Source organism: Neovison vison, chromosome 14, assembly GCF_020171115.1.
Source record: "Neovison vison isolate M4711 chromosome 14, ASM_NN_V1, whole genome shotgun sequence".
Classification (NCBI taxonomy): Eukaryota; Metazoa; Chordata; class Mammalia; order Carnivora; family Mustelidae; genus Neogale; species Neogale vison.
In genome coordinates, this window is record NC_058104.1 from 7,625,297 (window position 1) to 7,912,115 (window position 286,819).

The 286,819-nt window shown below is 46.2% G+C and overlaps 4 protein-coding genes, 1 long non-coding RNA gene and 1 other non-coding gene across 8 annotated transcripts; 4 read left to right on the top strand and 2 right to left on the bottom strand.

Moving 5' to 3' along the window:
- Positions 1-6,227: 6,227 nt before the first annotated feature.
- SMURF1 (SMAD specific E3 ubiquitin protein ligase 1) lies at positions 6,228-112,729 on the bottom strand. Of its 3 annotated transcripts, none has more exons than XM_044233602.1 (18): positions 112,486-112,729; positions 36,271-36,309; positions 34,988-35,096; positions 32,956-33,089; positions 32,728-32,793; positions 31,409-31,484; positions 29,714-29,955; positions 28,926-29,010; positions 27,244-27,390; positions 26,281-26,479; positions 24,200-24,303; positions 17,936-18,050; positions 16,565-16,743; positions 15,061-15,198; positions 14,118-14,238; positions 13,070-13,271; positions 11,538-11,613; positions 6,228-9,437 (listed from the first exon to the last, which is right to left on the bottom strand). In XM_044233602.1, exons 1-18 carry the CDS (start codon positions 112,538-112,540, stop codon positions 9,338-9,340), a joined length of 2,187 nt encoding a protein of 728 aa, XP_044089537.1. In that variant the 5' UTR covers positions 112,541-112,729; the 3' UTR covers positions 6,228-9,337. The 3 variants fall into 3 exon arrangements, with proteins under 3 accessions (XP_044089537.1, XP_044089536.1, XP_044089538.1); XM_044233601.1 differs by having other exon boundaries at positions 11,538-11,622; XM_044233603.1 differs by lacking the exon at positions 112,486-112,729 and adding an exon at positions 110,889-110,930 and having other exon boundaries at positions 11,538-11,622.
- Positions 70,291-70,396, top strand: LOC122896222. Its single transcript, XR_006382383.1, has one exon. It is a non-coding gene; the product is annotated as a U6 spliceosomal RNA (small nuclear RNA).
- Positions 111,098-138,208, top strand: LOC122895853. The gene is made up of 3 exons (XR_006382328.1): positions 111,098-111,165; positions 133,872-133,932; positions 137,999-138,208. It is a non-coding gene; the product is annotated as an uncharacterized LOC122895853 (long non-coding RNA).
- On the bottom strand, positions 113,401-158,522 carry KPNA7 (karyopherin subunit alpha 7). The gene is made up of 11 exons (XM_044233604.1): positions 158,222-158,522; positions 153,478-153,566; positions 151,960-152,088; positions 147,898-147,980; positions 147,199-147,467; positions 144,680-144,762; positions 142,495-142,758; positions 140,734-140,967; positions 139,071-139,253; positions 135,666-135,812; positions 113,401-113,747 (listed from the first exon to the last, which is right to left on the bottom strand). Exons 1-11 carry the CDS (start codon positions 158,295-158,297, stop codon positions 113,697-113,699), a joined length of 1,608 nt encoding a protein of 535 aa, XP_044089539.1. The 5' UTR covers positions 158,298-158,522; the 3' UTR covers positions 113,401-113,696.
- Positions 158,523-177,213: 18,691 nt separating this feature from the next.
- On the top strand, positions 177,214-238,276 carry LOC122895581 (myosin-16). Its single transcript, XM_044233073.1, has 43 exons — positions 177,214-177,351; positions 180,655-180,798; positions 182,313-182,469; positions 183,092-183,119; positions 183,444-183,540; positions 184,290-184,382; positions 185,397-185,460; positions 185,740-185,838; positions 187,284-187,387; positions 188,170-188,308; positions 188,688-188,956; positions 190,830-191,000; positions 192,636-192,815; positions 194,423-194,561; positions 195,514-195,572; positions 196,436-196,523; positions 197,239-197,356; positions 198,533-198,653; positions 201,918-202,054; positions 203,328-203,409; positions 205,801-205,974; positions 207,007-207,234; positions 207,738-207,842; positions 209,919-210,005; positions 210,234-210,379; positions 211,527-211,617; positions 212,026-212,082; positions 212,762-212,848; positions 214,576-214,821; positions 215,678-215,795; positions 216,959-217,086; positions 217,323-217,519; positions 218,668-218,800; positions 220,037-220,253; positions 222,416-222,552; positions 222,646-222,749; positions 228,477-228,669; positions 229,573-229,776; positions 230,956-231,081; positions 232,070-232,240; positions 232,787-232,987; positions 234,000-234,231; positions 237,876-238,276. The coding sequence occupies exons 1-42, from the start codon at positions 177,229-177,231 to the stop codon at positions 234,198-234,200; spliced, it is 5,763 nt and encodes a 1,920-aa protein (XP_044089008.1). The 5' UTR covers positions 177,214-177,228; the 3' UTR covers positions 234,201-234,231; positions 237,876-238,276.
- Positions 238,277-252,446: 14,170 nt separating this feature from the next.
- Positions 252,447-282,262, top strand: ARPC1A (actin related protein 2/3 complex subunit 1A). The gene is made up of 10 exons (XM_044233453.1): positions 252,447-252,579; positions 257,612-257,704; positions 261,476-261,580; positions 269,497-269,719; positions 271,952-272,059; positions 274,824-275,036; positions 277,291-277,366; positions 277,584-277,777; positions 279,861-279,951; positions 281,860-282,262. Exons 2-10 carry the CDS (start codon positions 257,641-257,643, stop codon positions 281,896-281,898), a joined length of 1,113 nt encoding a protein of 370 aa, XP_044089388.1. The 5' UTR covers positions 252,447-252,579; positions 257,612-257,640; the 3' UTR covers positions 281,899-282,262.
- The last annotated feature ends 4,557 nt before the right edge of the window (positions 282,263-286,819 follow it).

Sequence of the window (286,819 nt, forward strand, 5' to 3'; positions counted from 1 at the left end):
CACACATTTGGTTTTGTCTTTTCTCAAGACTTTTTTAAAAGTATCTAAGTGAGCCGCATCAGTCAGTCTTCAGATCCTTGTGACATGCCTTCTGTGGGCTTTCTGCTTCCTGACGGAGCCTTCCCACCCAGTCCCCCGCCCCCTCCGTGCCCCCTGTGACACCAGCCGGTCTCCCCTGCGGCAGGACTGACCCGACTCCCCGCCCCACGTGCCCTCCGGGCTGGGCTGTTGCTTGGCTCTGTTGCACGCACTGACCCCTCTTCTGCCCCAGCCTTCTCCTGCTTCTGGAAGCAGCTCCGTGCTTCCCTGGAGAGGAGAATGCTGATGCAGGGCGTCTCCCGGGGCTATGGGCAGCCTCCCTTCGGTCCTCTGTTGGCTCCCGAGGGAGGAGACAGATGTGATGACAGGTCCTCGGCGCCACGTGTGTTCTGAAGCTCCCCCGAGACTGAGCTTTCATACGGCTGTCGGCTCGGTTGTGCCCCCACGTTGGGGTTTCTCTTCGCTTGGTCACTCATGAAACTCTTGCCTTGAAGCCCAAGTGAAGAACGGGAGCTTTCCAGATCGTTATTATTTTTTTAAAAATATTTTATTTATTTATTTGACAGAGATCACAAGTAGTCAAAGAGGCAGACAGAGAGAGAGAAAGGGAAGCGGGATCCCCACTGAGCAGAGAGCCCGATGTGGGACTCCATCCCAGGACCCTGGGATCATGACTTGAGCCGAAGGCAGAGGCTTTAACCCACTGAGCCACCCCGGTGCCCTTTTCCGGATCATTATTAATGGCCTCCAGATTTGATTTATTTTTCTTGATTTTTTTTCCCCCAGTCTGGCTTCCATTCATGTCGCTTTAAGGCCTCCAAACTCTGAGGAAGCTAAGTGGCTCCAAGGTGCCACCTTTCCTCCAGGAGGCCTCCTTGTCTTGTCTGCTCAAAGCAGCCCCTTTGGGATGGAAAATCAGTTCTAACCCTGTCACCATCTCCCACAGCCATCTGTGTGGCTGGTCCCCGGCTGGGGCCCCTGCAGCAGCGCCACCACTTGGCCCCACGACCAGCACGACGTAAAGCAAGAGAGAGCCACTGGCGGGCACTCCCCAGGCACCCACGGCACAAGGACAGCCCCGTCCCAGGAGCAGCAGGGCCCTTGGGGCCAGAGGTAGTTCCTGGAGCTTGGGACACCCCAGCCCTGCCTGATGGCCCATGAGCCATGGGGGACAGTACCCGGCCGGCTGCGCCCAGCCTCCCGCCATAGCCCAAGGCCTCATCCACCCTGCGAGCCCCTCGGAAAACTCCCTCCTCGCGGGCCCCTCCTGTTGTGGGTCCGGCTGCTTTGAACACCTGGGAGGGTTGGGGGAGCGGTTCCGGAGGGTCCCACACGAGGTCCCCGGATTACCTCACTAAAAGCCCGTGCAGTGTTCAGGGACTGTGAGCAGGGAAACCTGGTCTCGAACCCAGCCCGCAGCAGTGAAATGCTTGAGGTGGAAGCCCCCCGAGGACGCTGCTGTCACGACGGGGATCCCGGGGGGAGCTGAGCGCACCTCCGGGGGGTTGGGGGACAGGAGGACGGGGGCAACCTGGCCCTCAGGAGGGTGATCCCTGGCCCCTGGCGGCTCCCAGAGCAGCTCCACACAGCCCAAAGGACTCTGCAGGTCCCCAGAGCCTCCCCAGGGGATGGAGTTGGCCTCACAGCCCCCCACCACCCATGGGGACAGAGAGGGGGCCCTGCGGTGGCATTTCCACCGGCTCCTCTGCGGGCGGTGAGTGGAAAGAAGGGGACAAAAGGAGGGCAGAGCCCAGTCAGAGGGGCACTGGGCGGTCTTGGGCAGGTGCTTGGACAGGCCTGTGTGTGGCCCCCTCCTCCGTGCAGGCGTCGCCCCCTCCCCCCACTCAGAGGCCACCTGGGCCCAGAGAGCCGTGGGCGCGCAGGCCGCACTGGAAACGGAGAAGGGCTCCAGGGTGGCCGCTGACAGGTGAGCGACGAGGCGCTTGCATACCCTGTACAGAAATCCAAAGTCTTCATATCAAGAATGGGGGGCGGCGGGGAGAGACTTCTGGATAATCTGCGGGCACAGGGGCTTCCCCAGGTCACCCAGCACTGCCCGTCTGTCCGGGGCCGGAAGCCGTGTAGATCCGGGTTCCCGGGCCTGGTGCGGAGCCAGGGAGGCACCGGGCAGACGTCCCTCGGGGTCTTCTCCGTCAGGCTAGGCTGCCCCTCTACTTCGCTAAGCGAACAACTGACTGATTTTCCTGTTGGTGTTCACTCACTCACCGCCGCTCTGACCAAGGGACCACACGTCCCGGGGCCCTTCCTGGACCTCCGCTGTTCCGTCACAGGGTCACTCTGTCCGATTCTTCGGTCAACACTCTTCAGCATCTTCTGTGTTGCTGCGTCTGAGGCTCAAGAGGTACGCACCCCCCCAGAGTCACACAGTCACGAACCAGAGCCGCAGTCAGACTCGAGACCCTCCCAACCCCTCCTCATCCTCCGTTTCCCGGGGGTCACACCCAGCCCCGTGTCTTTGCCCAGGGTCCCAAGGGATGGTTCTCCGCTTCGGGCCGTCCACGCCTTCACCCGACTGCCCTGTGCTCCCTGGGGAGCGGGCGTCTGTTCTCTGGCCGCGGCTGCCCCGGCTTCTCAGGACACCTGCTGGCGGACGGGGAGAGAAGCAGCAGCCCGACACCCTGCGGCCAAGGACGCAGAAAGGTAAGACCCTCGTGTGGGAATCGCGGTGTCCGTGAACGTAGAACAGCGGGAGCCGTTAGGAAGGAGCATCTGCATGTCTGTGTGGAACACGTGTAAACGGTCCAATGCCCCGGGGAAGAAGATGCTGTTTTCTCCATTTTACAAAAGAGTAAACTGAGGCACAGGGTAGGTAACAGGTTCAAGGTCAAGTTACAAAGCCAGGATTTCACTCCAGGTCGTGGCTCTCAAGGATGCCATCTTGCCCCTGAGGGCCTTTTGTGTCGTATCAGTCCGTCTGTTTGACCATCAGGTTAGACGAGTGAGCTGCCGAGTGCCTGCGCCGGGGGAAGGCCAGTGTTGGTTGGTTGAGGGGAGAATGAAGGAACAAACCAGAAAGTTTCAAAAGAGCAGACTTAGGAAGTTGTTGCAGGGTGGCCTGTGTCTGTGCTGAGCCCACGGACACGCCGTGTTCCAGGGACTGACGGGTGGGAGTTAAGGGCAGATATGACCAGTGACGTCAAGGAAGCTGGCAGAGTCGGAAGCACAAGGAATCCATCTCCACTCAGACAAAAACGCAACAATTCCGGAACTCTAGCATCCATCCGAATGCTTGCAAGTCCCAAGGGAGAGCTTGGCTGGTACATTCTGGTAAATTGTGAATTGCAGTCTATTTCAGCATTTAGTGTGGTAATGGCTGCCCGTCCCCTCACTCCTGGCACACGGCAGCCTGGGTTCCTGGTGCAGCTTGCCAAGGTCAGGGTCAGCAATAAGGACCTGGTCCTCCAGCTGTGAGATTCTGTATTCTGATCACTGATGGCTGGTTTTGATCAAGGACGTGCAGACATAGAGGTGGGCAGCCGCTGTCACATCCCCCACTGGCTGATGTGGCTTTCAGGCGATTTAAAGGAAACCCCTGTTGTTTTATTTATCCCCCCTCCCCCATTTCCTATTTTGGGAACCAAATGTTTAAGGTAAAGGACATTCAGAAGCAACTGTGTGGACAGTCACTATGGTCTCAAGATGGCTTGTCCCAAGAACTAATAAGAAGGTGGGACTTTTAGTCACAAAGTCGTTTAAGACATGGATTTTGCCAGCAACCCAAGGGAGCTTGGTTGAGGATTCGTCCCTGCTTGGGCCTCGAGAGAAGGCAGTATGACTGACACACAGCAGCCCGTGGGACCCCGAGCAGAGGACCAGCTGAAGCTGTGGAGGAGTCCTGATGCGTGAAAAATGTGAGTTGTTTAAAAAAGAAAGAAAGAAAAACAACCATGTAAACAGGGGAATTTAGAAAGCTACCCTCATGGTCACGGAAAGAAATGAGTTCAAGAAAGACTTCAAAGCTTTCACCTCAGGCTGATCACAGACACTGTCAACAATTGAAAAAATAAAACACCCTGGGGAAAGAGGATCATCAGATTTCCAGATTTACCTTCTAAAATTCAAATGTCCAGTTTTCAACAAAAAGTGACAATGCATACAAAGGTATGGCCCATTGAAAAAAACAAATGAACAGAAATCATCACTGAGGAAGCAGACAGCAAACTTACTAGACCGAAGACGTAAGAGAGGGTCAGAATTCCACATCCAGCAAAATTCCTCTTCGAAAGAGGGGCAGTTTGCTCCCACCAGAACCGCTTTACGAAGATCTCTAAAGGAATTCCCTCCCTTTGAATTGGAAGGATGCTTGCTAGACAGTCACTCAATGCTGTGAGTAGAAATCAAAATCTCCAGTAAATGTAAACACATGGCCTGTTATAAAAAGCTCGCATTACTGTAATTTTGGTTTGGAAGTCTACTTCTTATTTTCTACAGGATAGAGTAGGCAAATGCCAATGCATAACAAACTGCTCTATCTTACCGGGCACACAGCGTATAAAGATGTGATCTGGGACCGCACCAACAGAAGGGGCTGTGCAAGGGCAGGGGTATCTGTGCTATTCAGACGGGCCTAATTTCGGTTATGGTAGCATCAGGAAGTTAAGCTTAATCCCTGTGGCAACCACAGAGAGAGCATCTATAGAACGTATATAAAAGGACACAAGAAAATATTCAAAATGTGTTACTATAAAAAAAAATCAACTACAAAAGGCAATAAGGAAGTGGGGGGCACAGAGAAAACAATAAAGTGGAAGAAATAAGTCCCTTCTTATAAGTTACTAAATGTAAATGTATTAAACTCTAATCAAAAGGCAGAAGTTGAAGATGTCCCACTAGGAAGCTCCAGGCCTGCGCTACCCCCATGGAAACATACAAAATACGTACGTAAAAACAACTGCTGACTTGACTAAAAGAACTTCACGGGACCTCCGGAAATCAGACAACAGTGTACAGCACCCGGATGAATGCCCAGTCAAGAAAAAGCCACGGGCACAACGGTAGGTAGTTTTGTGGCAGTTTTGCTTGCCTTTGCCTCGACCCTTCCTAGCACAATAATCACAGTTGGGAGGAAGCAGCCCAGTTCCTGGTTCCCTACCTTGTGCTGGACGGAGGAGAGCAGAACTCATCTGCAGTGCTCGGAGCTGTCTGGGCTCCCGAGAGACTGGTGTCTGTCTCGCCTGGCCCGGAGCTCAGGCGGGGGACACGGCCCAGGTGAGCCGGCTGCCGGCCCAGAGCCCGGGAGCGCAGCAGCACGAGACACAGTGCGGAAGAGCCGCAGGCAGACCTGCTTGGAGTGGGAGAACTTATTTGAAGTGATGGACAAAAACTTCTCAAATGGGAGTAAAGAAATGCACCTACAATTTTAAGAAACTCAACACATTGAACAACAAATGTAAATCCAGAGACACCCACAGCAAACACTGGAAAACCAGCCCTACAGTACAGGCCTCCGCAGTCCCTCACTCTCTGGAAGCCAGCACAGCCACGTAGATCAGGAGGGAAACTGAGGATTTACACAACATTACAGACCACTCGGACCTAAAACAGACAGACAGCATCCCCGCCAACAGCAGCAAAATACACGTTTTCCTCAAGTGCACGGAACATTCTCCACAACAGACCACGTTCTGTAAGGCCACGACTCAAGTCTCAAAAAATTTTAAAAAAGACTGAAAGCACACAAAGTATTTGCTCTTCCCACAGTGGACTGAAGCTAGAAATCAGGGACAGAAGGGGAAACTCCTGACTATGTGAAAAGTTGAGCAACTCAGCATCACAAGGGAAAGTAGAACCTGTCTTGAGACGTATCAAAACTAAAAGCCGCGCTGAGAAGGAAACTTGCAGCTAACAGACGCTTACATTGAAAAAGAAGAAAGGTCTGAAATCAAAAACCTACCTTATACCTTAAGGAACTAGGAAAAGAAAAAACTAAGCGGAAAGCTGGCAATAGGAAGGAAACAGTATGACAGCAGAGACCGAGAACAGAAAACAACAGAGAAAGCCAATGAAGTCAAGAGTTGGTTCTTCAAAAAAAAAATAGTCAACATAGTGGCAAACCTTCAGCTAAATGCCTATGGCAGGGGAAAGAGGACGAGGGCTTTCTTTTTTGTGGGATTAAAACAAATTTTTTAAAAAATCTCATTTCCACACCAAGATATCAGAGGCCAAAAAAATGTAAAGTCGTGAGTTTATTGCATATGTAACAAAATGAACCTGACCTCCCGGGTCCAGCCTGCTGTACAATCACTGTTGGTTGTGTGTTTCCAGCTGGTTCCATAACCACATTAAATAGAACTAGTATTTCTTTAAATACTTTTGATTTTTGACATAAAACAGAACATTAGTGTACAATTTTCACAAAATAAATCCGCAATAAAAACAGTGGGAAGAATAACAAGGATAGCAGCAATACTTAAAAACAAGACGTTACAAAATAAATTAAAAAATACATTATAAAGTGGTCGAGAAACAAAAATAAACAAATTTTTAAAATTCATACTATGTGTCGGGAAGGCTGCCGTGTGGCCCACACCGGGCTGCAGACGGGGCTGGGGGGCGGGGCGTCTCCTCCGCCGAAGGCCCTTCCTGCCAGATCAGCTCTGAGGACCACCTCACCTGAACTGGGACCACGCGGCCGAGCAAGCTTAGGGAACACAATCCACCCGGTGGGCAGGTCCCCCCACAGGAGAGAGCGGTCCTTCCTGTCCCCCAAGCAGCCCCTTTGTCTTTCCTACCTCCAGCACTGGCAGAGCGGTGGTTGGCTACATCCCTGAGGGTCGGCTGATGACCGCTGGTGAGGACAAGCCTGGAAGCGGGGCCCCTGAAGCATCCGGGCAAAGAGGTGAGTGGGGGATGGACGGGCGGGGACTGCCGTGGAGGGCGACGAATGAGAGCTTGTGGGAAACGGGGTCCACATGGACCCAAAGTGGAGTGACCGGGAGCTTTTACCAACTGTCTGCCACACTACTCTTTGGATGGCTCAATCCACCGTTGACCGTGAAGGTTCTAGAAGGGCAGTGCCACTGACACAGGCCCGTTTGGTGAGAGTCAGCCAGGGCTCTGGAACATTCTCTCTTTCAGGCTTCACGGTCACACACAGCTGAGGAGGGGGCCCACGTGCAAGGAGAAAAGCAGAGACTCGGGCCTACGCCTGCGGAGCTGACCCCGGACACAGGCCAGCAGCCCAGGGCCGCCAGGTGCACTAAGGATGGTTCCCCTGTTCCCCCCAACAGCAGGAAGATCGTAGGGAAAGAGCCAAACCCAGCATTCCCATTAGACCCTCGTCTCCTCACTAATTCCTACAGAGTCTGACCAACACCCAAAGCAGCATCCGGGCTTCCTCCCCACCCAGTCTGGAGGTGCCCTTTGCTCGCTCGGGGAGCTCTTCTCCTCGCGCGGTTGGGGTTCACCTACGAGAGGAAGCCTCTCTGGGCGCAGGTCTGGAGTTGACGTTCGCTCACTCTTCCAGAGGAAGATTCCGAGGGAGGACGAGGGCCTCGGGGGAGCCAGCTTCGGGGACGCCCTCACGAGGATCACGGTAAACAAGACACGAGGTGACCCCGGCTGGGGCAGGCAGAACTTCTGAGAGACCAAGCCCAGCCTGGACTTCCTGAATGGGTCTGACGGACACACGGACACCTCTCCTAAGGAGCCCGGAGCACACACTCCCGCAGCTCCGGGAACCCCCGGCCGACAGCCCCCGCCCCCAACGCCAGGCAGACCCTGTGATCCAAAGAGGGCCCAGAGCTGCCCTCGTGAGCCACAGACTGCTTCGGGGCAGCCCGAGGACCCACAGCGAGATGAGAAGGGCAAGCGCGCCTCCCGACCCGCCACAGTCCGAAGGTGTCAGTAACAGAGTCGTCCAGAAAGCTGCTTCCAGACCCCACAGCCGGATGCCAACGCCTAACTCCCAAACCAACAGCAGAATTTCAACAGTGAAATGTCTTGCTCGTGAATTCCCGCACACTTGCCCCCGAAACGAAAACAGTAACAAAAACCAAACAGGACAGCTGGCTGCCGCTGCCCTTCGCGGAAGCCAGTCTCCGCTCGGACCACCTTGTCAGAATACTGCCGTGACGTGCTGTGCAAACTGGGGAGTGGGGGGAGAAACTCGGGCTCCGGCTTGCGCTGGCCTCGCGCAGCCCGTGAAGACGTCTGGGCAAGGGGACTGAGCGGGGACTGCTGGGTCGCCCTCTGACGCTCAGAAGATGACCGGAGTGAGCCAGAGCGGAACCGTGCTCCCCCCTCTACTGACAGGTTTGCATTTAAACAGTGCCTGGGGGGGGGGGGGTGCTGGGGTTAAGTCAGTGAGGTCAGCCGGTCCCCCTCTCCCTTTGAGGTGCGTCTGCACCCAGCCAGCAGCTAGAACAACAGGCTTCTCTTTTGTTAGTTCAGCTCTTAGCAACTTCTGCGCGAGACTCTGTTAGTACTCAGTGACCCAGCGGACACCCGGGGGTGCGGGAGCCCCAGCCTGGGACTGGCCGCGTGGAGTGGAGGCTGGTCTGGTCTGTTCTCGCGTAAGCTCTGTTATGTGGTATTTTCACGGGAAAAATATCCCCAATTAGATAGAGAACGTGGCCAAAGGGACTCTTAAAAAGAAAGATCATTTTTCTCTACGCAACACAAATTTTTCAGCCAGGATCCCCTGAAACCTGCCCCGAGCCCGCAGCCGAGGCTGCCCCAGCCGCTTTACCTTTCCAAAAGGGAAGCTCGCTTCTGCGGCAGGCTTCCCGCCGCCGCGCACTGCCCGTCGGCCACACGGTTCGCTTGCAGTTGGAAATCCATCTGCTGCCGGAGCAAGCTGCGACGATGGGTTTGGAGTGTGAGCTGCTGGACTCGCAAAGGGGCCTCGGGACCGTTTTGACACAGAATAGCTGGTAGAGCCACCAGGTACGAACCCTCCGTAAGCCAGGCTCGGTTCCGGAACGTGTGGGTCGGTCTTCCTCTAGGGACCACAGGGCAGTGAGCCCATCACCGTTTGGGTTCCAGTCATAGCGGACTAGCCCGTGTGACCGAAGCCCAGTGCTAAACCTGGCTGCGTTTATTGGATGTGTGCTGGAAGGGGGTGGGGGTCCGTCACAGAGGAGGAAAGTATGTGTGGGAGCCACCGGCCAAAGTCCCCCCCCACCCCCTCGCTCCCTCAACGAAAAGGAGGGGAGACAACTCTTTGCCTCCGGTGACCTAGGGTTCCCGGGCCTCAGCCAGCCCTGCAGGAGGCACACAGAAAGCTTGCTTTGGGTCTGGTGGTCATGAGCTAGAATCTGTTGCCTTTGGTTGGTCTTCACTCCACAGCAAAGCCGCACGTCTCCTCCACGGCCGTCAGCAGCTTCTCATAGAGCTTCTCATAGGATTCATACGGTGGGATGTCAATCCGATTAAAGCTGGAACAGGACAGAAGAGCGGGAGAGTCACTGCTGGGGGGATCCAGACCGAGGACCTGCTTCAAGGACAAGGACAGGCAGGAGCGGAGCATTTGTGCCCCCGAGCTAGCAGAGAGTGGTGTGTGTGTGTGTGTGTGTGTGTGTGTGCATGGACGGAGCCGAGAAAAGGGGGGAAGCATCTCCTTGCCTCACTGGGTGAGGCGGCAGAGGCAAGCTTTCTGCTCCCCGCCCCAGTCCTCTTCCTGCTCTGAAAGCAAAGATTTTTTCATTGCACACACAGCAACACAGACCCTAAAATCTTGAAAACCAAAATTAACTCAATTACTATCTCCTGGTTATATGAGGACAAAGCTCTCGGCTCGTGTTGTGTGTTGTCTTTGAGGAAAATTATTTCTTGGTACAAAACACCACCTTTGCAGAGAGCCCCGCATTCCAGACCGGCTGACAGGTCACCCCTACCTCCATCTACTGCACGCCCAGCCGATCCCCCGTGACTTGATATGAGACCAAAGGGGGCAGTCTGGAGTATTTCTTGCAAAAACAAGCTATAGCTCAAAACTAATAAAATGGCAAATCCCGGACACGGACATGAAATGAATAGAAATGAGGGAGGAGATGAATCGACATCTCCCTGGGTAAACTCATTTCTACTATTGTGTTTAAAAAAAAAAAAAACTCTTTAAGAAGGATATTCTCTCCTAACAAAAGAAATACAGAATTCTGAGAGGCCATAGAGTGACTAAATTACAAGGGGTTAAACCGTTAAGGATTTTTTTTTTTTTTAAAGATTTTATTTATTCATTTGACAGAGAGAGACCAAGCAGGCTCCCTGCCAAGTAGAGAGCCCGACGTGGGACTCGATCCCAGGACCCTGAGATCATGACCTGAGCCGAAGGCAGCGGCTTAACCCACTGAGCCACCCAGGCAGCCCAAGGATGAGAAAGAATTGGGGTGAATGGTGGGATAGTCTGGGCGGGGGGCTTCAGCATCAGACGCCACCGCTCATGGCTGTCGTGTTCCAGCACGGAACCGGTCCAGGACTTGGCCATGGGGAGGCGAGCAGCTGCCGAGCATGGATATGGTGCTGCTGGGCCGGCCGCGCCAGGAAACGGGAAGCCACAGCCCCGGGCTCCCACCCCGGAACCCTCTGTTGCGCCCCGTGCCTCCCGAGGACCAGGACCTGGCTCTCCTGAACTAGACACGCTGGCCTTCTCGGTACACGGCTTCTGAGACAAAGCGTATGTAAGTAACTTGATTTTTAATCTGCTACAGATACTATTTAAGTTCAAAGTCTGGGGAAGAAACACTGTTCAGTACACAATATGCAGCATCACAAACTAAGTTCCCAGAAGGAAAATGGGGTCCCAGGAAGTGAAGAGGGGTAACTCCAGATGAAAACCTACAGTTTGGGGGCACGTGGACGGCGCATTAGGTTACGCGTCTGCCCCTTGGTTCCAGCTCAGGTCCTGATCTCAGGGTCCTGATATCAAGCCCCGCATCCGACTCGGAGCTCCCCGCAGAGTCTGTTCGGGTTTCTCTCTCCCTCTTTCCCTCCTCCTGCCCCTGCTCTCGATTTCTAATTGTCTTAAAAATAGAAACTATAGAGTTTTGGGGGTGCCTGGGTGGCTCAGTCGGTTGAGCATCCCAAGTCTTGATCTCAGCTCGGGTCCCGATCTTGGGGTCACGAGACGCAGCCCCAGGTCACACAGACATGGAGCCTGTTTAAGATTCTCCCTCTTCCTCGCCCCCCCCCACCACTCACGTGTACTCACTCACTCTCTCTAAAAACTAAAATAAAAAAAAAAATTTTAAAAGAGAAATGAGTTTTCCTGCAGAGAGGGACCTGTGTGCTCGCGCACGTGAAGACAAGACTGGACCTGCCCGAGCGCCAGGCCACACGAAGCCCATGTCACGACAGACTCCCGGCAACCCTCCTGCGACCCGCTGCCGAGTGCTCCTTCCGGCTGACACTGGGGCCATCGCCAGTGGCCCCGGGATGGCGATGAAGGAAGCGGAGCGCTCCGTCCCAGAAAAGAGCTGCGACAAGTCACGTGAAGGGTAGTAGCCCGTGGAGACAGGCTCCCGGGGAACGGGCCTTACCAGGTATGGGCCTTCGGGAGGTTGTCTGTGTTGGCGTCGATGAGGTGGATGGTGAAGAGCCGGGGCCCTGCCGCGCCTGTAGAGCCTTACGAGAAAACATTCTAGTTAATGCACGTCAGAGGTAGGGCCTGGCCCCGACCCCAACCCCGCTGCCCACCACACCCTCAGCCTAGTGCTGGGGTGGGCTGTGCTGCCCAAGGTCATGGGCTTCATGTGGCAGCATAAGCCTCTGTGTGGCTTAGCATCTGCTGACCGTGGCTATCCAGGGGCCTCTACCAGACATTCTAGAAAAATCACAGGGCAAGAGCAAAGACTGGTGAGAACTGTCCTGTGCCCCAGCCACGAACCCACTCAAGTGGGGGTATCTGAAGGGTAAAGTCCTTAAACTACCAGTGATACTATTTTTTCTTTTTTCTTTTTGGAGAGAAATTTTTAGCCAGCAGGCCCACTACTGGCAGAGGAGCAGAGTTATAACAAAAGCAAGACACAGGGTCACAAAATCTCCCCAGGTAGAGGTTCGACGGGAAGAGAAAAGGACACAAACACCTGGGCCGAAAGCCCAGGGGGATGGAAGGAACTTCTGTCACTCAGAGAAGTCCTTGAAATATGGAGACGTCTACAGGGAATATTCTATATGTGAAATGTATCTGCTATCACTACTAATATGCAAAATTCCATGTACTAGGTCTAAATATACAATTATGCCGTGCCTTTTTCTTTCTCGCTCTCAGGGTTATCAAAAATCTAATGTCAAATTTTTTTTTTTAATCGCCGTCAGAAGGGATGAGAGACAGGACGGATACCCAAACTGGACAGTGGAGCCTATCGGGCAGAGCATTTGCACAGAGAACAAAACCGAGTCCCAGGGAGGACCCCTGGCATTAATGACCAACACAGGAGCCAGAGACGCCCACCTCCTGCTACTCAGGCCAGGCCTCTCTCCCCCACGCTCAGAACCGCTGTCAGACTCAGAAATGAATCCATGGTGCACGTCACGAACTCTGATCTCTTTCCTCAGAGCCTTGCTGCGCTTCCTACCCTCCCTCTCAACCAGGGAAGGCGAGGCACTGGATCCACAGGGCCCTTCCTCGCTCAGGTCTCGCCCGACCCCGCTGCGAGCAAGCACCGGGCTGGCCGGCCCCTGGCTCAGACTGGCCCCCACACCCCGCTCCTCCCCAAGCCCGTGGCCCGCAGGGATGCTGGGAAAGGCGGGTTTGGCAGGAAGCGGGGCTGTGCTGACATTCTCTCCTACATGTTGCAGGTATGTTCTTGGGCAGAGGCTCACACAGCCTGGAGCCCCAGAAGCCAACGGATGGAAGAGCCACCAGCTCGCCACCTTCTATGCAGGAAAGAGGGGCTCTACGGCCCCTGGGGGGTAAAGTAGCCCCTTCCACAATGGTAGGCAGTTGTTGTGAGGGAACACCGGCCACACCCGTCCCTAGCAGGCGTTTCTAGAATCCGGGCGTGGCCTGGCAGGGGGCGCGCCTGGGGGAGATGCTTGGGGCCAGGAGCCCCGCCTCCACGTCAGTCACCTTGCAAAGCCTTGAAGCCTTGGAGAGGGACCCGAGTGGACCCGGTCACGAACTGCAGGAGCCTGGCCCTCCTCTCCTCGTCGAAGGTCTCCACCGCCTGCCAGAACCAGCGGACGATGTTGCTGTCGGCCCCGCAGTGCTTCAGCCGCGTGTTGGACTTCCAGTCGCTCACGTCGATCTTATCCAGGCCGCCGATGATCAGCTGCGGGGGTGTTCGGCAGCAGGTCAGACCCCAAACCGGGGTCGGGACACGCGCCCCCGCTCCAGCTCCCAGGACGTGAGAGGAGGAAATTTACTGCGTCTGAGTAAATGAGCCCCAGAACTTGGACCGGCAGGGAGCGCGGCGCTGTGCCCGATGCTGCCACGCTGGGCTGCTTTCAGACCCCCAGCCTCGGGCTTTCTCACAACCACAGCTCAGGGCTGCACCACAGCGGCGAGGAGTCGGTACGGAAGAACCAGCTGTAAAATGGGGGCCTCGTCTCAGGGACCCCAGGGGCTCGGACCGGCAGAGGTCGAAGGCTGGAGTGGAAGGACCACGCGTACGTGGGTCAGCCCAGGGTGGGAGGTGCCTCACCGGGGACAGAAAGACAAGGATTTCATAGCCCCGAGCCATTTGGCATCAGAGGTGGAACCGCTGTGTTCAAGCACGTGAAATGTGATTAGGGGAGACAATAACACTTCGTTCAGAGTCTAATAATAGCCAGAACAAAAGCAGAAAGCTGATGTACTGGGGGAACCTGGTCATATGCGGGATAACTTCCTCCATGCGCGGCGACTACACAGGAGGGCGTTAGGAACCTCCACGGACAGAGATTCTGAAAAATAAGATAAGCCACAGAACACCCGCATGGCGTCCAGAGAAGGATCTGCACTGGCTGCTGCCCAGCAGACAGACAGACACTCTAGCCCTGTTATTCTGGAGCCCCAAGAGCCCCGGCCCTGCTGGCGAATAGGGGAGCCTCACTCTGCCGCCACAGGTAAAACAAGAAACTAGGGATCACGCTTGCAACCTTGATTGTGGACTTGGCTCAGCCCAGTAAGCACCCACCTCCAGTTCCTTCTGGTCAAAAGGCTTTAGTAAGTGTTGAGGAATGAGTTCATTAAATCCTTTCTGAAGAGCTAAGAACTGGGCTTCGATCCCCCTCATGAATCTCCAGTTTACGTACAACCTGAAAGACAAATTCCCAGAAGTTGGAGGCAATACCAAACGGTGCAAGAGAACACCTTTCCCTCCGTAGCAGGGTCGGCCATCATCTGCTGAACCTCCCCCCACGCCACCAGGCCTCCCCTGGGTGGTGGTGTTTGGGGGGAGGGGGCATGAACCCCCCCAGCAGCTGGTAGGACCGGCTTAAAAATAAGTCAGCCCAGGCCTAGACACATTCCGAAGCTTTACTAAAAAGAGACCTGACCTGTTAGTAAAGTAATTCTTTACTAAGAATTGACCTGACCTGTTACAACGCTTCTGGCCATCGTTTAAAAGTAGATTTGAAAGTAAGATTCAGGGACGTCATGAGAGCCACACACCAGTCAGGCCCCCCAAGCACTCCGATGTGCCCACAGGCTTCCAGATTTCTAGTGTCAGCAACTCGTCATTTCTTTGCCATCAGAGGTGGGGCCACGATGGAGCAGACTTCCTCGAGACTGAACTCAAGGAAACTTCCAGGCTCCACTTCTCTCCTACGCTCACCACCTTCACACCCAGAATCGGGAGGCCATTTGCAATCCCTTGTGCCACTTGGGATGGTGGGGGGGGGTCATTACTGCCCCTTCAACAGGTCAGGCCTGGTGGCATCGGGGCTCCCCCATGCAGAGCCCGCACTGCAGAAGCCGACGGTTCAATTACTGTGATTCTGGCCCCACGTGCTGACGGGGACAGGGAAGCCTCTAACAGTGAAGGAGCTGTGACCTCCTAAATGTGGACCCAGCTGTGCCCGGGACGGTCCTGGGCACCCGGATGCCCCAGCGGCGGCCACCATCCCCTGGAACATTACCGGACATATTCTTTCTTGTTCTCCTCTGTGACAGGAACGTTTCGGCCGTTGGGCTTCAGTTCATGCTGGAGAATCCTCCCGAAGGCATTGTGCTCCACGCAGAAGGTGTGGTCCAGCACGGGGGTGATATCGTTCTCTCTGTCAGAGTTAGGACAAAAGATGGAGGTCAGACCTTTGCCGCAGCACAGCAGAGAACAGAACATGAGCGGGGAAGATCCAGGGGACAGACAGACAGAACTGACCGCCTGCCACCCCAGAGCTACAGGAGGAGCTGCCGCGGGCAGACACAGAGCCTGTGCCAGCGCAGGGGTGCGGGTACTGGGAGGAGCCGGGGGAACCCCAGCTCCACGTCCATGTGCCCCTGACCCTCGGCTTCCCCCTTCGCAGGAAGGTGACGGCAGCCCTACCATTCTGTGATTTTACAAGACATGGTGACCTGATTGCTTTGTCACCGGAGTCTCTGAACAGAAAGGAGGGATTCACAAAGAGCGGAGTGCAAGGAAAAGCCACCTGCAGGGACACACACCTACACGAGACCGCCCCCCCCTTTAAAGCAGCCACTCACACAAAGTGGCACTTGAGAGAGTTCAAACGGCCCCCTGCCCCTGCCGCACTTCTGGCAACACAGAGTGAAAGCTCTCCCGTGGGCTGGAGGCCCGCCCCTCGCAGACTGCCCGTTCCCAGTGGGGACACGTGAAGTGGAGCCGACAGAGCACAGGACACAACGGAGTTCAGCTCCTCGGCGCGTCCTCCCCCTGCCAGAGGCTGGATCTCTTGCTCCTGTGGACTCGGCTCCCTCCCAAGGACCGTGTCCTCATGGATCAGGGCCAACTACTTTCAAAAGCGTTTTAGGAGACTTCTAAAACAACGGTGACTAAATGGAATTTTTCTTGATCTTTTTCTTGTATCAAATACTTTGACATAAGGTACTTTGCTACTAATTTTGTTTTTGACTTTCTATCCCCCCCATGAGAGTCAAAAGCAAACCACCCGCCCATCTGTCAGGCCAAGGATCACAAGGATGTGTGATCCTTAAGAATTTGAGGAGACAGGGGCGCCTGGGTGGCTCAGTGGGTTAAGCCTCTGCCTTTGGCTCAGGTCGTGATTCCCAGGGTCCTGGGATCGAGCCCTGCATCGGGCTCTCTGCTCAGCAGAGAGCCTGCTTCCCCCCACTCCCTCTGCCTGCCTCTCTGCCTACTCGTGGTCTCCCTCTGTCAAATAAATAAAATCTTTAAAAAAAAAAAAAAGAATTTGACGAGACAACAAAAGAAATTGGTCTATGAAGTAAAACTGCCAAACATCATGAAGAATGTTAAGTCAACTGAGTATTTCTTATTCGATCTACTTTTATGCATCTGGTTGTGAAACAGCATTTTCTTTCTCTAACTTCACACCCACCCCTCAAAAGCAATCACATGCACACACGCGGAACGAATGCATCTGACGGACGAGATGGTGGCTGTGCACGAATTCGCCCTTGTCCAAGCAGCAAGGCTGTACTTACAGAATCCACACTAAGCTCTTATGTAATTCTGGATCCACCGACTCCAAATCCGAGAGCTGGATGGGCTTCCCCAGGAGCTGCTTATAGAAGGGAACCGTGAAGCCCCCGTTGATGTAGTGTCCGTGGAACACAGCGAGACCCATGATCCGGCCCACAAAATGGAAGTAAGACAGATGGTCCTGTAGGAGACACCAGAGAACACGGAGTCATCAGAAGAAGGCCTAGCCCAAGTGGGAACCTCAAGCTTTGGGCTTTCTCCAAGCTTCTCCAGAGAATGAACCGTCCCATCACGACCGAACACGGACTCGGTGACTCACGGGCAGAGAAAGGGAGGCTGGTTAGATAGTCAAAACCCAGAGCACGTGTTTTGTAGAGATCATCTGAGCATTTGAAAGGCCCTTAGTTCAAACACCTCCTCAGGATTGCAACATCATCTGTGGCACTCGGTGTAGAAGGAAAATGCAGAACCCCTTACTCAAAAATTAAGAATTTCAACACTGGCAACAGCAGAATCAAACCAAGCACAGGCCCTTCTGAGTGCAGGGCGCCTGGGGAAGCCAGCCGCCCTCCTCCTCCTCACTGTGCTACCAGAAAGAGAGCAGAGGGCAATCCCTCCCGAGTCCCTGGAGAAAGCGGAAGAGAAAAAACCCGAAGAAGGAAGACAAAATGAAAAAGAAACATAAAGGAAAATTCTCTGCACGTGAAGCATTCTAAAACTAGAGGTCTTCTGGTTTCTAACAGGGAAACACACATCTCTGCTTTCAGTTGGAATTACAACCAGAATTCATCAAAACCTCATTTCCGTTTAGGCTCTGTCATATGTGAACGTAGAGCAGAGCTCATCCCAGACACTGCCTCAGGGCCGTGGGCTCGGCAGCAGTGACCACGGGACACGGCCCCACGGGGAGAGCCCTCCACACGCCGGCTGTCTAACCTCAGGCCGGTCACTCACTCCGCGTTCACGTATCCTCTCAAACGAGCCGCTAAGAGTGTCCGCACTTGTGGCCGAAAAGGCCAATTATGGAAAATTCTAGTTTTGACTGGGAGAAGACGGATTTCATAAGCCCAGTCTCAGAATGACATGATCAGCAAATCCTCTGACCTCGGTTCCCTCCACTGGCGAAAAAGGGCTCTGAGTAGTCCGAGCAGTTCAGTTTCACTCTTGCTGTCTTTGAAATTAACATACCCCGTGATCCCAGGCCTGGGAGAGAAATCGTTTCCCTTAATCTGGTTCCCACTCGGCCTTTCGCTGTCTGTTTACCACAGACTCCGAGCAAGTCCAGAACGAATAGACCAAGGATCGAGACCAAACCTGGAAATCCATTTTTAAAAATGTTCCAATTTGCCCCTTCTCCGTTCATGAATACTTACGGGGTTGATTGAGGAATCTGGGTTGATTTGCAACATGTAAATGTTGTCCGTAGAATATTGGAAGAGTCCGTAATACGGATTCAACATTTCATGGCACAGTAAGTAAAGCCACTCCCTAGGAACAAGAACAGTGGAAAGGCATTTTATACGCGCGAGAACGTCCGGTCTTCGGTCTTAACAGACGGGTTCCCTGTGCCCTGGAAGGCCCCAGTGGTGGGGATACCCTGCTTTGAGAGAAGGGGCCCAGCACAGACTGGGAAGGAACAACTTGCTTCTGGCTGAATGAGAGATGATGGCTCTTCTGGCAGAAGCTGAGGAAGACCCGCGCTGACCCGAGTCAGGACCGCCTCCTCCGGGCAGTCCTCTTGACAGCTACCTGGTCAGCTTTCCTGCACCTCAGCTAAAATTCTCTCTGCTACTGTGTAGAGACACACATCTCGGGTGATGACGCTCATGCTGTGGTAGTAACAGACAAAAGTACTGTAAGAAGGACCGAGATTCTAGTTCTATTTAAAAAAAGAGTGTGCGCGTGCGCACATACACACAAAACAGGAAAGCTGTCTACACAGAGCAAAGAGAAAGAGGGGGACGATTTACGCTGACGGTAGTTAACTTGAGAATTAACATTCTGGGGCATCTGCAGTCTTCTTTTGCTTCTTTCTAGAAAGTTCTTCAGTTTCCAACTGTAACATGTTATCAACACTTAAGCGAGGAGAAGATATTTCACAGTCTGGGGAGATGGATTAAGAATAACTTTTGCCCTTCATAATCTTCTGTTTTGCTGAATTCTTATATTTTGCCATAAACATTTATTTATGTGAGAGAGCATGTGCACTCTTGAGCAGGGAAGGGACAGAGCGAGAGAGAGAATCCTAAGCAGGCTCCACGCCCAGCATGGAGCCTGACACAGGACTTGATCTCCAGACCCTGAGATCATGACCTGAGCCAAAATCAAGAGTCAGACGTTTAACCGACTGAGCCACTGAGGCACCCCAACATTTGCTGCTTTTATAATTTAAAAAACAAGCTTAATACTTAATAAGATTAATTCTAAGAGTTCTAAAATCTGGGATATTTAAGAATGAATTACTTTCAGAATTCCTATATATTCCAATCATTTCATTATAAAAAAGCCCCAAATCAGAAACAAACAAGCACTCTTGGTAGAATCCGGAGGAATCTCGGGAAAACACGGGGAAAACTGTACCCAAGCACCTGTGCCACTTCCTACAAAGACCCTTTTCTTCTTTATTCAAAACTCTCAAATGAATAAATTTCATTAAGATAAACAGACCCAAGTTTTATTCTGGAATTTCTTACTCTGTCAAATAGAAAAGGCAGAGACTTGAGAAAGATTATGAAAGGATAAGCACACGTGCAAATAATTCAGGAAAACTGGGAGAGAACACAAGAATCAGACCACAACAAAATTATGTATCAAACTCGAACAGAGAGGAAGTGCCAGAAGCAGGGGGACTCCAAATGTTACAAAATTCTTTACTAGAAAGGCAGAATTCTCCAACTATAAGACCTGGATTCATCCCCAAGTTTCAGAGTTTGGGTTTGAGAAGAGTCATTTTCCAAAGCCAAGGACCCGCAACTGTCTAGACAGGAAGTGATTAAAATACAAGCAAACATTCTGACCGAGTCACGCACGGAGGCAGGGAGGCGTATTAGGTATGTTAAGGAAGTGGTAAGGGGAGAGCTAACTATACAGGCAAAATGGTTTTTTAACAGTACAGGAAATGGTTCGGTACCAAACACTGGGGAAGGAAGTGTAGACTGATTCTCATCAACCAGATAATGAAGGCAGACACACATATGTGGGATTTAGATCTCTCTAAAGCTCTCTGAGATAGATCTGATCCCCTACAGACACGAGGAAGGATCTGAGGGGTGAGATAACGCAAGGCCCAACAGGAGGCAGGAAAGCCAGGGCTCATAGTGCTCTTCCCACTAGAGCACCGTGTCAACCAAGGGGGGCTCGCCAAAGACCTCTCCGTGTGGAAGACTTGATAAAAACAGGACACGCGGAAGGAAGAGAACTCCTAGCACACGAAACCAAGCTAGTCACATGTGTGCCTGGGAATATGTAGTACCAGCCACACAAATGAACGACGGTAGCTGGGAACAGTTCAGGACACCGAATTTCTGAGACTATAAAGGAAATAGAGAAAATGCAAGTAGCCTGATTGAGATTGTTGGGGCAGATATGAACGTGTAACTAGGAAGATTCTCCCCTACGGAGGAGGACAGAAAGCCTAATCCTCTTAGCTGGAGACAGAATTTGTGTTATCAAGGGCAAACAGAAGTTACACTGCCAAAAGAAAGATGGTTTCTAGAATCAAGATCAAGTTCAAGACGAACCTTGGGATGGGCTTGAAAGGAAAAATGGTTTCCCCTGGAGAGCTGGTGCCAATGTGAGCTCATGCCAGGCGAATGCATGCCTTTCTGCGGCCTTTCTCCCAGTCTGGCTTGGCAAAAGGGTAGGAGGAGGGAGAGAGACAGGCAGTGGGAAGAAGGTGGAGGACTGATTCCATCCAGGGCCACAGGGCAGATCGGGACTCCTTGCTTTTCAATGTCTTTTCTTTTGGCTCCTGAAAAAAAAAATCCCAGCTCTACCCAGAAACCAAATGAAACCACTTACAATGTGTATCAGAACATAATTTCTCTGGGGGTAGCTGCTGTAGGGCTGAAAACCTGCCCTAAGTGGGGAGCATGTGACATCCTGTCCCGACTTCCCCAGACACATCTTCACAGGAGCACGACCTCTTCGGTGGCCTCTACCAGAGCTGGAGTTTTAGAATTACTTGTGTATTTCTTTCATTAATGTCTGTACCTCATGAGATTGAGAACGCCTTTGGATGGGGACTTGGAAGGGGTGACGGGGGCAGAGAACACATCACTGTGTTCTCTGTCGTATCCCTAATGCCTAGTACGTGGTAGAGTCTCGACATTAATGGGTAATGAGTAAACACAGTCTTCACAAGAGCAAACATTATAGGGGTGTTCTTGAAGAGTCAGTCCTGTGAAAACTCCATCACAGATGGTAGATTAAAAGTGAATTTTTCTCATTTTATATTTTGTTACCCTGGAATCCATAAATGAGTATGTTACGATACCATAAAAAAATAAAAACGTGCCAGACAGTGCCGCTGGGGACAACAGTACAGAGGTTCCTCCAAAAATTAAAGATAGGCACACCATGTGATCCAGTAATGCCACTACTGGGTATTTACCCAAAGAAAATGAAGACACTAATTCAAAGTCTTACGCGCTCCCCTGCTTATTTACAATAGCATTATTGTAGCAGCATTATTGACAATAGCCAAGATGCAGAAGCAGCCTCAGTGCCCACGAACAGACGAACGGGGAAAGCTGTGATGTACGTACATGGGGGCATGTGAATCCACAGAAAGGACGGGATCTCGCGACCACACGGACGGACCCAGAGGGTATGATGCCGAGCGAACTCGGTCAGACAGACACAAATACCTTGTGATTTCACTTATACGTGGAATCCAAAAAATACAGCAAACCAAACGAACAAAGCAGAAACAGACCCGTAGAGACGGGGAACGGATGCACGGATGCCGGAGAGGAGGGACTGAGGCCGTCACGGGGAGGAGAGGCGCAGCCACGGGTCATGGGCCGCGGCGTGGGGAGCACTTGCCGTGCAGGGACAGGCGGCGGCCACACCTGTGAGCAGAGCCCAGGTGTTTCCAGAACACTGAGCTGCCCGCCGGAGACGAAGGTCACATTGTGCGTCAAGTGAAAGGCAATAAAGCAACTCAGAGGTGAGCAGGTAAAAAGAACTAGACCATTCCGAGCCACCACTTCTGTTCGCGTAAGGAGAGTCCAGCGCGGAGTAAGGGGCCCGTCAGCAAGAGCGGAGCAAGGGAAGGGAGAGGAAACCGCGAGCAGGAAAAAGCCGCGGCTTCGGCGGACCCGTCGAGAACTGAACAGCCCCCGAGCACACGGGCCACGCAGGCCGGGGGAACACGGGGATCTCGGGGCTGGGGAGGGACTCTGCTGGGGGGCGGTGGTTACCCTGTGAGCAGACCCCAGAGAACGGAGGGAACAAGCTATGTGACCCCGCGGGACACTCTAGGCAAAGGCCTAGGCAGGCCACGGCAGCCAGAGCGGGGAGGCCATGGGGCAGGCCTGGGGGCACCTCGGGGGGTGGCTGGGAGCCTGGGGCCAGGGGAGGACTGGCAGAGCCTCCAGAAAGCTGACGGTGGCCTGTGCAGGACAGTGAGACACGGAGGGGGGACGGGGGGAGGGGCAGGGGGAGCAGCCACCACGCATTCAGGAATGAGGACAGGAGCCCAAGGGGGTAGCTGAGGAGCCAGAGGGGCCACGGGTGGTCTGGGCTGAGAAACAAGAAGCTAGTATGAGGGGCGCCATCAGAGATTTGGGACCATTAGGTTCAGGAGGCTTTACAAATCCCTAAGAAGAGCCCAGGGCGAACAGGTGTGGTGCTGAGGGGACTGAGCAGTGGGGTACAGTGGGGTACGGGCCCAGAGACAGAACCCGGGGTGCACTCGGGCGACCCCAGGACCAAGCTGGGGGCTGCCAGTGCTCCGGGGTGAGGTCCGACGGGACTGCCAGGAGGCAAATGAGGAGAGAGTGGTGGCCCAGGACCCAGTGGAAAAAGAGCTTTGAGGACAGGGAGGGACCGACGACACCAGGTGCTGCTGACAGACCAGGGGAGGTGAAGGCTGCGGAGGCATCGCGGGGTCTGCAAAGATGCAGCCAGGGGAGACCTTGACACAAGGGGCTTCAGAGGGCAGAGAGGGGTGCCGGGGAGGGAGGGAGGGGGTGTGGAGAGGAAGCGAGAGATGTGGAGGCGGGGCCCGGAGCAGCAGACCCTTGCGAGGGCTCTGCCGCAAGGGGAACAGAGAAGGGGTCAGTGACTGAGGGAGGAGCAGTTGCTCCTGGAATTCCTCCTCATTTTTCTTTCTACTTTGCTCTGTTCGCCTTTACTGCCTCCTTAAAGCACGGACAGGAAGGGGATACAGTGTCCGGCAAAGGTCTGGTGTCCCCAAGGTGGGGAGAGGCCAACAGTGTGGACGGCGGTGTCCCCCGGCCACCTGTCCCCGCTCAGCAGAGGCTCGGCAGCCCCCGGACGGGATTGTTCAGAGTCAAGGTTTTGCCAGACAAGTGCAACAGACGGAAGAGGAGAAGGGGGTGATGACGGTGGATGACGTGGCAGCAGGACGAAAGGACGGGAAGGGGGAGAAGAAAAAAAAAAAAAAAAAAGGCAGAACATTCTGGATGATGGGCAGTCCTAGATGGGCCTAAATGACTTCTGGTGAAGGAGGGACTAAAATCAGGTTGTCACCAGTGACAACAGGTGCTGACAGACAGGACGGCTATGCCTTCAAAGGTCTGAATGAAAATTGCTTTCTTTGGGACGCCTGGAGGCTCAGTCTGTTAAGCCTCCACCTTCAGCTCAGGTCATGATCCCAGGGTCCTGGGATCGAGTCCCGCATCGGGCTCTCTGCTAGTGGGGAGCCTGCTTCCCTCTCTCTCTGCCTGCTGCTCCCATTACTTGTGATCTGTGTCAAATAAAATCTTTTCTTTTTCAAAAAGGAAGAAAACACATTATTCTGAGTTACAAAGACAATGAAGGAAGGCCTCCAAATGACGACAGCACAAACTAGGAAGTGAGTGTTAAACGGGGCCTTCAGCACAGGCATTGATTCCCCAGCCCGTCTGTGTCTATGACCACAGGTCGTGAATGTCTGAACTCGGCCAGTTTAGTGACATAAAATTACCCAGTAGGAGAGAGAGTTAAAAGCACAGAAAAGGCAGTTGTCTCAAAGGTGTAAAGATATAGGATGGGAAATAGCAGTTTTTCATTCTTCTATTTTTAAGATCGCTTGCATGAATGATTCTGACATCATTCTGCAGAGTTCCCCTGACACCAGTGCCCCACAGTCCCCTCCTGGGAAAAGCAAGGCTGACTGCCTCGCTCCCGGACTGATTTCAAAAGCATGTGCCTCGTGTTTCAGGTTTGGAGCTCCCGGATGACGTAGGGGTGGGGAGGGGGGCTGAAAAGCTGAAATCTGTCTTTCCAAGAAGTAAATTCAGGGCAAAGGACACGTGCGTTCTGGTGGCTGTGACACAGCCTCCATCCCAGGAGCACTGAGGGCCAAGCAGGGGGTCCTGACTGCCCCAGGACAAGCGCCTCTGAAAACCTCCCGTCCCCGGGGCGCGGAGCCCGGTGCAGCAGCAAGTGGGGCCGCCCCAGCTCCTTACCTCGCCACTCCGCCATAATCCAGACCTTCCTCTCCCCGGAACTTCACCATCAGCCGCTTCTTCAGATCCTTTGGCCGCATCTTCATGATCTGACGGTAAGACTCCTGCTCGGCAAAATGACAGTGTCAGACAGAAGAACGGGTGGTATTTACAGTTACGGAAGGGGACAGGTTGTTGGTGATGGAGACCCAACCAGGGTGCACGTGCATTTACACCCAAGCCTGAGCTGGTTCCATGCAAAGTGTTGATTTGGTGTCTCTGGTGTCCTGTATGCAGTGGCGCCTGTCACCTGATCTCCCTGAGTCTCCCTCAGGAACAAGGCAGCCTGCGCCTGGTGACGCCACACCAAAAGGACACACACCCCCATTTGCAGCACAATTACTGAAGGCTTAAGAGCAAATGTACATCCTCATTAGAATCCATGTTCTCCAAATTAACTTTAACGTGGCCATACTAAGAACAACTTACATATTTGTAAGAAAGATTTGATTTATTCATTTGACAGAGAGAGAGAGCATAAGTAGGGGGAGCAGCAGACAGAGGGAGAAGCTGACTCCCCACAGAGCAGGGAGCCCAACTTGAGACTCGATCCCAGGACTCTGGGATCATGACCGGAGCCGAAGGCAGATGCTCAACCAACTGAGCCACCCAGACATCCCAACTTCTGTATGTTAACCAAAATGAAGACGTCCCTAGAGAATCTGAACAGTAAATGAATTCTGAGCCTGTTTTTATATCTGAGGTGAAGAATCACAGGATTTCTGGAGTCAAAAAAGCAAAAAAAAAAAAAAAAAAAAAAGGTTTAAGTAAGACATACACAGTAGCTTACCCAAAACACAGAGAACAGGTGGCCAGCCCAGCCTTGCCCCAGATTCAGATTTTTGAGTGGAACTAGCTAAATGCAGATATTTTCAATGATAAAGCACTTGAGAATCTTTTCATGCTTTAAATTTAATGTAATTCAAGCTTCAGCATCCCAAGAGGGGAAGAGGATGCTGCGTGGACATGCGCTAGCAGCAACATGTCAGTAACTCGGCGCTTTTCTCTCCCCGGCAACCGTTTACGATGGTCAGTGGCCATTCTGGCCAATCCGTCCATTCGTCCAACATTGGCTGTGCACGGGCGTCGAGCGTGGCCCCGGGCTTCTCCTCAGTGCCCATCACCCCAAAGACGCCACTGGCCTCCCTATAGGCCGGACCTCGCCCTCTGTGCCCCCCCCATCCCACCCCCACCCAGCCCCTGCAGCCCAGGGGGGATCTGAGTCCAGCTCTTATCCACTGTCCTCTGATCGCTTCTGCCTGTGATTCCCCTGGCAGGCAGGATATAGCCCGCACATCGCTGAGATTTGACCTTCCGATCACCTTCCTTGAGAAAAGGGTCCTGTCTGCGAGAGGGTCCTGCCTGTTTAGTGGCCTTGACCCCACCAGAGAGCCGCATGAAGGACAGAACCCTTTTCAGGAACCGCCTCATCTTCCAGTTTCCAGAAAACATATTAAAAACCTGGTGGCCACCTGGCCACTAAGCTTCTCTGGGGAGGCGAAGCCATTGGGTGAAACTCCGTGCAAGGCAGTAGAAGGGATGCCTGGTTGTGAGGAAACCGCCCAGACTGCGGGAATATGTCCTCACAGAGCACGTGAGCGCACGGACAGTAACACCTAGTACTGGTTTCCACATAAACTTCTTTATTTTCACGTCAGAAGCTCTTGAGCTTTTCAGCTCCTACCAAAGGAGAAAACGGTCTCTCTGTGCCCATTGGTCCTGAAAAAGCCCTGCAATTCACGGAGTAATAAAATCAGGACCTGAAGGGGTCCCTGGGGGGCTCAGTGGGTGAAGCGTCTGCCTTAGGCTCGGGTCGTGATCCCAGGGTCCTGGGATCGAGCCCCACGTGGCGCTCCCTGCTCAGCGGAGAGCCTGCTTCTCCCTCTCTTCTCTGCTTCTGCTCGCTCTCTCTCTGAAATTAAAAAAAAATCTTAAAAAAAAAAAAAAAATCAAGACCCAAAACACCACAGAGAAAGAAGTCACTGTCTGTTTACAGGGTCGAACAGCCTATGCCTCACGGCCGGTCGCACTGAATTCCATACCTCAAATATTTCTTCTCTGGATACTTCGATGCGGCAGTGACCCGCCTGGGGCTGCTGCAGTGAAAGTTCGTGTCTGAGGACCTTCAGCTTCTGGACTAAATCTCTTTCGTATCTCTGGGCGGGAAGCTCCTCGTCTTCCACAGAGCCCTCGCTAGGCAATGGCAGCGGCTGGCTGGGCTCCTTCAGCTGGCACTGGTGACTTGAGAAGAACAGAAGCATCAAGGTCACTCCACAAGGAGAGGCCAACGGAGCCGTAAGGAAGCCCCCCGCCCCCCGCACTGAGCAACCGGGAGTCATTACACAGAACTTCGAGAAACAAATGTTCTCTCTGCTAACATAACCATGTTATTTCTAAGCCCACTCATAAAATTCCAGTAAAATCAAGGACTAGGACTAGAAGAGGGATGGGGTGGCATTTGTCCAGTCCAGGTTTTGCCCCCAAGGGCAGCTGTCAACAAGAAGAGCTACGTGGGCTCTTAGGCTCTGGAGGACACAACAAACCCGGGACCCTGAACATGGGAGCCGAGGTAAGTCCCAGTTCCAAGCTGTCCGGGAATGACGGGCACAGGAAAAGGCTCCGATGAGGAGCATTTCAGGCTGCAGCAGCCCTTCCAGGTGGTGACGAGCGAGCACTAAGGAGAAGCTTCCTTTTGCTGTCCCTCGTTCTAAGGGCCACGCACTCCCTCGGAGAGCCGCGTGTGGAAGCTTCGAGAACGGAGCTGTACCGAGTCCAGACTGCCCTCTCGGTGAGTTTTACTGAGGCTGCCGGCAAGGAAAGGTGGCCACGATACAGCTCGCAGCTCGCCTGAGAGTCTGAATCATGCGCTTGTCTACAACTCTTCACCGTATTTTACTTATGCTTACTCTCCACTAACAAACAACACAGTCGACAAGAGAAGTGTTCGTAGAAAACATTCAATTATAAATGTAAGAGGTCAACAGAGATTTTATGAAAAGTCTTACTTCATGATGTGATGTAATCTTGGGTCTGTAAACTGGGTTGTTCGGTTATTATGGTCTACAAAATATATTCTCCCCGAAACCGTACTTCGGACTTCCCAACCTGGTGGCAGTGGTCCAAGTTCATCACAATTCACACTGTTAAGGTCTCTACCAAAATGGAAGATAACAGAGAGGTTCGTCTGTCTGTGTGTGGAGGCGAAAGACCGAAACTTCAGCGAGAGGTGCCACAGGAGACCCCGATCGACGCGGCCGCGGCTCTGTTCCACTAAGGGGGGGCGGTCACGTTGCTACCCAAGCCACACCCCCACCGAGTCCAGGCTTGTGCGCTGGTGGCAGCGACACCCGAGAGACAAAAACGGAGCCCTCCGAGCCTGTAGCCGTGCTGGGGAACCTGGCCCACCCAGAGAACAGCATTTCTTACACTTAAGAGGGCCAAGTAGCAGGAAGGAACTCAAACTCTCCGAACTTACAAGCTAAACTGAATGCTCCAAGGTCACAGAGGCATATTAACATGCCTCCGAAATCTCTCAGTTCTAAGCAGGTGTGCCCGGAATCGGCATTCTCGGGCTTCAGTGGGCTCCGTTCCACAAGTGTTTCTGATCCCAGCCCCGTGGTTAGTGACCGCAACACAGTCCCGTCACGGTGGGGCACGACATCATTGACCAGGTCGCTTGTCTAATTAGTACAGTGGGTACTAAAGGGACACCTCATTCATTTGCAGGTAATATTTCCACTCTAATTATAGATCCTGAATCTTAAATTCAACAGAGACTCAGAAAGTCAGCAACGGGAAGCTTGTTCTCAGAAGAAACGAATTATGAGTAGAAAGGAAATGAGCATTACTAAAAATATTATTAGGTAGTAATGCTATTCTAAAACAAAACGAATTTCGAAAAAGAAAGCAAAACAAAGAAAAAAAAATAAACTTAACTCCATTATGGGATGGGGGAAGGGCGGGGGTCTCTCTGACCTGGGCTCGGATGTATGGCCTTGTAGAAGGAATTCGTATAGAAAAGCTTCATCTCCCCCAGGAATGGTCCCCAAGGGACTGAGGCAATAGGGGACAGTAAAGTAGAAGAGAGAAAGGGTAATAGAGTCTTTATATTTCCTCTGTAATGTTTTCTTATGGAAAACTTTCACCCCATACAGCAGTAGAGAGAGACCATTAACGAATAACCCACTCTGACCACGACCGACTCATCATCCACCTGTTTCAAACACGCCGCTACTCACTAACCCCCACTCCGCCCCGGCCCCCGTTATCTGAAGCAAACCCTGCCTCTCCTCTCATTCACCCACTGTTTATTTTTTGCTGAAAATGACAGCATCCCGCCTTGAAGGGCTCATTGGATTCTCAAGCAAGAGCACATTTGATTTCATCTAGGGGCGAGGATCTTTCCAGTGACGTGATCCGATTTCAAGATCCTGCTCTCTCAGGGACCCACTTGCGTGACAACAGCAGCGACCCGGTTACGGAGGAGGAGTCCCAAGGGGGCAACAGAGCTGGGACTCCAACCCAGAGCGCCCGCGCCCAAACCCTGTGACTCCCCCTCTCGGCGCTGCCACACTCCTTCCAGCCCAAGGGGTGCTACCATCCAGCAGAGGGCCGGTGGGGAGACAGGGGGAATCCCCCCGAAACTACTGGAGAAAGGGCTCTGACCGTGCCATTCTAGAAAACCCACCTTGGTATCCTGGGGTCGTGCCACGTGCTGACTCCAGTCTGTGTGTGCAAAAAGTAAACTTGACCCTGCACCGTTGTTCTTTGTTCTGCACGAGAAACCAGAGGGGGCAGTTAGGGTCAATTCCAAGGACAGTTGTCAAAGCATCTTCACGGCACAGAGCCTAAGCCTCCTCTTGGTTTTCTTTTGCATCACAGGGACACGGAGCAGCGGTGAGCTTCCGCCGGCCCTGCTTGTGTCCCAAGCCCTGCACGTACTTACTGTCTGGGGGGCTCGCCCCACTCCCACCTGCCGAAGCGGTGCTCCCCTTCCCCGGCCACAGTCCGCAAAGCACAGGACACATAGCCACCTTGGCACTGCCCTCCGCCTGAGCCCAGTCACCAACGGCCACACTCACGTCCGCTACTATCTGCACATCTCCACACCTTCCTCCTTCCCTGGGCTCTCCGCTCTGGGGCGGTCAGATGCGCCCTTTCCCTCGTACCCGGCGCAGGCCTTCCCACGCTCACGCCACTGTGTGCTACACGTACCCATGCAGCCCACGCATCATCTTGCATATTTTTTTTTTTTTTGGTCTTCATTTGCCTAAAACGTTCACACAATTGCTAAACTGGGAGAGTAGAGCAGTTGCTGACACATTCACGATTTATCACCACCTTTTTTACTTGTCCTTATTCTGACACAGCTGCCGTATGGCCCGGCTCTGCCACATGGGCAGTCGGGGCACGGACGAGTCACAACAAAAGGAGCCACGGCAGCTACTAAGGGGATGGCGGGGTAGATTCTCTCACCGTAGCCTTCGGGCAGTTCTGGTGACTGGTGGCCGTGGGGTCGGTTCTGAGGCGTCTGGAGAGACCCCCGGACCTCGGGATTTCGGAGTCGCTGCGTCTGGAGTCTCTGATCTTGACTCGGGGACTCCACGAACCTGCAGTCCCCTCCCCCCGCAGCAGCAGCGGTGCTGTCTGTGTACGGGGCCGGCTCCTCCATGAAGCAGCTGAGTGGCCTCCCGGGGCCCGAGTCTTCATACACGGTTCTAGAAAGGAGAGCGGCACAGCGCGCATGGGGCCCCCAGCCCGAGACAAGCACCTAAAAACTGACCGCGGAGCCCCCACACCTGTTACTGGGCTTTCCCTCCACAGAGATGCGCCCAGCACCCAGATGTAGGAAATTCGTTCTGTCCTGTTTAAACAGACAGATTTCTTCGAGCCCCACAAGCAGCCAAGGGGAGCCCGGCGGGAAGCACGACCGAGGCCGCGTGCAGGATGCGGGCACGGGGAGAGCTGAACGACGGAGAAACCCGACCTTGCGCTCTAAGGAGCTCGTGGAATGAGATTTCTTGTTTCTGGCTTTAAAATCAAATCCAAATACTCCATTTCCCTCGTTACTTTACTGTATAATAGAGCTCGCGGTTATGTAAAGCACTGCACCGACTTAAAGTACTCTCGAGCGTACATCTCTACCTCCCGAACAATTCTGAAGACAATTTACCTTAATAGGCTATTCCCCTCACAAGTAGTTTCTAGAAGCATCTTACACTGAAAACTTTCAAACATGCACAAATTGAGAGACTGCCTCCGCAGCCCGCCCCCGCCAGCCCCCCGAACTCATCGTCCGGCTCCGACAGCAGCCAGCTCCTAGCTACTCTCTGCTAGATTATCCTGAAACCAATCCCAGCGTGTTTCCGTTTCATCCTTAAAGCATATAATCTCGAGAAGATAAGGACTTCTTCCATGATCACAAATGAAAAAAAGGGCATTGATTTTTTTTTTTTTAATATCATCAAACACCAGTGTCCAAATTTCTCCAGTCATTAATCAGGATCTAACAGAGGTCCCCACACTGCATAGGGCTCTTAAATCTCTTTTATTATTATTTTGTAGATTCTCTTCCTTTTTATTTATTCCTCTTGTGATACAGCTGTCCAGGACGGCGCGGTCCCCCACACTCTACCGAGCGCCCCCTCTGGACACTGCTCTGTGCCCTCCCGCAGGGGAAGTCGGCTCATCCCTCCGACTGGATTTTTAAGAGCTACGTCAATGTCAGATTACCTCTCTTTGGTGGTATTTTAGCAACTATTAATGATTGCTGCCCAGCTCCATGAAGGCACTGGGCATCACAAAACTAGGACAGTGACCATAGAGTTTTTAAATTTTTGTTTTAAGTATTTCACAGCATTTTTTGCTCAGTGTCATGAATTTTTCATATATTTGATGTGTTCCCATCTGTTGTAGTTATATTTCTTACTGATGCTCAAACTCCCATCTCTGGCCAGGGAAAACCTCTTTGAATTGGATCCCAAGGAATCTCGCGGGCACGGTCCCACTCATCTGTACGGCTTCCTTTATAAACAGGGACACCCGGCCTGTAGCCCGAAGTCCTTTCCTGCATGCCACGCGTTCGGCACCCAGGTGCGAAGGCTACAGTCCGGGACCAAGAGGGCCCAGGGCAGCAGAGATGCGAGCGGGCACGGCCACGGGGATACGTACCCTTCGTTCTCTAACAGTCCCCTGCAGTCCACCACGGAGCCTCCAGTGCCTATCCTGTCTCGTGTCTGTAAACTGACTAAAACAGAGAAGAACGTGCTGCATTAGAAACCAGAGGCATTTCATACAACTGTCACGCAGTGAGCCACTGCCAATGTGTAACTTCCGTACGCTATTACTACACAAAGCGAGGCACGTGTACACACAGAAACGTATCTACTGCCAGGCTCTCCAGTATGAAGCACTGACTCCGCGAGCTGCTTGGAACAGTCCTGGGAAATGCGGAGAAGGGGGTGCTGCGTTTTCACCCGCCCCGTAAAAGATAACAGATTCACAATAGTCGCTTCCTCTAAGTTACCTCATTTTTAAGGAAGATCTTTAATGACACAGAGAGCGCTTCCAGTATCTGCGAAGTCTAGATGAATTTAAATATTTAACCTCTATCCCTACTGTGAACAACAAACACACGTATAACGTTGCTTCTAGGTACTCGTTTTTCCCCCTGGCACACCACTCCACGGAGAAAAAGAAATCACAAACGGAAAAGCATTAAGTGAGAACTTTCTCATTATGACAGTTTTCAGGATGCGTAACCACCTGTTCATTTATTTTGAGTCAAGTCTCTTCAAAGACAGTGCCCGAAAGATTTGGGGTCCTAACTCACTCGGGTATGCTGCTGAACTGCTGGGTTTTCTCCACCTCCTTGCAATGCAAGGAGTCCACGTGGGAATTATCCTAAAACACTAATAAAATGAGGTGGATAACGGAACAAGCCACCTGACAGGGAAAGCGCTTCCAACGGGATGCCTCTCGTCAACACTTGTAACTTGAGCATATCTCGTTTTTCTCCCTCCTCCACAGTTCAGTCCTAACTCTATAAAATCCCTATTACGTGGATGTCTTCCGAAGTCATCCTTGCTTTGTACACATACACACACACACACAGTAGGTCTTCCTGAAGAAACCAGTTCTCGGCCCTCGCCTGTGTGGCCCCTTTTCTTATCATGTGCCCTTGGAAGAGACATTGACAAATTAATCGTCCGTGAATGGGGTGCTTCAAATGATATTTGAAATTCTAACCTGAAATCTTTTGAGAGCCTAGTCATGGTCCTCAACTTGGGATGACGGGATGAAGGGAATTAGATAAAATAAGAAAACCACACAAGATGAACGTTTTCAGTGCTGAAAAGATGGCCCCGGATGTGGCCTGTCCTTTGACATCAGTCACCACTGTCAGTGCCTGCGTGTGCTTTCTCGGTGAGGAAGCGCCGAATGTGAAAGTCTGTAAAAGCATCTCTTTATACAGATGAGAAAGTTCTTACCCACTATTTGGCCACGAACTGCATCAGTATCTGAGGGGTTTAGTTTGCATAGATCCAAACGCTGGTCTGCAAACAAACAATTCAAAACTTAACCCAGGGAAATGTTAACTAGGGAGGAAGGCAGGAATTGTGTATTTCAGTATTCAAAAGGAAAAAATTAAAAAAAAAAAGATGCCTCATAAGCCTTCTTCGGTTGGATGGAGAGGCAGAAAAGCATTTGGTTCTTACATCCGGTATCTTTTAATCGGCTGATGGCATTGGAGAGCAGCCGCACGCAGCCCAGAAAGCCAGCCCCCTGCTTCTTGTGGATTTTCTTGTGGTTCCACACGCTGATGGTTATGGAATCCGTTTTGCCGACATACCTGAAAACGTGCAAACTCCGGTTTAATTGTCTTTCTGAGTTAGGATAGCCCACTGAGAGCTCATCTGATTGACCCGTTGGTACAAAGAGCCCCTTGAACACGATGGGGGCCCTCTGGTCCACATCTAACGGGCACTCAATAAATACCTATTGACTCACATCGATGGTCTGGGAAGAGGCCTCCAGCCAGTTATAGAAGAAGCAAATGGACATAGCTACATCGTAACAATAATGTGAGGACAGAGACTCGCTGTATCTGCACAGTTCCAAAGGACAACCGCAAGATTCATAAATTCCCACCAATTAGGCTTCACTGCAGAATACCAGTTTGCACCAAGGGGCCTTAAAAACCCAAAGATCCACCCGAGGCACACGACAAAGCCCTAACGCAGACATTACACCCAGCTGCTGCCCGTGCAAGTCAACCACAGAGGGCAGCTTTCGGGACAAGGAGTGACCGCCTCTCTCCAAGCCACTTGGGATTCTTGAGTGTAACTGCAGTGAGTCCTGGAATCCAGTTCCTAAACACCCCACCCAAACTCAGTGCAATCCGTATCCTACGAAACCAAGAATTACTCCACATTCCTTCAATGAAATTTTCTCAACAGGGACACGAAAATGGAGGTGGATATAAAACAGTGGTTTTCAAACTGCAATCTATCTTAGGAACGAAGGTAAGAAATTCTCTGATGGTTGCATAGCTGACAGACATTCAACCGTACCAAGCGATATTTTCTCTTGTAGAAAATCTACTTGTACTAAGAAGTGGGATTTTATTTTATTTATTTAATATTTTATTTATTTATTTGACACACAGAGAGAGATCACAAGTAGGCAGAGAGGGAGACAGAGGGGGAGGGGGAAGCACGCTCCCCGCTGAGCAGAGAGCCCGATGCGGGCCTCGATCCCAGGACCCTGAGATCATGACCTGAGCTGAAGGCAGAGGCTTAACCGACTGAGCCACCCAGGCACCCAGAGGTGGGATTTTAAAAGATGGAAGTATACATAACACATTTGCATAATAAATAACGCATTTTTTAAAAGATTTTATTTGTAAATAATCTCTACACCCAGCGTGGGGCTTGAACTCACAATCCCGAGTTCCATGCTCCACAGACTCAGCCAGTCAGATGTGCCGAAAATAATACATTAATTAATTAATAATGTCTGCCTTTGGCTCAGGTCCTGATCCCAGAGTCCAGGGATCGAGGCTTGCATTGGGCTCCCTGCTCGGAGAGAGCCTGCTTCTACCTCTACCCTTCTCCCCTGCTCATGATCTCTCTCGTTCTCTTTCAAATAAATAAATAAATAAATAAAATCTTTTTAAAAAATAAATAAAGCTCTACAACCAAGTTTAGACTTTCACTGGAAAAGATAAAAAACAAAAACAAAAACAAAACAGTATACAGAGGACCTGAACTATGGCCCCTATTTTTCCTGTTAACATGGCCAGGAGATAGAAAAGTTTGAAAACCACAGTTACAGGGGTCCCTGGGTGGCTCAGTGGGTTAAGCCTCTGCCTTCACTCAGGTCATGATCTCAGGGTCCCGGGATCAAGCCCCACGTCAGGCTCTCTGCTCAGCAGGGAGCCCACTTCCCCCTCTCTCTGCCTGCCTCTCTGCCTATCTATGATCTCTGTCTGTCAAATAAATAAATAAAATATTAAAAAAAAAAAAAAGAAAACCACAGTTACAGAAGCAAACCATAAAAATCCATGAAAATGTCAAACACAAGAACTTCCAGGTATGTGGACTCTAAAATTAGGCAGGATGTATCCATTTGGCCATCCAGTAAGAAATTAGTAAATCATTTTTATCTTTATTATTAAATGCTTCTCTTAAAAGCTAGATACCTACTTTCCTGGGGCTCCCCAAACGGCTTATACAATATTTGACTCACAGATCATAGTGCTGGTTCCACTTGGGGTCCAACGTGTTTTTCACAGTGTCCGTTGAGTGGCACTGCCCAGATCCGTCCACCACAATCTTTGCAAAGGGGTCGGGGAGTCCTAGAGGAGAGGGGACAGCCGCACCCAGATGAGACTACAGAGCCATCCACGGGACACAGAACACGGCCTTACAGGCTACAGAGAGCTTCAGGATCATCTAATTTGGTCAAGATTACCCTGCTGCATTTTACTCTCTAATTTAGGGTCAATTTGATGAGCAAAGTAAGTGCTTGCTAGTTAGCTTCCTAAGAAAGGCAACTCAGTACTCAGTAGGATGGCACTCGCAGATTTTTAGAGGCTAGAAAATGATTTAAAAAAAAAAAAAAGGTTTAAATTCAAAATTTCATTTCCGATGATCACGAAGCGGGCTAATTAGCTGGAAGAAAAGGGGTCTGTAATTAATTGTATTTAAACTCTCTAAAAAATAGCCTAGAATCTTGTTTATTGATCTTTGTCTAGTTTATCTATGGACACAAGTGTTCACCAAGTCTTAATCAGGAAGGTTCCTAAAGGCTGGCGTGGGAATCACATGGATTTACACCATCCGAGAGGTGGCACAGGGCTTTAAAGATACACCCTGATGGGGGCCACTGCTCCCGGGCTTCCCAGCTACTGAAATAAAGCCCGTAAGCCCAAGTTTAAAGTGTGAATAATACCACTTAAAAGTTGACCAGCACTCTTGTGAGAATCAGAAAGAGTGAAAAATTTCATGCTGCAGGCACCTGCTCTATTGAATTTTTTTAAGTTAAGGGTTAATTTCTTCCTGCAGAAAAGGATCAGCATTCTATTTTTTGCATTTTTACTTTTTTTTTAAATACTTCCTTTCATCATGAGGCTTTCAAGATGTGATTTAATTTCTAAAATTTGACTAACAATTTGACTCAAACCCAGCTATTTTATAGAACAAAGGTCTCGTGTGTGTTTTGAGCTAGAATACTTCATCCAGCAGAAAGCAACGTACTGATGGGTGGAAAGACAGAAAACAGGGTGCAGCCGGAAGAGGGAATGAGAGAGACCGTTTTTCTGGTAGGAGTTATTAACTCCATGCCTCGCAGCTAAGGAGCCTCTGCATTGTAGTCAACTTGGAAATGAAGTTGGTCAAATGATAGATCTATTCAGCAAAGGGCAGAACTCTTCCGGGGAATAAACCCAGGAGTTTTTTAAACGTTGACATTGCAAAAACGTGTGAGGAATATTAATATGGTTAAGAGAGCAAAAGCAGGTGTGTACTTACTGAAGAAGTCTTTCTTTGCAAGGTTCTTGGCACATAATACTGAAAACAAACAGAAATCTAGGGTTAGCATTCATGGAAAAGATGTTCACCAGCATCACACCCACCAGGACTGGGTTGTGTTGCCCCAACCCCGCAATGGCCCCCAATTCACGTCAAAGCCCTAAGCCCAATGTGACGGCGTTTGGAAGTGGGACCTTTAGGAGGTGCTCAGGTTTAGATGAGCTCATCAGGGTGGGGCCCTCATGGTGGGATTAGTGCCCCAACAAGAAGAGACCCCAGAGCAAGAGATCTCACAGCAAGATGGTGGCTGTCTCAATGCCACAAGAGGGTCCTCACCAAGACCCACATCCACCAGCGCCTTGATTTTAGGCTTTTCCATCCTCTAGAACCAGAAATACATGTCATTTAAGCCATGTCGTCTATGGTATTTTGTTAGGGAAGCACAAATGACTGAGACCTAAGTCTACATTTGCAATGGGGGAAAAAAAAAATCTAGAACTTGGGGCACCTGGGTGGCTCAGTGGGTTAAGCCACTGCCTTCGGCTCAGATCATGATCTCAGAGTCCTGGGATCGAGCCCTGCATCAGGCTCTCTGCTCAGCGGGGAGCCTGCTTCCTCCCCTCTCTCTGCCTGCCTCTCTGCCTGCTTGTGATCTCTGTCTGTCAAATAAATAAATAAAACCTTTAAAAAAAAAAAAATCTAGAACTTTTCTTTGCCAGTCAGTATCTTTCAAGTTTAGTACTATGCTAAACAAAAAACCTGACAAGTAACTAGAAAATATTTTCTCCTCCAATTGAAAATCAACTGTAACAAATATGTTTTCATTTAAACTTTAAATGTTAAACATACAGAGATAAATTTATCAATATGCTCTTAGAACCACACAGAATCACATGAACGCCAATTCAAATTAAGACCTACAATATTAAAAAAAAAAAAAGACCTACAATATTTACTTTATAGCTCCTGCTGAGAGCAACAAAAGGAACTGCATTTTGGACATCCAGAGAAATAACACAATTTTGCAAATGCTAGATGATAGAAAGCAAGGGAGACTGATGGAAAATATGAGACCACCATCACGTGTTGTGAAACATAAATGAAAAAAATGCGTATTAAGAATTTAGCACAATGGGGTGCCTGGGTGGCTCCGTGGGTTAAAAAAGCCTCTACCTTCGGCTCAGGTCATGATCTTAGGGTCCTGGGATCGAGCCCCGAATTGGGCTCTCTGCTCAGCGGAGAGCCTGTTTCCCTTCCTCTCTCTCTGCCTGCCTCTCTGCCTATTTGTGACCCTCTGTCTGTCAAATAAATAAATAAAATCTTAAAAAAAAAAAAAAAATTTAGCACAGGGACGCATGGGTGGCTCAGTCAGTTAAGCGTCCGACTCTTGGTTTCAGCTCAAGTCATCATCTCAGGGTCGTGAGATCGAGCCTGGCGCGGGGCTCCAGGCTAAGGGTAGAGATTCACTCTCCCTTCTCCCTCTGCCCCTCCTTCTCTCTCTCTCTCTCAAATAAATAAATAAATCCTAAAAAAAAATCTAGCACAATGTTGGCACATAGAGAGAATACAATAGATGCTGTTATCATTATTTTAAACGACAAGGCGGCATCAGTTACTGTGAAAAAATTTTGTTGCCAGCTGTTCCATGATTAAAGCTACCACCGCAAGGGAAAACACACCAATGCTCCACAAATTTTGCCAGTTTTTAAGAATACAGTGCTTTGCTATGAACATATCATTTTTATGTATATTCATATGCATTGTTCCGTCAACTTTTCACTTGGCATACTTCTACGTCACAGCTTTATGAGAGATAATTCATATACTATACAATTCATCTAAAGCATAAAATTCAGTGGGTCTTTGTATATTCACAGGTTGCAAAAGCCCCACAATCGATTTTAGAACATTTTCCTCATCCCCCGGAAGAGATTCCATACCCATTAGCTATGACTCCTCACCCTCCTCCTAGCCGACCTCTTATCTACTGTATGTTTCCGTGGAGTTGCCTTCTGGACAGTTCACAGAAGCAATCACACCGTATGTGGCATTTTGTGACCGGCTTCTTCCACTGCGCGTGTTTTTAAAGTTCACCCACGTGGTAGCGTGAATCAGTACTTCGTTCCCCTCCGTAACTAAGGGATACCCTATTGTACGGACAGACTGCATTTTCTTTATCCATTCATCAGCTCAGAGACATCTGGGTTGTTTCCAATTTCTGGCTATTGGAAGTGATCCCCTACAAGCTGGGATGCAGAACTAGATTTTAATTTTCTTGCTGGGAATCTCTGAGGCATTACGTCTAACCTTTTGAGCAAGTGCCCGGCTGTTCCCCATGGCATTGGCACTATTTCATGGTCCCACCAGCAACATCTGACGGCTCCGATTTCTCCACACCCTAATACTTGTTATTGTCTGTCTCTGTGGTTCTTCATCTCTGTGGTTTTAATTTGCACTTCTCTTGATGACTCATGACATTTCTTGTGCTTATTAGCTATTGGTAAATGTTCTTTGGAGAAATTTCTATTTAAACTTCTTTGCCCATTTTTCAATTGGGTGATTTGCCTTTTTCTGTCAGAATTCTTTATTCTAAATATATAGATTTCTATAGGGAAGCTAACCTTATCAGATATAGGATTTGCAAATATTCTCCTATTCTGGGGGTTTTCATCTTCTTGATGGTGTTTTTTATTTATTTATTTTTAAAGATTTTATTTATTTATTTGACAAACAGAGATCACAAGTAGGCAGAGAGGCAGGTAGAGAGAGACAGAGGGAGAAGCAGGCTTCCTGCTGAGCAAAGAGCCTAATGCGGGACTCGACCCCAGGACCCTGGGATCAGACCTGAGCCGAAGGCAGAGGCTTAACCAACTGAGCCACCCAGGCACCCTCCCTAAGTATTTTAATCTTTTGGGTACTATTGCAAATGGAATTGTTTCCTTAATTACATTTTCAGATGATTCTAGTGTATAGAAATACAACTGGTTTTTGTACATTCAACATGTATCTTATAACTTTGCTGAACTCATTTATTAGCTCTAATACTTGATTATTTTGAATTTTCTGTATAAAGATCATACCATCTGCAGATATAGTTTTACTTCTTCCTTTCCAACCTGGATGCTTTTTAAAAATTCCTCCTGCCTAACTGCCCACTACCTCCAATACAAGACTGAATAGCAGGGGTGGGCGCTCATCTTGGTCCTGACCTTAGGGGGAAAGCATTCCGACTTTCAACCACTGAGTATGATGTTAGCTGGGGGTTTTCGTAGATGCCCTATATTTGGCTTGGGAAGTTTCCTTCTGTTCCTAGTTCGTTGAGTGTTTTTATCATGAAGTGCCACTAGCTTTTGTCAAATACTTTTTCTGCATCACTAAGATGGTCACTTGGTGTTTGTCTTGTATCCATTGGTATGATACAGTACATTGATTCTCAGGTGGTAAACCAACCCTGCATTCAGAGATAAATTCTTAAGAGATTTTATTTTTAAAAATTTTTTTTAAAATTTATTTATTTGACAGATGGAGACCACAAGCAGGCAGAGAGGCAGGATCCATTACTTCAGACATCAGCAGCTACACCCATCAGTTGCACAAGCCAGAAATCTATGTGTCAGCTTTGGCTTCTCCATCTCTCTCGAGTGTCTTGGCTTCTCACCATCTCCACCCTTGTTCAGGTCCCCAGCATCAGCCATCACCTAGTAACCTTCTCAAAATTGAAATCTCCTGCCTCCTTCCACACTGGCTTCCCATTGCAAAACTCCAGTCCTGTCATGCTCTAACCCCAACAATCTACCTCACCTCTTCGGCCTCAAACATTATCCACCAGCTCCCGGCCCTCGTTTTTCTAAGGTGCTGGTGCCGGGCGGCTTTTGACTAGAAGAATTCTGCTCACATCTCAAAAAGACAGATCTTTGTTCATATTTACAAAACTAGCGATGTTTTCATTAAAGGCTCATTCCGGTGGAATGTGATTACCTCATGAAGTGGAGAAAGTCTCCACAGCATCAGCAAAGACAACCTTGCCTCCCTTTTGTGTTAAAACCATTTAGGGCCATACGGACTCTGGTTCGGTTAAAGGAATTATGATTTTTCCCACTAGAATATCAGTGTGATCTTGTACACTCTAGGAGGTAAAATGATAAACCGTAATTTAGCGCAGCCTAAAATCCCACTCCGTCGAGAGACGCCAGTTCTGAATGAGCTTCTGAGGGCACAATGAACAGAAAACGAAGTCTATTTCTCTCCGCGTAGACCACTGCCTGGCTGCTTTGACTCCAACTCTCGGGTCCCCCTCTACTTCGGACACATCATGTCTCTTACATCCCATGATTTCCTAATCACATGCCAGAATCTCCTCTGTTGGGGATAAGTGACAGCGAACTACCGAGGGGGCTGGCCTGCTCCTCTGCCTGCCCCTGGGTCCCCACCAACAGCAACAGCACTCTTGTGACTTTAGAGGCTCCGAAGCCCTTTTATGTACGGTATTTTCTACCTCTTCCTCACAGCATTTGGCAAGCGGACAGACGAGGCAGGTGTCATCCCCCCACCCCTTCTCGGTGAAATTATGAAGATTCAGAAAGATGCAGCAGCCACCCCTCCCCCTTCCAGCCCATCCCACGTGACGCTATTACAGCAACCGCAGGCCGCTACCACTTTAAGATTAAATCCTCTCCCACGGGGCGCCTGGGTGGCTCAGTGGTTAAAGCCTCTGCCTTCAGCTCAGGTCATGATCTCAGGGTCCTGGGATCGAGCCCCGCATCGGGCTCTCTGCTCAGCAGGGGGCCTGCTTCCCTTCCTCTCTCCGCCTGCCTCTCTGCCTACTTGTGATCTCTGTCAAATAAATAAATAAAATCTTTTAAAAAAATAAAATAAAATCCTCTCCTTGTCCGCTGCTTCGACTCTGTTCCTGCCTTATAAGAGGGTCGGCTGGAATAAGGAACTGTGTCTTTTATATTCACCACTGTCTTGGGAACTTGGTGTGGCGCCTGGCACACAGAGGTTACTTTTAAAATGCTTGCTGAATAAATGAATTGGGTAATAACCTTTTCTTCTTCTTCTTCTTTTTTTGGAGAGAGAGAGAATGTAAGCGGGGAGGGACATAGAAAATCTTGACCGGGCTCCACACAGAGCCCAACGTGGAACTCGATCTCACCCGCCTGAGGTCACGACCCGAGCCAAAATCAAGAGTCAGACACTTAACCGACTGCACCACCAAGGCGCCCCTTGTAATAACCTTTTTATTTTCCCCTGAACTCATCACTAGAACATGAACACCAAGAAGGCAGAGACGATCTTCCTGAATCATGACATCCCTGCCGTGCAGCACAGGGCCTGGATAAGTGAAATTCTCAGGAAATGTTGGAAATGCTTGAAGGAACGGCTAAATGAAGGAGACCCCTTGGCCAGCGCCACCCGCCCGGGGTAGGGGGTCCCTCGCCCTGGGGCTCTTGGGAACAGGTTCACGCTATTTCTTGAGATATCATTAGGGACATCTGGCTGACACTAAGGGAAAACATATTCCCCTGAAATTTCAAGCCAGATGTAATATTTCAACAAGGGAGAAATTAAGTATATGTCAAAAAACCAGTAATAAAAACTGAGAGGGCGGTTGGAAATTTTCATTTGACCAAAAGCCCTCATTAACGAACAAAGTCATTTTTACATCTCAAGGGATGGTCTTCAGGGACTGGTTAGGTCACTGCATTCCAAGAAGATACATGACATATTTGATTTTTAAATTTTAATTGTAAAGTGTTGCTTTTTATGACACCCTCGATTTGCCCCTGCGGGATGGACTGGACGAAGACTCCTTCCTGTGGGAAGAATGACCCAAGCCAGCCTCACGGGCAGCAATTTCCAAAGCCACTGCTCGCTTCTGTTTGAGTTCTTCCCAAGCATCACAGGCTACACAACTGATCTCCTCTAAAGCCTTTTCTACCTCCAGACCATGTTTCTATCTTAAATCAGCCAAACGGTACATCTTTCAGCCAGGAGAGTGGACCCAAGGCATCTACGGTCAGGGGACTACACAGGTGTCTTAGAATACAGGAAAACCCCGGTTGTTTTTAGAGACCGTTTTATCTCAATAGTTAAGGTTCTACTCCAAAAGTAATCAGCTCAGGGAATTACCAATGATGTCTCTCTACACAAGTTTGTTTTTCCTTTCAAATGTCCTCATGTCAAACACCACACACAGTGACACTGATGAACTCCAACACCTGAGCCCCTGCGTCTACCGTCTCAGCCCCTGCAAAGCTCGTGGTGACTTAATTACTGGCAATCAAGGAGCGCCATGCAACGTGAGCTTCCCAAACCACGCTGGCAAGCGGACTCTATATCCCGGGTAACCGTCTGACCAAAAACATCCGATGAAACTTATCCATGGAATCCAGGGGGATAGTTTGGGAGATGTGGAAACTTTGTCGCTGCTTTGCTAAACTTTAAAAAATACAATCGAAGTCCCTTTAGTGTAAAGACGGCAGCTGAAATTTACTGAATGCTCACCGGGTAATGTGCAGTATATTAAGTATCTGACATGCACGACTGCGTTTACTCAACACCACAATTTCATGGAGTAGTTATTTTCATTATATTCATTTTCCTGATGAGAAAGCTCAAGCTTTAAAAGATCATATGACTTCACCACCACCCCCACCCCGAGTCAGGCTAGTACATAAAAGCTGCTACTTCTGAGAGGTGAATCCTTTTAACCTCTTAACAGATATTTGGTGATCACCCCATGCCAGGTGGAGTCCTGTACTAACGTTGAAGGTTCCATGAAGCACAAAACAAAATTTAAAAATCTGGGGTTCGCTGTCAGTTTGTTTCCTCGGGGTTTGGCATTAAAGAAAAGTAAATTAAGACCTTTTTTTGGTTTAATAGCAATTGCTTAAAACTAACTTCTCAAGCATTCTTCCTAAGGTTGTACAATATAAAATAAAACTCAACTTTGTCAGGAAGGAAATGAATTATAACCCCAAAAAGCTTGTCATTGAGTAAATGATATCTGATTGTCACCCTAGAAGGACAGGAATGAACTCTGTTAATAGGCGATAATCCAGGGCTAACTGGAGGAGAAACCTGCAGGCTTCCAAACATCCTCACCTACCTGGGCTGGGTCCTTCTGATGAAGTCATTTTAAACAAGGTGATAGCCACTGAGAGTGAGAGAAATTGAGGGATTTAGAGGAAAGACAGCTAGAAGTAAGCAAATTAGTCTATAACCTGGTCATTGAAACAGACATAAAACAAACAGGCAAGGAGGAAAAAAATAATAATTAACAAATAATAGCAGGAGAAATTTCTTTGAGCATTTTCTCTCCTTCAGTTACTAAGCTGACAAATGAGGCTTTATTAATTGGATGCATAGAAAGGTCAACAGAAAACCAAAAAGTAAGCAGGGGAACACATTGCCAGTATCCCCATGCAAGGTTATAAAATAAAAACCATAATCTTCTAGAACAAAGCCCCTTACCATTTCTTTTCTATTTATCATTTTATAGCACCAAGTTCTAAAGCTCTGAAGTATTTAAGGGTATCTTTTGCATGATTTTATCATAAAATCTTTTATAATTACTTAGCTCATCATTACTTGCATCACAGTGTCAGTCAGGGCAAAATCATTATGCTCAATTTAGTTGAGAAAAATTGACGCTCAGGAGATTGAGCAACTTGCTCTAAGTGACCCAGCGAAGTCAGTGATGGAGACAAGAACTTAAACCAGTCATGAATGAAAACCACTGAGTTCACTGAATTATGCTCCTTCGTTAAGACAACTGAGTGTGAAGAAGAAAACAATCTGTTACTACATTAAAAATTTCAAATCAATGTGGCCAACACTGGATTCAAAAGATCATTTAAATTAAAAAAAAAAAAATCAGGGGCAGCTGGGAAGCTCAGTCGGTTAAGAGTCTGACTCTTGTTTTTGGCTCACTCGGGTCGTGATCTTAGGGTCGTGAGATTGAGCCCCACATCGGGCTCCACACTGAGTGCGGAATCTGCTTATGATTTTCTCTCTCTCCCTCTGTCCTTGTCTCCACCCTACTCTTTCTTTCTCTCTCAAAATAATAATAATAATAATAATGGCCCAGCAAGTCCATCCTTAGGCACATAATCAACAGAAATGCACACATATACATATGTTCGCCACACGGAATGGTTATAACAGCAGTTGGCGAAAGTCAAAGGCCGAGAACCAATGAGACACCTATCAACAGTACAGTGAATAAAGAAGTTGCAATATTCACAAAACGGAATATTAGCAGTGAGTGAACCAACCTACAACTACACACAAAATTAGGAAGGATTCTCATAAATTGAGATGATATGGAATGAAAGATACAATCTACGTTATACGACGCCATTTATACAAAGCACAAAACCAGACAGAACTGATATAGACTGCTGAAGTGTGATTAACCTTTAACAGGGGACAAGGTAGGGACTGGACGGGATCACGAGGAAGGCATCCAGGGAACTGGCCAGACTATCTCCTGATGTGGGTGCTGACGACACCTGTGTTTGGTTTGTGAGAATTCAGTGAGCCATACACTTAAATATTTATAAATCAATCATAAAAATCAATGGAACAGAATAGAAAATCCAAATATAGACCCATAGGTCTGAGATCAATTGATCTGCATCAAAAGTGCCAAGATAATTCAATGGGGGAGGGGGAAGAATAGTCTTTTCCCATTTAGAAAATGGGATATCTAGTTGGAATAAATGGGATATCCATAGGGTAAAAATAAACTAGCTTTAACTCTTGTCTCACATCATACACAAAAACTCACTTGAAATGGAACACAGACTTAAACATTAGGTACCACTAAGGAAATAAAAGGCACTTTCCCCCAGTCAGGGAAAAATCTTCAATATATATATATATATATATATATCTGACAAAAAGATTTGTATGCAGAATGTATATAAAGAACTCTTACAACGCATTAATAGAAAAACACCCCAACTTAAAACCGGACAAAGAAAACTGGGACACTGCCCTGAAGAAGACATCAAACGGTAAACACGTGAAACACGGTCAGCATCACTAATGATCAGTGACACGCACAGGGAAACTACAGTCAGGTGTCACTACACACCCACTAGAACAGCTAAAACTAAAGCGACAGACAAGACTACGTGCTGACGAGGACATGGAGGGACAAATCTCACATGTCACTGGTGGAAACAAAAATCAGGACAGCCACTTTGGAGAACTGTTTAGTAGACACGTATCCCATGACTTAGCAACTCCACTCCTAGATTTTTTTTAAGATTTTATTTATTTATTTGACAGAGATCACAAGTAGGCAGAGGCAGGCAGAGAGAGAGAGGAAGAAGCAGGCTCCACGCCCGAGCAGAGAGCCCGATGCAGGGCTCGATCCCAGGACCCTGAGATCATGACCTGAGCCAAAGGCAGAGGCTTTAACCTGCTGAGCCACCCCGGCGCCCCCACTCCTAGATTCTTATCCAGATTAAAACACAATAGCCACGAAAATATGTGTGCATGAAAGCTGACAACAGCTTTATTCCTAATAGCTAAAAATGATGATCCAATATCCATCAACAAGTGAATAGACAAATGGTGGTACAGCCATAAAAAAGCATGAATTACTGATACAAACAAAATATGGATAAATTTTAGAAGCATTAAGAAATAACCTAAGAGGGGGTGCCTGGGTGGTTCAGTGGGTTAAAGCCTCTGCCATTGGCTCAGGTCATGACCCCAGCATCCTGGGATTGAGTCCCACATCGGGCTCCCTGCTTAGCAGGGAGCCTGCTTCCCTCTCTCTCTCTGCCTGCCTCTCTGGCTACTTGTGATCTGTCAAATAAATAAATAAAACCTTAAAAAAAAATTACCTAAGAGTAACTGCCTGGCTCAGTCCGTTATGCATCTGCTTTTGGCTCAGGTCATGTCCTGGGATCGAGCCCCACTTGAATCCCTCTCCCTCTGCCCCTGTTCGTGCTCCCTCTCAAATAAATAAATAAAATCTTAAAACAACAACAACAAACTTAAGAGTAAATACTATATGACTGCATGTACGTGAAACTTTAGAATAGGCAAAATTAATCAATATAAAAAGCCATCACTGGGTGAGTGGGCCCAGGAGCTAGGTAGGGAAACTAGCTACAAAGGGTCATCAGGAACTTTCTGGAACGATGGAAAGTTTATAGATCTTCACTTGCATGGTGGTTATGTGAGTGCCATACAACTAAGTGAACTATACACTTAAAATTAGAGAGCATGTTTTCTTATATTGATACCATTATATTTATTTATATATTTATATATTTATTAAATAAATATATTAAATAAAGCCTATTTTAAAAGAAAAAAGTCAGAATGCCATACGAGAATACACAATGACATGAGAAGATAATCAGTATATTTAATTGGAAAAAAGTCACATTTATGATATCATCTATTAAAAGAATAAACTGCTCCATGGAGAAATGTATGCTTCTAGAACTAGGATACATAATATACAAGGTGAGTACCTTGTAGTGACAGATGTAAGAAAATGCTCAAAAAAAAAAAAAAAGGAAAGTGAAAGAATCCCACCACCACACTTCCAACTTGAATATAACTGACGTGTTATTAGGTTTCCAGACTGACAAGACAGAAGACACGCTGTCTGCCCCTTCCTCCAAAACCAACAGGAAAGATGAAATAGAATAGTTCAGACACACAGACACATAGCTCTGCTCACGAATTAAAGGAAACTCTAGGAGATGGAGAACAAACAAGAAAAGGAGGGAACCCTGAACTGTAAACAGAGGATGCAGCCACATGTGGGCAGCTGTGACCACAGAAGGTGGCCCCAACACCATAGCATCTCAGGCGAGGCCACGAGGGTGGGAGCTGGTGTAGGAGGAGCCATGGGGGGATGGGGGCACACACCGTCCGGTGGGAGCCAGCGGCCCACAGCCGGGCTCCGCCTCCAGCTACAGGAGTGCAACATGTGACTCTGGGACACAGGACAGGGTGCCGGCAGGGAACAGGGACTCAGGTTCAGAGCTCAGCCAGTACACAGAGGAGCAGCACACCGCTCCCTCAACCCTCCATCCCTCTTGTGCCTTGACCGAGAAGCAGGAAACCCCAGCTGCAAAGATACTAAGAATCACTAAATGTTTGCAGAAAGTCACATCAAGAAAGAGAAAATAAGCTTGATAAAATTGTTTTCCTCCTAAAACAGAGAACACACGTTCTTTTCAAACACGCATGGAATTCAGAAAAAGCAGACTGTCTTCTAAGTTACAAAGGAAACTGAAATTTCCCAAGTTGATAAACAGTCCACATTCATTCACTTAAATGTAATAAAACATCCATACCAAATACACAGCCTAAACAAATCTGTACACCTGGGGGAAAATTCTTTCAAAGATTTTATTTATTTATTTGAGAGAGAGAGGGCATGGCAGGGGGAAGGTTCAGAGGGAGAAGCAGACTCCCCACTGAGCAGGGAGCCTGATGCGGGACTCAAGCCTGGGACTCCAGGATCATGACCTGAGCCACAGTCAGTTGCTTAACTGACCGAGCTACCCAGATGCCCCTGCACATCTGGAAAACTTAAAACCTGTGTTTAAATAGTCACTGCGGTCAAAATGGAAATGAGAACCTATTTACAATCAAAGGAAAACAAAAAGTACTATATATTAAAACACATAGGCTTAACTTCATTCATTAAAAACCCAGGAAGACAGAAAATGTATGAACTAAGTTTCCAAGTCAAAAAAGGTAAATAATCCAAAGGAAGCAAAAAGAAGGATTAATAAAGGTAACAGCACACATTAATTAAAAAAAAACAAAAATCAAAAACAGGAGATTTGCCAAAAAAACAGAAGCCAGTTCTTCTAAATCATTAGTTTTTGATGAACAAATCTTTAAAAAAATAAATAAATAAAATAAAAATAAAATGAACAAATCTTTTTAAAGCAAGCTTAACAGAAAAGAAAGCATACATAACGCCGGCAAAGACAAAAGGAGGAGATAAAACTAGCAGAATAAATGTAACAAATCACAACAGTACACCCACCACAGGAGTGACTTCAAACCAATGGCTAAAATGAAAACTTTTGTAGGAACATGGAAGTTGCCCAAACTGGGCCCCAAAGCAGTAAAACCCTGACCATTAACCATAGTTAGTTGAAACGGTCATTGAAAATCTACCCACAAAAACAAGGCATCAAGCCCAGATGGTTTTACGGGAGGATTCTATCAAGATTTCAAGGTACAGATAATGTCCACCTTATAATTCCCTACAACTGCATTGAAACCATAAATCATAAGCAAAGAAAATGACAGACTGTGGTAGACATCCCTAACCTCTCCAATCCAGTCCTCCTCTCCCTCATGATAGAGGGAAGGCCACACTTCTCGGCTCTCTGGAGTCGGCCGGGACCATGTGACTGTGGTGTGTGTCACTTCGGAGCCCAAGTACAGAGAGCTGCTAAGAGATCTCCATGCCTCTGTGAGACGGTGGCCAGCAGAACCCGTCGCGCGGATCGCCGACTGACCGTGTGGACAACAGCCCCCACCAACTCACAATGAACGTGAACAAAAAGTAAATCATGGTAACCTGAGCATAGTACGGGGAGACCCCCAGGCTGGGAATGGGCAGACCAGGGGGCCTCAGCCTGACATGTGCGTTCTTCCAGAAGAGGGATGTATTCATTTAATGATTGCTTTAAAAAAAAATAAATCTCATAGGTCCCAGAAAAAAAAGAGAAAAGGGAAAAGACAATAGACACAGGAGAGGGAAGAAGGAAAATGTGAAAGAAACCAGTAATTCATTTAACATCTGGAGAATAGGGGCGCCTGGATGGCTCAGCAGGTTAAAGCCTCTGCCTTCGGCTCAGGTCATAACCCCAGGGTCCTGGATCGAGCTCTGCATCCGTCTCTCTGCTCAGCAGGGAGCCTGCTTCCCACCCCCACCCCCCTCTGCCTGCCTCTCTGCCTACTTGGGATCTCTCTCTGTCAAATAAATAAAATCTTTTTTAAAAATCTGGAGAATAATTTCATAGTATATGGAGAATATTGGATTAAAAGATCTTTTGAGACTACCCTTTTAACAGACAGGGGACCATCAACACTATTATTGGTGGTTTTCTATCCATTTATCTTTTTAAAACAGAGGGGAAATAAATAGGATGACATTAATTTTTTAAAGAAGTTTCCAGGTTTAAAAAAAATTAAAAAGTTTCTAGGTTTGGTTTTGTATAAGCAATTTCCCTGGTGTGGACACACATCTAGGGGTAGATTTAATAATTATTAACTATAAAACTAACAACAACAATTTCTGATATTTAGTGAGCTTACTCTGTGCCAAACATTATTAGTAGCGCATTACAGATTATTCTCTACCTAGTATTCACAGCAGATAAGGAAGCCAAGGTTAGGCAAGCTTCAGTTATTTGCCCAAGACCACAGAGCCTGTAGGAGGAAAATCTGGAGTCTGTCTGACCCTGAAGGCCCGGCTCTACACGGCACTAGGCTGATGCAGCGTGTTCTAAAAAGGTATAATTATGGTGACAAGTTGACATACAACACACGGAAGCCAGAACACTCTAGAGAAACCTGTATTTAAAAAAAAAAAAAAAAAAGGCAAACAAAATAAAAAGGGAACTCTTGCTTCTAACTAGAAAATGGAAAAAGAAAAAATTGCAAAGTAGTCCTATCTCAGTGAGCACTCATTTTAAAATACACCACCCGGTTAAGAGAGAATTCGCAAACCATGAAACTGGTAGAGTGTGAATACAATTCATTGGGTTTTAGTATACTCAGTTGTACAACCACAACCATTTAACTTCACCGCATTTTAATCATCCGCCAAAGAAGCCCTGTACCTGTGATAGCCACTCCTGATCCCCCCTTTTCCCAGCCCCCAGCAACCACCGATCTGCTGTCTCTTTGGATCTGCCTATGCCAGACATGTTGTATAAATGGAATCAACCATATGTAACATTTTATTTTTTTACATAGGCTCCACACCCAACATGGGGCTTGAACTTACAACCCTGAAATCAAGAGCGGCAAGCTCCACGGACCGAGTCCCCCAGGCGCCCCATATGTGATGTTTTCTGACTGGTTGCTTTCACTCGGCAGAATGCTCAACATTTCATCACTCTGCAGCACGTATCAGTGCCTTCACTCATTCTGGGGATCAGATAATATTCAGCTATACGGACATAGCGTCTTCTGCTTATCTGGTCATCAGATAATGAACATTTCAGTTATTACCACATTTCAGGAGTTGTCTGGGTTGCCGTGAATGATGCTGCTAACTAAGGCACATTCGTCTAACAAGGTTTTATGCAGACCTACATGTTCGATTTTCTTGGGTCAGTATGTAGGGGGAGCACTGTGGGGTCACAGAGTAACTCTATGTTCAACGTTCTGCAGAACAGCCAAATTGTTTTCCAAAGTGGTCGCACAACTTTTCGTGCCTGCCAGCTGCACATAAAGGTTCCAACTTCTCTGCCTCCTTACCGCCTTTATCATCTGTCCCAGCATCCCAGCACCGTTTGCTGAAAACCCTTCTTTCATTCCATCTAATGGTCTTGTCATCACCGTCAAGAATCAGTCCACTGTAAATGTACGGATTTTCTGACTCAGTCCCGTTCCACTGACCTACGTGTGTCTGTCTGTCCTTATCGTGGGTAACATTCCACCTTGATTACCCTCGCTCAGTAGAAAATGTTTGGAAGTTGGGAAGTGTTTCTAGTTCTGTCCTAGTTTTTCAAGACTGTTTTGGTTATCCTAGATCCCCTGGATTTCCATATGAATTTTATAATCAGCTTGTCATTCTGCAAATAAAGCCTCTTGGGATTTGGCGAGACAGGTCCTGTGCGGCATCTGTCAAAGAATCTGAGGAGCACTGTCACCCTAAGTCTTCCGGTTTAAAAACACAGGACATCTTTCCGTTTACTTAGGTCTTCTTCGATTCCTTCTGACAACGTCTTGTAGTTTTCAGCATACAAGTCCTGCGCTTCTACTGATGAATTTCTTGCTAATTTCTTTATGCTACTTTAAAGGGAATGGTTTTTAAATTTCTTTTCCCATAGATGAGTGATTGCATAGGGAAGGTGGGGATGACAGCTAAGGGGTAATAGGGTTTCTTTTGGGGGTGGTGAGAATGTTCTACAATGGACTGCTGTGACGCCTGCAAAAGCTCCGTGAATGTACTAAAATCCATTGAATGGAACACTTAAAGAGGTGAACTTTATAGTATGTGAATTATATCTCAATAGAGATGAAAAAGAAAGAGAGAGAGAGAGGGAACAAACCCTATCAGGTAGGTGAACAAACTCCTAGCATCTTGTACTTTTCCATTTATATCAAAAGGAAAGACATTTCACATCCCCAGGCCAATGTCAAAGACATTTGTTAACAGAGTGGTGGTTTGCCTGGAAACATTAAATTGGTCTCAAACAAAGCTTGGCAAGACTGCCATTATTTTAAACTAGGGGAAGGGGGAAAGAAAACTTCGGCTGTTTGCTTTTCTAATGTTGATCAGGTACATTTCAGAGTGACAAGTAAGTAACTTGCCCATTAGGCAAACCACCTAAACTGCTCTAGTGATTTCAAAATTGTTGGAATAGCCTCCCAATTAAATCCCTGCTTCCTCTGTTAGTTCAAACCCAATTATTGTTAAAGCATTATTAGAATCCTTTTTCGTAATGCCTGAAGGGTCTCTACTGCCTACAAATTGCTTTCTTTGGAGTTCAAAACACAAAATACAGTTTCTCTTGATATTCTTTGCCAACTTTCTCACCCAACTATGGTTCATTTAACTGCTTCTAGACAACATAGCAATTTTTTTTTTTTAACCTGTAGGTCTTTCTTCATTCTACATGCTGTCCTCTATGATATCTAACCAATGTTTCTTGAGCCAGAAGGTGGGCTCAACTGTAGTTCACACACAGATGGGGCTTAGTCCGTACTCACTGGGGCACCTGGGAGGCTCAGCTGGTTAAGCGCCTGCCTCTGGTTCAGGTCACCATCCCAGAGTCCTGGAATCAAGTCCTGCGTCAGGTTCCCTGCTCAGCGGGGAAACTGCTTCTCTCCGTCCTGATCCCCCTGTTTGTGCTTTCTCTCTCTCTCTCTCTCTCTCTCTCTCTCTCTCTCTCTGTGTCAAATAAATAAAATATTTTGTAAAACATACAGTACTTGTTGAAGAATCCTACTTCCTATTTTATGCTAACCTCTCTCCCAAGCACTTCACCTGTGTTATCTCCTATAATCCTTCCACAAACCCTCTGAAGAAATGAAGGGTCTGAGGGACTAGTTGCCCAAGGGTACACACACTGAACCACTATCCGATGACTGAAATTCTATTCATTCTTGGGTTATAGCTGAAATATTATCCCTTATCCCTGTTACCTTTCCCTGAAACCTATCCCTTTCCCTGAAACTGACAGTGATTTTTCCTTTCTCTGAACTTCTGAAGTACTTCCTGCCTTTGACACATAAAACTACACTACCTTGAATTGTATTTTGGAAGGAGACTTTATTTTTAAAGCAGTTTTAGGTTCACAGCAAAACTGAGTGGAAAGTACAGAGATTTCCCATATCCTCCCTGGCCCCACACCACACACACACACACACACACTCCTCCCACTATCCACATCCCCCACCAGACTGCTGTATTGGTTTCAACTGATGAACCAATGTTGACATATCACTGTCACCCAAAGTCCCCATTTTTCCATCAGGGTTCATTCTTAGTGTACACTCTGTGGGTTTTGACAAATGTATGTCATTTGTCAAATTGTCATGGCGTACAGAATAGTTCCACTGTCCTAAAATTCTTGTGTGTTTCCTATTCATCTCTCCCTCCCTGCTAACTCCTGGCCACCACGGATCTTTTTTCCCACAATTTCGTCTTTTTCGAACTGTCATATAGTTGGGATCATACGGTATACAGCTTTTTCAGATCGACTTCTTTCACGGAGTAACCAGCATATACGGTTCCTCCATACCTTTTCACGATTTCATAGCCCATTTCTTTTTAGTAGTGAAGAGTATTCCATTGCCTGGATGTAACACTGTCGCTTCCAAGTTTTAGCCACTAGGAACAGAGCTGCTAGAAACATGTGCGCCAAGTTTTTGTGTGGACGAAAGTTCTCAACCTCTTTGGTTCAACAGCAAGGAGCGGAATGACTGGATCATATGGTGAGAGTGTCTGGTGTTAGAAGAAACTGCTAGACGATCTTCCAAAGTGGATGTACCATGTTACACTCCCACCAGCAATGAGTGAAAGTTCCTACTGCTCCATACTTGCCAACTCCTGATTTCGGCTCAGGTCAGGATCTCAGCATCGTGGGATCAAGCCCCACGTCTGGTCCCTCTCCGTCTGGTCCTCCTCCCACTCACTCTCTTAATCAAATACAATCTTTAAAAAAAGGAGTGGGGGGAATCCCAGAGAGATCCCATACTCCTTTAGCCACGTGAGGAAATAGTGGGAAGATGCCATCTATGAACCAGGAAGCTGTTCTCACCAAGCCTTGTCAACACTTTGATCTTGGACTTTCCAGCCTTTAGAAACTGTGATAAATAAGTGTTTAGTGGCTCTGGGGACTGAGGGCAAAGTAAATGGGGCCTGATTGTCAACATAGGTGGGTTTGCTTTGGGGGTGATGAAACTATCCTGAAATTAGCTGGTGATGGTGGTTCAACTCTATGAGCATCCTAAAAACACTGAATTGTACTCTTGAAAGGGTAAAATTTATGGTATGATCATTAATCCCAATTAAAATAGAAAACAGAACAGCAGTGTGAAGACTAAGCGAGACTGATTTTCATAACACAAACCTTTCAGCCTTAGCTTTACCTTGTTAGTGAGTTACAGGCCACTGTTTAAAATGTCACGCCCGCTGTGGAGAATAACAGGTGTTACATAAATTCTTTAACGGGAATAAAAAGATAATGGCCACCTACGACAAAAGGAGTAGAAGATGTAGAGTCTGCTCCCAAAAGAGTTGACCGTTTAACTCAAGAAACAAAACGCATCAACCAGAAAACCAAACAACAGCACAGAGCTGCTCACTCCTGCCAACCCGCATTCAATTACTCAACAAGTCGTATCAATTCGTCTTTTGTAGTATCTTAAATCCATTCTCCGCGGTCCCAGCCCGCTGCTCAATTGCAGGCCACTCTTGTCTCGTGTCTGGATTATTACAATAGGCTCTGGCATCTCTTTTCTCTAATTCATTTTAATCATGAAATAATTATTTGTTGGATAAGTGAATAGAACACTCTTCATTATGTAAACTGCCCTACATGTAAACCTCAGAGCTTAATCCCACTTCCAAAGTGAAATATAAATTTCTCCCTGCCCCACACCGCTCCGCCCAAAAATAGAGAGAGAAGGAGAAAAAGTTTAAACTCCTAGCAGCTAGCATTTTGAATTTTCCAGAATCCTGTCGCACTCACTTTCTGGTCTTATCACTCACCAACCCTTCCTCTCTGGTCACTTGGCTCATGCATTTCCACCCCACCCCCCAACTCCTTTGCTGGGGTCCCCTCTACCAGCGCCTCTTCCTCCTTTTCATCATCCAGATCTGCGCCTCTCAGCCTAGTTCAAGTCTCCCTCCATTGGCCATCCCCTATCCTGTACTGTCCTGTCAAGTCACAGGTTTGGGTTTTTTTTATATATATTTAATGTATTTATTTGAGACAGAGAGAAAGGGGGGAGTTGGGGGGGGAGACAGTGTGGAAAAGGGAGAAGCAGACTCCCCGCTGAGCAGGGGCCAATCCCAGGACTCAAGAAATCATGACCTTGACCTGAACCAAAGGCAAATGCTTAACGACTGAGCCACCCAGGTGCCCCTGAAGTCCCATTTTTAAATTCCCATAACTTATTTAAGTCTCCAAACAGATTTTAAACTCATGAAAAGTAGACCCATGGCAGAAGTAAATCCAAGACTAACATCTTGCTCCACAAACACTGCCATATGGACTCGAACTTCCAAATGAGCTCTATAGACAGACTACCGGAATTCAGAGAAACAATGTTATCGTGGGAAGGCTCAGGTTGTGTTTGCTTATTTTTGTGGGGGTGAGACAAGCCGAATTCCCAAAGCGGGGGTCGGCTTTATGAAGAGGAAGTCGTGTCCGAAATCAGGTGGGACAGGCAGAGGGAGGGAGGCATATTCCAGGATCCACGGGCCCAAAATGCTTGCACTAGGCAGGGAGGGTCTAGACACTGATAACACAGTGAATCTTCAAAATACAATTAGTTGGGGGTTTTTGTCTTCAAAAACTTCCAAAATTCTACACTATTCGCAAAAGTTACATTGGAAAGTGAACTGGCACAGATCCCCTGAACAATGTGACACTTGATACCGACAACGGAAGTCTACGGACCCCGACAACGGAAGTGTCCGGCTTCCGCCCGTTGCTCACCTGTAATAAGATTTTGGGTTAACTTTTTTGTAAACCCACCTACATGGATCTTTTTAACACACTATTGTTTTCTGCCCAACTTAAATCTTCAAATAGATTGTGTGCATGTGGTCAGATGGGGCTCATTCCTCATATTATATGAACACAAATGCTTAAAGGACACTGGCTGTCCTAGGATGTGAATTAATTTCTTTTTTAAAGATTTTATTTCTCTCTTTGACAGACAGAGATCCCAAGTAGGCAGAGAGGCAGGCGGGGGGTGGGGGGAGACAGGCTCCCCACCAAGCAGAGAGCCCGATGCGGGGCTCGATCCCGGGACCCCGGGATCACGACCCGAGCCGAAGGCAGAGGACTTAACCCACTGAGCCACCCAGGCGCCCCCTAGGACGTGATTTAAAAGAAAGGAGCTTATTTCCTGAGAAGAAAAACAAATATGAATTTACGAAGACTGGTAACTACAAAAAAAAAAAAGATTTTCGTGAACATAAATTATAGTCAGTTTAGAAAGGTGTGTGGAAAGCAGGTGGACAACAGATGATGCTTCTTGAACGTGTAGAATTTTTCCCAGCAGAAAAATCTGCACACGAACACGTGACCCCTCTGTGGCCAAGAGCAGGTGGCATGGGGTTCTGGGTGTTACCTCAGGTGTTTTTTGAGGAGTGGGCATTAAAACAAAGCTCTTACAAAATGGATCTTCTACTCCCCGGTCATGATGAACCAACCACTGCGGTCAAACACCTGCTCGGGACTGGAGAGCGCTCAGTGTGTCCCCCCTTTCGCGAAGCTTCGAAGCTTACAGCTAGCTACCCCCGCTTGCTGTCGGGACTAACACACCACTCCCCACCCTGCTGTCTCCTCTTTCCACATAACTCTAAGGCTTCTCTAACCCAACACGTGGGACAGGTAGGAAAGGGAAAGTCGGAAAAGGGGAGAGAGAATACACTGCATTTTAGGGGAAAATTTAATTGGCAACCTCTGCCTTCTGCCCTCAGCGTTTATCATTAAATGCAAAATTCACAACAGAAGAAAAACTAGTGAACTGTGAGTAAGCGCTTACAGTTCCTGGTATTTAATTTCAATTTTCCTTTTCCTATCACCAATAAAAAATGCTCAATAAACTTAATATCTGGGGCGCCTGAGTGGCTCGGTGGTTGGGCCTCTGCCTTTGGCTCAGGTCAGTGATCCCAGGATCCTGGGATCGAGCCCCACGTCGGGCTCTTTGCTTGGCGGGGTGCTTGCTTCCCCCTCTCGCTCTGCATGCCTCTCTGCCTATTTGTGATCTCTCTCTCTCTCTCTCTGTCAAATAAATAAATAAAATCTTCAAAAATAAAATAAAATAAAAAAATAAACCTAACATCTTGGTGGGGCATTTGGGTGGCTGAGTCGGTTAACTGTCGGACTCTTGATCCCACCTCGGGTCTTGATCTCACAGTTTTGAGTTCCAGCCCTGCACTGGGCTCTACACTAGCGTGGCGCCTACTTAAGAAAAAAAACTGACAACTGAGTATCTTGGTGTCAGAATCTTTTTCTTAGAGCAAAATTCATTAAGAGATGACAGGTTTTCTATATCCTGTTACTTTCACTGCCCAAGGTGACAACGCAAATTTTAAAATGTTGCATGCACACACACACAAAATCAAAATCAAAATCAATAAAACGCTGCACACACAAAATTATGCTAGGGTTTAACCCTACAAAGGAATTATGAAGGTCTTAAAGAGCTTTGCTGTGAACCAGGGATTGGCTAATGACGGCCCATGGGCCAAAGTCTGTAAATGGGCCTCCTGCCTGTTTTTGTGAATAAAGTTTACATGGAACACGGCCACACTCATCTGTTCACTCAGTGTCTACGGCCACAATGGCAGAGCTGAAGACTTGTGACAAAGACCATATGGCTCACAAAGCAGAAAATATTTACTCTCTGGGCCTTTCGGAAGAAGGGTGCACGCCCCTGTTCCAAATATACAACAGTACTGACTGTATACACATCATAACCTCAGTGGACAAGCTTCTTGGGGATCTGTGAAGAGAAACATATCCCCAAAATACCACCCTGGCTTTTGACTGCTTATTCATTTATTTATACGGATGCTAAATACAAATGCAATTCCAAATCGATACAATGCATACCCACCAAACGTGAACCAGATGTAAGAAACAAGCATTCTCCAAGAACACCACGAAGCATTCCGCTCAACTGCCTTGCTGTCGTCTACTGAAACACATTTGCAGACGACAAGTAGAAAAGGATAGAAAACTTCCACGTGTCTCTCATAGTCTGGGCATTCACAGACTTACTTAATCTGCTCAGCCTTGGCTCAGAAAAATCTCTATGTCACTGTCGGAGGGGAGGGTGGAAGCCCCCATTGGGAGGCCTTTACTTGCCAAAGCACCAGACAGACCATTTAGGGCTCTGAGAGCTGGGAGGGTTCCCAGGTCACTCCCCCACAAACACAAACTGTGTGACTATGGGAAAGCCTTTCTCCAAAACCATCCCCAAAAAGGACCCATCTCTGGAAGAAGACTGAGGAAAATACCTCTTAAGCCAGTCATTTGGAGCCCTTGAGAAACAAAGAGCTTTCCCCAAGTGCTCACTTTCGTACAGACGCAAGTACCTGGAACATCAGAAATACGTATAGAGAAGCAATTGTACGTGCTATTCTTTACAAGTCCAGGTCCAGACAGCTACAACGGCGACCCAAGAGTCTCCGATTCGTCACCTCCCTCAGATGTCAGTGTTCCCTGCCCAGGTCCCCGTGCCAAACGACCCCTAGCTAAGGCCCCTTCTTTAGAGCATCCCTTGGCCTCTGCCCCAATCTATGTCATAATACTATGCCTCTGCAGCCCAAGACCTGCTATGTGCATCACTCTGGGCTCTGTCTCACCCTGATTTCTCCACCTCTGGGCAGGAGGCATAAGCTCTGGCCCTTCCAACACAGTCCTCTTTGCCTGACCTCCTCTGCCCTTCACCCGGATGTACAGATCCCGGCTGGATCCCTAGGGACATGATGCCACATATATATATATATATATAATCTCTTCACTTAAAAAGATCATGTCTTGGGCTCAAATTGCAGCTCAGCTATTTAACAGAAGAATAACATGGAACAAACTACTTAACCTCTCTGGGCCCCCATTTTTCTCTTCGGTACCACAGAGATAAGAGTTGCTATTTTTCAGGGTTATCGTGAGCATCAGAATAGGTACTCGATAAAGAGAGTTGCTATCAGTACTAACTTGTCTTACTAATTATTACACACCACGAATTATCAAGGACTTACTATATACATGGCAATATGACAGCAACTTTACTCATTTAAATTCACTAACTTCTGATGCAGATAATATTTATCCCCAATTTACAAATATGAAACCAGACACAGAGAGGTTAACTTGCTTAAGATACCAACACCTGTTGCATGGTGGGGGTCACGACCCAATCCTAGCCATGCAAGCACAGTGGGTCCTCGTTAGCCATGAATTCTTTGTGAATTTGTGGAACTTGGTCAAGTTTACTGGGGTGCCTGGCCAGGTCAGTTAGTAAAGCAGGTGACTCTCTAATTCAAGATGGTGAATCTGAGCCCCATGCTGGGAGGAGCGTTGGCTTTAAAACAAAAATCACGGGGCGCCTGGGTGGCTCAGTGGGTTAAGCCTCTGCCTTCGGCTCAGGTCATGATCCTGGGGTCCTGGGATCGAGTCCCTGCATCGGGCTCTCTGCTCAGCAGGGAGCCTGCTTCCTCCTCTCTCCCTGCCTGCCTCTCTGCCTACTTGTCATTTCTGTCAAATAAATAAATAAAATCTTTAAAATAAAAAAATTCACTTGCAGTTGGGTGGCTTAGTTGGTTGGGCATCTGCTCTTGATTTTTGGCTGGGGGCATGATCGCAGGGTCATGAGATCGGGGTCCGGGTCAGGCTCCACGCTAAGCCTGGCGTCTGCTCGAGAGTCTCCCTCTCCCCGCTCTGCTCCTCCCCTCCCCGCCACCCCGCCGTGCTCACTCCCTCTCTTGTGCTCAAATAAATAAAGAAGTAAAATCTTTGAAAAAAAACTTTACTGGTAACCTTAAAATCAATACACCGGCACTTCCTGGTCATTCACAGACATGTGCAAAGAAAAAAAATGTGAGCACCCCAGTGCACACCCTCCTAGCTGTGGCCGAAGGAGGTGACATTCTGCCTTCTTGTTTCAACGCTCATGCTACAAATGAGTATCCTTTTTGCAGTCTATTTAGTGACGGCTTTTCCATATTTTCGTGCTTTTTGTTGGTGACTGTGCTGTTTCAAATAGCCCCTAGTGTTGAAGTGCTACGTAGTGTTCCTGAGCTCAAGAAGGTGATGATGTGCCTCGTGGAGAAAAATACATGTCATTAGACTGGCTTCATCCAGGCCTGACTGACTTGGAGCACTGTTAGCCACAAGTCACATGCTAATGCATCAGCATTATTGTCCCTGATTATTAATTATTCATACATACTAGATACAGTGTCTTTGCACAGGAGCACACACGAAACACACTACTGCTCAGTGCACGAAAATGTGATTGGAGGTTCACAGGAACCAAATTCTGTCTTCCTTAGGAGCAAAGGGTTAGGGGTCACTACCTCAGTGCTCCTGGGAACATCCCAGCACGCAGTTAACCAGGAATAATGGGACTCAACGGTGTAGGCCTCATTCTACTGTGAGGGCTGGTATTACCCACACCTCAGATACTATCCACAGAGCCTTCCCAGATGGTTTCACTCCAATGGCCGCTCGTACACCAACCATGGGACCCACTAGTGGGACGCCGGGGTGGGCACCGGTGTAGGAAAGAACAAGAGGAAAACGAAGAAAAGGAAGACCAAACATGGCGTGCGTACCAATAATCTGCTGCTCAAAAAAGGTGAGTAGGAAATGTAAGCTACACACTAAAAACATGAGCTTGTTACTCTCTGTTCCTTCCTACTTCCAGTTACAAGATTTGGCAATCCGGGAAATCCCTTTACTCAGAAAACATTTCCAAAAATGAATTATGAATTAATCAAATTTAAAGCTGCCTTCAGTCTTGGCATTCTCAGTAACTGTCAAATTTCCTTTCCTCTCCCTGCAAAGCCAATCTCCTCTCTGTTTTCAGCTCTGACTACAGCAATTAGGAGAGAATTCGGACAGTACTACCACCACAAAGATGTATTGTGTTTCGAAAACAAAGACCGCCCTGGAATTTACTCCCCCCCACAAATTCAATAAAATACAACAAAGCAAACACCCTATAATGACATTAAATTATTACCAAATTGCAAGAACCCTACAGAAAAGGCACCCAAATTTTGAGGTTTCTTGCAATCTCATTCTTAAAATTCTTATGCAAAAATCATTTCTTGCCAAGCTCAAGAGTTTGATTTCTTTTCTCCCCATGTTGAAGACATTTTCTTCATTTAAAACAATCTACTCCGAAGTATGCTGTACACTCTTCTGTATTTTTTAATTAAAAAAAGCCAAGTATACAACCCCAAGTTAAATTGATATGAGCCAATTTTTTGAATTACGAATGGATTATGGATAATGTGCTAAAAAAGCTTTGCAGTCTAAATATTAAAGTTTTGATAGTCTTTCTATATTGCAATACATTAATCTGAATTATCAAAAATAACCGTTAGCAGGGGCACACGGGTGGCACAGTTAAGTGTCCGACTCTTGGATTCGGCTCAGCTGTTGATTTCAGGACCCTGAGATCGAGTCCCGAGTTGGGCTCCGCATTCAGCAAGGAGTCCGCTTAGGACTTTCTCTCCCTCTCCCTCCCCTATGAGTTCTCTCTCTCTTTCTCTCTCTAATAAATAAATCTTGGGAAAAAAATAACAGGTAACAAAAGCCAAATTCGGTCATTAATAAGCCAGTTGATGTTCACGCACAAAATTAAAAGTAAGTGAAAAACATTATTTGAAAATATACGTACAGTAGCTCCAAATTAAAATCCAATAACGGTTACCTGAAAGTAACCTTAGGTATTTCAGGAAAGCAGATTTAAAAACACCAGAAATACAAACAGGACCAAAATAAAAATTCACCCAGAGGTTTAAAAAGTAAGTTAGGTGGGAAGCTTGCAGGATTCCCCACCAGTTGTTGGAACCCCTTCTTCTTTGGGCATACACATTCAGTTAAATAAAATAGTGAAGGGGGGCACCTGGGTGGCTCAGTGGGTTAAGCCTCTGCCTTCGGCTCAGGTCATGATCCCAGGGTCCTGGGATCGAGCCCCGCATTGGGCTCTCTGCTCAGCAGGAAGCCTGCTTCCCCACCACCCTGCCGCCTCTCTGCCTACTTGTGATCTTTCTCTCTGTCAAATAAATAAAATCTATAAAAAATAAAATAATGAAGGAATAATAAACAACTTACAATAAGTTAAAAAAAAAAGACCAACCTTAAAAATTCATAAGCAACCCCTTTTGTAAGAACAATGAACAGCTTTATAGATCGTAAAGAGACTATCTCCCATTAATTGAGAATGTTAAAACTGAACAAGTTAGTTGAGGGCAATACTCCTACCGATTTTTAAATAACTCCACAACTACTTTTTAAAATACAGCTCTGACTAAATCTGTGTCTTTTAAGTCATGTTAACAGAAGCAGATGCACAGGAGAATTTGAAGGCTACAGAGGGGAACTCAATTCAATCCAAACACCATCTGCTCTCTGGGAGTTTCTGTAACACCGATGAGCTCGTGTTGGATTGGTAAGCAGGAATGACATCATCACAGCATGGAAGTCTTGCTGATTCATCTGTTGAGTTTCCAAAGCAAAGAAGTGGAGGGAATGGAATTATGTGAGATCTCAGGCAAGATAAAAACAAGCCGTCACCTAACTTGGCCTTAGCAAGAAGCTGCATTTGAAGCAAGCAGCGAAAGGAAGCCCGCACCCGGGCCTCACTCCCTGGACGGGTGCGGTCATGGCCAGGCCAGGGTCTCTCTCAGCGGGGTTGCAGCACTGGCTCCCGTCAGTGCCCTTTGCAATGGCAGCCCCACGGGGGGTTGGAGCCTCACTCAACACCCACTACCCATGCACCAATGCAAGCATGGCTAGAATTTCCACTTTGCTGTTCTAGTCCACTTTTAGTATCCATTTTAGCAACGTCCAGCCACACTGAGATGTTCACCGAAGTGGTCCAGGTAATCAGTCGCCTGGGGAACCAATTACCACTTTTGCTAGTAGCTATCAAGCCACGTAGATTTTGAGAGCTCTGCCACAAGCTTATTTTTCTCTTACAAGACACTATTTTTAGTGCATGATTTGCAGAACACAAGGGTTTTCAGGAACATAAACATTTCACTATAGTAGAAAGAACGATAAATACTTCTCAAGTGCCTACCTACCATGTACAGGCAATGGGTCAGCTACTTCAAGTTAAACTTCAGGACCTAAAAGATCTCAACTTAAGAGAAACGAACATCTCTTCTTCGGTCTGCTACAGCTGCCATCACAAAGTACTAGGAACGGGTGGCCTTAAGCCACAGAAAATTTTCTCACCTTTCTAGAGACTAGAAATCTGAGATCAAGATGCCAGCAAGGATGGTCCCTTCGAGGGCTGTGAATCTGCTGCATGTCCCTCTTCTAGCTTCTGGTGGTTTACTACCACTCTCCGCTCTTCTTGGAGGACTGACCAGGCATCTCGTCAGGTACCCTCCCTTTCTGCTCGTCTGCATCCAGATTTCCCCATTCGATAAGGACACCAACTTAAGGACTTCATCTCAACTAAGTGCATCTGCAATGACCCTATTTCTAAATGGGAAACCATGTTCTGAGGGACAGGGGTGTGGAGACTTTCACGTATGAATACAGGAGGGTCAAAATGTAATCCATAACCACCTCTAATTCACAAAGCGGAAAATACTAAAAACCATCAGTATTTCCAGCCTCTGGTAATGGCAGATAAGGTCAGCTGGTCTGCTGGAAACCATAAAAGCTGAGGGAAATACGAAAAGCATCTTCCTAAAAGCCTCAAGTAGCTAACACGGTAGTGAGGATGGACAGAACCAAGATTCAAGTCGGTACCTGCCCCGGAGAGAACGAAGCAGTCCGGCTGCTTTTTGCCCTGCAGTCATCTGCAAAGACTCTGGGGGATGGCGGCTGGGAAATGTTAACTGTCAAGTCCTGGCGAAGGGTATGTCAGAGGGGGCTAGCCCTCGAAAGGCAGCAGGTTGGGGGTAGGAACTGAGACTGAGACCAGCTTCGTATGAGCTGGGTGACCAAGAAAATCTCAAGCCTTGATTCTGGACTACTCGTGATACCTTTCAAATACACACGTCCAGTCCACCTGAACTACAGGACAGACCACTGGCCACGCTCCAGGCAGCCACCAGTGGCAAATAACATTGCAAAAGTTATGAACACAGAACCGACACCGAAACCACGACCTGCAGAAGGCCATTTGGAACACACACCCTGAACCCAGCTAGGTCAATGTCTGCTAAAACAAACACATCCACATTCAACACGGGATTTGAACAAGATGTAGAGCCTCACAACAAAACATTCAAAATGTTCAGGATATAATCCAAAACTACACAGCATACAAAAAGATGGGGAAAATTGCCACTCACCTGGGGGAAAACACAGATACGCCACACGAACACTGATGGTAAAAAAGCTGGCGTGGCTCCATTAATATTCAACAAAGTGAACTTCAGAACAAAGAAAACCGAAGGGGATAAAGAGGGCCATTCCATAATGAGAAAAGGGTTAATTTGCCAAGAGGACATAACCATCCTCAATGTGTACACATCTCACAACAGAGCTTCAAAAACACAGGGCAGCAAAAACTGAGAGAATTGAAAAGAAAAATAGAAAAAAACCAAAATTAACATCTGGAGACTTCAGCACTTCCCCCAGTAATCGACAGAACTGGTAGACAGAAAGGACCGAGTGCCATCAGCCAACTGTATCAAACTGATGTTTCGCTAACACACCGCACGAGCTCAGCGGTAGACACGTCCTTCTCAACCCACATGGAAACGTCATCAAAAAGTTATTACAAATGGAAAAGAACTGAACGTGTATAATTATGTTCTCTGATCATAACAGAATTCAGCTACAAAGCAATACAAAAAGATAACAGGAAACTCACCAAACACAAGGAGAGCAAACACCACACTTGTCAGTAACTCACAGGTGAAAGCGAACATCTTAACAGAGATTAAAGAACATTCAGAATTGAAAGAAAAATCTTAAATTAACATATCAAAAATCTGTGGAATTCAGCTAAAGCTGTCCTTAGAAGGAAATTTAGAAACCGTTTCTCTATTTTTCTAATGTAAAGGGCAGTGGGGTTATATCTGAAAACTGAAATTTAGTCACTTTCTGGGACTTGAGACCCATACTGTAAAAGTGGGCAGAGGACCCACCACTAGGTAAACACGTTAAGATGAAGAAAGCAATCCCCACTAACTCTAATTTTAGCTGCACTTCTACAATTTCTCAAACACCACTAACAAACCTAAGTCACTAAGAAAAACTTTAACAATGTTTAAAGTATCTTCTGTTGTGTTTCTCCATGTCCAAAGAGTGTCCCAACCAATCCGGCTTAAAATTTTCAACTCAAACTATTTAATAGGCTAGGTTTCCAATCAGACTGAATAAAACAGAATAAAACAGGAATTCTGAAAAAGCAAATCTCCATTAGCTAGCTTCTTGTGACTAAATACACAAAAACCGAATTTATACCTTTTAAAATAACCGGAGGTCATGACGGTTATCCAGAAAATGTTACATACACAAACTTTTGTTAGAAAAGAGGCACATGAAAAATACAACTTTATACCTTAAGAAATTAGTAAAAGGGCAAAATAAACAGCTACAGTGGGAAACTCAACATGAAGTCTATCAGGAGTCTGACTCGCAGAGAGAGAGGAGTTAATGGGGGGGGGGGAAACGACAGAGATCCTGGCTGGGAAATATTCAAGAAGTGTCGAGAACCATCAACCCATAAAATCAGAAAGCCCAAGCAGAATAAATAAAAGGAACACACTTCGGGGTATATCACGGTGACACTGCAGGAAACAAAAGACAAAAAGAAAAATCTTAGACGCGACCACAAAAAAGGAACGATTACTCATTTCCGAGTACTGACTTCTCAAAAGCGACGGGGGAAGTCAGAAGACCACAGAACATCTTCAAGAAAATAACTGCTAACCCAGAACTCTCTAGCCGGCAAAAAAAAAAAAAAAGTACCTTTTAAGAACCAAGATGAAGTAAAGGTCTCTTTGGACAAAACCCGAGTGAGTTAGCCACTGGTACAATCTTCACGGCTACCATCCTAAGACGCCTCTATGTAAAATGCACATAGACCAAAACACAAAAAAGTTCACCAGTGAAATTTTATAAAGTCATTGTACAATAAAAGCTAAATTTACTATAAGAATAAATAAAATAGGGGCGCCTGGGTGGCTCAGTGGGTTAAGCCTCTGCCTTCGGCTCAGGTCATGATCTCAGGGTCCTGGGATCGAGTCCCACATCAGGCTTTCTGCTCAGCAGGGAGCCTGCTTCCCTCTCTCTCTCTGCCTGCCTCTCTGTCTACTTGTGATCTCTCTCTGTCAAATAAATAAATAAATAAAATCTTAAAAAAAAAAAAAAGAATAAATAAAATAATCTACCCTCTTCCCCTTGGGAGCTAAAGCTGATCCTCAAGTCTGAACTGTAACAGATAATTACCCTATTTTTGATGAAGTAAAGAAACGGAGGTGGGGACAGGGAAACTATACTCTTTAGTCCCAGATGAACATCTTATGGTCATCACAAAGGGCAGTTGCACTAGAAGGACCCCACCTATGAACACGTGCACCAAAGCTAGGTAATAAGCAAACACAGAGTGCCAGGTGGTCTCAAGACATAGAGGGAATAGTTTTTAAAAATCTGTTAGGACATGACCGGGCCTACAACACAGAACAGTCCACTAATTGATGCATATTTCTGTCCCGTGTCACCACACATCAGCCCCCTAATCACAGAGATACTCTGCCAGGAGCTTTACCGAACGAGGGATAGCCCCAGAAAACACCACAGTAAGCCCAGAAAGTACAGGAAAACACTAAGCTCTGTGGCAGAGTAAACCTCGACGGATTTGTATTTGTACCGTGCCTGGTCCAGAGCAACTGCAGAGTTGAGCCGCACAGTACACAGCTGGTTCTCCATCCAGCCATGTCTTGGGGATTTTTAGCCCTTTGAACATTTTCCCAGCTCATTAGATGATCAGATCCTTTGAGCAGGTACTCTACCTCATTCATTTACAATAGCATTTAAGAATTGTTTTGGGGCGCCTGGGTGGCTCAGTGGGTTAAGCCTCTGCCTTCGGCTCGGGTCATGATCTTAGGGTCCTGGGATCGAGTCCCGCATCGGGCTCTCTGCTTGACAGGGAGCCTGCTTCCTCCTCTCTCTCTCTCTGCCTGCCTCTTTGCCCACTTGGGATCTCTCTCTGTTAAATAAATAAATAAAATCTTTAAAAAAAAAAAAAAGAATTGTTTTGGCCAGGCTCTGTGCCACTGAAGAAAGGTGACCTGAGTCTCTGCCTCTCACTTCTGGCAGCAGCAAAGACAAGGACACAAAGAATACCAATAAGGTTGTGCAGACTCTGCTGAAGGAAGATGGGGGCGGTCACTCTCCATAGACAAGGAACGTGTACATGATGGAGAGGCACGATGCATTCAGGGCCAAGGGTGTGCTTCTAAGGGATGTTTGGTTTAGGAGGAGGAGAAAGAGGGAGGAACAGACTAGAAAGTATCACCTGCTACTGCTCAGGAATTCAGACTTTACCCTGTGGACAACAGCCAAGCACGATCAGGAAGCTATAAACTCTGGCACTGGAGTTGAAATGAGAAGGAATGGGAAGAGGCAGGAAGGAGGCAGGAAGACTGATCTATCTATCTGGAGGCTGATCAAAGGGTCCAAGGAGGTCTTCCTCTCATTTCCGCCCCCTGCGGCAGCTAGCTCTGCGCCTTCGGCATAGCAAGAGAACACTGTTGGACTGACCTGACAGGAAAAACCCTCAATTTCTTAGAAAGGGCTTTCCTGCTTTCTAAGACAATTCCATCCTCGAGATGGGGGCAGTGGTGGCGGGGGGGGGGGGGGGGGGGGGCGGTGGTGGCTAGAGAAGCGGCCACAACAATATTTACCCCCTGCTAAAACTACCAATGCCTTTCACACCATCCTAACATACAGCTAACATCCTGAAGAACCCGAGTTCTCACAGATTCTCCTTGTCTTCATGTTATCACACGTTCACTGATCTCAAAACACTGGTTAAGAGTTCTGAAAAAAAAAATCTGCAAAGCCAAAGCGCTGACCAGACGATGCCACACATACATTTTCAATAACAAAACGAAGGAAGGACTTCAATATATAGATGTGCCAGTTCTGTGTTTCTCCAAATAACCTAGTTTCAGATGTGCATTGATTCATCCACCAAGATACGAATCTTCAACGCATACTCCCAAGAACTGAGACCTGTTCCAGAAGTTGAACGCAATCAATAGTCAAGACTTGGTAGACTACTTAAAATAGGATGGCATCTATCCAACGCCATCCCTTTCCAAATTCCAGCTGGGTTTTGGTTTTTTGAAGTTTGGGGTTTTGGGAGGGCTGTTTTTGTTGGTGGGGGGGGGGTTGACCTAAATGGACCACCTGGTCCTCAAATTTGTATGGAAATTCAATGGACCCAGAAGCCCAAACCATCTTGAGAGAAAAAGAACAGAGATGGAGATTCACACTTAACCCGATTTCAAAACTTACTACCAAGCTATGGTAATCAAGATGGTGTGGGACTGGCATAAGGCTGAACATGCATAGGTCAATGAAATAGGACTGGAGGCCCATAATAAGGGAGGTCTCTCAATAATGAGAGACAGTCATTTCAACAAATGGTGCCAGGACAACTGAATATCCACACGCAAAGGAACAAACTTGGAGCCTGACCTCACACTGTACATAGTAATTAATGCAAAACAGGTCATGCAAAGTTTTCCCAAGAGTTAAAACTATAGAACTCTGGGGCGCCTAAGTGGCTCAGTGGGTTAAAGCCTCTGCCTTTGGCTAGGGTCATGATCCCGGGGTTCTGGGATCGAGCCCCGCATTGGGCTCTCTGCTCAGCGGGGAGCCTGCTTCCTCCTCTCTCTGCCTGCCTCTCTGCCTACTTGTGATCTCTGTCAAATAAATAAATAAAATCTTAAAAAAAAAAAAAACTATAGAACTCTTACAGAAAGAATATAGAGGCGGAGTCTTTCTGGTCTTGGGTTTGGTAACGGTTACTTAGATATGATGCCGAAAGCATAAGTGACAAAGAAGAATATAGAAATTGTACTTGATCAAAATTTAAAAGTTTTGTGTTTCAGAGGCCACTATGAAGTAAAAAGAGTCTACAGAATACTCCAAAACTTCCAGATATTGAAAAATATCTGATAGGGGACTTGTATACAAAATATATAAAAAAAGTCCTACAGTCCCTTTTATCTACAGGGATATAAGATATAGATAACTTTATATCTATGTATAGATAAAGAGAATTTTTTTAAAAAAGATAAAGGGGATTAAGATGTGTGAACTTCTAGTAATAACATAGAAAGTCACAGAGATGAAAAGTACACAAGAGAATATAGTCAATAATATTGTAGTGAGCCATGAGTAATGTACAGAATTACTGAATTATCATACACTGAAAACTAATATAACATTGTATATTTCAATAAAAATGTGTTTAAAACTCCTGAAAACCAGTAATAAAAAGGCAATCAATTTAAAAATGGGCCAAGGATTTAAAGCGATTTTTCTCAAAAGAAAGTATACAAATGGGAAGTACATGTAAAGATTCTCAATATCATTAGTCCTTAGAGAAAAGCAGATCAAAACCATAGTTAGATACTACTTCTCACCTGTTAGGATGATTGAAATAAACATGACAATATCAAGTGCTGGTGAAGATGTGGAGAAATCAGAACACTTAGGCTTTACTTGTAGGACTGAAAAATGGTTCAGCCCCCTTGGAAAACAGTTTGGCGGTTCATCAAAATGTTGAACACAGAGTAGCGCATGACCCAGAAACTCCACTTAGGTATATTCCCAAAACTCATACATGAATTTTCACCAGTGGCATTATTTACAACAGCCCCCAAGTGAAACAATTCAAATGTCCATCAACTGATAAATGAACAAAATACAGTATCCCCATACGATGGAGTATTATTCAGCAATAAAAAGGAATGGGGTGCTAATACATACGACACCATGGATGAACCCTGAAAACATTACACTAAGTGAAAGAAAAACTCACATATTGTATGATTCCATTGCTATGAAATGTCCAGAATAGATGATGTCCATATAGACAGGGGCTCGAGATAGGGGTACGGGGCATGACTGCTAATGGGTACAGGGTTTCTTTTTAGAGTAACGAAAATGTTCCTGCTCACTTCGGCAGCACATATACTACAGGCAGAACGATACTGGGGCACCTGGATGGCTCCAACAGTTAAGCATCCAACTCTCAATTCCAGCTCATGATCTCAGGCTCATGAGATCAAGCCCGAAGTGGGGTTCATGCTGGGTGTGGAGGCTGCTTAAGATTCTCCCCCTCTCCCCCATCACGCATCTGCACTCCAAATAAATAAGCAAGTAAGTAAATAAATAAAATTGGAAGAGTACAGACAAGATTAGTATGGGCCCTACACAAGGATGACACACACATTTGTGAAACATTCTGTATTTTTTCTTGCCATTTGCAACAATGGGGATGGACCTAGAGAGTGCAACGCTATGGAAGTAAGTCAGTCAGAGAAAGACAAATACGGTATGATTTCACTCATATGTGGAATTTAAGAAACAAATGAGCAAAGGGGGAAAAAAGAGACAAACCAAGAAACAGACTCTATACTATAAAGAGCTGATGGTTACCGGCGGGGGTGGGGGGGGATGGGTAAAATCAGGGGATGAGGATTAAGACGCGTCTTGTCATGACGAGCACTGTTGATTAAAATAAAAACTTAAGAGAAACTTGCTCTAATATAAGACTGGTGTTGGTTACATTAGTATGTGAATACACTAAAAGCCACTGAATTGTATACTTTTAAAAGGGTAAATTTTTTGGCATATGAATTAGATCTTAATAAAGCTAATAAACATGTACAGGTTTTTGAGACTGTACCTACCCGCTGTTTACCAACTTAATTGGCATCTGCATCCTTAGGTTATTTTTTTTTTAAGATTTTATTTATTTATTTGACACAGAGAGAGAGAGAGATCACAAGTAAGCAGAGCAGCAGGCAGAGAGAGAGGGGGAAGCAGGCTCCCTGCTAAGCAGAGAGCCCGATGTGGGGCTTGATCCCAGGACCCTGAGATCATGTCCTGAGCTGAAGGCAGAGGCTTAACCCACTGAGCCACCCAAGTGCCCCAGGTTATTTTTTTCTTCTATTAACCATCAGCTTAAAAATTATTCAGAAAAGGGGCGCCTGGGTGGCTCAGTGGGTCGGGCCTCTGCCTTCCACTCGGGTCATGATCCCAGGGTCCTGGCATCAAGCCCCACATCGGGCTCTCTGCTCGGCGGGGAGCCTGCTTCCCCCTTTCTCTCTCTGCCTCCCTCTCTGCCTGCTTGTGATCTCTGTCAAAAAAATAAATAAAATCTTTTTTAAAAAATTATTTAGAAAAGTACTGAACCAAAACATTGTCACAAGGGTGAGATGAACAGCACAGAGATGCCACTCTATGAACATTTTTACCCTTAAACAATGCCAACATGTTATACTCTTTCTAAACGTAAGACTGATTTGCTCTTAAAATTTTGCTCTTAAAACGGTCAGGGTAATCTCTTCAGTGTGATCAACAATGTTTTTATGACGTTTAGAGCTCTTCCAGCATGTGGGCTAACTAACACCAAAGTGGAAAAGGTACACGGTGAAAACGTGAGCTCTAACAACTGAACCAGAGTGGTTTCCGAGGGAGTGACCCGAACAATGCTTGAAACCAAGAGTCTCTGCCTTGTATTTTAAACTGGTCTAGAATTATTATTAATAACTGAAGCTTATAAATACTTGTGAAAATTAATAAAGGGAAACCCAGCTAAAGTGGACTCAGGTTACCAGGAGGGGAGGTTGGAAGGTAGAGACATACAACTAAAGGTCAATTATGGACCTCTACGAGAAGAATCCGTAACGGGAAAAAATCTTCAATTACAGACCCCGATACTGAAATAGACATCGCATCCCCTACAAGAAATGGACCATCCAGGCAACTCTGCCAATGAGAAACCTTCATCACTCTGAACTCTTGCTTTTCTCCACTGGACTTTTGTCCAAAACAACCCTCTAAACTTCCGCATTCTTCTCCATAAAATAACATTCTTGTCCTTTTGCTGGACTTGCCTATGGTTTTATCATCACTTGCTTGTCCTGAACTGCAGTTCTGTTATTATCAAATAAAACTATTTTTTTCTGGTAAAACAAATGACAGATTTATTTTTAAGGTTAACATACTCAACTGTTCACTTAAAAACGCTGAGGTAAACAACAGGCCAGATGCCGGGATATCTATGAATTTAGTGCTGGAAAGATGTTGTACTGTGTCTAGTAAGAAAGGAATAGAGTGACCAGCACCTCAATTTAAAAATGCATTTGCAGGGCTCCTGGGTGGCTCAGTGGGTTAAAGCCTCTGCCTTCGGCTCAGGTCATGATCCCGGGGTCCTGGAATCGAGCCCCGAATCAGGCTCTCTGCTCAGAAGGGAGCCTGCTTCCCACTCTCTCTCTACCTACTTGTGATCGCTCTCAAATAAATAAATAAATAAAATCTTTAAAAAATAAAAATAAAAATGTAGCTGCAAGTTCTGAGCCAAACATTACAGAAATATATATCCAGTCTTCCCAGGTGATACATGAAAAGAGTCACATTTATTTGAACGAGGTTTGTATCTTTGTTAGAATAACAATCATTAACTCTTGGTAACAGCTGATAAGTTACTACTAGACACATTCTATCAGTAATCAAACGGAGACTGAACTCATAGACAAGGAAGATCACAGGATTTGGACTGGAGAAGAAATGCAGACAGACTTATAAAGCAACAAGAATATTCAGAGTTAAAGAGAGATACAAGATGATACTCATCAAATCTTAAACCCAAATCCAAAAAATTGAAGGCCACACATAAATCTGGCAGGCAAAAGAACCCTTAACTTAGTAAAGTGATTTTTTTTAAAAGATTTTATTTTATTTATTTGACAGAGAGAGATCACAAGTAGGCAGAGAGGCAGGCAGAGAAAGAGAGGAGGAAGCAGGCTCCCTGCTGAGCAGAGAGCCTGATGCGGGACTCGATCCCAGGACCCTGAGATCATGACCTGAGCGGAAGGCAGCGGCTTAACCCACTGAGCCACCCAGGCACCCAGTAAAGTGATTTTTTAAAAATAATTAGATGAAGAGATATCCAATTTTTAACCACACTCAAATTTTCCTGCCATTTATTTTCATTTTAGAGCTCAGTTCAATCAATCTTCTGAAAAGTTACCTATGAACATGATTCTTTAAGATTTATTTGAGAGAGAGAGGGAGAGGGAGCATGAGCAGGGGAGGGGCAGAGGAAGAGAGAGAGAGAATCCTCAAGCAGACTCCCCACTAAGCATGAAACCCAACATGGGGCTTGATCCCAGGACCCTGAGATCATGACCTGAGCCAAAATCCAGAGTTGGCTGCCTAACTGACTGGGTCACCCGGGCACCCCTATGAACCTGATTCTAGATAAGGAGCAATGCTACTATTATTTCTTAAAGAAACTGGTGAGGAAGAAGGGTTCACAGAGGGTAGGAGGAGGAAGTAGTGGTAAGAATGTTCCAGCAATGCTAACATGTCATTTCCACTGATTTAAAAGCTGAGATACTGTGTTCCTGGCTCATACATGAGTGGAGGTTTAAACATACAAATTAATACACTACAGGAGACATGCACAATTAAATCTCAACCTGAAACACAATAGATATATTTATTGTCTGGTGTGCAATCAATTTTTGTAATACGAGTGGGAATTCCACATTTAAAGATCCAAACATTTTAATCTTACATGAAGAGAGAAAATAATATATACAAAAATATACAGTAACTTCATTTTTCTTAGTTTGCCTTCCCATGTCTAGACAAGCTTAAGGACGATTTTAATATGATACTGGGGAGGCTGGAGGGGAATAAAAATACATATCTTATGGTGTGTATTTGCAATTAAAAAGACAGAATCATACGCTAGCTCCTTTTATAGGAGCATATTAGGATTATGAATTTTGATCCCATTTAAATCTATACTCTGCATAAACTATAGGCAAAATATGATTTTCTATAAACAGGAACTTGACATTTTTAGCTCTTATTCTAAAATCACACTCACATTTTAATGGGATCTTCTCAGTATTTCTCTGTTCTTTGTGCATAGCATTAACATCCCATACATCTGTAGGAGTTTTGAAAGAGAATTTACCTACTACGGCCATATCAATAGTATAACAAAGGCACGTGATGTGTACATTCCTAGATTCGTTGGTGGAAAAAACCAAGGAGGAGGGAAAAACGGGTCAGGCAGAAATTCAGTAATGGAGCAGGAACTATGTGCTGGTCTGACAAGCAGACGAGATATGTATAAACAAAAGTGGGTAGGGGAGAGTGATGGAAAATCAGGACTCAGATGCCAGCTACCTCCTAACAGAATCTAGGCAAACCTGGAAGTTCTCACAGCGGAGTCACACTGTTCTGCAAAATTAAGTAAACACAGAGAAGCATATTTGTATTATCTGGAGTTACCAAAGGAACTAAAGATAGAAACTCAGGGGCGCAAAGAGAAGCAGGAAGAGGTACGGTCAGTTTTCAACCTAATCTCTTCCATATTACTTGGCTATTTTATTTATTACCATATGCAGGTATTCAATTTTTAAGAACAAAAATTTTAATTAAGGATGAAATAAAATGACATCGTTAGCTCTCCTTACGCATAGAGTAGGTCTGTATCTAATTTGAAAAACAAATTAGAAAATAATGTTAGTATGACCCCATGACAATGGAATACAAGGACAATAAAATGATGGTGAAAATGTTGATACCGGCATAGAACAAAATCTGTAGGTTCCTATTTCTAACTCATACACCAAGTTATCTTAAGGGTTAATGGGGCAAGGGGGGGAGCAACAAGCAGACAGCTTTCACTTTCTATAGCAAGTATTATCGTAGCCTCAAAATTGAATATACATAACTTTTTGTCAGGGATCCTAAAGATGAAGAATTAAGCTAAAACATGTGTGCCTGGAAAAGTAATTGAGAAAATCAGAGTGAAAGATTAATAGCAATATTTCTGAAAGACAGACGAGGCAGGTTATTTTTTTCCTTCATATTTTCCTGGGTTTTGCCCCAAATATTGTACAAACAAGATGTAGTCCTTTATAAAAGAGAACTTGTATTTTTTTTCCAAATGATTTTTAAGAATATATTCAGATGAAAATCTTCTAATAGAGGCATGCTGACCCATCACTTCTTAAGGGTATCCAGCTTTATGAAATATCAAAATACAATATTTCATCAACTCTAAGGCCTGCATCTTAACCTCTCTGCAAACAAGATGTATCTTATAATCAGCCAGTGACAGGTCAGGATTTAGTAATCACTGCCTATACGTGTGTGGAGATCACAAGTATCAGCGTTAAAACTTAGAAAGAGAACAAAAAGGTAATCAAAAAATGACCACATGAGCCAGCAATTCCACTCCTAGGTATACACCGAAGGAACTGAAAGTGGGCCTCAAATACATGCCTGTGTATCCATGTTCATCACAGCATTATTCACAACAGCCAGAAGGTGGAAAGAGCCCAGGTGCCCATCAACTGATTAACGGATACACAGATTATAGTGTATCCGTGCAATAAAGCAGTATTCAGTCATAACACGGAAAGAAATCGACACCCGCCACAACATGAACGAACCTTGAAGACATTATGCTATGTTGAAAGAAGCCAGACACGAAAAGACAGATACTGTATGATTCCACCTTTATGAAACAACGAAACCAGGCAAATTCATTAAAAAAGTAGATTAGAGGGGCGCCTGGGTGGCTCAGTGGGTTAAGCCGCTGCCTTCGGCTCAGGTCATGATCTCAGGGTCCTGGGATCGAGCCCCGCATCGGGCTCTCTGCTCAGCAGGGAGCCTGCTTCCCTCTCTCTCTCTCTGCCTGCCTCTCCATCTACTTGTGATTTCTCTCTGTCAAATAAATAAATTAAAAAAATCTTTAAAAAAAAAAAAAAAAAAGTAGATTAGAGGCTACCAGGAGGCTGGGGAAGGGGGAAATGAGCAGTCATTACTTAAAGGTTACGGAACTTCTGTTTGGGGTGGTTTTTTTTTTTAAAAAGTGTTGGAGATACCCAGTGGTGACAGTTACAAAGCATTATGAATGGAATTAATGCCACTGAACTGTATACTTAAAAACTGTTAAAATGGTAAATTGTTATATATGCATCTTACAATAAAAATTTGTAATGTAATATACCAAAAACCACTGAATCTTACACTTAAATGGGTGAATTGCATGGTGTGTAAATTGTATCTCAATACAGTGGTTTGTTTGTTTGTTTTTAAGATTTTATTTATTTATTTGACAGAGAGAGAGATCACAAGTAGGCAGAGAGGGAGGCAGAGGGGGAAGGAGAAGCAGGCTCCCTGCTGAGCAGAAAGCCTGATGCGGGGCTCGATCCCAGGACCCTGAGATCATGACCTGAGCTGAAGACAGTGCCTTAACCCACTGAGCTACCCAGGTGCCCCTCAATACAGTGGTTTTTAAAAACCTACAGAGCTAAGAATGGCCCACTCTTCTAAAACAAGGTGCACTGTCAACGTTATTTATGACACAGTATGTGGAAATACACAAATGTTTTTGATTCTAGTCAAACAGCTGACTTATGAGAGACGGACACTGAATATGAGGATATTTTAGGAATTCCTTTATCTATCTTGCTTTTACTTTTCCATTATAATGCACAAGAATAATACAAGGCAAAAATCTCTACTTAAATAAGTAACCCTTGCAAGAGCATAATTAAAAATTATAGATGATAAGAAAACTCTGACAGGGGACCTAAGCAGCTCAGCCACCTGATTTGCATTCAGGTCTTGATCTCAGGGTTGTGAGTTCAAGCCCTGCATTGGGCTTCATGCTAGGCACATGGAGCCTACTTAAGAAACAAACAAAAAAAAAAGGAAAGCTCTGTCACTGTTTAATTTACAGCATTTCACCTCTTCTGAGGGTGCCCACGATGGTACATCTCACAGTCAATGTGAAAACGCCCCTCACAGCACCAGATACAAACACACCCGTGTGCAGTCACACGTGGACCCTTTTCCTAAGCGTCCTGTAAAATCAAACATGCATTTTCATTCCAATGCAGTCATTGCTGAAAATTAATTCTAAAACACCAGGAAGAATATTGAAATTGAATGCCATTTTGCCAATTCAATGTGTTTACCACTGGAAGTACTAAAAGAAATGCACTGCCTTCGTGTGGAGGTATGACAAAGCAGAAATCTGATACAGATATAATGTCTATTACTCATTTGGATCCATGACTCAGAGTATTTTAAATATACATATGGAAACCAGAATCTTTTCATAACTAGACTACAAACGAGAAACTCATGCCAAGACGTGACAAACACAAATCTTAAAAAGCTTCACAGATTTAAATCTTCCATTTAAAACACAAACTATTTTATCAATGCTTTGATGTAATTCTGAAAATGCAGCAACCAAGGAGCTTCAAATCTCAGTAACATTTTCTGGTTTTGGTAATTTCTAGTAATCACTTGTCCAGTTAATGGTAAATATAACATTGCCATGGCATGTACAAGTTCAGAGGAAATTCATCTATTAACAGAGGTGATTATTGGGATTTCTTGTTACACTAAAAAAAAGAAAAAAGAGGGGCGCCTGGGTGGCTCAGTGGGTTAAGCCGCTGCCTTCGGCTCAGGTCATGATCTCAGGGTCCTGGGATCGAGTCCCGCATCGGGCTCTCTGCTCAGCAGAAAGCCTGCTTCCCTCTCTCTCTCTGCCTGCCTCTCCATCTACTTGTGATTTCTCTCTGTCAAATAAATAAGTAAAATCTTAAAAAAAAAAAAAAAAAAAAAGAAATTTGCAGTGGATACCTCTGGACACAACTTTTTAACTGGAAGGAAAGAATTCCAAACTTTCCATTTTTACAGTAACTTCATCAGCTGGGTCACTATGAAGTCACATATGCTTATCAGAGAAATCAGATAAAGTAATAGAAGCGCCCATAATCTCACCACCTAGTTATAATCTCTTCTCCTGTTTTCATAGGGAGCCTTCCTTTGTGTGTCAGAGAGAGAGCCACAAAGTGGCTAAGGGTCAGTTCTAGAGCCACAGCTTCAAGTCCTGCCTCTTCTACTTACTGGCCGAGTGACCAGGGGCAAACTAGGCAATAGTTCTATGCCTGTCTGTCCAGTGGGAATAATAATAGTAGCTCCTTCATCCAATTTTTAAATATAATGATCCAACCCATACAGTTTCACTACAATAAAACATGTGAACCGTTTCCATGTCATTAAATATCCTTCCACAAAATGTTTAAAGGGCCACAAGGCATTGCCTGCCACGGCTGTTCCGCAAGGTATTCTGATCCCTACAGGCAGCCACTTTAACCATCTCCAATCTTTTTGCTATTCCAACAAGGCATTTACGCATGCAGACCAGGAACAGTTGGAAAGCAGGCGTCCCAAATCTCAGTGACGGCGACACTGTGTTCATCCAGACCACTAGCCTGGGACACGGCTGTTGTGCCTCCTGGCCACCCGAACTCCCTTAGTTTCCGGCTTTTCTCAAGTTTGGTACCCAGCCTTCTAGCCATTCTAAGAGTTCCCAACAACCTTCCATAAATTCTCTTATGGCTCATGTTAGCTGAAGACCATTCCCCGCCCCCCGACCCCGCGGAAGTCCGTTTCTGTTACTTGTAACTAAAACACTGAACTGATATAAAAGAACTCATTCTCACCCATAATATCCCATCTCACACACACACACACACACACACACCCTTCCCGGGTCAGCTATGGCCCAGGAAACAGTCAGTAAACCGGACAGCTATAATGCAAAGCACAAAAGTCCTCTGAAAGAATTTTTTATTCCAATGAAAATTCTGCGAGACCCTGCATGTATTCATAGGCCTGGGCTGCTACAATTTCACTCGTGCAAATTTACACTGAGTATATATAATCTACAGAAACACCAGTCCAATTTTCCTCAGAGGAAAAAAAAAATCAAATTATAAATACTAATACTATTATTACAACTAATAATAACTACTAATGCTCATATACCATTCTACTATATGCCAGGCACTGTTGTAAATACTTCACCTTATTAGTCATTTCATCATTGCAATAAACGTGTAAGTACTATTATTAACCCCACGTGATACGCAAGGAAAGCAAGGCATCAGAGAGACAAGTAACTTGCCCGAGGTCACACAGCTAGCTATTCAGGATTTGAACCCAGGCCATCCACCGTCAAAATCTATGTTCTCAACCACCATATATACTGCTTCTTGATTTTTGTCTCATGGCAGAGTTTTATTTATTTTTTTTTAAAAGATTTTATTTATTTATTTGACAGAGAGAGATTACAAGTAGGCAGAGAGGCAGGCAGAGAGAGAGAGGAGGAAGCAGGCTCCCTGCTGAGCAGAGAGCCCGATGCGGGACTCGATCCCAGGACCCTGAGATCATGACCTGAGCCGAAGGCAGCGGCTTAACCCACTGAGCCACCCAGGCACCCTCATGGCAGAGTTTTAAATTATGATCATATATTAATTACATTTTCAATATTATGACAGTGGTATCAAAATTGATATGTAAATGGCAATATTATATTGATATCAAAATTGATATTAGATGGCAAGAGGATATTTACCAAACAGATGGGCTCCAATAAATACTTCATCTTCTACTATAGCTTCTCCTACTAAGACTGTGAACCCAGTACCCAAAACCCCGTAACATCCCCCTTCCTCCTCCGATAAATGCCACAGGCTGTTCCCCTCCTAACCCTTCACTCAAGCCTTTTCCATTATTTTAAATGTCCTCCGAACCCATCACGCATCTGCCTACTTCCATCCAGTAACACAAATGGCAGAGCTCAAATACCAAACCCTGCACAGACCTTCCTCAAGCCCATCTAGATGGCATGACGGACTCTGCCCGCCCCCATATTCCTGCAATTCTGTTCGCCTCCAATGGAGTATGTACGGCAGTCTGCTGGTTTTCCTCCCAATTCTTCTCCTCCCAATGTAAAATCCTAGAAAGCAGAGAATACATCAGAAAAACTCCCTTCTTTTACTTGGTGTCCTCCACTGTACAGAAAAAAGCTATCTCAAGAAATAGTTGCTCCATCATGACTACTAAGGTGAAGGAAATCAGGGTGATGAGGTCTACCATGATAGAGCATCCTGAGGAAGCAGCCTGGATAATATCAAAGATCTAGAAAAATTTAGCCTATCATGAAACTACTCTAAATCCCTGTAAATCGAAATCTAAAAATCTATCATTAACAAACATTATCACTTGTGGAATTTTAACATGTTATCTCAGTAGGTCCTTTTATGGTCTGAATGTGCACACTGTGGAAATGAACAAGGAAATTTTTTTGAAAACTATTTGAAGTATTTGGTAAATACTGGGAACACAAGGTCATATGAATCACGAAGAAAAAGCCTAAACTCTGGTCACCATGATCGCAAGCAGCGAGGGGACTAATGGCAGGGAAATCGGACAGGTGGCCAGCTCTTGCCTGAAGAATCCCATGGCCTTCTCCAGCTCTCCTCTTCCTTCTGCTGGTTTTCCTCAAGTGATTTATGGACTAAATCAAAGCTAAGAAGCTCTTTGCATTTTTTGAGTTGCCTGCTCATTGCTGCAGTGAAGACGAAATATTCCTCTTGTGTTTTTCCTATATTGGATATAAGTAAATGTGGAAAATGGTAGGAAGAAATCCACATACTTATAATTATTAACCAAATAAAACAAAGAAACTGGGGATTCTATGATAAGTTTTGGGGAAAGGTACACTCCTGCATCACCAAAAGAAATGACTCAAAAAAGGCAACTCGGTGCCCCACACTACCTGCAGATAAAACACACGAGGAGCTCTCCCAGGCCATCTGTAGAGAGAGAGGACAGCCACCCTTACCACCTGACTCAGTGACAACTCCGCCACCATGAGGCACCCTCACCAGCAGGAACACCTCAAAGAACGCATTCTTTTGTTATTGTTGTTTTAAGATTTTATTTTTAAGTAATCTCTTCACCCAACATGGGGCTCGAACTGACAATCCGAGATCTAGAGTCACAGGCTCTACTGACTGAGACAGCCAAGAACCCCTTGCTTTTAAAAATATGAGACCTCGGGGCGCCTGGGTGGGCTCAGTGGGTTAAGCCACTGCCTTCGGCTCAGGTCATGATCTCAGGGTCCTGGGATCGAGTCCCGCATCGGGCTCTCTGCTCAGCAGGGAGCCTGCTTCCCCCTCTCTCTCTCTGCCTGCCTCTCCATCTATTTGTGATTTCTCTCTGTCAAATAAATAAATAATAATTTAAAAAATCTTAATAAATAAATAAATAAGAATAAAAATATGAGACCTACACTGAGATCTTTCCAATAGGGCTTGGCTGATTCCTTAAAATCCACACTCATTAAAAGTTCCGAGAAATCCCTTGCACCTAACACAACAACAGGAAGACAACTATTCTCGGATACAGAGAAACCTGGGTACACACGACCTCCTAGAGTCCCTGCTGGAAATGATCTTGCTGTTCCATCTGCTCTGCAGGGCTGCCTATGCCAAGTGGCATACAGTTAAAGGAAGCAAGCAATATGAAGCTGGTCAGCCTTCCCAAAGCCAATTCCAAAGTGGCACCAAATGGTAGTGATAGGGAAAAGGGGTTCCTCTTAATGAAATGTCACTTGTTCTTTTGAGTATTAGGAATACCACCAGGGTAGTGAGACATCTGATTGTTCACCTCAAAAGCAAAGTTATTGGCACTTATCTCCGTGGCCCAGAAAATACATGACAAATATACCAAAAGTGTGACAAGGAGGAAAAGTGAGGTTGTTAATCTAATTTGCCTATCAGAGAACACTTTCAAAAGTCATTCTTTAAAAAAAAAAAATCATTTATAACAGACACCTCCAAACTCAAGAGTTTTAGGACCATCCCTTTATAGTATGTGAAAGGCAGTAACAGAACAGAGCTAATCAAACGACAGCCAAACTCACACCCCAGTCGCAACCTAAAAAACACTTGGCCATTGTTGCTCTGCGGAGTCTCAACAACTGGTCCATACCAGGCATTCCCTGTTACGCCCTTGCACTCAAGGCTTTCAATTTTTAAAAGATTAATAGGATCTGTCATCTTGGAAAGAATCATGCCTTTTTTTTTTTTTAAAGGTTTTATTTATTTATTTATTTGACAGACTGATATCACAAGTAGGCAGAGAGGCAGGCAGAGAGATGTGGGGGGGAAGAAGGCTCCCTGCTGAGCAAAGAGCCCGATGCAGGGCTCGATCCCAGGACCCTGAGATCATGACCTGGGTCGAAGGCAGAGGCTCTAACCCACTAAGGCACTCAGGCACCCCAAGAATCATGCCTTTAATAAAGTATAACAACATCTAAAAGAGAAAAACATCTTTCTAGAGATGTGCACATGTCTGGAAGGATGCATGCACATCACGTGACAGCACACATGTTGAATGAAGATCCGTATGTGTTAGGACTACATAGCTACATATGCCTTCAGTCACGGGCCCTTCTTTAATCCTCAACCCCAGACTTTAGCCTCTCTCTGCATTACTTGCCCACATGGTGATAACAGCTAACATCGCAAAGGTTAAGTTTTACAATTTCTAAGAATAGAACTAGACCAGAGAAGATGGCTTAAACATTGGTCAGATGGGTAAGCTTCGTATCTAAACCAAGGCACATTTTAGAAAAAGAAAGGATGGGTGCCTGGGTGGCTCAGTGGGTTAAGCCGCTGCCTTCGGCTCAGGTCATGATCTCAGGGTCCTGGGATTGAGCCCCGCATCAGGCTCTCTGCTCAGCAGGGAGCCTGCTTCCCTCTCTCTCTCTGCCTGCCTGTCTGTCTACTTGTGATCTCTCTCTGTAAAATAAATAAATAAAATCTTTAAAAAAAAAAAAAAGGATACTATTATTTCTTTTTAAACCCAAAGAAGTTACCATTTAACTTTCTTTTTTTTTTTTTTTAAGATTTTATCTATTTATTTGACAGCATCACAAGTAGGTAGAGAGGCAGGCAGAGAGAGATAAGGGGAAGCAGGCTCCCTGCTGAGCAGAGAGCCTGATGTGGGGCTTGATCCCAGGACCCTGAGATCATGACCTGAGCTGAGCTGAACGCAGAGGCTTAGCCCACTGAGCCACCCAGGTGCCCCAGAAAGGATAGTATTTTTTTTAAAGATTTTATTTATTTATTTGACAGACAGATCACAAGTAGGCAGAGAGGCAGGCAGAGAGAGAGAGTGGAGGAAGCACACTCCCCACTGAGCAGAAAGCCAGATGTGGGGCTTGATCCCAGAACCCTGGGATCATGACCTGAGCTGAAGGCAGAGGCTTTAACCTACTGAGCCACCCAGATGCCCCCAGAAAGGATACTATTATTGATGGTGCCAGGACAACAGATTTAAAACAGAAGTGTTCCAAGCAGAAACAAGAAATACAGTCACTCTAGACTATGCCCACCAGGTGAAACTCTTTCCACTTCCAAGAGATATTTCTACTGTTCTATTGATGCCAAAACATGCAATAAGTCACTTCCTTTCAGGCATGTTATTTGATAATGGCAGAACAATAGGAACCATGTGGAAAAGGAAGGTAAGATATGGCTAAGACTTGAAATACACTGTCCAATAAACGTGCAGAAACAGACAACATTCCCGCTCAACCAATATTTGAAAAGGACCCAGTAGTATCGTCCATTAGACGTGCATCACTTTGCAAGGCCATTTTTCAATTCTGTCACTGAAGATACAACTCTAAGCCTAAAGTAATACGCACAGCTTGTCAAGAGAGAGGGTCAGTAAGAACCATGAATGGAGGGCACCTAGGTAGCTCCGATGGTTGAGCCTCTGCCTTCAGCTCGGGTCATGGTCCCAGAGTCTTGCGATCAAGTCCCAAGTCAGGCTCCTGCCTTTGGTTGGGGGGTGAGGGGGAGTCTGCTCTCCATCTCTCCCCCTGCTCATGCTGTCTCAAATGAATACTTTTTTTTTTTTTAATTTAAAAAAAATTTTAAATGTTTAAAAAAGAACCATGGATGGAATTCAGAATCTACAAGATTAACAAACTGGTGATGTGAAGAGATTAATTTCTGCTAACCGATATTAAGAAGTTAATTTCACTTAATTTTTTTAAATTTTTTTTAAAGATTTTATTTATTTATTTGACAGAGAGAGATCACAAGTAGGTAGAGAGGCAGGCAGAGAGAGAGAGAGGGAAGCAGGCTCCCTGCTGAGCAGAGATCCCAATGTGGGACTCAATCCCAGGACCCTGAGATTATGACCTGAGCCGAAGGCAGCGGCTCAACCCACCGAGTCACCCAGGCGCCCTTCACTTAATTTTAAGAAGCTGAAAATCAGTCTGCACTTTTGGAAATCAGATATTAAGAGACTATGATGATTTCTTATATGCAATTATTTACCCATCTTCTCTCCTCTTCCCCACTCTGCTATACCATATCCTGTGATACTGGGGCTGGTGCTCCCAGACCCTAAGCTGGCTGGCTCCGTGTTCACAACTGCCAATGGGAAGTCCTAGAGAGAGGGTGAGAGACAAGGAAGAAAAAGGAAGATCTTGACTTCTTGCCTGTTTCTGTCTTGCCTATTTCTGTCAGCATCATTCCAGCAGCAGCTGAATTTCCTTGTAGAAATTTATCCACAGATGTGCGGACAGATGTGTAAAATGACACACATTCAAGGATATTCACTGCAGCATCATGCATAAAAGTGCAAGACTATAGACGCCTTATGTGTCCATCAAAGAGGGTCTGGTGATTTAGCATAAATTAGGCAATGATGGAGGAACACAGTAACCAAAAAAGGGACAGAAGACATATAGAAAACAAATAGCAAAATGGCAGAAGTCCTTTTTTCTCCTGCTGGTAATAATAATTAGCATTTTTTTTTCTTCACTATGGACCCAACAACAGCACCGAAGCTGCATCTAGTTATAGACTCCTTAATATAAATGCTTATGTAACACAAATGTAAAAGCTCCGGGGATTTTGGTAGAAGCCTTTATCAACAAATACATAAATTTAAAAGTCAAACTCTTCAATTAAAAGGTAGAGATGAGGACACCTGGGTGGCTCAGTTGGTTAAGCGGCTCAGGTCATGATCCCAGCATCCTGGGATCGAGTCCCACATCGGGCTCCTTGCTCGGCAGGGAGCCTGCTTCTCCTTCTGCCTCTGCCTGCCAGTACTTGCCCTCTCTCTCTCTCTCTCTCTCTCTCTGACAAATAGATAAATAAAATCTTAAAAAATAATAAAATAAAATTAAAAAATAAAAGGTAGAGATGAACAAAATGGATAACAAAACATGAACTATATGCTGTCTACAAAAGACTCATTTTAGATTTAAATACACAAATAAGTTGAAAACAAACAGATAGAAAAAGATACTCCACACTAACAGTACCAGAGACAACAAGTGGAATGGCCATATTAACAGCAGACAAAACAGACTTTAAGACAAAACTTGAATAAAGGCACTAAAAAAAAAAAAAAAAAAAAAAAAAAAAGACAAAACTTGTTACAAGGTACAAAGACAGACCTTATATAATGATAAAAGAATCAATTGACAAGGAAGATACAACAAATATAAATATATAGGCACCTAACAATGGAGCCCCAACTATATAAAGAAAAAACTGAGAGAACTGAAGGGAGAAAGTTCCACAATAATATTTGGAGGCATCAACACCTCACTTTCAATAATAGATAGAACAATTAACCAGAAGATTAATAAGGAAACAGAAGACTTAACACTATAAACCAACTAGACCTAACACACACACAGAACAATCACAACAACAGAAAACGTATTTTTCCCAAGTGCATATGAAACATTCTCCAGTATTAACTGTACATTAGGCCATAAAAATTTTTTTAAGATACTAGGGCGCCTAGGTGGTTCAGTGGGTTAAGCTCCTGCCTTCAGCTCAGGTCATGATCTCAGGGTCCTGGGATGGAGCCCCCTGCATTGGGCTCTCTGCTCAATAGGGAGCCTACTTCCCCCCCGACCCCCCACCGCCTGCCTCTCTGCCTACTTGTGATCTCTCTCCCTGTCAAATAAATAAATAAAATCTTTTAAAAAAATTTTAAGAGACTGCAATAATTCAAAGTATCTCCTCCAACCACAGTGAAATGAAATTGGAAATCAGTAACAGAAGGGAATCCAGAATTCACAAATATGTTGAAATTAAACAATATACCTTTAAAAACTAGTGGCTCAATAGGGCGCCTCAGTGGTTCATTTGGTTAAACTTCTGATTTTGGCTCAGGTCAACATCTCAGGATCATGAGATCAAGCCCCAGATGGGGCTCCGTGCTGGGCATGGAGCCTGCTTCATATTCTCTTCCTCCCTCTGCCACCCCCAACCCCACACTCACACGCGCGCTAAAACTAACAAACAAACAACAAAACAACTTAGTGGGTCAAGAAAAAAATTACAAATTACAAATAGAAAATACTTTGAGATAAGTGAAAATTAAAATATTACATATCAAAATGTATGAGATGCAGCAAAAGCAGTACAAAGAGGGAAACTGATAGCTGTAAATACCTACATTGAAAGAGGAGGGTCTCAAATTAATAACCTAACTGTCCAACTAAAGGAACTAGAAAAAGAGCAAACCAAATCCAAAGCAGGCAGAATGATACAATACAGATCAGAGCAGAAATAAGTGAAGTAGAAAACAAAACAAAACAACAACCAAAAAAAAAAAAAAAACCCTCCAAACCAAAAGTTGGTTCTTTGAAGAAATCAACAAAGCAACAAACGTTTAGACAGACTGACCGAGGGAAAAGACTGTTCAAATAATTAAAAATAAGAAATTAAAGTGAGGGGGCTCCTGGGTGGCTTAGTGGGTTAAGCCTCTGCCTTCAGCTCAGGTCATGACCTCAGGGTCCTGGGATCGAGTCCCGCATCGGGCTCTCTGCTGGGCGAAGAGCCTGCTTCTCCCCCCCACCCCCTCTGTCTCTCTGCCTACTTGTGATCTCTGTCTCTCAAATAAATAAATAAATCTTTAAAGAAAGAAAGAAATTAAAGTGAGGTCATTCCTACTGATCTCCAGAAATTAAAAGGATAAGAAAACACTATGAACCATTGTACACCAGCAAATCAGGTAACCTAGATGAAATGCAGAAATTCTTAAAAACACAGAAACCACCAAAAAGGACTAGAAAAGAAACAGCAAACCTGAAAAAACCTAGAACATGTAAAGATTCCATAATCAAAACACATCTCCCAAAAAAAAGTCCCAGGAGCAGATGGCTTCAGCAGTGAGTTCCACTAAACATTTAAATAAAAATTAACCCAAGCCTTCATAAATTCTTTCAAAAACAGAAGAGGACAAACTACTTCCTAATTCATTCTGTGAGGCCTATATCACCCTTCTACCAAGGTCAGACAAAGACATCACAGACCAATATTTCTTGTGAATATAAATGCAAATAATCCTCAATGAAATACTAGCAAATCGAATACGATAGGGTATTAAAAGGATTCCATACCAGGACCAAGTAGGTTTTATATCCCAGAAATGCAAGGGTAGCTCAACAATTTAAAAAATCATTTAATGTAATATAGTAATAGAATTCTTAAAACTGTAATATTATTTGAATTAATGCAGAAAAAGCATCTGAAAAATTCCAGTATTGGCTCATGATAAACAAAAAACAAAAACCACTCAACAAACCAGGAACAGAAGCTAACTCCCTCAACTAGATAAAGGGCATCTGTGAAAAACCCACAGCTAAAATCATACTGACGAAAGACTGAATAGTTTCCCCCTAATAACAGGACTAAGATTAGAATGTCTGCTCTTGCCAGACAAAAAACATCCACACTGGAAATGAAAACACACACACACATACACACACATACACACACACACACACACACACACACACAAACACACGACATAATCCAAGCTACAGAAAACCCTAAAAGATCCACACAAGGGCGCCTGGGTGGCTCAGTGGGTTAAAGCCTCTGCCTTCGGCTCAGGTCATGATCCCAGGGTCCTGGGATCGAGCCCCAAGTCAGGCTCTCTGCTCAGCGGGGAGCCTGCTTCCCCCTCCCTCTCTCTCTGCCTGCCTCTCTGCCTACTTATGATCTCTGTCCGTCAAATAAATAAAATCTTTTTAAAAAAAAGAATCCACACAAAAACTATGGAAGTTAATATATCAGCTTTGCCAAACTGCAGAATATAAGATCAGCATACTAAAATCGGTTGTATGTTCATACACCAGCAATTAACAATCCAAAAATAAAGGAGGTAATTCCACTTTGCCTTATCAAAAAAACAAAATACTTACAAATAAATTTAACCAAAGAAGTACAAGATTTATACAATGAAAACTATAATACATTGTTACAAGAAATTATAAAAGACCTAAGTAAGTAGCTATCCCTGTTCCTGGATTGTAATATTCAATAACACCAAGAAGGCAACAATCCCCAAATTGATCTATGGACCCAAAGCAATTTCTATTAAACCCCCAAGTGCCTTTTACAGAAATGGACAAGCTCATCCTAAAATTCATAAGGAATTTCAAGAAACACTAAAAAGTCAAAACAATCTAGAAAAAGAACAGAGTTAGAAAACTTACACTTCCTATCTCAACTTACTATGAAGCAATAGTTATCAATAATACAGTGTGGAATTGGCATTTAGAGAGACATTCTAGATCAAGAGAATACAAATCCAGAAATAAAGCAAAATATTCATGGTCAAATGATTTTAACATGGTGCCAAGTTCAAACAATAGGGGTTCTCAACAAATAGTCCTTTCAACAAATGGTGCTGGAACAACTAGATACCCACTTGCAAAAGGATACATTTGGATCCCTGTCTCACGATGTACATGAAGATTAATTCAAAATGAATGAAGGACCTATATGTAAGAGCAAAAACTATAAAACTCTTGAGGAAACATAGGCATAAATTTTTCATTACTTTGGATTAGCCAGTAGTTTCTTGAATGACACCAAAAGCACTAACAACAACAACAACAACAAAAATACATAAATGACTTTATCAAATTTTTAAAAAATCATGCATCTAAGGACACTAGGAGAGTGAAAAGACAACCTATAGATTGGAAGAAGATATTTGGGCATCATATACCTAATAAGGGTCTAATACCCAGAATATACTTTAAAAACTCTTAGAACTCAAAACAAAAAGACAAACAACCCAACTGGTAGATGCTTCTCTAAAGATATAAAAATGGCCAATAAGCACATGAAAAGATCCTCAACATCTTTAGCCATTAGGGAAATACAGATCAAAACCACAATAAGATATCACCTCATGTCCTCTAGGATGGCCATAATAGTAACCCTAAAAAAGAAAAGAAAGGAAAAGGAAAGGAAAGGAAAAAAAATAAGCATTGGCTAGGATGTGGGAAAACTGGAACCCTCATACACTGCTGGTAGAATGGTAAAATGGTGCAGCCCCTGTGGAAAACAGTTTAGCAGTTCTTTAATATTTAAACATAGAATTCCGTATGACCTAGCATTTCTACTCTCAGGTACATATCCAGGAGCACTGAAAACATGTTCACACAAAAATCTGCACATAGCAGTGTTATTCATAATAGCCAAAAAGTGGGAAGAACCCAACTGTCCCATCAACTGATGGATAAATGTGGCCCATCCACTCAATGGAATATTACTCAGCCATAAAAAGGAGTGAAGTCATGATACACACACAACATGAATGAACCTTGAAAACATTATGCCAAGTGAAAGCAGCCAGACAAAAAGGGCCATATGAAAAGGGGGTGGGGGGCATATGTTGTAGGACTGCATTCTTATGAAATGCCCAGAAGAGGAAAATTCACTGAAATGGAAAGCAGATCAACGGCTGTCAGGGCTAGTGTTGGGGAGATGGAGGTGATGGCCGAGTGGGGACTGGATTTCTTTTTGGGATGATGAAAACTTCTAGAACTTGATAGTGACAATGGTTATGCAACATTGGGAATATACTAAAGCCACTTAACTTTTACCTCGATCTATTTTTTTTAAGATTGTATTTATTTCTTTGACAGACAGAGAGAGCCAGAGAGAAAGCACAAGCAGGGGAGCAGCAGAGAGAGAGAACAGGCTCCCTACTGAGCAGGGAGCCCCATGTGCGGCTCGATCCCATGACCCTGGGATCATGACCAGAGCTGAAGGCAGACACTTAACCAACTGAGCCACCCAGTGCTCCCACTTTTACCTTGATTTAAAAAAAAAAAAAAAAGGAAGAAGGGGCGAGGGCACCTGGGTGGCTCAGTCGGTTAAGCACCCAACTCGATTTCAGCTCAGGTCATGATCGCAGGGTCCTAAGACTGAGCCCCACATCCAGCTCCTTGCTCAGTGCAGAGTCTGCTTGGGATTCTCTCTCTTCCTTGTCCTCTGCCTCCCCTCCCTGCCAGCCCCGCCCCTGCTCATGCACACATGCTCTCTCTCTCCAAATAAGTAAACAAAATCTTAGGAAAAAAAGTATATATACATATATATTCACATGAATATTCATATGAATATATGTGTATATACATACACACACACACACATATATATAAGCTTCCATATATATATATGGAAGCTTTCCAAGATATATTAATGGGTGAAAAAAGCAAGGTACAGAACTGAGTCTATGCTCCCCTTCGGAAAGGAAGTATAAGCATTCTATCTAACACATCTTTGCAAAAAATAAACAAGAAAGCGGTACCACTGGACTGTCTCTGGGGAAGAGAATTTCAAGGCTAGGGGCAGGTGTGAAAAGACTTCCTTTTTAAAATAAGTCATCTTACACAGTCTACATGCCATATACAGATACAGATACTTCCCTCCACGCCACCACCCCTCCCACGCCAAAAAAAAAAAAAAACCAAATTGACCTTTCTAAAAGAGGAAATACTGAGATAAAGGGGTGGTTATATAATGAAAATACGCTCATGGGAAGATTGTTGATGCATGCTGGGGGAGAAGCCCCGGGTGGGAATGGTAGTCTACGTGTGTTTGTCTAACGGTGGAAGGTACTAGAATACTGATTTAGAATATAATCACACCATTCGCAAATATAAGAGCATATGAACAGTGTGACGTTTCCACAACAGAAGCTGAAAGCCATCTGAGTACGCTGCCCCCAGCGGGCAGTGCCCAGGCTCCCCGGCTTCTCCTCTGCCCACCTGAGATCTAGCTCTCCAGTCTGGGGCCTGTGGGCACGGACAGGTAAGGGAGATCGTGTGGAAAGGATGTGAAAGCCTGTGTTCCAAAAAGAGACGGAGACTGTGGAACACACCCATCTCTGCCCTCAATATCGCACTTTCCTCTCTTTCTCGGGCCTCTGAAGAACTTCCAACTGTATCATTCTCCATGAAAATCGGCTGTACTGGTTTGACTCGTGGCTTCTAAGTTTCCAGACAAATTTACAGGTGTCAGACAAAAGAAAGTCCTATCATTATCCACTAGTACCTACAGCCTACAACACAATCCAAAACAAAGTGCTTGTTTTAGCCGGAGTTCTGGGGACTGGGAGCTGTTTTCCATTTTTGTCAGGCTACCATCAAACCTTGTCCCCTTCTCCATCGGTTCCTTACAGAAGCTGCCAGGGATTCTGGCGACAAAGGCAGAAGCACCTCCCCACCTACACACTCCCCTGCACATCCCCACCCACACCAAGCAGCTGGGAGTGACAGCCCGTCCCTTCCTGCCCCATCTTCTTTATTTAGAGAACAGGGCAAAAAAAAAAAAAAAAAAAAAAACCACCACCAAACCTGGAAGCCCCACAGAGCAGCTGCTTTTGCGGTCTGGGACTTAATTTAAGGAAGTTTTCTATGAAACCTCTGAAAAGAAACTAAATTTAGATCAAAGTCCTTCACCACCAATACCAGCCTCTCCAGCTAGGGAACCCGTATGCACAGCAGCGCAATGAGGGGGGAAAACAACAAATTTAAAATACATCTGAATGTGTCATCATTGAGGGAAGTGAAGCTGGCATTACTCAGGCCAAAGAAATTTTCCTCTGGTACCACCAACATCGGAATTCTCCAAAAAAGAGTAGTGACTACAAAAACTTTTAGGGAAAGAAACAGTGACATAAGGGAGAGAGGTTTTCTTGAGAAGATTTCTACTAAGAGAGCAAGGAACTACTCGATATACCAGAAGGTCTAGAATGACATAAACCCAGCACCGAAGTATTAAAATCAACATATTGTCTGAAAAGAGTTCTCTAACACTGAGTCAGACAGGAAGGAAAAACCATCTACTTAGCACTACAATTTCCCCAACACCTCATCCTTCCCAAACGTGTCAACTGAGACCTTGAACTGAGGTAAGGGTCACAGCAAAAACACTGGGGTAACTTGAGATTAATGGCAATTAAAAGGGAGATAGTGCTTTTGTCTGCATTTTTTTTTTTTTCACCTTGAAGACTAAGTCTGATCCATTTAAAAGCTAATCTTCAGGGCACCTGGGTGGCTCAGTAGGTTAAAACCTCTGCCCAGGGTCCTGGGATCGAGCCCCAAGCGGGGTTCTCTGCTCAGCGGGGAGCCTGCTTCTCTCTCTCTCTCTCTGCCTGCTTCTCCGCCTACTTGTGATCTGTCTCTCTCTGTCAAATAAATAAATGAAATTTTTTAAAAAAAAATCTTTTTAAATAAATAAATAAATTTTAAAAAGCTGATCTTCTGGGACGCCTGGGTGGCTGAGTTGGATAAGCATCTGCCTTCGGCTCAGGGCATGATCCCAGGGTCCTGGGATCGAGGCCCACATCAGCCTCTCTGCTCAGCAGGGAGCCTGCTTCCCCCTCTTTCTCTGCCTGCATCTCTACCTTCTTGTGATCTCCCTCTCTCTGTCAAATAAATAAATAAAATCTTTTTAAAAAATAAATAAATAAATAAAAGCTCATCTTCCCAATGTTCCACTCTGCAAATAAAATTAAAATATTATAAATGATTTTCAAATTAACATTCAACAGGGCGCCTGGGTGGCGCAGGAGGTTAAGCGCCCGACTCTTGTTTTCCACTCAGGTCATGATCTCTGGGTCCTGGGATCGAGCCCTTTGTCAAGCTCCACACCTGGCTGGGAGTCTGCTTGAGGATATTCTCTCTCCTTTTCCCTCTGCCCCTTTCTCTCTCTGTGTGTGTCTCTCTCTCAAAAATAAAGTGAAATAAAATAAAAATTAACATTTAACAGCCCATCCTACTTTGTATTCCAGAAAGGTTCTATTTTGCAAGCCATATCTATAGCCAGATTTCAGCAGATAACTGTAAAAGATAAAAACGAGAGTGAAATTTCTCTGTTCTTTCAGGCTTGCATCCTCCTCTTCTCCCCACCCCCAATCAGCTGGGAAACATTCCCAGATTCTTCTCAAGCTTAGTTTGGAAGTAAAGCTCAGCCTTGAAAAACACATAGCCCAGGAAATACTTTGCATCACAGACCACTTAGAAGACTCGGTCCGTCCTCGCCCAAGAGACCTCTTTTCAAACTCTGTTTGAGAGGCGGACAGGCAGTTTTATATTTTCACTAAAACCTTCTGGAACATTGCTAGGAGATAAAATCATTGCAGTCTGGCAACTATACAGTTGTGGAGGGAAGCGCCACACCCAAGAACAAGCTCCTCAGACTTCAGGGGAAACTATTGTTCCAATGGGCTCCCCAGAGCACTTACTCCCTGTGGAAATCAGAGAGCCAGGGGGGGAACAGCATCTGCTAACTGACCATGTTTCTGACAAGCGGCCATCTTGGTAGTCGCCTAGATACTGTCAAGACACAAAGAAAGAGCTACATTGACTCGTTTTTTTTTCAGTATTTTTGGTGAAACGTTAATGTCCTTAGCCCTTCACTATCAAAAAGACAGACTCAGTCACACAGATACCAGCTGTATTTCTTTTTACATAATTATAATTTCACATCATTTCTCTTGAGTCTTCAGGACAGCCACTGGTGTTATATTTGGGTACTGTTCAAAATGTCTCCAGGACCCAACAATGGTCTATACTAGCAAATTCTCTCCTCACTTGGTTCATGGGTTCACACGCTGGATTACGTGGAACCACAGACTGCTCCATCCGAGAGTGAAAAACAGCTTCATGACACTATCAAATAGAATATAAAATTCCTTCACAGAAAGTGGGTGGTGAGGAGGCCTGGGGACCACACCAAAGAGAAAAATATCACAGGGAGAGCTTGAAGAATGTTCAAACTTTTACAAACTGACGATTATCAAAGGGAAGGAGATAAGGGTGGGGGAAATTGGGGGAGAGGGAGTGGGAGGTACAGGCACGAGTGAGTCAGGAGAATAAAAGTTCGGCCTAGAGAATATAGTCGATGGGACTTGTGGGGAGCAGAGCATGATGGAGAGAGTTGTCGAATCACTGTGTTGTACACCTGAAACTAAGGTAATACTGTGTGTCGATTATACTTCATTAAAAAAAGGGAAAAAAAAAAAAGAAAGTTTAAAATTTTAGAAGTCACCAAAATTATACAGTTGACAACAGGGAGCTTAGGGGATAAGGGAACTGACCCCTTATCCCTGTGTGGCTGAAAGCCTGCATACATGCACTGAAAACCGAAAGATACCTAGGAATAAACTTAACCAAAGAGGCAAAGAATCTATACTCAGAAAACTATAAAGTACTTATGAAAGTAACTGAGCAAGACACAAAGAAATGGAAAAATGTTCCATGTTCATGGATTGGAAGAACAAATATTGTGAAAATGTCTATGCTACCTAAAGCAATCTATACGTTTAATGCAATCCCTATCAAAATCCCATTCATTTTTTTTTTCAAAGAAATGGTATAAATAATCCTAAAATTTATATGGAACCAGAAATAGCCAGAGGAATATTGAAAAAGCCAGAGGAATATTGAAAAAGAAAGCCAAAGTTGGTGGCATCACAATTCCAGACTTCAAGCTCTATTACAAAGCTGTCGTCATCAAGACAATATGGTCCTGGCACAAAAACAGACACACAGATCAATGGAACAGAATAGAGAGCCCAGAAAACCCATGTATAACTTCTGACTTGCCCCAAAACATAACTACTAACAGCCTACTATTGACTGAAAGGCTTACTGATAACATAACCAGTCAACTAACACATATTTTATAAAGTTCTATGTATTATATACTATATTCTTGTAATACAGCTAGAGAAAAATTAAGAAAATCATAAAAGAAAATACATTTACAGTACTACACTGTAATTATTTTTTAAAAAATCTGTAAGTGGACTCATGCAGTTTAAACCCATGTTGTTCAAGGGGTCAACTGTATTTATTTTTTAGAACTGTAATTAGAGTAATGTTTCAGTGATATATATGAGATACATAATAATAAGACACAGTTTAGTCTGATTTTTAGTAAATAATCAATAGGAATGTAGGCCAAGTCAGAAATAGCAATAAAAATAAATGTTAAATTGGTAAGAGGAGGTGGAAATTTGAGAATATTCACTTTCCTTTTTATATTGTCACTTATCTTTGTCACAATAATGCTAGTGCCATTTCCCCCCTCCATAAGCAAACTTTGATGCAGAAAAGTCGATTGAAAAAGAGAGCTCCTAACTGAATGATGTTTAATGATGATTTTAATTTGGAGACAAAAAAAGAAAAGAACTAGATTCAGAAACAATGTTTACACTAACTTAAAAAGTAAGAAGCAGGGGCGCCTGGGTGGCTCAGTGGGTTAAAGCCTCTGCCTTCGGCTCAGGTCATGATCCCAGGGTTCTGGGATCGAGCCCCACGTCGGGCTCCCTGCTCCGCAGGGAACCTGCTTTCTCCCCTCTCTCTCTCTGCCTGCCTCTCTGCCTACTTGTGATTTCTCTCTGTCAAATAAATAAAATCTTTAAAAAAAAAAAAAAAAAGGTAAGAAGCAAAGTAACTTCCTAAACTTAACTCCAATCCACTTACGAGAACCCCCAGTGGAGGTTGACCTTGACCAAATGTGGGGAAACAGCTGGGTGCTGAATTACTTCATTCATTTCCTTGCAACAACCTTATAAGGTGGGTATTGTCTGAGGCTTAAAGCCGAAATGCATGATTTGTCCAAAGACACTGGTATGTGGTGGAACTGGGTGGACCAACTCCACAGTCTCCCAAGTGGAGCCAGGAGAAGTACCTACTTTGTAAGTTTATTGAGAGGATAACTCAGGAAATGTGACTAGCATAGTGCCTCCCTGGTGATAATAAAAGCCTTGAGAAGTGACAAATATCTTCATTATGATTGCCAATAGTGACCACAACCCTGAACAGCAAAGCTGGACAGGAAACCCAGGTCAGGTGTATCTTAAAACTCACAGTCAACCAACCGTAGTGTTCATCTTAGGATCGCATAGTATGTGGTCTGGATAGCTGACCTAGTTTCCCATAAAGAGCCGAAGGGCAGAAGGGGCACCCCAAAGAGTAACATCCCAACATTAAAGCTTAGCATTTGGCAGACTCTCATTCTAGAAACTCTTTGGAAAGACTCCAGACTGGCTGTGAAGGTTGTACAACCCCAGCGTCTGCGATCCAGAGCAGAGCTAAGGGAGGGGGAAAGAGACTGGACCTTCCACGGGATCTGCCTCCCCAACTCGAGTGATTGCCTTTACGTCTGAGTGCACTTTACGTCTGACCTACTTTGCCCACAAAAAGATTCTGAACAGTACCTGACTGTAAATGGAAGTAGTCCCGGAGTCCAAAAAAAGGTGGGGAGGGGTGCGAAATCACTACACAAACACCAACTTGTCATTCGTACTGGAGGAGCCAGAGCTGGGCTCCAATTAGAACTTCTAAGAAGGTCTTAAGAAAGCATGTTGCAATCAACCAGAAAGATATTAACATCAGGGGAAGGGCTAAGGCAGATTTCCCGTGGCATTTTCTCAGGTGTCCAACGTCATTTAGTACTTACGTCACTTTGCTTACTTTACAGACACTTCTTATCCCTTCTGATTGGAAGGGTTTTTCTAGGGCCAAATAGGGAATCTGATGTTAACTTAGTAACAATGCACAGACTGGGTAAATAACAAGTGTTTTCCTTCATCTGGTCTCCATCCCCTTCCTGATGTCCAGTGCTGTGCTTGCCAGGCAACCTAGCACTTAGTAGTTTTTCAATAAATGTTTGTTAAAAGAAACTTTGTAGACCATTTAGTCTACACTTGGCCCCAACAAAGGATTCCTTATAAAGCCCATAGAAAGCCGATCATTTGCATAAACACAGTCACACACACTACTTTGTGAAGGAGCCGAGTTTAGCCCCTCGAGTCACTGTTACCAAGTTCCCCTCCCACAGTAGCCACACACCCACAGGAGGCATCACAACCGACCTCCTCTAAGCACTTACCCTGCATACCCTTTTTCTAGCACTTTCCACAGCTAGAAAGTGGCAAAACTAGAACCGGAACACGGGCCTCCAGCTGGCTCTTAGCCACCACACTACTCCGTTTACTGGACCCTGTGCTGTCCTCTGGACACGAAAGGGCCCTTCCTACAGGGCAGGCCTCTAAAACCAGAATGCTCTGATCGAATCTCTCTACTGCTACCCAGACTCCGCAGTCTGTCACTGAAGCCTGGGTCCTCTGTCTGGCCACACTCCTGCCCCATTCCGTCTTTGCATGTGCGAGCCCCCGTGGCCCCTCTCCCATGCATATCTTTCCAGAGCTGCTTCAAATTCGGCCTCCCCAGCGGCTAGACCTCTGTAGCCCACAAGGAGTTGTCTTTTCAATCTGGCACCTTTAAGGAAAAAAAAATTTTTTTTAAATGCTCAACTGTTTCTAGTGACTGCCTCACTCCCTACTGTACTGTTAAGTTCCTGGTAGAGACTATTTTTGTGACATCCCTCTCATCCTTAACACTCTTCGAGTATTGTGCGCAATCCTGAGTAAGGCAGTGAACTGGCTTTGGTGCTTATGCTCCTTTAGAAATAATCTGACTAGAAAATTAATATCAAATTCAAATGCAAAAATGATGAACTATAATGTTAAAAATGAAGTGTCACTAAAATAATACAGAGCTTATTTCTCCCTTATATTTTTCAACAGATATATATTCCTTCAAAAAAATAGATATGCTACGGAACACACTGGGGAACAATGTCTTTCTCTGCTATTTCCTTAAAATGATTCTTCTTTAATGAGATGCCCTTCTGTCCCTAAACTATCAGATAATCCGAACTGGGTTTATTTGGTGTTACTTTTAGTAGCATTTCACAGCTGTTAAAAAGAAAAGGCAACCTCAATCTGGAGAGGTTGATATGATGCATAAACAAATTAACATAACAGGTTTATTCCCTGCTATCATTACACATCCACCATAGGCTGGGTCATTGTCAGGGGAGTGGAAGGGGGTACGGCGGGGGCCAGGGCAAAAGGGGGACGGACTCTCCTCCACATAATCATTCAGGGACCCAGGCTGATAAAGGCTCCACTATATGCCACACAGTTCCCAGTGCCCCCACGGAAGAGCTGGAGGCTCCTATTGCTTCAGCCTCACCGTGGGACAAATCATGTCTTACGGTTCACCAGCCAGAACTCGTCCTGCGGTCCCACTAACCACAAGGCTTCTGAAGAGCAGGGAGGTTTCTGCTACAGAGGCAGCTGTGGGTGTATGAAAATAGAGCAATTCCTGTATTGTGTGGAAAAGCGAGATACAGGACAGTGCACATCCTAGTCTAGCACCTGCGTCGAAGAGCGGGAGAAAAGGAAGGGAACCTTTGGAAGAATACAAGACAAACTAGTAATGTCATGATAATAATAGTTACTTCCCTAGAGGCAAGCTGGTTGACAAGGGACAGGGAGTAGGAGACTTATTTTTGATGAATACCCTTTTATATCATATGCATACATCATCTATTTAAAAACTCTCACTGAAATTTTTAGGCTGTGATGTACACACTTCAAATTAATGAGCTGGGTTGTTTTTCTGAATAAAGTTCCATCTATTCTAATATAAGAAACCCCAAATCCTTGACTCATACTGCCTGAAATTAAACACCTGGAGTAACACTGACATCATCGTATCCTTTCATAAAGCCTTGTGAGAGATCTTGACTGGCTTCTGTCGATTCTAAGCATAAACAATGCTACTAAGCAGGTGAGAATTGCTTACGTTAATAAACAGTTTCCTTCTGGAAATCATATTTCTGTTACTTCCACATAGGTCCCATTTCCCAAAGTAAAACTTCTTTTCTGAAATAAAAATGTATTTTTTTCCTACTGCTAGGCTGAACCCTATGCAAAATACAGCAACCAAACCCAGGTTTCCAAAAAGAAAACCTCACTGCTATCTCAGAATGCATGAAAATATGTTGATATGATGCACAGAGCCAGTCTTTTCCAAAATCATAATCAACACCCTCAAATAATATTTAAATGCTTCCTGTGCCAGATGTGCCAGAGGACAGCCTCTGGGGCTTATGACAAGGTAAACGGCACTTCTGCTCACCTCCTGTAGTTGTCTCAAACAAAAGTGGAATCCGTTGACATTCAGGTGATGAAGCAAGCCATAAATAATGCAATAAGTAAACACGTAGGTCAAGTCTCCAAAAAGACTTCCATAATTCATTTCAATCTTAATATCAAAAACAGGTCTAAAAAAAGAGCCCAAACAGGCTTACACCACCCCCATCCCAACACCTGAAGCTTCAGGCTCCAAGAGAAAGAGAATGCTATCGAGGCTATGTGCTATCCTTACGGATTTTACTCTAAATTCCAGCTTAGCGTATTACATGGTGACTTTTTACTGCGCAAGTTGGTTCTTAAACAGCCTGTGACTATCGCTCAAGCTCTATAGTATACTTCCACATACAAATTTTAGTGGAAAATCAAATACCGTGCACTGCTTTCAAGTATCAATATTCTGTCTTCCCACTGAACGTGTTCGGGTGTATCAAAGGCATTTTCCTAAACAGGCTTTCCGCCAAAAACCTGGGTGCTCTAAAAGGTTCTGGGTACCATCAATTCACCTACCTTTCATTTCAAATAGCTTGACCCAACCGATATTAACAATCTCCAAAAACATGACTCAATTTTATTTCTAAGTCGCTGAAGAAAAACAAATTATCAAAGTTTCCAAGCCCACCATGGGTCTTGTATAATCCATTATTAAATCTACAGAATGAATTAGTAATTATTAAATTGCCAATACTGCAATACAGGAGACCAACACCAACATAAGGAGGAAAAAAAAAAGAAAAGAAACTTCAGGTCACACTGCATTATGTTTAAACTGAAGACAGATGGCATTAATTTGTGGGTATGCAAACAATTGCCAGGACTTCCAAGTCAAAGACAGCCATAATACCATGTATCATTGTTTCTAAGACATTTTTTCTGATTTTAACATCTCTGAAATCTTCAAATGAATCACAGTGTAGTGTAATTACTGGTGTTTCTTTTTTAGTGGTACATAAAACAATGGTGTGACTTTTCAAAGTCATCTTAGAGTCACTGAAATATGACAACATTAACATTAGCTAACACATATTGAACACTTACTACGGACCAGACATTGTATGTGGATTATTTCATTTAATACACACAAACTGAAGTGTCTCCAACTATTTCCCAACCCATTCCCTTTTTTTTTTTAGCTGAGTAAACTAAGAGATGAGGTCACTCGTCTAAAGGCAAAGGCTGGCTCCTGCCCAGCTCCTAAACCACTCCACCTGGCTGACTCCAGAGGAAAGACCTTGGAGGTATGAGAGCCAACCAATCTTCTTGGAAGATAGGTTCAAAGCTCAGGCAAGCATCTTTAAGCCCCCTTTGCTTTTTTTTTTTTTTTTTTTTTTTAGGAAAATAGCAAAGAAAACACAGAGCTCCAAATATCAAAAATGAGTATTAATCCAAAGCTTTCATTATAAAAGAAGGGTTGGTAATCACTTACCAAAAAAATTATACACTTGGATAAAAAACAATTTTTTCTTTCTATTCCTCCTAAATTCAACTTACAAACAACTAATATGCACTTTCCCCTCTCAAAAATATCCTATCATCTCCAGAGAAATGACTTAAGAATTTCTAGAATCTGGGGTGTCTTGGTGGCTCAGTGGGTTAAGCTTCCGCCTCCAGCTCGGGTCATGTCCTCAGGGTCCTGGGATTGAGCCCCACATCTGGCTCTCTGCTCAGGAGGGAGCCTGCTTCCCCCTCTCTCTCTGCCTGCCTCTCTGCCTACTTGTTATCTCTCTCAGTCAAATAAATAAATAAATTTTTTTTTAAATTTCTAGAATCTGCACTGAAGTTTGTTTAAAGTCTTAGTATTGAAATAATCCCCAATAAAATAACACTACACAACAATTCAGAAACATTCTATAATACAAATCAGCAATGATATTTGTTGGGGTAAGTTCATATATAAAGCTACCATTCCTAACTCTCAGGAAAATTATCTGGCATTTTTACAAAAATGGCATCTTTTGCTTTGCACTACTACAAAGAAGGCATATTTCTTTTTCCTAAGTTCATTAAACAGCAGCTTTATCATCCTCACACTCAGCATACACAAAACTAGCATTATAAATTTTTTTTAATGGGATTGTCTAGTTATTTGTTGGTTGCCCTCCTAGCATCCATAAAATTTTCTCTTCCACCAAAACGTCCCAAATGTTGGGTGGAACTAACGCCATTACTAGATTCCAAGATGGCTCCTTCTTGTCCAACCAGCACATCCCATCATCCTTGCCACCGTGGTTGGTTCACAAACGAACACATGACCCACATCAGGCGAACCCAACAAAGGGATTCAACTCCAGGACTTCCATTCTAGCAATTACTGTTGGGAAAGTGGACTTTAAACATTTCTGCTGGTTAAACCTAGAAGCAAATAGCCATGGGAGCTTCTAATAGCCATCTTTTGATCATAAGAAAAAAAGAGATAGCCAAGAATGGTTCTGAGGTCACAACACTGAGAACCAAAGTGAAACTGGATTCTTCTCATGCTATTAACTACTTTTGTACTTTTCAGATAACTTACTGAATAAAATGCTTCCTACGGAACCAATTCAAGCTAGGTTTTCTGCTACTTACATCTGAAAGCATCCTAGTTGGGTTTTTTTTTGTTTTTTTAATAAAAATATCATGACGTATGGTATTATAAATACAAGACAGAAGCAAAAAATGTGAAATTGGCTGAAGAAAGGAGGCAGGGTAAAATTCAATGAACACCCTCCCTGGTTGATGACATCAATTACTAAGATAGGGGAGACTCGGATCAGAGCATCTTGGGGAATGACTAGGGGGGTGTGGTGTGGTGAGAAGGACAAAACTGGGACTTATCCAGAGGAAACCACTGTTGTATTCCTGTACAAGGGAATGTAACGTGTTCTGAACCACGAAGACTGAATTTCCCATTCTAAACTCATTTTTCAAATAGTAATCTTCAGTTTGGCTTCCTGACTTCCCTCCATGGTTGCGTACAATTGAACTTGTCATTGGCTGTCCCTAAGTCATCAGACCAGGAGAAGCTCTACATACCCTGACCAAGACAACTGGTCATTCTCTCCAGTGCTCTTGGAGCTGCAGCTAGAGGCAGCGAACACCGAAGCGGAGGGTAAAGGAGCTGCGCTAGCCAGGAGGAAAGGGAAATGCTGGCAAACCACTTTCCAGCTCCCGCTTTCCAATACGCCAGAATGAGAACTTTTATAATAAATCTTTCAGCATCTTTGAAAGAGAGAAATAATTGATAAATGACATTTAAATCAAATAGGGCACGAAGCTGCTGTCCAAGCAAGAGATGGTCCCAGCTTGAAGTAGGATGGAGACAACAGGCATAAAGAGAAGACACCCTCCAGATGAACTGTGGGGGCAGAGTCCAAAAGGCTGCAGGGTCAGAAGTTAGGTATGAAAAACGAGAACAGGTCTTGGGTTTTGGTTTGAGCAACTGAGTAGATCTAACGAAGCGAGGATGGCTGGGGAGAGGAAGGCTTCCGGGGAGGAGGGAACCAGGAAGATCGTTTGGGACATGTTAAGCTTAAGGTGTTTCTTAGGCACGTTTGGGAAGAGGAATGCTACCTTTTCAACCCTGCACGATCAAGAAGGGAAAAAAGGCTAAGTTAAATCAATGTCCCATGAGGACATGTAGGCCTTCTCCTTCACATGACTACTGATTATTGTAAAGTATGAATTCATTATAGCTGGACTAAGTGTGTTTCCAAGTATTTCTGTAACAGCACATGGGATGATTATCTATTCAGGACAAGAGAAACTATCTTTCTCTGTCCTATAAAGTGTGTTTTTCAAGAGTAAAACAAGTTGCATGCTTTTTTTTTTTTTTAAAGATTTTATTTATTTATTTGACAGAGAGAGATCACAAGTAGGCAGAGAGGCAGGCAGAGGGGGGGGGGGAAGCAGGCTCCCTGCTGAGCAGAGAGCCCGATGCGGGACTCGATCCCAGGACCCTGAGATCATGACCTGAGCCGAAGGCAGCGGCTTAACCCACTGAGCCACCCAGGTGCCCCAGTTGCATGCTTTTTTTAACCTAGAAATAAAACACATACAAAACAAAACACCCAACCCTCTTGGAGCTTGGTTTGATAGCTTGGCTCCCGTGAGGAAACAGGAGAACAGGACACACAGAGAGAAGGCATTACTAGCCCTGTTCAGATGAGCAGACATTGAACAATCCTCAAATCCATCATTTGTAGGTAATACATGGAGAAATGCTATTCAGTAAACTTAGAATTTTTATCCCAAAGACCAAGGAGAACAAAAAGGCAATGAATTATAGGTGGTTACAACTTTTTCTACTTTTATAGAGTCAGAGATTCCTTTTTTAGGCACAGCTAAAATTAGTAAAGAAGCCCTTTAAAAAAGTTTAAAGCAAACATACTGATTATGTGAATACTTAGGGAAAATACCAAGTTATTGTTCCTGATTTATGCAAATTATCATTTTCACTTCCACTTTAGGGATGAGGTTCTTTTCTTTTTTTTTTTTTAAAGATTTTATTCATTTATTTGATAGACAGAGATCAGAAGTAGGCAGAGAGGCAGGCAGAGAGAGAGAGAGGAGGAAGCAGGCTCCCTGCTGAGCAGAGAGCCGATGTGAGGCTCGATCCCAGGACCCTGGGATCATGACCTGAGCCGAAGGCAAAGGCTTTAACCCACTGAGCCCCCCAGGCACCACATGAGGTTATTTTCTAAAATTAGGTCAGAGATAACCCCAAATGGCATTCCAAATAAAGGACTATTATTCAGAACCACGACCCCAGTCTTTTAAGGACTCACTATAGAGAGGGGCTTCAGGAGGACCCGATTTCTGAATCTGGAAAGAATCATTTGGGCTTACTTAGTATTATGCTGGAAAAATTCTGGGTGGGAGGTGTTATCAGAACAAACATATCCTCTGGGAAAATGAGTTTGTTGAGATCTACAAAGTACGCAGAATATTTTTTACTCTCCAAAACCCAGGAATCGTCCTGTGAAGAAATGCACATAAACATGGATATATGCCTTTAGATGGCATTTAAGCCTTTTAAAATATATTGGGGGGGGCCGTGCCTGGGTGGCTCAGTTGTTAAGTGTCTGCCTTTGGCTCAGGTCATGATCTCAGGGTCCAGGGACTGAGCCCTGCATCTGGCTCCCTGCTCAGGGGGAAACGTGCTTCTCCCTCTCCCACTCCCCCTGCTTGTGTTCCCTCTCTTGCTGTGTCTCTCTCTGTCGAATAAATAAAATCTTAAAGAAAAAAAAAATCATTTTGAATTTTCAGAACACCTACATACAAAAACAATTACTATTGGCAATTAACGTACTTGTTGCTCTAAGAAATTCTTAAGAGCTGTAGATTCTTTTTGATTTTAACATCTGTAATTGTTGAAAAGCAATCTATTCTCAAGCAGGAAGGAGGAAGAGATCAAACAATACAAAGAAGAAAACAGGGAAAAAATGTCCCTCTCGCCTGGATCTTCAGGCCGTGGTTCTCCTTCCCAGAGAAAATCACCATCGGTATTCTCAGAGGTATCCTTGTTGTAATGTTCTATACAAATAAATCTAGATAAATTTCCCCTTTTATTTTTTATTACTCGCACAGTATGTACAATATTCACTGTTTTGAATCTTTCTCCCCACTCTCAACAATGTATCTTAGAAAATGTTCCACATCAGAATATAAAGCACTATCAGGGCACCTGGTGGCTCAGTCAGTTGAGCGTCAGCATCTGCCTCTGGCTCAAGTCATGATCCCAAGATCCCAGATCGAGTCCTGCGTCAGACTCCCTGCTCAGTGGAGAGTCTGCTTCTCCCTCTGCCCTGTTCACGCTCTCTCTAGCTCTCAAATAATTTTTAAAAAATTTTAAAATAAATAAAGCACTGTCTTATTCTCTTAAACAGCTACACATCCCTGGGGATATAATGTAATTTCTTTAACTAGTGCCCTACTGATGCACACTTAGGTTGTTTCCAGTCTTTCATAAGCTCAAACAATGCTGCAATAAGTTTGCATGTTAAGACTTTTTTTTTTTTCAAGTTTATTTACTTATTCATTTTTAAGTAATCTCTCCACCCAATGTGGGTGGGGCTCAAAGTCACAACCCCCAGATCAAAAGTCTCATGCTCTTCCGACTGAGCCACCCAGGCCCTGGCTGCATATTAAGACTTTACACAAATGTGTGAATGGATCTGGGAAAAAAATTCCTAGAGGCAGAACTGTTCCATCAAGGGCATATCACTTATTATCCGATAGCACCAAACTGCCACCCTTACTCTATTATGTCCGTTTACATTTCCCAGCCAACGGTGTAAAAGAGTTTCTCCTTTTCCACACCTTTGTCATCCCTAACGTATTTCCAAACTCCCTGGTCTTTGCTAATCTGCTAAATGAAAAACAGCTGCACTCCTAGTTTTAACTGATATATTGTTCGGTATATAAGGCTGGGCATCTCTCTGCATGTTTGAAATTCATTTTTTTTTTTCCCTTTCCTATGAATTGTCTGTATTCTTTGCAAACAGGTTATTATTGGCCTACTCCTAGTTGACTTTGAAAGCTCTTTATACAGTAAGGAAGCTAGACTTTCATTTTCACATAGATTGCAAATTGTTTTTCCTAGTTTGTCTTTGCATATTAGTTTTTATCCATTTTCTTTTTCCATGGAGAAATTTCCTATCCAACTAAAGTTTTTTTAATTATTTACAATTATGTATCAGCTGATTCTTTCAGATTTCTAAAGCTACAAAAGCATATCACTTGCAAATAATAACAATTTTGCTTTCTGATGTCTTTTTCTAATTAATAACAATTTTGACAGCGCACATCCCTATATTGTTCCTGACTTTAATGGGAATGCTTCCAAGGATTCACAATTAAAGATGATGCTGGCTTTGGCTTCTAACACTATTTCTCTAAGCTCTAGAGAGAATGCACAAAGAATTTAACAGTTTGTTCTTGCGTGCATTTTTCATGTCCATCAATAGGTTTTATAGATTTTCTGCAGTGTCAAATATACCATTAGCTTTAGCATTTACATAATTATTTAGGAACTAGAAATAACAGGAACCTATGACTCTGTATTTACAGTCGGCTACTCTACAAATAATTCATAACTATTCATTAAAATATTTCATGCACATCTAGTCCCTGTGCGACAGGAAAAGGCAGGTATCTCACATCCCAGGCAAACCGAGTCTCTAAAAGATCATAATCCACCCACCTCCTTTCCCCACTGTGGCACTTTTGTGAGCTAGAAATCAAATTCAGACCTTTTGACTCCCAACCCAGGGTCTAAGGCACAAGAAAGCACCAGGGCCTTTAGAGAATTTAGCGACTGCCCTACAAACAAAGAAAAAAGCAGGCTACCGTCTACAACCCGGAGCTTCGCAAGGTTCTCTTCCAGACTCCCGAAAGCAACCTCCAAGTCGGACTCAGGAGCTTAAAACATCTGAAATGGCATCACCCAGCAGCCAGCTTAATAGGTTCACGCTCAGTGATACACAATGTTGCCGACACTCCTCAGCCAATTAGGATCCCTTTCAGCTGCGAGGGAGGTGCACACAACTGGAATCAGGTGGGGGCAGCGCCAGATGCACTGATTGTATGCTATTTACGCCTTGTTTTAAAACAATAAAAGGGTTTTTTTTTCTTTAATCCAGAAGTATGGAAACCACATTCCACTTAGTTTAAATATCCAAATGGATGAAATTACATCTGTAGACACAAAAGTAATTCTAACATTTTGAAAAGAAGATATGCCTGTTCCACATGGCTAGGTGCTTTTGTTTTGTTTCTCAACAGAGCTCTCCAGTTCATCTCTAAGCAGCATGCCTTAGGGACTGTGGTCAGCTAGAAGGAGCGTGCAGAGGACAACAAGCCAATTTAAATTAGAGGCTGGCTCTCACTAAAATTCACTTACAGAACAACAAGTGAACCAGTCGCTTAAGTTGTTCAGGGACAAAAATAAATAAATAAATGGCCACATAGTTTTAATTCTCTGTTTAAAAATATTTCACCTCTAAAACGGTTTTGAAATTACAAAAATGTGATCCAAATAAGAATTCTAAAAGTTTGGGTTTCTCAACCAGAATATCAGAGCCTGCCAAGATACTACATTATTTCATCTATTTTGGAAGGTTCCTGAACTTCCCTTTTGCTCTTGGCACTCAATAAAAATGCACAATTCAGCTATTTTAACTTTTAACCAGTGCCCACAAACATGTTACAAAACAGCCAGTCTAGATAAGTGGATCATTGAGCCGATGTTGAAATATTATGGGTCAGTCTTCCTTTTTTTATTCATGAGGAAAGATTTATTCCCGAGTGACTCAGTCACAGAACCTCCTGACACCCAGCGTTCCACACTAGGACCTGACAATGTGTCCAAACAGAGAAAATGAAAATTTGTAGAAGAGAAGGAATAACTCGAAGTTCAGACACCACTTTCATGGTTGCAAAACCCGGAGTTTTGACCTCAGACTTGTAGGCAAAAATTCTAGTTGGCTTTCACTACAACTGCTATGAAGATACAGATAAAAATAAAGTGTATAAAGTTATTTCATTGCTCAAGTCAGTTAGGTGGGTCAAGAAGCTTTAAAAAGAAATGGATTTGAGGCGAAAAAAAAAACCTTAATGTGATCAAATCACAAATAAAATCAGTAATGCAACTATATTTGGCAGAATGTGATTTCTTTTAGAGTAAATTGAGGTTTTGCCATAGTTACTTGATTTAGCCCATCCCACACCCTTGGCTAATTCAGCTCAGATAAGTGCCTTGACTATACCTTCAGAAACTTGAGGCTGACCCTGAGGAACATGTTCTAGAAACTCAGGAGCAGCTCATGGCTAAACACCAAATGACTTATTCCAGCCTATCCTGGTTATGGTTGTTAAAACCCAAAGTTCTTCCTGCCTTACATAAACCGGGTTCCCTGCTGGCATAACCTAACAAAGGCAACACTTAACAGCTTTCTTAACCTTTCAGAGAAGCCAAACTAGTCCAAATCAATTAGGCCACCTGTTACTGACAAATCAAAGTTATTGACAGCTATTAATACAACTTTTTCTCTCCAAGTAGCCTCATCTGGATGGCTGAACCCCAAGTCTCCCTTACTTTCCATGTGCTACAACTTTAAAAATAGCCTCTGTTTCCACATGCTATCAAGGAAGGTCTCCTCCTCCCTCTACTTGGAATTAGAATTTTTCTTTTCACAATACACAGTCACGCTCCAAAAGCTATAAAAACACAAGGAGGTTTGAGAGTATCTCAAGGCATAAAAATGCAAAAAAAAATTTTATAGGCATTTGCCATTTCAACTAACTGGTTAACATTAGAATAAAATGAAATTTGCCTGAAGAGCACTGCGGAACCCTTAAAGCTCAAAATTCCACTCTTTTACCCAAAGTGGCCTAAATAACATATCTGGGATTCATTTGCGTACCACATAAGAAGAAAGACTTTGCAAATCCTGCTTGAATTTAAAATAATAATGTTCCCAAAGTGTTTGATTTGCTAGTGAACTCAAAATGTCTGCAAGATAATGTTAAGATAACTTGATTTTGCACATATTATGCCCCAAACCTACTGAAACTATTTAAAAACTATTTCCCTGTTAAAATACCACAAAGACATTCATTACAGTTAACTTCTTTCAAATATAAAGAGTCAAATATTCATTTTACTGCATAGGCCAGGCTTCCAAAGCAGTTCCATATACTACCCAATAGTTTGCAAAAACAGAAAGGGTTCCACAGGAAGAAAAAAATATCCTAATCAATACACAAAATGAATGCTTCACCTAAATCAAACACAAGTGCTGTGTTTTATTTTATTTTATTTTTATTTATTTATTTGACAGAGAAATCACAAGTAGGCAGAGAAGCAGGCAGAGAGAGGGGGAAGCAGGCTCCCCGCCCAGCAGAAAGCCCACTGTGGGCTCTGACATGATTACCTTGAATCGTGCCCATGTGATATCAATGACCGGTGAGAATATCCCTCGGTTTAAAAACAAATTTTTTTTTCCCCAATATGACACATAGTAATAAACTCTGAAACCTGTAGCAAGAGTACTCGATTTTTGAAAGATGACTCCAACATGCCAGATGTGGAGAGATTTCAAACTCCTGACAACCTTAAAAATGAGGCCGGAGGGCGCCTGGGTGGCTCAGCCAGTTAAGCGTCTGCCTTCGGCTCCAGTCATGATCCCAGAGTTCTGGGATCCAGCCCCACGTCGGGCTCTCTGCTCAGCAGGGAGCCTGCTTCCCCCTCCCTCTCTCTGCCTCTCTGCTACTTGTGATCTCTATCTCTCTCTGTCAAATAAATAAATAAAAATCCTTAAAAAAAAAAAAAAAATGAGGCCAGGGGCGCCTGGGTGGCTCAGTGGGATGAAGCCTCTGCCTTCCGCTCAGGTCATAATCCTGGGGTCCTGGGGTCCTGGGATAGAGCCCCGCATCGGGCTGTCTGCTCAGCAGGGAGCCTGCTTCCCTTCCTCTCTCTCTGCCTGCCTCTCTGCCTACTTGTGATCTCTGTCTGTCAAATAAATGTTAAAAAAAAAAAAAAGGCCAAAACCTATTCTATCTACAATGAAACAGGATTCCAGCATCTTAATTAACATAACAGCATGTCAATTAACATTCAACAGACAACACACGTGGGTCATACCGGTCTGCAATCACCGCTAAACTCAATTCTGTTGCAGCGAGGACCACACTCACAGATCATCCCAGACCCTCAATAACACCAACAGGGGTGAAGGGAAAGGGGGCTTTGGAAATAACCTCATCACCTGATCCTTCAATAGCAAATCCCATGCCAAACTCTTCAAAACGTTTCTGTATCTTCAGCTTCTAAATTTCTGAACCCAAAAATTATTTGGGAGGACAAACCAAGCCTTCCCTTTTACCAAGGATAGGCCCACACGAGCCAACAAGGTTTGACGAACATATACACATCTGACACAAACATTGTAATTAGAACCTATTCCTTCTGAAACATTAGTCACATTTCTACCAGAACTCATGAAATCAGTTACTCCTGCTATTAACAAGAAAAATGAAACCAATCTGATGTCAATTACAGATTGCACTGTAAATGGGAATCAAATTAAAGTTGCCAGTAATTAAAGTTTTACAAGGATTACAAAGTCAAAAACAGGGCTTTCATGTAACCATAAAAATAACAATGTTATATACTGTATCTACATGGTGAGAAGCTGTTTCCTACTAGCCCTGGAATAAAGGATTATGTTCCTCCAGAAGCAAAGATCCCTGGGATACATGGCAGTTATTTCACAAAACCAGGCTCTGGATTTGGGTCCAAATCATTATCTGATCATATTATCTTATTGTAACCTAATCTGACATCTTTATACCAAACCAAACCAAACCAAACAAAACAAAACAAAACCAAAAAAACCCATATATATAACTATACATATATCTATCTATATATATATATCTATAGCTATCTATCTATATAAAACCCTTTTGAAAAAAATAAATCACGCAACAACTACGCACTTTCAAAGGAAACTTTAGTTTGAAACCAATCACCCATTGCTGTTTTCCTGGATTTTTACCGACGAATTAGGGCCACGCATCTGCCATCAAGTGTCCAAAATGCTCATTCGCTCTTGGAAAGGATCTGACCGAACTCTGACCAGACTGGCCACGGAACACAGAAATCCAAGGGAAAGCCTCCTGACAGGAACCGGCCTCAACTTTTCATTTCCTCTCCCAAACTGGAAACACTGGAGGTCGGCAAGTCCCCGGGCAGGAGCGCACGACCGGGCCTCAGGTAGGGTTAAACCCGGGAGGGAGGCCGCAGCACCGCAGCCCCGAGCGGCCCGCGAAGGAGCAGATCTCCCGGGCGGCTAGCGAGGGGCGCCTCCACCAGGCAGCTGGCGACCACACTCCCCAAACCCCGCGCCGCCGGCCCTCAGCAGAGCTCCGCACCCCCCTTGAAGGTGGCACTACCGAGCCTCCTAGCAGACACCCGCACTTCACTGAAGACTCGGTGAGAGCGAATCAAGGAGTCTGCGTTCCTGCTGCTGCCAAAGCCTCCAGTGGGGGGCGGGGGGACCCTCAACCCTACTCAGGGCTCAAGGAGGTTGCGGAGAGAGGGGCGGGGTTGGTAAAGTGCAATGCAGAAAAGAACTGAAGAAGCACGATCGGGAGCAGATAGTGGCCTGGCCTGAGGGAGAAAGGAAGTGGACTAGACTGAAGAGGTCTGGACCAGGGTGGAAGTGAGGAGAACAGGACCGGGAGCAGCGACACGACAGGACTGAGGAATTCGAGGCTGAAGGAAAGGGTGGAGGCAGCGAGACAGAAGCAGGGGGGCGGGGCCGCCAGATAAGCGAGGGCGGGACTAAGTGGAAAATGAGGGGGCGGGGCCTAGGGGGAAAGTGAGGGAGCCCGGCCAAGGGAGAATAAAGGGGCGGGCCGGGAGGGGAGAAGCCAGGGGGCAAGTTGGGGAGTCGGTAGAGAGAGGAAGGGCGAGAGTATGGGGGAGGGGGTAAGAAGCGGGGGACTGGAGGGAGAAGCGCGGGGGCACGGCGGAGGAGAGACCGGGAGGCGAGAGAGGATGGGAAGGTGGTGAGAAGCGAGGGGCGGGACCGAGGGCAAGGGGTGGGGCCAGGAGGGAAAGCGAGGAGGCAGGTGAGGGAAGAGGGAAGAAAGCGAGGGGGAGGAAGGGGGCTGAGCAGGGGGGGGCGGGGCCACGAGGGGAGAAACGAGGGGACAAGGCGGGGAGAGGAAGGGGAGCGACCAGGACAGGGGGGGGGGGGGAAACGGGAAGGGGGCTAGGAGGGGGGACGCGACGGGGCAGGTGGGAGGAAAAGGAGGGAAGCCAGAGGGCGGTGGGGGGGTGCGGTGGGGGTGAGAAGCGAGGGGGCGGGGCCGGGAACAGCGAGGGGGCGGGGCCGGGAGCGAGGAGCGAGGGGCACTCGCCGAGGGGGGTGACGAGGTCCTGGGACAACGGCCGGCGTGGGGGAGGGCCACTCTACCGGGGCGCTCTGCGGGAAATTCCGGGGCTGCTGGGGGGCCGTGCGGGGCGCCAGCGGGCGCCGAGCCGTGCGGGGGGCTGGGGGGAGGCGGGTGGGCCTCCCGCCGGCCGTACCTGTCAGACGGATCTTGATGCTGGAGCCGTTCCTGCGCGTCCCGGGGTTCGACATCTCCCGCCAACGATCGGGCAGCCGCGGATCCAGCGCCGCCGCCCCCCGGCCCGGCCCGGCCCGGCCCCGCCGCCGCCGCCTCAAGGTTACGGCTCCGGGCTGGGCGCCGGGGTCCGAGCCGGGACACAAACTCCGCGGCCCAGGCGTCCGGGCGACAGGAGGATGGTCGAGCCGGGGGATCGGCCCTCGACCCGGCGCCCCCGACCCTCTCCCGCTCCCAGCCGAGCCCAGTCCCGAGCCGCCGCCTCCGTCGCCGCCGCCGCCGCCACCACTACCACCACCACCTCCTCAGAGCCGGACGCCCGCCGCCCTCGCTGCTTCCGCCGCCGCCGCCGCCGCCGCCTCCCGGAGCCGCGCGCGCTCCCGCCGCCGTGCCGGCCCGGCCCTGCGCGTACCCGCGCCGTGCGCCCCCGCGCCTGCTTGCGTGCGCGCGGCCGCGAACACGGCGGGGCGGGGCGCGCCGCGGGGCTACGTTGCGGGCCGCGCTCTGGGTGCGCGGGGTCTGGAACCTGTGGCCGTGGCTTCCCGCGTCCTCCCGCCTCGACCCGGGAGAAGGCGATCCGGGCTTGGGAGCGTAGCACGACCTGGAGGCCCGCGGAAGGGGAAGCGAGGGTAGAGGCCCCGTTTGGGCCCACGAACCGTCGCCCTCGATCTTCTCCACATTCTCCAGGGGAACGGGTCTGCAGATAGGGGCGGAATTGATTTTCCAGGTCTCTCTCAAGCCTCTGGGGTCCCTGATAGCTATTGAAAAGAGGATTAGGTAAACAAGTGGCCTGTTACTACACACCAAACACCTTGCACAAATAGTCATGCAGCACTCTTTTTTTTTTTTTTTTTTTTAGTAAATGGCTTTTCGAGAATGCAATTTCAATGGAGACATCTCAAAGACACAAAGTCCCCTAGGTTTATTCTGTGCAACTAGTGCGGTCTATTGACCCGTGACGGTTTCCAGAATGGCTGGAAGTGCCATAAATGGACAAGGTAAACAAGATGGTACAGAGAGAGAGGTAGATGTTTGTTATTATCCAATCTGCATACAATGCAAACCAACAAAAAAGGCAGCTTTATGGCCTTCTGCTTACATTTACCCCTCCCAGACTTGCACAGTTGAACTAAAAATTAACATTTCCCCTCTTCCCAGAGTTGCAGGGTGGAACTAAGAGCTCGTTAGGCTTTCTCCAGCAAACAAACTCCTCTCTTTGTTAACCTGTAATGGAGAGGAAATACTATGTTAATAAAGAGGAAAAGCTGGGCTTGTTTACCAAAGTTGTTTTTGACCAACAACCTAATTCTCCGAAAGCCTTTATTTGGTTTGTATCTTAAGAAAACCAGGCTCCGGAGCCATTGTAGCCACCCCCTGCAATCAGGGACCTTTTCTGGGGTCACAGTCTTCAGAATAGAGCCTTCTGCCTAGACATGCTTCCCTGCCTCAGACTGAACCCAGTAAGCCCCATGTCTCCCGGGCTGGATTCAAAGTTGCCTCTTGAGCCTCAGTCAGTCAAATAAAAGACATGCCCCTGGGTGGCTCAATCACTCAGGTGGCTGACTCTTGATTTCAGCTCAGGTCATGATCTTGGGATTGTGAGATCAAGCCTCACATCCCTGCGCATGGAACCTGCTTGAGATTCTCTCTGCCTCTGCTCCTTCCTGCTCTTTCAATTAATTAAATCTAAAAAAAAAAAAAAAAGGCACACCCAGATCATTTCTATGGCCCCTTGCAGCTCAGACTTTCAGTAATTCTAGTGAAATATTCAAGAATGCAAGTTATGTTTAAGAAACAGCAGCAGACCCAGAATCTGGTTACTCTCTGTAGGTGATTGTCACTAAGAGTGAGTCCCTGGGGTCTGAAAAAATCCATTTAGAGTCTCTAATCCCTGCTCCCAAGTGATCCCCATTCAATTTTCAGTCCACCCAGTATCTGCCCCTTCTCTTCATTCTCCTATTCTAGAAGTCCCTTCTCTCTCAACCAGGCTAACACTCTCTTTCTTTGCTTAGCTGAGTGCTACCGGCCCCTGTTCTGATCCCTAGCTGCTCCTGATCTAAAATCCTTTCACTTCTTAACCTCATTGTTTTCTTACCTGCCTAGCTGTCTGGGCCTTCCTTTTCCTGATTGTTTCCTCAACACCTGAGTCAGAAGGTCATTTCTGAAGGTCACCGAAAGGCATTTCATTTACTCATTAACAAGTAATTGTTGTTGTCATTTAACTAGATACACCAAACGGTGACCGGTGTCTTTCAACGCTGCTGCACTAGGAGGGCCTTCCTAAATGGAAGCTAATGTTTTATTCATCAGCAAACTCTAGCCACTTACTATGTGGCTAGGGACAAGGAATACAAAATAAATAAGGCACAGGTATAGCATTTCAGAGGCTTAGTGGCCCGGATGAAACAGACACAGAACCACTGACGAGGACACGGTGACTTTGGTGTGTACTGAGGGTTAAACATAAATGACAAGACCATTCTGCCTGAGAGGAAAAAGTTGGGAAGATCACAGAAGAGTCATAGAAGACCTCCAACCAGGACTTAAATGCAGTGTTCAAGTTCACTGGACAAGGGCATTGTAGGCAGAGGGAAGGACTTGTGCAGAGGCATGAGAATGAATGTATTTTCCACCACAGATTTCAGTTCAAGAGCCGTAATGTTGTAGCTGCTGGATCTTCTATATGCACACCTGACTCTAATGAAAAGTTGGAAAAAAAAAATGAGGGGCGCCCACGTGGGTCCGTGGGTTAAGCATCCAACTGTTGATTTCAGCCCAGACCCTGATCTCATGGTCCTGGAATCAAGCCCTACACAGGCTCTGTACTCAGCCAGGAGTCTGCTTGAGACTCTTTCTCTCTACCTCCCTCTACCCACCACCCCACTCTCCCCCCTTCCACCTGCTGCCCCATGCATGCACGTACACACATGCTCTCTCTCTCATAAATAAATCTTCTTAAAAAGTTGATAAAGATGATAAAAGGAATTGGCTCACATAAAATTCATCAGCCACAATTTTGTGCTAAGCCTGTGGACTAGCCCTTATCCTGAGCCTAAGGTACTTTGATATCCTTTCATCGTTTATCAAATTTATCAAAAATGCTATTTTCTAAAGATATCTAGACAAGTAGATGGGAAGTGTTTAACAATTCTGCTGAGACAGAGATGAAATTTGGTGAGTATTTTCAAGTATCCTCTTTGCAATGACTTTACGAAAGAACAATTTTGACCCTGCTTTCTGTGTAGGATTTGGCAGCTTATTTTATTTCTCCCAGATGTATCACTTGCCTTTGTCAGTGTTATTGGGCATTTCAAACACTTTCAGGGAGGGGGAGGGTAAAAATCTCTCTTTGGATCTAACTGCAGTGCTTCTCAACCTGTCTTTTGAGTCCCAAACCGCTTCCGGGAATCTGATGGAAACAACCATCATCTGGGTCCTTTGCCCAGAAAAATTCATATGTGCAAATAGGCACCAAATTTACAACCAATTTCAGTGGACTCACGATCTCCTAAAACCATTTTGTGGATCCTGTAAAGAACCATAGCCCCTAGATTAAGAACTCTCAGTCTGAAGGAAATGATCAAGCAAATCACACTGGGAATATCCCATATGTGTGTGTTCAGGAGCCAACACAGCAGAAACCCCTTTGGAAGGCAGTGGGTATGCATCCTGAAAAGAGGTTGGCTATGGCCCACATACACTCACACTCTGGCCCCACCGTGTTACCAGTTGGTAGCAGAGCAAGTGTATGAAAGTCGCCAAGCCTCAGTTTGCTCATCCATACAATGGAGATAATAGACCCTTGGTGATTGGTAATTCTTATTAGTACATGTAAAATGCATATGCTAGTCTTTCTTCCAAACCTAGGTTTCCTCCAAACCTACTAGTGCTATTACCCTAGGGAAATCAGGAATATTGTGCAGAGATTCCCTGCTGGCTACACTGAGCACCTCTCGGGAGTACACTGCTAGGCATGAGCTAGTACCTATGGCCAGTGGCTCGAACAGACCAGCCTTTAAGATCTTTCCTAGATCCAGGATCTGAGCCTCGTTTGCTTTTCACCCAACATTACGTTTTTAAAACAATCAGATATACAAAATTGTGATTAGCTAACATATTTATCTATCCTTCTATGCCAGGTAGCCTTTAATTATATACTGAGCTTAATATTACCAATATCCAGGGTGCCTGGGTGGCTCAGTGGGTTAAGCCTCTGCCTTTGGCTCAGGTCATGATCTTGGGGTCCTGAGATCGAGCCCTGCATTGGGCTCTCTGCTCGGTAAGGAGCCTGCTTCCCCCTCTCTCTCTGCCTGCCTCTCTGCCTAGTTGTATTCTCTGTCTGTTAAATAAATAAAAAATTTTTAATAAAATAAAAAATTTTATTGTAAAATATATTTAATAAAATTTATTTATTTAATATAATTTATTTATTTATGATAAAATTTTATTTAATAAAATTTTAAAAATAAATATTTTTTAAAATTACCAATATACAAGTTTTACTCTATTTTTATCATTGATAGAGCTTATTATCTTTGATAGGATCTTTTTGTTTTGTTTATTTGAGAGAGTGCACATGCATGAGCAGGGGGAAGGGGCAAAGGGAGAGGGAGAGAGAGAATCTTAAGCAGATGCCACACTCAGCACAGAGCCCACATGGGATTTTATCTCTGAGATGGTTCAACCCTGAGATCATAACCTGAGCCGAAATCAAGAGTTGGATACTTAACTGACTGAGCCATCCAGGAACCCCAGTAGGGTCTTTTTTGATTAAAATGTTTATTGACAGCATTATAGATTCACATGCAGTTATAAGAAATAACACAGAGAGATCCCTTGTGCACTGTCTCCAGTTTCCCAATGGTAACATTTTACAAAACTATAGTGCAATATCACAACCAGGATATTGACATCAATACAATCCAATGACATTCAGATTTTCCCCGTCTTACTTGGACTTCTGTGTAAGTGTATGAAGTTCTATACATTTTTAATATCTGTGTGGGTCCAAGTATTCATCACCACAAACTACTGAACACACCAACAGCACACCCTCCTCATCCTCATGTCCTTCTGTCCCACCACCAACACGTGACAACTAATCTACCCTCCATTCTTAAAATGTGGCCAATTCAAAAATGTTACATCGATGTAGTCCTATACAATAGAGTCTTTTAGAATAGGTTCTTCTCACACAGCATAATTCCCCAGGAGACTCATCCAAATTGTAATCTGCTTCTATAGTTTGTTCCTTTTTATTACTAAGTAGTATTTCACGATTTGGATGTATCACCTTTTAACCTTCACCCATTGGAGGACAGCTGGCTAACTCCACAGTTTTTGGTTACTATAAATAAACAGCTATGAACATTCATGGGCAGGCATTTCTGAGAACATAGTAAGTTTTAATTTCTCTGGAATAACAGCCTTAGAGTACAATTGCTGTGTCATATGGAAATTACATGATTAGTGTTCTAAGAAATTGCCAAACTTTTTCCAAGTGGCTGTAGCATTTCACTTTACTTTTTTTTTTAAGGATTTTCTTTCTTTCTTTCTTTATTCATTTGTTTGACAGAGAGTGCCACCAAGCAGGGGGAGTGGCAGGCAGAGGGAGAGGGAAAGGAAGCCCGAGGCAAGGTTCAATCCCAGGACCTGGGATCACAACTTGAGCCAAAGGCAGACCCTTAACCCACTGAGCCACCCAGATGCCCCAGTATTTTACTTTTCTACCAGCAATGTTTCTCTGCATCCTTGTCAGTATTTGGTATTGTCACTGTCTTCCCTTCTGGCCATCCCAATAGCTAAGTAGTTGCATTTTATGGCTGTGGAATTATTTGAGATTTAGATTATTTCTTCAAATATATGCAGCCAAGTAATTAGGGACAATTCTAGAAAAAAATAATTCCTTAAAAGATCCTAGTTGTGGGACACCTGGGTGGCTCAGTCAAGTAAGCCTCTGCCTTCGGCTCAGGTCATGTTCTCCGGGTCCAGGGATCAGGCCCTGGGATTGGAGCCTGGGATAGAGCCCCACATTGGGTTTCCCGCTCAGTGTGGAGTCTGCTTCTCCCTCTCCCTCTGCCCCTCCCCGCCAACCCTGCTCCTGCTCTCTCTCTTTCAAATAAATAAAATCTTAAAAAAAAAAAGAGAGATCATAGTTGAACCTCACAGTCAATGTTCAGAAACAGATCAGGCCATAGTGGAAATGAGAAAATGATTGAACTACTTTTATACATTTAAAAATGTAGTTTTGTCTACAGAGTAGACACTTAGATGAGCAGTGTTTTAAACAATTGATTATCCTAATAAAAGTAATCAAGACACTGCTAAGAATATAATCAACTCATTTTTTCAGACATGACATTTTTATTGTAAATAAACAAAGTTGATGCCCAGGTTTCTGGTCTACTACTCCCTCAGAATCTCATGATTCTATTGGTCTAGAAAAATAAGTATTCTCTAAGTTTGTTCCATCTCATCTGTAATATATAAGCAACAATAACCAAGGAAACCAACAAACCAAAGGAAATCCCAAGTAACACTCTGAATCATTGTGTATTGGCTAAAAATTGTTGCTAGTTTCGGACAGGGCTAGAGGAAGTGCTCCTGTATTCTAAGCAAATGGTTCTCAAATATGTGGCCCACAGAGCAGCAGCATCAGCAGGGGACTGTTAGAAATGCAAATTCTCAGGCATATCCCATACTGACTGCATCAGAAACTCAGAAGGTAGACCCAACAATTCATGGTTGAACAAACCCTCTGGGTGATTCGGATTCAGGTTTGCATGTGAGAGCCACTGGTAAAGGCACTTTCGTATCACCCCAACTTTAGGAAGAGAGAAGTGATGTGCAAAATCCAAAACAAAGATACTTTGGCCAGAATGTCAAAAACAGTTATAGGTAATTTAAGCAAAAATGAGATATATTAGAAGAGTTTCGGGGGTGGCAAGGTCAAGGGGAGAGGTTACAGAATCCTTGTTAGATTTCACAATAGAGTATGGGCAATGATCAAAACACCTGAACAGCCAAGGAGAAGATTTTTTTCTTAATGAGAAACAGTATGGCCAGGACGCAACCCCTACTCCCCTAGGACTTAATGCCATCTTCCGTACATCTCAAGATTGTAAGCACTAGAGGGAGTTTCCAATAGGCTGAGTCTATACCAGACCCTGAAGCCCTGGCTGCCAGGGGACAATAAGAGGGGAAGATAAAGCCACTTTGACTTTTGTAGTGAGAACTAGGCACTACCTCCTGTCCAAACTACACACAGGAGGACTTTCTCCCTAATAGGAAGAGAACTGAACAACCCCTCATATGGTTAATGTGAACATGATCAGGGAAGGAGGGCAGCAGACTAACATTTGCTATGATTTGATTAAACTGATACCAGGAATTTAGAGAGTTCAGTTTTTGATTCCCCAAGCACATGCTGACTCTAATGTGAAGACAGAGGAATCCTAACAAGAGGAAAGGCTGAAAGAATTCACCGGAAAATTCATGAATCACACACAGTTGTGCTAATTATAAAAAAAAAAAAAAAAGATGAATTGTAGTAAGTGCCAATCTGTGACAAATATTAACCAGGGTTTGTGCTGGCAAGGAAGTGACCCAATTCTCCAGTCCTACAGATGCGCTGAACCAGTCACCAAATCATTGCTCTCTGCATTCTGCACAGTGTTTGAATCAAACTCATCTTTCTGTGGAGCTCCGGCAAGGCTCTAATCTTACCCTGATTGTGCAAAAATAGAAACAAGTACAGATGAATGTGACAAAGATTCCCCTAGTACCAAGAAAGGGGCGGGAGCTGTGTACCTCATTATTTAAAGGCATTCATATAAACAAATTAAGTTAATTTGGGGTTCTGGTGTGTGTGAGGGAGGGATGCTTCTATAATTATTAGCTTCCGTTCCTGCTAAGTGAACATGATAAAGATTTTCAAGGATAGCTATTTCCAACCCAAGTTCATCCTTTCTTCGGTGCCTGTCCATAGCACTGTCCACGTCCTTAAAGTAGACATTCTGTCCATCTGTCCATCTCTCTACACTGCATCAACCCTCTATCTGCCTAGGATCTCCCTGGAGGGAGGGGTAGGTGGGGCTTAGGCCACAGAATAGGTTGCTGATGCCCATTTATTCCTCACCAGGAAACTGGTTTTGTCATTTGTATGCACTGATTTATAACATAAGTTCACTTTCCCTCTTTATTATACGGTAGAGTATGAGCAAACATTTATCAGGAAACTTCAGTGTGTCTGGCAATGTGCAAGGAATTTTTTTTTTTTTTTTTTTTTTTTTTTGGTATTAGAAACATTTTTGTTCTGAAATGTAACACATGTAAGGAAAAGTGAAACTCCTCTGTAGTCACCAGGAGGTAAAGAAACAGAACATCTCCAGATCCCAGAAAACCCCTACATTCATCCTCCCGATCACAACGTTTCCCAGCCTCCTCCGCGGGGAACCACGCTCCTCTTATTCGAATTTCGTCACTTCTATTTATAGTTTCATCAATTAAGTATCTCTTTTGCCTGTTTTTGAACTTTCTATAAATCGATCCATACAATCTGGATTATTTTGCTACTGATTTTTTCTAACTCAACATTATGTTTCTGAGATTCATCCATATTATTGTGTTGTGGCTATAGTTCGCCTATTTTTATGGTTTGCATAGTATAACTATACGTCAATTCATCCATTCATAGACATTTGAAGGTCCCACTTTGGGGCTAATGTAAACACTATGTTAAACTGCATTTTGATTAATATGAGCATTATATTAAATTGCCTTTTCTGATTATTATTTTTTTAAAGATTTTATTTATTTATTTGACAGAGAGAGTTCACAAGTAGGCTGAGAGGCAGGCTGAGGGGGTGGGGGAAGCAGACTCCCCACCAAGCAGGGAGCCCACCGCAGGGCTCCATCCCAGGATCCTGAGTTCATGACCTGAGTCAAAGGCAGAGGCTTAACCCACTGAGCTACCCAGCTGCTGCACCTTTTCTGATTATTAATAGGGTATTACTTCAGCTATTCAGAATCCCTTTAGCCAAGTGCACATGCAATATTTTGGGTTTTTTTTCTCCATTTTCCTATGGGATTCTCTGTCTTTCTTACTGATTTATAAGCATTCATTATGTAGTTTGGATATGAGCTGTCAGGTTTTTTTTCCCCCCCAGTTTTTTATGATGGCAAAATATGCATAATATAAAATTTGCCATCTTAACTACCTTTAAGTGTAAAGTCAGTGGGATTAAATACATTCAGAATGTTGTGCTTCACCATCGCACATCTCCAGAACTCATTTCATCATGTAAAACAAACTCTGTACACACTTAACAATGCTCCACTGTCTCCTTCCCCCAGACCCTGGCAATCACCATTCTGCTTTCTGTCTCTGTGAATCTGACTATCCCAGAGACCTCATATAAGTGGAATCATATGATATTTTGTCTTTTTCTAACTGGCCTGTTTCACTGAATGTAATATCCTTAAGATTAATCCATGTTGGGGGTGCCTCGGTGACTCAGTTATTAAGTGTCTACCTTCAGTTTAGGCATAATCCCAGGGTCCTGGGATCGACCCCTCCCCCATTGGGCTCCCTCCTTGGCAGGAAGCCTGCTTCTCCCTCTTCCACTGCTGTGTTCCCTCTCTTGCTATCTTTGTCAAATAAATAAATAAAATCTTAAAAAAAAATTAATCCACTTTGTAGCAGATGTTAGAATTTTCTCCCCTTTTAAGACTGAGTAATATTCCATTGTCTGGAGAGACCACACTTTGCTAATCCATTCATCTGCTGTTGATGGACATCTGGGTTGCTTCCATGTTTTAGCTATTGTGAATAATACCGTTGTGAACACGGGTATACAAATCTCTCTTCAAGACCCTGCTTTCGGGCGCCTGGGTGGCTCAGTGGGTTGGGCCGCTGCCTTCGGCTCGGGTCGTGATCTCAGGGTCCTGGGATCGAGTCCCACGTCGGGCTCTCTGCTCGGCAGGGAGCCTGCTTCCTCCTATGTCTCTCTGCCTGCCTCTCTGCCTACTTGTGGTCTCTCTCTGTCAAATAAATAAATAAAATCTTGAAAAAAAAAAAAAAAAGACCCTGCTTTCGATTCTTTGGGGTAGATACCCAAAAGTGGAATTGTGAGATCCTATGATAATTCTATTTTTATTTTTTGAGGACTCACTGCACTGATTTCCATAATGGTCACACTGTTTTACATTCCCACCAACAGTACACAAGGGTTTCAATTTCTCCACATCCTCCTCATCATTTCTGATTTTTGACAGTAGCCATCCTAGTGGCCATGAAGCGGTATCTCATTATGGTTTTGATAATGCATTTCCCCCATGACTAATGACATTTATCATCTTATCATGTGCGTGTGTTGGCCATGTGTAGGTCTTTGGAAAAATGTCTATTTAAGTCCTTTGTCCATTATTGAATCAAGCTGTTTGGCAAAGAATTTTATTTTTTAAAAAATATTTTATTTATTTATTTGACAGAGATCACAAGTAGGCAGAGAGAGAGAGGAGGAAGCAGGCTCCCCGCTGAACAGAGAGCCCGATGCAGGGCTTGATCCAGGACTCTGAGATCATGACCTGAGCCGAAGGCAGAGGCTTTAACCTACTGAGCCACCCAGGCGCCCCCGGCAAAGAATTTTAAAAGGTCAATAAGGTATGGCCCTGAATTTTGTGGCTCATGTCTGGTAGTGGAAACCACCACATAAGCAAATAATGTATAAATAAGACAGAAGAGCTACACTGAGGGCTTACCTTTAGGGGACAAGGGGAAGGGTTTGGCTGCTTCACCTGGATGCACATAGAAAAAGATTTGCATATGTCTTAAGCTTCAAGTTTCTAAAGCGTTTCCAAAAATGAGCTGTGATCCATTCAGGAGCATTACCAATTTAAATTTGATACTCAGGATGTATGGCTGGTAACTTTTTTTCTCATAAAGCAGCCCCAAAACTTGCTTTTGCAAAGACTTGAACAGCTTTCTCAACAAGCCACATCTATTTCTGCTGTGGGTTTTCATTTCAAGTTGTCACTTAGAGGTATAATCAATTTAGACATTGCAGTTTGCTCAGCGAGCAAAGTCTGTGATGTCTTAACTAAGCCCAGGACAGGACTACCATGCCTCTCTCTAATAAGTCAAAGTCTTTGGAACCATATGGGAATACAGTTTTATTCTAAGGAAAGCACTAGCTGCAAAGGAGAAAAACTGTACTTACTACATTGCATTCAGATTATGGTTGGATTCTCTAGTCATTGATGAAAATTAAGACTCTTGAATATTGTTATTTCAAATAAACTATATTGCATCTGAATGGAATACTTTGATAATAATGGGCTGGTCTTAGGAGAATGCCTTCCTTCAAAAAAGGGTAGAGTTAAGAATCATTAGAGATGTTTTATGGAACCCATCCATTACCTAATGCATCCTTCCCCTAAAGTAGTTTCCACAATCTGAATGCAATCCTTTGCAGAATAATTCCTATTTAAGCAGGAGGGAAACGGGTTACTGGGGGACTGGTGCCAACAGTGCATGACTTAGGCAAGCTCTGAACTCGTCCGTGCCTGAAATACAGTATTGGGGTAGCACTAGGGTTTTTTTTGTTTTTGTCTTTGTTTTTTTTTGACGAAGAGCTAGTTCTCTTCTTATTGGGAAGAACTGGACTGCAGGTTCAAAAGAAAGAGTTGCCAACATGACCCTTGGTCACTCAGCTTAGAGCATTCCTAGAGTTTTGCTAGAAGGGTACCTGTAGTTGGGAAGCCAGATTTATGGCCACAGGCAAAGAGGAAAGAAAGGCCCTGTCTACAGTATACCTGGTTATTAGGGTAGGTATTCTCCTTGGAAATCCGTCTAGAGAAGTCCCATAAAAAAATCATTTTCAAGTCTCCCACATCTGCACCTGCGTCTTCACCTTCTAATCAGTGATGGTGGGGTGTCCCTCACCCAGAAAAAAAAAGAAAAAAATCACTTCCAAGCTTCCTTTGGATTCTGATATCTTGATGACCCAAACACTCCCTTCCCTACCTTTCCTCAAGACTAGAGACATGTCACAAAATCTTTAACAATCACCAGAGTTTCCTTTCCTTAAAATGTACAGAGATCTAAGAACCCAAGGCATATAAGAACCAGGGTAAACCCAGAACAATGAATCCCCCAGTGATCCCCCACATTAGGGATACAACTGTGAGTAGATCTGGCATCAGCTGAATGGGCTTAAATCCTCCCCTATTTGCTGGTTATGTGATCATGGGTGATTTCCTTACATTTCTGAGCTTCAATTTCTTTCTCTATAAAATAGATACAATACCAACATTGTGCTGTTTTTATAAGAATTACTGGTATGGAAGATGTTATCTGTGAAAACCCTTTGTAAAAGTGTCATTTAAATAACTGTGCTTAATCTAGAGGTGTTTGTATTTAAACCGCCGCCTCCCAGAGGAGACTTTCCCTCGTAAATTTATTCAGCTGAATATATAGGTAGTAACCAGAACTTCATAAATAAACTAAAAAGTTCCCATAAGTTTTAATAACTGTTAAATGTTATGATTCTCCCACTTACCCTACCCCCACCAAAAAAACAAAAAACAAAACAAAACAAAAAAAACTTTAAGTGTTTTTCTAAACAATCACATTTCTCAAAGACAAGCAAATCAGACACATGGAATCTTTTGCCATTTATGATTCACCCAAACTGAGTGAAAGGGTGTTTACTTTAGAGAAGAGAAACTCACACACTGAAACGCCTTTTTATTACTGGTAACTCCCAGGTCATTTATCAGACTTTCATTGTATGGAGTTATGCTTCAGGAATTCAGGACTCAAATTCATATTCATGTAATACACCATAAGATTACACAATTCTAATGTTTTTGAGGTTTTCTATTTTTATTATTATTAAAACACTAGCAATAATAGAAATGGGACTCCCCTCTCTTCTAGCCAGAGATTAGCAATTTGGTGAATAGTCTCCCAGAATGTTTTTTCTATACATATACTACTAGATATATAATATTCTCACCAATAATAATATATATATTTATATAATACATAAATATAGTAATATATTAAATATATAATATATAAAATATATTAAAATATATAAAATATATTAAAATATATAAAATATAATGATATATATAATACACTGGTATTTCTTTTTTTTTTTTTTAAGATTTCATTTATTTATTTGACAGAGAGAGATCACAAGTAGCCAGAGAGGCAGGCAGAAAGAGGGGGGAAACAGGCTCCCCGCTGAGTAGAGAGCCCGATGCGGGGCTTGATCCCAGGACCCTGAGATCATGCTCTGAGCCAAAGGCAGAGGCTTTAGTCCACTGAGCCACCCAGGCGCCCCTACACTGGTATTTCTTGATGTAATTTAAGACATTATCTGACTCCCCATTGTGGAAGATAAGGAGTTCCCTCCTCCTGACTCCATTTTGGTACTTGCTTTGTATTTTTGCTTCCTTCTATTTGTACTTTAAAATTTTTTTGAGCTCATGTTTGATCTTCCATCAGCCTGTAACTCAAGATCTCCTCCACGTTAGATGAAGATATCAATATCCCTACCTTCTCTTATACTTGCCCTCTATACTCCCACCTCCATACTTATCAGGTAAACTCTGACAACGTCAAGGATGACAACACTCACATTCTCTTCTGCAAGCAGAGTTGACTTCCCTGTTTTATCTGCTGGTTCCACGAGTTAATTGTTACAGAATCAAGATTAAAATCACACCACATTTTGGTTTGCTTCCTGTTTGGCCATAAGTTTCTTACATAATTTTTTAGCTTTTATTTCTAATTGCCTTACTTTCTTCTTACTGATGGAAGAGATGTATGTTTTCTTCATCAAGTCATTAACATGATCAGGCTTCTTGGTCATTCTGTTACTCTGGTCTATTTCATTCCTCTCATTGAAAACATTCTGATTGGAGCTGCCTTTCAGTTCTAATAAGGAAAAAACCACTTTCCAGCTTCACTGTACAACTATTATTCTGGGATTGCATTTCAATGGACTTCTGAGTTGATTCTACTTTTTATCTTGTGTTTTTCTTTTTAGTGATGGTGGGGGTGGGGTGGGGAGGATTGTTTTCACCTTTTTGGATGGTGTACATTCTCAAGTAGCTTACTTAGAAAATAACTTGAAAGGTAAGCCTCCTGATTTTATATCTGAAAATACTACTATGCCTTATATGACTAGAGAATTCTCAGTAGTAAGTAATTTCCTCTCAGAACTTTCATGGCTTTGGAGTGTCTAGGTAGCTCAGTCAGTTAAGCATCTGCCTTTGGCTCAGGTCATGATCCCAGGGTCCTGGGATCAAGCCCCACATTGGTTGAGTAGGGAGTTCTTCCCCAACTCTTACTCTCGCTCTCAAATAAATAAAATCATTAAAAAAAAAAAAAAAAAGAACTTCCAAGGCTTTGTTCCACTATATTCTACCATTCAATGTCCCCAGAGAGAAATCTGATGTTAATCTCATTCTCATTCTTCTGTACATAACATTGTATCTTCTTGGAAATTTCTTGGATTTTCTTTTTTTTTTTTTAATTTCTTGGATTTTCTATTTATTCTTGGTGGTCTGAAATTTTACAACATTGACTGTAGATAGTCATCTTTTTCTCATTTATTCAGCTTTGCATTCCAAGTGAGTCCTTCAACTTAGAGATTCCTTAAATCTAGAGAGTCCTTCAGTTTTGATAAATTTTTTTATAATTTGTTTGATATGTCTTCTCCTGTGTTTTTTCAATTTTTTACCATTTACTTACTTACTTACTTACTTATTTATATTTTGGAACTCCAGTTATTCAGATGGTGGGTCTCCTGCATTGATCCTCTCTCATTTTTCTCCCAACTTTTATATATCTCTGTTCCATCTTTCCTTATGTTTACCTTCAAACCCTTACCTTGAATTTTGTCCTAATAATTAATCTGAGATAGTTTCTGGTTCCTGTTTCATTGTCTCTTCTTGTTTAATGCCTGCAGTCCCTATCTTCTCAAATCTGTTGAAAATACAGAGAGTAATTTCCCTAGCATCTCTTGAGTTATGTCTGCTTTTCCTGGGAATGGTTGTTTCATTCACCTTGGCCTTTCTCTTTTATCGTGGTTTTCTTCTTGTGCCTGATCATGCATACTTAAGAATGGAGGCCTAGGTTAATTTTTCTGGATAATTGGTTCAGATTTTTTATATATACACATCTGTGTGTTCCTATTAGGATTCTCCCATGAATAGATTAGTTGACTGAGTATCCTAAAGAGTGATATAAGATTTAACTGGGTGGGTAAGAAGAAATGCATTCTGATTCTTGACCTTTGTACATGACTTGTCTTTACTTTCTGGAAATTTGTAGGATCTTTTACCAGAGTTTTGAAATTTTACAATGATGTGCTTTGGCCAAGGTTAATTTTAATCCGTTTTTCTGGGCTACTCACTGGAACCTTTAAGTTTGGAAATGTCTACTTCTGCTTTGGAAAATATTATTTCTCTAATAATTGTCTATCCTTTATTTTTTTCATTCTCTACTTCTGGAATGCCTCTATTGAGATTTTGCATCTCTTAGACGTCAATATATTTTTTTAAGATTTTATTTATTTATTTGACAGAGAGGGACACAGAGAGAGAGGGAACACAAGCAAGGGGAGTGGGAGAGGGAGAAGCAGGCCTCCTGCTGAGCAGGGAGCCAGATGTGGTCTCCATCCCAGGACCCTGAGATCATGACCTGAGCCGAAGGCAGCTGCTTAACAACTGAACCACCCAGACGCCGCTAGACTTCAGTATTTATATAACCTCATCTTTTCTGTATTTTTATCTTTGTCATTTTGCTCTACTTTATGGGAGATTTCCTCAACTTCATCATCCAACCCTACTGTTGCATTGTTCATTCCTACTATCATTCTTAATTCCCAAGAGTCCTTTTTGATCCTGAACTTCTAAAAATAGCATCTTATTTTTGCTTCCTGGAAGAAATACCTTATCTCTTGAGTATGCTAGTATTGTTTTTTGTTTAATTTTCTTTCTTTTGCATGGCTTTTCTTTCAAATCCCCTACCAGCTCGATTTGTTTTTGTCTCTTTTATGTCAGAAGGCTTCCTCCAATGTCTGGTGGTTTTTGATCTATTTATTTAAGTGAGGTACTAAAAAGCTGATCAGAAGTGGTGAGACCCTGGGGTAATCTAGTTGGGTTGTTTCCTTGTGGAACTCATAATGTCAGTGTCTTTAGGTCTTTCCTCTTGGGAAGGTCACATTTCCCTGAGAAAGATCTTCTAGGATCCTGTATGGAAGATATACACCTGGCTGGTAGCATTCCATTTATCCAGTAGGGTGTGGGGGAAGTAGGGGCTCACCATTCTCTAAACAATTTACTTAATTCCCCTGCATTCAGCATGAATCTGCTTTTAACATTGCCCAATGTATTCTATTACAGAGATCTTTTTTCTACCCAAATGAGGAAACAATCTTTCAGTTTACTATCAGGGTAGGGAAGGGTCAGATGATCAGCTTTGTGGAGTAAAAGGACATAATAGCTTTTAATTTTTTTTTTTTAATTATTGGGAAATTCCTATGTTCACAGGGAAAAAAAAAAAAAAAGAATGGCATAATACCCACACCCCCCATAGTCCCATCACCAGCCCCTGAAGCCATTATTGAATTGCCAGTCCTACCCTATATATCTCTCCCTCTTCCACTTTCCTTATCCTGTACTTTGAAACAAATTTCAAACATCATTCCATCTGTAATCACTCAGGACATACCTTTGAAAGATAAGGACTTTTTTATAAACATAACCTTAACATGACTATTCAACCTAAAAATTGAACACTTCTTTAATATCAAACCTCCATTCAATGTTCAAGTTTCCAGTTGTCTCCTAAATGTCACGTGTTTTATTTATTTTACATTTGTTACAACCAGAACAGAGCTAATAAGTCACATATTCTGGTGGTGGTCAATAGTCTTTGAAGTCTCTAAGTTTCCTTCATGTGTGATTTTATTCACTGGAATTTATTCAATGAGGAAATAGAATGGTCTTGCAGAGTTTCTTACAGTCTGAATTTTGCCAGTTGCATCTTTGAGGTGTAATTTAACATTTTTCTCTGTCTTCTGTATTTCCTGTAGGTTGGTAGTTGGATCTAGAGGTTTAATTGCTTCTATTGGTCTATCTTCAAGTTCATTAATTCTTTCCTGTCTGCTCCATTCTGCTATTGAGCCCATCTAGTTAATTTTAATTTCCGTTATTTTTTAGAAGATTTTATTTATTTATTTGACAGAAAGAGAGAGATCACAAGTAGGCAGAGAGGCAGGCAGAGGCGGGGGGAGGAGGCACCCTGCTGAGCAGAAGGCCTGATGGGGGCTCGATCCCAGGACCCTGAGACCATGACCTGAGCCGAAGGCAGTAGCCTAACCCACTGAGCCACCCAGGTGCCCCTCCGTTATATTTTTTAGTTCTAAAATTTCCATTTGGTTCTTTGCTTCTTCTTTTTCTTTGCAGAGACTTCACTGACCCTAGGCTATCATCAGAATCTCGTCTCTTAAAATGTGAACACTGGGGCACCTGGGTGGCTCAGTTATTAAGCATTTGCCTTCAGCTCAGGTCATGATCCAGGGTCCTGGGATTTAGCCCTGCATTTGGCTCCCTGCTTGGTAGGAAGTCTGCTTCTCCCTCTCCCACTCCCCCTCTCGCTGTGTCTCTGTCAAATAAATAAATAAAATCTTTTAAAATAAATAAATAAAATGTGAACACACGGTAGAGTGGCAGAGTGGGGTAGTCAGCCTCTAAGGGGGCTCCCAATGATCCCGTTTCCTAGTTTCCACTTTCTTGTGTAGCCCATATTCTACCAGGGTCAGTCTGTGTAACTTACAGTGTATGGTAGATGTGATAGTATATCACCTTCTGAGATTATCTTATAAAGGACTGTGGCTTCTATCTTGACCAGTCTCTCTCATGTACGCACTCTTAGATCACTTGCTCTAGGAGAAGCTAGCTTGTCCTATGGAAGGCCTGTCTGATGGAGAACTGAAGTCTCCAGCCAACAGCCTTGGACAAACTGAAACCTACTACCTACCATGTAAGTGAATTTTGAAGCACATCCTCCCCCAGTTAAGCTTTCAAATGAAATGCGGTTCTAGGAGAAGTTTGAATGCACTCTCTTGGGACTTTGAGCCAGAACCAGCAGCCAAGCGGTCTCCAGATCCTTGACCCACAAAAAAATGTGTGACCATAAGAAACTAATAGGGTTTTTTTTTTAAGCTGTTAAGTTTTAGGGAAATTTGTTCTATAACAGATAATACATCAGGGTTTGTAGCTGAGTCTCTGCTCTACCACTTAATAAAAGATGCAAGACATATTGAGTAACATTGTGAGCTCCACTTTCTTTCAGTGGAGACTGATAACCATTTCTGCCATACTTTACCTTTTCAAGGTTATGACTTGCACATCAGAAAATATATGGAGACATTATACAACTAGTAATTTACTAAACCCAAGCTCCCTATTTTGCAGATAAAAACTGAAAGCCCAAAGGAATGTAAAGGATTGACAGGCAAAGCATTAAGGAACAGAGAAATTATAGGACTTGCCCCAGCTTCAACTATTTAGAAAAAGAGCCAGGACCAGACCCCACAGCCCAGAACTTCACATCTGGCTATTTTTGCTACTATGCCTAAAATATCATGTTCTGTTATGATTAAACATGGTCACCCCATGTTTCAGGAAGATAGGCGACAGGTAAATTGTGGACTGTAGGGTAGACAGGAGAATGGCTTCTCTTCCATGGTACATGACAAGCTTTAAGTAAATGCAAGAGTCATCTGTTCCAGCTCAGCTTTTATATCATAAAGCTGACATTGGGCCAGTTACTCCCTTCTTTCTGTTGCTCTGCCAGTCACCCCAACACCGAGTCCAAGCCCATAGGCAGCCAGCCAGAAGGTGACTAACACCAACTCTTTGCACCTAAGCCTTGTAGGATAGGCAGATAGTTCCTTTTTTAAAAATCTCGCTAGACAAGTTCGAATCAGTATCCTGCAACTACAAATGCTCCTTTGTTATGCAATTTTTGTAAAAATAGTTGACTGGGAGGGGAGAAAAAGGCTAATAGTATTTTGAGTCAACAAGGTCAGGCCATTTGGGCAATGACTAACCTCAACAGTGTTTCAAACTTTTTTTCTCAAGTTATTTTTGTAAAGCACCTCACCTTCTGCCTTCCCCTCAACTTCAGTCTTCTGATGTGGGTGGGGGGAGAAGGTGGCATTTAAAATGTTGAAAAAGAATCGGATCCCGATCAGATAAAAGAAAAAAAATGTATACATGGACTCAAACTGGAAGGGAAAAACACAAACGGTTGTGTTGATGGGACAGCTGGCTGGCTGTCTGTAGGGCATGCGACTCTTGATCTCAGGGTCATGAGTTCAAACTTCACCTTGGGCATTGAGATTACTTAAAAATAATCAATCCAGAGCAGTTGTGTGAAATGGTAGAATTATTTTTTTTCCATTCTTAGTTTTGTTTTTAATTTTTAAAAAATTTGTATAGGATCGGGGTGCCTGGGTGGCTCAGTGGGTTAAAGCCTCTGCCTTCAGCTCAGGTCATCATCACAGGGTCCTGGAATCGAGCCCCACATTTAACTTAATTTCCATTTAAATAACTAGTTATAATTTAGTTTCTCATCCATGTTTATCAGTTAAGATTCTTCAGTTGCAAGCAACAGAAACTATTTCTGGCTACTTAAACAAAAAAATTTGTCATAAGAGTATAGAAGAGCAGGGGCTTCTTGGGATTGAGTCCTACATCAGCCTCTGCAATCAGCAGAGTCTGCTTATCCCTTTCCTCTGTTCCTCCCATTCCACTCATGTGCATGTGTTCTCTAATTAATGGATAAATAAAATTAAAAGAAAAAAAAAGTATGGGGGAGCAGACAGGATCAAAGGGAATCCTTGGAGAAGCAGAAGGCAGGTAAACACTGAGAAGGTCTACTCCACAGAGCATAAGGTCCTGCTGCTGGAGTAAATGAACACTTGCCAACAATTTGTTTCTTCTTGCTCAGTCCCTGGGTCTAAGAATCAAAGTCCTTGTTGAGTGGGATTCTGCTTGGTTGGAGATGTACCAAGCTAGGATGTCCTGAACTGATGAATGGAAGAGGTCCTCTCTATTTCCATGTGGAAGAGCACATCCCACCAGCACAGCTCTGGGCAGCGAGCATCATCACCCCAGAAGTTGATGAGGATACCTATCAGAAGATCTCATGTCCACTAAATCCTAGATATGTTCTCACCATTCCATGAGAGGTTTGTGAGAACATGAATGTTCTTCCAGCAGTATTTTAGATGGACTCCCACCCAGCTTTCCTCCTCACTTGTCTAGGACCAGCAAAGACCTGCTTTGGCCATGACATTTTGGTGTGATTCTTCAGCACCACAAAAGAACTTAATTTGTATTATTTGAGTGTAGAGGTGGATCAAGTCCAATCCTCCTTAAAACATACCCCATATCCATCACAACACTGCCTACAATCATTTTCCTACATCCTTCCCATCTTCCTTTCACTCTCCTTTTGACTATCATGCACACAGCTTTCCCTGAAGAATGTTTTGTATTAGCAGGCATTCCATGACAATGGAAAGGGGAAAGAAATACAAGAATGGTGGGTTAAACCAAGTCTACAAAGCCGAAATTTGTCTAGCTAGCTGTAGACCATTCTACTGTTTTCAGGGTCTTCCTTTAAGATACTTAAAGGTAACCACTAAACCACACATTCTTAGGAAAAGAATTCCATGTGACTTTAAGACATAAGCAGTTTAACGGCAGTTTTGATAGATGGAGGTGAATGTGTTGAAAATTTTATTAACATTTAGTTTAAAACGCTTTATACCTGTGCCATGCCAAGACATAGAAGGTTCTTAAGTTCCCTGTCAGGGTTTGTTCCTTGGTTTAGGAATCGGGGGGCCTTGGTATTTTTTTGTTAAGCCGTTTAAGAATTCATGATCTTGGTCCGGGGCTGGTAATATTGCGCCACTTTCTTCTCCCTTCAGGGAAGAAGAGACACTATTATACCTGCACGCTCTCAGCATATTACTGCTGCACTGTTGACTCCTTAACATCTTCCGTGGATTAGCAATTTTCTCCAAATCGGCCTCAAGTCTCCCTCAGAGGAGAGGAGCACGGAAAGATTTCTCAGGCTGGATCTTCAATGGGAGTTTGTGTGTGTGGTAAAACATACATACCGGAAACTTGCCATCTCTAACCATTGGCTCAGTGGCATTAAGTATGTCCACATTGCAGGTCAATTACCACCATCCATCTGCAGAAGCTCTGTACCTATTCAATTCTAGCTCCCTCTTTTCTTCTCTCTCCCAGCTCCTGGCACCCACCATTCTGCTGGAGGTCTGTCTGAGTTGGACCCTTCTAGATCTCTGATGTAAGTGAAAGCACTCAGTATTTGTATTCTCGTCTGGCTTATTTGTAAGTGCAGTTTTGATGCACAGAACAGTGCCCTCTCTCCCTCTCTGTGTGATTAAGGACACAGCATATGGAGCTGTTACTTCCAAATCAGAAGTCTTTAAGCCTGGGGCCATTGGAGGAGTCCTGGAGATCCGAACCTCCTTTAAGAGATGGGTCTCCTAATTCCAAGGTGTTCATAGGAGCCTTAACCCAGAAGCTGCTGACGGCTGTTCTGGGTCCTCTCTGCTTAGAGAGCATCCTCTTGGTCCCAAACCAGTATAGGCAACACACCACCAACATGGTCCTATTTATTGTATGGCTCTGGATTTTGCTGATTCAAGTTTGATGCCTAATGGGATGCCACTTTATAAAACCCCAGCCTCCTGGCCATTTAACTTTGAGCTTACCGTCTTCCTATGAAAAATATCTAATACAAATGTAACTAAAAACCACAACGAAATAACACTTCCCACCCATGACGATGGCTATGATTAAAAAAAAAAAAAGACAAGTACTGGCAAGGATGTTGAAAAATAGGAACCCTCCCGCGTTGCTGGTGAGAATGTAAAATGTTGCATTCACTATGGGTAACGGTATTGTGGTTCCTCAAAAATTAAAAATAGAACTATCCTGCGACCCAACAATTCCATTTCTGTATATACACCCAAAAGAACTGAAAGCAGGAATTCCAACAGATATTTGTACAACCATTTTCATAGCAACATTATTCACAATGGTCAATAGAACAGTCCAAGTGAGTATCTATGAGGAATGGATAAACAATGTCATATCCACACAATGGCATATACTCAACCTAAAATATAAAGGAAATTCTGGCACACGCTGCAACATGAATGAACCTTGTGGGCATTGTGCTGAGTAAAATGAACTAATCCGCAAAGAACAAATACCATAGGATTCTACTAATGTGAGGTACTTAGAGTAGTCAAATTCACAGAGATGGAAGTTAAATGGTGGTTGCCAGGAGGTGGGGGTGGGGAGAGGCAGGATGGCGTTAGTATTTAATGGGGACAGAGCTTCATTTTGCAAAGATGGGAAAGTTCTAGAGGTGATGCTGGTGAGGTCTACCTAGCAATGGGAAAGTACTCAAGGACCCTGAACTGTGCACTCAAAAGTGGTTAAAATGGTAAACTTTTATGTTACACAGTACAATAAAAAGTGGTTTAAAGAAGTGTCTAATGCTCTCTGGTCATTATTCCCTGCTTCCACAGAGAAGTTAGAAGCCCCGTGTACAGTTTATCCCGAACCCCATCTTCTGGGAAGAGACAAAATGTGTTAAGTAGCAAAATGCTTTTCAAAAGCTGGGCCTGCTTCAGTTGTGTTTCTCAGCAAAGGAAAAAAAAAAAAAAAAAACCACACCTCAGCATCATACTCCCTCCCTTCCTCCATCCATCTGTCCATCCCCATCAAAAGAAGCAAGTAGGGGGGTAAAAAAGAGAATAAAATCCTAAACCAGAGACAACAGGACAAGCTTTTATGGGCCTAGAATGGTCTTCCAGGAGCCAGGAAGCTACCATTCAAAGGCAGCCCATTCAACATGGATGGGGGAGAAACTCAGAGCTAAGTCACGAGAGAAGCCGTGTCCGGTCGCCCACCTCAAAGAGCAGAACGGGCACCTGCCCGGTCATCACCCACAAAGGTGGCGTGCCAGGAGGCGTGGTTGCTCCTTTCCCCTCAGAAGTCTCTTACCTCAGAAAAATGGTTCTCGATAATGTTCAAAGCCGTCAGGGCAACCTGCGGGTTCTCGTGAAATTGCAAAGCCTCAATTTTATCAATGCCTCCCATTTCTTCAATCAGAAGACACAGGTTTTCCTTCTCTGAAAGCTGCTCTGCTGCCTGTGGGCATATAAAGAAAAGCAAAACTCTGGGCAGAATTCCTGTAGAGGGGAACTTCACCACTGTAGATTCAGACCAAAGGCTCCTGTTCCAGAATGGCAGCCACAGTTTTACTGTGCCCTCATGAAGATGGCAGGATTGGGACACCTGGCTCGCTCAGTTAAGCATCTAACTCTGGATTTTGGCCCAGGCCATGATCTCAGGATTTTGGCGCCCGTGTTGGGCGCCATGCTGGGCATGGAGCCTACTTAAGATTCTCTCTCTCCCTCTCTGTTTTCTTTCCCAGTCTCTTAAAAACAAACAAACAAAAAAACTATTTCAGGATCTTTCTCCCCTTTTAGATGTTTATAGTATATGTATTTAGGTTTATATTAATTGCACAAAATACAATTTTTTCCAAGTATGCTGCCCTCCATAAATACATCGCTATTACTGTTTAATAGATATCGCCCTTCTAATTAATGGTAATTGTTTAAAATACAGTTTGAAAAGATGTTCAAGTAATGCTATTTAAATGCAGGTGTCTGGCCCTGCCCTCACTGGAAAGCCTTGAGAGGTAAGACTGAGGGGATGCTTAGTAATACTACAGCAAATAACCAAGTCCCTAGAAACAATATGAGTGGACTTAATCCAATGCAGATAATTGAATTTATCATCTAGTGCTATTCCTTCACTCAAACATTTGTACATGTGCCCTGGGCGAGGCCTACAGAACTAGAGATCAAGATGTGATTTAGAAAAGGCCTTTTCATAACTCACATTCTTGGGGAAGACAGGTAAGCAATTGTTGCAGTTCAGAAAGCAGAATATAGTGGTTTAAGAATATATATGGTTTAAGTTACAGAAGATGTGCATAAAAGGCTTGGAAAGTAACACACATTCTTTAAAAAAAATAAAGAGATTTATTTATTTGACACAAAGAGAGGGATCACAGGTACGCAGAGAGAGAGGGGGACACAGGCTCCCTGCTGAGCAGAGAGCCCGATGCGGGGCTCAATCCCAGGACCCTGGGATCATGACCTGAGCTGAAGGCAAAGGCTTAACACACTGAGACACCCAGGTCCCCAATGAAAGTAACAGACATTCTTGATGAACAGGGCTGTGCCAGGGTTAACCATAGCATAATCATGGCAAAGATAATCAGGACAAAGATATGAAGGAATATATGTCGCATATTCGGAAAAGAGGGAGTAATTCAGCTCAACGGCCTATTTGGGGGAATTGGAGAAATAAAGAAAAGGCTTTGGTGGCAACTTTGAAGGACTCTGCTCTCTATTTCGTGATCTATAGTAAGGAAACCTCTTGTGGTTCAAATTAAACATGATTTAGGCCACACTGTCTACCTGATCAGAGTTTGCACTATGTGTCTAAATCCTGACATACTCTAGTCTTGGCCACAGGTCCAAAATGAGGTTTTTGCCTCTGAAAAAAGAAACCGAGGCAGAACAAGTGTGCTAGGTTAGCCTTAGAAAGAATGCTGGACAGTGTGGGATGACCAAGGGCGGTCAGAGCTCTGGAGAGAGTCTGAATGTCGACACCACAGCAAATGGCCCCAAAGTCACTTCAAAGAACTTCACCTACACTCTGCTGCCCATTTGAGACTCTCTCATACCTCATCCTCCTAACCTGCTATTTCAGTGCCTCTTGCTGGTCAACCAGATGTGGTTTTCCCAGACTCTCCCAAGGAAAAAAATTCCAAACATTTAGTTCAAATGAAACAGATGAAGTTAAATTTCTATAGCTCACAAGTGTGCTTTCACAAATGTGTTACGTCGTTATGTCCAACCTTGTCTGCAGGTGGGCCAAGTCTCTCCTCTTCATCTGTGTGATTTGCTCAGTCTTAGTGTCTAATTGGGTGCTGTTTCAGATCCGTTCTTGACTCAGGTCAGTTCTTTCCAAGACAGTTACATGAAAAGGATGCTTAAAGTGAGCTTTTAAAAGGAGTCCCCTGGTGTTACTTTGAAATTTTTCCAACAGCTTAGTTGCATATAAAAGGACCTTAAACAGATGAATATAGCCAGCCTTCAAGATGGCCTCAGATGCTCTCTGCCTCCTGGTACTGAACACCTTGTATAGTTTCCTCTGATGTTGAGTGGGGCTGATCTGTGTAACCAAATGGATGTTGTTGAAATGACTTCCAAGGCTGGGTCATAAAAGTCACTGGGGCATCCACCTTGCCTTCCTAGATCACTTGTTCCAGAGGAAGCCAGCCACCATGATGTGAAGACACACAAAGGGCCCTACAAAGAGGACCACATAGGGACAATGACTTTCCAGGCATGTGAGGGAGCCATGTTGGAAGAGGACCCCAGCCTCCATCAAGTCTTCAGATGAAACTGCAGCCCCAGATGACACCCCAAACCTCATAAGAGACCCTGAGCCAGAACCATCCAGCTGAGCTGCCCCCAGATTCCTCACCCTAGAAACTAGGTGAGATAATAAATAATTGTTCTAGACCACCAGGGAGTAATCAATTATGCAGCAATATAGAACTGACACACGGTTCATGAACATAGGCTTTCTGTTGAAATAAAACTCTTCTAGATCTCTAATTCAAGTCTTTCTAGTCAGTTTCAAGATCTATTCCTGTTAACTTCTTGCTGCTCTTTTGAGCGTATCCTATGTTTTAGCCTTCTAAAAGAGCCAGCCGTGTGGTTCACGAACTGCTTTCTCCTGCTTTGAAGGTTTGATTGGTTTCTCCATTTCACTCGGAGTCAGCTGAAGTTCTCCTACACCTTATGTCATCTGGATGCTCTGAGCCTAACCTACCACTTTCTATCCATTCCCTCCCACTCATCCTTGAGTGCTCTTCCCCAGATATCCACAAGACTCACTTCACTCTTCTCAGGGCTTAGCATAAATGCTCTTCCTGAGACAAGCTTCTCCTGCTGACTTCGTATAAGGGATCACCATTCTCTCCCCACTCTGAGCCATCAGCGATGGCCCTTTTAGCCGCTAAACTCTCAACTCTTGTATCTGGTTCCATCTCCATTAATACATAAGCTCAATCAGAGCGAAGATGTTGTTCTGTTGCATGCTGAGCAACTGAAACGATGCTGGGCACACAGTCACCCCTTTGAAAAATGAAGAGGGACCGTCTTTAAAAATTCTCTTGTTTAGGTTACCCATAGGATATTCGGCCAGGAGGAGGGCATGAAGGAGTGGAAAGAGAATCCACATGTGAGTTTTAAGAACCAAATTAAATGCCTTAAATTTGGAGACTGCTATTTAAAAACCGATCTGCTTAGAACAGCTCACCTGGAGGATAAAAGAGAGAACATCAAGGATGATTTTAACAATTTTGGTGTCTTGGATGGTAAGCAGATTCACCAGTGGTTCCAGGACGCCAGAGTGGACAAGCTGGAGCAACTGGTCTAGGGTGCCTCCAGTTGTGAAGTTAGCTACGGTCCAAACAGCCTCTTTCTGGACTTTAAATTCTCCCTGCCAAAAGAGAACATTTTGAGTCTTTATAGGTCCTAAGAAACTTAAATACAGCGATGCTAACTTAGTTCAATTTGTAGGTAGGCTGGGGACAGCCGGGACTGTCTGTGCAATTTACATGGACCACCTCAGCAACCTGCCTCTAGTTCCTGAGCAGAAGACAGCATCTTCGAGAAGCCCAGAAGCAGGCAGGCAGACTCCCATGGGGCCTTCGAGGAAGGTTCTAAGTTTTGAAGTAGACTCACTTCCTTAGGTCGGGTTATGGGAAAAATAGGCACTATGCTTGGAATTTTAGGTTGTAGTGACCAAGGTCAACATTTCTGGTCTTTCTGTCACGGGAAAACTATGGATAAAAAGCTCCCTAGCTACAAAGCTGAGTACACAGAAGCGATCTCAGGGACTGAGCCAGCCCAGAGGTGACCAAGAAAGGCCACTGAAACATCACTCAATGTATCCCTTGCATTTATAAGAAACACTTTGCCCAGACATATGGGAGTCATCTATTGTAGAACCTTCTATCCCCAGGCAGGAGTTATTCCCATTTTATGGCTGGGGAAAAACTGACTTCAGCTTAAAAACACAAAAACAAAAACATATCGATAACCAAAACACCATACGGCTCCAAGCCGGTTGTAGTTCAAAAGGCAGTTTGAAATAAGAGTCCTCCTTGACACATGACTGGATGTTCTGATTAGAATATGTACAGCCTCACGGACGCACGCGGGATAGGAAGCATCCGAGGGATTGGATTGAGCCCCTGATTTGAGTGGGGCAGCTGGGAAGCCACCATCTAACCCGAGGGCAGGTGTCCCACCAGCAGCTTCTCCTTCCCACCCTGCTCCACTGGCCTTCCTGCTCCCTATAAGACGGAACCACCCCTGGGTGGTGTCACGTGTAGAGGATTTAAACAGAGCTCGTCCATTCAAAGGTGACCAAAAGAAATGCTGACGCATAGAAGTCCCCCGGAAGGGGAGTGGGAATCAGGAGGAAGAAGGAAGCCTTACTGTATTTGCACATTGTATCTGGATTTTCAGTGTCTATTCCCACTCTTATCGATGTGATTTTTTTTACACTGAAAAGGCCACTTTCTTCAGTGTATCATATCACCATAACCGGATAGGTTTTTCCTCCTAAAACAAAACAACCCCCCCCACCTTTGGCGAGTAGAATGGATGGTACATTCTTTTAACACTAAAGATAAGCCAACTATTTACCAGCTCAAGATTTTCCTGACTGTTAGAGCTGTGGGGATCACCTTTCCGTGGAATAATGCCTATTTAGTCTCCTAAATCTTTTACGGGTTATCCCAAACAGGATGCCTCTTCCTTTTTCCAGGGCAAGTTAGGAAACTAAGGTTTCCTCACTCTGTTGGGATCGCAATTGATTTGCTCCTTAGCCTGTCTCTGAATTCCTGAAGGAGTTCAACATGGGGCTGATTGGAAAATAGCCTTTTGTTGTGGACACACAGGGCACCACTCACATTTTTTAGTAGAGCCACCAAGGGAGGCAGCATGCCGCAACCAATCAGCCGCTGGATGTGTTGGCAAGGCCCTGCAGCCACGTTGCTCAAGGCCCAAGCTGCCTCCTTCTGGATGAAGGACTTGGGGTGCATCAGGAGCTGGGGCAGCACGTTCAGCATGCCCGCGTCGATGGCCACCTGGGTCTGCTGATCTGTTCCCGTGACGATGTTCCCCATGGTGCGGAGGGAAGGGGTCTGGAAGAACAAGGCTACAGGTGTAATCAAGCGTTGCAAATTTCTGGGAACAGAAGAGGACAATCACACCAGACTCTGCGCATTCCCAAGTGTTCCTCATGCTAGATTCATGGCGCTCTGGAAACCCAGGAATAACGATTAAATCCTTGATCTCTGTTAATTCAGCACATCCATGGCCATTTGCATAATTTAAAGGTACTTGCTAGCCTCTCAATATTTCCAGCTCACGTGAGATAGAGGTCAAGGGATGCCTTTATTAAGAAATAATGCTGCCCCTTTTCGTATCCTTATGGTGGGGAAAAAATCGCTAAATTGATTACAGGGTTTATAATGTGATAACTTCTACCGAGTTTCTCTTTTGCACCAGTGTCAAGTTTCTGTTGTATATTTAATTGGAGCTGATGAGATCCCAATGGCATTTTTTTTTTAATGTATTCACAAACTCCCTCTCAACTCCAAATGTCCCCAGGATGAGTCTGCAATTGGGCTCAAGACACCCATCCCCTGAGGGCTGACTGTGCATATTTTTTGGTTCGCGTGCACTGTAGTGGCTGCCCCCATGCAGATGGTTCTAGAGTTTTCTTAGCCTTTTATGCTGGGTATCTGCTATTTCAGCGAGTCTACGGCCATACCACCCTGAACGCGCCCGATCTCGTCTGCTATTTCAGCGAGAGCTGAAGTAGTGCTACAGGCCAATCACAGCCTCGGCAGGACAGCTCCAAATGAGTTCTATACCCCCCAGGACAAGCAGCTTCTTATAGATATTCTTATACTCTCCTTCTCCCCTATACTATCCTCAAACTAACCTTGACATCCAAGGAATACTATGCAGATCTAGGCATAGATGATCACTAAGGCTGCATAAATATGCAACGTTAGCCACAGAAATCAAAAGGGCCACTCACATTTCAAGGCCTATCTTCAAGAAGCGTATTATGTAAGGGACACGTTTCATATCATAGCAAAGTACTTGAGGTTGGTTTCCTTATTTCATTTTACCTATACTGAAGTAGACTAATAAACTGGGGAAAGGATAAGAGGGAATTTTTTTTTAATACTTGAGTTAAGATATTCAAATGTTACACTGAGCTTTATGTTAATACACATGTGTGTGCACATGCGCACGCACGCATGCACACACACACACACACATACACACACACACTGTATTAGCCAACTTGTTAACATCCATATGCACAGACCCCTAGAAGGAAAGACCACAGAAGAATAGTTTACTGGGTAGAGGGATTATTTAAATTTGGTGCCTGTCTAGATTTGCTAGTTATCAGATTAAGACAGAGTAAGTTATTTAACATCCACTAGGACACTGGGTCAAAACAGATACAAGTCTTTGGCTAGAGAGTAGCAGAGACCTGGGAAATGTAGACAACAAGCTTTGTTCTAGATAAAGTATGAGACCCGACTGTGGAAGACCAGGGCTGGGAGAGGCCCTGGTTCAAGGGAGTATGACTCACACATTCTCCTGTGAAGGCCCAGACAGAGACAGATAGGACTGAGGACATTTACCAAGACATTGAGCTCCGAGCTACTCATGAGCTGAACCAGCCTGGGTAGGACCCCCGTGTTGACCACTTGGCTGATGCGCTCGTTGGAGCCATCAGTGAGGTAGGACAGGGCCCAGCAGGTGTCCGAGAGAATTTCGCTGTCTTGGTGCTGCAGGAGGTGGGACAGGACAGGCAACATCTGCTTCACGGCTTTCACGGAAGGGTAAGGGTTCTTGTTTCGGCACAAGTTGGACAAGGTCCACGTGATGTTCCGTAGAAACGTGATCTGTAACAAGGAGACCGCTTCCAGCATTGGGTGCAAAGGAGGAAAAATGCCAGTGGCTTATGTCCTTGCCATCCCTGATCAATACTATCGACCAGCATGAAGCGAAGCGTTTGAGCTTCACGCAGAATCTGTTCTCGATAGTGATACATGCTAAGAAGACTGAGAATGAGGTTTAGGTTTCATACTCAAATGTTAGGTGGAGGTTTCCTTGTAGTCTTCAAAAAAGTTCCTCCTCGCCTTGACTGAGTTTATGACCTAATTCATTTTTCACTGACGAAACAAAGATGAAGCAGAAGTTACTTGGTCTGCCCATTGGTCAGTCATTCTATTGACATGTGGTAACCACATTCCTGATCTTTGTTGGAGGGTCAGTCCTCCTATCCTACATCTGGATCCCACTTTTGCCTTTGAAGATTATATCCCCATGATCACTTCTTTCCCACCCCTCCCACACTCTGGCACCCTCCACCTCTCTAGCCATCATCCTGCTTCTATTTTTCCAGAGTCCAGTGTCAAGGTCATCTCTATTCACTGTCTACCTTGCAGCTTCCATTTGTTCTTCCACCCTTTCTAGTCTAATTTCTGCCCCTACTTCTTTGCATTGAGTGATGAAATCAGCTTCTTCCAAGCCACCAAATCCAACCGTGTTGTTTCAGCCTAGAGTTGCTGCCCCTTTCAGCCATCTTTAGTACCCCACTTGGAAAAGCTCTTCTTGATACCTCTGACACCAAACCTGCATTCCTCTTGCCAAACTTCTCAGTCATTTGGGCAGACTCTGACTTCTGATTGTCAGAGCCCTCGAGACTTGGTCCCAAGCTCTACTCTAGGTCAGGGGTTGGCAAACTTTTTCTGCAGGAGGTCAGAGAATAAACACATCCAGCTTTATGGGCCATAGGGTCTCTGTTGCAACTAGTCCTCTCTGCCCTTGTAACATTACGAAAGCCACAGGCAGCATGGGTCTAAATAAATGGCAATGGCTGTGTTCCAATAAAACTTTATTTACAAAAGCAAGCAGCTGGCCCCTGCTCTAGTTGATCCTGCCCAGCTGGATGGCGGATGCACACATAGTCATCTGGACCCACATTATCCATCCACCTGACAGTGCTGCAGTGGTGCCTCTTACTCGCTTCAACTTGATATGTTTAACTAATGCTGATTCCTTTGTCCCCTCCATCCTCCCCATTTCTCCAGGAGAACAACCTAACCTGAAACCAGAGGGCATTCTTCCTTCTTCCTATCCCCCGTGTCCAGTATGGCGGCATCCCAGCTCCCTCTGATCTCACTTTACCAGTAGCCAGAAGGGTCTTCCCAAATATCAGATCACTTCACTTCCTGCTTGCCTCTGCCAGCAAGTGGATGTCTAAGTCCTTCACCCCACTTGTCATCTTGCTCTGCTCTCTCCTTGCAAACTCCCTGGTCATGCCAGCCTCTTACTCGTCCCACCATGTCAGGTTATCTCCCGCCCTGAGGGATGGGTATTCCCTGGGATTTTAGAAACTACCTTACCTTCATTTTTGTTTGGGGAAAATCTAGAACCAACATTCACCCAAGGGGGTTCCCTGTTGTTGCCACATCAATCAATTGGACTCTAAGGTTCAAACCTAGACCCAGTACCTAGGGGCAGAACTGGTGACCCATTAACTCTTGTCTGTGCCCCATGAATGGGTTCCCAGGATTGAAAGCTTAGAAAAACTTTAATGGACCTCTTCCAATGTTGCCTGAAGAAAAATTAGCACTATAGCCCTTGGGGCCAAATGAGAATCCATCTCTGCCCAATGTGATATTTAGTCCTGGGCCTTACTTCTAACTGCTGTCCTCAGGGGCAAGGCAGCAACCTCATGACCTAGCATTGACTTGAAAGTACTCCCCCAATTTCAGAAACTTGTTACCTAGTTAGTTTTTCTACTTTAAAGATACTTACTGGTATGGTTGATGAAACGAGGGCCAGCAGATATGGAATAGCATTGCTCGAGATAACGAGATCTCTGAATTCTGGGCCATCACCTACAAATAGATAAAAATGTGACATTCAGGGGACACCTAGGTGGCTCAGTCAGTTAAGTGTCTGCCTTCAGCTCAGGATATGATCCTGAAGTCCCAGGATGGAGTCCCTGGATTTAGCCTCGAATCGGGCTCCCAGCTCAGCAGGGAGTCTGCTTCTACCTCTGCCCTTTACCCTGCTCATGGTCTCTTGCTTGCTCACTCTCTTTCTCTCAAATAAATAAAACCTTTAAAAAAAATTTTTTTTAAAAGAATGTGATATTCGGGGCGCCTGGGTGGCTCAGTGGCTTAAGCCTCTGCCTTCAGCTCAGGTCATGATCTCAGGATCCTGGGATCGAGCCCAGCATTGGGCTCTCTGCTCAGTGGGGAGCCTGCTTCCCCTCTCTCTCTGCCTACTTATGATCTCCCTCCTCTGTCAAGTAAATAAAATGAATCTTTAAAGTTTTAAAAAAAAAAAAAAAGAATGTGACATTCAAGGGGAGCCTGGGTGGCTCAGTGGGTTAGGCCTCTGCCTTCGGCTCAGATTATGATCCCAAGGTCCTGGGATCGAGCCCCGCATCAGGCTCTCTGCTCGGCGGTGAGCCTGCTTCCTCCTCTCTCTCTGCCTGCCTCTCTCCCTACTTGTGATCTCTGTCTGTCGAATAAATGAATAAAATCTTAAAAAAAAAAAAAAGAATATGACATTCAAACAGGGAGCAAAAATAATTCTGAGCTAAATGACTAATTCTCTAAAACCCTGTGTAAAGGGTGAGAAGCCAAAACACATCCCCGGGCTAGACAAGTACATAGCATAGCCATGAACTAGATCCTGGGTCCCCATCATGTCAGTTGGGTAGACAGGCCAGGTGGGAGGAGCAGACACCACACAGCAGCAGTCTGTGGACACATGAAGGAGTCAGCCAATGGGTCCAGGAAGTGCCCTTGAGACTCTAAATGCTGGTGGCACTTCACAACACAGATCTCAGGAAGATGAAGGCTATTTCAGGCCAAATCGTCTTTCCAGGAGACTTCGGCATGGGGTGGAATCTTCCGAATGCAGCTCAGAACCTAGCCTGGGAGGTGGGTCAATGCTAGCTACCTGCTGTCTGCTTCTCAGGTGAGAAAACTGATTTGAGACCTTAGCAGTCTCCATTTTTATTTTTTTAATAAAGATTTTTATTTATTTATCTGACAGAGAGAGATCACAAGTAGACAGAGAGGCAGGCAGAGAGAGAGAGAGAGAGAGAAGCAGGCCCCCTGCTGAGCAGAGAGCCCGACACGGGGCTAGATCTCAGGACCCTGAGATCATGACCTGAGCCGAAGGCAGCAGCTCAACCCACTGAGCCACCAGGTGCCCCTCCATTTTTAATTCTTCAACCATTAAGGTGCCTGGGTGGCTCAGTGGGTTAAAGCCTCTGCCTTCAGCTCAGGTCATGTTCCCAGGGTCCTGGGATCAAGCCCCACATCAGGCTCTCCATAGAGGGAGCCTGCTTCCTCCCCCCTCTCTCTCTGCCTGCCTCTCTGCCTACTTGTGATCTCTATCTGTCAAATAAATAATAAAATCTTTAATTCTTCAACCACCAAGGCAAGGCATAGGTTACTTTAAATCACCCAATTTTGCCTCTTCTTTACTGAACCAAGCAAAATGAGGGACAAAGTCTCTGTAATAGGTGCTTCCTTTCTGCAAGCATTTAACAAGCAGACTTATTTTATATTCTGTATTTGCTAATCCCAGTATCTGAAGTCCTTGGAGGTCTAATCATACTGTTTGTTTCTGCTGACTCCGTCATGGTGGGTTGTTGATTCTCTGAACTTGAAACTGCTAATATTTGATTGATCATAATTTATCAAAATCCTGAGGGACCCAATTGAGTTCATATGCCCCCAGGAGCTTTGTATTTATTTTCAGCCAGGAATCCTGGAGCTTCCAAACCTACAGCACTGACTCTTCATTTTATGCTTTCCTGGACCATGTAGGGAATACAGCATCAAGCCCCAAATTCACGAGGCCATAGTAGGGTTGTCTTTACAGGACAGACTTTTACCCCACATTGAGCAAACACTTTTCTGGTCTGTTCCCTTGGCAACTCTCGCCAGAGGTAGAATTCTTTCAGGCTTCTGGGTGATGCAAGGGTCTGTCCTAAGTACTGCACAGGTCAAAGACTTGTCTTTGGTTCACGAAGCCATTAAGACCTGAGGCTGTAGGACCACAGTATTGACAGATGTCACCAGGCAGCCCATAGCTTTAGTACACACTGCATTATCTATCTGGTCATCGCTTTAATTCAGAGTCAGACTCTGAACCTAACTCTGGATTTTGGAAAAGCCTGCCATACTCTTCCCAGCATTTCTAAATATTTATACTGAGAATATCAAATCTTTATGCTGCCCAAAGAACCCCCATAGCATGCCAGATGGCTGCCCACTGGTTTCCTCCCCATGCTGAGGAGAGAGTCTCACCTGCGATATTACCAAGAGCCCACACCGCCTGTTCGCACACAGTCATGTGGGGGGAAGACAGGAGCTCAACCAAAGGTGGGATGGCCCCACCTTCCACAACAGCTTGAGTCTGCTCTGAAGTCCCAGAAGCGATGTTGGTCAGAGCCCAGGCTGCCTCAAACTGCAAGCAGGGGTGAGGTGACAACTTCAGGAACTCCACCAGCCTGGGGATGAGGCCTGCTTCAACAATCAATTTTAGAGGAGGGTTCTTTTCTTGGGACAGCATTTTCCTTTGCAAAAAAAAGGGGGGGGGATATAATGACAAGTCATATGAGGCCGATATTAAGAATCTCCTTTATAAACATTCCTGACATTCCTAGCTATCAAATGAGACTAACATCTGGGCCAGAGCTCCTTAATATTCTAAAGTCCAACCTATAGCACTTTGCAGTGACAAAGCAACATTTTTCCCTTTAGGTATTATCTATGAGTGGAGATTCCTATAGAGGCCAATTTAAATTAAGCAATTCATCTCTGACAACACTTGCATATCTTAAGTTGTTCTCAAGGACAGTGTAGAGAAACAATTTAGTCTTGCTTTTGAATGGACTCGCCTCTTATATCATGTGGGCATTCTGCCAGGGCCACGAAACCAAATAGGCCACTGGAACTCATTTCTAGCTAGGAATTTATAAACCACAGAAGTCTGTTTGGCAGTACCTGGCTGCCTGGGTGGCCTGGAAACACAGGTCTGGATCTGAGGCATTCACGCCACTGATGATTTCTTGCAGGGTGAGGCTGACCTGCACAGACACACATTGAGGTCAGAGTCGTTTCCCACAGGAACCATGAAGGTCATCTAGTCCAGCCATCTATCTGATTAGAACAGGCTGGCTTGGACAGTATCTCCCAACATGTACGTTGGTCTACATTAGGGGAGAGAAGAACACTTGGTGGTCTTGTAAGTCTCATGGATCTGTGGGACACTCCCCGTGTTCTGGGGAAGGGTTAATTCCTATCATCACTTGGATCCCCAGCACCTTTTCATCCCGTACGGTAAGAACATGTTAGGGATGACCAGCAAAAATAGCAGAGGAAGGACTTCCAAAATTCTCTCCTCCATAAAAACAAGAAAACCTACACAAGTAGATCAACCTTCCAAACTCTAGAAATGGACTAAAGGCTTGTAGCCATTTGTTTTCTTTGAGCCAAAAAGAGATTGTTCAAGAAAAACAGCTAATCTCAGGAAGAAGGATTCTAGGAAAAAAAGTGCATCAACGTATGAACGGGATTATATATCATGACCAACTAGAATTTAATCCAGAAAGGCAAGGGCTGTTCAACATATGAATATCAGTATAGTAGGTCATAGTAATAGGATATAGGGGGAAAAGCACATAATCATCTCAGAAAATTCAGGATAAGCATTTAACAAAATTCAGGCACACTTCCATGAAAATAAACATTCACCAAGCTGGAAATAAAAGGCAATTTCCTCAACCTGATAAAGCCATCTAATAAAACCCCAAACAGCTAGTGCCATACTTAATGGTAAAAGAGAAAGTTTCCCCTTCAGATCAAGAACAAGACAAGGATGTCCACTCTTGTTATTCAACATCATATTGGAAGTTCTAGACAGATGAATTAGGTAAGAAGAAAAGAAGTCATCCAGATTGGAAAAAGAAATAAAATTATTGCTATTGGCAAAATTCTAGAACTTGTATATGGAGGATTAAGGAATTGCCCCCCACCCACACACACACACAAATAGAGGTTCAGGTAGTTTTCAGGATTAACATATGAAAATCACTTGTGTTTCTATATACTAGCAATGAACAATCCAAAGTTGAAATTAAGAAAATTTTATTTTCAATGACATCAAAAAGAATAAAATGCTTTGGAACAAATTTAACAAAACTACATGACTTAAATGCTGAAACTATAAAAATATTAATTTATTAGATCCCCTCTAATAAATACCCATGACCATGAATTGGAAGACTTAACATTGTCAAGATGGGAATATTCTTATAAACTGAATATTATAAGAGGCGTGCCTGGGTGGCTCAGTGGGTTAATCCTCTACCTTCGGCTCAGGTCATGGTCTCAGGGTCCTGGGATGGAGCCCTGCATCAGGCTCTCTGCTCAGCAGGGAGCCTGCTTCCCCCTCTCTCTCTGCATGCCTCTCTGCTTACTTGTGATCTCTCTCTGCCAAATAAATAAATAAAATCTTTAAAAATAAATAAAATAAAATAAAATTCATATGGAAATGCAAGAGATCCCAAATAGCCAAAATAATCTTGAAAAAGAACATTATTCTTGGTTGGAAGATACTTCCCAATTTCAAAACCTACTACAAAGCAATCAAGTCTGTGTTGTGCTGACATAGGAGAAACATATTGATCAATGGAAAAGAACCCAGAGTCCACAAATAAACTCTCACATTTATGGTCAACTGACGTTAGACAAGGGTTTTAAGACCATTCAGTGGGAGAGAGGATGGCATCATAAGGCATGTAGGACAATGAAGTTGGACCCCTACTCACACCATTTACAAAAATTTACTCAAAATGGATAAAAAAATCTAAGCATTAAGCTAAAATCATTAAACTCTTAGAAGGAAACTTAGACATAAATCTTTGTGACCTTGGAGCACTCAAAAGAGTCTTAAATAGGATACCTAAATCACAAACAACCAAAGACAATTGAAGACAAATGGAGCAGTTACAAAATTTAAAGCTTCCATGCTCCAAGGATTCTACCAAGAAAATAAAAAGACAATCCACAGAATAAGAGGAAATATTTGCAAATCATATATCTGGTAAGGGTCTAGTCTCCAGAGTAGACAGTATAAAGAACTCTTACAACTCAACGATAGGACAAATTACTCAAGTTTAAAAATCAGCAAAGCATTTGAATGGACATGTCTCCAAAGAGATCTACAAATAGCCAATAAGCGCATCAAAAAATTATCATTAGGAAAACATATCGTTAGGAAAACATATCAAAAGTGTAACCATATAGCCCTTTGAACCCACTAGATGGCTATAATCCGAAAGCAGACAACAACAAGCGTTGGCAAGAAGGTCAGAATGTACAAAGGTACAGCTACTTTGGAAAATAGCCTGGCTACCTATTTGTTTCCTATTGTTACTGTAAAAATCACCACAAATTTAGTGGCTTCAAACAAAATATTCTCTTATAGTTCTGGAGATCAGAAATTCATAATCAGTTTCACTGGACTAAAGGCAGGTCTGGCTCCTCCTGGAGGCTCTAAGGGAAGAATCGGTCTCCTTCCTTTGTTCAGCTTCTGGTGGGGCCACCTCCGTTCCTTGGCTTGTGACCCTCTCCTTCCATCTTCAAAGCACAACATATTAATCTCTGCTTCTGTGGTCCTCTCACATTCTGCTCTAACTTGTCCTTCATCCTTATTGTAAGGACTGATGTGATTACACTGGGCCCATCCAGCTAATCCAGAATAATCTCCCTTTTCAAGATCCTTCACTTAGTCCTACCTACAAAGTACCCTTTGTCACACAAGGTAACATTTACAGGCTCTGGGGATTGGGAGATAGAGCTATTTGGGGAGGGGCATTATTCAGTGTACCATAAGCAGTTCCTCAAATAGTTAAAACGGGGTGATCATAGGATGCAGCCATTCTACTCCTAGGTATACTCAACAGAATTGAAAACACGTCCACTCAAATACTTGAGCACAAAGCAGCGTTAATTCATAATAGCCAGAAAGCGGAAATACAAACCCACTGACCAATGAATGAATAAACAAAATGTGGTATATCCGTACAATGAAGATTTTTTTTTTAAGATTTTTTTTATTATTTGAGAAAAAGAGAAAGAGAGCACAAGATGGGGAGGGACAGAGAGAGACACAGACTCCCTGCTGAGCAGGGAGCCCAATGCGGGATTCGATCTTGGGACTCCAGGATCATGATCGAAGCCAAAGGCAGTTGCTTAAACAACTGAGCCCCCCAGGTGCCCCCATATGATGAAGTATTAATCCTCTATAAAAGGGATAAAGTACCAACAGATGTTACAACATGGACAAACCTTGAAGACATTACTCTGAGTGAAAAAGCACATATGGCAACTTAGAGATTGTGTACAACCATTCTCTTTGATGACCACAGTGCAGCATTGGATCCACTTGCCGGACTGAACTCATCTCTGTCCCATAAGAGTCCCGACCGCAGTCAGGTGCAATGATGCACGTGGATGGCTAAGATGGGACACAGATGGTGGCAGATCACAAAAGGCATGTAGAAACAAGGCCACTGGAGTCAAAGAAGAGAAATTCCCCCATCAGGACATTCCAGAAAAGATCTGAAAAACAATGTTGGCCTGCAAGTCAACCCAGAACTTACAATGAGGGAGGTTGGGGTGGAGGGTGAATGGAAAATAGAGGACAGCATTCAGGTCCCAGACAAGACTTCATGTTTAGCGACTGGATTCTTCTAACTGAGAAAGAACATTTGTAACCCCTCATTTCCTATTTTGGCCCAAGTGGTAGCAAGTGAATTTCCATTAGAAGCAGCACCTTGTGTACTGCTCAGAACATCGATCTCAGATCAGTCACAAGCCTAACAGCCTTCAGCTTTCCGAAACCCACCAGTTCAGCTCGAGTCATCTCTTCACCCCTCTCTCCTCAAAGACCCTCCATTAGAGCTCGCAAGTGCTGAATCTATTCCACATTTTCCAGCCAGAGAAACTTGCTAAGGATGTATTTCACACCCAACTGTCCTGAACACCACATTCCCAACGTACCCCTTTGGTTAGCTCTCCAGAAGCTGGTTCAGGGGAGAAAATGGTGATATTTCTTCTCTTTAAGGCCTGCTCATCTTTCTTGGCCTTGCGGAGTTCCAGGCTGACTGCCATGCGCTGGTGCCGCCGGATCTAGTGAGGAAAAGAAAGAACTGGAGCCCTTAGAGAGCGGGGAAGTCAGGTTCTCACTACATTTCGCTTTTAGCGCACACTTCAAAGTGTTGGATGTCACTTTTACAGATACAACAGGCTGGAAGAGTTAAGATCACACAGTAAATAGTCTCAGCATGGTGTACCTCTTCCACTTTCTCCTACTATACCATGTCCCCCAAAATTGTCAACCTTCTTCCCAAAGTGAGGGAAGCCTACCTATAGTTTTGGCAGGCCAGGATGCTCTCGGCTATAGAGCCATCTGAGCAAAGCATCCCATCGCCCCAAGTCTGAGCCCATCTTCCCCAGCACTGATTAGTCCCTGAGGAGCAGGTCTGGGCCTCCCAATTGTGGGGATCCAGGTGGAGCTGGGGGTCTATGAAGTCTAAGAAGACATGCCCCACATGACCCTGACCATTTTCATCATTAGGTATCCATCTACAGTTCATTCAAGCCTTGATCCAGTCCAATCCCAGGGGTTTTACTTGGAGGCCAGACCGAGGGAGATTATAGTTAAAAACAAAACAAGTGGCGCCTGGGTGGCTCAGTGGGTTTAGCCTCTGCCTTTGGCTTGGGTCATGATCTCAGGGCCCTGGGATTGAGCCCCGCATCGGGCTCTCTGCTCAGCAGGGAGCCTGTTTCCCCCTCTCTCTCTGTCTGCTGTTCTGCCTACTTGTGATCTCCCTCTCTCTGTCAAATAAATAAATAAAATCTTAAAAAAAAAAAAAGATACACCCTTTTTCCTGGATCAGAAGAAACGCAGACATTATTAGCATTGAGAATCCTGGGGGGAATGATCTCTCTTTTTTTTTTTTAAGATTTTATTTATTTATTTGATAGAGAGAGATCACAAGTAGGCAAAGAGGCAGGGAGAGAGAGTGAAAAGGAAGCAGGCTCCCCGGTGAGCAGAGAGCCTGACGTGGGACTCAATCCCAGGACCCCAGAATCACGACCTGAGCCGAAGGCAGCGGCTTAACCCGCTGAGCCACCCAGGCGCCCAATGATCTCTTCTTTAGATCTCTATTTTTGCCATATATGCTTTGTCGTCCCCATGTCCTGATCCTTCACTCCATTTTTTTTTTTAAGAGGAGTGTGCACGTGCTTGAGCATACACGCTCCTGAGCAGGCGAAGGGCAGAAGAGGGCAGAAGGAGAGGGAGAGACTCTCAAGCAGGGTCCATCCTCTGTGCAGAGCCACTGGGGCTCACTATCACCACCCTGAGATCACCTCCTGAGCCAAAATCCAGAGCTGGATGCTAAACCGACTGCTCCACCCAGGCGCCCCCAACCCCACCCCACTCTGATGCATTTCGACCATGAGACTTTCACTGCACGGCTCCTCCACAGACTGAAGCGGTGGCTGGGTACTCACAGACGCATCTTTGCCCCGGTACTTGAATTTTCTCAGCCTCCCTTCTGGAGCGTCTAAAGTCGGCATATTGACGGGAAGCAGTAATTCACCTGCAGGTAAGACAGTTGCCAGGAGACGGTCAGTGCCCAGCATGTGGGTGCCTAGGTCATCAGCCGTCCTTGCTGTAAGCCCTGGAAGGTTTCACAGTGGGTAGGTGAGCAGATGCGAGAAGTCCGCTTCCATAGGCATCACCACACTGGCTCAAGAGGCAACGAGCTCCATGGGAACCAGAGGAGACCAGCCCTGGGCGGCAGGAGTGAGGGCTACCTTTTGGAGGCAATTCAGCTTCAACCGGGACTTTGATGGCTTGGGTAGGTTGGAAGGAAAGCACAGAGCCCTTTTCTTGTTTGTGCATCCTCCTCCCTCTCCCCGCAAGGACAATGAGGTCATGTACATCTTAGGTACGATTCCCCAGCCCTTTCACAGTGCATGACATATAGTAAGTAGGTACTCAAGTATTTGTGGGAGGAGGGTGGTGGGTCATAGGGCACAAAGGGAGCCGGTCCCTAATTAGAGGAGGTTATTCAAATCAGGCCACATTTTAACTTTCTATCAGGCAGCGGGGAATGGCATTTCTTACGAGGGTGCAAGGAGTACCCATCTGTTTCCAAGTACACAGGCTGAGCCAAATTACACTGCAGAGACGAGAAAACTGGATAAAGACAACCAGAGTCTATTGACTCTATTCTTGAGTGTAGAACAGCTGGGAATGATTTCGGGAGGAAAGACGCATTTAGACACATCAATTCGGATGGGACAGTGTAGACAAGTGGGAGGCTTCCAGAAGTAGAGAGCCAAGACTGAGGTCTTAAGAAGAGAGATGAACTCTGTGAGAGAACAGAACATGAGCTCAGTCTTGGTGACATTCCCTACTGGGCCCAGAAGAATGAAGAACCAACAAGGGGCGAGGAAAAAGAAGGGAATTTGAGTCAGAACAAAAGAATGATAATGTCCAAGGCATTGGCGGTAACAGCAGCTACCAGGCTGAGCACAAGTCCCTAAACTAAGTGCCACCAGCCGCCCATAGCTGGATGGAGCCAGTGTGCTGAGCCTCAGAGCGGAGTCATAAGCACCTCAGGCCAGAGAGTAACCAGGTCCTATACTTCCATCTACCTTTAAGTAACCTCAAAATCTGCTTTGTAAGGAAGTAAAGTTGCTTTTCAGGACTACAAGGTAAACCAGAACACCGTTTTTTAATTTTAATTTTCTTTTTAATTTTAAGTAGGCTCTGTACCACGCCCAGCATTGCTTGAACTCCCAACCCGGAGATCAAGAGTCACATGCTCTACTGACTGAAACAGCCAGCTTCCCCCCGGACATCCTTTAAAAAAAGCCCGGGTGGCTCATTTGGTTAAGTGACTGCTTTCGGCTCAGGTCATGATTCTGGTCATGAGTCAGAACACGAGTCCCCAGATTGAGTCCCGGATCAGACTCCCTGCTCAGTGAAGTCTGCTCTCCCTCTGACCCACCCCCTTCTCATGCTCTCTCTCTCTTACTCTCTTTCAAATAAATAAATAAATAGTTTAAAGAAAACAAAAAAGGGGCACTGGGGTGGCTCAGTTGGTTAAGCATCTGCCTTTAGTTCAGGTCATGATCCCAGGGTCCTGGAATGGAGCCCTGCGTTGGGCTCCCTGCTCAGCAGGAAGCCTGCTTCTCCTTCTCCCACTCCCCCTGCTTGTGTTCTCTGTCTCACTGTGTCTCTGCCAAATAAATAAAATCTTTTAAAAATAAAAAATTTAAAAAAAACACACAATAAAACCAGCTCAAGAGTTTTCTATTTGCTATAATAACCGGAGTCAAGAGAGTTATCAGCTTGGAGTAGAGATTTAGGTTGGAGTGAGGAGCTATACCCTCCATCTCCGAGAGATAAGGCACATGGCATGTTCTTGGTCTGGAGGAGAGTAGTTCGGTTCAGGGAGCTCGGTTCAGGGAGCAATTGGCAAAACACATTTATCACATGCCAGGAATGTCAGACATCTGGGATTAAATGAAGCAACATTAACAGTAAAGTGGGGTTGGGGTGCCTGGGTGGCTCAGTCGGTTAAGCAACTGACTCAATTTGGGCTCAGGTCTTGATCTTGGGGTCATGATTTCAGCCCCACTTTGGGCTCCATGCTCTGTGGGGAATCTGCTTAGGATTCTCTTTCCCTCTGCCCCTCCCCCCACTCCCACACACTCTCTCATGTGTGCGTGCTCCAAAATAAATAAAATCTCTAAAAAAAAAATAGTAAGGTAGAGATAGTCCCATTTTACAGATGGGGAAACCATCTCAGAGGTCACTTCCTGAGGAAGCCCAGAGTGCCCACAGCTGTCAGGCATCAGCGTCAGGACTTCAGCCTAGATCTGACTCCTGTGTCCATGGTTGGGATCGCACGCTTTGCTGCCAACAGGCTGTAAGGAGTTCTGATGAGGAAAACGAGTCATCCCCATGGGTGGAACTTAAGACATGGAGGAGGTATTGGAAATAGGAAAGCACAAGCAAGGGAGGCCATTTCTGAAATATCTGCCAATGCAATGCCACTCCATTGCTGTCTCAGTGTCCATGAGACCCTCTGAATATGCCTCTGTATGAGGCCAGTTTGGTACTAGGGGCTGAAACACTTTGGTTTCTGACCCAAGGCAGTGCCTGGCTCCAGGACTATTCCACAAGAACCATTCATCCTTTGGCCACAGCCCAGAACGTAGGGCCATTAGGGAAACTGGAAGTGGAACCGGGGGTTCTTCCCTCAAATATCAAGTATGGCACAAGCAGAAAAAAGGTCATCTTCAGAGGGAACGGGTCCTCCCCCTGAACCACCCCTTCCCCGGGGACACCTTGAAGGAAGAGTTTGAAAGTCACAGATGTAGCCAAACCACTCGTTTGGGGACAGTCTGCAAAACGACTTCTTTTGGCTTTCACAGGTTTCTCTCGTCACAGCTCAGAGTGTGCTTCCTTCCCCTCACATTGCTATTTGTGGCATCCAGAAGAACCACTACCCTGTCACCCTTCACCAGTGGCACGAAAGAGCCAAGCTGGAGGCTTTGAGTTAGGCACAAGATCAAAGCCAGAACCTTTCGTCATCAGCTCCCAGAGTCTGAGATCCGAAGAAAGCCAAACTGTTCTTTAGGCAAACAGCACCAACTTAAGGGCTTTATTTACACACACAGCTAGGCCCAGGCCAGCTCTACTCCACCCCACCACCCCACCCCCGCATTCTAGGGGACCCCCACCCTAGGAGCATCAGGTGGAGAGTCCCGCCAAGGGCCCCCGGCTATACTCATGGTCTTCCAGGCTCTAAACTAGGGACTCTAAAGTTTTGTTCATGGCACTGAGTCACTTTGGAGCATTACAGGCCATTTTTAAAATACTTTCCTAGACTTAGCCAAGCTTTGACTGTTAGCATCTTTCAAGAACTGAGAACGGTTTTAAATTAAGATCGAAATCATCCAAGAGTTGGCTTCTAGAATGGAGTATTTCTCTGATTTTACATTAACACACACTCATGGTGTAGACAGTTTAATACCTCAGAAATGTATTGAGCATTAACTCCCATAACCTACCCTCCTCCAAGTTAGCCTTTAAAAATTCACCCACCCTCCGGGGCTAATTATAGAAGGGGAATTTCATAGACATGGTTTGGCCACACATTTCTCCACTTGCTTATACTATGGACTTTTTTTTTTTTTTTCCAAGATTTAAGTAATCTCTATGCCCAATGTGGGTCTTGAACTCACAACCCTGAGATCAAGAATCACATGCTCTACCCACTGAGCGAGCCAGGAGCCCCCACTATGGATATGTTTTGATGTCAGAATGCTCAGATCTACATCCCTAACAGCCACTTCCTCAAACTCAGTGGGATTTAAGGTAAAACGACAAATGGGGTTGCAGTGAGAGTCATTCCCCAGGAAGACCCACTGACCTCACCCCCAGTGTGCACGGGTCAGTAAGTAGGAGCAGCTGGGGCAGGAGTACTGGGAAGAAGAAGCAACCATGGGAGCGTGGAGGCCTGGGGGGGGGGGCGGTTGCCATGGGGTGGCAGAGACCCCACCTTGGCACTCATGGGGCTTTACCAACATGGACAAGACGTGTCCAGACCCTAGGTTTGATGGAGGGAGACACATAGGCGTCAGGTGTCCCTCCAAGTCTCACACTGGCCCAGAGGGGAAGCAGAGGTCACAGAGGTCACAGCAAGAAAGGACAAAGGAACCCACGCCCTCTTCCCAGTGCTCCTACCTCAGGGTTTGGGAATGCTCTAGGAGGGGGTAGAACCAGCCGGGGTTGAGTCCCGTGGGTGAACATGTCCCAGGGGTTATTTCAGGGAGAGGGAACACAGGTAAAGGTGCAGACACATTGATCTATAGGCTGCTGTATGGTCAGGCTCCCCGGACCCTGCCAGTCCCCCTCTGGGCTCTGCAGAGTAAACAGACACCCAGCCATTGCCACATCCTCCTTACCCACCCAGAAAACAAGCCAAGCACCACTTAGCACAATTTCATTAAACTGAGACTGATTTCAACAAGGAGAGACGCAGCCTAGGCCCTCTGGAAGCTGTCCCTCTGAGTAGGCCACTGACTTTTGCCACGGTGGGGGTGAGGCAAGACAACAGCAGCCTCACCCAATCCCCCCGAGCAAGACTAGGAGTCTCGTCGATAACCAGACAGAGGAATCTGGGAGGACACGGCCACATTGAGAGCCCCCGGCACCCACCCACCCACCACTCACCTGGAAGAGAGCCACAGCCTCCAGCCCCCTGACCGGCCTTAAATGCCCTCAGAAGGCAGCAGGTGTTCTGGGGCATTTGACCCTTCCTCCCAGGGTTGGTCTCTGACCAAAATCAATGGATCTTAACTCTAGGTGCAGATTGGAAGCACCCAGGGAGCTCTGAGCTGCCGGCCGCCAAGTCCCTAGACCTGAGGCTGATTGAGTTGGTCCAGGGGGAGGCCCTGATCTCCAGCTGCTTCTCATGTCCAGAAGAGGCACAGAGAGGAGCCTCAGGGTTGCCATGGACCTTCGGCCTCAGCAGCTGCAGCCTCCCTCAGGGAAGGGGTTTGCGTGCTGGGCATTTAAGTTTTCTGGGATCTGGCTGGACTGGCCTCCTCCTAAAACTGGAGTATTGGGATTAATGCTGCCATGCAACGGTTGGCAAATGTTTATTCCCAAGGCAGGGAGGGAGACTGGATGGTGGTAAGAATGGGCTGGCTTTGTATCAAAATAGAAACTGAAATAAAATTTCGCATATTATTCAACTGGGGCACCTGGGTGGCTCAAGGCATCCAACGCTTGAACTCAGCGTTGTGAATTCAAGCCCTACATTAGGCATGGAGGCTAGTCTTAAAAAAAAAAAAAAAAAAAAAAAAAAGTTAAAGGGCATATGCTTCTAGAAATTTTGGGGCCCCGGGCTGGCTCAGTCTGTGGAGCGTGCAACTCTTGATCTCAGGCTTTGCAGGTTTGAGCTCCATGTTAGATGTAGAGATTATTATTTTTTTAAAAGATTTTATTTATTTATTTGACAGAGGGAGGGATCACAAGTAGGCAGAGAGGCAGGCAGAGAAAGAGGAAGGGAAGTAAGCTCCTAACTGAGCAGATAGCACAATGCGGGACTCAATCCCAGGACCCTGAGACCATGACCTGAGCTGAAGGCAAAGGCTTTAACCCACTGATACCCCTAAGTGCCCGATGTGGAGATTATTTAAAAAAAAAAAAAAAAAAAAGCACAAGTATTTATCGAATCCTGACCATGGGCCAGGCCCTGATTCTGCAACAGTGATAGGATGACCTGGTCCCTGTCCTTCCATCAGAAGCAGAGATGGGCCCTCCCAGCAGAGCGGGAGCAGGACCACAAAGGGACAACGCAGAGCAAGGGAGGTCAGGGAGGGCTTCCAAGAGGAGGTGGTGCCAGAACCAAGTCCTTGGGAAAAGCAGGAATTAGCAGGTGAAAAATTGTGAGAAAAACGCTCCAGGCTGAAGAAACAGCATAGGAAAAGGCACTGAAACAAGAAAAGTGGTCATGGTTCTCCTGGGAACAGAGGCCATTCAGCACTGCCAGAGGGTGGGGCGCCTGGGTGGCTCAGTAGGTTAAGCGGCTGCCTTTGGCTCAGGTCATGATCTCAGGGTCCTGGGATCAAATCCTGCATTGGGCTCCTTGCTCAGCAGAGAGCCTACTTCACTCTCTGCTGCTTTCCCCTGCTTCTGCACACGCTCACACTCTAACAAACTCAAACAAATAAGTAAAATCTTAAAAAAAAAAAAAAAAAAAAGATTGCCAGAGGGAGGACAGTGTTAGGTGCCAGTAAAGGTGACCCGGTGTGTAGGGGTAGGGCAGTGGGAGCCATCCACCCTGATCCAGGCACTGAGGGCTTGTACTGTCTATAGGGATTTGAAACCAATGATAAAACCAAGTACAAGTTTAGCGTCTTTTATCACCATGAGCCAGGAATTCTGCAGTGCCGGTGAGCTGCACCCCACCTTGTTAACTCACTCTGAAAGTGGGCTCCCACCCCGAGAGCAGGGGGAAGCCCACCCCAAGGCTTCAACAGTGCTCCTATTTGCATTGTTCTTTCCTTTTTTTTTTTTTTAAGATTTTATTTATTTATTTGACAGACAGAGATCACAGGTAGGCAGAGAGGCAGGCAGAGAGAGGAGAAAGCAGGCTCCCTGCTGAGCAGACAGCCCGATGCGGGGCTCGATCCCATGACCCTGGGATCATGACCTGAGCTGAAGGTAGAGGCTTTAACCCACTGAGCCACCCAGCCGCCCCTGTTTTTGCCTTTTTATTATGGAAAGCTCCAAATCTATAAAAGCTGGGAGAACAAACAAATCCTCAAGTACCGGCCACCCAGGTCCTGCAATTGCCACCACCATCTTAATTCTTCTCCTGCCACCTTTCAAACTTTGAATTTGTTGATATTTATTGGTGTGTGTGTGTGTGTGTGTATTTAAGATTTTATTTATTTATTAGAGAGAGTGTGTGTACGAGCAGGGGGAAGGACCAGCGAGAGGGAGAAGCGGGCTCCCCCGCTGTGCAGGGAGCCTGACACAGGACTCAATCCCAGGACCCTGAGATCAGGAACTGAGCCGGTCCATCAAGGCACCCTGTTAGTTCTGTGTTTTAAAGGAAATAGAATTCTATTACTTCACCCATAACTACTCAGAATGAATCTCTCACACATAAAGACAAAAAACTAAAATGAAAATACCACGATCCCTCCTCACGAAATCCACAACCGTTCTTCCTGTGTCACTTAAGAATATCTAGGTTAGCCTTGTGGAGATGACAGGCAGATTCTTTCCGGGGCGGGGCCAGGGGGAGGAGGGGCAGACAGGGGGAGAAGGTGGGTGGTGGTGGCGGCAGAGGGAGTGGAGAGAGGAAGGTTGGACTCCACGACACCCTGGTTCCTGGAGGCGAGGGTTGGGGAGAAGTTGGGTTCTGAGTGAGTAAAGCACGGAGCTCCGGGGTGGGACCCTCACATCCAGGGGCCTGGAGGACACCAAGGTGGGGGTGCAGCAGAGACCAGTCGGTGCAGAGCTGGGGCAGGACTCTGTGACCCACTGGCAGTGGTGGTGGGTGACAATGACAGAGACACATAAACTGCTTTGTAGTTTCAAACAGAGGAGGTCAGTGAGTGGTGTTGTCAGAAGAGAGGGCATTCAGGATGACATAAAGGAGGCCTGAACTTGTGGGATCCAAGGCCATCAGGGGGACTGGCCCAGGCCCCCCGTTCTGCCCAGTCCCCCTGCACCTAAGTCCCCTTTCCCTCATCATCCCTATCCCTGAACTGGCTGTGTCCCTTCCCCTTTGGGCTTTTCTGGGGGCGTGTGCCTGCACGCATGCACATACACACGCACAGCTAGAGGGATCCCTTGGACATGGAGCTCACGTTATACCACTTTGCAGCTCAAACACTTCAGTGCTCCCAACATGCCCACAATCGCCTTAGAGGCCCCCTGCACTGCCTCGCCCCGCATGCAGTTCCTTCTGGCCTCGCTCCCACCACGGTCCTACTCTAGACACTCCAGCCTCCACGTTGCCCCTCAAATGCTTCAGGCCCATGCTGGCCTCAGGGCCTTTGTACCCGCTGTTCCCTATGCCTCCCTCACTTCCTTCAGGTCTTAGTTTTTGGAGACCATTCCTGGTCACCATGTCTAAAATCAAACCTTACCTCAGCCACACATTTGCATTCCTGTCCGACTTCCTAAAAGCACTTGTTAACATTTAAAATGCAGAGCATTTACTTGCTTGTTTATTTTCTGTCTCCTGCTCTGCCACCAACCCCCACGGAACTGGGTAAGCTCTATGACGGTGGGGGTGTTGTCCGTTTTACTTGCTGCTTTATCCCCAATGCCAGGAAGAGTCATTGCTCATCATATTTTTGAATGCATAAGTGGGCACACTGGCCCCAAAGCCAGGCTCTCCCCTCTACCCCCACTGTGTTATAGATGTCCCTCCATCACCCAGAATGTACCCAGGATATACAGTGGGTGTGCTCAGTAACCTTCCCAAGCCAAGCATCAAGCTGGTGTCCTTTGAATAAACCTAATTAGCACACACAGCAGGGCTCACAGGGGCTACATAAAAGACTCAGAGACTCAGGAGGAAAAGCACTTTGGATGGAATCTGAGTCGCAAATAGAAGTCACTTCATCCTCCCCTATGCTTAAGCCCCAGTCACACCATCTGACCCGCCAGGAGCCCCACATGGGCCTCCCACTCCCTGTTCCTTCCTCCGTCAGCCCCATCCTCTACTGAGGCCCACTCCTCAGCCCTCCCGACCTCTGTTCTGCTGATCATGGTGGGCCTTTTACCCACTGGTCCCGCAACATGGTCCTAAGACACCCGTCCAAGAAACTCTTAACATTAGATTTTCAAGAATGAATTACCAAGGTGGGTTTATTTACCTGGCTAGTTTAACCTGCCTTGACTCCTCTGATGCAGTAGGAATTAACAATCCCATTTCACAGAGCAGGAAACGGAGGCTGTTGACATTGACATGACTTGCCCAAGGTTACATGATGGGGCAAGGCCAGGTCTGTGCGGCCCCATCTTTGCCCCAGTGCCTGGGCCTGTGCTGGGAAGGTGCCTGACTCCCTCCCTTCCTCCCACCCTCCCTCCTTCCCTTCCTCCCCTCTGTCTTTTATGGTGGTAACATACACAGAACATAAAACTGACCGTTTTAAGCGCTTCGGAGTATACAGTTCAGTGCATGAAGTACCTTCACGCTGCTGGGCAGCTGTCGCCACCATCTTTCTCCAGAACCTTTTCCACTTCCCAAACTGAAAGTCTGTCCCCATCAGACACTAATTCCACAAGCCCCTCCTCCAGCCCTGGGCACCCAACCTTCTACTTCCGGTCTCTGTGAGTTCCACTCCTCTAAGGAGCTCATGTAAGTGGAATCACACGATGCTTGTCGTTTTGTGACCGGCTGAATTCCACTGAGTGTAAAGTCTTCAAGGCCCATCCATGTTGCAGCAGATGTCTGGATGTCCTCCCTTCTGACTTCTTTCTCTGAAAGAGGAACACTTTTTTTCTTTTTTTTTTTAATGTTGTAGTTAATACTGTTGTTTGCAGCAACATCGCAAGTTCAGGGCGCAGGGCAGATGTTCTCCTGGGCAGGGAGGGGCATTTATCATTGAACTTCGTTTATAATGGCCAGGGCAGGGTGGTAATAAAAGCAGGCTGGTTTCTAGTCAGTTTTCATTCTTGTTTCAAATTCGCCACAGTCAATGCACCCCCTTGTTCCCCATATTCCTGGCCAACTGCTCCCACCATCCCCGCTGCTCAGCTTGGTCCATCACTGATTATTTATAGACGCCTACTCATCATATCATGATGGAAAAGTTGTTTAAGAAAAAAGGACGCTGGAATTAGAAAGCTGATGTAACAATTCCTCGGAGGGCGGGTTGGGAGAAGTTCCGTGATTGAGGCCAGTCCCTGGGAATCTGCTGGTTCCTGACAAACGCAGTCGCCGACGTGCCTGGCCTTGGCATGTCGGAGCGCGCGTGTGCATCTGTGCACACACAAATGTGTCAGACTGTCCCTGGAGCCTAGGGAGACTTTAACTTCCCAGGATGATGACCCTTAAGGAGCTAATTTTAGATTCTTGGTAGATGCTATTTGGCCCAGAAGCAGGAGATGAGGAAAGGGGATATTTTTTTTTTTAAGATTTTGTTTATTTATTTGACAGAGATCACAAGTAGGCAGAGAGGCAGGCAGAGAGAGACGTGGAGGCAGGCTCCCTGCTGAGCAGAGAGCCCGATGCGGGGCTCGATCCCAGGACCCTGGGATCATGACCTGAGCTGAAGGCAGAGGCTTAACCCACTGAGCCACCCAGGCACCCCGAGGAAAGGGGATATTAAGGAAAGGAAAAGGCAGGGTGGGAAGACAGCAAAAGAAAACCAAAGGAAGGCTGGTTGTTCATCAGGTCTGCAGGCTCTCTGGTAAAATTAGAACCTGAATTCCTCAGTACAGTATTTATTTCCTAGAAGTGCGTTCTGTTTAATGGGGCCTGATCTGTTAAATAGGATCTGATCCAGCCCCACGGCTTCCAAGGCTCCTCATCTGCCTGATTAGGGTAAGCATTTTCTTTTCCAGGATCATGGGGGCAGTCTACAGACATGTCTCCTCTCTGGGGCCTCTGAGTATCAGAGGCAGAGATCATACCCAGAGCCCAGGGTCCCGTGAGGCTTTCCTCTGACACCACGTGACCCAAGAGCTGGGCTGTGGACAAGGCTCTGTAGGGACCAGCAACTGGGCACCCACTCTGTGCTGAGTCTGCAAGGTACAGGACTGAATCAGACAGAGCCCCTGCCACCAACGAACTTAGAACCCACCTGTCATCACTTGAGCACCTGGGCTCTAATAATCACACAAGGTCTTTCTTTCTGCCATTCGCACCTCACCTTGTAACAGCTTGGTGAGATGCATATTATTATAATCCCAGGTAAGGAAGTGAGTTCGGTATTCAAAGACAGCACTGTATATCTAGCACAATGCTCTCACTCCCTGTAATGGCTCCATGGAGGACATGTTCTCCTCAGAGGGTGCAGGAAAATAAGGCCAAGGTTCATTCCAACCAGTCCCTGGCTCCAGAGGGAGCACCTGCTGAATGGACAGATGGATGAGTGAATGGATAGATGGATGGAGGGGTGATGGCTGGATGATGGCTGGATGAATGGATGATGGGTGGATGGATGGTGGATTATGGAGGAATGATGGATGGCTGATTGATGGATAATGGAAGAAGGATGGATGGATGGATGGATGGATGGATGAGAGGATGATGGCTGTATGATGGATGACAGATGGGTGGTGGATGGATGGATGATGGATGAATGGATCAGAGAGTGGATAGATGATGGTAGATGATGATGGATAGTGGATGAACGGACAGATGGATGAATGGATGATGGATAACAGAGGGATGATGGATGGGCAGATGTTGGATGATGGATGAATGGATGGATGGATGGATGAATGAGTGGATGATGGATGAGAGATGGATGATGGATGGATGGATGGATGGATGGATGGATGGGAGATTACCCAGCTGAGTTGGGGTTTGAATCCACATGGGCTTTTCAGACACTGGGATTTATTCAACCTTGGGAGACTCACAGGAAAAAAAAGGAGATTCTCTCCTTTGGAAAAATAAGAATAAATACTTCTTGGCAAAAAGGCATGATGCCAGGAGGATGAAAAGTTGGAAAGGTTTTTAGGTATTTTTGAAATAATAAAATAAAAATGGTACTTCAGTGTCAAATAAAATCAAATTGAGATGTAAGTCTAAGCGCAGTATGAAAGAGAAAGAAATGGAGCTGGAGAAATTGATCTCCAGCAGCCTTGATCACCATGTTTCTTGGCTCCCATAAAATTCACCATTAATAAGGAAATCTCCGGCTGGCTTGGAATCAGAGACTTTTCAAGCTGAGCTGACTTTGGAGAACTCCTTGTCCGGGCCCCATGTTCTTTCTGTCCCAGCTGCACAGCACTGTGTTAAGAGCTGTGTTAAGAAGAGCCTGTCTTAAGCCCTCTCTTTCATTTCAGAGCCTGCGAGGAAGATTCCAGCAGTGGCCTTCTGGGGCTCACCCTTTCCTGAGATGACCCTACAGAATTCCAAGGGTCTCTGGGGCGAGGGGCTATTTCTGGGCCTCAGGCTCTGTGTCCATGTTTGGTCTTCAAGGAGCACAATGTGAACTTTCCTCCACCTGCCAAGGCTTCTTCCTGCAGCCCTCCTGGGAGGACACTGATCCCCTTTCCTCCAAGATGGCAAACAACAGCTGAGAATGTAGCTTCTGGACCTTACCAGGAAGGACCCTGCAACCACCACCCTGGGGCACAAAAAAATGAAGGGAGCATCTTGAGACACATTGATTTGACGTTTGTTTCCTCTTCCCCCCCAAAAAATAACTCTGGGGCCTAAAAACAGTCCTCATTGAAAAAACTTCAGGCAATACTGATACGTTAAAGACAGTTTAACTTGGGACGCCTGGGTGGCCCAGTCAGGTAAGCGGCTGCCTTCGGCTCAAGTCATGATCCCAGGGTCCTGGTAGAGCCCTAGATCAGGCTCCCTGTTCAGCAGGGAAATTGGTTTCTCCTTTTTCCCCAGCCCATCCCAAACTTGTGCGTTCTCTCCAGCCCTCCCTTTCATTTTTAAATAAATAAATAAAATCTTTAAAGAAGGTTTAACAAAAAAATCTCCTGAAATTCCCCACCCAGAGCTAATGGGTTGGATCATGGGGCTGAGCATGCTTTCAGACAAGCTCTTGCCACATCTCTTCACACGGGTGCCATTTTGCAAAACTGGCTTCAAACTATTCCATAATCTTTCTTTAAAAAAAAAACAACAACACTATGCAGTGGGCTTTGTTGAATGCCACTGCATATGAATTTACATTGTTGGTTCTTTTTTTCATTGTTGGTTTTAAAAAAATCCATTGTACCTTTATTGAACTTCACCTATATGTGTATTATTTATATCTTTCATGTTATTTTTCTATTCACATTTTTAACTCATCCCCTACAGATGGACATTTAAGTTGTTTCCAACATTTTGTGGAAAACCAGCTCAGAGCTGCCTGAGAAAGGGGGAAGAGAAGTAGGAAGGATGACCTTTGGGCTTCCAAAGAGGTCATCCAAGGGGCTGAGGCAGGAGCCTGGGCTGGGCGGGGCCTGGTGAGGGGCAGCTCTGGGCCCAAGGCTGGAGGTAGGTGTCAGAAGCCTCAGGGTTGTCTCCATGGCTTTTCCAGATCGGAGGGTCCCAGAGCCTAAACTGCCCCAGGGCTATGGGTCTGGGAGGACCCTGCCCTACCAACCTAACAATAACCCACACATTCAAACTGTGTGGCATGTGGAGCTGGCACAGAGAGGTGGCAATGAGATGCCCCCCTAGGGGGCAGGGATCAGGCTGCTAAGGACATAACCTTGCAGACACCTGCAGAAACCGGCTAAGGAACACAGAAGCATGATAAATATATTCCAGTTCTCTTCCTTCCCCCTCCCATCTCCAGCCCCAAACCAAGTTATCAGAACTCCTGGCTCCAACCTTTGACCTTGCTCAGAGAAGCCCAACTCGCTCCATGGAAGCCTCCCAGGAGATAAGCATTAGTAGATGGAGGTAGAGTTTCTTGGGGTGTCCATTCTGTGTCATTTGGAGAGACCCTTAACAAGTAGGCAGCATATTCCTACTTAAAAGCATTTTCAAGGGGCACCTGGGTGGCTCAGTGGGTTAAAGCCTCTGCCTTTGGCTCAGGTCGTGATTCCAGGCTCCTGGGATCGAGCCCCGAATCAGGCTCTCTGCTCAGCGGGGAGCCTGCTTCCCTCTCTCTCTCTGCCTGCCTCTCTGCCTACTTGTGATCTCTGTCTGTCAAATAAATAAAATCATTTTTAAAAAAAAAGCATTTTCAAGACAAGCCACAGACTGAGAGAAAATGTTTACAAAAAACATATCCAACAGTGGTTTTATATGTAGGATGTATGAACAATTCTTAAAATTCAGTATAAAAGGGCATCGGGGTGGCTCAGTCAGTTAAGCATCTGCCTTCTGCTCGGGTCATGATCTAGGGTCCTAGGATCCAGTGTCTTGTCTGGCTCCCAGCTCAGCGGGGAGTCTGCTTCTCCCTCTGCCCCTTCCCCTACTCGTTCTCTCTCTCTCACACACACAAAAGTAAACTTAAAAAATCTTTTTAAAAATTCAATATAAAAAACATACACACAACTACCTGATGACAAAACGCCAGCAAAAGATCTGAATGGACACCTCACCAAGGAAGACACGTGGGTGGCAAATAAACAAGTGAAAAGATGCTCGACATCATGAGTTGGTGGTGGTTAGTGAAAAGTTTAAGAAAGCATTTTCAGGGGGTGCCTGGTGGCTCAGTCATTGAGTGGCTATCTTCGGTTCAGGTCATTATCCCAGGGTCCTGGGATCGAGTCCCGTATTGGGGTCCCTGCTCAGCCGGAAGCCTGCTTCTCCCTCTCGCATTCATCCTGCTTGTTCCCTCTCTTGCTGTCTCTCTCTCTCTGTCAAATAAGTAAATAAAATCTTAAAAAAAAAAAAAAAACTTTCAAGTTCATAATCCCACTTGATTTTTCTATCAATGGTCATTTATCGTTATCATTATTTTTTTAAAGATTTATTTATCTATTTATTTGACAGACAGAGATCACAAGTAGGCAGAGAGGCAGGCAGAGAGAGAGGGGGAAGCAGGCTCCCCACTGAGCAGAGAGCCCGATGCGGGGCTCGATCCTAGGACCCTGGGATCATGACCTGAGCTGAAGGCAGAGGCTTTAACCTACTGAGCCACCCAGGTGCCCCAATATCATTATCATTATTATTACTTTTCCAATTTCATAAGGAAGAAATGGCAGAACTGAGACTCAAAGCCATGGAACTCTTTCCACTTGGGATGTTTCTGTGTTCTAAGAATGTTCTAGAAGCAAGCACTTAGTATCTGATTGGATAAAGCCACACTTCTCATTTCAAGAAAGGAGAGAAGGCCACCCCACAACCACATACCCCACCCCCCACCACCATGGATAGACAGGCTGGTCTTGTAAGCAGTAGGACCTAGGTGCCAGGAAACGTCCTGAGTGAGTGACTGTCGGGGCTCTCACAGGCTGGAAACCATCCCCTGTGGACCTTCAACTACTGGCCCTTTGCTTCATAGAAAGGGGACCTCTTCCAGGAGGAGCTGGTTCCCAGCCCAGGGCGTGGCACACACAGCAGGAAAACTAAAGTAACTTTGGCTTCCTGGCCCTGGATCTGGACAGGGGTCTGACTTTCTTCAACATCTCTTGACTGAGAATTCTGTTGTCACGAAGGTTCTGGGCCCAGGCCCTGATCCTGGCCGTCCCGGGGCACTGAGTATGGGGGTCTCAGGCTGGCACAGGATTGACCAGGTGCCACTCCTTCACCTTTACCTGCTGTGTTTCCTCTGCTCTCTCCAGTTCCCCCCCCCCAGAGGCTAAGGGACCACAGTGCAAAGCCCTCCACGGGAGAAAAAGTGTCTAGTTTATTGTATATCACTGCTAGGGTCCAGCAAAGAACTTAGTGCAGAGCTCACAGAACTGGGAGAAGAAGAAAGGAAGACACCGAGGGCCAGCAGCCCTATTTCCTAAGTCAGCCCTTAGGGGGCAGGGCCCAGCTCCCCATGTATCTAAGTCCAAGGGTTTCTGGATGTAAATGCCAAGAAAAATTCCCATCTCAACTATCACCCGAACACAGTATTGTGCTTGGAGTATTGTTCCCACCGTACGGTTCCAGCTTTCCTCCACACAACACATGTTTATTGATCATCTAATAGATGCCAGGCACTCTACATGAACTCCCTTCTTTCTCTGAAAAAACCTATTTGGTAAGTACTGCTACCATCCCCATTTTACAGACAAGAAAATTGAAGTGGGGAGAGGTCACAGAGCTCATAAGGGACAAACTCAGAAAATCTGGCTTCAGAGTCCAGTTTTTGATCAACACACTCTATTGTCTCCCAGGCCAACGCCTGTCCTCACCACACTTACATTCGATAAGGGAAAGAACTCAGAAACTGTCTAGTAGATCCATGATGCGCTATTGAGAGTGATAAGCGTTGGAAAGAAAAATAGGACCACGTCTCAGATGCTCATTCACTGTGTGTCTTTGGGCAAATTGCTTCACCTCTCTGAACTTGTTTTCTCATCCACTAAAAGCAAGTCATTACTCATCTGCACCACCCACCCGCCCGGGGTCAAGCTGGAAAAATCCAAATGAGCTAATGGACTCAGGAGCGCTTTGTTTTTATTGTTGTATCAATACCAAGCCATGACTCCAGGGAATTTTCTCCCCCTAGGGCGTCTAAGTCAGCTTGCTTTCTATAGAGAGGTATAACAAAACTTTCCCCAGATATCTTCATGAGCCAGATAATTACACGCCCAGTGCTATTCTTATCGCATTTTTTTAAAAAGATTTTATTTATTTATTTGACAGAGAGAGATTACAAGTAGACAGAGAGGCAGGCAGAGAGAGAGAGAGGAGGAAGCAGGCTCCCTGCAGAGCAGAGAGCCCGATGCGGGACTCGATCCCAGGACCCTGAGATCATGACCTGAGCCGAAGGCAGCAGCTTAACCCACTGAGCCACCCAGGCGCCCTCTTATCGCATTTTTTAAAAGCAGAAACTACCGCGTGTATCCACCTACTCTTGGGAGGTGTAGTACTCACCTGACAGTTACTTTGAGGGCCTTCTCCCAACCAAGCACTCCTACTGAGATGGAACTTTTTGGAACATGAGCCACAAAAACTCCCTAGTGAAAAGTTCAGGAGAGACAGAGGGGCAGGTGCTAGGTATCTTATGTTTCCTCCACTTGTCCTGTGTCCCAGGAGGCTGACCTCTACTGGCTGCCTCCCCAGGTCCCTGCTTTCCAGTTTCTGGTTGGGTGTGGCCAGAGGAAATGAGGGGAGAAGATGGGTGAGCAGGTGGGGAGATTTGAGCAAGGCCCTGCTGGGTCTGGTTGGGCAGTAGCTGGGCCATCCCCCTGAGGACTTCACTTTTCCCACTTTTCTGGGGTGTGGTGGCTTTCCCATGGCCTCTCCTGCCCATTCCCCTAAACCCTGCCCCACCTTATTCAATAGGCTCTCCCTTAAACTCCAGGCTGTGATCACATTGGAGTATGCTTTCTCCTGCCGGGGCCCAGACTGAAAACCTCCTGCCAGGGAACATTCCTTCTCAGAACCACTATGAGTGCGGTCCCCTTTCTTCTCACTGTCCCCCGCTCTCATCAGCCAGAGGATGAAGATCGTGCGGAACTAAACTGGAAGGATGCTGGCTCTGGGTGGGGCACTCTAAGGATGGACTCCTGCAGCCTTTCCAGGATAACTGTCTTTAAAGCCCCCCCCCAGGAGGGTGGTGGGTTATGGGGAGCCCTTGCTCTCCTCAGAGAAGCTCCATTTATCTCTGTTGATTCTCTCTCTCCCTCTGCCCCTCCCTCCTTCTGCACAAAGTTCTGTCTATGAAAAGTTCTGAGGCTAAAGCAATTGACAATGACCCTATCAGGTGATCAGAATTTGGGGAGCAGCTGATCGGCGTGAATGGCACCTCAGCAGCATTGAAGGCATCTCAGCCAAACTCTTATTTTACCTTTGGGGAAACTGAGGCCCAGTACAGAAGAAATGGGGTCCATCCTCGAGGAGTGAAGTATTCAGGAAGATAGGAAAGGGTCCATGTCAAAATTGCTTATTAATCCAATTCTTCATTGACAGATTCGTTTTCAGAACACAATAATAATGCTGCGGGGATCAGTCGACAAAAGCAAGTGTCTGCAAAACATTAATATGCATTAAATAAAAAGTTCTTTTAAGAGTGAATTAAGGCAGCTACAACCTAAATATAAAATCTAAAGCCATATAACTCTTAGAAGAAAATGCAGGGGCAAATCTTCAAAACCTTGAATTTGGCAATAGGTTCTTAACTATGATGCCAAAAGCATAGGCAACAACAACAACAAAATAGGTTAGACTTGGTTAAAATTAACTTCTGTGCATCAAAGGGCATTATCAAGAAATTGAAAATGTCTACAGAATGGGAGAAAATATTTACAAATCATATACTTGATAAAGATCTAGTATCTGCGGGGCGGCTGGGTGGCTCAGTGGGTTAAAGCCTCTGCCTTTGGCTCAGATCATAGTCTCAGGGATCGAGCCCCGCATCGGGTTCTCTCTGCTCAGCGGGGAGCCTGCTTCCCCCTCTCTCTCTGCCTGCCTCTCTACTTGTGATCTCTCTCTGTCAAATAAATAAATAAAATCTTTAATAAAAAAAAATCTAGTATCTAGGGGCACCTGGGTGGCTCAATTAGTTAAGCATCTGCCTCTTGATTTCGGCTCAGGTCACGATCTCAGCGTTGTGAGATCGAGCCCCGTATCAGGCTCTGGGCCAAGTGTAGAGTCAGCTTGAGATTCTCTCTCTACATTTCCCTCCGCCTCTCCCTTTCTTCCCCACTTCCCCTGCCCCTCTGCTCACACACTCTCTCACTCTCTCTCTCTGCCAGAAATAAAAAAGGATCCAGTATCTAAAATATATAAAGAATTCTTAAGACTCCACAACAGAAAGACAAACAACCCAATTAAAATGTGGGCAAAGGACTTGCACAGACATTTTTCCAAAGATACGTAAATGACCAACAAGCACATGAAAAGATGCTCAACGCCATCAGTCATTAGGGAAATAGAGATAAAAACCACAATGAGATACCGCTTCACACCCACTAGGATGACCATAATTAACAACAACAACAACAACAACAAAACAAAACAAAAAGGGAAGTAACAAGTGGTGCTGAGGATCTGGAGAAATCGTGAATCACTGGCAGAAAGGTAAAATGATTCAGTCGCTGTGAAAACAGGTGGTTCCTCAAAAAACTGAACACAGCGGCGCCTAGGTGACTCAGTCAGTTAAGCATCCCACTCTTGGTTTCGGCTCAAGGTTGTGTTCGCAGGGCTGTGGGATCAAGCCCCATGTCTGGCTGCGGGATCAAGCCCCAGGTCTGGCTCTGGGACCAGCAGGGAATCTGCTTGAGAGTCTCTCTCTCTCCCTCTTCCCCGCCCCCCACTCCCACGCATGCAGGCGTTCTCGCTCTCAAAATAAAATCTTAAAAAAAAAAAAAAAAAAAAAAAGACATAGAATTACAACTGATCCAGCAAGTCTAGTCCTAGGTAATCAGAAGAAAAAAAAATTGAGAACCGGAGCTCAAATAATTGCAACCCTATGTTCATAGCAGCGCAATTCACGGTAGCCAAAAGGTGGGAACAACCCAAACGTCCATCAGTGGGTGAGAAGATAAAATGTTGCAGATTCTACAACAGATTACTGTTGAGCCTTAAACAGAATAAAGTCCTGACACCTGCTAGAGCTTGGATGAACTTTGAAAACATGATGCTAAATGAGAGCAGCTGGGCACCAGAGGTTAGATCTCGGAGGATTCCGTTCATAGGAAATACAGAGAATAGGTAAAACCCTAATGATAGAAAGCAGATTGGTGTTTGTCCAGCCTGAGAAGCTGTTTAAAGGGTACCAGGTTGGGCGCCTGGGCGTCTCACTCAGTTAAATGTCTATCTTCAGCTCAGGTCATGATCCTGGATTGAGTCTTGTGTTGGGCTCCCTGCTTAGTGGGAAGTCTGCTTCTCCGTCTGCCCCTCCCCCACACTTGTGGGCACACTTGCCAGAGCACGTGCTCGCTCACTCTCCCTCTCTCTCTCTCTCTCTCTCTTTCTCTCGGAAAAAACAATAATAATAATTTAAAAAATCTTTAAAAAGTGGGGGGTACCAGATTTCCTTTGGGGTAGATGACGTATTGAGACCAGGCTGGGATAGTGGTTGTGCAACTTTATGAATGTATAAATGCCACTGAGTTACTCACCTACAATGGTTAATTTTATGTTAATTTGTTTCAATTAAAAAAAAAAAAACAAAACAAAACAGTGGGGGGTGGTTGGAGATAAGGGCGTAGGTAGGCATAGCCTGGAAGAATGTCCCCCAGGCAGCTTCTCCCTGCAGACCCAGAAGCTGTATCTGAGCTCCAGAAGGGTACAGATGGGAAAGGCAAGCCCAGCAAGGGCAAGGACTTGTGCAAGGTCACAGAATGTGTAGGAATCCATGCAGGAATTGGAGGCAGGGCTCTGGGACTTAAAGCTGGCACTGCTGGCCATAACGAGCTGGAGGAGGCCCACGGCCGTGATCAAATGAGTGAAGTCTAAATTCACATTGGCCTTCCAGACTGACAAAATCATCAACCCACTGGTTATCTGGGCTCATCCATGCCAACGGTTTTGGATGAGTCAACCCAGGTCTTCCTCCTTGAGAGTCATCCCCCTCCGTGGGCAGAGTCCTAGCTCTAAGGAGAAAATGCATTAGCCAACTGTTCTATTTCTGCCCACAGCTTGCACCCCTGGGCTGAGGTCATCAGTTTCCCCACAAGGGCAATGGGAGGAAGGAGAATGTCCTAAAATTACAGCATTCACTGATCCCCCCCTGAGGGACCTGGGAGCATCCAGTCTAACTCTGGAAGGTAAAGCCAGCTGAGCAACCAGAGCCCTGAGGGGTTCTTTTCTTTTTTAAGGTTTTGCTGGCTCAGACCTGTTGGACAGGTATAAAAGGGAATGGCCAGCCTCTGCTCGGCACCCAGTCTCTTCCAGTGTGGTCTCAGGTGGGTACCATCGGGGCTGCGGGGGCGGGGGGGAGATGGGTGCTCTGGAGGAGCCACCTGAGGAAAGTGGGTGGACTGACAAGATATTAGCAAGGCTGAGCAGGAGGCGAGCATTTCTTGAGCCTTGGGCTGCAGAAGATGCATATCATTCAGCGCTCCAAGGAGCCTGGACCTGCAGGCAAGGAGGCAGCTAGTTGCTGGGGCTCGAACTGCATTCCACCTGCATTCCATGGTGAGACAAGGGCAGCGCTGGGATTCAAACCCTGACCAGCCGCACTTCACTGCACCACCTGACTTCCCTGGTTGGGGGAGCGAGGTGCTGGGTTCCCCCAGGGCTCAACCCCAGCCCTGCCCTTTCCACACGGTAATGCATCTCGGCTCCTCCACCCCACCCCCAGGCCCCTTGCAGCTTTTGCTGAATGTTTTCTTGAGCTGAATGTTTTCTATGTTCTGTGGTTTATGATTTTAAAAAAGGGGGTCTGAGGGGTGTCTGGCTGGCTTGCTTAGTTGGAAGAGCACGCGACTCGATCTCGGGGTTGGGAGTTCAAGCCCCAAGTTGGGTAGAGAAATTACCCCAGAGCTGGACTCACTGCTGAGCAAGGGACTGTGGTCACTGAGAGGGGTGGAACCTGGCGTCAGAGCCTGTACAGCTGGGAGGGTGGGGGGCTGGTCCCAGGGGTTCTATGCCCCAGGCCCCCAGGTCAGGACAATAGCAATGACAGCTTAGCTTATGGTTCCTGGCAAAACCATCGTCAAAAAAAAAAAACAAAAAACAACAAAACACAGAAGCAGCCTAATCGGAATAAACAAAGGAGAATTTCTGGCCCTTCCTCCCACATTAGAACAATTTAAAAAGGTACCTAGCCCTCAGATGCGAGCAGTTGCTTTGTTTTAATGGCAAGTCTAATGCATTTTAATCTGACTTTGCTGATACTTGCATTTTCTTTTTCATGTGGATTTTGGTCTCATTTCCCTGGTGACTTCCATCTGTGTTAAACAGAAGCAGGAAAATGAGGCAGCAAAAAGACAATGCAACTGAGCCATTGGGGACAACAAATGACAAAAGGAAGTTTATGTTGAGCAATCCTCTCTTCCAGAAAGGGGGAGGGGGAGGAGGCCGAATGCAGCCTCCACACTGCCCAAGGTGACTTGTGGCAGAGCCGAGGGAGGGCCAAGTCTCCTGGGCGCTGGATGCACTGCTAGAAGCTCTCCGCACACTGAGGACTCCCAGCTCAGTGCTCCCCCGGGACAGGATTCAGGATGAGTCAGGCAGGGTTCTCACCCCCAGGCTCTGGGGTCTTCAGTGGGGAAACAATTCCTTCCTTTAACAGAAATGTATCATTCATTCCTTCCCCTTTGTAACACAGGCAACAAATCACAGTCCCCAGCACCTGTGACTTGTGTTTTCATAGCACAGGACAATGTTGCAGAGAGCTCAAAAGATTGTTGGTTCCCATCACTGCTTCAGAATGCTGTTGGGTTGTGAGACCCACATGTCATTTGATGCGTTAGTGAAGGAAGATACGTATTACTATATCAAGCAGGTTTACTTAATTTTGTTAATTATATTTTAATACCATTTGTTTCCTTAGTAATCCTATGCACCTTACTACCTGAATTTAAAACGTTCATTTTGTCCAGTGGGAACACAGTCATCACCAGGTGGCACAGGGTGCCTACCCCCTTCCTCTCGTTCTCATTTTCTGTGAAACAGACCAGCTTTGGGGCTGGGGGACCCGAAGAGAGAGGGACCCCACAGAGAGATGAGACCAGGAGCAAGTATCTGGTTTTGCCACCACCTCTTGGCTGTCCTCGGTCAGCTTCTTCTGGAAACCAGAGTCCTTGACAGAAAAAGCTGGAGCCCTCTTGAGGATAGCTCAGGGCAGCGGGGATCCTGGGAGGCACAGTCCTGAGACCCTCCATCCCCAGCTGGCTTATTTAGAGCTGTCCTCGGCCTCTAGAACAGCATAGCTGACAAAGGGCCTCAGAACCACACCCTCCCTAAACTTCTGAGAAGGTTCTTTACCCCCAAGACAAACTGGGATCCCCCTGGACTTCTCTCTTTGCTGCCATGAATCCCCTGTGCTTCTTCTTGGTGGTTTGGTGAAATTCTCTGGGTTTGGAGACCTAGCGGCCCAGGCTTGCCTCCAGGCTGGCCTCATCTTAAGAGAGTTAATCCCTGAAACCGGGCAATTATTCAGGACCAACCACTTGCTTAGCATCTGGCAAAGCCTATAGACCTCAGCTCAGATTAGTATTTTTAAATACATTAAAAACAAACAAACAAAAAAAATACATGGGGTTGCAAAGGAAACTGATTGTATTAAAATACAGTTATCAAAATATTTACAAGTTACCCTGTGATATAGTAATTAAAAGTATACTTCTTTGTAAGTAGATTTAAATAACAGCTAACTCAGGATCTAATAAGACCATGATTTCAAAGTTGAGATGAGGGTAAATAATATTTTAAGATGTCTACAGCCAGGCTAAAATGAAAGATTAGCTGTGCTTTCTGCTGGGGACAAACCCAACAGGAACTGTGTTACTGGGGTCCTACTGTGCCTTGTGACCTCTGTTCATACCTTAAGGGAAAGCAAAACCAAGTAGTAATTGTTTTCTCATACCAATTTCATGGTTAAAATCCTTGCTTTTGCCTCCCCAGGCTCTCGTCTTCTCCTCCATAAAATGAGTTTCCTGATCCCTACCTCACAGCCTTAGTGTGAGAGGCATATGAGAGGACAGGTGGCAAAAGTATTTTGCAGTTGGTGGGGGGCTAGAACAACTCTGAGGTGCTATTAACTAATTTCTAATTCTTGATTATTAAGACCTAATGCCACAAGACCTCCAAAGTGACCTGAGAGAAGCAACCCCATCTCTTGGGGCATTTGTTGCAACCTTGTTCTTCCCTACAGCACCCAGGGAAGCCCTGGTTCCCTCCCTTGGTTCCCTCCTGCTCCTCCATCAGCCAAGCCGCGATGCCTGGTGGATACAAAGGTGAATGTGGGGACGATGTGGACCCGATGCCCTTCCTGGCACCTCCAGAAAAGGAGAGGATCGAAGCCATGAACAAGCCCTATGACATCAAGAAGTCCTGCTGGGTCAAAGATGAGAAAGAGGGCTTCGTTGCTGGGGAGATCCAGTCTGAACAGGGCGACCAGGTCACTGTGAAGACAGTCAACAACCAGGTGAGTGGGGAATAATCTCCAGGAAGACACTGAGCTTAGGGAGTGGCAGACACCCAGGCTCTGCTGTCTATGCTCAAGAGGCAGGATGGTAAGAGGGCAGATGCCTCTGAGTCCTGTGTGCTGACCTGACTACACTTGAACTATGGCCCTGGGCAAGACACCTGCCCTCCCTGAGCTTTGACTCTCCCCCAGTAGAGACTCCAACATGGTAGGACACACGCAAGGACATGGTATGCTCTGAAATAGCATGCGTGTGCACGAGATTGTGTGAGAGTTACTTTCATGGGGACTTCATGGGGCACGGCAGTAAGCATTGCAGACGTCCGCAGTTGCACTGTGTGCTCACAGCGACATGAGGAACGTGAGGCAGGGCCCAGAACACCCTGGCTGACTCAGGGAGCTCTCCACCTGCCTGCCCACAGATGGAGGCTCAGCGTCCCTTGCTGCACGGCGGCAGTGCTGGAGCTGGCATGTCCTGGCTTGTGAGGACCCAACACTCAACGCTAAACAACCAGGGACTTTGCAGCCGAGAATTAAACTTTTGGCAGCTTGATGTCTTGACAAATGGTATAAATCAGGGATTTTCCCCACTCCCCGACCCATATAGCTGGTTTACCAGCGCACTTCTCTCTCTATTGGTCTCCACTGTTTTCTGACTGTGGGGGTGACGAGAGAGTGGATAGCAATTTGGGTTCATTAAGCCGCTACCCTATGGCAGACTCCTGGTGAGGCACTGGATGTTTCGTTTAATCCTTTCAATAATCTTATGTAGTGGGATTTTAGGAGTTACTATTTTAAAAAGGATGAAGGAGGACCTACATAAGTTGCCCATGGTCACAAAGACAGCAAATGCCGAGCTCAGATTCAAACCTAGCTGTATTGCACTCAAACACCCACATGTCCCCAAGTCACAAGACCATTTCTTCGTGGTGGGCCGAGCAGCAGGAGTGTGAGTTGGTCCTTGGTCAATGTCAGGAAGACAAGAGGCCAGAGACCTGTGATCAGAACATGCAGCAGCTGAGCTGAGATCTGTGCTTTGCTTCACTTCGAGGGGAGCAGCAGCAGGGAGATGAGGCTATCCCCAGGTTCTAGGGGACTGGAACATGAAAGTCAAGCTGACTTCTCTGGAGAACCTACTTTTCAGAAGGGCAGAGCACTGTGGTGGTGTGAGGTGTAATGTACGAGAGCTTGGATCCCCAGGGGCCTGGTTGGGATAGACATTAAGGACCATGCAAAACTTCCGTGAGCACCGCAGGTCTGGGACAAAGACTGACTCACCTGACCTCTAAGAGAAAGGTAAAGGCCCCTGTCCTCTGCCTCCGCTGACAGACAGACAGACAGAGAAGAGAGGGAGGGAGAGAGAGAAGTGTTTGCCTGAAGGCAAGGCCCAGAGATCTCGGAACTCCCCGAAATGGACTCGGAATAAAACCCAGCTTGATTTACCATGGGTGTGGTGACCATTAGTGGGTAGATTTTCCAGAACTGTCAAGGTTTCAAGTTATCTGCCTAGTGGACTCATAAATTATTAAAAGTCCCAGAAATCCCAGTGCGTGTTCAAGCCCCACATCTCGGGCTATAGGCAGCTTGTCAAAGATGTTTATTTTCTGGATCACATGGCTTGAGCTTTGGTCCCAGATGCTGGAACTTAAGAGCTGGTGCTGGTTTTCATTTACACATGAAGAAACTGGGGCGCAGAGGGAGGATGGGGTTTGCCTGCTGTGCACAGACACTCCAGGATCCTAACCCTGTACTACTACTTTCATCCTGACACATTAACTGCTCAGGATTCATTGTATTATGATGATGATGATTATTATTATTATTATTTTGGTCTTGTTTGCTTGCTCACTTGCTTTCAATTTTATTCTTTTTTAAAAATTTATTCTCTCTTTTTTTTTTAAGATTTTATTTATTTATTTGACAGACAGAGGGATCACCAGTAGGCAGAGAGAGGCAGAGAGAGGAAGGGAAGCAGGAAGCAGAGAGCCCGATGTGGGGCTCGATCCCAGGACTCTGGGATCATGACCTGAGCCGAAGGCCCAGGCTTTAACCCACTGAGCCACCCAGGTGCCCCAAATCTTTTTTTTTTTTTAGATTTTATTTTTATTTTTTTGACAGACAGAGATCACAGGTAGGCAGAGAGGCAGGCAGAGAGAGAGAGGGGGAAGCAGGCTCCCTGCTGAGCAGAGAGCCTGATGCGGGACTCGATCCCAGGACCCTGAGATCATGACCTGAGCCGAAGGCAGAGGCTTAACCCACTGAGCTACCGAGGCGCCCCTCAATTTTATTCTTTAAGGTGGCTTGAGGGGAGCAGGGAAATGTCTTTTTTTTTCAAGATTTTATTTACTTTATTTTATTATTATTGTTATATATTATAGTATTATATATATATAGTATTATTATTATACTGATAGAACTACTCAGGCAACCCCTTATTTATTTTAGAGATAGAGAGAGAAAGAGCAGAGGGAGATGGACAAGTAGACTCCATACTGAGCATGGAACCCAATGAGAGACTTGGTCCCACAAGCCCAAGATCATGACCCGGGCTGAAATCAGGAGTTGGAAGTTCAGGGGCACGTGGGTGGTTCAGTTGGTTAAACGTGTGACTTTGGCTCAGGTCATGATCTCAGGGTCTTGGGATCAAGCCCCATGTCGGGCTTGGCACCAAATGGGGAGTCTGCTTCTCCTTCTCCCTCTGCCCCTTTTCCCACTCATGTTCTCCTCCCTCAAATAAATAAATAAAATCTTTTTTAAAAAAGGAAAAAAAGGCCAGACTCTCAACCAACTGAGCCACCCAGGAGCCCCCTCCTTTTTTTTTCAATGAAAAAGTTCACGCTGTTTAGAAACCACTGCCAATTCTCAAGGCAGAGAGCCAAGAGTCACGACTCTGCAAAGTGTCACTGGGATTGAAAAGCAAGTTCTGCTCAGCTATCAGCACGGACTTGGCAGGAAGAGAAGCAGGGTCCAGAGGTGCTCTGAATGTAGGGATGGAACTTAATAGCTTATAAGGTATTTTACAGGATCCCGCTTAAGTTAATATAGTTCTCCCCGCCACCAGCCAAGGAAGCTCCTGTGATCCCTCTTTCAGAGGAAGGGCAATCTGGACTCGGGTGGCCTTGGAGGTCTCTCATCAGCCCAAGCCTCACAGTGGAACATGGCTGGATCAGGAGTCAGGCCCACTGGTCACCTGACTCCAGCTCGTTCCAAGATGCCAGAGAGTCTGTGGTACCTTGTGCCTGACATGGCTGCGGACTATACTGTTCCCTAATTCCTGTTGTGCCTTGACACTCCCCCACCCAGACTCTCACTGTGAAGAAGGATGATGTCCAGCAGATGAACCCACCCAAATTCTACCAAGCCAGTGACATGGCAGACATGACTTTCTTGAATGAGGCCAGCGTCCTGAACAATCTGCGCCAACGCTACACCAACATGAGGATCTATGTGAGTTCCCCGGGGCTGGCGGTGGGGACGAGGGGTGGCTGCTGACCTTCTGCGCCCCTCCTGATGGGAAGGACACAGCTGCTACTCTACCTTCCCAGCAACCGTCACACAGTATGGCTCAGACAAGGGCAGAGGGACCATGTTTCTGACGCGTTAGAACTTCCACTCCAAGCCTTCCATGTCTCAGGGATGGTGCCATCTCCACAGGCAGCTGGTATACCTTTTGCTGAGGTTGCCATCCAGGAGTCTTTCTCCACACTACACCACAGCAGACTCTCCCATCAAGACATCATTTTCCCTCTGGTGACATCATATGGCCTTGTTAGATGTCACCCCCTGTCCGTCCGTCCATCCAACCATCCATCCATCCATCCATCCATCCATCCATCTGCTGTCTGTCCTCACCGCCCCCCCGCCCGCCCCCAGACAGGACTGGCGGGAAAGAGTGACTCAGTGGCAGGGGTCTCAGGGCGATACACTGTGTGTCCTACTCTCAATTCCTTAAGTGAGCTCTATCTCATCTTTGTTTCTCTTTCTTTGGGTCACTTTCTATTTAATAAGATTCCCCATAAAAACTTAATACGTGTATGGCAGCTATGCTAAGAAGAAGCTGGCGTCAGGCAGGGAGGCGTTTATTCCCATTTGGGTCAAGGCGGAAGGTTTTAAAGTCTAACTGAAAAGAGGCACGGGGTCGGTACTGGGCTCTCAGGTGGATGTGAGGGTCCAGCAAGGAGAAAGACAGTTTGGAACTCATGGATGGGGACCCATGGACGTGGTTGTTTTCTGCCCTCCCTTTTTCTCCCCTTTCTTCTAGTACTTCATTGGTTTTTCTGATTTTCTTTTCTCTTTAATGGGACAATTTCCCTACCAAATTTCCTTGTGATGAAAAGAGAAGATGGTGCCTCTTCTTAAGAGTAGTTCAAACCCAGCTGCCCACTGGGGGTGGAGTGGGGGAGGGGGGGTGTCCACCCAGGGAGGGCTTTGCAGCTGTTAAAACACCCCAGAAGTCTCCCTGTGAATTCTCATGAAAATCTCCCAGATAGAGTAAACGGAAAAAGCAAGATCTAGAACAGTATTATAGAGAGCTATCTTTTGCTTTAAAAACAAGAAGTGGGATGGGGAAGAACACATCCCTGGATTTCTTTGTATATGCATCAAAAACCATGGAAGGGGGTGTTAGAAATTAACACAGTGCTTCCCCAGAAGGAGGAGGAGTTGGGACACCGAGCAGCTGGGGAGACCTTTTCCTGCGTATTTGCCCTTGCAGTGACTGTGTTATCTACGCAAATAATTAAACCAGAAGAAAATGAAACAAATATATGAAAGCGAAGGATTGTTTTGCTTGCTGACTAGATGCTCCAATACAGATTTTGCCTCCAGGAGGGGATGCTGCTGTACCTCTGCAGGCTGGCAGTGCCCTCCCCACCCAGGCTGCTCTAGGACAGGCTAGGGCTGGGAGGAAAGAGGACATCAGGAGGAAAGGGCAGCTAACTGTCTTCCTCACCTCCCACCAGACCTACTCGGGCTTGTTCTGTGTGACAGTCAACCCCTACAAGTGGCTGCCCATCTACGGAGCCCGCGTGGCAAACATGTACAAAGGCAAAAAGCGCACCGAGATGCCACCTCACCTCTTCTCCATCTCTGACAACGCCTACCACGACATGCTCATGAGTGAGTACAGCAGGGCCTCTAGGGCTTTCAGGGTGGGCGACAAAAACTCTTTTTGTCATTGGCTCCGAACATTTTAGAACCACGGGCTACCCAGTCCCAACCCTGACTCCACGCTACCCACTGAAGTTCTTCACTACGTGCTGAGAAGCAGCAGGGTGTGATGTTAACACTGGATACCAGGGCTCGGGAAGGGTGCAGGGCACTTGCTAAGTACCAGCCCTACCTCACACAGCATCCCTTCTAAGCTTTGCAGAAACAGGGAATGCCAGGCTAAGTAACTTGCCTAGGATTCAAGTCAACACTTAACCATTCCCTGTATGATCTCTGCATTGTGGCATGGTGGCCCATGAAGTGATTTTTATGTGGCTTATGACTGGGTAAATATATAGAATGGGGCTGGTGAATTTGGGGCCTTTCTGCAGAGGTGAACATTGCAGTGGCAAGCACGTGGCCATGGACCCCACCGGACACAGGGGTCTGGGCCTCTGGTGGTCGCTGCACTCTACCTCCCAGCTGAGTGGGATGCAGGCAGATGCAGACTGATTGGCCATGGCCATGTCAAATGTCTAGTTTCTAAGTGTTTCCTAATTACATCTTCCTGTTGCTGTCTTCTTCCCTGCAGATCGTGAAAATCAGTCTATGCTAATCACGTAAGTGTCCCTTCTGTCTCTCAGTCTATATACATATAATTAGGTTTGTGTCTTACACATGTAATTAAGCCTTCTTAGAATTAATTGGTGGGACTTTGTATGGAAATCTGCAGGCTGTGAGTGGGCTTCGCAGGACATCAAGGCTGCACCTGTGAAACTGGGGGGGGGGCTCTGTGTCCCCCACCCCCACCCCCTACTGTCTGTCCCTATCCCGGCTGAGGGTGAATCATGGTGACACTCAGCCTGCAACTTTTACTGCTTTGCTTCTCTGTGGCCAATCCCCTCTTTGTGCTTCACTTGTCTGCTTCTATTTTCCACTTGCAGTGGAGAATCTGGTGCTGGCAAGACTGAGAACACGAAGAAGGTCATTCAGTACTTTGCAAACGTCGGAGGAACTGGCAAACAGTCCTCGGATGGAAAGGTAGGACCAACGGGCACACTCAGAGTCTGTCATGCCAGCCCACCCTGTTTTCAGACACAGGAGGGTACACACAGATGGGCACACATGGGGGGCACACACGGGAAGGCACACCCAGGAGGGCACACACAGCAGAGCCCTTGTGACCCTCACAGCTGTCCTGTGGATTTGGGCCATTTTACAGAGGAGTAGACAGGCTTGGAGAGAAGGATGAACCACATAGGGAAAAGGAGGCCACAGACCTGGGTCTCCTCCTACAGGGTCTGTTTTACTGTCCCAGGTCACGTCTGTCCCCAGAAAGGCAGGTGGCAGAGCTGCTGGTGCTTGGCAGGGGAGAAAGGGGAACACCAGCTCCTCCCTCAGCTGCTTCTGCAGACCCTGGCGGCCAGGGGGCCCAAGGAGCAACAGCTGGGCCAGTGGCATCTATAAAAGCCCACAAAGCAAAGGAGAGTTTGTAAGAAAGACCAGGGATGCCCCGGGAAGGGTTTTCAGGCTCACTCAGGAGTCTCTCCCGCAATCACAAAGTACAGAACAGCTAAGAAGCAAGGCCTGTCATCTGCCAGGTGCCCCTCCCATGTCAGGGCCACAGGGAATGGTCATCAGGTGGTCGCCCTCTTCCCGAGTTCCTTCCTGCCCTGATTTCCAGGCCTCCCAAGGCCCTTCCCCTACTGGCTCCTGGCTCCAAAGCCACAGTGCTGTGAAAGCCCTGGCTCTCCGGGCAGCACCCAACCTTGTGTTTCTCTCTGGGTCAGGGGTCCCTGGAGGATCAAATCATCCAGGCAAACCCTGTGCTGGAGGCTTTCGGGAACGCCAAGACCATCAGGAACAACAACTCCTCTCGCTTTGTAAGTGTGAGCAGCCACAATGGTGGCCCCTTGGGGGGAGGGGGGGGATAGGTGTCACCCCATTCCAGGTAAGGAAATTGGGGCTGATTTAAACATGCAAATAGAATGAAGAGAGTCACAGCATCTCCTTCCCAGAGACTTTTAATGTCCTATCTGTCAGGGTCTATATCAAACAGAACCACATCAGTATTTAAATCCAGCAGCTTGAAAGCAGTGACGGTGATGGAGGGGCTGAGAAGTCAGACAGGGAAGCCAGAGATGCACATGGGCTGAAAGCTGTAGACAGCTCCCCTCCTTCTTCCCCTCCAAACACTGCTCTTGGCCCATTGGAGGGATGCCGGAAACGTGCTGTCCCCAGGGCCCTGGTGGATTCTGGAGCTAGCTCAGTCCTCTTGCGGGAGCTCTACCTTCCACTACCGGAGGTGCTGTCCAGGGAGGAGAAATGCCCGGGCTTCCCTCCTGATTCCCAGTCTCCTGCGGGGGCCCCTCATCGCCTGAGCCAGTGGGCTGGCAGGGAGCCTAGGTAAATAGAGCTGGGCAGGGAGGAAGGGAAGGCAGGTGAGAAACTGAGGCGAGGGGCAGATGGGCAGGAGCAGCAGAGATGGAGACACAGAGACACCTATTTCCGGGAGAATTTCCCGGTGGTTCTATCAAAGTTCAGGGAGAGGGATGCAGTATGTCAGTAAGGAGACTGTGTGCTTCCTACACCCGCTGGCCAAACTCCCCCCATGTGTGCCTCTAAGCATGCTTCCCAGAGGCCCCAGACCCTCCTGCCGGTGCTCCTCTCCCCACAAATGCCCTGTGGGGCTACCCCACAGACCTTAAATTTGGCTCCAAGCCCCGTCCATCTTCTCTACCCTTCTGTGTGGGAAATCCGCAGCTCCACGAACAGTGATGTCTGGCCCAGCTGCGTTCCCAATAGGACCCTTGGAATTCAGGGGAGCTGCCAAGGAAGGACTCTGTTGGTCTGGAACTACCTGTATCCTCCCTCACAACCCTCCCCTCCCTGCTCAGGGCAAGTTCATCCGAATCCACTTCGGAACGACGGGCAAACTGGCTGGAGCGGACATTGAGAGCTGTGAGTCTGGCCCCTTTTGGAGGGTTCTTGTAGGGCGGGACCAGCTACACAGTGTGTGAGGCCCAGTGCTGTCTCGTGCCTGGGGGTGCTGGCCCTGCTCCTGGGCTCCCCGCCATGGACAGTCAGGCCCCCAGCAGCCATGCCCGGGGCAGAGGGAATGGCCCCTGGACTGGCTATGGCGTGGGGCTGTATGGAAAGGGGAGCCCATTGGCTGTGGCACCGTGCACTCCAGGCAGAATGGGACTGTATTTATGGACATGTTTGCACCTTCCTTTCCAGATCTCTTAGAGAAATCTCGTGTCATCTCACAGCAAGCTGCTGAGAGGGGCTACCATATTTTCTACCAGATTCTCTCTAATAAGAAACCTGAACTTATTGGTAAAGATCTTTATGTCTACCTGCCTGCCCCTTAACTTGCTTTTCCTCTTTTTTCAGTAACAAAACAGCTCCCAAGGACAGAGGGTCCAGTAACAACCCCCCCCCTTCCGTGGTTCTGCAGGAATCCCTTTGCGTTACATGCATAGGTTACATGGAACTTTCTCAAAGTTCTACTCACATCCCATCATCACAATGGCCTCATGAGACCAAACACCACTGCTGGCCCGTACCACAGATGGGGTTTTGGAATGTCTGCAACTCATGGCTGAGACACAGACCTGCAGTATGGGTCTTGGACCTGCTGCCTCTGGGCCCAGTGCTCAGACAGGAGCAGAGAGGTCAGCCCAGGACCATCTCATGTGCGATAACAAAGGCTCCCCTCTGGGTGGACACAGCCCACACTGAGTGCATTATCTGATGAGCAAAGTATACTCACTCACTCACCTAGATGCTCTTGTGCAGGCACCAACCTGCTCAACTAGTCATGGCAGACCTGCGGAGGGTAAAAAGTGAGGGAAGAGATCAATCTTCCGCATACACACCTCCTAACCCTACCAGAGACTAGGTTCCATTCCCCACACACAACTGGGCTTTATTTGCGTCAGACACACTGTCCTTTTTAATTAATGGATAGCATTTTGAAACTGGAAGACTTCACATAACACAAACAAACCAAAAACACCACCATCTTCTTGGTTTCTCTGGAGTAGCAAAAGATCCAGTAGCCATGGGCCTGCTGTTACACAAGGCGCTAATCAAGGCAGTTGAGTGGTGGTGGAGTGCAAGCTCTCTTGTCTCCCACCCTCCCCGCCAGGCCCTATTGCCTCCCCGACCCTAGAGCAGGGTGACAGCCAATATTTATCTTCCTTCTTGGGCTCTAGTCTTTCCCAACAGTAGAGATGAAGGAACATGAAAGTATTTCTTGCACCCACGTTTCTTCCAAAAGTGGAAAAACAAAGATAGGCCAAGAGGGGCACACATATGAAGAAAAATAGAAGTGAGTATATTGCTTTATAAAAGCAACAGTATCTGTGCGTACCATGTGCAAGTGATTGTTACTGCCCACTGCAGACACTGTGTTACCTTCTGCCTTAGAGGGTAAATTGCTATTTATTGGACAGAGGAAAGAGAAAGATAGGAATTAATTTATTCCAGAAATATCTACAGGGGGCCCAATAGGCACCAGGTACTGGCACAAGTAGTGAAGGACACAACCAAGTTGCTGAGACCCTCCTGTTACCCTAAAGCTCATCCTGTGCCCTATTCAAGTCCCTCCGTGACTCTGGGTGATCCCAGAGGGACCCTGTTTTATCCAGCTCTGTAACCCCATTGATGTCCACCGTCATGCTGGGCACAGGAGATGCATTTAGGGATCTGGCTTAAAATGGAAAGAGAAGAAAACCACACGTCACTCAGCTGCTAACCTGCTTTCCTGCTCTTGGCAGAGAGTTTGCTTCTGGTCCCCAACCCTAAGGAGTACCACTGGGTGAGCCAGGGCGTCACGGTGGTGGAGAATATGGACGACGGGGAGGAGCTGCAGATCACAGATGTGAGTGGACCCTCCTGGCTGGCATGTGGCAGGGAGAGTCAGGACAGAGACTGTGGTGGTGTCCCTGCACGCACTGTCACCTGGGGAGGGGATCCAAATGGGGTGGGGACCACTCCTAGCAGCCAGGCAATAGCCCACATTCTCCCCTGGAGATCTCTGGGGCTGCAGCTGGCACCTCTCTCCTGTCGTAGCAAGCAGAACCGAACTAGAATTCCAAGGAACCGAAGGGGCCATGTACACCAGCCTGGCTAGGAGTGACCCTCCCGTCTCTGTAGTTCCTACTGTACCCTCTCTCTCCTCGTATGACATTGAGCACCTGTAACTTCTGTTGGGGTCTGACATTAGCATCAATTTCTGATGCGCCTTTGCCTTTTCCTCTCCCGGTGCCTACCGTGAAGCCTTAGCAGTAAAAATGATGGTGATGATAATGTGACTTTCGTTTGTTATTATCTCTCAAGGGCTATGCGTTAAGCATCGGACTAAACGTTGAAACGTCATTCTGGTTTATCCTTATGACCACTTATGATCCCCCTTTTGCTGATGACTAAACGGAGACCAGGGAGAGTAAATAAATACAATGACTACACTGCTGAGCATCTGGTCTGGGTTCCTTGGAGGAAAACTGACCCTCCTCCAGGCCGGGGTGTGTCTGACCTCCAGAGCCCACGCCATACCACCGTGGCCACCATGGCCCACAGCTGCCGCCCCCACAGCTGCAGGGCCACAGCCTCTATGCTGTGGGATAAGAAGCCAGGAGTGTCTTGACTTTCTCTTCCCTATAGGTGGCCTTTGATGTGCTGGGCTTCAGCCCAGAGGAGAAGATTGGCGTTTATAAGCTGACGGGGGGCATCATGCATTTTGGGAACATGAAGTTCAAGCAGAAGCCCAGAGAAGAGCAGGCTGAAGTGGACACCACGGAGGGTAGGTGTCTGGCTGGGGCTCTTCGAGGTAGAGGGGGTCAGTGGCAGGGGTTCAGGACTCTTTGAGGCTCCATGCACATTTCAGAGATGTAAACCAAGAGCTGTAAACCAAGAATGTTTCTTTGACATCCAGACATCGATAATCTCAGGGAGATGTGACAGAGAGTCAGAGTCACGATTTCAGTTTCTATGCTCTGCTTTGCCATTTGACCTTGAGCGAGTGTGGGAAACCATCTTAGATGTCTCTTCTCTCATGGGCACAGCCTCTGTTTCTGCTACCCTCTCCTTCCTCCCTTCCCTAACCATGATGGATGGTGCTGGGTTTCTCCAGGGCAGGACATCACGTTTCTCACGCACCTGCTTTTTCTTTCCCTACTCAGTGGCTGACAAAGTCTCCCATCTCATGGGTCTCAATTCCGGGGAGCTCCAGAAGGGCATCACCAGGCCCCGGGTCAAAGTAGGCAACGAGTTTGTGCAAAAGGGCCAGAACATGGAACAGTGCAACAATTCCATCGGGGCTCTGGGCAAGGCCATCTATGACAAGATGTTCAAGTGGCTGGTGGTCAGGATCAACAAGACCTTGGACACCAAGATGCAGAGGCAATTCTTCATCGGGGTGTTGGACATCGCTGGCTTCGAGATCTTTGAGGTGTGCCTGCCCTGGCATTCTGTTTCTGCTTTGGGGGTGACCATTTTCCTCTTAAAAGCCACTTTTCACCACAGTTCTCTTGTTTCTCATCTGGGACCTGGGGCGGGCTGATCTCTGTTGTTTGCTCTTGGGTCTCTGACTTTTGGCATCCAGAAAGCTCCATCTTCATTTGTATGGCGCCAAATCATAAAGAATAGGGTAAACAGACTGGACAGAATGGGTGACATGCTGGGGCCGGCCTGTACTGTCTCGGGAGGGCCGACCATTGAGTTTTCAGGAATTTTGTGACCCAGCTTACATCATGTTGATGATACATGACATCATGTGGATCCATTTACACAAGGGAAATTGGCCAACACTTCAGATCTTCTTCTTTCTTTCTCCTTTCCTCTCTTTCCCTCCCTCCCTTCCTTCTTTCTTCCCTTCCTTCCTCTTGTTTTTGAGAGAGAGTAAGCTGATTGGCCAGCACGACACTGGTAGCCCCCCACTTCTTTCCATCACGAGAGAGACTCAGGTCTCCTCACAGACTGGTGTTGTGGGTCGGGAATATTTTACCTCTGTAACTGGAGGCAGTATGACTAGGAGTCAGTAGATCTGGTTCTGGACTCAGGCTGGTGCTCAGTTTCTCAGTTTCTCAACTCTAAAATGAACAGACTGGAAGAGATGATCTATAAAGTTCTTTCCACTCCACTATCCTATTATTTTAAGATTTCTACTGGCCACAGGTGGATTTTTTTTTTTTTTAAACATCTTAGCCCAGAGGCACCTGAGTGGCTCAGTTGGTTGAGCGTCTGACTCTTGATCTTGGCTCAGGTCTTGATTTCAGAGTCCTAAGTTCAGGCCCCAGGGGCTCTGTGCTGGGCATGGAGCCCACTTAAAAAAAAAAAAAGCTTAGCCCAATTTCTTTCAGCTCTTTCAGGCTAATCTGACTGCCATCTACAATAGAATCCTTTAATTTCATAGGTGGAAGGAGGTTTAGAGTTTCCAAACTGGGTTCCCTGACGGCCAGCAGGGAATGGACTAGGGGAAAGAAGGATGGTCTGTGTCAACAATAGAGTGTGTGCAATAAACAAACAGCGTTCGAAACCCAGCTTGGCCACTTCCAAGCTGTGTGCCTCTCTTTCTCTACCTGTTAATGGGGACACTACTCCTTGCCTTGTAAGGTTTTAAGCAGGTGCAGCTCAGCACAGGGTCTGACACACGAGCCTGCCCTCTGATTACAACGGCACCTCTGCCCTAACCTATTTTTTAATGCGGCTTTAGCATGGGATTTCATTAAGAGAAAGCACTCTCTGATTTTTTTTTTAAGGCTTGTAAACCCCTCAAACCCTTTCATCCTCTGGATGAGGATAAAGAAACTGCACCCAGAGAGTGAACTGTCTAGAGGCACACAGGGGGTCCGAAGCATAATGCCTCTCAAATGATTCTATCCTGGGAAGAAATGATTCTTTCCACAATGATTTTCATTAACCACATGAGGGAGGGAGGGAAAAAGAGGAAAGGAGAAAGAAAAAAAAACCTTATTTGAAGTGTTGGCCAATTTCCCTTGTGTAAATGGATCAGCGTGATGTCATGTATCAACATGATGTCAGCTGGATCCTGTGCCCCCTCCCCCGCACTCTCTTCTGCCCCCTCCCCGACAACCCTGCTCTGCAGGTTCTAAGCTGCTCCGGGCCTTTGCAGGGGAGGGTAACCAAGAAGGGCTGACGGAGGGCTGTCCAGTGGTCAGCAGTCAGGCAGCTGGGGCAGCACCTGACAATGGTTGGCCCACAGCAAATCTGAGCTCAGCTTGTGTCTCATCCCTCAGTCCTGGTCCCAGGGAGGCTCTGCCTGGGTCCTGGCTGATGCCCCGCTCTCTGCCCTCCCACCCCAGTTCAACAGCTTCGAGCAGCTGTGCATCAACTTCACCAACGAGAAGCTGCAACAGTTCTTTAACCACCACATGTTCGTGCTGGAGCAGGAGGAGTACAAGAGGGAGGGCATCGAATGGGTCTTCATCGACTTTGGCCTTGACCTACAGGCCTGCATTGACCTCCTAGAAAAGGTAACCTGCTGCTCAAGGTGGGGCTTAGAGGCCAGGGCCCTGAGTGGGGGGTGGGAGGGGCTCAGAGGGGGACTTCCCTGGTGCCTGAAGGAGGCGGCACTAATAGCACGGCTAACGACCTTGGTTGGTCTGGCCTCTAGCTTCCTCTCTGCAAAATGGGTATGATAGTTTTGCAATGACAACTGTTAGTTGAGCTGTTGGATGCCTTGACTCACTGGCTCATCCTAAGCCACCACCCATGTGTTTGGGGGAGTAGGAATGGGGAGGGGGTGGTGATATATTATACCCATTTCACAGATAGCAGCACTAAGGCACAGAGAAGGGAAGTAACCTGTCCTAGGTCACACAACCTGTGAATGGCAGAGTCAGGTTCTAACCCAGACAGTCTACTGGCCACCCCTATAATCATACCATAGGGAACATTTTTAGCAAAGGGCCTACTTCGAGAATATATATGGTTTGATCAAATGCAGAAAATGGATAGAAAAAGGACATTAACAGGACAGATGACAAAATCTGAACAGTCTGCTCATAGAATTGTATCAATGTTAATTTCCTGTTTTTCATTATTGTTACCGAAGTTGCATCAACATTTTGAGAAGTCAGATGAAAGACACGTAGGAATGCTTCACATTCTTTTGCAAGCCTAAAATTATTTCAGAGTAAAAACTTAAAAAATAAAGAAAGCAAATATCATATATCATCTTTGAGGCTCAGCCTAGGGACCATCATAGGGAAGCTATTAGCCAGGCAAGCAGGGGTCTCCAATGTGAGACCAGTCTTAACCTCCCAGGAAAAGAGTCTCCAAAAACAAGCTGTGTGCACAATCCACATGTCCCCTAACACCTACAAACACCTCCCTATCCAGCTGTCACAGAACCGGAAATGTCCTCATGTTTGACCTTTGGGGTTAAACATTGCCCTCTTCCAGAAACATTCCTTAGAAATCCAAGGGGCACCTGGGTGGCTCAGTGGGTTAAAGCCTCTGCCTTCAGCTCAGGTCATGATCCCAGGGTCCTAGGATCTAGCCCCGCATGGGGCTCACTGCTCGGCAGGGAGCCTGCTTCCTCCTCCTCTCTCTCTGCCTGCCTCTCTGCCTACTTGAGATCTCTGTCTGTCAAATAAATAAACAAAATCTTTAAAAAAGAAAAAAAAAAAAAAAGAAATCCAGACCCTCCATAGATTGGGTGGAGGGACAGCATTTATGAGCTCCCTTGTTCTATGAGAAAAGACCTAGAACCATCTGCAGCCCCTTGTAGCCAGGAATGTCTTTGAGGGCAAGAGCAGACAAAGAGGACAGGTGTCATTGCCTTGACCATTTTCCTGAGGGCCAAGCCTGCCTGACACCGCTGTTTGGGAGGGGTTAGCATTTGGGGAGCTATGTAGCCCCTTCTGACCTCCATCGTCCCTTCTGTTAGATTCAATGAATTCTAGCCTCTTTCAATCTAAATGGCCTTGGCATTCGAAGACCAGCTACTGCACCATTACCAGTGCTCCTGGCCCAGAGTTCTGCTTCCTGGCCGGCCACCTGGGTGTCTGTGGCACCCCTCCCACCACCCCCAGGCCAACACCTGAGTGGCCTCCGTTGGGGTCCCGTGGCCTCCTCTAACACCATCCACCACTCTTCCCTTCTAGCCCATGGGCATCTTCTCCATCTTGGAGGAACAGTGCGTCTTCCCCAAGGCCACCGACGCCACCTTCAAGGCAGCGCTCTATGACAACCACCTGGGCAAGTCCAGCAACTTCCTCAAGCCCAAAGGGGGCAAAGGCAAGGGGCCTGAGGCCCACTTCGAGCTCGTCCACTACGCAGGCACTGTGAGTACCCCCTCGGCGCCCCCTGTGGCCACCTTCCTGCTGCATGAAGGTCTGGGTCATGTAGGTCCTTCCTGCCCTGCCCTTTCTGATGCTTCCTGCCTCCAACTAGCACAGGCGCCATATAACAGCGGTATCGGCTCAGTGAAATGACCTCTGACTCATACTTCCTCATCGCTTCCCCCTCTGAGACTTCCAAAGCAACCAGGGAGCAGCCAGCAGTTGACGCCCTCAGACCCGCCAGGGCTACACCATTGTCTGCAGCCCTCGGTTGGATGGCCGAACTGAGATCTTGGACCGAATTGCTAACACTCGCAAAAAGAGAAAAGAAACACCGCGGGTCCACCAATTATCCCCCAACTTTGCGCTCTGACAGCTCGTGGCCACCAAACCAACAAAATGACATCTAGGAGGGGCTTTTTCACTCATGACAGACTAAGTCCTTGGGGAAGAGGGAATTAAGTGCCTCCAGGACTCGGGCTCTATTTGAATAACTGATAGGTGAGACAAGGTTTGTTCAGCCAGCTTTTAAGAATGAGCTTGGTTTCCTTGGGATTGCAGTATTGCCGTAAATGCCAAGGCTCCTGTTACCACTGGAGTTTGTCGAGCCTCTGTGGGCTTAACTGCAGGGAAACAGCAGCCTCAGGACAGAGCTGTCAGAAAAGCTGATGTTGGGTTGGGCATTGGGGCCAGGAGTTGATGATCTCATCAACCATAACAATGCCAATCACTTGGAAAATGAACCGCGCCAATGCCTAGAGCAAACCGCAGGTTGCGAGCCTACCTCACCTCCCACGGTGAAATGACAAGAGCTCCGCATTTGTAGCAATGGAATATTCCAAGTCTAATGGGGCCTCTATACCTCTAAGAAGGCTCTAAAGTAAGCCCAGAGGTGACGGACATCTATATGCTATATAGGAGAAGGAAACCCCAAAGGTTTTGGCTTCTTATCTGCTTCCTTCAGTTCCCTGTGCTCAGTGGAAAAATCTGAAAAGTGCTTCCTCTTTGCCTCCAGCTAGGGCCAAATGGGAAGCAGAACTTAATGGATGTCCAACTACCTGAGCACAGAGAGCCCCCAATTCTGGATGGATGGAACCCCCCTTCCACCAGAAATATCCAAGGGATGTGTGCCCTTGAGCAAGGAGAAACCAGACACCCTTGTCTGGAGGTCTTCATGTAGCTCAGGTCAAGGTCAGTCACTCATAGCAAGGGCTGAGCCTAGAAGAAGATCAATCCACCTGGGTAGCAAAAGAGTCAGAGGTCAGGCCATCTCAGAGTAGCCAGCAGAGCAAGACACGCAAGAGAAGGTCACAGCCTGACAGAAAGTAGCTAGAGTCCTGGTTTGTCAGAAAACCTCGGAGACAGGATGGCCTCAACAGGCAAAATGTGAATGCCCAAGAAAGCAGATAATGGGGCCTTCACCTCATACTGTGGTTCAGGGACATCCCAGGACTCCAGAAAATGTCAAGAATGGAAGCCCCCAGAGACGGGGTTGATGGTTGGTCCTGGGAGCCCAGAGCAGGCTAAGCTGTTGGTAGAGGTTCTGCCTGCAGGAGCTGGAAGGCAGAAGCTAGACCCGAAGGTAACCACTGGCACTTGCCCCCCTCCAGGTGGGTTACAACATCACAGGATGGCTGGAGAAGAACAAAGACCCCCTGAATGAAACAGTGGTGGGCTTGTTCCAGAAATCATCCCTGGGACTCCTGGCCCTTCTCTTCAAAGAAGAGGAGGCACCAGGTACAGCTGAGTGCTAATTGTGTCTAGTCTCCCCATGCTGATGCCCTTTAGTGACCAAAATGGAAATAAGGAAACAAAACTCTCATTCAACTCTTGCTAAACGGATAAATGAATGCCAAGTTGCTTGAGGTAGGCCATGGACGATAGTGCAATGGAGAGATACAGATACATTCTGGGAAATTCCATCAACTGATTTGATCACTGGGCCCGTATCACCTATAGGTGGAGTGACACTGCTTGGAAGAGTTGAGGCCCAAATACTGTGTCCTATTTTCTGCTTCCTGTTCTCCTTTGTCTGAGGCAAAGGCCAAGCCCAGCCCTGCCTACTACTCCATGGAGGTCATGTGGCCCACAGGGAAACACCTCAGAGGGGAGCTTCCCAATATGGCTGCCGCTCAGAGGGGCAAGAACTGCAAATTTCCTCGAATTCAGAGATGTTTTCATTATCAACATGCAATTCCTCCAGATGGTCTGTGGGCTCCTCCTCCTTCCCAGGCAATGGGAACAGTTTGTCCCCTTGTGTAGCCTTAAACCACAAAGGGAAAACAGACTCTCCAGAGAGCATAATACCCCTTTTGACAATTAGTCCGTAGTCATCCTGTTCACCCATTCCTTGGTAGATCTCTCTTTCCTTGTGTGAAGGCCCCACCATACCTAGTCCCAAGAAAACCTTTTTTTTTTTTTTCTGAGAGAGAGAGAAAGAGAGTGAGCAAGTGTGTGGGGAGGGGCAGAGGGAGAGAGAGAGACTCCATGCTGAGCACGGAGCCCAAGGCAGAGCTCAATCCCAGGACCATGAGATCATGACCTGAGCTGAAACCAAGAGTCAGACACTTAACCAACTGAGCCACCCAGACACCCCCCACAAGAAAAGCTTTTTAAACCAGAGAACACATTTCCTTGACACAGAACACTTAATGTCCTACACTATGTTCTGACATGAAACATGCTTGTCTTTCTTCCTCAGCTGGAAGCAAGAAGCAGAAGAGAGGGTCTTCCTTCATGACAGTCTCCAATTTCTACAGGGTGAGTAGGGGCTGCCTTATAAGCCACTGTGCATCGAGTGAACCCTACCTTCCATCGAACCCTCCCTTCTAATGGTGTGGTGGTCCGCCTGCCACCTCACAGCCCAGGACAGGATGATTTCATTTCTATGCCTACGGCTGCCTCTTTCATTCAAGGAGTCTTCTTCCTTCTGAAGGAGTCACAGAACCACTGGACCTCAGGGCAGAAAAGACCCTTAGAGATGGTACAGTCCAACCATGTCGTTTCAGAATTGAAATCCAGAGAGTGGTAACAATGGACATATCGGTGCCCAAGATCTTGAGCCCTGAAGTTGGCTGGCAGACCTTCTGGGCTGATCACAACTTCCACAGATTGGGGGCATGACTAGGGACATGTTCTAAAGTGTAGATGAACAGCACAAAGGAAGAGTTCAGTATTTCCCAAGGATCTGGCTGCCCTAAGGCAGAGCGGGCTACGTCATTAGAGGTATCCTAGCGGAGGAGGAGGGATCGTCTAGTGGGGAGGCCACAATGGGCAGGGGTTTATTCTCACAGGTACTACGTATAGTTCCTTCTAGTACTGAGACTCTGATGAGCCAGCATTGAGTGAGAAGGGCCCCGCCATGAAACACCATATCAAGAAAACCATGTCACTTTGGGCAAGTCCCTCTGAGAGGACAGCCACCACCCAAGATGCGTCCCTGATGATAGCCACTAGCCATATGTGGCAAGAGAGTCCTGGAGACTCTTGTGGTGTGGCAGAAGAGCTCAAACTGAATTTAATTAATTGAGCTTTAAATAAACAGCTCTGCTGAGCGTGTGTGTCCTGCAGCTCCAACACTGAGCTCTACTCAGTCCTTCTGCTTCTTGTTCCTCCGTCCCCAGGAGCAGCTGAATAAGCTGATGACCACCCTGCACAGCACTGCTCCCCATTTTGTCCGCTGCATTGTCCCCAACGAGTTCAAGCAATCAGGTACATCTTGGGGCTCTGTGAAGTTAGTGTTTATTCAAATGAAGAACCCCCCCCTTTAGAGAAGTTTAGTTACTTTTGCCTCCCTCTCCTCCCACCAATTTTTTCAAACTTGGCCAATTTTGCCCACCGAAACAATAACAGTTGATAAAAATAACTAACGTTTGTTGGGTGCAAACTGTGAGCCAGGTATGAATTAAGTCCACTTTTAATCGGCAGGGATGACTGGGGCAAAGCGGGGCACCAAAGGATCCCCCCAAAATGGATCATCCGGGGGCACCTGGGTGGCTCGGTCAGTGGAGCATCTGACTCTTGGTTTTGGTTCAGGTCATGATCTCAGGGTCCTGGGATCGAGCCCCCATGGGGCTCAGTACTCAGCGTAGAGACTGCTTATCTCTCTTTCTCCCCCTCTGCTCCTCCCCTCGCTTATGCACTAGCTCTCTCTCAAATAAATAAAATCTTTAAAGAAACGGATCATCCAAAATTCATGTTCTAGCTGCTTTGTAAAGCAAAAATCATGTTTTGGCTGGGTGGGCACCAGCTGGAAGTCACACTGGGGAGGCCTTTGGGTGTTGGCTGAATTGTGGGGCTCCCTGGGCAGTGATGGGACAAGACTGGGGTTGATGACACAGATGGTCAATTAGCTTTCTGCAGTGGCAAGGAGTAGCCTGTTCCATCTGAGAATCCTGACGGCGTCCTGTGCCCTCCCCCTTGGCAGGCGTGGTGGATGCCCACCTGATCATGCACCAGCTGGCTTGTAACGGAGTCCTGGAAGGCATCCGTATTTGCAGGAAGGGCTTCCCAAACAGGATGCAGTACCCGGAGTTCAAACAGAGGTGAGTGGTTTCTCCCTGATACCATGAGTCTACCGTTCTTGGTTGACAGGGACTGACTAATGGAGAAATACAGTCCTGTTGTCCCAGACGCTACACCTCACAGCAGATACCAACTCACCGTCATTACTTTAAGCTTTGACTTGAATTTCAACTGCTAGCATGTGCATTTCTTTGCCTGAGGGTCTCCCCTGGCTCTGGAAACTGCTTTGCTGCTGGGCAGGCTGAAAGTCTCAGGAAGTAATGTCTCCCCAGGAGCAGCCCTCAACCAGTGACTGAGGACAATTGGCAAATAAATACTTCAACTCCCTGCTTGGTGGCCTAAAGATGAGGCATGTTCTGTACTGGCTTCCAGATAAGTGTCTAACAGTAGGCTCTCCAGGTTAAATTATAAAAAATAATAAATATTTAAAAGCCTTGGTTTGTAGTGTCTTTGGCTTTCCATGGGATAAACTCTCTCATGGCCAATTTCAAGCCAGCAATGAGACGTCACTGAATGACTGAATGTGGGGTTGTGTAGAGGTGCATACCACTGTTCCCAGTGTCCACCAGCAGGATTAAGTCCCAGCTGACCATTGTGATAACTAGTCTGATAACATGCCTCTTATTAACTTCCCTGACCCCCTTCCCAACCCTGCCACCCTCCACCCCACCTCAACCCCCCACAAATAAACCATTTGTGCTTGGATCCTTGTCTCAAGGTCTGCTTCGGGGGGAACCCAAACTAAGACCTCCACCTGAGGCATTGTTTTCCTTCTACCCCCTCCCTATCTGCTGGAACATATGACCACAGACGGACGGAACAGGACAAGTCATTAGAGGTCATCTTGTCCAAGCCCTCTGAAGGCTCTAAACAGGGAAGGACTCTTGGAAATCACAAAGAGGGCTGCTGGCAGGTCAGCAAAGTCAGCACTTCTATGCCTGGAAGGAAAGATCAGGAAGGAAAGATTTGGGGGTCTTCATTTCTAGGAGCACCTGCCGCCTCATGGACTCCTGACCAACACCAGTGTTTGCTCCCCAAGGTCTCCTGTCAGTCCTACCCACTGCCTGCTGTGGCCATCTGTAAAACAGGTCTAACCTGTGACTCCAAGACCATCACAAAGGTCAACCGTGTGGTTATGCTTCCTGAGCTGCCATCTTGGGCACGATGACAATTGTCATTTGTCTCTCCCCCACCAGGTACCAAGTGCTGAACCCCAACGTGATTCCTCAGGGATTCGTAGACAACAAGAAGGCCTCAGAGCTGCTGCTTGGATCCATCGACCTGGATGTGAATGAGTACAAGATCGGGCATACCAAGGTAACCTCTTCCGGTGACACTCCCTCCCTACGCCGCCCAGCCTTGTCCTCAGAAGGTGAGCTTCAGGGCATGAATTCCAACGGCCTGCCTTGGGCAAGCCCGCCCCCCACCCAGCTGATGAGAGCCTCAGTTTTCTCCTCTGGAAAAGGAGAGCTGATAAAGCTGATCTCATGGAATTTGGGGGATGAGAACCTAGCTCAGGCAGGTACTTACTAAATGGTAGATTATCTCCTAGGCCTATATGAACCCCAGTAAGAATCGAGGTCCTGGGTTTGACTGGGGTATGAAACTGTGTGTGTTTGTGTTGGGGAGGGGTGAGGTCTAAGAGTAAAGCACCATAATCCCAGCCCACCACACCGAAAGCTGCAGCCCTGAGCTGGCAGGTGAGTCGGGGCTGACTCAGAGAGGCTGCCTGATCCTGACTCAGCGGACCTAGGCTGCCCTGTGTCTGTCCCACTTCCTGGCCCTGCAGAGTCCCGCTGGGATTGGCAGGGCCAGCCAGGCTAATGGTGCAAGGTGTCCCTCTACAGCTGTCCGAGCAGACTACACCCCAGCCTGACAACCAGGGTGATCCAGGAGGGGTCCCAGCTTTGCATCCAGGAGCATTGGGCTCAAAGCCTGCCCCTGTGTAGCCCACAGGCCTGGGGGAAACACAGGGATGCTCCGGGCTATGTGTACATCCCACCCCTCTGGCCACTTAGCAAATGTTGCCAAGCATGGTTCAAGGCTCTAAGGATACACCAGCGAACAGAACAGAGTCCCCAGCTCCCTGGAGCTTGCTTCTGGTAGTAAGTGCTGGCAGAATCATCACACTGCTCTAGAATCTGCCAGAACTGTTAGCTCTGGCCTCCTTCACAATTAAGACATGCTGTGCACAACTAAACTGACTTTGAGGAACACTTTGGGTTTTGTCATAATCACTGAATACCGGCTGCTTCCCCCACCCCCACCTTTGAAGGATGGGAAACTTGAGGAAGTGGGGACTGGGGCATGGAGCTGATGTGCCCAGCTATGCAGAACCAGACAGGAAGGAGCAGGCCTCGGACCCCCAAGATGCTGCTCGTGGGAAGGGGAGATAGGGCTGCCATTGCTAGCATCTGACACAGCTACTGGCTGGGCAAACGGACTACATTTGAGGTCGTGCAAAGATTGCACTGGGAACCACGGGTCCAGAAAAAGGTCTGGGGATTTTGGGGACAGCTTTGCTCCCCAAGGGCCGGGCAGGCTCTTGTGGCAGAGGCAGAACAGAGAACAGGATGATTCTGAAGGTCAGCTGTGTCCCTTATCCCCATCATTGGCGCATGGGGCCCTACCCCCGCCACATGCTCACCTCACTACTCCTGAAAGAACACACCTCAACGAGCAGCCATTGGGAAGTATCAAAAAAACATTTCATGAAATCAAGCCCAATGTCTCAACCCCATGATGGCTAGCTCTCTGAGTTTTTGTGGGGGAAGAAGACAGGGAGAGAAAACTTTCTTTTCCAGTTGGTACCATAGCATCCACATAAAAGATTCAGCTGGGGGCTCGGCTCCCTGCCCCAATGTATGGAATCACAGACTCTCAGGGCTGGGAGGACTCAGGGTCCTGCACTCTCACTGAACAACAGGGGCGATCGAGGCCTCCCCAAGAAGAGTAGCTTGGCTAAAGTGACATAGCACATCCAAGGCAGCCTGAAACCAGATACAGGTTTCCTGGCACCTTCTCTCCTTCTAGAAGTTTCTATTACGTCCTACTTGAGGCTTATAAAAAGATGTTACCTTATGAAACACACTAATAATAAAACAACCACCCACAAGCCCTCTTAAAAATCCAGAACTTAATCTTTGCATCTCTTTCCTCCCCACCCCCAGGAGTAAACTTTGTCCTGAATGTTAACCAGCCTCCTGCCTTTTAAAAAATAGTTTCCTCGCATATGCATCTGGCTTCGGTTTCTGCCTGGTTCTGAGCTTCGTGGAAGTGTCATACTTGATATACTCTCCTGTAACATGCTTCTAACCCTTCGTTGTATTTCCAGGATCCATCCTTGTTGGTTAGAACATGACAATCATTCACATATCTTACTGCCTCAGACAGTCACACCACAATTACCCTTTCTTCTGTCCTTGGAAATAGTTTTCTCCCCCCGGTAGTAATTAACAATGCTACTTTAAATATCTTTCTGTGTGGTCTTATGTAGGGGTTTCTCTAGAATGAAATTCTCAGCCTTGGCTGTACATTAGAATCTTCTGGGGAGGGGTAAAGATACCAATGCCAGAGCCTCGCCCCAGAAATTGTTTGAAATCACCTATGTCCAGGTATCAGCATCTTTCCAAGGCCCTCCGGGCAGAAACAACGTGCAGCCAGAATGGAGATGGATATGTTAATGCTGAGGAGGACAGTTGCCTGTTTCGGGGTGTGCAAACATCTAACTTGACAAGGGAATGCCAAACCATTTTCCAAAACTGTTGTACCAACTCACCTTCCCCTTGATCACAACCTTGCCAACCCTTGCCTTTTCTGGTCTTAAAAGTTACAGGTGGAGGGAGGAGTGACTGGTATCTTGAGACTTGACTTTGCATTTCCTGGAGGCTGGGTGTTTCCTGCTCTTTCTGACAAACTATAAAGCTGGCCCTGTTTTCCTGGGGCTGTGCCCCACTCACGTGTCAGAGCTGGGTGCCCGAAACTGTGCAGCATTTGTAAAACTCTCTATCCTTCCTAGAGTCAACACCACTCCCGCCCTCACTAGCCACTCTTCCCACTCCCAGGTCCCTGGGGAACTGTGACTGTCCAAAGGCTGTTTTGCATGGCAGTAAAGAAGGAAGGCCCCTTGCCACCCTGGGTGCTGGGCAGTCATCACAACAGCCAGGATTATGAAGATAGATCACATTTTATTTACAGCTTCGCAATTTATACAAGACTTTTCCACCCAATATCTCCAATCCTTATAGCAACCCTCAGGGAGGGATCAACATCCCAATTTCACAGATGCGGAACTGAGGCCCTGAGATGTGAGGAGACCCATTCAGGGTGACCCAGCCAGTTAAGTGCAAGCGCCATAGGAAGAGCCAAGGGCAAGGGGAAACTGACACTGTGGTCCTGCTGTTGGCGCTGTCTAGGCTGGGGCCAGCTGTTCCCAAGAGGCCTCAAACACCAGCCCTCGCCTGGCCCTCTTAACTTTTAAGAACCTTTCTGGACCCCTGGTGCCTGGATGGAAAACTCCCTGCAAGTGGCTGCCTCTGGTGACAGCTGGCCTCTTTTCAGATGGGTGTGTCTTTCCCCTAGGTATTCTTCCGAGCTGGCATCCTGGCTAAGCTTGAGGACATGCGGGACGAGCGGCTGGCCAAGATCATGACGATGTTACAGTGTCGCCTCCGGGGTTTCCTTATGAGGATTGAGTTCAAGAAGATGCTGGAACGAAGGTAGCACTCACCAGCACCAATAGGGGTGGGCCCCAGAGGCCATTCTCACTCCCACAGGATGACCAGGGACCCCGCCACACACACAGCTCTCAGCTGCATTAGCAACATCGGGCAGTGAGATCAGGGGAGGGTGCCAGTGTCTTCACTGGCCCAAAGAAACCTATTGGGGGCCTCTATTAGTTTTCTAGGGTTTCCGCGACAAAAACACTACAGTCTGGCTGCCTTAAATCAGTGGAAATGTATTTTCTCACAGTTGCAGAGACCAGCCGGTCTGAGATCGAGGTGTTGCAGGCCACACTCCTTCCAAAGCTCTAGAGAAGGACCCTTCCTTGCTTCTTCCAGTCCTGGTGGTCCCAGGTGTTTCTTGGCTCATGGCCACATTGTTCCGATTTCTGCCTCTGTGTCTGTGTCTCTACACTGGCTTCCTTCATTTTATATGGACACCAGGCCTTTTGGGTTAGGAACCCACCTTTCTCAACTATGACCTTCTCTCCACCTAAGTAATGACCCTGTTTCCCAACAAGGTCACACTCCAAGGTACTGGGGGTTAGGACTTCAGCGTATCTTTTGGAAGGGGACACAATTCAACCCCTAACAGGGGCCACCAAATATAAATCCTATAGGTCACTTCCCGTTATTGATCCCTGTGACCATACTATGACAGGGATACAGTCAGGCCAACACCCCGTGGAAACTGAGGCCAGAAGGGTGAAGGGCCTGGCCCCCAGTTCATGCAGAAAGAGTCAAGACTGGAACCCAGAAGCCCTCACTCAAAATCCTTGCCCCGGAATCCTGTTTCCCAGCAGTGTCTCTAAAACCATCATCAGAAAATAGCTTGGGCTCCTCTGGATGGCCTCTGGTTGACTCTGGGTCTTTGTGGCCGTAGTATTAGTAATAATAACAGTAATGAACAAATAACAACAATAATGGGTTCCTGATATCCACTAGGCGCTCTGCGACCCCAGCTGAAGGCAGGGACCCCGGTCAGGAGCGGAGGGTAGGACAGCAGCCCAACCCAGCCCAGGGCCTCGGCACACAGGAGGCTTCGGTAAATGACAGTCCAGTGAAGGTGCCAGGGACAAAGAGGCGGGCTCCAGAGATGGCAGATAGATAGGATGCAGAGGGTAATGGGCGACTTCCGCTGAGGGATCGGAAGGAAGGGCAGTGTAAGAAGGAATGAGTGGTCTGTCCGAGCCTTGAGCTATCTGAGAAGAACTGTTCCAGCCCCGACACCTGCACTCTAACCCACGAGACCCCGGCTTCCTTTTTGCAGAATCGGCCTGAAAGTCATCCAGCGGAACACACGTAAATTCCTGGAGCTGCGTTTCTGGGGCTGGTGGAAGCTCTACAACAAGGTAGGGCTCAGGGGGCCAGGCCAGCCTGCTGCTACGTGGGGACGGGGGACCTTGGTTCCGGGTGGAGGTACCTCTCGTGGGTGGCAGGCCACAGGATGCTGCAGGCACAGTCCAAAAATGAGACGAAGGTGGAATCTAGCCTCCTTCCAGACAGGGGCAAATTCCTCCCTAAGGAACAACCACAGTGTGTCTTCCGGCCTCATCTCCTCCCTGAGAGCCTCCCGCCCCCACCCCTGCCCCGACACACCCTACAGAAAGCAGGCTTAGTTATCAGCATCTCTCCCTGGGCGGGTCGAAGCATCTTCAGCTCCTTTAGTGAAGGCCTCAGCTTTGGAGCTGGAGTGACCTCAGGAAATCATGGGGGCTGACCTCCCAGTCCTCCGGTTCTTCCGAGATGGCAGAGAGGGCAGTGAGTGAGCCAGGTGGTGGGGCTGCGGGACCCCCAAGCAGCCAGCCTGCCCTTGACCAACGCAGGAGGCCATGAGCCATCCTCCTGATGCAGGCGGACTCATAGTGGGTGATGGGTGTCCCCGCCTCTGGCCCCCCACCCCCACCCTCACCCCCTTCAGGGGGGACACCCTGCTGGGCCCCAGAGGAGGCAGGATGCAGGGCTGGAGCTGGGATGGTCTTGTCTCAAGGGGCAGCCAGGCGGGGAGGTGTGAGTACTCTCTCTGGCCCTGTGGCCCCGTGACTCACGCAGAAGCTTCTTTCCCCTCCCTGTGGGAAAGCGCTGTTGAACACAGTGCTGGCCACAGGTCTGAAGGAGGGATAGTAGGTCTGCATCCCCAAAGGCACCCACACATGGGCCAACCTGCTCAGGGGCCTGAGATCGCAGAGGAGTCCAGACGAGCGTTTCTCAGAGTGCAGGCATCGCCGCTCATTTCCCCACCTGTTCCCCACCTCTTTCCAGACGTCCACTCAGTTTTTTATTTTGAAATTTTTATTTTAAAAGGAAATATTTTATCCTTATCCGCTTTAATCTCATCCTTAGCAAGCATTACACATCCACAGAATGGTGGATTTGACGAGTCATTCTCTGTTCTTAAAAATTATTATTTAAAGAAATTAATTACTCAGTTTCTTATTTTTTAAAAGTTATTTTTAAAGTAACTATGTAACGAGGACTATCAAAGGGTTTCTATGCGATGCCATATCTGTCTTACCTTCCCCCTTTGTATTTGTGTTGCTCTCTGGGAAACCCCAGGCCAACAGCCATTAAGAAGCTTTCGGGCAGGACACATGGTCCCAAATGAGGAGGTGAAGCCTGAAAACCCCCCATTCTTTACTAGAAAGTAAAACCGCTAATTAAACTCAGCAGAGCAAGATCCTATTCCAATGAGTTAAAAAAGGAAAATACAATAAAAATCCTTTTCTTTTAGTTTTTAATTAAGCTCTAATCTTATTTATGCCAGATAGGATGAGTTGATGGGGAAAAAATAAACAACATGTTGTGGGAGGTTTTCATTGAATAAAAAGAGTTACATAGTTGTGGGTTCACGTGGACCCACCACCGTGGCATCCCAGGTCCCCACAGCCCAGGCTGGCAAGGTGGCTTCCCTGTTGTCTTTCAAGAGAGGTGATGCCTTCTCCCAAATCCATCTCCATGGGGCATTTGCCCTTCAGAGAAACACACCCATTGGTCAGGACATACCCTGAGGGCCTGTCCTGCCAGCTCTGCTCATGGTGGAGATTTTCGAGGGACTCAAGGTCTAGCAGGGCGAGGAGTACAGGTGGAGGGAGCTGATGGACCCAGGCCCTCTTGCAGGGTAAGAAGGGCAAAATGCGTAGAGAGGTCTGGTTGGGGGCGACGGGTGCAGAAGAGGAGCAGGGGCTCCCGGCCAAGGGACAAGGCAGGCGCAGCCCTACAGAGCGGGGAGCAAGAGGGCAGAGGCAGGATGTTCCAGCTGAGCTGGAGCAGGGTGAATGAGGCTGGGTCGTGCGAGGCCTGGAAGACCACGGCGGGGAGCAGATAAAAGAAAAGTAAGTGAGAAATACAGAGAGACACTGAGAATGTACTTGTGACAGGGAGAGAGACCGAGGGAGGGAGAAAGATGGGTGAAACCAGAGAATTCAGCCAGGGTTCCTGAGCACACAATTTACAGAAACACTGGGCATGGCTAGATGCCAAAGAACGTCTAACTCAGTGTCCCTTAGGATCAAAGAGCACCCTGAGGATTGGTCCCCAGCCAGGATGGGCCCTCTCTGGAGAGGCTAGAGATGTTTTAGGGCATCTATGGAGAGGTTCCTTCTCACGACTGCCAAGAGCTGTTTTCCACCCTTGTGGATGTCTGAAGCAGAGCCCTGTCCTGTCTGAAGCAGAGCCCACAGCCCACCAGCGAGCCCCCGCCAAGCCCATCCCCGTGACACAGTATGGTGTTGCTCTCCACCCAGGTCAAGCCACTCCTGAATGTGGCTCGGCAAGAGGAGGAGATGAAGGCCAAGGAGGAGGAGCTGAGGAACGCCATGTCCAAGACACAGGACTTAATAAACAGGGTAAAGGAGCTGGAGGAGAAGATGGCCACACTCAGCCAGGAAAAGAATGACCTCACCATCCAGCTACAGGCCGTACGTGGGGCCCTGGAGGGGAGGGGAGGTGTAGGGGGGTGGGAGGGGTAGCTGGGAGCCCTGGCAACTACTAGGATCACCAGGGTCGCTGAGAGTCAGACCCAGAGAGGGAGAACCTTCTAAGAAGCCATGTACAGGCGAGGTCCTGGCAATAAAAGAACCACCAGGAGTACCTGGGTAGTTCAGTGGGTTAAGCCTCTGCCTGGGATTGAGCTCCACATCGGGCTGTCTCCTCAGCAAGGAGCTTGCTTCCCTCCCCCACACCCCCGCCTGCCTCTCTATCTTCTTGTGATCTCTGTCAAATAAATAAATAAATTCTTTAAAAAAAAAAAGAACCACCAATTCCTAGAAGCACCTTCATGGGCTCCACCCCTTCATGCCTCACAATGATTTCCAGTATCGTACAGACAAAAACTGAATTTCAGTAATGTTATGCCATGAGTCGTAAGTCACACAGCTGGTTTGGTTCGACTCTGTGGCCAGTTATCATCCTACACCCTAACCCCATCTTGGGGAAACGCCGGTGAACACCCAGGTTGTTCCTCTTCTGCCCCTTCCTGTCCGCTTGACCTTTGACAACCCCATCCTTCTCTGATATCAGTTCCCTCATCCCCAAACTGTAGCTTATGGTGACATCTGCCTGGCTCGCCCCTCGGGGTTGTTAGGAAGAGGAACTGTGGATGGGAAATGGCTTGTTAATGCAGAAGTGCTGACTCCGCGCTGGGAGCTATTTGGGCGTATGGCCCAGGCCTCACTGACAGATGGAGCCACGGGCACACCCAGGTTCAGCAGTGGGACAGCAGAGCCTGCACTACCAGTGTGGTGCAGCCCGAGGGTCCTCCCCTTCTCCTGGCCCACCTCTGCTGTCACCTTACCAGGAATCTCGTGAAAATGCAGATTTGAAGTCAGCAGGTCTCGGGGGAAGCCTGAGACTTGGCGTCCTACTCAACTGACACGTGATGCTGCTGGTGGCCTGGGGACAGCACCGCTACCGTTTGGGACCCCTTTGACGCGTGCTCTTTCTTCCATCAGGAGCAAGAGAACCTGATGGATGCCGAGGAGCGCCTGACCCAGATGATGAAGACCAAAATGGAGCTGGAGAGCCAGATCTCGGACATGCGGGAGCGGCTGGAGGAGGAGGAAGGCACGGCGGCCTCCCTGAGCGCCACCAAGCGCAAGCTGGAGGGGGAGATGAGCGACCTCAAGCGGGACCTGGAGGGCCTTGAGACCACGCTGGCCAAGACGGAGAAGGAGAAGCAGGTGAGGAGGCCCTGGGGCCTGACCACACTCCTCGCCAGAACCAGGTATCCTGCAGGGCTCACACCTGGAGTCCCCACTGTAGCACGGCCCAGCACCCTCGCCACCAGCCACAGCAGGCTAGTAACTTAACTCGATGTAATTTAAAACGTGGCTCCACTGTTGAGTGAGCCGCATTCTGCTAACTCGGCAGCCACACGTGGCTAGTGCTACCACATCGGATCTGCAAGTCTGGTGGGGCCCGAGGGTCTATTCTCAAAGACACTGCTGACATCTGAGGACTGGGCTGGGATAGCAAAGGCCTGAACTGTTGGCTCTCACTGCCCCCATCACGCTAAGATTCTGATGCAGTCGGTTAGAGTGTGCCCTGGGCGTCAGCATCTCTCAGGCTGCCAGGAGACTCCGGACTGTAGCCAAGCTGTAGAGTCCCCTCTCTCAGAGTGTGTCTCCCCCAAGGGTGTTCCCAGCCTTAAGGGCCTGTCTCTCTCTCCTGCCCCCACTTCCAGGCCCTGGATCACAAGGTCCGCACCCTGACCGGGGACCTCTCACTCCGGGAAGACTCCATCGCCAAGCTCCAGAAGGAGAAGCGGGCCCTGGAGGAGCTGCACCAGGTGGGCACCGCAGACTTACCCTTGGCAGAGCAGGTGGAGCTTGGAGACTGGAGACCCAGATTCAAATCCCAACTTTGCTGCTCCTCAGCTGGGGCCCATAGGGAAGGCACAGAGTCTCCCAAAGTCTCAGTTTCCTCATCCCTGAGGTGGGCATTGTCATATCTTATTGCTGTTCTCCCAGGTTTGTTGTAAGTAGGGTGACCATATAATTTCATCACCCAAACTAAGACGGGTCAAGAGTCCCAGGTGCGCTGGAAGGTATGGCCCCCAGACTCATCAGGACGAAGGGGGTGGTCCATAGAAGTGCCCTGGGAGTGACGCCCCAGTGAACCCTGATACATCTCGGTGACAAAGGACATGAGCGCTTGTCATGGGGAGACCCACTCGAGGGTTATGAGCTCAGGCTCCCGAACGCAGAGTCCGCTCAGACCAGCCGCCAGTGCTGACTGTGGCACAGACTGCTTCCTAGCTCTGGAGACAGAGGTCCAAAGAGCAAGTCGAGGCCCAGAGCCAGCCAGTGGACCCCCACCGCCATGTTTGCGACACGATGAACACACAACACGTCTCCCGAGTGCCTCTCCCGCTGCCTCCAGAAACACCACCCCTGAGACTGTGACTCTCAACTATTTCAAACTCAGAGTCCCCTTCCATAACAAATACGGTCAATTCTCATTATTCGAGAGAGTCATGTTCTATAAAGTCACCATAAACACTGAATTAGCAAACACTGAACCTCAGTTTTAAGGGGAACTATAGGGTTAGGTTCCCGCAAGCCTCTGCTCATTCAGTACACAATACATATTGACTAGAATCAATACATTGCTTTGTTTTACGTACGTTTCTATATCTCATGCCTGAACAGAACTTACCTGACATAGAGATTTCCTCTGCGGGGCACATCACAGCCTTCTTGTGCTGGGGAACACTAACTAGACAGCGTGGCAGACTGTGCATGGGGGCCATTTGAGAAAGCAAAATCACCAAGACAAAACCACCAAACTGTAAAACCATGGCACTGCATAGACTCTGAAAAAGACCCTGTTTGCAGTAGGAGTGGGAACAAGAAGGCAGGGCCCCATCTCCTCTGACTGCGGCTGGGAGTGTGGGCCTGGGAGACTCTAATTTTTCACTGCTCTGCGCATGCCTGCAAAGGACCTTGAAAGCACCACGAGTATTGATTTGGGATTACAAATAAATTTGAGCTAGTAGGTAAACTGGCAAGTAGATAATCTGCAAATAATGAGCACAGGCTGTATTCTGGAAACCTTTCTTACTACCCCTAAAATAAAAATTATTGTAAGCCATACATAACTTCAAAAAAAATCAGTAGTGTGCTCCTTCTTTTTTAAAAGGGGAAATGAAAGGAGTGTGATTTGTAATAAACGATGCGGCTGTCAGCATGTCAGAGCTCGGGCAGGTCTCCGAGAAGGTGTCAGGAGCAGGCGGGCGTCCCCCTGAGCCTGCCTAGGTGGCTGCAGGTGGGCACTGAGGGCGTGTGGGGGACACCGATAGTGCAGTGTGGATGCTGTCTATGATGAGAGTTTACATAATGGTGAAGAATTCTCGGGGAGATTTTGACAATAACAAATCTTCTATCTGTTTTCACGGCAGATCATTCTTCAAAAATGTAGTTTATACTAAATGAAAAAAAAAATAGCTGAGTTCTATGGAAAGTGGTGCTGGGTGCTGGGTCCCAGAAGAGCCTAATTGTTGTTTCACTTATGTGAAAGCCTGGATGAGGCATCAAGTGTGTGGACTGCAGGGTTCTTCATGGCGCTGGATTGTTTCCAGCAATCCTAGAAACACCCACTAAGTGCCCGCGGGGTCCCCAGTAGTGGTGACCACAAAAAACACCCCACAGGTTTCTGACCTACTCCATGGAGAACCAGAGCCCCACTGACTGGTGAGGGTCCCCCTGCAGCTGACAGGTACTGGGGTCTGCTCCCCACCTCACCTGGTGCCAAGGGCAGGTGCTCAGTAGCTGTCCACTGAGCTCAGAAGTGATGGCAGAGAACCGGGTCTGTTCAGCTGCTCCCGGCTGGCTCGTGGGACACGCATGTGTATCTTTCCCTTCAGAAAACCCTCGATGACCTGCAAGCCGAGGAGGACAAGGTGAACCACCTGAACAAGACCAACAGCAAGCTGAGCACCCAGATCCATGAGGTAATGCCCTGTTGCTGGGGCCAATGCTGTAGCTCAAGGGCCAGGTCCATGCTGGGGCACAGGGTCCTCAGATGCATTTGGGGAACTGGACTGACCCAGGCCTGGGGGAAATGAGGGCCTCTCTGAGGCTACAGCGAAGGAACCAGGTCCAATCTGGTTCCTCATCGCATTCCAGTCTCAGACTCACCTCCCCACCCCTACTTTCTCTTCCTTTCCTTGTTTCTGCAGCTGGAGGATAACTGGGAGCAAGAAAAGAAAATCCGAGCGGAGGTGGAAAAGGCTCGTCGCAAAGCTGAGAGTGACCTGAAGATGACCATTGACAATCTCAATGAGATGGAACGGTCCAAGCTAGACCTTGAGGAGGTGGTGAAAAAGTACGCCCATGCAGGCATTCATTGGCCCATAACAACAGCAGCAGTATCTAGCACTTCCTGGGTAGGGTCAGGAGCCAGGCACTGTGCTGAGGGCTGCCTGTGCTTTAATGTATGATCCCAGCACCCGCTGTGCCCAGGCACTGTGCCCAGGACAGAGGATACAGGGAGGGATATAGGGAGGGGAGAGTAGGTCCTGCCCACTCACAGGGAGCTCCAGGCCTCACGCAGGGCTTGTTGGGCACTGGAAAGGAGACTAGTACTAAGCAAGGCGTCTATCCCAAAAGGTAGGGGGTCTTCGTAGAAACCCATCAAGCTGAGCTTTCAAAGATCACAAGAGTTGAGGGGGTATTTTCTCAGTATCACTGCCAATAACATGGGATAGCTGGATGGAGTAGAGAAACACTGGAACCAGGAACGCAATGGCAAGGCTACTGCAACAGTCCAGGTGTAAACCTGAACTTAGTAAGAGGCTGAGGGATGGAGACGAGGGGACGGACAAGGAGAGCTCTCAGGGAGTGTAATTTGGACAATGCATCTCTGAGGTGCATTTTGCTAAGACAGGTTCAAAGCACCACAGACTGCTAGGATGGTGGGCAGCTAGCTCTGCCTCTCGGCATTTCCTCTGTGGCACATCAGGAGGTGTACATGACCTTGACCATCCTGCTCATCCACTTGGCCTCTGGCGTCTTAGTTCTCACATGTGGCTCCTTGGCACACGGAACCCACATGTCAGAAGGAGACATCCTTTGGTGGAAAGTTTTTAGAGGAAAATTTTCCCTAAAAAGGCAAAGCCAGAGTCCCTAGCATGTAAGCTGTGCCAGAGCAGTGATTTCTGTCTGGTTTGCTCACTGATGTGTCCCCAGAAGCTCAAACAACGTCTGGCACACAGTAGATACTCGATAAACTTGTACCAAATTAAGCAGCACGTGAGTGAATGAATAAGCGAGTGGAAAGCGTGTGCAGCAGATTCTGGGGGCTCTGCAGGGTGAGACCTCCTGGGCAGTCACCTAAGAAGGCCAGGCGCTGAGGCATGAGTGGGTCTCAGTAGGTTCAAGGCCTCCCCCGGCAGCCCAGGTTCTGTTCGCTCACCAGCCAGCCGATCTCCCCTCAGAGCTCTTCGCTCAGGAAATCAAACCTTCTCTTGCAGGAGGGATATGGAAATCAATTCTGTCAACTCCAAATATGAGGACGAGCAGTCCCTGAATTCCACCCTCCAGCGGAAACTGAAGGAACACCAGGTGTGTCTGGTGTCTGGGACCGAGACCAACAGAGCTCTCCCTCCCAAATGCACTTCCAGGCAGCTTTGCTCCCCCTCAGCTGCTTGCGGCCTGGGTCTCCTGAGGAGCGAGACTGGCCCAGAGTCCTTGAGACTGATCCTTGTTCTCCTCACTCTGACTTCTAGTCAAAGGCCCTCCACAACCTGCCCCATTCCCTCCCTGACCTTGTCACCCAACCTTCCCCTGCCACTCCCCAGCGTCCCTCCTGCCTCAAGGCCATTGCATTTACTCTCTGGGCCCTATTCCCGCTCTGCTTTTGACCGAGTCCCCCTGGGCAACTTGGCATCATTTCCATATTAAAAGGCCAAGTGGGCAAGTTTGTAACTTCACCCAGAAGAGATAACCCGCCTTGGCTTATTTGTGTGCTAGGCCCGAATTGAGGAGCTGGAGGAGGAACTAGAAGCTGAGCGGGCAATGAGAGCCAAGGTAAATAAAATACTTCTGCACTTTTTTGAGTCTAAGGACCCAGTGCCAGCCACAATCCAACAGTAAGCAGACACTCCACTCAGGAAAGCAAGAGAACAGGTTTCCAATTGAAAAGGCCTTACTGATTCTCAAGCTGTGCACCAGGCCCGGTGCTACGCATGCAGTATTAATTATGACGTAAGATGCACAGATACTATTTCTGGTGTGAGACCAAGGAGAGGAGGCTCGTTCTGCCCGGGGCAGGTAGGGAGGCAACATTAGCCTGGCGACTTGGAGACTGAATCCAACAGGCTGCCACCGGGAAGAATTTCCAAGCAAAGAGAAGAAATAGCACCTCTCTGCGTAGTGACAAAGATGTAAAAAGAAAAGCAAAGGATAGAAGGAGGCTTTCTGGTGGGAATCTGAGGCCAGAAAGCTGGGGGGAGATGAATCTGCACACACCTAATCTCCAGATTCAGCCAAACCAGGCCGAGGGTAGGGTGGGTGCGAAGACCCCTCACTGAGTGCAGGGGAAGGACACAGGCATCCTTCACTGGCTGTGCGGGGTGGCAGGCAGAGGGCAGAACTCCCCAAGTGCAGGTCCCCAGCGTCACAAGATACCATGTGGTCACTGTAGTCTTTACCAGAGAAGGGGGGCTCCTGCACCAGGCTCCGGTCATGGTCATTTGATCCTCCCCAGGTGGAGAAACAACGCAGCGACCTGGCCCGGGACCTCGAAGACCTCAGTGACAGACTGGAGGAGGCTGGGGGAGCCACATCTGCTCAGGTACCACCCTCAGGGGACCCAGGAACCCCAATTCCTGTTCGCCTGCAGGGAGAAAAAAAATTGCTGGATGATGAGCAGTGGGGAAAAAAAAAAAAAAACAGAATTTCGGGGGCTAACTTGAGGAGAAAACAATAATAAAGAGGCAAGAGAGGGGCTGGTTTGGTCCCCTTTATCTTGGGGCTCCTTAGCCCAGTGGTGTTGACAGAAGCAGCCGCGGACTGAAGGCAGAGGGTGGGCACTGTGCAATTCCTGTTTATAGAAAATGTGAGCCGCAGTGAGGCCAGCAGATCAGGGGAGGACTGCCACTAAAGAGGGTCTGTGACAGTTCCCAAGAAGGGGGGGCATGCCATGCAGGACCACACAGGGGAGCACGAAGGTCATCAGGAGGCAAGGGCAGAGGGAAATTGTACCCGAGAGCTTCTACTATCATTTCTCAGGGAAGAACCGGGGAGGCAGAGTAAGCAGGCTTAGGATGGGCTAGTTTGGATAATTCCAGCAGGCTCTAGGGCACAGGGGCTGTCCCCAGTTGTCTGGTACCTGGCCATGGGGGTATTGAGGGCAGGCAGACAATGGCTGAGAGGGTGAGAACCCCATAGAGGAGGGATTGGAGAAGACAGTGGGCTCTAGATTGGATGCTTTGCTTTGGAAATTTGGTTGTTTGCCATCTCTAGGAATTAGCTAGCCCTGGGAGGGGGCTGTCCTTCCAGAGTCAGCAAAGTCCCAGATCTCAAAGCATCAAAGTATAGAACATGAAGACCTGGTTAATACAGGGGGTGACCCCACACTCCCAGGGCTGGAATCCAAGCTGAGCCTCTGGTCTGGGATGCATTCTTCATCCAATTCACATAAAGGCAACGTGGAGACTGGCAGAAGACACTTGAAACTCTCCTTCTAATTCCGCGTTGTTAGGTCTCTTACAAATGTGGACCCTAGGTCAGAGCTGAGAGCAGGAATATGGACAGTGTCCCTTAGCACTAGAAGGCTCCCTGGACTCCACGTCCCATCCCCTCACCATCTGGCCACAGTCTGCCTGCTGTGGAGGGACCTGCTGAGCTGGTGCCCTGCTGCGGTCAGGGTCCCAGGAGGAAAGGCATTAAGAAGGGATGATGTCTAGCGATGCAGGGAAAGTTAAGGGAACAACAGGATTCTGAGCACCAGGGGGATGGGAGGAAGTGGGGTCACGGGGCTGTGTGACATGGGGAGCCATGCAGAAGGGGCTGCTTGGTGGGCTCCTTCTGGAGGATCTGGGGGAGTGGATCCAAGGCTGCCTTTGTGGCGGCTGGGGGGTTGCCGGCAGACTCTGGTGTTCCTTGCTTGTAGCTGCATCAGTCCATCCCTGCCTCCATGGTCCTGTGGCCTTCTTCTCATGTGTCTCCCTGGATCCAAATACCTCTCCTCTTAGAAGAACTTAGGGCACCCTCCTTAATCCAGTTATGATATTTTAACTTGTTTATATCTGCAAAGACCCTGTTTCCAAATAAGGTCACCGTCACAGGTATTTGGGGTTAAGAATTGAGCGTGTCTTTTTAGGATGCACAACTCAAGGCACAACGCTATCTAAACAAATGTGGTGGGCAACCCACCCAAAGGCTCAGGATGGATATTTCCATTAAGACCTCCTATCAGTGGGGTGCAGAAATAGCGGGGGACCGCTGGGCAGGTGGCCCACGTCCAGCCTCAGGAGGCCAGTGCCGGTTCTGCTAAATTCTGCTTCTCCTCTCCTCCAGATTGAGCAGAACCGCAAGCGGGAGGCAGAGCTGCTAAAGCTGAGGCGAGAACTGGAGGAGACAGCCCTGCAGAGTGAGGCAGCGGCGTCCACGCTGCGCAAGAAGCACACGGACTCGATGGCCGAGCTGACCGAGCACGTGGAGAACCTGCAGAGGGTCAAGTCCAAACTGGAGAAGGACAAGCAGGTCATGAAGGCTGAGATCGATGACCTCAATGCCAGCATGGAGACTGTGCAAAAGTCCAAGGTGAGGGTGGACCCCCACAGAGCCACAGGGGACTGCCCCAGTGCCCAGCTGCTTTGCAAATATTTTGCCAAGTTCATAACCTAACTGTGCCTCGGTTTCCTCATGATTAAAATGGAGACATTAAGAATCCCTACTCCATAGTGCTGTTGGGAGGGCTACAACCATCCCTGGCATATAAGAAAAGCTCAATAAATATAAGCTATTAAGATGACCATTACAGTGCTCGCTTCGACAGCACATATACTAAGATGACCATTACATTAGGACGACTACGTCCTCAAGGAGCTGGGAGACTAGTAGGATAAATGCATACATCCCCGCAATGAAAAAGGGGTATGTGGCAAGACGGAAAAGCAAGTAAGCCATTCAACATGCATTTACCAAGCATTGGCCATGTGAGAAGCATTCTTGTGACATGAGGCAAAAGGGGGGCTCCAAAGGTGAGCAGGGAGGATGTCTTGGGGTTCCCAGTCGCAGCCAAGTACTACTCCACACTTCAGGCACTCATAAGGTATCGTCACAGATCCTACTTTATCTGCAGATCCCTGCACTGTGCTAGTATTTTTTTCTTAAACTGACCCATTGCATTGTCTTACTGGGTGAGGGCTGCAAGGTCCCGAGTAACCATAAAATGGAGATGAGCCAGAGAGGGAGGGTCTGTGTGCCAACCCAAAGATCAGGGCTTATGTTGGTAGACATGGTGAGCTAGGGCGGGGTGGCAGGGAGATCATTCTGAGACAGGGACATTCTAGAAGGACTAGGCAGGCTATATGGGAGGCTGCACTAGGGGAACCCAGGTGGGAAGCAGGGAGGGCCTGTTCCCCGTTTCCCCACTGGGCTCATTCCTCCCGAGCAGATGAATGCCGAGGCCCACATCCGAAAGCTGGAAGACAGCTTAGCTGAAGCCAATGCCAAGGTGGCTGAGCTGGAGCGAAACCAGGCAGAAATCAACGCCATCAGGACCCGCCTGCAAGGTGAGCTGGCCACAGCCTATAGCTTCTTGAGGCCCCGCGCATGGAACAGAATGAGGATCCTCAAGGAAACTGAAGGAGTAGCTGGGTCCTCTTCCCAGGGCTTTCTCAGCCTTGGAAAATTCGCATCCCCTGTGATGTGACAGGAGATTTGATTATACCCACTGAGTGTTTCAAGTATCATCTTTACAGCGGCAAACAGGGAACACTATTCAAAGCATTTCCCTCCCAGTTCTGTCAACCACCCTGGGAGATCAGCAGGAGGGGCAGCAGACACAACTCAATTTTTAAACATTTTAAAACATGACCCGCATACTAACAGACAGTGAGCATGTGTCACTAATGAAGGAGCCGGGAAACGGCAAGCCTGCCTTCAAAGGGCATTTGAGGGGCAGAGATTTACACAGTCGGTTGGGGAAGGGATGCCTGTAGATAACTTTGCTAAGGTGGACCCAAAGCCAGTTAACGTCTTACAACACAATAATCCCGCAACCTCTGGGTTTGGTTGTTTTTGTTTTTGTTTTTTTTTCTTTTTTCTTTCTCTTTTTTCTTTTTCTTTTTTTTTCTTAAAACCAGAAGAGCTCCTATGCATCTCTAGGGCAAAAATGATTTGCAACTTATTACAATTCACTTAACATCTAACTTTGCAGAGGCCAGACTCTGATCTGCGGTAACAGCAAGACAAACGACCACACTATTCCCTGAGAGAAGGAAACACTCCCTAGACAGGCCAGTCAGACAATGTTGCAGTACGACACCAGGGAACCGGCTGGCCTCCTGTGGCCTTATTTCCCACATTCTGAATACTTCTGAAAATCAATATCCCCATTTGACAGATAAGAAAAGGGAAGCTCAGTGAGATGAGGTAACTTGCCACAAATCTCGAGAAACCCTTGTTCGTCCTCTCTGGCTCATGCACACCTTCCTAGCCTCCGGCCCCAACAATCAGTTCACAGATGACAAGAGTGTAGGTTCGGAGACCGTGACAATTAATTTTTCAAAGGAAACACTCTCTGCCCCACTGTTTCCTTCGAACCGCTTTGCTGTATCTCATGCCAGGGGCTGGGACTTCGTGATCAGAAGCCCCGTACCCCATGCAGGACGCTGGAAGTTGGAGGTGCTTGGACAATTTCACCCAGTATTTCTCCCATTCCCTTCTCACCCAGCTGAAAATGGGGAGCTGAGCCGGGAATATGAGGAATCCCAGAGCCGGCTCAACCAGATTCTGCGGATAAAGACATCCCTGACGTCGCAGGTGGACGATTACAAGAGGCAACTGGATGAAGAATCCAAGGTTGGTTTGGGGATGGGGTTGGGGTGACGGAGCTGTCCCTCTGAAGAGAGTTGCAAGTTATAAAGTTGTAGAAGGAACATGAAAAATATGATTCAACAACGAGTTAAAAAGCTAACTACAAGACTGTGGTGTGCCTCTTACTACAATGTTGGTCCAACATGGTATGTGTCTGAGGGATGGCCCTGGCGGCCATAGGGACCATCAGGGCCTCTGATGGTCTCGGCTGGTCCCCACAGTCTCGAAGCGCGGCCGTGGTGAGTCTCGCCAACACCAAGCATGACCTAGACCTGGTGAAAGAGCAGCTGGAGGAGGAGCAGGGAGGCAAGTCGGAGCTACAGCGCCTCGTGTCCAAGCTCAACACTGAGGTGACCACCTGGAGGACCAAGTATGAGACCGATGCCATCCAAAGGACCGAGGAGCTGGAGGAGACCAAGTGAGGGTCACCCTGTACCACAGAGCATGGAAGGCTGGGGTGGGGGTGGTGCTGGGGGTCTGCCCACATCAGCCACTGCGGAGGCCAGGACCACAGCCAGGAGAAGGCAGTTCTCAGGCTCCTCAAAAAAGGGTTTCCTCTTCAAGGCTCTCTAAGGCCTCTGCCCTAAAATGCTCAGGCTCCCTGCAGGGAGGTCAGGAGCAGTGTCTCCACCTCCAGGCAGGGCTTCTCTGCCCCTAAGTGCTTGGGAAGCTTCCACAGGTCTGGTGGGTCTGGGGCAGGGCCTCTGGGTGATGCTGGAGGACACGAACCACACTCAGCGGAAAGGGCCCTCAATCTGCCAGTTCTGCCACTCTGTGTGAAATGCCCTCAAATCTTGTGACCTTTCTTCCTCGTTTGCAAACTAGGGAAGTGGACACTCTGCTTGATAGGCCTGAGGAAGTAATAGTGGCCACATGAATGTGGATCTGAGCCACCTTCTTGTATAGGAACAGGCTGACTTGGTTGCCCATGGGTGTGTGTGAGTCATCCTGCAGCAGGCAGGGAGGGGACGCCGGCCTGCTTGCTGGTGCCTCCTGCCCACTGGGATTTGTGGTGAATAGATAGCAATAAGCACAGTGGGCTCCAGCTGACATCAATCTCTTATCAAAAGCTCTTTATACATTGATCCTAAATCTACATCCTACAGCTCCCCACTTCTTGCCCTCTAGCTCTTTCCTATTTTCTGTTGAGAGCATCTAGGAGCCGCCTGCTCCCACTCCAAAGCTCAGGAGACGGCCAGACTCCCCAGACCCCTGCAAGGTCCTTGCCCTCTTCCTCTGCTTGTGTGTCCCCTTCCCCAACTTACTTTCTCCACGGTGCTTATGTCTCTGTGTCTATCCCCCATCTAGAGCAGAAGATCCATGAGGGCAGAGGTCTTGGTCTATTTCTCTAATGCCTAGAATGATACCTGACCCAGAGCAGAAAAATGAATGGACGGACGGATGGATGGATGGACGGATAGACGGACAGTGACTGCTTTCCTCTAAACACTCTCCATTTCATTTGCATCTTCTCCGCTGTGGCACCAGAGCTCCGCACCACAAACCCAGCCCCCAGCCCAAGGGCTCCTGTGTTTCCCTGACGGCCTCTCTTGCCCTCGTCCACAGGAGGAAACTTGCCGCCAGGCTCCAGGAAGCAGAAGAGGCAGCCGAAGCTGCCCAGGCCCGGGCTGCCTCCCTCGAGAAAAATAAACAGCGACTCCAGGCAGAAGTCGAGGACCTCACCATCGACTTGGAGAAGGTCAGGGAGTCAAATAATCACTGGATCCAAGGGACCCAAACGGAGTTGGATAAAACGATCACATGCCTGGGCTTAGCAAGAAGAAATGGGGGTCCAACAGGAAGGAGCACAGGGTCTGTATTCAGGCCCCCTGGACACAGGCCCCCATCCGATCTTAACACTCAACGGGCCACGATTCAATTTAGGTCTGTGATGAGGACAAAACTTAGTCCCAGGAAGTCAGGCAGCCTGTCATGTCTCTGTTCCCCTTTTCCTCATGCAAACCACATCCCACACACTTTGCGTGGCTAAGTATTCTTGTTTGCATCCCTGGTTCAGACAGATCTGCAAGTCTCTGGGCCAGATTAAATACGATTTCCACTGGCACACAGCAGCCTGGTCCTGGTCTAGATAGGGCATATAGGCAGAGGATCATATCCACGTGAGAAAAGTCCCAAAACCTGATAACCTTTTGCTCTCTCACCCCCTGCAATTAAGAAATTAAGCAGAAATTTACAAATTTCAATATTGCAACACAGCAGACACATACTTGCCAGACAGTTATGAAAAAAGGTGAAAGGCCTATGAAAAGTAAGATCTGAGAAATATCAGCTTTGGTTCACAAGAAAAAGAACCACCAAACCCATGTCTGAGTTGGACAGTGACACATAACACATATTAGTAAATTACAGAGAAATAAGTTATGGAGAGTTGGGTGAGTGTTTTATTTATTTATTTAAAAAGATTTTTTTAATTAATTAATTTATTTATTTGTGAGAGAGAGAGAGAGAACACACAATCAGGCAGAGCGGCAGGCAGAGGCAGAGAGAGAAGCAGGCTCCCCACTGAGCAAGGAGCCCTATGCGGGACTCCATCCCAGGATCCTGGGATCATGACCTGAGCCGAAGGCAGTGGCTTAACCAACTGAGCCACCCAGGCATCCCTGGGTGAATGTTTTAAATCTGGGAAGGCTGCTGTGTCCCAGATCCCTCATTTTACACCTAAGAAAACCCGAGCCCAGGACGATAAGATGGACTGCCGAAGGTCACACGTCTTATAGTAGATGTGAGGGGTGTGGCTCCTTCCAGACTCCCTGCCCCGTGCTGGTGCCGTACATGTGGAATTATCTCTCAGACCTCAAGAAGTCTGTGGTCACCACAGTTAACTGGGGACGGGCAGGGAAGCTGGGGAGGAGCACCGAGGAGGGGAAGGGGCTGGAAAGTCAGACCCGCGGAGACCAGCCCCACCTCTCCCTAGGCCAACGCCGCAGCCGCTGCCTTGGACAAGAAGCAACGGGTCTTCGACAAGATGCTGGCCGAGTGGCAGCAGAAGTGTGAGGAGCTGCAGGTGGAAGTGGACAGTTCGCAGAAGGAGTGCCGCATGTACATGACAGAGAGCTTCAAGATCAAGACTGCCTATGAGGAGTCCCTGGAGCACCTGGAGTCCGTGAAGAAGGAGAACAAGACTCTGCAGGGTGAGTCTGCGGACAGGGACAAAGACTCAGGCGGGGCCTCCTTCCTCCTGAGCGTGTCATGGCTTTGAGCACCCGGCACTTGGTAGGCACCCGATAAATACATACTACCAACTCCGTGTAAAAGCACTCGGGCACTCAGCAGCAGCATTTCAAGCAGGCGAGGCAATTAACCTTTCCGTGCCTCAGTTTCCTCACCTGTAAGTTGGGGAGATGATGTCTTCCTTGGAAGATGGGTGTGAAGATATGTGAAATCTTCACTCAAGAGAGTGGCTGGAACCAATAGGGGCTCAGCAGAGCCCTTTGTGTACGGAGTCCTTACATCTGTCATACGGACATAATATACATACACATGTAAGAATTTTTTTTAGGATTTTTATTTAGTTAGTTTTAAGAGAGAGGGAGTGTGCCCAAGTGGGTGGGGCAAGAGGGAGAAGCAGACTCCCTGCTAAGCAGGGAACCCAATGCGGGCCTCGATCCCAGAACCCCGGAACCATGACCTGAGCCGAAGGCAGACACTTAACCGACTGAGCCACCCAGGTGCCCTACGTGTATGATTTCTTACGTATCGGAGGCTTCAGGCTGAAACTTCATTCTGTTAGATACTCTTGGAAGAATGCTATCTGTTGAGGGTCATTTCGCCATTCAGAGATCTGCTTTATTTGCTTTTATGGCAGGTGCATGTTTCTAATCCCCAAATCAGTTGTGTGAGAAATGTCTGTATTTTTATTTTCAAGAGCTGTTTTGGGATCCCTGTTTTGCTGAGCAGCAAATGAAATCAGTCAATACAGGGTTTCCTCCATTCAGGTTAGGTGCCTGATGGAGGGTAAAAGCAAATGGTCCCTGATTGTCCCCCAAATCTGCCCAAGGTCCTAGAGTCCCTCCCTGGGAAGCTGTCAGCTTACAGGGGAGAATCGTGAGAGCCCAGCATTTGAGATAGGAAGGATCTGCATTTGTAACCTCAAAAGTCTAAGTACTAGAGGACTTGAACGTAAATACATGAGTTAAGACTGGGGAAGAACAACCAGAACACCCAGACCAAGACTGCCTGGACCAGGAGATGGCAGAAAATAGGGAGGTGATGATGAGGCACTGCTGAGGGGCACTGATGAGGGCCCTGCCGATGGCCCAGGGCCCTGCCTCCACTTCTACTCCATTCCCCACCCACACCCTTGCACCAGCTCCTAGTGCAGATGATAAAACTCCCTGGTAACCTAGGGGTTAAGAGGGATATGCACCTCACCTGGCAGGTGAAGCACAGGTGAGAACAAAAACTTGTAAAGTAGCCTCAGCCCGGTGGAAGCCACAGAGGAGAGTGGCCAAGCAGCCTGCCTGGGCTGAGAGGGGGTGAAGCAGCATCACAGCATTGCTGGTTGTCCCAGAGCAGTCCAGTGGGGAATGTTCCGGAAACCGCCACTATGTTCAGGTGACAGGTGATGGGAAGCCATGTGGGCTACAGGGTGTCTGTGATGCCCGCACAGGTGGACACCAACAGCTGAAACTTGGATGATGCCCCCCACCCCGTGCTCTCTAAACCCCACCTGGAACTTAGAAACCCAAGTGGGGAGACCCTGGATTAAATGAGATTTCTCTGAACTCAGAGGGGCTTGATGTAGAAATGGAGCTTGGTCACAGGTTAATCAGGACACTTGCATTTTTCTGGACACCTCTGGCTGTGGGCTGAGATTTGTGACCGCTCCAGGCGACTGTAGGTCCCTATGGGTTCCTCTGGGTGGGCAAGAGAGGTCTCCCAAATGAGGAAGGAGATCTGAAAGGCTCTAATCCTCTGGCCTTTTCTTTTGAGGTTGGTTTTCAAACCTGGTGGCGGGGAAGCAGAGGGGAGAAGGGGCTCTCTGAGAAAAGAAGGCTTCACAGTCCCGGGGAGTCCTGGCCACTGGCCCCAAAGCTGCTCTGTGTTTGTTCACTCTTCTCTGGGCTTCAATCTCTCAACTATAAAATGAGGAGCTTGAACCCACTATTCTCCAATGTCCAAGCTCTGATACTCCATGAGTCTATGACTTGGGAGTATGTTGTTTCTCTTTAGCTACAGTGAGGCTAGGAGTGCCGGTTTCTGCCCTGACGTTGCATTGTCCATGCCACATGCGATGACCCTGGGAAGCTGGTGGTCCTCATGTGTCTTATTAATGAGAATATTCCTTCCTCAGAGGAGATAAAGGAACTGATTGATCAGCTGGGTGAGGGAGGACGGAGTGTGCATGAGCTGCAGAAGTTGAAGAAAAAATTGGAGATTGAGAAGGAAGAACTCCAGGTGGCCTTGGAGGAAGCTGAGTCTTCCCTGGAGGTAACCACATGGTCATCACCTGGGAGGCTGGACCCCTGGCCAGGGACCACGGACCTACTTGGCCAGAAAGTCTGATGTTTATATTCCTGGCAGGTTGAAGAGAGCAAGGTGATTCGGATTCAGCTGGAACTGGCTCAGGTGAAAGCTGACATCGACCGGAGAATCCATGAGAAAGAAGAGGAATTTGAAGCTACGAGGTATGGGGCTAAGGCAATGGGAGGCTGACTTGAGGTAGCATGATGGAGTAGAGTCCAGAAACCTAGGCCTCTGCCGCCTACTAGTAACGTGACCTTGGGCAACTTAGGTGAATACTTTGAAATATAGTACTTAAGTGATCACAAAACCACATGAGATAATAACCCATAATAACTCAAAAATGGACAAAGGACTTGACTAGACATTCTTCCAAAGAGATATACAAATGGCCAATAAGCACATGGAAAGATGCTCACTATTACTCGTCCTTACGGAAATGCAAATCAAAATTACATACATACATTAGGAAGGCTACAATCCAAAACACAGAAGATGACAAGCGCTGGCAAGGATGTGGAGAAACTGGAACTCTTGTGCACCTCTGGTGGGAATGTAAAATGGTACAGCTGCTGTGAAAAACAGTAGAGAGGCGCCTCATGAAATTTAAAGTAAGATTAACATATGATCCAGCGATTCTACTTCTGGGTATCTACCCAAAACAATTAAAAGCAGGGTCTTGGAAAGAGATTTCTACACCTGTGTTCATAGCATTATTCAGAAGGGCTACAGCATGAAAGCAACCCAAATGTCCACTGACAAATGAATGGATTAAAAAGATGAGTTCTATGCATACAATGGAATTTTTTAAAGATTTATTTGAGAGAGAGAGCACATGCGCAAGCATGAGTTGAGGGGAGGGGCAGCAGAGGGAGAGAAACAAGACTCTTTGCTGAACATGGAGCCCAGTGCAGGGCTCAACGCAGTTCTCGATCTCAAAACCCCGAGATCATGACCTGACCCTAAATCAAGAGTTGGACACCCAACTGACTGAGCCACCCAGGTGCCCCCATACAATGGAATTTTATTCAGCCTTTAAAAGGGAGGAAATTCTGACACCTGCTATAATATAGATGAACCTTGAAGACATTGTACTAAGTGAAAAAAACCAGTCACGAAAGACAGATACTGTATGATTCCACTTACAGGAAGTACTTAGAGCAGTCATGGTCATAGAAACAGAAAGTGAGGGGCGCCTGGGTGGCTCAGTGGGTTTAGCCTCTGCTTTCGGCTCAGGTCATGATCTCAGGGTCCTGGGATCCAGCCCCACATCAGGCTCTCTGTTCAGCAGGGCGCCTGCTTCCTCCCCCCGCCCCACCTCTCTCTCTGCCTACTTGTGTTCTCTGTCAAATAAATAAATAAAATCTTTTAATTAAAAAAAAAAAAAAAAGAAAAAGTGGAACAGTAGTTGCTGGGGGAAAGAAGAATGGGGAGTTAGTGTTTAACGGGGACATGATTTCAGGTTTATAAGATGGAACAAGTTCTGGAGATGGATGTTGGCAATGGTGGCATAGTATTATATATTTAATACCACAGGACAGTGCACCTAAAAATGGTTAACATAGGAAATTTCATGAAATGAGCATTTTCCAACAATAAAAAAATTAGGAAAAAACCGCTGTGAGGTAAGTGCAACTGTTCCATCTAACAGATGTGAATGATGATGGCTTCCTCATCCCAGCTCTGGGGTGTGGGGAAGATTAAATGAGATGGTAGATATGAAATACATTGTAACCTGTGAAGCCACACAGCTATGTTACTGTTAACATTCATGAACCCTTAGAGAACATCCACCACATCATGGAAAAAAATTGATCTCGGGGCGCCTCTGGTGGTTCAGTGGGTTAAGCCGCTGCCTTCGGCTCAGGTCATGATCTCAGGGTCCTGGGATTGAGCCCTGCATCAGGCTCTCTGCTCAGCAAGGAGCCTGCTTCCTCCTCTCTCTCTGCCTCTCTCTCTGTCTGCTTGTGATCTCTGTCTGTCAAATAAATAAATAAAATCTTAAAAAAAAATTGATCTCTTGGGGTGCCAAGGAGTGCTGGATTTGGAAATTCCTTTTCAGTCTGGTGTCCTCTGGTGCTGCTTGAGGTTCTAAGAAATTTTTAGACTCAGCATTAGGTTCTGGTTTACAGAAATATGATTTGTTGTGATTCTGAAAAGATCAACACACTTGCAACTGTCCACATCGGCACCCTTCCTGAACTGCCTGTCTGAAATCTCTCCGCACTGTGGCTTCCTGAGTTTACAACATCCTCCACAATCACTCCTGCAGGACGTGGGGAGCCACTGGGGAGAGGGGCCCCATGATTCTGTGGCCATCAGGCTAAATGTGACCCCCACCCTGAATACCTAGCTATGCCACTATGTGGTGTGTGCATGTGTGCTTGCACATGCATGTGTGAGAGAGAGTGAGTTTACAACACATTTGAGATATAATTTACATACAGTGTGCCCATGGCAAGGGAAAAATTGAATGGAGGGTTTTTTTTTAAGATTTTTTAAAGATTTTATTTATTTATCTGACAGAGAGAGAGAGAGATCACAAGTAGGCAGAGAGGCAGTCGGGGGGAGGGGGGGAAGCATGCTCCATGCTGAGCAGAAAGCCCAATGTGGGGCTTGATTCCAGGACCCCGAAATCATGATCTGAGCCAAAAGCAGAGGCTTAACCCACTGGGCCACCCAGGGGCCCCAAATTGAATGGTTTTATGTTGTGCAATCATCACTACAAGTTTAGATAAACCCAAGATAAACCCATATCCCTTAGCAGTCATGCCCCATACCTCCCTACCACCCCCACTTCCAGCCTGAAGCAACAACTAATATAGCCAACAACTTTCTTTGGACTTGCCTATTCTGGACATTCCATATAAGTGGAATCATACAGTATGTGATTCTTTTTGACTGGCTTTTTTCAACAGAATGTTTTCAACTTCATCCATGTTGGGGCATGTGTCAGGAAGTATTTCCTTCCTTTTTATTTTTTTTTTAATAAAAAAAATTTTTATTTGACAGACAGAAATCACAAGTAGGCAGAGAGGCAGGCGGGAGCGGGGGGAGGGAAGCAGGTTCCCCACCGAGCAGAGAGCCGGATATAGGACTCCATCCCAGGACCCTGAGATTATGACCTGAGCCAAAGGCAGAGGCTTTAACCCACTGAGCCACCCAGGTGCCCTCATTCCTTTTTATTCCTGAATAATATTCCATCATTTGGGCTGGTCACATTTTATTTATTCATCAGTTGATGGACATTTATCCTGTTTTCACCTTTTGGCTACTATGGATAATGCCACTATGAATATTCATATACAATTTTTTTGTGTGGATCTAGGTTTACATTTCTCTTCGAAGTATACCTAGTTCTGGTTTGTACATTAGCTCTTATGTTTAACTTTTTTTTTTTTAAAGATTTATTTATTTATTTATTTGACAGACAGAGATCACAAGTAGGCAGAGAGGCAGGCAGAGAGAGAGGGGGAAGCAGGCTCCCCGCCAAGCAGAGAGCCCGATGCGGGGCTCGATCCCAGGACCCCAGGATCATACACCTGAGCTGAATGAAGGCAGAGGCTTTAACCCACTGAGCCACCCAGGCGCCCCTATGTTTAACTTTTTGCAGAACTGTCAGGTTATTTCCCAAAGCAGTTGTATCATTTTACATTCCCAGTGTTAAGGACCGCAGTTTCTCCAGATCTTCTTCAACATTTATCATTATCTTCTTTATCACCATCATCCCAGTGGATGTGAGGTAGTATCTCTCCATGGTTTGAAATTGTGTTTCCATTATAGCTAATGATGCTGAGCATCTTTCATGTGCTTATCCATCACTTCTATATCCTGTTTGGAGAAATGTCTATTCTAGTCCTTGGCCCATTTTAAAAACCAGGTTGTCTTTTTATTGTTAAGTTATTAGTGTTCTCTATATATTCTGAATATTAGACCCTTCTTTTATCAGATATATAATTTGTAACTATTTTCTCCCATTCCGTGGGTTGCCTTTTCACTTTCTTAATTTTACTTAAAGATTTATTTCTTCCAGAGAGAGAGAAAGAGAGAATATGTGTATGTGCATGAGCTGGGGGAGAGGGAGAGGGAGAGAATCTCAAGCAGACTCCCTGCTGAACAGGGAGCCTAGTGCAGGACTCCATCCCAGGACCTGAGATCATGACCTGAGCCAAAATCAAGACTTGGACACTTAACTGACTGAGCCATCCAGGCACCCCTCCTTGTCACTTTCTTAATGATACCCTCTGAAGCCCAAATGTTTATAATTTTGATGAAGTTCAATGTATCTGTTTTTCTTTTCTTTGGTAGCTTTGTATTTTAGGTATCATATCTAAAAACCCATTGCCTAATCTAGTCACAAAAATTTCTGTCTATGTTTCCCAGATTAGTTAAGAGTTTTATAGTTTCAGCTCTTACATTTAGGTCTTTGATCTATTTTGAGTTAAGTTTCATAGAAGGTGTGAAGTACGGGATCCAACTTCATTCTTTCGCATGTGGCTATCCAGTCATCCCAGAATCACTTTCTGAAAAGACTTTTCTCTCCCTATTGAATGGTCTTAGCAACCTTGTTGAAAATGAATTGACCAGGGTTTATTTCTGGATTCCCAATTCTACTCCATTGATCTATAAGTCCGCCCTTATGCCAGGACCACAAAGTCTTTTTTTTTTTAAGATTTACTTATTTGAGAGAGAGAGCACAAGCAGGAGGGGCTGAGGGAGAGGGAGAGGGAATCTCAAGCAGATTCCACGCCAAGCACAGAGTCCAACAAAGTGCACAGTCTCACAGCCCTGAGACCATGACCTGAGATGAAACCAAGAGTACAATGCCCAACATTGCTACCCAGGCACCCCCACAATGTTGTGATTACTGCAGCCTGGTAGTAAGCTTTGAAATTGGGAAGAGTGAGTCCTCTAATTTGTTCTTCTTTTCCAAGATTGTTTGGTTATTCTGTGTCCCTTACATTTCTATATAAATTTTAGGATCAGCCTGGCAACTTCTGCAAAGAAGTTAGCTGGGATTCTGGTAGGGATTGCAGTGAATCCCACCTAGACAATATTAAGTCTTCTGATCCATGAACATGAATGTCCTTCCATTTATTTAGATCTTCTTTAATTTTTTCAACCTGTTTTATATAATTTTTCTTGAATTTACTTTTTAAGTCAAAGTGAATCAAAATTTTATTCCCTTCTGAGAATGTTATACCTCCTCCCATGTCTAGAAATTGAATATATCTCAAAGTGCTGCAAATCCAGTAATGTGCAAGCACGTGGAAGGTGTTCACGGTGGAGCAGAGGTGAACACAGTGTGGGGCAGGACACAGGATCTTTACATGCTACCCATTTGTTTCCCTCAATGAAACAACTATTTTTTGGACATCTGAATTACCTCCTCTGGTCCCCTTCTGTGGAAGATTAATACAGGTTATATGAGGGCTTTGTGAAAATGTTCATTACATTGATTACAGTAAAATTAAATATAGTAAACACAATCAAGTGATGACTGCTGTTTTAAAGAGAGACCTAAAACTGACTCGTATGGCCAAGGCTCACATTTTGTCATTTAAAAAAACAGGCTAGCATTTGGGTTTCAATCCTGACTCCATTATGTGCTAAATCTCTCACATGTTTTTTGTCATCATGGAGCCTCAATTTCCTTGCAAGGCTGTTTCTCATGTTAAATGATTTGAGATCCCAAAAGATAGGTGGTAAACATTAACCTTTGTTTCCCAAACCACAATGCTCCCCTACTTACATGTTTAAGGGGAGATACGGTCTAATTTCAAATATGGTGGCCATATCCATGTTGAAGCTCTCAGACCTATTTAGCAAGGGTTATCACACCCTGACCAGTGGGCCCAGCATGCCAAAGCCTTCTCTGTTTGGACTTGCAGGAAGAACCACCAGCGCGCAATTGAGTCATTGCAGGCCAGCCTGGAGGCAGAGGCCAAGGGCCGGGCAGAGGCGCTTCGGCTTAAGAAGAAGATGGAGACGGACCTGAATGAGATGGAAATCCAGCTAGACCACGCCAACAAGAACAACAGCGAACTTGTAAAGACACTGAAGAGGCTGCAACAACAAATCAAGGTAGCAATCTGGGAGGAGTAAGAACTAATCACAAAGTTAGCCATTCCCAAGTCTACAGGCTTCCAGGAAGCTGACTCTGCATGTCTGCAGCTGGGAGAGAGGCATAAAAGTGACAACGGGGGGGAGGCTGACAGTCCAGGGAGCAGGAGACCTGGGGACTGCATACATGAGAGGCCCCAGCCACCAAAGTCCATATTCTGGACCACTGCAAAGAGGGAAGAAGACAGGAAAAGAGAAAGTTTGGCCTGTCTTAGTTTTTAAAGTCATTTTTTGGTTATTGAAAGTGAATTTAGGCACAGAAAAATGAAGAACATAATACACTATTGTCCACCACTCTTTAATAAACATAAATAGAGTTGAAGTCTTCCTTTAACCCTCTCCATCATCAGGCTTGTCTTTCAAGCCTCTGTAGCTGGATCTACACATTCAACACATGGTTATTAGAGACCCGCCTGGTCTAGGCACTGTATTAGGTCTAGGAAATACAAGAATGGACACAACAAACAGACATCCCTGCAGATAGGCAATAAATAAATAAATAAAACTCGTATTCAAAAAGATGATAGTCACTCTAGAGAAATAGTAGGACCAGGAGAAGGGAGATGTGGATTAGCCCGCAGGGGTAATGAAGCCTTGGCTTCATGCTAACCGCCCACAGGACAAATCCTCTGGATGCCTGGGCCCTGGCCAGCTAGGCCTCAACCAGATGGTAAACTCCCCAAGGGCAGGTCTACACCTTGCACTCTCTTCCCCTGTGGCCTCCACCTCCCCAGCCTGCACCCCACCGCCCCAGCTCCCTGCTGAGCCTGGCCCATGAAGATCCGGGCGCCCTAAGACCTGGCCAGCCCCAGGCAGTGCCAGGGCCCCATAGGTGGGCTCAGGCCAGGTCCTCTTGCCCCCCAGGACCTGCAGATGCAGATGGACGAGGATGCTCGGCAGCACGAGGAGCTGCGGGAGCAGTACAACCTGCAGGAGCGGCGTCTGAGCCTGCTGCAGACCGAGCTGGAGGAAGTGCGCTCCAGCCTGGAGGGCAGCGAGCGCTCCCGCAAGCTGCTGGAGCAGGAGGTGGTAGAGATCACGGAGCGGCACAACGAGGTCAACATCCAGGTAGGATGCTGGCTTCCTGGGGGGTGCTAGGCAGACCCACACTTGGGGCACTGGGACAAGCCAGGATGGTGCCCAGATGCTGTGGGTTCCCTTCAGAACAGAGGAGGATAGTGTCCCCACTTGGGAAATCCTCAGAACTCACCTGCGGAGACTTTACTTGTTATGGCAAGAAGCCCCTAACGTAAGTTGCACATCTTAACCATTTCCAGTGTGTGCAGGCACACTGTTGCTCAGAGCTTTCCAAGACTCCTAGACTCTCCCCTGGAGATTCTGATCCAGTGGGTCTCTGGTGGGACCTCAGAAATCTAAACTGTTTTGTTTTTTTTTAAAGATTATTTATTTATTTATTTGAGAGAGAGGCAGTGAGAGAGAGCATGAGCGAGGAGAAGGTCAGAGGGAGAAGCAGACTCCCCGTGGAGCTGGGAGCCTGATGTGGGAATTGATCCCGGGACTCCGGGATCATGACCTGAGCCGAAAGCAGTCGTCCAACCAACTGAGCCACCCAGACGTCCCAGAAATCTAAACTTTTAAATTCAAACTTCTCAGAGCTGATGACTTAGCCAATTTCAAGGATCACCATTATCTCTAGTGTACCTGAGGACAGAACTTCGGAACTGGAAGGGATTTAGAATATTCTGAAGTCTGACATTCATTTTTCAGATGAAAAACCATGACCCATGGTCAACAGTGGGGACCCTTATCTCCTGCTGGTGGTAACACCAGTACGCCTGATAGTGCAAAACTTTAGCAGCACAGCTTAATTCTTACTAAGCATCTTATGTGAATTCACCAAAAGAAAAAAAATGTGCATGGGACATATAGGAATTATAACCCTATTTTAGATATAAGACCAAAGCCTAGAGGTAAAGAATTTATCCACGTAGGTGGAAGTACCGGGGCTTAAACCTGGGTTTTCCCAGCTCTGAGTTCAGGATTGTTCTAGAGCTGCCACCTACCCCAGGCCTAAATGACATTATTCTTGGACTCCTTGTGACATAAGTTCTGCTCTAAAACCGAGAAAAATGCAGGCAGAGACCAACCCCAAGCAGAAAGCCCAGGGCCATTTCCTGTTGGGGGGGGCTGGCAAATGTGTCTAGGAGAGGGCTGTTTTTCTTTCCTGGACACGGGAAGGCTGCACAGACTTCTGGCTCACAGCGATGTCTTCATTTTCCCCTCCAGAACCAAAGCCTCCTGGTGGTGAAGCGCAAGCTGGAGTCAGATGTCCAGCGCATCTCCAATGAGCACGAGGAGCTCATCAGTGAGTTCCGCTCGGCTGACGAGAGGGCCAAGAAAGCCATGACTGACGTAAGTGCGCACACTGCCTGGTGCTGGTGGAAAAGGCCTGGGCACCCCACCCCACCCCTCAAGGGTCACTATGCATAGGGACCTGCCAGTAGGACTGTGGTCTTTGCTCTGAGGAGTCTGGAGGCTTTTCTGAAAGCCCAAACAGATGAAAGTAAGGAATAATTACAAGTTACACATGACCATGTGAGAGATCAGCAGTTGAGGCCTAGGGCTTGGGTCAAAGAAGCTACTGAAAGTGGGGTTTTCTGGGCAGGCCTTCTGGCAAGGAGGAGTATTAGACCAGCCTTGAGGAGAGTGTTAGTGAAAGGAAGATGGGTCTCATGTCAGGGGGCTCAGGGGCAGATTCAGCAGGACATGCTGCCAGTGGTTTTGCCCCAGTGTCCCTCTGGGGACTCACACAGCTTTAAGAGGCAGAAACCATGGACCCCAGTTTAAAGATACGGGAATACAGACCTCATCGCCTGGTTCCCTGCACTTGTTCGAAATGCCAGGAGCGCAGGATATTGCTGGTCTTATTTGGCGCTATGTCCGGAAAGCACACACCCATACCCGGTATGCAGATTTTCTATGAATACTTGTGGAATGAATGAACACGAGCATGAAAGGGTAAAATGACTTGCTGAAGGCCACACAGGGGCCGGATGCAGACCTACATCTTCCTCTTCCAGATCTGTGCTCTTCCCACCCTCTGTGCTCTGTGCCTCATGGAGGAGACAGCAAGGAGGGCCTGGAGATCCCCAGGCGGGTGGAGTCTATGGACTAGGAGGCCTGGCTGCGAGTGCATGAGCCTGCCTCTTCCCCTTTCACTCAGAGGGACCCAGGAGCATGGGGTACCCCCCTACTAAAACCCAGCAGCACATCAAACAAGGGTCTCCTTGTCCACCATTCGGTCTTCCAGAGACCAGCGGACAAGGTCCCGCATCTCTCAGAGGAACTGAGACTGCACAGGAACCCAGTTCCAGCTCCCCACTCTTCTCCTGTCCCACAGGCGGCCCGCATGGCAGAAGAACTCCGGCAAGAGCAGGACCACTGCATGCACCTGGAGAAAATCAAGAAGAACTACGAGATCACCATCAAAGACCTGCAGGCCAAGATGGAGGAGGCTGAGCAGCTGGCCCTGAAAGGAGGGAAGCGCACGATCATGAAACTGGAAGCCAGGGTGAGGCCACCCCTGAGCTGAGCCAGAAGAGAGAAAGGGGAGCTGTGGCTGGGCAGGGGCCTTTTCCCAAAACCATCATGCCCAGAGCTTGAAGAGGAATTGGGTTACTCAGATGCTGGGAAGGAAAAAGAAGTTGAGACAAGAGCTGTAATTTATTTAGGTCTCCTTTCCCCCTTCTCCCCCTGAAGCCTTTCCCCCAGAATGTGCTTCACCTGCCCAGTCTATTTCCAACATTGTTCCCCCCTTATTACTTTCTTAAAACAAGCCTTAGTCTTCACCCGTGGGGTGTCAGAGCTAGAGGGGCCAGGAGGTCGGTCACCTTGTCCAGCCTCGCCTCCCCGACTTCCCAGAGGAGGAAACTTGAGGCTCAGGGAAAGGGACCCATCTGACAACCACAGCAGGTGTGTGAAAGGCAAAAGCCACCTGACCCTCCTGGCCAGGGCTTGCCTGCTCTTCTCCGAGGAGGAAGTGGACATGGCAGCTATGACACCCCCACCCAAGGCCAAAAACCTGCATTCCCTCAGCCATGTTCCTCTTCTCCCCCAGATCAAGGAACTTGAGACAGAGCTGGACGGTGAGCAGAAACAGCACGTGGAGACAGTCAAGACGCTGCGGAAGAATGAGCGCCGCCTCAAAGAGCTCGTCTTCCAGACCGAGGAGGACCACAAGACCAACCAGCGCATGCAGGAGCTGGTGGAGAAGCTGCAGAACAAACTGAAGGTCTACAAGCGGCAGATTGAAGAAGCGGTAGGTGCCCACTGCGCATCCTTTATACGCCGTCCCTTCCCAGCCCAGGTCTCAAGACTTGGTTAGAATTAACCACAGGGAAGGAATCTGCTACTGGCCAAAAGATGACCCCTGAGAGCTTTATGTCCATGGCGCTTCATTCTCGCTACCCTGTTGGAAGCAGACGGACACCACACATTGGAGATAAGAACATGTAGAAAAGGAAAAGATCCCCTAAGAACACCCGTGCTAACTGAGGTACCCACAGCAAGCTGTGCTCTAAAACCGGGAAGGTCTTGGCGGCCTTTGTCCTTCTTCTACTGCCCCTTGTGGTCTCTGCCAGGATGACGTCTCTTTCCTGCTCCTATTGTTACATACAAGACCCTTTCCTTATTTGATCCTCCCAATACAAGGCGGGAAGACTGATACTCTTGATCTATTTCACAGGTGAGGAAACAGCCCGGAATGGGATATTTATGTTATGTTAGTAAATGTTAAAATCGAAGTTAAAAGGTTAGCAAAGGATGGCTTCGAGTCTCAACCCCAAACCACGGGTCCACCTATTGGCAGCAACCACCCCTCCACCCCACCCCAACATAGATATTTGACCCTGCCTTTGCTCACTGCCCATTCTGGGGCTACCGCACTGACTCCATCAGCCACCCACACAACCAACGCCTTTCCCAAAAGGCTCGATAAAGACCAGGCTGACAGTTAATATGGTTCTAACCAAAGCAGCACTATGACTCTCTTGGGGAGATGACGGGATGGGAGGTGAGTGCTGGCGGCCAGGGAATGCGCTAGATCCGCATCTTTCATAGTCGGGCACCACTCACTGACATCTAAAGCCACAAATGACAGAAGCAGCAACAGAGTACATTTTACTTAGAAATAAGGGTGTCAAGGACAAAAGAGAATCAGCTAAAAGTCCTGGACGGCTGGACTCTCCTGCGTCTGTGTAGAGCTGATAACGATGCACATTTAAGCAGAAGCAGTCCGGTTTACACCGCTTTCCGCCGTGCCTTTGTCGCAGGAGGAGCAGGCCAACCAGACCTTGGCTCGCTACCGGAAGACAGTGCACGAGCTGGATGACGCCGAGGAGCGGGCTGGCATGGCAGAGACCGCCCTGAACAAGCTGCGCACCAGACACCGCGTGGCCGGTAAAGGCATCACGTCTGTGGAGATCATCCAGGTGTCCAAGACAGGCTCCTCCAAAACCCTTTCCGAGGAATGAGGGTCTCCACCTCCCAGCCCACAGCCAGTAGGTATGGACTCCACTCGCAATGCCCATGCTCCAAAGTTCCCTTCCCTGACCCTACTTTGCTCCTTCTGACTTCGATGCTTCCTGTGTGCCCTGATCTCATGCAGTGGGAGCTCCAAAACTTTCCCATCTCTTCAGTGGCAACACTCCCTCTGCATTCTCGAAGCCCTCAGGCATGGTGCTGTCCACCTGTAACACAGGGTCCAGAGGTCATGATGCTTCCCCATCTGGATGGAAGCTCTTGGAAGGCAGTTTCCATGTCTGATGCCACTTGACATCAGGCCTGGCAGACAGGTGCTAATGTTTGTTTTCACTGGACAACCGTAAGGACATTTCCAAGCTTACAGCCAATGTATACTTCCCATCTTTCACATCTCCACAATATCATTATTCCTAAGGATTTCATCAATACTGGTTGAATTTAGACTTCTTACATTAATAATAATAATAATAATTAGTTGCTGCTACTATTTCTGAGCACTATCCCATAGGGGACAATGTAAAATAGTCCTTTCTTTATTTTCTTTCATTCAGAAGCAACTGAGAAAAAAAAATAGGAAACAAACATATAAAAGTCAAAATGCTAGTCTTATTATAATTCTAGATTAAGAATTTAATGGGTATCCAACCTGGTCATCCTTGTATTTCACCCCAGAATTTAAGGCACCTGCAGAACTGAACCACCACAGCCCTGCTCCATAAGGAGCAGCCCCTACTCCGAGGGGAGGGATGACCAGAACCGATCAAACCTACAAGCAGATCCAAAAGGAGAGACCAGATGGGGAGAGGGTCGTCCCTTCCTTCCTGGTTCCTGCTTCCAAACACAGGATAAATCACTCCCCTTCCCATGAGTGGAGCAAGGGAAAGATGAGGAAAGTGGCGAAGAACATTATTCCAGAGCAGTGGTTCCATAAAAACGTGGTCTTTTTGACCAGCAGCAATATCAGCATTACCTGGAAAATTACTAGACATGCAAATTCTTACACTTCACGCCAGACATACTGAATCAGACGTTATTGGGAGATAGGCCCAGCATCTGTGGTTTAACCAACCCTATGGTGACCAGATGTGTGATCAGACGTGTTAGAACCAACGCTGTAGCAGAAATCTCCCCTTACAGAAACAGAGCCAGGGAACAGAAGTTTCTCCTACTTTTACCAGAACTAGGCACATGGTAACGTTTCTCACTATCTTATTTATCCTATGGTAAAGAGATACATAAATATCTCCATTTGCCTGATGAGGAAGATGAGCTCAGAGAAGTTTAGTGACTTGCTTATGGTCATACAAGCCCTGTGCTATGGAAAGGCAAACTGTCTTCTATTTTGATTACTATGGAGGTGAATAAGGCTGCCCTCTGTTTAGGATTAAACAGAACAACTCAAGATCAAGGATTTGGGGACGCCTGGGTGGCTCAGTTGGTTAAGCAGCTGCCTTCGGCTCAGGTCATGATCCCAGCGTCCTGGGATCGAGTCCCACATTGGGCTCCTTGCTCGGCAGGGAGCCTGCTTCTCCCTCTGCCTCTGCCTGCCTCTCTGTCTGCCTGTGCTCGCTCTCTTTCCCTCTCTCTCTGACAAATAAATAAAGAAAAAAATATTTAAAAAAAAAAAAAAAAGATCAAGGATTTGGTTTAGGTTGGGAGGGGATGGAGCTGAAGTCTCAGTGTACAATGGTCCAAACTCTATGTATTATGGGCATTCTTTTCTGGCCTTGTGCTCAAACATCCGGACAGATCAGCCCCTGTGAGGGTAAGGTTCCCCACTCACAGCTCTCTTTCAGTACTGGGTCAGTTTGCATTTTAGACCAAAGTGATAACCCCACTGACCTTAGAATTCAAGCCGAGTCTTTTCTTACCATTTGCTCAGGGAGGAAACAAAAGATAGGAAATACTCTTTTTCTTAATTCTCTAACTCTTAAATAATGGTTAGAAGTCAAGAAGTTAAGGAAACCAAAGGCTTGCCTTTGGATGAATATACCATTAATATATAACCATCTCCTCTTGGGGCAAAACCCTGCAAGAGGTCCCATCTGTTGAACTCTCACCTTGGTGAGGGCTACCCAGGAGGCTTCCTGTGCCACCCAGACTCAGGAGGTACTTCAGTCCTTCTACCTGCTAAGTCTCAGCCTCCAGGATTAGCTATCTAATCCTGGAAAGGATTAGATCTGTTAGGAAACAAATCCTCTGCCCTGGCTTGGTGACTGTCTATTCCTGGGGGGCTGGTCTTGATTCAGCAGCTCTGTCTCCAAACCACAAGGCCAACCATCCTGCCAACAGCACCCAAGTGTGACGAGGCTTTTTTTTTTATCCCATTTCCCCTTGTTGGTCACGAGGCTAGATACATCATCAGTAGCCATGAGATGTCTTAAGCAAATTAGTACATGAGTCAACACTCAGCCAAGACCCCACAAGAGTTTAATTTTCCAAAGTGGCTTTAAATTCAGTCCCACAAATACTGACCAAACTCAGTATTTTCCTTGGATCAAGGCCCACATTGGGCTCCCTGCTCAGCAGGAGACCTGTTTCTCTCTCTCCCATTCTCCCTGCTTCTGTTCCTTCTCTCTCTGTCAAATAAATAAGTAAAAAATCTTAAAAAAAAAAAGAGTCTAAGAAAAGTCTAAGGCAGTGCCACTCAATGAGTGGTCCATCTGTTACCTGCCCAAGATAACAAAAGTACAGAAATGGAGAGGAAGTTTATAGACATTTTTACAGCAATTGATATAGCCATGACATCCAAATACATGATCAAAGAATTTTATAAAAGCATTTGTTTCTTATATTAAGTAAAATGAATGAATACATTTTTTTTAAAGATTTATTTATTTATTTGACAGACAGAGATCACAAGTAGGCATAGGCAGGCAGAGAGAGAGGAGGAAGCAGGCTCCCTGCTGAGCAGAAAGACCGATGCGAGGCTCGATCCCAGGACTCTGGGATCATGACCTGAGCTGAAGGCAGAGGCTTTAACCCACTGAGCCACCCAGGCACCCCGAATGAATATATTTTTAATGGAAATTTATAAGAGTAAGTAAAATTAATCCCTCACCAGATAAAGAAAGAATGGAATTCCAGATAGAAGACCCAACATATGCCAAAGTGCAGAGGTCAGATCCATACAAGGGAACAGCATGACTAGGACAGAGGCGTCAGGAGGAGGGGACAGTGCTGGAAGTGGTGGGAGACAAAGCTAGCAAGACAAGCATGCATGAGGTTGGGAAGGGCCTCACGGGGTACAAGTATTCCATAATTTCCCTAAGGAAATCTTGGTAAATTTTTAAATCCATGTGTGGGGTGTGATGAGCAGTAGCTTTTCTTTCCTGGGAAGACATATCACAATGGAAAAACAAGCCTGTGGGCCCCTCATGAGATGCGGCAAGCAGGCCCTACTGTATCCAAAGGACCGAACTCCAGCACTCTCGATGACCTGTATGGAGTCCAGGCCCAAAGGTGTCTCTAAACCTTCACAAACTCATACAGAATGGACCAGTTATGACCCAATAATGGTGTCCATTATGAGGAAGGAAGCCTGTGCAGCCGCAGCCCAGGCATCCAGAGGACATTGTTTCCCTAGCAAGAAGGAAGCGAAGATGTCAGAACTCCCAGCTCTGATCTACAAGGTTTTTCTCACCCTCTCTCTTTTTTTCTTCCAGGGTGACACAGATCTCAACAGCAGACCATTAAGTGGAAAAACATGAAAATAGAAAAACTGGATATCCTGAGAATGTTTACTATGCAAAAGAAAGTGCAAGCCAGAAAGAGACAAGTGCTACAGAATAAAGATAGTTGTGGGGGAAAAGGGTTTGAGGGTGTAAATACCCAGCCATTAGAGGAACTAAAATTAATGTGGCTTCTCTGAAACCGCCTAAGCTGTGTAAGCACTTGGATAACAGTAACAGTGGGTCTGTTTTAGTTGAGATCCTACATGTTCACGTCAAAGACAGAATATGTAATGTCTGTGTGCCCTGGCTGTTTTCTAGAAGTAATTCCTCATGTGGACAATTTTAATGCCCTGTCCCAATGCAGCTTAAATAAAATAAACATGGAAAATGGACTGGAGATTGTTTGTAAGTGAAGAAATATTATTTTTCTAAGGCCTCCCAAATCCAAAGGCAATTTTTACAATATTTCAGAATTCTGTTTTACCCCTATAACCTAGTTCACAGTCTTACTTCTATTGGAAACCATGAGAACTATGCCATCTTGGTGAGATTCACTGCAAATTTTGAAAAGGTAGGTCAGAGATATGAAGACTAACCAAGTTTCATAAAGCTGAGAAAACTACAGAATCCCCGAATGGATGTTAAAGGATCCATCCAGGCCAAAGACCCACAAGGCCCCCACATGCTCTACCTCGGCATCTCCCAAAATGTTCAGACACAGGCAAGTTTTCCTTAAATCAAAATTTAACTTTTCCTTAAATCAAGCTGAGACATGCCCCCTAGCGGCGTCTACTTTTTAACCCTGGTTTTGATACCTAGGACCCTGCAGAAGGACCTCAATGGGAGACAGTTCTCATGTCTCTCCAAGATATCTCTTCTCCAAGGCTGAATATTTCTGGGTCCTTCAAACTTCCCAGATGTGAGAGGGTTTCCATTGTCACCTTTAACATCCGGACCCTGTTTCTCCCCTCACTTCCCTAGTCTTTGGAGTGCAGGACTGGAGTGGAGAGGACCATGAAGGCTCCCTGCCACTGCACGGCCCTCAGATGGCACCTCTCACCACCTCCCTGGAAACAGTGTCTTCCCTTTGACTTTAAGTATTCTGACTCTCTCTGACACCCTGGCAGACAGAAATCATTGTTCACTTGGTAAAGGAAGGGATATTAACATTCCGTTGGTGACTCCCCCTCTCTCTCTTCACAATGGGTGAAATGGCCCATTTCACCCCTGTGATGGTTCTACACCCGGCCCTCCCTAAACTGCTCCAGTGGGAACCGCTTGGTTCCTTCTGTACAAATGGATCAACTGTGAAGACACTGCCCTCTGGTGGTGGGGTCTCTAACTGCTTTGTGTGAATTTCCTGGGAGACACCAAATCACACATAGAATTACGCATAACTGGAATTTTAGAGTGCAAAGGGATAATCAAGAGAGTGTCTAGTCCAACTCTCAGCCAATTGGGAGATTCCCTTCCATTACATCCCTGAAAAAATGGTAATCCAGCTTGGACCTGAATCCTTCCAGTGAAAAAAAGGCAACCCATTGCAGTTTTGACTGACAGTTGTGGTTCAAAATAAAATGGAACCAGAATATGTCTCCCTGTATTTTGCCCTCATTTTGATCTACTCTTCACCTCTGTAATTAAATAAAATAAGTCTAATTCATATACTTTGAAGTCAGACAAATATGGGTTCCACTTTCTCAGCAGTGGGACTGTGGGCAACTTAACCTATCTCACCTCCTGTTTTCTCAACTGCTAAATGAGGAATAATAACAGTATCTGCATCTTAGGAATGTGAAGTTTAAACAAGATAACCTGGCACAGAGCCTATTATGCACAACACTTAGACACTTGCCAAGTTTCTTCTAGCATTCTGTAGGACTTAACACTTAATCTCCCAAAGGAGACTTGGCCTGGCCTGGCAGCCTAGCAGCTGAGAGCAACAAGCCTCTTACTGGAGAAATGCCAGGGGGATTCCATAAAGTTTTAAGACGTCACCATCATTGCCTGGTGCATGGTCTACCTGTGGTCTCCCCACATGTGGAGAATTTCAGAGCAGCTCCTCACTTTGCTGGAGGAGCAGATGTAGATGGGCTTAGTGACTCGCCCTACACCAGTTAAAGGCAGGGCTAGAAATTCTTCTTCATTGGGTGGAACAAGAAAAGGTTTCTGATCCAGTATTTATAAGAAAATGGATTTCTTTTAGCCACATAGGCTGTTTTTGCCTAAGGACGTGTAATTTCAGAATTTCAGAATGGCTTGAAGGTCTAAAAGGATATACTCTATGTCCTCACAAAATAATAGATCAATTAGTATCCATGAAAACCAAAATCAGGTTCTGCAGAATAAATGGAGCAAAGACTATTTAAATGGCTTTGCTAAACATTTTGGGCTAGCTCTCAAGGCTGCTAAATTTTGTATCACTGATGACATTAATTGTTTTTTCTTTTTTTCCTGTATTTCTTTAAAGATTTTATTTATTTATTTGACAGAGATCACAAGTAGGCAGAGAGTCAGGCAGAGAGAGGGAGGGAAGCAGGCTCCCTGCTGAGCAGAGAGCCCGACGCAGGGCTTGATCCCAGGACCCTGAGATCATGACCTGAGCTGAAGGCAGAGGCTTAACCCACTAAGTCACCCAGGCACCCCTTTTCTTCTGTATTCTTGATACTCTGCCATCTGGGGCCTCCCTGACTGAAGAGACATTGTCTCTCCCAAGGCTAGGCAATTCTTACAGAGAGCAAATAGCTTCATACAGACTAACCAATCCAGAGCCCATACTCCAAATCACCTCCTCTATTTTGCTCTTATATTCTAGGGGCATTATTCCTCTGCCTTAATCATCCCAGGGCCAAATACGAGACAACTGGGGACAGCTTCTATGCTCCAGAAATTATTCAAACTAGCCAATACTAAGCCCGTTCACCTTGCCTCACCCATTCCTTCCCCCAGAAACCACAATGAAGACTTGCGTGCATGTTTTCCCTTGCTGCTTCTGCCTCCCAGTCTACAGTGGCACTTCCTCACATGGCACTGAGTGACAGGACATGCCATGCCTCCTGTTTCTAGGGTTCTAGGGTTGTTCTAGGGTTGGGTCTGTGAGTGTAAAAACTTCCCTCATGACAACCATTTCCATATCTGCAAGCTGTACTACATCTGATTAAAACAAATCCCAGGGATATTAAAAAATACCAATTATCTTCCTCCTCCTTCCACATGTGAACCAATCCTGGGGCCCTATACAGAAGCCAGCAAGTCGGGGCCTTCCCAAGGAACACACCTTTGGAGCTTCCAGAAATCACAAAATCATCACAAAGACCCCTTGACCCATCTACCTGTAAGCTTATCAGGAACTGGGGCTGGAGATTGTTGTGAAAAGGCAAACCCTGAGTTACAGTAAAGTCACAAGACTGGAAGGAAACCTGTTGGCTATTATGAGGGACTCTTCTTCCCTCTACTTCCTGAATCCTGGTTTAGACTAACAAAAAAACATACCCTGCAGCTCTGGAGCATTGATTCCATAAAACTTTCCTCCACATACTTTTTTTTTTAAAAAAAAATCCAACTTTTAAATATAGGTAGCAAAATAGTGGCCAGGCATTTAGACCAAGGGGAAGAGAGTATTATGAGCATTAGGTTTAACAATCAGGAAGGCTACTGTGGGAATAGGTACAGGAGAAACACTCAGCCTAGTGTGGAAGATAAAGGAAGGTGTTCTAGAAGAAATCAGGTCTTTGTTGAAGCCTAAGTATGAGAGGAGTTGCTCTCCCTCAAAGGGGAGGGAGTGGGGAGGACCAGCTAGAGTGTGCGTGGTGGCAGGGAACAGCATGTGAGCAACAGTGGCACAAGCAACAGAGATACTCACTGATCTTACACGCCAACCCCTGCAGTCACAGACAGTTTTGGAATCAGTGCAGTGTGAGCAACCCAGATCTCCACCTGTCCACACTGTTGTTCTCTTGGGTCTATCAAGACAGTTGCCACAACTCTAGCCATCCTATCTTCCTACAACCATGTTTAAGAAAGGAAAGAAAAAAAAAGACTTCCTTACCATCCTTTTCATCAGGGAGCATATTTATTTCCAAAACCTCCCTAGGAGACTTCTTGAGTCCCGGTAGGCAAAAATGGGTCACACACCCATCCCTAAACCAATCAGCGGCAAGTGGCAATGGGGTTGCCACATAAGGCAAGGAATATCTGTGGCTCATTCCCAGGGTTAGGGAAGGGCCTGGCTTCCCTAAGAGCCACCTGAACAAAAGTGGTGCAGCCAAGAGGGTAAAGGTGATGATGTGTGGATTGTGAGAGTGTCTGTCACACAGAGGACATGGTGAGAGACGAAGGCGACGGAGCGTGGGAGACCTTGATGCCTTGTTATGGAGTAATGTGGAGGGCAAGAGGGGGTTGTCATAATTCAATTCAGATTATACATTTGGGGCAGGGAAAACAACATAAGCAAAGTTGTGTTCTACCCACTGCATCACACCAGAAGACACATGATGTCAATTTGTGCCTCTGTTTGTGATGTTAATTTGACATTTGAGTAAGATGGTGTCCACCCCAACTAAAGAACATTCCATGAAATAATTGTTGTGGACTCTTTAAGCTTGTCAATGTTGTGAAAGGCAAAGAAAAAAAATGGCTAAGGATCTATTTCATATATTAGACTATAGAAACATGACAATTAAATTCAGCAAATGATCTTGAATTGGCTCTGGGATCAAGATAAAGAAATTGAGGGGTGCCTGGCTGGCTCGGTGAGTAGACCCTTAACCTCAGGGTGGTGGGTTCGAGCCCCATGTTGGGTGTGTAGAGATTACTTAAAAATTTTCTTAAATCTTTGTTTTTTTTAAAGATTTTATTTATTTATTTGACAGAGATCACAAGTAGGCAGAGAGGCAGGCGGGCGGGGTGTGGGGGGGAGAAGCAGGCTCCCTGCTGAGCAGAGAGCCCAATGTGGGGCTCAATCCCAGGATCCTGAGATCATGACCTGAGCTGAAAGCAGAGGCTTTAACCCACTGAGCCACCCAGGCACCCCAACTTTTAAATCTTTAAAGAAAAAAAAGAAATTGATAGGAAGAATGTTATTGATGAAATTTGAATATGAACCTACAACAAACATATATTATATAATCAAGTTTCATAATTAACTTATGCTAACTATTTTGGTAGTAAATAGTAATACTGAATTAACTTAAATGTCCTGAATGTGATCATTGTGTTACAATTATGTAAATGAGGTTTTTATTCTTTAAAGATTTTATTTATTTATTTGACAGAGAGCTCACAAGCAAGGGGAGCAGGAGAGGGAGAGGCAGGCTCCCTACTGAGTAGGGAATCCGACTCAACCTCAGGACCCTGAGATCATGACCTGAGCTGAAGACAGATGCTTAACTGACTGAACCACCCAGGCCCCTCAGTGAAGACCCTAGTTCTTCAGGATACATATTGAAGTATTTAGGGCTGAAGAGTCACGATGGCAGTGACTTACAAATAGTTCAACAAAAAGAGGCACCTGGGTGCCTGGCTCAGTGAGTTAAGTAGTCAACTCTTGGTTTGGCTCAAGACATGATCTCAGGGTCATGAGATCGAGCCCCATGTGAGGATCCATGCTCAACAGGGAGTTTACTGGAGATTCTCTCTCTCTCTCTCTCTGCCCCTCTTCTTGTGGTCTCTCTTCTCTCTGCCCCTCCCCCTGCTTGTGGTCTCCTCTTTCTCTCTCTCTAATAAATGAATAAATCTTTAAAAAGGAAGAATGAATGAATGAATGAAAGATATGGGAGCTGACAGATACCAGATGAAGGAACATAGTGGGCAGTGAGAACTCTCAAGGTCAGGAACAAAGAGAGACATCTGAGGGTCAACCTATGCACGGTGGTTGAAACTGAGAGCCTGCAAGAGGTCACTTAGGGAGCACGTGCAGAGGGAGGCAAGGCTTGAGTTCATCACCATTTGAAGTTCAGACCCAGAGGCAGGAACCGAACAAGAACGGTCATGCTTATAAGCAAACCAGCAATGACATTCAGTGCTCTTATAAAAATATTCATCAGACTTGCAACTTTCTATCACTTAAAATTTGTTCCTAGAGAGACATTCTTTGTGTTGATTAGGTTTCCTCCAGGTAGAATTATTGTGTAGAGTTATTCAACTTTTTGTCAACAGTTTCATATGGGACTGTCACAAAAGAAGAAGCCCACACATATGTCTCAGATAGAAGAACATAAAAACAAAGGTACACTATATATTACAATTAGAACTATAGTCATCTCAAGTTAATCCATTCATGAAAATGAGTCTAAGATCAAAGGAGTTTATGAAATACGATGAATATGAAACTCATATTATGAAATATGAAAAATATGAAATAAGAATGCATGCAGTGCCTGCCCAAAAATTCTAACCGGTTTCTCTAAACATCACTAAAACCCTCTTAGACACCTATAAAACAATTCTCCAAACATTTCCATGTAATATAAACATTTTATATGCTTACATGTATCACTACCTAATTATTTGACACTTAACAAACTCCATAGTCATTACATTTGCCAGCAGTATGCAATGATATACACTATACTAGATGAGAATTAAATATTCCCTTTAGGGACGCCTGGGTGGCGCAGTTGGTTGGACGACTGCCTTCGGCTCAGGGCGTGATCCTGGAGTCCCGGGATCGAGTCCCACATCGGGCTCCCAGCTCCATGGGGAGTCTGCTTCGCTCTCTGACCTTCTTCTCGCTCATGCTCTCTCTCACTGTCTCTCTCTCTCAAATAAATAAATAAAATCTTTAAAAAATAAATAAATAAATATTCCCTTTAACCTGCAACAAATGTACTGCAAACCAAATAAACAGTGTGCTAATGTGTTAAAGATATATAATTAATGCAGTAGAATTTAGCAAAACAAAATAGACAAATAGAGCAATTTTTTAAAATAATTACTTACCAAATGATTCTGGTAATGGAGGACTGGGGTGACAGACAACTCTCCCACTAGCCATAACTAGAAAGATGGAAAAAATATACAAAGATAAGAGAGATAAGAGATAAGAGAGAGCTAATCAGATAGAAAATAGCAGGTCAATATCCAAGAGAACAGAGAACATCAGAGAGTGAGACTTGCATTTTAGGACTGCTTTACCCCACAGACTATTGGTTGATTCCAGATGAGCTGGCTAAGAACCTGAGCAGTACTTCTTAAAAGTCTATCATACTATGGAGACAAAAGATGGAGTTCAGGGTCCTCAAAAAACAAGGGTCCTGATAAACATCTGTTGTAGTAGTCAGGGATCCCCAGGAAAACAAAAACAATAGCAAATAGACAGATACAGACAGATCTACAGTTTCATCAGTAGATACACAGATATAAAAACACTTAATAAAAGGAATTGTCTTGGGGTACTTGGGTGGCTCAGTGGGTTAAGCCTCTGCCTTTGGCTTAGGTCATGATCCCAGGGTTCTGGAATTGAGCCCTGCATTGGGCTCTCTGCTCAGCGGGGAGCCTGCTTCCCCTTCTCTCTCTCTGCCTGCCTCTCTGCCTACTTATGATTTCTCTCTCTGTGTAAATAAATAAGTAAAATCTTAAAAAAAAAAAGGAATTGCCTTATATGATTATGGAGGCTACCAAGCAAAAAATCTGCACAGTTGATATTCCTGTTCAAGGCTGAAGGCTAGAACTGCCTGACAACCAGAAAGACCCAATGTTGCAGTTCAAAGGCTATCAAGAGGAAGGAGTTCTTTCTTACTTGGGAGTGGTCAGCCTCTTGTTTTATTGATGCTACTCTTGGATGATGGTTCACCCACATTATGGAGGGCAATCTGCTTTATTCAGCCTGCCAATCTAAAATGTTAATCTCATCCAAAAACACCCTCACAGAAACATCGAGAATAGTATTTGACCAAATATCTGGGCTCAGTTATGTTGACAAACAAAATTAGCCATCACATCTGTGCTTTGGGATGGGACACTAGGAATAAGGGTGAATTAGAAGATGAATATTCTTCTCAAGAACATTCTTCCCAGCCTTGAGTCATCTGAATGGCCCAGAAAAATCCTAAATCCTAAAATTAGTTTAAGGTGATCCCAGATTGCCGACATCCTCAGGCACTTGGCAAAATGAGAATGAAAATCTAATCTGGGCAAAGATAAAATCATTTTAGGTCTGAAATTATTCCTACATAATTTAAATATTAAAATGTTAGACACAACATTGATAACCAACTATAGAAGAGGACAAGAATACAAAATGAGAACCAGTCAAAATGAGTTGGTAATGGAAACAATCCCACAGGAACTCCAGGAAATGGCAAATATACAGTATTTATTATAGAATTAAAATGCGTGACAAGAATAGCATCTAACTATGGAGAAGAATAATAAGGGAGTTAAGGTAATCTAAGACCTTAGCATTACCCAGGAAGAGAAAGTACTGATCACTGGTGTGCTCTGTAGGACAAAAGCCCTGATCTGCAGCCTTTGCTACTCTCCATGGTATAAATGCTCCCATGGTGGCCGATTTCAAGCTACCAACAAGAGGTACTGAACATTAATTTGGGAAAAGACAGCACAAGCTGTTCTCCCGAGCCAGTGTGAGCACGTTCTAGCACACTTCTAAATTAATTCTTGAAAATGAAATAATAAAAAATAATCAATCCAAAAGAAGGCAAGAAAGGAGAGAGGGGAAAAAAAAACACCAGAATGATCAGGACAAAAATAAAGCATATAATAAGATGATCGAGTTAAATTCAAATATATCAGTAATTGCTTTAAGTGTAAATGGATGGATATTTCAGTTATAAGATAAATAAACTGTAATTGAAAACCAACTATGTAGGGATGCCTGGGTGGCTCAGTTGGTTAAGAGGCAGTCTTCGGCTCAGGTCATGATCCCAGGGTCCTGGGATCCAGTCCTGCATGGGGTTCCCTGCTCAGCAGGGCTCCTGCTTCTCCCTCTCAGGCTACCTGCTGCTCCCCCTGCTTGTACTCTCTCTTTCTCTGCCAAATGAATAAATAAAATCTTTAAAAAAAAAAAGCAACTGTATGCTGTTTATGAGCAACACATCTAAAAGCATAAAGTAATAGAAAAGTAGAAAGTAAAAAGAAAAAAAAGATACACTAGGCAAACCCTAACCCAAATAAAGCTGGTAGAGCTATATTAATATCGGAGAAGTAAGTATTAAGAGCAAAAGCACTATTAGAAAGGAATATTCCAGGGCACATGGCTGGCTTAGTTGGTATCTCCTGGGACTCCTGATCTCAGGGTTGTGAGTTCAAGCCCCATGTTGGGTGGGTGTACAGCTTACTTGAAAAAAACGTGGGATGAGCTCCAGGGTGGCTCAGTCAATTAAGCATCTGACTCTTCATTTTGGCTCAGGTCATGATCTCAGGGTGGTAAGACTGAGCCTGGAGTCAGGCTCCCTGCTCAGCATGGAATCTGCTTCTCTCCCACTCCCACTGTCCCTCCCCCTACTCATGTGCTTGCATGTGCCTGTGTGCTCTTGCTATCAAATAAATATTTTTTTTAAAGATTTTATTTTTTTATTTATTTGACAGAGAGAGATCACAAGCAGGCAAAGAGAGAGAGAGGAGGAAGCAGGCTCCCCGCGGAGCAGAGAGCCCGATGCGGGACTCGATCCCAGGACCCTGAGATCATGACCTGAGCCGAAGGCAGCGGCTCAACCCACTGAGCCACCCAGGCGCCCTCAAATATATATTTTTTAAAGAAGGAATATTTCATAATGATACAACATCTAATTCATAAGACATAACAATTCTATAACATAGAGGCAACTATAATATAGCCTTAAAATATACAAAGAAAAAAATAACAGAGAGTAGAAAGAGACAACTCCATGGCCACTTGGGAGATATTAAGACATCTTTTTTAGTAATTAAAACAAGCAAGCAAAAACAAATTAATTGAATAATTTCTATGTTAGTTACTAAGGCATATATCAATCACAAAAATATAACTTTAAACTCCCATGTTTAAAAATTAAGAAATGCCAATTCTACACAAACCCTTACAGAAAATTTAAAAGAATACTTCTGAACTCATTATGAAGCCAAAATTACTCAAATACCAAAACTTAAAAAAAAAAAAACCAGAAAAGTAAACTGCAAAACAGTATCCTTTCTAAGCCAAGATTTTATTTTATTTTAAAGATTTTATTTATTTATTTGACAGGCAGAGATTACAAGTAGGCAGAGAGGCAGGCAGAGAGAGAGAGAGGAGGAAGCAGGCTCCCCACTGAGCAGAGAGCTCAACGTGGGGCTCAATCCCAGGACCCTGGGATCATGATCTGAGCCGAAGGCAGAAGCTTTAACCCACTGAGCCACCCAGGCGCCCCTAAGCCAAGATTTTAAATTGCTAAATTCCTTTTTTTTTAAGTATTTGCTTTGATTTTGGTATTACTTTTGATAGTATTTTTTGAGGAAGCTGCTTACAGCCTCTAAAGAATTTTTTTTTTTAAACAAAGTTCCTTTTTTTTTTTTTAAGATTTTATTTATTCATTTGAGAGAGAGAGACAGTGAGAGAGAGCATGAGCGAGGAGAAGGTCAGAGAGCGAAGCAGACTCCCCATGGAGCTGGGAGCCTGATGTGGGACTCGATCCCGGGACTCCAGGATCACGCCCTGAGCCGAAGGCAGTCGTCCAACCAACTGAGCCACGCAGGCGTCCCTCTAAAGAATTTTTTTTAATGTAATCTCTACCCCAACCGCCACCTCTGCCTGCCCTGCCTACTGCTTCCCCTGCTTGTGCTCTCTCTGACAAATAAATAAAATCTGAAAAAAAAAAAAAAAAAAAAGACCAAGGAGGACTTTTTGCAACAACACGAGCTTAGTTTAACACTCTAAAATCAATCTATGTATAAAACTTCTAGAAAAAAAGGAAATCTATATAAAATCTGTATAACCTTGGATTAGTCAAAGATTTCATTTTTTTAAAGATTTTATTTATTTATTTGAGAGAGCAAGAGAGTGAGAGAGAGCACAACGAGGGTGAAGGGAAGAGGGAGAAGCAGACTCCCTGCTGAGCATGGAGCCCAAGGTGGAATGTGGTACTTGATCCCAGGACTCCGGGATCATGACCTGAGCTGAAGGCAGATGCTTAACTGACTGAGCCACCCAGGAACCCTAGTTAATGATTCCTCACATGATAACAGATAAATGGACTTCCTCAAAATTAAGCACTTCTGCTCTTTGAAAGATATTAACTAAGATAATATATGAAGAGAAGCCACAGATTGGAAGAAAACAATTGGGAAACAATAAATTGTGACAATCAACTTGGTACTTTACATTCAAAAAATAACTGCCACAATTTATTGACTACTTTTAATAAGACAAGGACGGACACACATTTTGTATACATTTTCTATTTTAATCCTAAGGAACAACCCTAAGAGATGGAAACTATAATCCTCATTTGACAGATAAATTTAAGAGAAGTTTACTGATTTGTCCAAAAACATATAGATGATAATCTGCAAAACCAAAATTTGAACCCAGTTCTATTTCCAACCTCAATGAACTCAAGATCTTAAGTACTCCATTATACATCTTTCTATTAAAATAACCTGAATTGGGGCACCTGGGTGGCTCAGGTTAGTACTCTGCCTTCAGCTCAGGTCATGATCTCAGAGTCCTGGGATGGAGCCCGGCATCGGGCTCTCTGCTCAGCAGGGAGGCTGCTTCTTCCTCTCTCTCTGCCTACCTCTCTGCCTACTTGTTATCTCTGTCTGTCAAATAAATAAATAAAATCTTTAAAAAAAAAATAACCTGAATTTACGTAACATGGAAAAAGCGTTAGAAGCAAAATGTGTACGTGGCTGCAGCCTCCAGATTTACAGGCCAGTGAACTACAGATTTTACTTACCAAATTAGGAAAACAATCCCTGGTATTCATAAGTTTGCTCATGTGTTTGTCTCATAAGAATGATATCTGTGATAATATAGTATGTATATATCATCTGAGACTACCTTATACCTCTAGATACACCGCAAACTAAGTGGTACCATCCCTGTGCTATGGAAATGAACTGGTTAGCCGCCTAAAGTGCAAGAATTTGCATGCATTTTTCAGTCCTCTGTATTGAATTGCATAAGATCCTTTCCATAGGAAACTTTCCCTCGTTGGAACCATTGAGGACAATATCTAAAGGAGTGGGCAATTAGGGCAACATCTAAAGCATAAGCACTATTAACCATTAACACAGAGTATGCATTTGTGTTTCTGTCCTTTTGTTTGCTTATAGCTTTTATAGGCATTGATTCAATAAATATTTCCAACAGTCTTTGTGGTGAGGAGGTGGTAAGCATTAACCCATGTAAGGTACAAAATGGAGGCAGACATGAATCTGGTTGGCTCAGTTGGTAGAGCATGGGACTCTTGATCTCAGGGGTCATGAGTTTAAGCCCCACATTGGGTATAGAGATTACTTTAAATTTTTTTTTTAAAGTGGGGCACCTGGGTGGCTCAGTCGGTTAAGCATCTGCTTTCAGCTGAGATCAGCATCCCACAGTGCTGAGATCAAGCTCCGCATAGGGCTCCCGAGGGAATTGGCTTGTCCCTCTCCCTGCTGTTCTCCCTGATTGTGCTCCCTATCAAATCAATAAATAAAAAACTTAAAAAAAATTTTTTTTAATGGAGGCCGACTGGCAGTAAGTGTTCATTGTCCAGGTGGGGCTCAAGAGAGAACCAACCTTCTTAGCCCCCAAACCACATTACAGATACTAAATCAAGGCCCTCCTGAGCAGATGGAATCTTTAGGCCTTTGCAAACATGTAATCTTTCTGACCTATGATTGGGTACTTTCCTGATGTATCTATGTAAGCCCTTTCTTCCACTCATAACTGGTAGTAACTTCTGTGTTCTTTGAAACCCCAGACTGTTTATTTCATTCATTCACAGTTTCATTCAACAAATATTAAGTAGGATCTTCCAGGTTTAAGGCATTGTGTATTTCCTTGTACTTAAAATTATGTGTATACTAGTATTACCCTAGCTTCTGGGCTCCTTGAGGACAGAAAGCTCTTACCCAACTCGTGTGTACATTTCTTGAAATGCTTAACACAAATCTTGGCATTTGGTGAGTACTCATTAAATAACCTGATGACTTGGAAGTTTGACCAGATTCCAATTCAATCCTGTTCCTATTCCACTGAATCAATAAGGCAAACAAAATCATTTCATGGCTGTATACAACCCTTCACTTCCTCCCATTTCCCATTTCTAAGTACCACCTTCCCTGGAACTAATTTTTTTTAAAAGAGAATCCTCATTTGGGATACTAGAGGAGTGTCATTAGGCATGTAAAAAAACCAAACACTAAAAATAACTCACCCTCCTTGTTAACTCCAGTGGCTCTTATAACCAGGGCATGAGGTAATGGAAATGCTCTGGGCCATGTATCAGGAGGCCAGTCCTGGCACCAACTTGTACCAACACGTTCATCAAGGTCTATAGATCTGTGTGTTATTCTCATCTACCCTAATTATAAACTCCTTCAAAGAAGGAACTGTCTTTTGTGAAGAACTGGGATCTAAATAAAATAGTTGGTATTTTGACTCCAGATAACCAACTCTACATACTTCTGGATTAGTTCATGTAACCTGCAGACACGTGAGGAATCTCTGTTGCCATTTGTGCGGTCCTTCCTGAGCCAAGATACTGTCACTGGGAGGGAGGGAATTAATTTAAAATGGTCTTTCTGCTCTCTCGATCTATTCTCCACCTCCCTAGGTCCAAAGACTTGGTGGCCGTGGGACAAAATAAAACCAAGTTTACTGCCAGTGCATTTGTGCTCCTTGGACAGCTGGGTTAACTAACCCTACAGAACAGAGCGTGGCTCTGAAGTGAGGAATGTGACTTCACTTTTGTGACCATCACCTTCTGAGCAAGCACTGGGGTCAAGCTTGAAAGCCACCAGAGCCACTCTGTTGGTGACCTGCAGTGGCCTCAAACGAAAGGAGTGTTGCTCCGGGATTTCTGTGGGTTCAGGGGCGCCAAGTCCAGCAGGAAGCGGGGTTCAGAAGCCTCAACTGTACAGCAAGTACTGTCTCCACGGGTCTGTGGGGCTGGGAGGGGGTGATGAATTCCCCCAACTCTTTTTGCCCTATGGCGCCATTTTGGGAGCAGGGAACATGCGATTCCGACCGAAGAGAAGTCGAGAAGGTTCCTCGGGGAGGATCTCAGAGGCTTTCCACGGAAGGAAACTGGCTTTGAAGAGGGAAACTTCTCCCTGAAGGGAAAAAAATGTAGTCGTTCGTCGGGTCCCTGTGGCTCGAAAAGGCCTCAGTTCTAATTCGTTTCCTGACAGAAGCACTTGTGGAAAGCGCCAAGGCTCCACACCTCGGTCCGCGAGGCTGAGAAAACTTTCTGAGGAAAAGAAAAAGCCACCCACGCCGCTTCGCCACCACCTTCGAGCCGGTGTGCGACACCCCTTTGCAAGGGGGCGCTCAGAACGTCGGACCCTCCCCTCGCCACACCCGCGCGGAACTCCGGCCGCGCGCCCAAGCTCAGCGCGTGCGCAGAGAGCCGCGCGGCCGTTCCGCGCAGGCGCCGTGGCCACTTCCGGGCTCTGTTAGCCGCTCCCTCTGGGCCTCGGTCCTCCGCCCGCGCCCGCCGGAGCCTGTTCGCGTCGACTGACCAGAGTCCGCGAATTCTCCGCTCCGGGCCGGTCCGCACTGCCCCGATCCCAGGTAAGGGACAGCAGGGCGAGCTCCTGGCCCTGTCGGCCGCCACTGATCGGCCTCGCACCGGAGTTGAACCCGCGGGGGCGGTGAGGCGGGGGCTTAGGCCGCTGGGCTCAGGGGCGGGCCGGGTCTCCTGGCCCGGCCTCCGGTGGGGGCGGGGGATCCCCATTCTCCGTGGGGCCAGCTGAGCCCCTGGGGTTCCCACACACACACACAGATCGCTTCTCTCCAGATTTTCCAGCTCCGAGCCTGCTTCGGTGCCAGAATTAGCGGCTCCTTCACCTGCGCTTCTTAGTCCTCTTTGCTCCTCTATGATGGGCGTTTATCACAATCTGTAAATTGTAGTAACTGAGATGACCTTCCCCCTCGTCGAGCGTCGCGACGAATGTTCCTTTCTTTAGCATGTAGAATAGGTACTGCGCGGTGGGCGACCCTGGACGGTCCCGGTCCTGTCTAGGGGAGCCCTCAGTCTTTGAGCTCTTGCTGGGGGCGGGGGGTGGGGCGCGCTCCTGAATTCGAAAGACCCTCCCCGGAGTTCTTTAAGCTTCCTCCGCTCGAGTGCCGCCTTCTCTTAAGTCAGTATCGTACAAAACCGCCCCTGCTCGCTCCGTGGGGCCTTTTATGTTCCTCCTTTCACGTTCCAGCCCCTCCAGTAGGACAGCCCCGATTCCAGTCCCGGCACCACCACTTCTTTGGGAATATTGCTTCTTTGAGTCCCTATTTCCTCGTCTGCAGTAGGAAGGTTCTTAGGGCTTTTTTTTTTTTTTAAATCAAGTGAGCTTATTTGCATTAATTGCCCAGAATAGTACCTGGCCCAGAGTAGGTGCTTAATAAATACTAGCTATTCCTACTGTTCTGAGGATTCTGTGCATATGTATCTTCTCTTCCTTTCCTAACCTCCCCCCGCACCCCACCTCCGCCCAGACAGGAGGACCAGGAAAGTGTTAGATGTATTTATGTGTTTGGCCCTACCCCTGTACTTAACTACACTGCTGGGAACATGGTAGACACTTAATAAATTGTAGCTTAGAATCTTTGATTAGAAAGCCATCTGTTCTCATATGGCAGCTTTGGAACTTGAAGGAAATGTTAACCTTCTTTTATCTACTTCAACTCACAACTCATTGGCTGAATTACTGAAGTTAAACTAGTTCAGCTCTTTCCGTTTTTAAATCAATTTTTTAAAATATTTTATTTGGTAGAGAGAGATCACAAGTAGGCAGAGAGGCAGGCGGGGGGGTGGGGTGGGGAGCAAGCTCCCTGCTGAACAGAGAGCCCGATGTGGGCCTCAATCCCAGGACTCTGGGATCATGACCTGAGCCACCCAGGCGCCCTTAAATCAATTTTATCTCACCTTTTGGTTTCAGGTAGGTCCTGGGTTTTTCAGGTATCTAAGGAAAAAGGAGAGGGTATCAGTCTGGAGGGTGTTTTTACCCTGTTAGGGAGTGGGTGTAACTGGCTGCTTCCTACCATAGTATTCGGAAACCTTCCAAGGTTAATTCATCTACTTATCACAGTTAAAGGAGGAGATTATCTTGGAAAAATAAAGCGTTTGCTTGGAAGAAGAGTGCTGTATTTTGATCTGGTTAACTAATCCTATGCTGAAACAAATTCTGCGTAAAGAAGTTTAAAGTGATCTGCCAGTGAGGCTGGTGCCTGGCATCGAAACCTTGTCTCAGAGTGTTGTGGAGGGTGTGGTGACCTTGTTGGAGTACCTGGGATTGCTGGGTTGGGTAATGAGAGCAATTAGAAACTGGATGAATCACAGTGTTGGAAACTGATCCTAAACAAGGAACTTAAATCTTCACTGTGCAAATACTTTCAGGCTTCAGGGCCAAGAATTCAAAATGTATGCAGACATTTCCAGGTTCAGAGGATAATAACCAGTATGTACTTCTAGAGATGGTTCAAAAGCCTTGGGTCAAAGGAAGAAAGGGAACTAACTCAGCATCACTTCTGAGCTATGCTTTGTATTACACATTTTCACGTGTTATCTCATTTAATCCTCATATCTACAGCCTTAGGATGTCAGTGACATGTCCATTTTGCATATTTTTTTAAAAAATGAGATTTAGAGATGTTGAGTGACCTGCGCTGGGTTTCATAGCCAGTATGTGATCAATCCAAGATTCAAACTCAGTTCCCCTTAGCTCCAGAGTCCATGGCAACCAAACATCAGAATGACGGTACTCAGGCGCCTGGGTGGCTCAGTGGGTTAAGCCGTTGCCTTCGGCTCAGGTCATGATCTCAGGGTCCTGGGATCTAGTCCCACGTCTGGCTCTCTGCTCAGCAGGGGGCCTGCTTCCCTTTCTTTCTCTCTGCCTCTCTGCCTACTTGTGATCTCTCTCTGTCAAATAAATAAATAAAATCTTTAAAAAAAAAAAAAGAATGACTGTACTCAAAGTGATAGATCAAAAAAGGAGTTGGGTTGTACAGCGAGTGCCTGGAATCATACTATAAATCATTGTAAGTCGTTTTTTCTCTCAGTGCTCTACAATAAGACCTTAACAATAGAAGCTGGTCAAATTTCATGTCACCGCCTTTATTGTCGGTTTCTCTCTTACCTGCTCTCATTAAGACAAAAGTTTTCAGGTGTCACTTAAATATTAGAGTTTAGAATTAGAATTATCATGCTATGACAGAAAGCATCTTTTTCTTGGGACAGAATTCATGCTATTACTCTTCCTGCACTCACTGAGTTTGAGGAATACAGACTCTGTTTACTGGGTGCCTTATAAGTTTGACAAACGAGCGTTGTCGTACTCTACAGACTTTAAATATCTACATGATTATAAATGAAGTACAGGTCTGAGTGTGTCTGCACATATGGAACTTGAATGATAGAATAAACTTAGAAATGCAATTTTAGAAAGTAATTATGCCATTATGAAAATGTTTACCTCTTTTGAAAGCTTTGCTACTTTGCTTAAACTGAGTTGAGGGATGCTTGGCCAGCTCAGCCAGTGGAGCATGAAATTCTTGATCTCAGGATTGTAAATTCAAGCTTCACTATGGGTGTAGAGATTACTTAAAAATAAGTCTTTAAAGAAAAGCTGGTTAAAGAATGAGAACGTCTTTGCAACTGTTCCTTTTTTAACTATACATGAAATAACGTGCTTTTATTGCGTGTAGTCACATTGAATTATTTGTAGGTCAGTTTTGTTTTAATTAACAAATGGACTTTTAAAATATGGCTTTTGAACTAAATTGCTTTTAATTAAGGAGATATTTGTGACATGGTACGTTATTTTGAGTAACTGTGAGTAAAACCTGTTGTGAAGGGTGAGTATCTGATATCAGCTGTAAAGAGAGAATCATGCAGTGAGCATCTGGAAGTTTGTTTTTAAATAACACATTAAGCAGCCTAATTTGTATTCGTTTAAAACTTTTTTTTTTTTTTAAATTTCCAGTTAGAGGCTGGTTTTCTTTACTTGTGAGTGCAGTTTGCTTTCTAGAACATGTAAGAGTAAAAAACCAGTGACCTAAATAACTTCACTTTAGAGTAGACTATGAAACACTGACATTTGTCTGCCAGTTCAAGATATCATATGTTTTATTTAAGGGTGCACTTTCTTTCTTTTTGACCTTTGGATTCCTTTACAACAATTAACAGACATTTCTTCTGCCTTCCACTGAGATTGATTTCTGTTTTGTCTGCTGAACTTTGTTCACTTCATAACCTTCTGCTGTCCTTTCCATTCATTTCCTATTTACATCCAGATTCCTGTCTTACATTTCACTATCCACTCAAGGTTAAAAACTTGTACTGAAATGTATTGAAACTTCAGAGTGTTGTGTATTTAAAGTATTGTATTTAAAGTATTCTTTTTAAAAAATATTTTATTTATTTATTTGTCAGAGAGAGAGAGAGAAAGCATACAAGGAGAGAGAGGCAGTCTCCCTGCTGAGCAAGGAGCTGGATGCGGGACTCTATCCCAGGACCCTGGGATCATGACCTGAGCCGAAGGCAGCGGCTTAACCCACTGAGCCACCCAGGCATCCCTGTATTTAAAGTATTCTAAAAGGGGCGCGTGGGTGGCTCAGTGGGTTAAAGCCTCTGCCTTCAGCTCAGTCATGATCCCAGGGTCCTGGGATCGAGTTAAGATATTGGAAATAACTCCATATTGTTATGTAATATGTAGTACAAATTCATATTTTCCTTATTGTACCAAATATGTCTTCTATGGCTGTTGTAAAAATAGATTACAATCAAGTATCATTTTTCGAATTTGATTTTCATAGATCTTTTAATCTAGAACAGTCTGCTTCACACCCATTGCCTTTTATGAATAATAGTCCAGGCTAGTTGTTTTCTAGGATAGTGTATATATATTCTGGTTTGAACTTTTTACTCCCCCATTGTGTTATTTGACTCATTCCACTCCCCTTTATTTCCTCAAAACTGGGAAGTAGGTCTGGGTCTTGATTGGATTTAAACCAAGTATGTGTGGCAGAAATACTTGGTAGGTGGGTTGGCGGTATAACCAGGTTTCTCCAGGATAGTCCTGTGATCTCTTGTCACAACATCATAATGCCCTTTTCTGCTTTCTTAAACATTTTCTGGTCTGGATGATAAATTAGTCACTCTTTTTAAGTGATGATGTGTGTACTTCGCGTTTCCTCCCGTGGGGAAGCCCATCAGATTAGATTGTTCCAGTCTTTTCAATAGTAAGTTTGATCCCTTGGTAAGATGGTGACTGCCACATTTTTTTTGTTGTTAAGGCTCATTTTTCTCTCTATGAAATTAGTAAATAATCTGTGGAGTGATAATTTGAGACTGTGTGACTATCCTGTACCCCAGTAGTCTTTAACTCATGGTTTTAGAGTCCCTTGATGACCCTTGACAGAATAAACTATACATTGGTACATTGGTGGTTACAGTGCTTGTTGTATTTAAATGATTTAGTATTGACATTGAGATTGATATTTTTAATGGGACAGTAATGTTTTATTCATCCCCAAACATTTTGGGATCCCCAGATAACTTAAATATGTGTTGCCTGCCTTTTAAATGCTTTTTTTCTGTTGCTTATTACAGCTTTCTATCCTTTGAAAACACTAAGAATAATGTCCCTACATCAGTTTTTACTAGAGCCAATCACCTGTCATGCCTGGAACAGGGATCGTACCCGTAAGTATGCTATTACTTTTACTCCTTTATTTTGGTGCCTTTGATATTTTTATGTGTGAGCACTTTTTTAGGGACCACATATTTGTGTCACATGTGAAAAGGGGATGGCCATAGATTCGGTAGGAAACTAGGTTCAGTTGTTTGGTTTATAGATAAGAGAAACCAAGGCCTAGAGTTTCCAGTGGAAAGACTTTCTAATGGTTAATGTCAGAGCCATTGCTAGCATCTAAGCCTTCTGGCTCTGTGTCCATATCTTTGTCTACAGCACAGGTTTATATCAGAGGCATCTTTCATTGGCATAAGAGCCCAGGGTCTGGGGCACCTGGGTGGCTCAGTAGGTTAAGCCTCTGCCTTTGGCTCAGATCATGATCTCAGGGTCCTTGGATTGAGCCCCGCATCAGGCTCTCTTGTCAGCAGGGAGCCTGCTTCCCCCCTTTCTCTCTGCCTGCCTCTCTGCCTACTTGTGATCTCTGTCTGTCAGATAAGTAAATAAAATCTTTAAAAAAAATTTTTTTTAATTATATTCTCTGTCTTCTTTAAAATAAAGCTTTATCGGGGTACCTGGGTGGCTCAGTTGGTTAAGCATCTGCCTTTGGCTCCAGTTATGATCTCAGGGTCCTAGGATGGAGCCCCGAATCGGGCTTCTAACTCAGCAGAGAGTCTGCTAATCCTTCTTCCTTTGCCACTCTCCCTCCACTTATGCTCTGTCCCTCACGTTTTCTCTCTCAAATAAATAAACTATTCTTGGAAAAAGAAAAATAAACTTTATTGAGATAAAATTCACATAAAATTCACCCTTTTAAAAGATATGTCAGCAGTTTTTAGTAGTATATTCACAGTTAGGTAATAATACCAGCATCTAGTTTCAGAATATTTTCTGTCACTCCAAAAAGAAACTCTGCACCCATTAACAGTTATTCCCAGTTTTGCTCAAAACTTCCAGCCTTAAGCAGCTACTCATCCATTCTCTCTGCATGGATTTGCATATTCTGGACATTTTGTGTAGGTGGTGTCATATGATATGTGGCTTTTTGCATCTAACTTCTCACTGACCATTCTGTTTTCAAGGTTTATCCATATTTGTACCATGTGTACATTACCTTTTATGGCTGAATAATACTCTATAGACATATCTTATATTCTTTTCTTTTCTTTTCTTTTTTTAAGATTTGTCTGTTCTGGGGGTCCCTGGGTGACTTAGTGGATTAAAACCTTTGCCTTCGACTCAGGTCATGACCCAGGGTCCTGGGATAGAGCCCCACATCGGGCTCATTGCTCAGGAGGGAGCCTGCTTCCTCCTCTCTCTCTTTGCCTGCCTCTCTACCTACTTGTGATCTCTGTCTGTCAAATAAATAAATAAAATATTTTTTTTAAAAAAATTTGTCTATTCTGGAGAGAGCGCATGCACATATGCAAGTTGGGGGAAGCGCAGAGGGAGAGAATCTTCAACCCGACACCCTGCTGAGTGTGGAGCTGGATGCAGGGCTCGATCTCACAACCCCGAGATCATGACCTGAGCTGAAATCAAGAGCTGGATGTTCAGTCTACTGAGCCACCCAGGCAGCCCCTAGACATACCATAAGTTTATTCATCAGTTGGTGGGTATTTGGGTTGTTACCACTTTTTGGCTATTATGAATAATGCTGCTGTGAACATTCCATGTAGCAGTTGGGTTTTTTGTTTTTTGTTTTAAGATTTTATTTATTCGTTTGACAGACAGAGATCACAAGTAGGCAGAGAAGCAGGCAGAGAGAAAAGAGGAAGCAGGCTCCCCGCTGAGCAGAGAACCTGATGGGGGGCTCGATCCCAGGACCCTGAGATCACGACCAGAGCCGAAGGCAGAGACTTTAACACACTGAGCCACCCAGGCACCCCTGTGTACCAGTTTTTATGTGAACTTATGTTTTCAGTTTCCTGAGTTTATACCTAGGAGTTGAATTCCTGGGTCATATAGTAACTCTGTGGATCATTTTAGGGAGCTGCCAGTCTGCTTTCCCAAAATGGCTGTGCCATTTTACGTTATCAGTAGTAGTATATAAAGGTTCCCATTTGTCTGTGTCCTTGTCAATACTTGTTATTGTTGGCCTTTTATATTAAAGTTATGTACCCACTATATTCTAGTAGATATAAAGTAGTATCTCAATGCAGTTTTGATTTGCATTTCCCTGTTGATGACTAATGATGTTGAGCATCTTTTCACATGTTTATTGGCTATATATCTTCTTTGGAAAAATGTCTATTTAGATCCTTTGCCTTTTTTAAAAATTGGGTTGTCTGTTCATTGTTGAGTGGTAAGAGTTCTTTTGTATACTTGATGCAAGTCCCTTACACAATATATAATTTACAAATTTCCCATTCTGTGGGTTGTCTTTTCACCTTTTTGGCGGGGGGGTCTTTTCACTTTCTTGATCATGTCCTGTGAAGCAGAAAAGTTTTTAGTTTTGAAAAAGTCCAGTTTATTTTTTCTTTTGTTGCTGTGCATTTGCTGTTTTATCTAAGAAACCATTTAATTCAAGGTCACAAAGATGTATACCTATGTTTTCTTTTAAGAGACTTACAGTTTTAGCCTTGTATATACATTTTGCATCCATTTTGAATTAATTTTTGTCTAAGGTGTGAGATAGGGGGCCCAGCTTCATTGTTTTGCGTGTGGCTCTCCAGTTGTTCTGACAGCGTTTGTTGAGGACTATTCTCTCCTTAGCGAACTGTCCTGGTACTCTTGTCAGTAATCAGTTGATTGTAAATATGAAGGCTTATTGGACTCTCAGCTCTGTTTCATTGATCTTTATGTCTGTCCTAATGTCAGGACCACACTGTCTTGGTTACTGTAGCTTTATGTAGTAAGTTTTGAAATTGAAAAGTGTGAGTTCCAACTTTGCACTTCTTTCCCGAGATTCTTCCGGCTCTTCTAGGTCCCTTCCATTTCCGTATGAATTTAAGGGTCATTTTACTAATTTCTGCAAGGGAGCCAGCTGAGATTTTGATAGAGATTGCTTTCAGTCTAATCTGTAACGTGACAGGATGGTGACTCGAGAGCTTCTCTTTTGTGAACATCTCAGTTTCATAGCCGAGTTTCATGTGTCCTCTGTCTCTACTTTCCCATGTAAAAATGGGTTTTTGGAGTATTTCCAGTTATTTTTAATAGAAAGTTATCATTGTTTTCATTTAGGCTACTTGATAAACTTAATATATTAAGGCCTATTTTTATTATTATAATTTGAAATTTATAGCATTTTTCAACTTTAGATTTGGATTTGGTTTTGAAGCATCTTAGAATTTTAGAGAAATGAATGTAACTGGTTTTGAGAAAGTACTTAAAGTTTTAGGATTTTTAGAGCTTGATATTTATCTGGTTCCACAGTTTCATCTGTAAAACAGATGTAACTTTCCTAAGGAGGGAAAGGGAAAGTAAGATAATAGAAGGGGGAAACTAGTAAATGATCTAAAGTCTGAATCATAGATCCTAATTTTAATTTTAAGAAATCAGTATTTTGGGTGCCTGAGTGCTGAGATGGTTAAGCCTCTGCCTTCAGCTCAGGTCATGATCCCAGGGTCCTGGGATCGGATCCAGCACAGGGCTCCTTGTTCAGCAGGGAGCCTGCTTCTCCTTCTGTCCGCCATTCCCCCTGCTTGTGTGCATGCTTGCTGGCTCGCTCTTTCTCTGACAAATAAATAAACTCCTTTAAAAAAAAAAAAAAAGCCAACTGTAACATCTCTCTTTTTTGGTGACAATTTCAAGTTCAGTGATAACTGTTGACTTTTTTCCTCCAGAGATTGCTCTTAGCCCCAACAATCACGAAGTCCACATCTATAAGAAGAATGGGAGCCAGTGGGTGAAAGCTCATGAACTCAAGGAGCACAACGGACACATTACAGGTAAAGTAAGACCCCCGTGAGCTTAGCGTGGTAGTGGCAGCTCGAACAGTCTTCCATTAAATAGCCTGACAAAGTAGGTCTGCCTTAATATTTAAAGTTGTGCATCATTTACTGAGTTTTCTTTGGAAAACTTGAGAAAATAAGCATCATAGTGATCTCAGTTTTTAAGTGCTCTTTTCAGCTCAGCTGATCCACAGCACCCCACTAGTGTAGGGAAAACACAGATCCTGCTCTGAGGGGTGAAGAGCTTCGATGAGGTGACAAGATAAGAAAGTGAAAACTAGACATCTAGCGTGTCAGCTGTGGGGAAACATACGCCAGATTGTGTTCCCAAGTGCTGAGGGGACACAGTGTCTTCCAAAAGCTTTCTGTATGTTGTCGGTGGGACGAGGAAGGCATTGCAAACTACCAAAAAGGACAAAGAGTATCATAGCAAACACCCACATTGCCACCACCTGGAAGTAACAACTCTGCCAGAATACTGAGGAAACAGAGCTTTGATAATAAGGAGGAATATTCGAGATAACAGTACAGTCCCCTCCCACCACCAGTCCTGTTCCCATTTCCCAGAAGCAGTCTGTAATTTGGTATGACATTGTCCCAGTTCGTTTTTAATACTTGTCCACACACACATACGTGTCGTCAGCAGTCGTTAGTATTTGGGGCTGGTGTGTGGAAGTGCTACGGAAATGGCATCGTGGTGTGCATCTCCAACTCGCTTCTACATTTCACGTTGTTCCTGAGCCCTATGTTGATCAAATTCATTCCTTTTCACCCCTGTTTAACAATTCATACCACCTTTATTTACTCTTCTCTACTGTGGAGGATATTTAGGTCATTTGCAGTTTTTCCTGATAGTGAAGTGCTAAATCGAGACCCTGTGCACGTCTCTCCTTGTGTCTGTGACTGTTGACGTCAGACTTGTTGTACCTCCGGGATGTGCTCATGTTCATTGCCAGACATGGTCACACTGCCCTCGTGCCGGCTCCCCAGGACAGGAGTGCTTATCCTCCCCTGTCCCACACCTGCTTGATAGATCAGAGGGTCAGATGACTGAGGGGTTGTGTCTCTAGAAGTCGCATTTTCCTGATTAATAAAAAGGTTGAGCATATCTTCTGATGTTTATTAGCCATTCTGGGTTTCTTTCTTAGATTTTTCTGTTCATTACTCCTGACCATTATTCCATTGAGTTTTTATACTTTTCCTGTTGATTTATAGAAGACAGGATCTTAAAGCATTGACTCTGAGGCACTTTCCTGAGTGTACCTTAGCTTTCATCTTTGGCAAGAACTATCAATGTATAGTTGGAGAAAGGTGGAGAGCAGAGCAGGGCTGAGTTTCGTTAAGCCGGTGTCAAATAAGGGAGGAGGAGGAGTAAGATAAAAATGGAGGGGGCACCTGGGTGGCTCAGTGGGTTGAAGCCTCTGCCTTGGGCTCGGGTCATGGTCCCAGGGTCCTGGATCGAGTCCTGCATCGGGTTCTCTGCTCAGTGGAGAGCCTGCTTTCCCCTCTCTCTCTCTGCCTGCCTCTGCCTACTTGTGATCGCGCTGTCAAATAAATAAATAAAATCTTAAAAACAAAGTTAAAAATGGAGAATTTTCCTAATGGTTTTCAGAATTCAGTGAACCAAATCCTGGTGCCAAATTTTAACAGAATGAATTGCTTTTTTGTGAAGTGATAATCTGGCTCTTTTTAAAAGAACATATTCACTTACTGCTGTACTCAGAAAGAATTCTTTTTTTTTCTTAAGATTTTATTTACTGGGGCTCCTGGGTGGCTCAGTGGGTTAAGCCTCTGCCTTCGGCTCAGGTCATGATCTTGGGGCCCCGGGATCGAGTCCCGCATCGGGCTCTCTTCTCGGCAGGGAGCCTGCTTCCTCCTCTCTCTCTCTGCCTGCCTCTCTGCCTACTTGTGATCTCTCTCTGCCAAATAAATAAATAAAATCTTAAAAAAAAAAAAAAGAGAGAAGATTTATTTACTTATTTGACAGACAAAGATCACAAGTAGGCAGAGAGGCAGGCAGAGAGAGAGGAAGGGAAGCAGGATCCCTGCCGAGCAGAGAGCCCGATGCAGGGCTTGATCCTGGGGCCCCAGGATCATGACCTGAGCCGAAGGCAGAGTCTTTAACCCACTGAGCCACCCAGGTGCCCCCAGAAAGAATTCTTGTTTCTTGATTGTTACCAGTATAATTTTTTCTTTACCCATTTTCTGGCAGAGTTGATTCAACCTCTTGCTTTGAATAGTTTGGTCAAGCATGTCAGAACTTATTCTCCGTCACTTTTCGATTACAAATTTCTCACTGCAGTCTTGCATTTGCCCTCTCTTCATGGTGGCATTTTCTTATAAGTGGGCAGCAAAGTGACTGATAACGAATTTTTTTTTAAGATTTTATTTATTTATTTGACAGAGATCACAAGTAGGCAGAGAGTCAGGCGGAGAGAGAGAGTGGAGGAAGCAGGCTTCCTGCTGAGCAGAGAACCCGATGCAGGACTCGATCCCAGGACCCTGGGATCATGACCTGAGCCGAAGGCAGAGGCTTTAACCCACTGAGCCACCCAGGTGCCCCACAAATTTTTTTTTTTTTTAATGGTGACCCTGGAATTCTGCCTCTAGGTGACTTGTATGTGATTCTCTTGAACACTGGGAGCCAACTGACTCTATTACCGAGCTAGCACGAAGGACAGAATTTATAATTTCTATTTTTGTTGCTGTTGCTTTCCCTTAACCTTATTTCTATTAGGCTTGGCCTATTTTCTTTACATTCCTTTGCCAGTGGCCTCTTATTCTAAAAATAAGAACATTCATACTTTAATTTGGCATTTTAGCATTAGGACATACTTCTAAGTGAGAAAGGGCTAAGGTGAAAGACCAAAGACATAGCCAGAAAAGTGAAATACTTAGTTATGTTCTTTTTCTCTTCTGCTTCCCTTTTGGAATCCTTTGAACTTCGGCCTGTTTTCATCCAAATGTTCAAATGACATTTTTTTTTTTAGATCTGAAAAACTGTTGTTGGAAAAATCTAAATATAACTCTGGCAAGAGACCAAGGATCAAACATATTTCTCAGAAAGATGGTAACTACAGAAAAAAAAGAATCTTCTGAAGTTTTCTAGAAGAAAAGACCAGTCAGTACGACAGAGAAAAAGAGTATTGTTAACATCAAAGAGATATCAGAGTCCTGGTGGTTGTTTCTTTGAGTTTCTTCTTTTGTGCTAAAAGTGATCACTCTTTAAAAAACATTTTACTATGGCCAGTTTTAAACAGATAACGTTAAAAAGGCAGAATAATGTAGTGAGCCCCCGTATACCCATCATCACCCAGGTTCAGCATTTCCCACCTCAAAGACAACCTTGTTCTCAACTCACTCTCCTCCTCCTCGTACAGTTTGGAAGTACATCCCGTGCGCTGTATGATTTTGTATTTCAGTTTTGTATTTCATTTTGTATTTCAATTTGTGAAGAGAAGGATTCTTCAATAATAATTGATATGATTGTTTTAATGGGGACCTTATTTTTCTTTTTTAAGATTTTATTTATTTATTTGACAGGGAACACAAGCAGGGGGGAATGAGAGAGGGAGAAGCAGGCCTCCCACAGAGCAGGGAACCCAATGCAGGGCTCGATCCCAGGACCTTGGGATCATGACCCGAGCTAAAGGGAGACATTAAACAACTAGGCCACCCAGGCAATTAGGCGCCCCTAATTGGGACCTTAATAAGGTGCACACATGGCTGTGATGAGTTGATACATCTCTTGAGCCTTTTGTCTATAGGTCCCCTTTCTTCTCTTTAACCTTACAATTTATTTGTAATGAATACTGAGAAATCAGGTTGTCTGTCCTGTAGTCTTTTCCAGAACTTGGATTTTACTGATTGCAAGCCCATGACGTTTTACATATTTTTCTGTCCTCCTATTTCCTGTAAATTGCTAGTTGAAGTTAGGGAGTTAGGAAGTTCTTTTGTCAAGGAGGCGCATGATGTCTGATCACTGTTCAATGAGGTTAGCAACTGTCAATGATCAGTGACCATATCTATTCATTTAGTAGTGGCCACAGTGTGGTGGTATTCTAAATATGTCATTTCCTCTCTCTTAGCTGGTTACACTTATAAGACACTTCCCTTCATCTACTGTTTGGCTACCTGGAGGTGTAGTTAGTATGGAAAAAAAAACAATAGATGCTTGGTTCTCTTCCTTTGCCTTTAAAGCCTTCTGATGGAATTAAAATTTTAAAACATTTTTTGGGGTGCCTGAGTGGCTCAGTGGGTTAAGCCTCTCCTCTGCCTTCAGCTCTGGTCATGATCTCAGGGTTCCGGGATCGAGCCCCAAATTGGGCTTTCTGTTCAGCAGGGAGCCTGCTTCCCCCGCTTTCTGCCTGCCTCTCTGTCTACTTGTGATTTCTATCTGTCAAATAAATAAATAAAATCTTTAAAAATATATATATAAAATACTTTGAAGCTGTGACTGTTTTTATAGCTTCCATGCTCAAATAAGATACAGGAGTAGACTAGAATGATAAAGCAGAAGACGGTCCCTTCTGTTTTTTTAGAATATGGATCTGTTGACTTTTAAAAGTGCCTCATACTTAAGCACCTCAGGAATTCTTATAAAACATTATGTGTTTAATGAGAATGGTGAGCATATGGAATAGGGTGAAATTTTAGATTGTCAAAATCACCACAAAATCACCGAGCTTTCTCATTTTAAGGCAATATTCTGGGTGTTAGGGGACACGTGTCACAAATACTACAAACTTAGCAGCTTAACCAAAGCGCATATATTAGCTCACAGTTTTTGTGGGTCAGGTGTCCAGGCATGACTTATCTAGGACCTTTGCTTAGGGTCTTGAAAGTTGTAATCAAGGGACGCCTGGGTGGCTCAGTTGGTTGGACTGCTGCCTTCGGCTCAGGTCATGATCCCGGAGTCCTGGGATCGAGTCCCGCATCAGGCTCCCAGCTCCAGGGGGAGTCTGCTTCTCCCTCTGACCTTCTCCTTGCTCATGCTCTCTCTCACTGTCTCTATCAAATAAATAATTTAAAAACAAAAAAAAAGAAAAGAAAAAGTTGTAATCAAGGTGTCAGCCAGGGATGAATTCTCATCAGGGGCCTGACCAGGGAAGGATCCACTTCCAAGCTCCTTCAGGTTGTTAGGAGTAGAATTTCCCAGAAGCTGTTAAGATTTATGTAATATAGGGGTGCCTGGGTGGCTCAGTGGTTTAAGCCTCTGCCTTCAGCTCAGGTCATGATCTCAGGGTCCTGGGATCGAGCCCCATGTCAGGCTCTCTGCTTAGCAGGGAGCCTGCTTCCCCCTTCTCTCTCTCTGCCTGCCTCTCTGCCTACTTGTGATCTCTCTCTATCAAATAAATAAATAATAATAAAATAAAATAAAAGATTTATGTAATATAATCTTGTCCACTAATTATGTACGTCTAATCACCTTTCAAGCATCCCACTGGTGAGAAGCAAGTCGCAGGTCTTGTCCACACCTATAGGGAGGGGACTTCCCTAGGGTTTGCCCACCAGAGTAATTCCAAAGACTTGCTTCTTATTGTCAAGAAGCTTGTAATCAAGAAAATGAGACATTCATAAAAATAACAATATTTTGCATCACACTTTGGGGAATTTATCATAGAGATCATTTTAACCAGAACAAAAAGGTATGTTCCTGTTTATTCCAGTGTTATCTATTTTAGTAAATGATTGAAGACTGATGAAACATTCAACAATAGGATGTTTTGGGAAATTATTATGACAAGATCAATGTTCTAAAATAATGCATAACCAGTACTAATTTATAAAAAGAAGAAAATGTTTACCATAATATCAGTATCATTTTGGGGGAGAAATGTGTATGGATGTAAGAGTGGACGTAAGTATTTACTTCCTGCATGTCCCTTTGTGGCATTTGTTTTTTGTGGGTTTTGCTTTTGTAGTTAAAAATAAAACCTAAGGGACGCCTGGGTGGCGCAGTTGGTTGGACGACTGCCTTCGGCTCAGGGCGTGATCCTGGAGTCCCGGGATCGAGTCCCACATCAGGCTCCCAGCTCCATGGGGAGTCTGCTTCGCTCTCTGACCTTCTCCTCGCTCATGCTCTCTCTCACTGTCTCTCTCAAATAAATAAATAAAATCTTTAAAAAAAAAAAAATAAATAAAATAAAAAAATAAATAAAACCTAAAAAACCAAAAACAAAACAAATAAAAAATAAAACCTAAAATCTAATAAAGAGGATTGCAAAAGTATCCTATAATGAGTCGACTTGCAGTCAAAGTACACATCACTCAGAATACACTCCCTGATATCTTTGTCCCCTCAGTGGTACAAATAATTGAGCAGACTATTCCTGTAGGTAAAGAATGAATGAACTCTTCATACAACTGAAGTCGCTGTGAGTTACGACCAGTGGAAACTTTGATTTATATTCCTGTTTTTTCCATATGTTAATAATGATGATGACTAATTTTTTTTTTTTAAAGATTTTATTTATTTATTTGACAGACAGAGATCACAAGAAGAGAGGCAGGCAGAGAGAGAGAGAGAGGGAAGCAGGCTCCCTGCTGAGCAGAGAGCCCGATGCGGGACTCGATCCCAGGACCCTGAGATCATGACCTGAGCCGAAGGCAGCGGCTTAACCCACTGAGCCACCCAGGCGCCCCTGATGACTAATTTTTAAGAAGATACCTATAATAAGAATTTATTAGTTCGGACACAGGTGGCTTAGTCACTTAAGTGTCCGATTCTTGATCTCAGCTCAGGTCTTGACATCAGGGTTTGAGTTCAAGCGCCACATTGGGCTCCATGCTGGGCAAACTGATCTTGACTTCACAGAGCCATCAGATAAGTAAAAGTCTGGTCAAATATGAAAAATAACCCATATAGGGGCACCTGGGTGGCTCAGTTCTTAAGTGTCTGCCTTTAGCTCAGGTCATGATCCTAAGGTCCTGGCATCGAGTCCTGAGTCGGGCTCCCTGCTCAGCGGGAAGCCTGCTTCTCCCTCTCCCACTCCCCCTGCTGTGTTCCCTCTCTTCACTATGTCTTTCTCTGTCAAATAAATAAAAATAAAATCTTTTAAAAAAAAAGAAGAAGCATACATACTTAGATCTCTTCCTAGTTTAGATGCAGAGATACTCAAGGACCCTTTGTAGAACCTGTAGCATATAGCAAAGGTATTTAGGTTAGTTTAAAGGACAGTGTGACCTTCAGAAGAATATATAGTGAGTCACAATTCATATTTTTGCCTCCGTTTACTAAAGATAATTTTAAATTACCCCGATGTTTTATTTAGATGTTATGTAACAAATTTTCAGTTAATACCATGGAGGGAGGTCTGTTAATGAATGCATAAAGGTACTACTAATCTCCCCAAAATCTAATTGAGATAAAAGAAAAAGGTCTTTATACCAGATAACTTTAGAAACCTGTGCATGGAGCGCCTGGGTGACTCAGTGGGTTAAGTCTCTGCCTTCGGCTCAGGTCATGATCTCAGGGTCCTGGGATGGAGCCCCGCATCGGGCTCTCTGCTCGGTGGGGAGCCTGCTTCCCTCTCTCTCTGCCTACTTGTGCCGTCTCTCTCTCTCTGTCAAATACATAAATAAAATCTTTAAAAACAAAAAAAAAGGAAGAAACCTTTCTTTCTAGTAGAATGTAGTAGTAGAATGCCCCCATTTAGTTTTGTAACCTCCACGATCATAAAACAGCTCTGTTCTGCCTGGCCTCAAGGAGGGTCCTGAGTTCCAGGACTTTGCAGAGAAACCTTTCTGGATAAATCACTTGAGGTGAAGATCAGGACCATAGATGGGGGAAGGATGGGGTTGGGAAGGAAGATACGAAGCACATCTAGCCCTGCCATGGTGGCGCCCACGTGGCTGTTCCTATCTCTGGTCAGTGGCCCGGCAAAGCAGATGACACCACATCTCACTTGCAGGTATCGACTGGGCTCCCAAGAGTGACCGCATCGTCACTTGTGGGGCAGACCGCAATGCCTACGTCTGGAGTCAGAAAGATGGTGTCTGGAAGCCAACCCTGGTGATCCTGAGAATCAATCGTGCAGCGACTTTTGTCAAGTGGTCCCCGCTAGAGAACAAATTTGCTGTGGGAAGTGGAGCACGACTCATTTCTGTTTGTTACTTTGAGTCTGAAAATGACTGGTGAGCAATATCTGAGTACTTTTTATTTCTCTCTGTGGAATTACACATTTGGACCACTGCGTTCCTGGTGACTTCTTGAAGCACTGGGTGAAGGCTTGACTGTACCTTCAATGTTTCCTCATCTGGGGATTTTTTTTTCCCCCCTCTGAAGCTCTCTGTTCCCTCTGAGCAGTTTTCCTTCCTGTGTGCACGTTGAGTCAAATCTCACATTTCTCATGTCGATACAGACCTATGTCTGTATCCTGTGTCCTGATCTCCTAACTGGCAGGTTCAGTAGGCTGCTCCCTCTCTTCCCATTCGATGTCCAAATTGTCTTCTTACTCCTACAGGTAAATCGTAAACTTGAGAGATTCCCATGCATGACCTGAGGGATAATTTTTTTTCCCCACTGTCTCTGTCTACTTAAAATATCTAAGATTCCTGCAGATAACAATGTGTTTCTTTAAAATTTATTGGCTAAACAAATCTCTGTCTTAGTGTAATATTTTATTCATTTAAACTGTTGGAGTAAAAATTGACCAGAATCTTGGAACTACGGTCTGCCTGTTGTACTTTCTGGATAAATCACTTGTAGCTGAGCCACTCAAAATACAGAGACTGATTTGATCGCAAAGTGACTCATTTTACCTAATCCTTCTCACTTACTTTGATAAGAAAATGACTCCGCTCTGTGAGGCACACATTCACAAAGGATGGAAAATAGCCCGCATCCGTGGAATCGTCATTCAGTGCGGATCTGGCAGTGTTTGTATTTGGACTAAAAATAGCAGAGCACACATTACTCTTGGTGTCAGTGTTACTGTTTGCTTTCTGCTGCAACAGTGAAAGGAACGGATTAGATTATGTTTTGTGAGATTTAGTGAAATCTCACAAATTTTGATTCTTTGGAAAGAAAGTCTGTGAATTTGCAGTAAGACTAAATTATGAATTTAAGAACTGTGTTTTTCTTTCAAGTGTGTGTAAAAATAAGCCTAACAAAGCACTGCCTGCCAAAAATCATTTTAGGGGAGGACTCACTGTAATGGATAGATAAAAACTTTCCTTCCTAGGTAATGTTCAACCTCAGAGTTTGCTCACATTTTTATTCATTGAAAAATAGTCTCAAATATAGATAGATTGGACTGTTCTGTAGTACAAGGTATTGTCACTTGAACAAGCTGTGTGTCCAGGGAAGTTTCTCAGCTGTAGAACAACATTTCACTGGAGTGATGTGAATAAAACAATCTCTAAAAGCCTTTAAAATAACCCCATTATAAGCAAGTCAGAATACTGTCTGTTTTTCAGAAGAAAATTTTTTAGATAGGTTCCTAAGAGAAAGATTCTGTGGAAAGGTAATTTGGCATTCAAGGGTGGGCGTTCAGCTTGATATTAAGTTTCTCGGCTCTTTTTTCTTTTAGATTTTATTTATCTGACAGAGATCACATGTAGGCAAAAAGGAAGGCAGAGAGAGAGGAGGAAGCAGGCTCTCCGCTGAGAAGAGAGCCTGATGCGGGGCTCAATCTCAGGACCCTGGGATCATGACCTGAGCCAAAGGCAGAGGCTTTAACCCACTGAGCCACCCAGGTGCCCCAAAGTCTCTCAGTTCTGAAAAAGCACAGCACGATTGGTTTTTAAGCAGCAGTTTAGGGGCAGAAATTGAATTAGCGAAGCCAGAATAATGACTGATCTCAGACATAAATAAACTTTTCGAGTGGAGTTAGAGAATTAGTTAGAACCTCTAACAGGAGATTGTGATTTTCTTGGTTGTAATTTTTCTGGAAAAAAAATACATAAATACTAATACTAATAATAATTTGCTGCTTCACAGAGACGTAGAAAGGAAATGGAGCTATTTTGCCAGCCAAACTTAACCCAAAATGAAATAACAGGTCACTGAGTATTTGAAATAAAAATTTAAGTAATTTCAAACCCCAGATTTTATTTTAAAGTCAGGTGTAATCTGAAACTCTGTGGGCAGTATCCAGAGTTCATCCGTAAATATAGTTACTCATGGGGATCCCCTCATTGCCAGAAGGCTCAGAACTGACTACTGTGATAAGAGAACGTTGAGGCCTAAAAGAACAGAAAGGACTATTTATGGCTCTTCTTCCTCTCTTGGCAGAGGACCTGGTCTCCACATGTGTATCACCTGACACACCTTCGTGAGGCCCTGTGGGAACTATTGCTCGATGTGTGAATAAACTGAAATGGATTTTCTCCTTTTGTACTGAAATGGATTTTCTCCTTTTGTAGGTGGGTAAGCAAGCACATTAAAAAGCCAATTCGCTCCACGGTCCTCAGCTTGGATTGGCATCCCAACAACGTCTTGCTGGCAGCAGGATCCTGCGATTTCAAATGCAGGTAAGAACCAACGAGAACTGGTAGAATTGATCTGTTCCTTGTTCGTCTTTCAGATATTTTTCAGGTTCCTCTTCTTTGCAAGGTACTGTGCTAAGCACCATGAGGGTACTGTGCTAAGCACCAGGAGGAACTCAGAGATGGAAGGAGCTTGTGATCTAGGAAAGCGAACACAGAAGTCTCGGGGGGTGGGGAGTGGACTTGGAGGTGCAGGAGGAGTTGGGCGCACAGGCGGGGCTGGGGAGGTTTTCCGTAGGCGGAACATCGTGTTTGGAGCAGAGGTGTAGTGGCCCTTGGACTACGGTGTTATTTCTCATTTCATAACCCAGGCAGCGACTCATCAAATCCAGGCTGAAGCGGAGATGAACAAGACTTAGCTGAAAGTGCTCTGCTGAGCTATTACTATGGTCTTCCTTTTCGGTTCAAGCTTCTTATTTGTTGTTAGCATGAGACTGGAAGAAACACAGCCGCTTTGCTAAGAGCTTTAAGGATCATACAGTGTAATTGCTTTTTGCGGTTATTCTTTACCAAGAAGGCTTTTTTTCCCTTAGCCAAAGAAAAGCATATAAATGTTACTTCACATTGACAGTAGGGTGGGTTGGGAAATGGGTTGCATCTTTCTTTAGTAAGCTATTTGGAGAATTTCCAGAAAACCTGGCTAGTGATTTATACCCAAGAATATCCAAGGGTTTGGGGTTTTTTTTTGTTTGTTTGTTTGTTTGTTTGTTTGGGTTTTTTTGGCCTTTTTTTTAAGATGTGTGTGGGAATTTGCATGTGGAGTGGGGATTCAGCAGCATCAAGGCACTCTTTGGAAAAAGATTGGTTCTGCTGCTTAAGAACCAGTGTAGGGCGCCTGGATGGCTCAGCGGGTTGAGCCTCTGCCTATGACTCAGGTCATGATCTCAGGGTCCTGGAATCGAGCCCCACATCGGGCTCTCTGCTCCGTGAGGAGCCTGCTTCCCTCTTTTCTCCGCCTGCCTTTCTGCCTACTTGTGATCTCTGTCTGTCAAATAAATAAAAATTTTTTTAAAATCTTAAAAAAAAAAAAAACCAGTGTAACGGCATAGACATTCTTTAGGAGAATTCAGTTTTATTGTCTGATATGTTACCCAGAGTCGTTCTGATTCCCTTGAAGAATGGAACTGAATGATCCGTACCGTTTGAATTATTAGACTGTATCTACAAAATCTGAAAATAGGTTACTAATTCTTTTGATAGTACTGATTTACAGAAATGAACTTCACTTTGACCTGTGGTCCTGTGTCCTGTTCAGTTTACGCTCTCGAGTTCACAAATGAGAACCGCCCAACTGTCCCAGCCTCTGAGGACGAGAGCAGTGGCCGTCGTGGTGCTGACTTAAGGCCCAGTGGTTCTGAGACTCATGAACACAGAGGACAGACTGACGGGTGCCAGAGAGACGGAGGGTTAAGGGGATGGGCAAGATGGGTGAAGAGGAGTGGGAGGTACAGGCTTCCCGGGACAGAGTAAGTCACAAGGGTGACATAGAACATAGGGACATGGCCAGAGCCTCGTACGATGACAGGTCGTAGCTACACTGGCAGCGAGTGCGGTGTGCGGTGTAGAGAAGCTGAATCACTGCTGTGCACCTGAAACTCCGGTACTACTGGGTGTCAGCTGTGTTCAGATGCAAAAAAGTGAAGCCCGGAGATTCCAAGGTCATGTCCTCTAACAGATAACTCACTGTGCCCCTCCCCAGAGCTGCTGCTGTCATTGTCATTTCAGGGCAAATATCTCAGATCACTTTTAGGAGTCTTTAGGTCCAGAGGTTCTTGAGAGAAGCTCCAGGAAGTAGAATTAGAGGTGCATTCCCAGCCGCTCTTTCTCCCTCCCTTTTCCGGAATCTGCATCCAAACCTCCTCATGCACAGCTTCTTGGAATTCAAGAGGGAGAGGCTGCTGACAGCTGGCCGTAAAGGAGACCCTTCTTCACCCCAGACCTGTCACAAAGACTGGACAGTGAGCCCCGACAGCATGATGGCCTGAGCGACGGCCTGCCCACTCTCACTGGCTTCCCTTGGCTTCCTCTTTGGATGTCCCTTTGTTTAAATGGGTTAATGCCGTCGGTTAATTGCAGTGTGGCACATAGTTTCTTCTCCTGTTTGGCATGTGGGCTTCCTGGAATACTATGTTGAAAACGATAGTGAAGTAGGCAGGAAAGAATGCTGTGCTCACTTAGCAAGGTCTGCCGCATGTAAGGGAGGGGTGGGACAGCAAGATCCTCCCCCAGAACGTGGGCTCAGGGAGAGGACTTTTGTCCTTCTTTTAGAACTTCTAGAACTGCACCCCTAGAGCACCGTAGGTCTCCTCGTGTACCCTCCGATTGAGTGCACTTGGCCAGACTCAGATGGGCCTGCAGGCAGCCCTTAGAACCAAGTCTCAGTGGAGCGCCTGAGTGGCTCAGTGGGTTAAGCCTCTGCCTTCAGCTCAGGTCATGGTCTCAGGGTCTTGGGATCAAGCCCTGCATCAGGTTCTCTGCTTGGCAGGAAGTCTGCTTCCCCCTCTCTCTCTGCCTGCCTCTCTGCCTACTTGTGATCTCTCTCTGTCTGTGTCAAATAAATAAATAAAACCTTTAAAAAAAAAAAAAGAACCAAGTCTTAAGAGATTTGTGGATGTGACTTTGTCATGTTTTACTTTTTAAGGCTCAATCTCTGCATTCTGAGACACCTTAGAGCAGCTGCCCGTGGCCTGTTTCTGTATACATAAATTTTCATTGACCTTTTTCCTTCTTTCCTGCCCCTAAACTGTAGAGTGTTTTCTGCCTACATTAAAGAAGTGGATGAAAAGCCAGCCAGTACGCCCTGGGGCAGCAAGATGCCTTTTGGTCAGCTGATGTCAGAGTTCGGGGGCAGCGGCACCGGCGGCTGGGTGCATGGGGTCAGCTTCTCTGCCAGCGGGAGCCGCCTGGCCTGGGTCAGCCACGACAGCACCGTGTCTGTTGCTGACGCCTCAAAAAGCGTGCAGTGAGTATTTGCCTTTCGCTTGGAGTTAGGGAGTGGTTTGGTCTCTCACCAGCTGGGCTAAGGCCGTCCTTCCCTGGGGGTAAGCGCAGGATGTGAGCTTAAAAATGTGGCCCAGAACTGCAGGGCCGCCTTTAAAGTCACCGACACACATTCAGATTGTCCATTTGGGGAAACTTTAAAGAGTTAGAGTTCAGGGGCGCCTGGGTGGCTCAGTGGGTTAAGCCTCTGCCTTCAGCTCAGGTCATGATCCCAGGGTCCTGGGATCGAGCCCTGCATCGGGCTCTCTGCTCAGCAGGGAGCCTGCTTCCCTTCCTCTCTCCCTGCCTGCCTCTCTGCCTACTTGTGATCTCTGTCTGTCAAACAAATAAATAAATCTTAAAAAAAAAAAAAAGAGAGAGAGTTAGAGCTCACTTCCAGAAACACTTCTTCATGGAGGTGGTGCGGTGGTTTCTTTGAGGGACGCTCCTGGTTTGCCGCTAATGAGAGTTCCTTCGGATTGTCACTTTGGTCGGTTAGTGTGACTCCCTCACAGCAGGTCCCTGTCATCCAGCAGTCAAGTAGGAGATCAAGTCCTTACTGTGTGTAGTCAGTGAGCAGTGACTCCATTAATTTGGAATTCCATTCAGTAATACATAAAACCCTGATACCAGTTCCTGTGGAGTGTGCCAGAAGAACTCGAATTGCAATGACTCATTTGTGAGGGAGGCACCCGGACAGCGTTCAGAGAGCACGAGGCATCTTGTCACATGTCAGAATTTTTTTTTTTTTTTAACACATCAGAATTTATATCTGCTCATCATATGCTGGAGGAAGAGAGACGATGATTGAAATTCTTTCCCTTTAATAGGAATCTTTGTTCTCTCCTGGTGAATCCTTTTCCATTGGCAGCGAAAGGTTATGCACCTTAAGAGGTTTCCTAACTTGTCAACCTGTGTGCTGAGGACCGGGTGTCTCTGCCTCCCTCTGCCTCACAGTGACAACAAAGTGACATGTCAGAGATGATATTTTCTTGCTAACTGGATTGAGTTGGGTTTATTTTATTTACTTTTTTTTTAACATCATAATAAATGGTGTAATCTTCCAGATTTCTGTACAAGTATAGGCACTTAACATATCTTTTCATTTTGAACACAAATGGGATTATGCTGTACATTTTGTACAGTAATTTTTCTGTCATTCAGTTTTGATGTCATGGTTATTTGATTTGGATATAATTTATTATAATGCATAATAAGCTCTTAGCATATGCTTATTACAGCCCCCATCTGACCTCATAATGATTTATGATTTGGCTTTTCTGGTCCTGCAAGTCAGATCATATCCTCTACGCTTCCCCTTCTCAAACATAAATATTGCATGTAGTAGGAGCCAAGTGTACTATATAGTAAGGCCTTAAAATGAGGTGTTAGGCCTTTAAATTCCAGTGGTATTGGGGTATGGGTGGGTGGGGGTGGGCTCCCCTGAGACATAGTTTTCAAAACGCACCATCTTCTACATGAAGTTCTGTGGTCCTAAGTCATCGACCACCATGTTTGCCTGCCGTGTGTGTGTGGCCTCTTGGCCAGGTGCTGCTAGATAACGTACCAAGTATACAGGTACACACACACCTTCCCCAGCCCTTCTGTCTGGGAGCTCCTGGCCAGCCAAGATGCATATTCACTGGTAGCCCCAGTTCCTCCCCCAGAGCCCGGCAGAGAAGAGAAGAAAGTCTCCTAGATGTTTGTGCCCAACCTCTGGAGCCCACAGTGAGCACAGGCAAGGCGAGGAAGGGGGGGACAAGGCATTCAGTCACGAGTGACCGTGACACCCAGAGTGCTAGGTGGTCGGAGGAGAAGCCACTTCAGGCTGAGAGGTCCAGGAAAGCTTCATGGAGATGATCAGATGAGCTGAGCGTCAGAGACCGGGGTGGATTTTGGTGGACAAGCAAGAGACAGCATGTTTGCAAAGGGTGTGGGAGCAAAGGCAGAGCCAGGAAAGAAGGACAACTCACTGGGGACTGGTTTGTCATGGGGTGGGGGGGCTCAGAGCAGGGCGTGGGCCAGAGAGGGCCAGAGGACTCTGTTTCTACAGTGACCCCAGGGCTGTGTCATGCTTGGGATCCCCCAAAGTCCAGGTCATAGGGCTCCTCGTAGGCCTACGTGTTCATTTGCACCGCACAAGCCCTTGTGAAAATGGGTCCTTTTCATCTGCTGTGTCTATAAAGAAGCTGCGTGGTCTGTTCCCATCTCAGTTTAACAATTGTTCTTGTGTTCAGGGTCTCAACTCTGAAAACAGAGTTCCTGCCCCTCCTGAGTGTGTCATTTGTCTCCGAGAATAGCGTTGTAGCCGCGGTAAGTAATTCTCCATTCTCCCTTTAGTACACTGTGTTTAGTTCTCCAGGACAGGAACAGTGTGTGCTCTGTGACTTGGCGCACTGGCGTGAACCAGAACAGCCTTGTAGATGAGCCAGCCTTGCAGAGTGGGAGATGCCCCTGGCGTGCCCGTTCTGCCCAGGGGTCGGTGGGTGGGCAGCGTACGCCCAGGCTCCTGACTGAGACCTCATTTCAGGGCCATGACTGCTGCCCAATGCTCTTTAACTACGATGACCGTGGCTGCTTGACCTTCGTCTCCAAACTAGACATTCCAAAACAGAGCATTCAGCGCAACATGTCTGCCATGGAACGCTTCCGCAACATGGACAAGAGGGCCACGACCGAGGACCGCAACACAGCCTTGGAGACGCTGCACCAGAATAGCATCACGTACGTGCCGCCCCGCTGCCTGGGGCCCCTGGGAGCCACCTTTAGCCAGGGCCCTGACCACAGGGAGAAGTGTTTGGTGACGAGGATGCCCGTCTTCCTCTGCTTGTTTCCTGACTGGGTCCCTGGGAAAGTTGTGCGTGCTGTGTGCCCACACATTGCTTCGGGAGCAGGAGCAGAGGGAAGTCTGTAGCTCCCCGACTGCGGGCTCTTACTCTCAGCTTGGGACAGAGTGAGCCGCCCCCTCCTAGGCATTCTGTCCTTTGAGGTGCGGCTGGTACTTGGCATCCCCTGTGAGCCGCGCTGAGCCTCCCCAGCGACCCTAAGCTGGCGTGTCTGTTGGGGGAGCCTCGCCTAGGGCTCGCTTTCTCCAACCCTGATTGAGAACAAAAGGAGACCTTCCTGAATGTTACGGTCCCCTGGCAGTGAACGTATGACGGGAAGGCTCGTTATACGCTGCTTAAAAAGGTAATTCCAGCTGTCATTTCAACCGTGAATTTCAAGTGATACATACCAGTAAGAAGATCATTTAATTAAATGGAATTCTTTGATATCGTGTGGCCAAACCAAGGAGTTTCTTGACTTCAGTTTTTCGTCAGGTGCCTATGAACTGTTTGTCATTCTCCCCTCCCCCACCCAGGAAGCTTGTTTTTTTCCTAAATCTAGAGGAGAGAGGTAGTCTGTTCTCGATATTTTCACTGACAGTGGTCAGAGTTTAGGTCCCATAAGATTTTCTCTTTTTTACTAGACCTTTTGTCTTGGGAGACTTTCATCGTGGTGATGATGGCGGGAACAAGAATGGAAACCTCTAGACTTTGCCTTTGAGAGAATTTTTGAACGTAGGTCGTGCCTGTCATGTTCAGTGGAGCGGGCCACTGGATTTAAAATGGGCCGAAATGTCTGTGCTCTACTGGAAAGTAATAACTTGAAGGCATAGAAGTCTTTTCATGCTTCAAGTTTCTTTGTCTTGAATGACTTTCAGAGTTATTTATTGTGAATTTCTCTGAAGCTTCTCTGTAGACTGCGTATCAGGAAGGAAACAGCTCTCATTTCATCTTCCAGAGTTCTGGTTAAAAATAAAAAAGCTTGCAGATGGGCAGATTTGCCTTTATTTGCAGTTATTAAGTTCTCTTTGCCCTTAAGCAAAGGGTCAGCAAACTTTTCCTATAAGGAACCAGAGAGTAAATATTTTTGGCTCTGAGCCAGTCTCTGTCACAACTACCGACATCCATGATGGCGTGTAAGCCCTTGGCAATATGTATGTAAATGCACGTGGGTGTTTCAGTAAAAGCTTACACTGAAATTTGAATTTCCACATAATTTTCATGTAACCGAATAATAGTCTTAATTTTTTGTGTGACCATCTAAAATCATTAAAGCTGTTCTTAGGTCACAGTCTGTATAGAAACAGGCTACGTGTGCCATAGTTTTGCCATCTCCTTCCCCAGAGGGAATGTTCTAGACATTTCACAGGAGAAAGGAAAATTACTCTCTTGAGCTATGGAATTTTCTCGAAAGTTTTTCAGATACTTAGGCTGAGACAAGTTGTTTCATTCATCTGTTCCTCTGTGCTTCCTGCTTGGAATCTTCTGGTGCCTGCGTGTTGCTCACATTTACAGTGGTTCATTTCAAATACGGGGCGGGAGCTTGACTTACAGGCCCTGCTTGTCTCAGAGGGCGATTTGGGGGTTTTTGTTTGGAGCCAGCTGGGTTTCAGTCATGCTTCACCCCATCTCTGGTTTGTTTTTGTTTTGAATTGTTTCCATTCTCGTCGTTGCTGCGGTCCTGCCTACGCTCTGCTCCCAGACGGTGTGCGTGCCGCGTGACCTGGCTTGTCCTGCCTCTCCGCATCCCAACACTCAGTCCACCTTCCTGCCTTTTCAGTCTTGGCTTTTCTGGACATCCGGGAGTGAAATGCATTTCAGTATTTTCTGCTTCTGATTGCTGTAGCTAATATCGATGGACAACTTAACACTGAGGAATTGGGGAATTCGTTGCCTTAAAACGCCCATAGGCCATTTAGTCAGGGAGGTTGGGGCCTGCTCCCACTACATACCTGACGGTCTCTCTTTTTGCTTTTTTTCAGTCAAGTGTCTATTTATGAAGTGGACAAGCAAGATTGTCGCAAATTTTGCACTACTGGCATCGATGGAGCCATGACAATTTGGGATTTCAAGGTATTTTCTGCTTTTCATAAGAGACCTTGTTTGCGTTAAAACTCTTTCTGTGACAAGAATGTTTCTCATTTCTTGGAACAAAATGTCCCATCCAGGGCACATCACAAACAGAGAACATTGGATTGTAGTTGTCTTTAAAACCTGAGAGTCTGGGCACGTAGCTGGCTGAGTCCGCGGAGCGACTGTTGATCTCAGTGTCATGAGTTCAAGCCCCACATTGGGCGTCCAGCTTCCTTAAAAAAAAGAAACTTAAAACCTGAAAGCCATGAGGAGAAAAGCAGACTTTCCCAGTGAGGTGGGATACATCGTTCTAGATGTCCATTTTGTCCATGGAGGAAAACTCGAGTGTTTTCTGTAGCAGGCCCCGCGTCAGGCCCCCAGTCTGTTAAACCACATAGATGTATTTTCATGGTTTACGCTAATCAGTCTAACAGACGTTCATGAAGTACTTGTTAGGTGCCAGGCCTGGTACTAGGCACCGAGGATATTAGGGTGAAAGAGCCCTCAGAGGGCTGGTCTGGTGGAAGGGGCAGTGTTCTCTGGAGCTCCAGAAGGGGCCAGTGCCTGTTTGTACACTGAGAAGGTGGGGAGGGTGCGTAGAGTGCCAGCCCTGCGGAGGAGAGGGGCTTGAGCTGCATCTCCGGATGGGCTGGGAGTCCGGGGCCCGCGAGCGTGGGGACGCGCCGCCCGAGCTGCGAGAGCAGGTGCAGACCCGCTCAGCTCGGAGCATGCGCCGTGTGTGAGGCTTCGCCAGGGCTTTGGGCTGTGGTGTGGGTCCCGCGGAAGCTCAAGCTGGAACTAGGAAGCGGGCCATGGCGTGGTCGGAGAGGGGCGGCTGGGCTTCGCCTGCAGACAGCTAGGAGCTGGTCCAGAGCCGAAGAGAGCACGAGACCGTGAGGTGTGGGTGGCCCGGGCAGCCGTGGGCTCCGGGCAGAGGCCGTCGAGTCCTGCGAGCAGGTGAGGAGGATGTGACCTCCAGCGGTGGCCGGGGTGTGGCCCCGAGCTTCCGGACGGGAGAGAGAGTTAGGAGGCCAGATGCAAGGGCGTGGTGAGGAGCACATGCGGGGGTCTCTGCCCCTCTAGCCTGGGGACGGGGTGGTGGTGGGTGTGATGAGGAACCGGAGGGGAGCGGCAGGGGTGAGAGGGGAGGGTGCTGTGTGCCGCGCGGTGAGGTTCACTTCTGGATGTTAACCTCCAAAACAGGTCCGTGTTTACAGAATTCTGCTCCTGCCTGTGCATTTCCATGATGTTTGATCCCCACCCCTTGGGGTGAAAGACATAATCCGGAAAAAAGTCTGAAATACTTAGGAGAGAGAAACTCTCTTCCTCAACAAGTTCCCTGACTGCCCACCCTTTTTACCTTCCCCTCTTTCCATCCTGGGCGTTGCAGCCCCCGGGGAATGAGCTCCCTGGGCAGTCACACTCTGCACTTGATTCTCGATCCCTTGGGCGGCCTCGTTTCCTGTCCCTGTGTACGGGTGTTCCCTAGAGGTCCCGGGCCAGTTTCCTCTAGTCTGGCCACCTTTGAGCATCCGCTGCCCTGTGGCCTGTGCAGACATCGGAGTGCCCGGCGCGAGGGCGTTTGGGGTGTGGTGAGAGGCACGGAACAGGCCGCCGGCGCCCTCACCAGTAAGCACCGATGGCCCCGAGAGGAAGCGGGCCCTGCGCAGGCGGGAGCACGTCCAGATCCTGTGGCTCGGAGTCAGCAAGGGAGCGAAGGGCGTGGAGGGCCGGCAGGGGGCCCAGGCCTGGCAGAGGGGGCCTCAGAGCTGGGCTCGGCCAGATTTGGGGGTGCGGGGCCTGCACATTAGTCGGGGGAAGAGGGCAGCCGTGTGGTGCAGGGGGGGCTGGGGGAAGACGCCGAGACAGACCAGCCTCCGTAACCCTGTGTTCTCCCTCTCTTTCCAGACCTTAGAGTCTTCCATCCAGGGCCTCCGGATAATGTGAAGCTGAGTGAGCCTCCCAGATCCAGCATGACAAACTGACAGACTGACAAACTGACACATGCGCTGACACAGCCCCGCCGTGTGCATGGTGGTGAGGAGAGCCAGCCGCAAGGAAACACTGAAGACACGTTCGCGCAAATACCGTGTGTGTGTTTTTGTTTGACTATAATTGGTGACAGTGTTGGTTTTTTAAAAGCAGCAGTGATATGGGGTTATTTTGTTTTTGTTTTTGCTATTTCATTCCATTCTTGACCAAAGCTTCTCTTTAAGTAGTTTATTATGGAAAATTGTCACACTAACTTAAAGGAGAGGGTGGGAGATACGTCAGTTGTTGCCTCAACAGTTAAATAAAAGTACTGAATGTGTTTTTCGTTTTGTTTCCTTACGCTACTTCTGTTAGAAAGATAGGGACCAAAAAAAATTTCTGTTAGCAAAATAGGTTTTAGGGTAAACTCTTGGATTCTGAGTTTCTGAAATCCAGCCACCCTGTACCACCTCTGAGAAAACAGCCTTTACTGAATGCTGCCTTCCAGCCTCGCAGCACGGCCTCTGCGCCGGGTTGTGCGCGAGGCAGCAGGGAGGGCCACCCCGGTGCCCGGACCCGGACGGGGCAGCCACCCGCACTGCGCTGCGGGGACAGAGGAGAGGGACACGTTAGCTTACCGTTTCCATTAGGCATTACTGGGCCCAAACTAAGTTGTTCTCATCAAAGTTTGACGTTCTGAGGCTGAGAATCTTGAGAGGTACAAACATAAATAATTAGCAAAGGAAATAAACACAGAGTAGCCTTGAGCACAGCCATATTCCTGATCTCTCTGGCCCAGGAGAAGGGGAGCGCTCGAGGCCCCCCACCAAGAGTTCTTGCCTTTGTGTGAGAAAGAATTCAAGAAACAAGCCATTTAGAGAAAGGGACAAAGGTTAAGTGTAGGAGAGTGTACAGTTAAGTTGACAGAGTAGCAGTTGCGCTTCCCAGACGGAGCGGCCCTGACCCCCGTCCACCACCGCCGTTTTACCTCTAACAAGGGGTTTGATAAGTTTTTAAAAATTAGCTACTTGTACAGGGAGGGGCTCACTCTTTAACTTGGGTTTATCATTTCCGTGGGGCGGTTTTCCCGTTGCCTAGGGTTACAGAACTACCCACAGGGGGCAGTGGGGAGAGTGTCCAAACTCTGTGGCTCTTACTGCTAGAGGGACAGGGATCTTGTGACTTTTTATGACCTGCTGACTTTAGGTTAAGACCTAAACCCAAAATGACTTGACTTTGATCAACTTGCCTCCCGAGCTTCCCCTGCCTCCTGCCTCACTGTGATTCGAAGACAGCCCGGTTTTAGGACACCGGAAACCGTGCTTCTCCGAGGACATCATGATGCATTTTCGAGTGATTTTATCCTTCTGGTGTCTCACGGGGAGCATTACTTTCCTCCAGGAGAGAATCTCAGCAGCCTGGTGGGCCTGCCTCCCCTGTTTGCAGGAGCCTCCTCTCGGGACCCCAGTGACAGGAACTCCTTTGTGTGTGTGTGTTGGCCCCCGGGCATCTGCGAGGCTGTTCTCAGAAAAAGCCCAGAGGTTTTTAGAGAAACACTGTATTCCATGAAAGCAACAACGGCAACAAAGAAAAGTTTCCAACTTTGCCTCCAAGGACTTAGCCAGAGTTTTTCTGTTTTTTTTGTTATTTTTTTTTTAACTTGGGTCATTTCTCACCCATCCACCTGGAAACCCACGGTGCTTCTGGGCCCGGGCCCACAATAACTATCAATCTGGGGGGGCCTCTGGGTGACTGCCAAAGCCCTTTGATTCAAGGCTTTGGGCTTTGATGTCAGGTTATAGTTCTGGCAAGCTGTGTGACCTTGGGCGATCTAGGTAACGGCTGAGCCTCCATATCGTCAGCTGTAAAATAGCAGTAGAAATGGGATCAATAGAGGCATCTGGGTGGCTCAGTGGGTTAAGCGCCTGCCTTCAGCTCAGGTCATGATCCCAGGGTCCTGGGATTGAGTGGAATTGGGCTCCCTAAAAGGGAGTCTGCTTCTCCCTCTCCCCCACACCGTCCCTCCCCCCACAGCTTGTGCTTTCTCTCTCTCTCTCTTGCCTTCTCTTTCTCAAATAAAATCTTAAAAAAACAAACAGGATTAGTAATTTCAGTTAATCAGTAAAGCCGAAATTCACTTTCAGGCTTGGCACTGGCCCTTTTATAGGCCCTGGAGACCCTTAATAACAGTGCGAAGCAGTGTATAAAGTTTATAAAGTATCTTGCTAACCCCCCCCAAAAAAAAATCCAGTAGTTCTTTCCAGAATATTCTGAGAAAGAAAGGCTGAGTTCAGCCTCTGAATCCAGATTGGCTCAATGGCCATCACTCGAGTGGTTTACAGCTCCCACGTGTGCCTCAATTCCGGAGGCAGTGGTGTAGAGGGCCAGGGTTTCCCTCGGTGCCTGCAGTGTGCCCAAGCCGTGAGCTACCCCGTGTGGACTCAGGTCCCATGTAGATCAGTTACCTGAATTACAAGGTTCTTTCTTTATACGTGTATAATTTAAATACTGGGTGCAGTAGGTAGAGTAATGTCCCCCCAAAGATGACCATGTCCTAATCCCAGAACTGTGAACTTTGCTGATGTAATTAAGTTAAAGTTATCCAGGTGGGCCCGCTGTGGTCCCAGGGATCTTTATGAGGGAGACAGGCAGGTGAGTCAGATGCGCCATGGGACCAAAAAAGGCCGGCGGCCTCTGGCCACCGAGAAAGACAAGGAAACAAGCTCTCCCTTGGAGCCTCCGGCAGGAACGCCACACTGCCCACCGAGGCCAGAGACTTTGACCTCCAGAAACGTAAGCGAATACCTTTGTGTTGTTTGCAGCTGTCCTGTTTGTGGCAAGTTGCTAAAGCAGCAATAGGAAGCTAATACATACGCGATCGATTCAGGAAAAGGAAGGAAACGGGGTCTAGAACGGTTTTTCAAATTGAGGGTCAGAGCCCATTCGTGGTTGTAAAAATCAATTTCGTAGGTCATGACTGGCATTCGAAAAACAAGAAAAGAATATTTGGCGTGGCAGTGAACGCGCCACCATACCTCGGTTTCAGATATACGTGGGGGTGTGTCTGGGTTCACGATATCCGGCACTGTGGGTCGTGATCAGAAAAAGTTGGAAAGGGGCGCCTGGGTGGCTCAGTCGGTTAAGTGTCTGCCTTCAGCTCAGGTCATGATCCCAGGGACCTGGGGTCAAGTCCCGCATCGGGAGGAGTGGGGGGGATTCCAGTTCTCTCTCTCCCTCCCGCTCCCCCCACTTGTGCTCTCTCTCACTCTGAAAAAAAAAAAAAAAAAAAGTGGGATAGCCACCACCTTTCCATCATTCACCGGGGCGGGGGGGGGCCAGGGGGGGAGGGTTGCCCGGGTGCCCAGAAGGGTGCTGTAGCCACACCTTTGATGCACCACCTGAGTATAGCTCCCGGACCAGGCACCGAGGTACACAACCAATAGGTGTTAACTACTCCCAACAACCCTACAGGGTTGGAACTGTCACTGCCACATTTTAAAGATGACAAAACAAGTCCGGGGGGGGGGGTTGGAAGGGGGGTTGGCTGGCTGAGTCAGTGGAGCAAGTGACTCTTGATCTTGGGATTGCTGAGTTCGAGCCCCACCCAAGGTGGAGAGGGCCCCAGTGGTAACCGCTAAGCACGCCCCCTGCTGGGCGAGGGCGGGGAGTGGAGACCCCTGGGGAGCAAGCCCAGGCGAGTCCCGTGGGGACCCTTCCAACTATACCTTGGGCGGTTTGGTTGTAGTGTCCGATCAGACTGGCACAAAACCCTGTGGCTTGGAAGAGGGTGTGCAACAGGGGCACCAGGATAGGAGATGCTAAGCGTGCTCTGGGCCTCCTGGGCTTTGTCCACCGCACAAGCAGGTATGGCCTGGGAGAGGAGACACGGGGGTTTCTCCTCTTCCTCCTTACAGGGATCAGGTGGCAGTCCCTTGCTCTCAGCGACAGAGAACCATGGTCCCCTTGTTGCGGTGGGGGGGGGGGCACAAGCTGAAACAGAAGGGGATCAGACTGGGTGTTTCAGGAAAGGTTTTCCTCCCCCCTCTCCCCACTGCAGGGGCCCGCCCACCGCGTCCAGAGTCCAGATGTCTGGAGCGTGGCTGCCCTCTTGTGACCAGGAGGCAGCAAGGCCAGTGCAGCCAGGAGGTAGGAACTGAAAGCCAGAAAGAACCTGGAGGCCCTGAGGAGACCAGCCCCCAAGGACTGCCCTCCTCCAACTCCGCCCACCCCGAAGAAGAGTCAGCCTGGGGGTGTCGCCGCCCGCCTTGGAAACCTGAGAAGGGGGCGGGCAGCATCTTCCCCCCAGGGCCGGGGGTGGGAGCAGTTTCCAGGAAGAAACGAGCTCTTTGAGTTGTTCCAGAACCCGGAGTGAAATCCTTCCAACCCCGGGTTCCCCTCACTCAAGGAGTCGCTTCACTTCAGGCTTGGAGAACTTTGTGCCCCCTCAGGACACCTGCCAGGGCTTCCCGGTGTGAGGCGGTCTTCCCTCAACCACCAGGCCTGTGTGGGGGGCTGGTGGTGCTTCTCACGAGTTAGCGTCGCTCACAGGGCCAGAGATGGAGCGCGGTCACAGTGCTTTGCCTGAAGCTCATTTCTCCCACACCTGCCCTCCCGCAACAGGTGCGCGCCGAGCCTCGTGAATGCAGGTGCGCAGCAGAGCAAATACCAACAGTTTACACGCTCGGTTTTCACGGGGAGGGAGGGAATCCTCAGGTGTTCGGATTTGTCCGGATGCTTTTAGCGATGGGTAGCAAAATCTCAAGCCTCCTGAATAAGTAGCATCCTTGGCTCATTGGCCGCAGAAGGTTGGGCTGGAGCTCACCAGTCAGACTTTGACTCGGGTGCGGGTCAGTTCTCTGGGCTTTCCTCCACGGCGAGATGGGAGGGCTGGTGACAG

What these genes read in the sequence shown, in the direction of transcription:
- SMURF1 (XM_044233601.1), bottom strand. Translation starts at nt 112,540, where the DNA reads ATGTCGAACCCCGGGACGCGCAGGAACGGCTCCAGCATCAAGATCCGT. An exon ending in AGAACTGCCCGAAGGCTACG is followed by an intron (nt 29,011 to 29,713) that starts GTGAGAGAATCT and finishes TTTCTCGTGCAG; the next exon opens with AACAAAGAACAACGGTGCAG. An exon ending in TTGACCAGAAGGAACTGGAG is followed by an intron (nt 13,272 to 14,117) that starts GTGGGTGCTTAC and finishes ACACCCCCGCAG; the next exon opens with CTGATCATCGGCGGCCTGGA.
- KPNA7 (XM_044233604.1), bottom strand. Translation starts at nt 158,297, where the DNA reads ATGCCCCAGAACACCTGCTGCCTTCTGAGGGCATTTAAGGCCGGTCAG. An exon ending in AGGCTGTGGCTCTCTTCCAG is followed by an intron (nt 153,567 to 158,221) that starts GTGAGTGGTGGG and finishes TCTTACCTGCAG; the next exon opens with GTGAATTACTGCTTCCCGTC. An exon ending in ACCGGGGCAAAGATGCGTCT is followed by an intron (nt 152,089 to 153,477) that starts GTGAGTACCCAG and finishes TTTCCTCACTAG; the next exon opens with ATCCGGCGGCACCAGCGCAT.
- LOC122895581 (XM_044233073.1), top strand. Translation starts at nt 177,229, where the DNA reads ATGAACAAGCCCTATGACATCAAGAAGTCCTGCTGGGTCAAAGATGAG. An exon ending in CCCTGGAGGAGCTGCACCAG is followed by an intron (nt 207,843 to 209,918) that starts GTGGGCACCGCA and finishes CTTTCCCTTCAG; the next exon opens with AAAACCCTCGATGACCTGCA. An exon ending in CATCAGGACCCGCCTGCAAG is followed by an intron (nt 215,796 to 216,958) that starts GTGAGCTGGCCA and finishes CTTCTCACCCAG; the next exon opens with CTGAAAATGGGGAGCTGAGC.
- ARPC1A (XM_044233453.1), top strand. Translation starts at nt 257,641, where the DNA reads ATGTCCCTACATCAGTTTTTACTAGAGCCAATCACCTGTCATGCCTGG. An exon ending in TTTGAGTCTGAAAATGACTG is followed by an intron (nt 269,720 to 271,951) that starts GTGAGCAATATC and finishes CTCCTTTTGTAG; the next exon opens with GTGGGTAAGCAAGCACATTA. An exon ending in CTGCACCAGAATAGCATCAC is followed by an intron (nt 277,778 to 279,860) that starts GTACGTGCCGCC and finishes GCTTTTTTTCAG; the next exon opens with TCAAGTGTCTATTTATGAAG.